The sequence below is a fragment of the Hemicordylus capensis genome, chromosome 1 (assembly GCF_027244095.1).
Source record: "Hemicordylus capensis ecotype Gifberg chromosome 1, rHemCap1.1.pri, whole genome shotgun sequence".
NCBI classification, from domain to species: Eukaryota; Metazoa; Chordata; class Lepidosauria; order Squamata; family Cordylidae; genus Hemicordylus; species Hemicordylus capensis.
Genome location: NC_069657.1, coordinates 137,316,020 through 137,580,616, shown reverse-complemented (window position 1 = coordinate 137,580,616; position 264,597 = coordinate 137,316,020). Strand labels below are relative to the sequence as shown.

The window sequence follows — 264,597 nt, the reverse complement described above, 5'->3', positions numbered from 1 at the left end:
CACCACGCATGCACAGAGGCCATGCGCATGCCACCGCCACTCCGGTGCCATACAAGGGGTGCAGGGGGACATGCCACCACAGCAGGAAGCTGTGTGGAGTGGCGGAGGGGCAGGTACGGACCTGCACTCCTCACTTTTAAAGGTGCCCGAGCTGAGCTTCAAATCAGTGCATGAACTGAGATTCGTGCACATCCCTAGGCGAGAAGAAGGCAGGAGCTCATCTTCAGTTATTTTCCCAGGGTCCACTCCAACCTTTTCCTTCCCTCACCCCATTCCAGTTGGTGCCCGTGCATGAGCACCCACGCTGCTTTAGTCTGCAAGGCTGCACACGGCATGTGTGCACTTTCTTTGCCGCATGCAGGCTTTGTTAATTTGGATATCAGCCTCCAACTGGGATGGGGTGAGGGAAGGAAAAGGTTGGAGTGCAGCAATGCATGCAGGAGCAATTTTTGCCCATCTCCCCTTCCCTCTGTGCAGTAGCAGCAACAGAAAAAACCGGGGGTCACAGAAGAGGCAAAGTGCATTTATGAGGGGTGAACTATGTCCCACAGATTAGATTTCTTAAACAGAAATGGAGGCAGGGGAGCCAAGCCACTTGTCTTGGGGGATGCTTGCCCACTCATGCCCCCCCTCTGGAGCCACCCTTGCCTCTGTGCCACCTGAAAATACGTCCCTGAGGCAAGGGTGGTTCCATGAAGTGAGGTGAGGCAACAGCTTCAGGCAGCACTTTCACCATGGGGTGGTGAATGTGGGCATCCCACCCTCCGCTGCCCACTGGTGTCACCTCGCCTGCCTGCTGCCACTGCTGCCACCACTCCTCAACTCCTTGCTGTCCCACTGCTTTCCCTTTCTGTCCCCTCCTCGCCTTGTATCCCAGCCCAGCCCCTTGATGCTAGTGTTGGCATCAGGGGGTCGGGCCAGCCTCGCCTCCCTCATCCATGTCGCCCATCTCCTTCTTCTGGCTGCCTTACCTTCTGGGCACACTGAGTTTTAGTCATCAGCAGTGGCTGTGATGATAGTGGGGGGCTCCCTCTCTTCCCCCTGCACTTAGGCCTGTTAGTGGAAGGTGTGGGGGGAAGGCAGCAAGAAAGGAAGTCATCCAGCTAAGGAAGCGGCAGCAACAGTAGCTGCCACTCCATGCTAAGAGTGCTTCCCTTGCCACCGCCACTGCCTCGTAGTTTAAAAGCCTGGTGTGCGAGAAAATAAAGCAGCTTGGAGACAGGAAAGAGTGGGTGGCATAGGCAAGGGAGGTGGGCCTGGCCTGGTGTCAGGGGAAACAGGGGAGACATGGCCTTTCTCTCACTCCTATACAAATAATGACTAGCAGCATCCTGGCATCACCTTGAGCAGTGCCAGCACCCAAACCAGTGCTGTCCTGAGAGCTGCATGACTCTTTGGGACATATTTTCAGGTGGCATTAATTAAGTACTTCAGAAGGAAGGGGAAATTGGCAAAATTCACTCCTACCTCCCATGCATGTACCCACGCTGCTTAGTCACAGCACACTGCATGTGAAATCTGTTAGGCTGGAAGTCAGCCAGGGTAATTAAGGCGTGGAATTCCCACTTATGCTGCCTGATGAAGTTGGAGGCCAATGGCTTATTTGTATGCAGAATTTCTGATGATCCTTACTCTAAGGGTTTCTCTCTCAGTCCTGTAATGAAATAGGCCCTGCATTACATTTGCAGAGTCTCTCAAGCCATTTGATCCTTGTCTTGAAGAGGCTGAGAACTTCAACCTTAAAAGATTCTAAGCCAGGTCTGTACTTCCAGACAAGTCACCTGGAAGTTCTCTACACCCGGCTTTTAGCCCGCATCTCTTCTGGTATGGAGCAGGCAGATTCACATATCTGGGCAGATTTACCCCAAAGTCCCTGCGAGCTATCAGGGAGCACTTCACACATGATTCGGGTTTTTCACTGCTCGTTAAAGTGCAACCCGATTTATATCCAGGGTAAAAAAAATCCACTTTTCACATCGGTTTTTTTGGATAGCGTTGAGTTTGCATTAAAGCCTTGTAGAAAACTCACAGTAAAGCCTGCTGTGCAGATAACTCCCAAAATAAAATAAAATAAAATAAAATAAAATAAAATAAAATTCAATAAAATAAAATAAAATAAAATAAAGGCTTGAAACAGACAACTATTAACCATACAGTCGCTACTTTAAAATTTACTACTCAGCTGCAGTAAGTGTGTGGGGAAGCAAGTGTCTGTTTCCAGGCAGAGTGAAAGCCAAGCAATTATTTCAATTTGGAAGAATCTTGGAGTCAGAAACTGAGCTTTCAATAGAGAGAGAGAGAGATTTCATACAAAGTTGGAGCCCAAAATTTCAATGTCAGCTTTTTAAATCTCCCCCTCCCCTCTAGTGAATTCTATCCTCTGTTTCCCAATTCCTCAACCTCCCACCATATTCCAAGTTTGAAAGCAACTTTATGCCCCAGCAGAGCATCTCTGACTTTGGAAGAGAGACCTGGATCAGAAGCCAGAAATGGAAGATGGCTTCCTTTCCAGGACAGAACATCCTGGCTGGCATCTTCAGGTTGGATGCCTTGGCTACAAATCAAGCATGAGAAGGTATTCCCAGCTATGCTAGCACTCCTGAAGAGCAGGCTACACCTGGTCCAAAAAATTTGCATATGCATATTTGCAGTAGATGCTGCGGCTCCTTCCCTACGGGGCACTGAAGGATAATCTCCACCCCTCAGTGTGTATTTCTTTGCCTCCAGCCCCTTCAGCTTACCTGACTAGCTAATATGTTTAATCCTAATATTTCCTTTTTGCTCTGTGGGACTGTGCCTCCCTCAGCCCAAGCACCTGGGCCAGGCTCCATAAAAAGAAACTTCTAGTCGTAGCACTAATGATTATTCCCATTTTTACAATGTCTGCGCCATGAATATTCAGACCTTTGCTAAGTTAAAGGTAACCTCAAATGGGGAAACACAACAAAGATGCTGACTAAGTACCAGCAGTTCAGCTGACTGTTTCGCTTAGTGCCTCAAACCTGTTTGGCATGTCTAAACACCACTTTCCAGTTTAGTGGTCTCTCAATGAATCCCATGCATACAAACACACAGAACACAATAATGAAAAGTGTATACGGTTAAAACATGAGCTCACTGAACCCTCCCTCTCCCATAACATTAGAACCCATAGTTATCTCATGAAATTGGACTATTTCTGGCCAGAATCCCTCCAAATCCCAAACTGGCTTGGAGCTGTGAAGGCAACTTTTACCACTGGCCCCCGTATTGATTTCGACAATTACTGTTGTATGCTGATTGTTGATCAGCATACAACAGTAATTGTAGGGACTGTATTGCATTGCACAAAAGTAAGCCTGCCATATTCATTCACACCAGTTATTTTGACTGCTACACATCAGAATGAAATGGCATTCCCAAGGCAAGGGCCCCACACAGCAACAGCGAAAGCCGCTGGGCCAGTTGGCAGGATCAGTGGCAAACAGCAGTGCATAGGGACAAATCTTCCTAACACAAATACAAATATAAGCATTAGCACCCTGTGTGTGCAATATTGTTCATATTATAGAACTTTTGCTTTTGTGACTGTCAAAACTTGTCTCTGCAGCATCAGGCTTTAGCCAGGAGTTGTCACCACATGTCAGAGTAACCACAAATAATCACACAAGCAGTCATTCTGAATGTAAAATGCAACACCACCTAATCTCCATTTTGCTCCGATAGTTAAAGTAAAGTTACATGTTTACTTGTCTTTCTCTACATCATAGCAACCTTCTATGTTTCTATGTTTAACTATGCTTTCCTGAAGGCACCCAAATATATTTGCCTATTATACATTAAGAATGCTGCCCAGACAAGCATTAGATAGCACATGTACACAAGGGGCAGGGCTGTGTGTGCACTGCAATTCTGCAAGAGCACCAAAATGGGCAGCATGTGTGTTATAAAGGGCAGAATTCAGCTCCTCAGAATCTCACTGTTCTTTTTCTTCTTTTCCTTTAAGGATGTTTCTAGTTATTATGGCTACAAAGACATATACAAAGAGAGATCTGGGGTTATAGTGGAGAGTTCAATGAAAACATGGACCCAGAATGTAGCATCTGTGAAAAGGGTGAACCCCATGATACTGATCATCGGGGGGGGAATTGCAAAAATAAAACTGCCAGTATTGTAATTGTAAATAAAACTGTCAGTATTGTAATGCCACTATGTAAATCTATGGTGTGGCCACATTTGGAATACTGTGTACAGGTCTGATCACCACATCCAAAAAAGGATACATTGCAGAATTGGAAAAGGTTCTGAGAATGGCAGTCAAAATTACCAGAGGCTTGGAGCAGTTTCCCTATGAGTAAAGGTGAACACATTTGGGCCTTTACAGTGGAAAAAAGGTAACTAAGTGCGAACTTCTGTTATACATTTTGAAGAGTTTGTGGGTGCGGGTGTGAAAAAGAAACTTCTTGATTACCTACAAATACCAAATTTGGCATACACAATCCTGCCACTTAAATTAGCTGAATGAACTATGTTTTACTCCAGAATATGCTGGGGGAAAGGTTTAAATGGGTTTTTAAATAAAAAATAAATGTAGCAGTAATTCCACATATAATCCTCAGATAAGATTGTAACTGTTATTGTCCTGAACAGATATCTCACATTCAATAATCAGATCAATTTTTCAAAAACAACATCATGCCCAAGAGAAGCAAAAGATCTTTCTCAAATTCAAATTTACCATATATGGTAATGAGTTAAAAAAAATGAATGGCTGAAGTAGAGAGCCTACAAATTTCAAACAGTTCTTTTACTTTATTTTCCCCAACGCATTAACAAAGCATTCTATTATATATATTTAATTTCCTGAAGTTGCCTATAAGTGTAGTCTACACAAAATGCCTTTGCCCAAACGGCAGGCTCACCTATTCATGACAGAAATTGATAAAAGCATTCATGTTATAGAGAATATTGACAGAGAAAAGTTTTCCTCCCTCTCCCATAACATTATCTCATGAAACTGATTGGCAGGAGATTCAGAAAAGACAAACGAAAGCACTTCTTCACATGTTTCCACATAAGCATATGTATGGAATTTGCTGCCACAAGATTTGGTGTCCGTAGCCTAGACGGCTTTAAAAGGGGAATAGACAAGTTTATGAAGGACGGTATATGTTACCTGCAGTGCAGCAGCATCAAGTTGCTGGGAAGCATCAGTGGGAGAAGACCATTTCCCTACCTGCCCCACTTCTGGGCTTCCTAGAGGCATCTGGTTGGTCACTGTGGGGAACAGGATGCTGGACTAGATGGAACTTTGGTCAGATCGACCTTCTTATGTTCTAATGTTGTACAGAGATCAATGGATGAAATTTTAGTTTGAGGACAAGTCTTCTCTGTGCCCTATCCAATCCTTTCTTTCCCTATGACTAGCAAAACCAAAATAATTTATGCAAAATACAAGGAATCATGGACAATTGTTCAATTGCCACAATTACAGAATTACTTTTTTCTTTGCACAATTATGGATTCTCTGACCACAGATGGTGGGGGGCATTGTTTGTTTGTTTTTTAAGTATGCAATACACACAGCCCTGACAATAAGTTGCAGATATAAAAGCAAGTGCCCTCTATTACAGAGATACACATTTCTCTACACTCAAGTACACCCAGGAGTAGGAAAGTCATAGTGTGAAAAGTGACCATCAGTCTCCATTCACAGTCCACTAAGCTCCTCCTTGGTTTTCAAAATAAAATAGCACCTTTTAAAAGATCCTTCTGCAAGAGTTTCTGTGGATGCTGCAGGTAGCTGAGCACTTGTCCTAAAGCAGTTTTGAAAATATTGCTTCGCAGGTTTGATGCAAGTTTTAAGAAGCCTATTGCTTCAAAGTTGTTTCATGCAAGAAGAAGCAGGGAGTCTAGGTAAACCTTGGCTCCTGCTTGTCAAGATATCCTAAAAGAACGGAACACAACACAACATAGTTTCACTTGTAGCCATATTACAATACTTCACAAGGCTGTGTCATTTCTGCTGCTGCTTGAATAAATGAGACAGTGATGTGCCTAAAAGCAACTTTAGCAAGATGTAATAGGCATACTTATACCAACCAGCACTTCATTCAATTTGGAATAGTGGCTACATCATTCAGGTATGATGTCATAAACCCAGTTTCTGATCACTCATCAGCTAGGAAGCTCATGTCCCAATGAACAGATGGAGAGCAAAGGGCAGCCACCAAACATCTCCTCAGCTGATAAGCATGTCTTACAGCCCCTCTCCATCAACAGGCTGCACTTCCAAACCTACCCCGCAGGCAGCTGATAATCATGGGGACCTCTCTACTTGACTCCAACTAGTCATACAGGGCCTCAGGCTGCCTCATTCTTCTGATTCTTTCTTGGCATCTTTTTGTGGGCAGCCCAAGCTGTTTGACTCTGTTGGAAGTCTCCTTTCCCCATGCACTGGGTTCTATAAAGCTTAAGGCCATTGCTGTTTAAGCCATTTCTTTCTGAACCATTCAGTCCTCCTTCATTGCCCTGTGGGCCATGCTGAGTTCTGATGTTGGCATTCTGCATGGAGCCTTAAAGGAAGGAGCAGCTGGCCAACGGCTGAAGGAGAAAGCTTCTCCATTCTCAATCCATTACAGTAAATGGAATAATTCTGTGAACCCTCTAGTGTTATGAGGTGAAGAAGAGGCAGAGGGAAGCCCTTGGGCAGGGGAGAAAGAGTACTGCATGTCAAAACAAAGTTCTTTGTTGTATTGTGGGTGTTGTGAGATACTGGAGTTCACAGCTTCTGCCTGGGCAAGCCCAACTGCACCTTTCCCTGCATCATTCCAACCAAACCAGACCAAGGATTATCTTCAGCCCCGTGAGGAGCAGACAGTTTCTCATTTTGTGTATTTGACCCCTCTCCAATCTTACCTCTTAATTTCTGCAAGTCCAAGCTGCAGGATGTAAAAAGATTAAGCTTCATGTGAACAGCTGGCTGCTCATAGGTTTTATTTTACAAAGCAGCTGCTGCATGTGGAGAAGGAATATACTCAGACTACACTCAGTCCTCCGAACTTTTGGAATTCTAACTGATAGGAAGAGCAGTGAACTGCAAAGGAAATAGCTGGCTCTGGTTACTGTGTTTTACTAGGTATATATAAGAGTTACTCGGGAATTCAATTAAATGTTAATTTTATGCCTCAGTGAGAATCACACAGATGCCAGGCTGCTACCAGCTTCACCCCATCTCCATTCTAGTCTTATGCATTTCAAAACTGTCTTGTAGCTCTCTACCCCCAAATCAGCAGCAATTTCATTTTTGCCTTTGTGATCTCTGAGGACACCAGTTTGATGATATCTCAGCCCACATCTCTTTCTACACCATCGATCACCGTCTGATTGCCAGCCACTATGGCCTAGTGACTACTTCCACCTTCATTCAGTCCTCAAAGAGCAGAGACTCCATGTATACTCCTGCAGAAGCCTACCCATTCAGTCTCCTCCTCTTCTACAAATGCAGGCACTCTTTGGACCATGTGCATATAATCCCTTCTTGCTTCTTCCAGAGTCTAAACTTTAGGGACCAGCATAGAAATAGACTCAGAGGCAAAACACAACCCCAGCAAAAGGAATCTTCAAAGTTCCAAGAATGCAACAAATCTCTTCTGTGCCTGATATACGATAGCAACACAAATGTCCTTTCAATCTATGTACATTCTACATCCATGAATTTGGAACCATCCAATGTCTCTTGCCTTCCTTGAGGGAATGGCACTAACAAGAGAAGAAAGGAACAAATTAAAGAGAAAATATTATTCCCATCATGTGCCAATTCAACAGGCACAGGAAATTATACTATCCTCCACTCAACACACCTGAGTTAAGCTGATCAGGGCATGCACGCATATGCACACATGCAACACAAACCACTACTTAGTAACCCCCCCAAACTGGGTCTCTACTCTCCAATTGTCAGTCCAAATGTAAAATATGAATGTAAACCAGAAAACACCCCAGATAAACAAGAACAAAAGCGTTACAGAGTAAGTGCAGTTCTGAAATGCATCTTCCTTCTCCATTTAAAGGGCCATGTACACACCAGAATTGTTGCTTTTTTATTTATATACATCTTTCCCAACAAAAAGGTTCTCAAAGAGATTTACCTAGAAAAGGAAAAATAAAAAGATGGTTCCCTGTTCCTAAAAGGCTCGCATTCTAAAAAGAAACCCAGGGCAGACACCAGTGATAAGCCACTAGAAGCAACACTGTTCTCGGTTGGAAAGGGCCAGTTGCTCTCTCCTGCTAAATATAAGTGGAAGGTGTCTCTTTGCCTAGTTTGCAGAGGTTACATAGACTACGCTCTGCTCTGCATCTTTCTGGCCATGTGCTACATGGACTTTGCTCTTGATTCAGCAGAGGTCCCCTGTTAGGAAGCCACAAACAAATCTGCATATTGGTATGTTCATTAAAAGAGGGCTAACCCACAGAGCAGAACTGGTCTTGTCGTAGCAAGCGTGATGTGTCCCCCTAGCTAAGCAGGGTCCACCCTGGTTGCATAAGAATGAGAGACTACATGTGTGAGCACTGCAAAATATTCCCCTCAGGGGATGGAGCCACTCTGGGAAGAGCAAAAGGTTTCAAGTTCCCTCCCTGACTTCTCCAAGATAGGGCTGAGAGAGATTCCTGCTGTAACCTTGGAGAAGCTGCTGCCAGTCTGTGAAGACAATACTGAGCTAGATAGACCAATGGTCTGACTCAGTATATGGCAGCTTCCTATGTTCCTATGATTCTCAGCACAACAGCAGGGCTGCCCTTTAGGGAGGGCAGGAGTTGTCTCTCCATCCCCACTGCCCAAGCCAGGGTCCTCCATATGTGATTATTCCCCAAGAGCACCTATATCTCTGGTTATGTTGAGGTCTGAAAGAATAACCACAACACATTTTAACCACTCTTAAAATATACAGCGGTTTGTCATGTAATACTGAATGTGTCAAAGCAGGCCTTTGAGTCGTGCTGTGAATTTGTCTGCCCTGAACCTGAAATGATGCCCCTGCACAGTGCGGAGCAGGAAGACAGGAAATAAACATAAGGCAAATGGGAGGGAAAGATGGAAGGAACAGAGTTCTGTGGAGAGAAGGTCAGACAGACACCTCACCCAGCAAAGCAAATTCGTGAAAGAAGCAGCAGGATTGGTTTTGATAGTGTGGCACTGACATCAGTCCAAGTTCCTTTTAAACCCTGTGTACTATTTATTGATTTGAATCAGAGCCCTGCCCTGCCCTATTTTGCTATGAAATCATGGAACCTCTATAGGTCAGGGTAACTCAGTCGGAAGTTTGCATGGAAAGGCTAGAGCACCTTGGAGAGGGCCCATGCTCTCTACTTCTGCAACCTGGAACCAACAACAGCTGTTGTTGACGTTTTGTGCACTGAGCTCCATTGCTGCAGCCCCAGAGAGTACAAACTTGCCCTTTGATTTGTTAAACTTTTGTTTAAAATAATAATGAAAAAAAAGATCAACCACAAAAGGCAATCAACTGGTTGGGTAACATCAGTGGGTGGGACTAGTGTTTAGCTTCCAGCCCAGCTGAGCCAAGCCTGTCATAACACCAACAGTTACTAAACAGTGAGAGTTTAATTGTCTCAAGCCGCTTGCAGAAGGAAATATCTGTCCATCTGGGAGCCTTGGGGAGCTCAACAGCCCTGGGCCAAGGCACGTGGGAAATTGCCTCTGTCACCACCGAGAAGATGCTGCAGGGGAACAAACGGTCAAGAATGCCAAACACTGTATGTCTCTTGCTTTCTTTCAGTCTAGCAATTGGGGTGGGGGGAGTCTTGCCTTCAAGCCCTGGCTGTGGGCTTCCTGGGGGCATCTGGTTGGTCACTGTGGGAAGCAGGCTGTGAGACCAGATAGTCATTTGGCCTTAAAGAGAAGCAGGGCTTCTCTAAAGAGGGCAACTGCTGGGCATAATATTCTTTACTCTAGAGCTAGTATGAAGTACAAGAGTAAGTTTGTGTTCTAATGGGGAATGTACAGGCCTGCTTGCAACAGGTAGATTTTGAAAACATCTTGTGAAATTATGCCAAGACTGCAATCTGATGTACATTTGCTTGGGAGCAAGCCACTGAGTACACATGCATGGAATGGGTGCATGAGACTCTTGACTACTTTGTAGATCCGTAGGCAGACAGGCAGCTTTGGATCCAGATACAATTTGCAATCCACAAACCAGAAAGAAAGACTTAAGATCATCGATTGTGGTTTTCTGTAGAAGCAGAAGGGCTGGACTCCCATGAGGTTTGGACTCCATCTGGGAACAAGGGCATGTTGTGTTAATGTCCTCTATGATTCTGTGAATTTTGTGCATGATCTTATTTACAGCCTATCCGGTTTTGTAAAGTCAGCTCTGAACCTGAGCTAAAATCCCACATCAGTCATAAATGCAAGTCTCCATTTCTCTGTCACAGTTCCTCTCCTCAAATGAAATAATGTCTTCATTGCATCATTAATTTATGGAATTTGTTTAGATGTGGTGATGGCCACTAGTGTAGATGACTTTTTAAAAGGATTGGATGAATTAATGGAGATAGGCCTATCTTGCAAATACCATAGCTAAATGGAACCTCCATGTCCAGAGCCAGCATACCTGAGTATCAGCTGCTGGAGGCAACAACAATGGATGAACATCATGTTCATGCTGTCCTTGTGAGTTTCCTGGAGGCTACTGTAGGAAACTCTATTTGGAACTTGGTGAGGAGATGGTGAGAAGCTGAGACTAGGACTGTAAGATGTTTTACATAGGTATAGACGTATAAATTGAGAGTGACTTATTTCATGGATAAAGCAACAGCAGAGCAAAAGGGGTTAACAGATTCTAGTGAAAGGTTTAACTTGGTTTGAAAGAATATGACTGTAAATTTCTGACCTAGGCAACATCACTTACTCCAGCAGACACCTTGAGTAAGTATAGCTGCTCAAAGACCTGACTTGGGTGGTTGCATTTTGTTTCTAAAAGTAGGTTGTGAGTGTACACCCTGTTTTGCTACTACAGCTGGGTGGCTAGATGTAAGAAGCAAGACCTGGGCTTGAATCATGGCTCAGTTTCCAACTGAAACGATTCTTTCTTTCCCTCAGTTTCCTACCTATAAAATGGAAATACGAATTGTATGTTTCATAGGGCTGTTGTTTGGATGAAATTATTATCATCGTCAAAGGAACACGAGCAGAAAAAAGAGACCAAGAAAGAGGGAGAGAGGCAGTAGGGAAGTAGGACATGGGCATCTAATGAATTGGGTTGCCAGTGTGTGTCCTTAATGGCAATGTAACAGACACAGATTCAGTAGGAGTAGCTGCTCTGAGATTGCCCACCACATTCCTTCTTGACTGGCAAGGGTGAGTGAGAGATGGTCAAAGAAGAAAACTCCTGTGCCCACAAAATGAGTGAAGGTGCCACCATGCCAGACACAGCTTATGCTCAGGGACAGATTGACAAATCGGAGTTGAGTGGAAAGCTCTGAGGACTGGTTTACTCTTGCATATTCTGTGGCTCTCATGTGCCAGAGGCTGTGGTCATGGGTGTGGATTTTATTTTATGTATTCATTCATTCAGTGTATTTAATTTATTTTTTTATTTGCCACCTTACAACATATTTATTTAACAGATTTCAAGGGCTTCTTCACTCTGTGCGTTCTTTCCACACCCTGGCAGCTTTTGAGTCCTATGCTGGACAAAGTCTTCCCTTTAAAAAGGGCACGTCTTCCACAACAGAGGTGTGATGGTTTATACAAACTGCAGGTGCTATCTATCTATCTGCCCTAACAGCCATTCCACAAGGCCTGGGGCCTTTATAATAATAATTTACCACTTGTATAGCACATTTAGAGTGCAAAATGGTTTACTTTTTTCCTCATCTTGACATAGTCCTTGCAACAAACCGCCCTGAGCCATTTTTTTAAAGGACGGTATAGAAATCAAATGAATGAATGAATAAAAACAGCCTTGTATGCTAAGCTAACCTCAGTGCAGTGCTGTGGGGGGAAGGGCAGGTTGTTTCAAAGAAACAGAGTTCTGTAAAACCGGGCCCAGCACCATCCTGGAAGGTGCACAAGGGGTGCTGGGAAGTGTAATCCTTTCATAGAGCTCTATGGGGAAAGCACTAAGAAGGACTCCACTTCCCAGCACCCCGTGTGCACCTTCCTAGATGGGTCCATTTCCCTTATAGGAGTCCCACCAGTGCTGGGCAAAGCACAGCACCACTCAGTGGGAATGGTTGCTTCTGTACTACTACTACTACTACTACTAATAATAATAATAATAGTAGTAGTAGTAGTAGTAGTAGTAATAAAACTTTATTTGTTAGCCGCCCCATAACAAATTGTTCTCTTGGCTGCTCACAACAGAGGATTAAAACATACAATAAAAACACATATCACATTAAATCATAACAGACCAAAAAAAAAAGGTGAAAAGAAAATACAATACAAAGCAGCTTAAAAACTCTTTTTAAAATTAGTTAAAAATCAGAACAAATCTGAAAACCCAAATTTAAAAACCTGAATTTAAAAGGCCTGTGTGATTTTAAAAAAAAGTTATTTACTTGCCGTCTAAAAGAACAAAGTGATGAAGCCAGGTGAACCTCACTGGGAAAGCTATTCCATCAACTGGGTGCAACTCTGTACTGTGCTAGGGAGGCTTCACTGAGTATTATGCTTCAGAATTCATCAGAGGGAGCTACACTTTGAGTCAATGGGAGCTGCCAATGGCTTCTAGACTGTGCAATGGAGAACACTGATCTAGTGAGATCATGATAGAGTTGAGATTGGAACGTAGGAAGTCCTTCGAATTCACAATTCAGACTCTTAGCCACTATGTTATGCCTGCTCCGCTTTGCACATTTGCATAATCCATCCAGTCCCTAACCCTGCCATTGGGGTCTGGTTAGTGGTGGCAGAGGGCTGTGCCCCGCTACCCACAAACAAACAAATGCACATGTTAAGAAGGGAAACGTACAACCTAATAAAGAGAGAGAGAGAGAGAGCAATTTATCTTAAGAGAATGGAGCTTGCTTCGACCCCTCCTCCCTGCTGCTGGAGCCTCCTTTCTCCCATGATTGGCCAGAAAAGGTGCCAGTCAAGCTATCTTGTCTTCTGATTATTTAGGGACTCCCCTAAGCATCGCCCACCCCACTGAAGGAAAAATACACCAGCTGATTGAAACAGCCTGTGTATTTTTTTTTTAATCCTTTCGTCCCTAAAATGGGGGGTGGGGATAAATACACAAGCAGCTGATTGCCACAACCTGTGTATTCCTTTTTGCCCCTCAGGGTGGGTAGGCAATGCTTCGTGAACAATCAGAAGAGGATAGCTTGACTGGCACCTTTTCTGGCCAATCATGGGAGAGTGGACGCGCCAGTAACAGGGAGGAAGGGTTAAAGCAAGTTTCCTTCTCTTCAGAGAAAATGGCTCTCTTTCTTTCTTCTGATTAAACTGTACTTTTCTCTTCTTAACAAGTGCATTTGTTTGCTTCCCCTCTTGCCCTGACTGATCCTGCCCAGTGGGGTTTTTCTTTTCTTTTGTCCCCTTTGCACCCCACCCCCAGCTACCCCTTTCCCCTTCTGTTGCCAAGTGGGATTTTCCTTTTTTCCTCCTTTGCATCTCCCCAAAGTCCAGCTACCCCCTTTCCCTTCTGTTGCCCAGAGGGGTTTTCTTCTTTTTCCTTGCACTCCCCTGATACTCCTTTCCCCTTCTCTTGCTCAGTGATGTTTACTTGCTTTCTTCTTTCACCCCCCACCTCCCAACCATTCCTTTCCCCTTCTTTTCTTTCTTCCATTCTCCCCCACCCCCACCCCTTTTCCCTTCTCTGGCCCAGCTGGTAGTATTTCTGTGTAGAGATTTTTATTGTGTGCTTGCTATAAGAAAACATTCAGAGACTTGGGCTTGCCATCCTGCCCAGCTGTGAGCAGTTGCGCAGATCAGCCTGCTGTGGAAAAGTATTTGCACTGGTGCTGAATGGGGTGCTTTATGCTCCCAGATAGTTGACGGAAAGCCCCCAAGGGATTAATAACAGAGAGAAATGCAAACATTTTTTCATTTATCTTTGCACTAGCTTTAAGTACCCGGCGTTACTCGGGCTTATAATAACAGTTTATAGAAACTTAGAGGGGTGGTTGTTGGGTTTCCCAGGTACCCTATGTTACTCGTAGGGTCACAGGAAGTCACTTTGCAAAGTTTGGTCCCGATAGCTCAAAGGGTGTGGGATTGTATAGAGGACAACCAGACATTCAATGATATAGACAGATAAATAATAAGATATGATGATAGCAAAGTAAAATACATAAAATAATACAAATCAAGGATAGCATACAAGAGAGCCAGCAACTACTGCACAACAAAGAATGTGACTAGTATATCTTCTCTCCTACCTTCTGCCCCCCCACCCTCATCCCCACCCACCCCCACCCCCACCCCCAATGCAGTGATCAGCAGCTGCCACTACCTCCTGCCAGGCAGACATCAACAGTTTTACTTGCCAGCTCACGAGGGATAAATATACCTTGGATCTCTGGTGAGAAGGGCTTGCAGCAGCCTCTAACAGGCTCTCACTTGTTGCTGTCCTTAAACAAGCCTCTCCCTCCAGCCCTCTGTGCTTGCTGGAGGGGAGGTGGGGTTTTTATCTTACTTGCAGGGAGTTTTGGAGAAGGCAAGACATTGCAGTTTCTACACTGTTTCTGTCCTCCTCCAAGCTTTCGGCAAGTGAAAGAAGACCCAACCTCTCCCTCTAGCAAGCAATAAGGAAGAGAGGTGAGGATTCTGAGATGTATTTGAATTTTGAATAAGAAAAGAGTGTGGTTTCTCATCTTATCTACACCTGACTCTCTGTAAGGGAGAAAAGACTCCACCCCAAGCCCACTTGCCAGAGGCCTTGTGGGAAAGAGGTGGCTCTTCTTGTGATTTGCACAGCTGTTCAGTACAGGGAAAGTAAAAAGAACAGCAGACACTCCTGTGTTTTCTTACGTTCTCCACACCATAGCATAGATTAGATAACTGCTTGCCGAACTTTTTCACTCAGGGCTTTTAGCTCACACATCACCTCTGGAATGGAGGGTGTGCATTCACATATCAGCCAGATTTACCCCGAAGTCCCTGCGGCACTTCGCACATGAATCAGGTTTTTACTTGTGCATTAAAGTGTAGCCTGATTTATATCCAGGGTTTTAAAAAAATCCACTTTTTGCATCAGGTTTTTTGGGACAACTTCAGACTCACAGTAAAGCCTCACAATAAGTAAACTTACTGTAAAGCCTGCTGTCTGAAAATGCTCCTGGAAACTATCTTCACAAACCAGAGCGATGATGTTTCAATAGTGTAAAGCACTTACAGACATTAGGTTGGAGGTGATGCCTTTATTTGTGTTCCAACTAAGGTGTTACAAGTTTGCTTTCAGAAAGTTACAGTTAGTGACTGGCTTGGCCCCGAGACTTCCTGCTCCAAAGCTTCCTGTTCCCTTCCCCAACTGCTTCCACCCAGATCCCGAGTGTCTCCTCTTCTTTCTGTTAGTCATGACAGAGATGGAGGAAGGAGTGGCAAGGAGGGATGCAGGCTTGACTAGTAAGCCAACTTAATATTTGTGGACCCTGCCTCCTGCCTGTGGCATTCACTTTGATGGATAATTCCATTGGTCACCCTACAATAGTTTACCAAAACTGTAACTCCTAGCAAAAATGAAGGTCAAAGTAGATGTGACTTTAAACACATTGTTGGCCCTGCATTGATTCCCGCCCCCACCACCACCACTGCCACTAAACAGCAGCTGTGGGGGTCATGATCTGGATCCAAGGAAGCAAGGGGTTTAGCCCTTTCTCCCCACTGTGAACCCAAACTATTTTGGGGAATGCTGTTTCCCTTGAGAAGTCCATAATGCTGGGGAAAGTTGAAGGAAAGAGAAGAAGAGGACAACCAGCAGCATGGTGGATGAACTCGATTATGACAGCAATGAATGCACCACGGAGAGACCTTAAAGGCCAAGTTGAAGAAAGATCATCCTGGAGAGAATCTATCTATGTGGTTGCTAAGAGTCGACACTGACATGGCGGTTCTTAATCAATCAATTTGCCCCAGGAAGGAAATTGCATTTGGTACCAATTAGTAACAGTGGTCTAAAATGAAATATATATAAAGTGGTCTAAAATTAAATATTTGGTTTTAATATTTGCTTGTGATTCTGCTCTTGCTTGTGGTTCTTTCTGCTCTACCCTGGGGACTTATCAGAATCTGGTGACTTCTGTCAAAGATTCCAAGGCTTTACTGCATGAATACTTGCAACCATTTGTCAGGTGGTAACTTCCCACAGTCATATCACAATTTGTTAAAATAGTCATTTGTATTGTGCTACCAAGTGATGAGGACATTCATCATACTTCTACTGCTATCAAAAATCTAGGGAAGCAGGACAGGCATAAGATTTTCCACAGGACAGGCAACCAGCTTAGCAAGTCATCACAAGTTGTATGCATAATGAGACTTACTGTGATTAGTTCAACCTCCAGAAGAGCCCAAATCCACCAGCTTCAGCACCAGAATCAACAGAATTTCCCAAACAAAATCTAGAGCAGAACCTGGTCATTTCACTTATCTAGACTAATTTTTTGTAGTCTCCCTCGTTAACTCTATTTTTCTTAAGAGTGCTTAGAATTCTCTGACAGAGCATCATAGCTATGTCACAGGACTACCATTCCTAGGGTTTCATATGGAAAATCCATAATAGTTAATCCAGTTTGAGTTTGGAGAGTAGACATGCCCCCTAAGCAATAGCAAGCATAGCATCTCTCAGCTTTTCTGTCCATTTGTAAGAGACTGTCTGAAATCATGATTTGTGAGTCTTGTGTCAGCAAGTTCACCTGTACAAATCATCAAGAGATAGCTGCAATTATGGCATAGAGAATCTACCATGTAAACTCACCCTGAGGAGTATTGTCAGGGGTGGAGTGCGGTGGAATGGCAGCCTGTGATATAGGCAGGATTGACTTGCCCTGAAAAGAAAGCTCCTCTACTGGCAGGCTTCACAGAATAATCTGCATTCTTCTCCACACTCCTGTTGCCACGGCAGACAAGACAGCGCTTTTATTAGCTCTATAAATTCACCACAAATTTAAACTGCAAAGAAAAAATGTCTCTAATTGGCCTTTCAACCTCATGTGGTGACAGTTCTAGTGCTCTCCGTTGTCTCTCTTCATGCATGTGTCTTTTGTTGTGGCACGTGTATTCCCTCCCTGCTCTGGCACCGTTGCCTTCAGTCCCTCTAAAGATGTTTTCATAACCTCTAGTTATGCACAGATTATATTGCCCTTCAGTGAGTGGCATTGCCCTTCAACCATTTAAAACATTATTAGGGGAAATTGCATTGATTTTCCCATCAAAACCATTTGTTTTCTGACCCCACTAGCAGAAGGTTTCATAAGGTGCTTGTTTGAATGGACTGACAGAATATAAGGTCATGAATCCACTGTACTGGGGAGGCCGCACTTTGTATTTGCTGGATGCATTTATGAAGGATGTACAACCACTTCTAAACAGGGTTTCCGCTGTAGCCTACTGTGAACTCTAAAATAATTCACACACACACTAGATTTTGGAGTTTTATTCCTCCCTCCTCCACCCACATTTCAGAATTGATAACAGGGTTTTCAGAATTGATAACAGGGTTTTCGCCCCCACCCTGTAGGGGGCAGCTGCACTTCCTGTTTTCCTCTCTAGTTTGTAAGTTGTAAAGTTGCGCCGTCGAGTCGGTGTTGACTCCTGCCTATCACAGATTCATGTGGTTTTCTTTGGTAGGATACAGGAGGGGGTTACCATTGCCTCCTCCTGCACAGTATGAGATGATGCCTTTCAGCATCTTCCTACATCGCTGCTGCCCAATATAGGTGTCTCCCATAGTCTGGGAAACATACCAGGGGGGATTGAAACCAGCAATCTCTTGCTCGCTAGGCAAGTTACTTCCCCACTGTGCCATTAGGTGGCTTCTCTAGTTTGTAAAACTTGCTTTATATTATGAAATTATTCAGAGTTAACCTTGAGCTGCTACTCTGCAGTAGGATCAAGGAGTGAAGTGACCAACTTGTAACAGGAGAAACCATCCTGTTGCTTCAACAGTCCCACAGCAGGGGCTTTTTCTCTCCTAGTTCTCCTGTCACACTCTCTTTCCTGCCCTCTGCTTCTGCAAAGCAAGAGTCCAGCTTGCACTAACCATACTCTCAAAGATTGTGTATTTTCCTCCAGATCAGGGGTAGGCAACCTTGGCTCCAGCTATTGATGAACTATAACTCCCATCATCTTTAGCTGCAGTTTATTGCAGCTGGGGATGATGGGAGTTGTAGTTCAGCAGCAGCTGGAAAGCCAAGGTTGCCTATCCCTGCTCTAAAATGTGGCATGGCTTGCTTCCTCAAGAAATTTAGGTATGTTTTAAAATGCCTCCATGTGGCAGTTAATTGTGCTTTTGATTTGGCACTAATATTTACCATTCCAAAGGGCAAGAAGTGCACAAAGTGGTTGTCTAAGAGCAGGAGCTGTTTGGGATTTCCCCCCCCCCTTCAGGGAATGTTTTAATGACAACCAAACAGCATAGTTTCACATTAGATGCACAATCGCCCTCCTAGGCCGTGTGTAAAGCCCCACAATACACCATTCATTGGCCACCATTCCATAGCCCCACAATGCACAATTCCTTGGCCTCCAGACACTGGCTGACATCCTTGCCTAACTTGTCCTTTCAGTTTCAATGGGGTTTCCTTGAGTAGACAAGATGTCCACCACTGGCTTTATGCACACAATTCTGCTTAAGATTGTGTAGAAGTTTACCTGCCCCACATACTATAATATATCTGTCTGTCTGCCTCCCCGCTGCCCGGTTACCCTCACAGCAACTCTTTGAGGTAGGCTAGGCTGAGCGATTGAGACTGAGCCAGAATCACTCAGTGAGCTTCATGGCAGAGTGGCGATTGGAGTCTGGGTCTCTGTACTCCTCATCAACAGTATAACTTCTAAAGTACACTACAAGTGCCTATTTTACAAACTGTGCATCCACAAGTGTGCTTTGGTATTTTCATGCAAGACTTTAAAAGAAGTTTTTGCTTTGGTTGGGTTTGTAATGTAGATTACAAATACGTCTCTTTCCCATGAATAGTGCTAAGATGTTAATATACTTGGTGCAAGAGAGGCTCAAAGGCAGTTCAAGTTACATGTATGAAGACACATGAGCATTTGCAATATTATATAGCACGTTTCACATCTTCAAAGCACTTCACATAGAGTTGTATCCTAAAATGTCCTTGCTCTCCTCTTGAGGGAGAAGCTGCCCCAGAAGAAAGAACCCTTAGGATACAACCCATTGTCTCAGTAATTCCTACTATAACTCTTTAAGTAGGCCTATATTATTTTATATGGTATAATGTGGGGTGGGGGGGTAGGTCTGAGGCTGATAGAAATTGTGTTTTCCCCAAGGCTACACAGGGCATGTCCAAGCTGAGATTTACTACTATGATGAGGGTGAATGTTTATATACCACTTTTCAACAAAACTTCTAAATGTGGTTTATGTAGAAAAATAAAAAAATTAAAAAGATGATTCACTATTCCAGAAGGGCTAACCTTCTAAAAGGTGATAGGCAAATGTCATGACATGATGCATATGTCAGGAGGGATAGATAGATACCAGCAACAACTACTTGAGGTTTGCTGTGCTAGGGTTGGAGGAGGACAGTTGTTCTCCCAGCCCCCTGCTAAATATTAAAGAATCATCACTTTCAAAGTGGTGCCTCTTTGCTCAGACTTCTTGTTCCTCAGCTCACATGAACAGAATTTGACACCACAAGCAGGAGCTGGAGGGAAATTTCCAGAATCAATAGGTAGGAGGGGGATGCCTATGCCCCCAGCACAGTATTAATTTCGCTCCCTCCCTTCCCAGACTCTGAAACAGGAAGTAAGTCTGAGGGTGGGGGACATTTGCACAGGAGAATTGGCTCAAAGGACTTCCGCCTCACAATCACCTTATTTCAGCAAATAAGTTTGGAAATATGACTTGGCTAAGATAATGTGTAGTTCCACCCAGTACAGAAAATCAACTCATAGGTATGGTATTGATTTAATTTAAACACACACACACACACACACACCATGGCAGACAGGGCTGGAAAGTCAGCAGAAATCAGAGCAAGAATAGCTAGACTGGTGCTAATGTTGACTACTACTACCACAAATATTTATATACCATTCAAAAGTCCTCAAAGCGGTTTACATAGAAGAATAAATAACAGATAAATACGATGGTTCCCTGTCCCAAACAGGCTCACAATCTAAAAATCTTGCTGACAGGAGATTTGAAGCAGAAGATTCTGTTGCCAAAAGCTTCGCTTTACAGGAAGCAGGGGAGGAGCTGCTGTGGTTGAAGACAGAGTGAGCGCCTTATCTGCCTGTATTGAACATGTCCCTATTTTCCCATTCACCTGAACGGGGAAATAGGGACATGTTGGCAGGTATGCCTTAAAGAAATAGGAGTGGCTGATAAATGTGGCTATCCATGTTGCAGAATGAGCACTGCTGAAAGTAAAGGGTGTGGTTCTGTGCAAGAATTCCATAGAAGAGAAAAGAGGTCACAAACAAACAAGAGTTAAAAGGACAGGATAAAGTTTAACAGTACCTGCTGAGAAGGCCAAAATCAGTTAAAAAGCAACCAGAACAAAAACAATCTTGAGGTCCCACTTATGTGGGGGCCTAACATACTTATCTGGATGTCATGGCCCAGCCAGTCTATTGTTACCCCCTCACTCTGAGGGTGTGAAGGCTGTTAGAAGTGGAAATTCTAAAACACTAGCCATCTGTGTGCTCTTTGGGGCTGGCTGTTCCCCCCTCCCTCCTGCCCCACTCTCCCTCCTCCACCCTTTCTGCCCCACACTCTTGCCCCTCTTCCCCTCCCACCCCCTCCCACCCCTCTCTCTCACCCTCCTGCCCCAGTCTCTCCTGCCCTCCCTCCCCCTCCCCTTGCTCCTCTCTCCTGCCCTCCCCCTCTCCCCCTGCCCCACTCTCTGCCCCACTCTCTCCCCCTGCCCACTTTCTCTTGCCCTCCCACTCTCTCTTGCCCTCCCCCCACTCTCTTACCTACCTACCTCCTCCACTCTTTCTTGCCCTCCCCCTCCCCCGTGCCCTCCCCCTGCCCCACTCTCTCTTGCCCTCCTCCTCCCCCCACCCCACTCTCTCTTGCCCTCCTCCCCCTGCCCCACTCTCTCTTGCCCTCCCCCTCCCTCCTGCCCCCGCTCTCTTGCCCCCCTCCCCCACTCTCTTGCCCTCCCCCCACTCTCTCCTCCTCCTCCCCTCCTCCCCATTTTACTCTCCTTATCAGGCAGCGGGTGGCCAAAAAGGGCCCCGCTGCCGCTCCTCCTCCCGGGCAGCAAACAGGGAAGTCCCGCTGCCCGGTTCCCTCCCACCCCAGCCTCCCACGGGCACCTGGCCTTGGCGTCCGGTCCTGCCGCCTAGCTGAGGGCCACTTCCGCGGCCGGGCCCAGCGCCTCCGTGGCCTGGCCTGCTGCTGGGCTGAGTGCTGCCTTTGCGGACGGGCCCACCGCGCCAAGTGCCACCTCCGCGGCCTGCCGTGCCTGCTGCCGCCGCTTGTCAGCCTCTGCGACCAGCCTCTTTGGGGCCAGCTATCTCTCCCCCCACCCCCACCTTCTGCCCCAGTCTCCAGGCGGGGATGGACGGGCCCAGGCTGCTGGGCCAAGTGCCGCCTCCACAGCCGGGCCTGCCGCCTCACCTCGCCTCCGCAGGCGGGCCGGACCCGCCGCCACCGTCGCCGTGGCCTGGCCTGGCACCAGCCAATTCTCCTAGGTGCGCCAGCCAATCAGGCGCCTCCGCCGCCCAGCCAATCAGGCTGGGCGCTGGGACGCACATTCGAAGGCACACCCAATAATCTATATATATATTTCTCCTGGGTGTGCCCAGGAGAAATGCGTCCCGGCAGCCCAGCTGATTGGCTGGGCTGCGGGGGCGCCTGATTGGTCCTGGCGCACCCAGGAGAACGGCGGCGGCCATGGCCGGGGAGCCAGGCGGGCCCGGCCGCGGAGTCGAGGTGGCGGGCCTGGCAGGGCCCGGCCGCGGAGGCGAGGCGGCGGGCCTGGCCGGGCCCGGCGGCGGCGGCACTCTTGGGCCCGGCCGCGGCGGCGGGCCCGGCGGCACTGGCGGCACCCAGCGGCGCTGGCGGCACCCTCGGGCCCGGCGGCGGCGGCGGCACCCTCGGGCCCGGCCGCGGCAGCGGCACTCTCGGACCCGGCCGCGGAGGAAAGGCGGCGGGCCCGGCTGCAGCGCAGGCGGAGGTGGGCCCGGCCGCACTAGAGGCACAGATGCTCTGTGCCCGGGCCCACTAGTAATATAGATTGCTCTTAGCACCGCAGTAACCTCTTCTGGCCAATAGAGGCATGATGAATTATATTAATAGGTCTCCCTTGGTCAGTTAGAGTCAGAATAGTTCAGTTGTCATTGAAGGCTAGTGCCCGTTTGTGCATGTTGTTCTATGGCTCTCTTTGTGTGTGATGTTTTAGTTTCTTAATATATATATATATTTTAACTCAAGCTCATGTCACCAGATAATCTCTTGAGCTAAACTTCTGTACCATCAGAGCATACTGCTGTGTGAAGACTTAGCAATAGCAATAGCAATAGCACTTACATTTATATACCGCTCTATAGCCGAAGCTCTCTAAGCGGTTTACAATGATTTAGCATATTGCCCCCAACATTCTGGGTACTCATTTACTGTTTCCCTCCTCAACAGAGGTTATGTCACCCACTGCCCTGGATCCTATCATTGTAGTGGAGTGAAGCTGGTACTGGCCCCAGCTCTAGACCATACCACTGAACTGGAGGCCAAGGAAACCCTGGGACTGGAGCCCCACCACCACCACCACTCAAAGAAGCCCATTCAGAGTCTGCAGCTTCTAAAGCTGCACCTGTGGAACCTGGACTTTCCACAAAGCCAGCCTCTCACCCGTCATCACCCTGCCATCCAATATCAACAAGCCAGGGAAGAGCAATTTGAACAGAGGATGAGATATTGAGTAGTGACCCCCTATAAAGCTCAGACACTCTAGGCATGGAGGCAGGCCCAGGAGTAGTCCAAGCTCCAGAGCACTTAAGGGCTCATTCTGCCTGCAAACAGTGATAAGTCAGTTTGTTCCTTGTGGCCTCTTGGGCAGCGATGACAGGACAGAACACTGGGCAAAGAGTTCCATAAATGCAACACCATGATAGAAATGATGTTGTATCCCAATCGTACCTGTGTTGATGATGGGACAGAAAGCAGGGCCTCAGAAGGGGGTGATCTTAGAACCTGGGTGGGTTAATTTAAGTGCAAGTGACCCTTAAAGTAACTTGACCCCAAGATGTATAGGGCTGTTAAGGTCATGACCAATACCTTGAAATGGGCCTGGCAACAGACTGGCAAGAAGTGTAGCTAGTCCAAGATGGGTATAACATGTTCAAAATGTTGGACACCCACCAATATTCTGGCAGCCACATTTTGAACCAATAGAGTTTCCAGAGTTTCCAAGGGCAGTCCCACAGAGAATGCATTGCCCTAGATCAGGCATCCTCAAACTGCGGTCCTCCAGATGTTGCTGAACTACAACTTCCAGCATACCCAGCCACAAAAAATTGTGTCTAGGGATTCTGGGAGTTGTAGTTCAGCAACATCTGGAGGGCCGCAGTTTGGGGATGCCTGCCCTAGATATATCCAGCACACAGATAACTGAAGCTAGATCTGACATTTCCAGATAGAGCCTCAGGTGATGAACCAGCCAGTGCTGATAAGAGGCACTCCTGGCAACTGCCATCACGTATCTGCATAGCATTATCCAGAGATAATGCTGAGATGAAGCATTTCCCACCTGCTGCTTTGTATCTGTGAGTGTTTTTAGATAATGGGATGGCCAGAGGGAGGTCCCTGGGTGTGGCCAGCCACAGCCCTTGTACACGAGACATAACTTGCACATAGAAAAGTAACATACTTGAGAGTTTGCCAAGTTAGGCTGCATCTCGTGTGGGTGGTATGTTCCCAGGGCATAGTTGTCAAGTCAGAACTGGGAGAACGGCATGTTTTATTAGGATATATTTGCTGCTGCCTCCAAGCCACACTTGAGGAGAACATTTTTAGGATGCACTGTATTTGGCATATTCACTGTCTGCCTCCTGCAAAGAAAAGGCATAGGCAGGTGAGGCTGGAGCAGAAACCTGGAGCTGGGAGGGGCCTCTGACCTGAATTAGTCTCCCCTGAGGAGGAATCTTACTGGCTGCCGGAGAAACAAGAGAGATGTACCGAATCCGCACCTGGGATATGAGGCACATCTCTCTTCAGTAGTCCCAGCAGAGGCAACAACAAGGTCAAGTGTAGACTTGTGCTTTGGCTGCTATTCTCTGACAAGCCAACTCATGTCACCACCCTCTCCTGAGGGGGAGGCTGGGACTGAAGTTCCACACTCCTAGGCATTGTAAGGGCTAGACCAGGATGAGACACATTCATGTGTTGCATTCTTTCTGCTAAAACTGGAAAACACTTTTTTAAAATCTGGAAAGTGTCCCCCCCCGCCTCGGCCTTTCCCCCCCACAACACACGGTGTTTTGTTTTTAGTTTCACCTGGAAGAAGGCCACATGATGAATGAATCCATAAAACAGTTGAGATCAAAAAAAGAGGTAGTAAACACAGAATTCCTCCATTCCTTTTTTTGAGAAGGGGCTAGTCCCTGACCATAAACTTATTGTTATATGCTCCCTGCCTCCATGAGTGATGAGAAGCACTCTTCTCATTGTTCCTTGGATAGTGCTATTTAGGTTTTAGCGGGTGGGAGAGAGGGAGAGGGAGCACTGAAGGTGTTTTTGGTGGAGGATGCTCTGCCTGGATTGCCAGGCAGTAGATGTCTCAAATGGCAAACTGCTGTTCTTACACATCTGCTGCTACCACCCCATCCCTGATCTCCCCCCCCCCCTTTTCGCACTGAAGCCATCCACCCCCACCTCCTTCACTGGCCCAGGCTCCTCTCTTCTCCTTTGCTGCTTTCTTCCGGTCTCAGCTGCTGGGCCTGCTGCCACTGCTGGTTGAATGCATGGCGTGAGGCAGCATGGAGCATGCCTCCAGCAGCACCAGCTGGCCATACTGCTCTGCACTGCACTGACAGCAGCTCGCTCGTTCTCTCTCCTGCTGTCTCTCCCCTCTAAGCATCAAACTAGTCTGCTTTCTCTCTGGAAAAGTTTGGCGTTGAGAGAGAGGGGGACTGTGGGAGGAAGGGAGAGGGAAAGAGCTGTGGGTGCAGCGGTGCAGAAGAGAGGCCAGCTGGCCCTGCTGGAGGCACGTGCCACACTGCCTCACACCATGCAAGCAACCAGCAGTGGAGGAGTGCCCAGCAAATGAGAGGTGGCAAGGGGGAAGAGGAGCAGATAGGCAGCATCCGTGCTGGCTCCTGCCCAGGGTTGAGGAGGCAAAGGGGTCAGAGGAACTCATCGCCCGTTTGCCTTGGGTGGTTTACATGAGTCAGCTGGAAGTTTATCACATGGGGCATTTTCAGCCCTTTAACTCGCATCTCCTCCGGAATGGAGGGGGTGTGTTCACATATCGGCCAGATCTACTCCGAAGTACCTGTGAGTTATCGGGGACCAGTTCACACATGATTCGGGGTTTTCACTGTGTGTTAAGGGTGTAGCCCAATTTATAACCGCAGGGCGGGGGGGGGGTGAATCCACCATTTGTGTTGGTTTTTTGGGACAACTTCGAGTTTGCAGTAAAGCCTCCCAGTAAACTCGTGGTAAAGCCTGCTGTGTGTAAAAGTCCCTTGTGCTACTCCTAGCCTTTATGTCCCAGTGAGGAAGGACTGGTGTTGTTTTGTTTATCTTTTGTGTTGTTTCACTGATGAACTTGCCATGAGGCAATAACAGAGGGAAATGCTGAAAGTCTTTTGCCCTGCAAATAATGACAAATGTTGAATAGAAAACCAATTCCTACTCCAGTGTACAAAGGGTGAAAGGAAAGGAGATGTCTTTAGGAGTGAATAGGCATTGTTAGATCGTGTATCATCAAGATACTAATCATACCTTGGCATGTAGAATGAGCTGACTTTTAATTTGCAAATCATTGAAGTGGCCTCATTGAAGTGAAATCATTACATGGTGGTCCTCATGTAAGAAAAATGTGATGAACTACAAGGAACAGGCAAAGCAGAATGCAGTTTTCAGTAAAGCAAAGTTCCAGAAATGATACAGCAGGAGCAGAGGTCATCAGGGATGTTCTCACCTTGTTTTATTTATTTATTTATTTATTACATTTATAAACCACCCCATCCAAAGGCTCTGGGCAGTGTTTTAGCTTTCCAGTTCCTTCTGCTTCCTAAAACAGGCACTCCAAGTCGATATTTTCCTTGAGGATTAATTAATTGTTCAAGGATAAATGCAATGGTTGGCATTAATTCTGCTTAATAAGATATCCCAATGTGTGGAATGTGTGTGTGCGAGGGTGGGGGCAGAACAGGAATGTCAACTTTGTTGGGGGCGGGGTGAGACAAGAAATGCTGATCAGTTTCTTAAACAGAGGGATGCAACATCTGTATGAGGGTTTATCCCTAACTGAGGAGGTACCTGCATGTAATTTGGCCCTAGGCCCATCTTGCCTGGCCTTTTCACTCCTTTACTCCCTCAAGATGTCTGAGTGGCTTTGTGATGGCAATGGAGGAAAAAGAATGTTTCAATTATTGCAATAATTTTGTCACCTCTGACAGCAGCTGTTGCCAGGCAGTAATACAGTTTTAGTAGCAACCAGCAAACGAGTCAAAATGAAGCCTGGTTCTGCAGTTAGTTTCTGAGCACCTGGGTATATCTAAAGATCCAGGCAAATGTCACAGAGGATGACACATACACCTGCTTTTTAACAAAGGCATATGTTCCCTGACCAGATCGGCATGCATCTGTTTTGCTCATTAGTGTTTGCTAGGAAACTTCCTACATGATTGTGGAATGCATCTTAAAGTGTGACAGTTCATAGCCATTCCTGGATGTTTCATGTCAGAAGCAGTTCTACATCAAGTATTTATCAGACAATTATCTATTCAGGGAAAACCAAGGTCCTTTTAAGTAAAGAACACAAGACATGACAGAACCAGGAATTCTAAAAATGTAAGATTCCCCCCGCCCAGACCCCCCCCCACACCAAATATAGTGATGACTGCAAAAGAGCTTCCATTGCCTGAGGTGACTGCCTTGCCATGCCAGCCCTGTCCTGGAAGCTACCTATGTTGCCAAAACAGCTTTTTGGGGGGCTGCAAACAGCACCCCTTTATGTGATTTGGAGTTGCAGGCTTGCAACCTCTGTCTTGGATGTCCTTTTCTCAGATAAAGCTTTTGGGTTCACCCATTGAGTACTCCACGCACACCACTTGACCAGCCATTCCATCTTTTGTTTCTTAAAGATCACACCCACTTGATTGGTTCATGCAAACATGAACTCCTTTGTTGCATGTGAGTTAGGAACATAGGAAGCTGCCATATACTGAGTCAGACCATTGGCCTATCTAGCTCAGTATTGTCTACCCAGATTGGCAGCGGCTTCTCCAAGGTTGCAGGCAGGAATCTCTCTCAGCCCTATCTTGGAGAAGCCAGAGAGGGAACTTGAAACCTTCTGCTCTTCCCAGAGCGGCTCCATCTCCTGAGGGGAATATCTTACAGTGCTCATACATCAAGTCTCCCATTCAAACACAACCAGGAAGGACCCTGCTTAGCTAATGGGATGAGTCATCCTTGCGACCACAAGACCAGCTCTCCTCCTATAGAACAGATCTCCTCCTTCAACCCCTGCAGTCAGGGAGCATTGCCCCAGGGTATGAATTTGCCTATTTGTAACCCAGAGCCAAGCACATGTTCAGAGCATTCAGAACACCCAGTTAACTCTCATTACCTACCCTGGACCCAAGGAGAAGGACCCTGGTTCCCCACTTACACTGAGGTATACCACGCTGGTTCTTCAGCCCGCAAGTAGTTATGCTGTGCCACCCATCTCTTCTTTTTCCTGCCTTTCTGCTTTGCCCCTGTGAGGAAATCTGCCTGCACACTCCAACCTGCAAGTGTACCCATCACACCAATGGATCAAGACCAGTAATACTATCCCTTTAAATCTCCTCACTTCCTTCTCTCTCCTCTTTAAACGTGCATCTGGGTCCTTAATTCACTGTTAAGATGTTATTGCCCCTTAACCTTGCCTAATCAATCTTTTTATTTCCCTGTACCCCAATTATCCCCAAATAAATCTTATTGTACCATATTTCTGTCTTCTCATTTCCAGACCAAAACTGTGCACAAATTGATACTTTAATAAACTGTTCCATATAGTCACACTGATTCCCTACACTAGTCCAAAAGTACCACTAGCGTGTTTAGCCAGCACTCCAAAACAGTTTCATTAACAGTTTTGGTGAAGAACGTGTGGGCAGTATGTCAACATCCTTAAATTGGACCCGACGGAAAACCCAAAAATTGGCAACGCAAAATTGGTTATGGAAACCTTGCTTTTCCCACCTTTACTTTACTTTCCGTTCTCCCTTCTAAGAAACTAGCCCTCTAGCCTAATGTGCTAGAGTGTGAAGAAAGGGTAGTGCTTGGCTTTAAAAGTGTAGTTAGATTAGCTGCCTGATAAGCTTCTGTGTCACTCCTAAGTTTTATGGAATGTGTAGAGTTTGATGTTTGTTCTGCAGACTTTGTTAGAGAAGTGCTGCACCTGACACACGCTGTGTCACAGAAGTCTGGCAACTGAGCTTTGCATGATTCGGGAGTAGCACCCTCCCACTTGGGATTAGAAGCTCCCACCATGGGAGAGTCCTCTCACCCACTGCACGGCCCCAGGAAGGAAATCCCTGCCACTGCACTGAGACGGCACGAGTGTTCTTCCTAATTGGATCCCTACCCACTGACCACCTCTTGAGTATAGGAACCGAATAGTTCCAGGACTCACGCCTTGCTTGCATGCAGCTTTGTGGAACTCCCTTTATGGCCCTTCCCACTTGGCTCACGTTTGTCTTGTTTACCATGTTTGTAAAATACATGGTTATGTTGGGAACCTTGTTTGCGTATGGTTTCTAGTCTGAATGACATGTGGTCCTTCGTCTCCAGGACGGGGACTGAAGAGTGTTCTTGTCCACCTCCCTCCCCTCAAGTCTTGTTTTGATGTTCGAGCTTGTTTACTTCAGATGCTTGTGTTCATCTGGACTGATTTTGGTCTTTTTGGCTTACTTTTGCATTGGTAGTCACTGTAATTGGACTGCATTTGGCAATATGGACTGTAATTGAACTGCATTTGACCATTTAAAAAGAACTACATTGGTTGCCAATAAGCTTCCAGGTGAAATACAAAGTGCTGGTTATTACCTATAAAGTCTTCTTCTTCATCAACCCCACCGCCTATTAAGGTCATCAGAGGAGGTCCGGTTGCGGTTACCACCGGTTCAGTTGGTGGCGACTCAAAACCCAGCCTTTTCTAGAGCTGCCCTGGGACTCTTCCTAATGAAATTACACGTTTGCTAATGAAATTAGAGTTTCCCTTTATCTGAAGGTTTTTAAGAAGGACCTGAAAACATACCTGCTTAGCCAGGCTTTTAGTTTAGAGTTTTAAAGCTTTGGGTCTTAGCGTTTTTATTTGTATTTTAAAAATTGTTTTAATTGTATCCAGGTTTTAATGGTTTTTAGATTGTGAACCGCCCAGGGACTTCTTTGTATGGGGCAGGATAGAAATGTAAATAAATAAATGCAAATGTTTGGAAAGAAAGTTGTTTTATGTCTTCTGGACTGAAAGGAGAAGGTTGTTGGCTGAATCTGGTTTGTTGCATGATTGTTTGGACCATGAGAAAGAGTTGACAAGGCAATTGCCTTCAGTGAGGAGACTAGTGCTAAAGTTGTAAGACTGAACATGCATCTTAAAGACACTGAAATGTTTAGAGATTTACTAGCCACAGAGAACAATACTTTAAAGGAGCAACTTAGAGAATTTAAAGAGTTAAATAGAGACTTAGAGACACAGTCACCATTTCCAGGAGTACATTAGCCAGTTCGAACAAGAGCACACGGCGAGTAGATTTGCAGCTGACTTCTTAATGGAGAAAGCCCGCATGGTGCATGATTTAGCTAATCACTGCGAGTGTCAAACTAAAGTAACAGTCCTTACACAGCAACTGGAGGAGCAGGTACACCAACCACCGCCTCTACCTCCTCCCTCTCCTCCTCCTCTTGCCCAAAAGCCCCCTAAGAAAGAAGCCCCTCAGTCTTCTCCCCCTTGTACTGGCACTGTGTCTGCATGTTATGGTAGCCATTGTGGCACCCTGGGCCAGAACCTAGATCCAACCTGAATGGGGAACCAGAGCAGGCAAAGGAGGACACTCCCAAGCATCCTGTGGTGCCCTGAGACATAGCACAACCAGTGGCAGTGGAGGAGATGGCTGGCCTTGAAGGAGAGTCCTTCCTAACGCCCATAGCTCCCATAGTTGTAACCCGCACTGAGGCCAGTGTCGGTGGAGCAGCTCCCACCATTAAAGATGTTGCCACTGTCAGGCCATGGATGTCCACTGAGGTTACTGCAGTTGCAACTTCTCTTGGTCCCTTAAATTGGGAAACAGTGGTGGCCAGGTTGGCCAGGTTTCTCACTTCCCACCCCAACACCGGAAGTGTGGACATAGATCAGGTGGCTGACATAGAAGCCAACCCAGCTGACTCGTTTGCCTTAGTAATGGGGATAGATCCCAATGCCATAGTAAGTCTGCATCCCTTAGAATGGATGTGGGATTTGCTAAGGGTCTTAAGTCCTGATGAGTCATTAGGTGAAATATACCATACAGAGAAACAGAACCCTACAGAACTTCCAGATTACTACATAGCAGGTAAACTACATAAACAGGTGTTAGGGATCCTTCATGGTTCCACAATGCAATGATCCACAATGCAAACGGATACATGATACATGCTGTGCACTCAGCAATTTTCCAGAACACGTTTAAAGGCTTAAACCACCACATGAGATACTTTTTGGGACCACTACAGCAGCACCCCTCTTGGGCTCATTCCCTAAAGAAAGTTAGGGAAGCAGGTAACATCTGGCACGACTCTGGGTTCTACAAGAAAAGCGCTTCAAAGCCAAAGTCTGTCCCTGAGCTGGTACAGGCGGTGACTTGGAGTAATTTCAGAAGCCATGTATTTATCCTCTGCCCCCAACAATATTAACACCCCCAATAAAAGTAACTCCTTTTAAAAACCCTTTAACCCCCATCCTACTGAACAGCTAAATGGCCAGGACTGCAGCAGCAGCCAACCACACCTGGAAGATGAGCTGAACTCGGACTCCAGCCAGCCACGGTCCCCAGATGCCATGCCAAAGGACCTGGTGAGTCAGAGTTAGCTCAATTAGGAGCCGACATGAGCAAGTATGATAAATACCATACAGGAGTCCCTTTACAAGTCTTAGCAGAACTTAAACTCAGCCAAGGGTGCTCCCAGAGAGCCTCTTCCCAACCCTAGCCCCTACTAGCCCCTCAGATCAGGGAAACAGAACCGGCAGCAAAAAAGGTGCAGCTTTGCCCAGGATCTGTGCCTTAAGCCAGTCTTGGAGATAAATTTAAGTACAATAAAAGCATTTCCTTCATAGCCCCTCTGGTAGATGTCTGTAGCATTGTATGCAGTTGATTAACTGTGCAAGGTCATTAAGATTCATGCTCGAAAGAGCTTATGACAGAGGAAATCAATGTGTGAAGGAAGTTTGATGAAAAGCTTTCTCTGGGAAGATTTGAAGTGGTTGAATAGCCAGTATACATTGTTTATGAGAAAACAAAGCCATAATTGGAGTGATGGGGGAAATAGACAGCGGAGGCAGGCTGGAAGCTGAGGTGGAGTAAGGTGCATAAAACAGAATCATGGGGAATTAATAACACTAATAACTCTCTCACTGTATCTGACAACTCATCTGCAGATCTCAACATGGATTGAAGAGGCTCATAAGCAACATTCCCTTAATTTACACCCATGATGGAGAGATTATTGTTTTCTCATTACAGTTGCATATCACACAGTAAATGAGATTTTGCTGCACTAACTTGCCAAGCAACTTGATTCTATAGAACCAGCATACTTTTGCCAGCAAAGCAATTGGTTTATGCTGCCACCACAGCCTTCTTCCTGCCTCCTGCCCTCCACTGCCTTGCTTGCCACACCACCCATTGCTGCCTGGCTCAAGCAACAGCACCTTGGTGCACTGTACTTGAAAAGAAGATGAAGCAGAAGAAGAAATGTGAAGGAGAGGAGAGTGGTAGACTCAAGCACAAGTGACACTCTCCTCTCCTCTCCTCTCCTCTCCTCTCCCCTTTCATTCTGTCCTACTCCTCCCTTACAAATATAACATGCTGAGGATAAGAACAGAGTGACCGGCTGGATTCAGATGTAACATGAAACCTGAGTTAAATGGTGCAGAGGTTGGAACTCCAGTACATCCAAATTTGTGAAACCCTGGCTTCACAGCAAAAGTAACCTGCAGTTTGCCATGCCAAACTCCAATTTGTACCTTCAGTTTGCACAAAGGTTCGCCACCAAGACCTCTGGTTTGGCCTCTGAAGGGTTACGTCCAAAGCTGGACGCTGCCATAACTGCAGTTTCATGCCAATGTTCAAACCATAGAGGAGGAGGTGCAGACATGCCCAGGATCACACCGGCTCCATGCCTGCACTGCTTCTCACTGACCGTCTCTTCAAGCACCAGCCCCACCCCTCCTGTCTCCGATCTAGCAATGCATTTGTCTGGCAACAGGGTTGCTGCCACTTTGCATCCCAGGCTTCTCAGACTGTCAAGTGCATGCACAGAGGCCATGTGCATGCTGCCACATGAGGAGTGCTGGGTGGCACACTGCCACAGCATGAAACTACATGCAGTGGAGGAGGATCCAGTACAGACCTGCTTTCCACAGTTTTGAAGGTGCCGAATCTGTGCTTCGAATCTGTGCATTAATTGAGACTCATGCACATCCCTAACACAGTATCCTTGGACTTCCAAAAAACCTTTGACAAAGTTCCCCACCAAGGACTCTTGAGTAAACTTAGCAGTCATGGGATAAGGGGACATGTCCATGTATGGATTGGTAACAGATTAAAGGACAGGAAATAGAAGGTAGGAATAAATAGACAATTTTCCCAGTGGAGGGAAGTAAGAACTGGGGTCCCTCATGGATCTGTACTGGGACTGGTGCTCTTTAACTTGTTAATACATGATCTAGAAGTCGGGGTAAGCAATGAAGTGGCCAAATTTGCAGATGACATTTAACTATTTATAGTCATGAACTCTTGTTCATTTATAGTAGTGAACAATCTCAAGAGATTGTGAGGAGCTCCAAAAGGATCTCTCCAAAGGTGAATGGGTGACAAAATGGCAAATGCTGTTCAGTGTAAGCAAGTGTAAAGTCATGCATATTGGGGCAAAAAACCCCAACTTCACATATACACTGATGGCGTCTGAGCTGTCAGTGACTCACCAGGAGAATCTTGGGGTTGTGGTGGACATCTTGTTGAAAGTGTCGACTCAGTGCACAGCTGCTGTGAAAAAGGCAAATTCCATGCTAGGGAACATTAGGAAGGGGTTTGAAAATAAAAATGCTAATATTATAATGCCCTTATACAAATCTATGTTGCGGCCAGGAATTGAGGAAACCAAAAGGAAGTGGCGATGGCCACTAGCTTGGATGGCTTTAAAAGGGGCTTAGACAAATTCATGGGAAACAGGTCTATCGATGGCTACTAATCTGGTGGCTAGAGGCCACTTTCAACCTCAGAGGCAAGATCCCTCTGAATACCAGTTGCAGGAGAGCAACAGCAAGAGAGAGGGATGCCTTCATCTCTTGCCTGTGGGCTTCTTTGAGGCATCTGGTGGGCCACTGTGTGAAACAGGATGCTGGACTAGATGGGCCAAGTTGGGCCTGATCCAGCAGGACTGTTCTTATGTTCTTGTGATGTCCCAAGTCCAGTCCTTGGCATCTTCAGTTAAAAGGATCTCACCTAGCAGGGGTGGGAAAGACCACTGCCAGACTCAGCATAAGGCAGCTTAATATCTTCATTTAGTCCAACTTCTGCTGCACAGCAGGACCATCCATCCACACCCAACTCAGACCACATGGTTCCTCAAGGAGAGAGCAGGTGCACTGCCATCAGTCACTAAGCTGTGCCTTATTTCCTTGACGATGACGCCACCGCCACCACCCCCACCCCCACCACCACCACCTCCACCACCTGTAAAGCTTCATTTATTACCTAACTCAATGGTTCCTTGTGAACATGAACCAGATAAAAATCACAAAGTTCTTTATGTGCTAAAAGTGCTGTAAAAATTATTAACAACCCAACCCCAATGTTCATAATATTGATTCAAAATGTCTCCCATCTGCAGCTTCGGTTGCCATCTGTTAGAATTTCTTTGCATTGATGCATGATGTTGTCTCTGCTGCTGATGGTTCACAGCTTTTCATGGGAGGCAATTCTCATGCGTTTTCTTCTTGGGTTCCCAATTAATGACAAGGCAGCTTTGGTACTTAGGTGGGGACAAAAGTTTATTGATTGCCCCACAAGGGTAGATTTCAGAGAGCTTTTGTGACTGGCTGTGAGAGAAATTTGAGCTGAGAGAAAACCTAAACCACAGCAGCTGGAAATGCAGACAGGTGGATTTCAAAAAGCCTCCATTGATTTGTGGCAGCATGAGCACTTCTATGGGAAGGGCTCTGACTACCCGTCCCAGGCTTAACCTGTTGTCCTGGGCTACCCTGCTCTTTATAGAGAGACAGTTGCAATAATAAGTTTAACAGAGGCATGCTTTACCAGCTAAGACCAAGGCCAGAATAATGATTAAGGGTGAGTTTGCATGTACTTGTACCACACAGAAGTTGGCATTTTATGATATCTGTGGAGCTTCCCATACATAGACCCTAAAGGGGTCATTTTGGGACATTGCTGGTAACATGATTGCTTATAGGTACCATGCCAGTGAGAAGCACAAAATCATCTGTGGTATTGGTAGGTATATTCTTAGAAACTGGCCCTTTGAGGATGCATCTCTATGCATTCTGGGGAGCAACACATATCCAAAACGAAGGATGGCAAAATGATGTACAAATCCATCTCAAACATACTGCAGAGTAGAGATGCCCAGATAAACTGCAATGTTGTTGTTTTCAGACTATTTTCTGTTTTACCATGGAGCTCCTCAGAGGCTTGTCACAGGTTTTTCAGTGGCTAGAGGGTTGGACTAGGACTGGAGTGACCTGAGTTCAAAACCCCCACTCAGCCATGAAGCTCACTGGGTGACTCTGGGACAGTCATGTATCTCCCAGGCTATTTTACTTCACAGGGTTGTTGTGATGATAAACATAACCATGTATACCATTCTGGGCTCCTTGGAGGAAGAGTGGGATATAAATGCTTTTTATTTATTAATTAAAAAGAACCGTAATGGCAGACTAGCTTTCCTTGGAAGGCAACTAGGGATGAGCATGAGCTGGCTCAGCAGCTGTGGGTGGGGAGGAGATCAGTTCCTTTAAAAAGGAGGGACAAGAGTGCTTACCTGCTCCTCCACTGCCCCACCGCTCATCTGGGACCGGTGTGGCATGCAAAAGACTGCACACAGCTTGTTCCCAGCAGTCTGCGTGCGGCAGCGGCATGCACATGGCCACTCTGCATGTGCAGTGACCATTTGCGTGGTCAGCATAGTGTGATGTGCAGCCACAGAGGAATATTGGACTGTACTCCACGTGAACTGACTATGCATCCTAGAATATGACCCCGTATCCTATACAGTTCATGAGGTTCCGCAGCTGATGTGCAGGGGTTTCCTGGCAAACAAGAAGTCAATATGGAAAAGGTTCCTTGAAGGCAGAAAGTTTTAAAACCACTCGTGTTGTGTAGTTATCTGAGAATATTTCAGCTTCTACTCTGCATGTAGTCTTACTACCCATGCTGGGCTCCTTTTAAATTCATAACCCAAACTATGGGAGCAGATAATTATGTGAGAACTCAACCATATTCCCCTTTTATAGAGAAATGTAAAATGCCAATGATTGCCTCTGTGTGAGAGACATGAATGTAAAGATCTTTGTATCTCACACAAAGCCAAATAAGGATTAGATTAGTGATACAGTGCAGTCCTCTCTGTGACAAGGTGATTCATGAGTGATATCACCTGAGTGACCATGTGCAAAGGAAGACAGGGCTCCTGTTGTATCTTTATACTTGTGCAAAAGAGAGGATTTTGACAAGGGCAAGTTTTCATGCATGGGTAAGAAAAGATGCACCTCTCAATTCCCCCTTCTCACACAATTACTAAAGTAAGTACCCTGTCTTCCTCTGCATCTGGCCACCCTAGTCTCATCACATGGCAACTGTGGTTTTCAGTCAATCAGTGCTGACATCCAGTCACATTAGCCCCTGACCAGGGAGTTGTGTGCATGTCACAACCATATGCTGAACTCAGCCCAAATGGGTTTTTGAGACACCCCTGCAGATTTCCGTTTCAAGCATTTCCAGCATATACTGCTCCAGGCAGTTCTGGATGATGCAGATTATCTAGACCCATTTCAGACTGGCTTCCGTGTGGGCTATGTGGTCGAGACTGCCTTGGTCGGCCTGATGGATGATCTCCAACTGGCTATCAATAGAGGGAGTGTGACTCTGCTGATCCTTTTGGATCTCTCTGCAGCTTTCAATACCATCAGCCATGGTATCCTTCTGGACCACCTGAGGGAGGTGGGGTTGGGTGGCACTGTTTACAGTGGCTCCACTCCTACCTCTCTAGCAGATTCCAGATGGTGTCGCTTGGAGACTGTTGTTCCGCTAAGCGAGAACTGAAGTGTGTAATCCCACAAGGCTCCATACTGTCTCCAATGCTTTTCAATATCTACATGAACCTGCTGGGAGAGATCACCAGGAAGTTTGCTGCTGGGTGTTATCAATAGGCTGATGACACCCAGATTTACTTTCTTCATGCTGACCTCATCAGGAAATGGCATATTTATTTATTTATTTATTTATTTTTCCATTTTTATACCGCCTTTCGTTAAAATATAGCCCCAAGGCGGTTTACAAAAGTTAAAAACATACAATAAAAACACAATAAAAACAACATGCTAAGAGTATAAAAACATATAAAAACAGGCATAAAACAATACAACAAATAAATATCCTCCCTAAATGCCTGCCTGGAAGCAGGAATGGGCTGGATGAGGGATAACAAACTGAAGTTTAATCCAAATAAGATGGAGGTACTGACTTGGCTCTAAAATTGATCAATTTGGTGACTGTAGCCCTGAGATCAGGAGGCATTTGGAAGAACTGCAATGATCAGCATGAATAAAATTTGGAAGAGCAAAGATATTAGTCTCCTAACTAAATACAGATTAGTTAATGCAATAATATTTCCAATAGTCACATATGGCTGTGAAACTTGGACTTTGAAGAAGGCAGATAGGAGAAGGATGGAGGCTTTCGAGATGTGTTGTTGGAGGCGACTGTTGTGTATCCTATGGACAGCGAGAATCATGAATAAGGAAGTTTTAGATAGAGTTAAACCAATAATATCGCTAGAAGCTAAGATTACCAAAGACTGACATATTTTGGTCATGTCATGAGAGCTGATTCATTTGAAAAGACAATTATGCTGGGAATGATCAGCAAGAGAAGGAGACGAGGATGGCCTTGTACTCGGTGGCTGGATATCATAAAAAATGACACTGGAATGATCATGGCGGAATTAAAGGAAGCTGTACGAGATAGGACGGCATGGAGTGCAGTGATCCATAGAGTGACCGAGAGTTGGACAGAACAGAACGGATAGAGAGAGAGAGTGACTGTAGGGGGCCAGGACCGGAGAGATAGTTTAGATCTGCCTGTTCTGGATGTGGTTACACTCCCGCTGAAAGATCAGGTACGTAGCTTGGGAGTGCTCCTGGACCCAAAGCTCTCCCTGGTTTCTAGGCTGAGAGGCGGTGGCCAGGAGAGCTTTTTATCAGCTTCGATTGATATGTCAGCTACGTCCATTTCTAGAGGCGAATGACCTTAAAACAGTGGTACATATACTGGTAACCTCCAGGCTTGACTACTGTAATGCGCTCTATGTGGGGCTGCCTTTGTACATAGTCTGGAAACTACAATTGGTACAGAATGTGACTGCCAGATTGGTCTCTGGGACAACACGAAGGAACCACATAACACCAGTTCTAAAAGAACTGCATTGGCTGCCAGTATGTTTCCAGGTGAAATACAAAGTGCTGGTTATTACCTATAAAGCCCTTAATGGCTTGGGTTCAGGCTATTTGAGAGCGCCTCCTTTGTCATAATTGCTGCCGCCTGTTACGATCTTCTGGAGAGGTCCAGTTACGGTTTCCACCGGCTCGTTTGGTGGTGTCCCAGGACCGGGCTTTCTCTGTGGCTGCCCCAGGACTTTGGAATAAGCTTCCTGCTAAAATAAGAGCATCTCCTTCTCTGTTTGTTTTCAGGAAGCACCTCAAGACCCTCCTGTTCTCTCAGGCTTTTAATTAGAATTAATTTTAATAATTTTAAAAACATCTTTTATATATGCTATCAACTTCAGATTATGGGCTCAGGCTGTTTATATTTTTTATAAAGCACCACTGTTGGGCATTATTTATTTTATTTATTTATCATATTTATATACTGCCCAAAACTTATGTCTCTGGGCGGTTTACAATAAAAATAATACAAATTTAAACATTAAAACAATTTAAATTTTAAACACAGTGTAAAAACTGTTAAAAACTGTAAATCTAATTAAAAGCCTTGATGAACAATTGTGTCTTGACTGCCTTTTAAAAAGTTGTCAGATATGGGAAGGTTCTTATTTCAATAGGGAGCACATTCCAAAGCCTCAGGTCAGCAATGGAGAAGGCCCATTCCTGAGTAGCCACCAGATGAGCCAGTGGCAACTGCAGACGAACCTCTCCAGATGATCTCAATGAAGTTGTTTATCTCAAAAAACGGACGCAGCTGGCATGTCAGCCGAAGCGGATAGAAAGCGCCTCTGGCCACTGCCTCAACCAGGGACACCAGGAAGAGGTTTGGATCCAGAAGCATCTCCAGATTGCATACCTGTCCCTTTTGGGGAAGTGTGACCCCATATAGAAACCAGCAGATCAAGATCATCTCCCAAGTTCCAACCCCACACAATAAGTACCTCCATCTTATCTGGATTCAGTCTCAGTTTGTTATCCCTCATCCAGTCCATTACCGTCTCCAGGCAGACATTTAGGGATGTTATGCCTTCTTCTGATGATGTTGACATGGAGAAATAGATTTGGGTGTCATCAGCATACTGATAAAACCCCACACCAAATCTCCTGATGATCTCTCCCAGCAGTTTCATGTAGATGTTAAACAACATTGGAGACAATATGAAGCCCTGAGGAACACCATACGAAAGTTCAGATTTTGAAGAGCAGCAGTCTCCAAGGGACACCATCTGGAATCTTTTTGAGAGGCAGGAGTGGAACCACTGCAAAGCCGTGCCTCCCACCCCCAATCCCCTCAGAAGCTCCAAAAGGATACTGTGGTCAATAGTATCAAAATCTGCCAAGAGATCGAAAAGGACCAACAGAGTCACACTTCCTCTGTCAATTCCCAATTGGAGATCACCCATCAGGCCGACCAAGGCAGTCTCCACCCCATAGCCCGCCCAAAAGCCAGTTTGAAATGGGTTTAGATAATCAGTTTCCTCCAAGACCACCTGGAACTGGGAGACCATCACCCTCTCACTTACCTTGCCCAGCCACGGAAGGTTGGAGACAGGCCTATAGTTACTCAGCTCCGAGGGATCCAAGGTAGGCTTCTTCAGAAGAGGTCTAATAAGAAAAGGAGGGATCCTGCCCTCTCTCAGATAATCATCTATAATATCCACCAGGTCCTTTACAGCAACCCCATTGTCTGATGGTATAAACCATGTTGGACAAGGTCAAGAGAACAGGTGGTAGTTTGCACTGTTCCAAACAGCTTGTCCACATCCTCAGGAGTCATAAACAAAAACTGATCCAGCCTAAAAACATAAGAGGAGTTACATAAAGACACTTAGACACAATCTAAGTTGGCCTGAATACAAGAGATTTTATTCACAAAGAACTCAAAAGATGTCACAGAGGGCAATTGATGGTTCCAAATTATGATTCAAGGGAGGAGAAGCACACACTAGCCCTCTCACAACCCTGAAAAACTTCATTGGGCATGAGCTTGCAGATGCAATATGGGCAGAAAAGAGTTGCATCTTTGCTGCACATATCACCTGAGCATAGATCTTCAAATGCGCTCTATGTTATAATCTGTTGGATTAGAGTTGAGTCTTTCTCCACTTGCACTCCAGTTGTCTTCCTGATTGCTTCAGCCCCCATAGATCTTCCATATACCAAGGGGCCAGTTTCGAAGCAGTTCAGAGAGGATGCTTAGGAGTGATCCTGTCTACTGCCCTGGTGAGTTTGCATCAACAGGATCACCAGCAGAGCCAACACTAGATCCTTCCAAAGCTTCTTGGAATCCAATTGGATCAAATAACCTTCTTGGGACAATCATGTTAATAGGCCCCTCACCCCTGTGGAGGTGGGGTGTGATTGTGAGTCCAACCTTAATTAGATGGTGGTCTGTCCATGATAATGAGGAAATCACAGAACACCACCCTGATGAGAGTGAAAGACCAGATCAAGTGCAGCTAAACATTCAGATAAGAAAATCTGCAGGTTGCAGAATACAGGGTAGACCCCCTGCCCCCCGCCCTCATGTTATGTCAGTGACAGGACTCATAAACATGACCTAGTGTATACATATCCTGCTTGGTGTTCACAGTGCAGTCAAAGGTTGGTAAGTTCATTTCTCTAATATCAAGAGACTCAGTACATAAAAGTAAGTACATCTTTCCTCTGTGTCCAAGGCACTGAGCAAGAATCATATCTGGGGTGATTCATTCACCTGGAGGGCAGGGGTAAAGTCCCCCTGGCAAATCCTCCCTTGCTCCCCAGGCAGCAGAAAAGGAGCTGGCAGGGGAATACAAGTGCAAAGACGTTTTCTGCCCGCTCCCTTAGGTGGACAGAATGCTTGAGGGTGGAGGCTTCACCTTGCCTCATGGTTGGGCTAATCACATGAACCTTCCCATCACTCACCTCTGAAGTAAATAGAAGAACCGCAGGTTAACTGCAAAACAACTTCTTTGATGGCTTGTTTAGCACTGTAGCATTAAGCCAGAGTGAGAGGGAATTGAATTAGGGATGGGGTCATCACAGTCTCCATGTGGCTTGAATATGTAAGGAATACTGAATGCACATAACATCTAAAGCAGCCTTTGTCTAGAAACAGTCTAATAGAAAATGTATCAGATTCTGTTCCAAAGATTCAATTTTGAGTGATAAGGACCAAATGTAATGCATGATGGTTACCAAAAACTGACCTTCTATGAAAAGCTACCTTCTACTGCTGCCTAGCTGCTTTTTTGCTATGAGGCATGAGGAAATGATGTCACAGGATTCTCTTACCCTAAGTCAGCACTATGTCATCTGGGAATGAGTCGGTGGGAGCGGGGAACAGACATTGGCCTTGGGCTCTTACAGACTAGAATGTTGCTTCCGAAATAACCCAGCGTTTGCCAGGAATTTTGAATGTCTAGCATGAATAGCCTTCCCAGCCAAAACCAATAAAGGCAGGATAAAAATATAGCTTCCTTTCATCCATCTCATCTTGGGGGCATTTTTATGGTTTAAAATCAACAGGGATACCAACTACTATAAGTATGCTTCAAAAGAAGGCAAATGGTCAATTTGACTTGAGTGCAGTCCTGGGAACTGCTGAGTAAGCCTTGCTCTGTTTCTGACTGAATAGTTTCTCACTGCATGACTCAGTTTCCCACCAGTTAACAGAGGGACACTTTAAAACAAAAACGAGGTCTTCTTAATTTGGGAGTGCTTTCCTAACCCAGAGGGATTATTCATATTTTAGTCACTGAGCATTTAATAGCTGGATACTCAGCATTGTCTGTGCTGTGCTGTGCAGAATTTGACAGTCTAAGCAGGGCTGGGCTTCACTATTATCATGATTAATGCTGAACACGTCCAGAGAGTCTTTCATCTGGACATCTGACAGTGCTTCACAAACGCTAGTTAATTATTATTTGGCTAGGGGAGACCACCTAAGGGAAAACCATTTTATGGAACGTTGTGTGTCTTGATTATTGTCCCTTGCAAGCCTCAGGCAAGCCTATCTACAAGAAGAATCTGCTGTTTCTCTTAGAGATGAATAAGCCTTCTTAGCACCGTGCAAGAGGAGAGAGGATAGTTTGCCCGTATTAGCTGCTAGTCAGATTTTACTGTAAGGATTTGGGTTATCATCTTGTCCAAAAGTCCCACTGCACCTGGTGTCGTTCATTCATATAACAAAATTAAAGATAGTCTTTTGAGTGGCTGGCACTTTAAAGTCTGGAATAACAGGCCCAAAGCTGGAAAGCTGATCAAATATTCAAGTCTGCCAAGCCTCAACTAAGTAGCCCAACCAACCATAAGAACACAGGAAGCTGCCTTCTATTGAGTCACTCCATTGGTCAGTTTAGCTCATTACCGTCTACAATGACAGCAAGTGGCTCTCCAAGGTTTCAGGCAGGAGTCTCTCTCAGCCCTACCTGGAGAGGTCAGGGATTGACCCTGGGACCTTTTGCATTCAAAGCAGATACTCTACTACTGAGCTACAGCTCCATCTGACTAAATTCAGTATCTCCCCATGAAGGAATTGAATCCTGGTCTCCCATGTGACAGGTGGGTAAACTCACACTCGGGGGTGGAGCCACCATTGGGCGAACGGGTTCAAAGAACCCCCGTCAGACCTGGGGGCATTATTTCAGTCCCAAATGGGGTCACGCAGCCCCGTTTGGAGCCGAAATCGGCCCATGCTACATTGGCAGTGTGGCCGGAGCCGCTCCTGGTCCCACTGCCAACACAGCAGGGCCAATCTATCTACCCCCGCAAACGGGGCTACGTGGCCCCATTTTAGGAGAGAGATCGGCCTGTGCAGCATTGGCAGCATGGGCAGAACGGCTCTCCCTGCCTTTAAGGCAGGGCGGCCCTGTTTGGCAGGGAGACCACGCCCCCGCGTCTGACGACAGACGCGGGGGCATGGCTAGCTGGGTGCGTCTGGCATCAGACGCAGGGGGTGGGGCCAGGGGGCTGCGGCGGATGCACACGCGCTGCTACCTGCCTGGCTCCGCTCCTGCTCCGACTATACTAAGAAGGAGCTACTAAGTAGCCAGTTAATTATCCTCCCTGCTGCCCCTGCCCCCGTTCTTGTCCGGAAATACCGGAAGTAACAAGCGCGCATGCGCATGCCCACTGCACATGTCACATGCTGCATGCACACGTCACACATGCAGTGTGCGCACACAGCGTGTGACGTGCATGGCATGCGCGCGCACAGCAGCGGGCGCATGCATGCTCATTACTTCAGGTATTTCTGGACAAGAACGGGAGCAGGGCTGGCAGGGAGGAACGCTGCCACCCCCAAAACCTTTCCCAGAAACATAGTGCCGGTGGGGGGAAAGTGGCGGGAAGGGTAAGTGCAAACCACCACCCCTTAAAGGGAGACACCCCACCCACCACCACTGGACCGGCCCAATCGGTTCGGAGGCCTCTATAATGGCCCCCGGACCAGTCTGTGCACATCCCTAATCCAGAACAGGCAGATCAAAATCATCTCCCTAGTTCCAACCCCGAAAACATAGAAAAGTCCTGTTGGGATAAGAACATAAGAACAGCCTTGTTGGATCAGGTCCAAGGCCTATCTAGTCTGGCATCCTCTTTCACACAGTGGCCCACCAGATTCCTTCTGAGAAGCCCACAGGCAAGAGGTGAGGTCATGCCCTCTCTCTTACTGTTGCTTCCCTGCAATTGGGATTGAGAGGCATCATTCCTCAGAGGCTGTAACCACCAGACTAGTAGCCATTGATTAGGGTTGCCATATCCAAGCTTCTCAAATCCGGGTGACATAATTTGAATATTATGCAAATTATGCTGCAACTAATTTACATTTTATTTATTCATTTGACAGATTTGTATACTTTTCCCTCCTTCTCTGCCCTCCCATGTGATCGGATCCAGAGTAAAATCTAAGCAATCAAGGCAATGCATTTGAAATCTATGTAAATCCAGGTGGAATTTAGCAGCTGGGTAGAGGAGCCAAAATCCAGGGGCTACCCCAAATTCCAGGGGACATGGCAACCCTACCATCGATAGACCTGTCCTCCATGAATTTGTCTAAGGCCTTTTTAAAACCATGCAAGCTAGTGGCCATCACCACACCCTGTGGCAAAGAATTCCATAGATTAATTATGCAGCTGTGCGTAAAAGTACTTCCTCTTGTCGGTCCTATATTTCCCAACCATCAGTACTTCAGAGTTGGGAAAGCGGGTGGTGCCTTTTCCCACAGTTTCATGGGATGACCCCTAGTTAGTGTTGTGAGAGAGGGAGAAAAATTTCTCTCTGTCCACTCCATGCATAGTTTTATACACCTCGATCATGTCTCCCCTTAGCTGCCTCTTTTGACGGGTATATCAGGCAAGAACAGTGCATGTGCAATTTTAATCTCCTGCCTGGGTTGCAGTTAACCTATGACAATTCCTGTGGCGGTGTTCTCTCTCTCTCTCCCACTTGCTGCTGCTTCTCCCCAGTTTCTTCTCGGTACAAGTGCCTGTACTGTATATTGTATACCCTCCCCAAAAAGGCGAAGCAATGGCGCTCCCCTTTCATTAAACTTGCTGCATATACTCCACACTGCACGTTCTAGCTTGTGACAAAGTGACAAGCGACAGGGAGTGGCAGACCAAAGCAGAATCCCTTCGGGCCAGCCCAGCCGTCACCAGCCGCACGGCATGTTTAACCCCCATGACACGCGTCTGTCGAAGAAAATGGCTGCTGTCGCAAGAGAGTAACCTGCTGCTGCCATGACCACGCCCCTCCCTTCAACCCCAGCGCCGCCAGGGCAAACGATTTGCTCCCGGCACTTCCTCCTCACACTTTGCAGGGAAATGGCCTCTGGGATGCCAAGGGACTTTGACCTGCCGGCTGCCGAGCGCCCGCCCTCGCCTTTGGTTGGCGTCCTCCGCGACAGCACACACAGTGTTTGGAATGTGTGCAGTGTGGGGATTTCACAAGCTGGGAGGGAAGGAACAAAGCTGGGATCGGCCGAGGCGGGCCGGCCCTGTGTGTGTCTTCCTTCCTTCCCTCTTCAGCATTTCTGCACTTGGTTAACATCAAAGTCTGATCTGGCCAGAGACTCGGGGGAGCTGAACGAGCGGGACAGTCAGCGAGGCTCGTTCTGCTGAATAAAGGTTTCGCTGCAAGCAGAGGAGGAAGAGGGGGAGACTGAGCCCCCACGCCCCGCCGCACATAACTCTCTGCCGCTCCTACCGCCCCAGAGGCACCGCACCCATAACCGCTTTTGCTCGTTTACACAGCTGACGAAGTGTAGGGCAGGGCCGGGCCCAGCCAGTTCTTGCATCTCTGCATCCTCGAATTCCACCTTAAAGTCACGGCTCTCCAAAGGCCTCACCTGCTTAAGGTGGAACTGGCCGACCTGCCCTCCCTTCAAGCCGGCCTCCCTGCTGATGTCAGTTGCTAGGGGAAGGGGTGTAAACCTGGAGGTGTGTGTTGCCAGTAAGCAGACAGGCGACTCCCGGTCCCAGGAGACCAACCAAGGCTTGGAGGAGGACAGGGATGGCGTGGGACGGGGAAGAGGGTGGATGTCTGTGCCCTGACTGAGTGGAGAAACTCTTTGGCAAACTGCCCTGCCTGGGCATAGGGAGGGCCTGACAGGCACCTGGACTCACCTGTGAATAAGCCCTGAACTCTTGGGTGTGTCAACATACCACTTGGTTTGCCTGGGCTCCGAGAAGAGGGTACAGGAGGAGCTGAAGGGCCGAGGGAAGCCCCCTGAGGAGCTTCTCTCCGCTCCAGAGAAGACCTAAGTGCTTTGCAGGGTTGGCCGCAGGAAAAGCCTGACTGCTTAATGTACTCTTTGCCCAGCTGCCATGCAAGAAAGTAACTTCTTCTTGTCGGCTCTGCAGCCGGAGGATGGTGTGTGCTCCTTGGCGCTGCCCTCAGACCTGCAACTGGACAGAAAAAACGAGGCGCAGGATGCTGAGCTGCTCAAGAGTGCTCGGGTGCAGGAGCAAGTCCGCATGAGGATGCTGCAGAAGAGCCACTCGGCCCCCAGGAGTAATGGAGCCATGCTGGATTATGCAGAGCTGAAAGGTAGGCACTGGGGTTGGGGTGCAGAGGTTTGAGAATGGGGTGTGTGTGTGTGTGTGCCCTTCTAAAGCAATGAGTGCCTGAGGGGTGTCCACTCTTCCGTATCCAGGCATTTCTCTGTGGTACAGGTATGATGATGGCACAGGGACAGCAGCAGATGGCGAGAAAACATGAATTGATCAGACATTGTTAACAATAATAATAGATCGCATTTCACACATGCTGAAATATGTAGCATATCCTTGTAGAGTCAGCCAGTGTTGTTGTTCCCACTTAGCCAATGGGAGGCTGAGCATACAGTAGTTTTGTGGCCAACTGAGATGTGGACTTGGGGCTTCCTAGTTCAAAGGTCACACTGCATTATATTAGCTTTTGTCGTTTACTTAACACTCCCCTCTCGTCCCCTGCCTGTGCTACAAGTCAAGAAAACTTGTAACATGGGGATGACACCAGCTATCCAGGGTGCACTTCAGCTGCGTTCATCAAATGATTTGTAAACGTAGCATAGGGGGAAGGTGCGATGGAGGAGTTAACCCAGCTGCGATGATTCAAATGCTTCTTCCAGGAATATGCCATGTGTAGGTAGCTGGCTTTGGGCCATCCATATACTCAGATTTCTGTTGTTGTGTCCTATACAGGAGGACAAGTTATTAAAAACAGTTTGGGGAGTAATAATAGGGGTATCAATGAGACACTTTTCTCTCTGGGAAGGTGGCTTGGACCCTTTCAGAGGTTTTACTCTGGATCCCAAAGACTAAAGGCATCACAGTCAGACAAAGATTAGTCAACACCGAGGATGACTAATGAGGTGGAAGGTGGATTCTCCTCTCCACACAGTTGTCCCCTTCTTTTGCTCCATAGATTCTATCAAATGTGAGAGCACGTGGGTGTACACACACACACACACACACACACACTCACACTCTGTTCCCAGGTTCTCCAGCCATTTACTGTGCAAGTAACTTGACTACTGCTTTGTTTCCTTCTGCTGCCTGTAAAACAATCATTCTGTTGGGTTGCTGTAATTACATTCTGCTACCCACACCAGCCCAGTTCAGATTGCCACTCCCTGTCAGTCCCGGCTCTTTGTGGACAATGGGAATACTTATTCTTCTGTGTTTTGAAAAATATAATTAGCTTAAGATAATAAAACCATTCTCCCAAGCGGCCAGTCTGTGCCCTTGGTGCATTATGCTGTCATGGACAATAATTATGGTCTCTCTCTGGTAAGATTCTCTCATTCACATCATATATCCACAGCTTGCAAAACTTGCTGAATGACCAGGAGGGACTCCTTAGGCTTTTAATCTGCTTGTGTTTCATTGTCAGCCTATATAGTTACTCAGGACAGATTACAATATAGGACTACAATCTGAAGTACAGTATATTGGCAGCCCCATCCTTTGCATGTTTACTTGGAACATTCCAAGACTAAATAAAATATATAGATGCTGAATTACAGGGATCTTACTCCCAGGTAAGTGTGTATAGGAATAACTCAAGACAGCCCAATGAGTCTGATGGCTGAGCAGGGCAGAGAGGTGAACTTTCCATGCTGCTACTGATCACTAAATATTTTCCTACATTGGATCAGTAAAATATTCTCTTCACATTAGTGGAGCAAGTATCCTTCAACAATAGGGTTGTCACTTTTCTTTTCCTTGACAGAAGCTCTGTGCCTTTAATAGTTGTGTGGCAGACAGAACTGCAACAGGTGTAACTTTCACCACTCCGGGAATAATTGTACCTTTTGAATGTCTGCTGGTCAGGCAAGTGATAAAGGAAGAAAACTTCTGTTGGGTGGGCTGGAAAAAATGGCACTCCTATTCATAATAATGATCTGACATTCTCCCCATTTTCTGGAAGGCCTCAGTCATAATTAGGTTGCCACTAATTACTTGGTAGGCTCCACTCTGTCACACCTGGAAAAGTTACTAGGTTTGGAAGGAGCCAACTGCGTTTCTTTTAATGCAGAAATCCAATTACATGTCATCTCTGTATTTGGAGAACTAGACTGTAATCTAAAGACTAGGAGAGTTGCTTCTAATTTATGACCTCTGATCAGATCGTAAATATTCAATGTATGTAAACACCCTGTCACCAAAGCCAGGGCAAGCTTCCAAGAGTGTTCAAACTCTTCTTGACTTGGGAAGCCTGGTTGTTTCTTCAGTACTGGTCTTGTAGCAGAGATTTAAAGTTTCCCCAATGAACTTGGACTTGGTTTAGGTTTCTCTTCCAGAAAATCCTTGAAATGTTGCCTTAAATGCCCTAATATGTTTGATTGGTTGGAAATAAGCCCTGATAATCTTTTTTAATCTTTATTATTTAATTGCTTAATACAGAATGCTACTAGGACTTAAACAAAAGTTGACACCTCCTGTCCTTTATCAGAACATGATGGATCCTCTAATATGTCAGGGCTGTGATCCACTGTTCTCCAATTTTTGCACTGCTGCAGAGAAATTTAGGGGGAAATGTGTGGTCAGGACCTTGGTTTGCATTGTGCTGTCCCAATGATTTCTCCAAGATGACCGAGTTTAAGTATCTCATCTGTCCCTCTTTCTCAGCCTGTAAAATGGGAATAATAGCATTCGTGGAATCAGAGGCACAAGGACAAGTAACGTGATTCATGTCTTTGCAATCCTTCCTTTGAGATTGCTGGATGGCATGTATTGTCCTCTTTGCTAAGCAGGGGCCACCTTGGTTACATTTGAATGGGAGACTACATGTGAGCACTGTAAAATATTCCCCTCAGGGGATGGGGTAGCTCTAGGAAAAGCACCTGCATGCTTGCATGCAGAAGGTTCCAAGTTCCCTCCCTGGCATTTCCAAGATAGGGCTCAGAGAGTATCATGCCTGCAACCTTGGAAAAGTCACTGCCAGTCTGTGTAGACAATACTGAACTTAGATGAACCAGTCGTCTGACTCGGTATATGGCAGTTTCCTATGTTCTTATGAGTTGCCATATATCCTTTGACCTGCTTCAAGATGAATGCTTCATCACTGGAGGGTGAGGCCGCTCCTGGGCACACCTCGAGCTCACTTTCTTTGTGACTGCACCTCCCCTTTGATCTATCTGTCTGAATTTAATTATAGTGTCTAATTCCACACCCTGCCCTGGTATATCTGTGCTTCCAAGAAATTCTGTCCTTTAGCCTGACGGGAGACTGATGGGACTGTTGAGCAAAAGGAGGTCTCCGTTTCTGCTCATAATCCCACAATTATACATGTCTCCATGAAAGCCATTAAGTACTATGCTGAACTTAAAATGGATTGGAATCCATTTTATACATCAGTGCATATAGTGGACTTTAATTCAGAATCAGAGAGTTATTCTAAATCACAAATTTGCAAGGGTAGCAAGATTTCCCAAATGTAAATAAGTATTTTATTACATTTATATCCTTTTTCCAAGTGGAATTTCAGGTGGCATATATAGGGCTCCCATACTTGCCAGTCCCAGACCTGCTTAGCTTCAGCAAAGCTTCTACAATCGGTGTCTTCAGGCTATTCTCTCGGTCTGACAAAACAGTGTGCCTTTATAGTGTGAATCAGGTGGAATTCAACAGAGACAGCTTTCCCCAGTAAGATAGGAAATAAATTCAGGCCAACGATGGCACCTCCTAGTGCATTGATCTTCATTGTTTTTCAGCCAGGGATCACTTTGGCAAAAAAACTTCAATGTGAGAGCCATAGTGTAAAAGATCTTTGCATGGTGCTGTGCTTTGCCCAAGCTGGTGTAGCCCTTTAAGAGAAATTGAGCCCTCTTGAGCCCCAGTGCCACCTTGGAAGGTGCACATGGAACTTTGGGAAATGTAGGCCTTCCCAGCATTTCCCCTATAGAACTCTATGGGGAAAGTGCTGGGAAAGACTATACTTCTCAATGCAGTAGGAGTGCTGTCCAAGATGATGCTAGGGCTCGAGAGGACTCCGTTTCTCTGAAAGGGCCCCACCAGTGCTGGGCACAGCACTAAATGATGGCAACAACAGCCTCTGAGTAGTGTCAGAGGGCTGTGTGGAGTACAGTACTTGACTTTGGTTGAAGCTTTACACAGGCATCATGAACATAATAATAGCTAATAAACAATTCATCAAGGATTCACACTTCGGGTCAATGGGAGCTCCTCTGGCTTGCAATGAAGAACAATATCTGGATGATCGAAGGATCACAGTGAGCTTGTATGACACGGAAATATGCTCTAATGTGCAAAGTGGATTTTCAGCAAAAAGGATGGCTGGCATTTCCTTCTGAGTGAACATGGTAAGATTCTTGATGTACACAGATCTGCCTCATTTGAACAAGAGCAAATTTTACCATAAACGCAGAGTTGAAGTCTAAAGTGCTACAGGAATTCATATTTCTTGGTCTGGGGATGCAGAACAAGGCCCTAGGCCTCAGTGCTGGATGTCATACCAAAGAGGTAAAATGCTGGGAAGTGGCTGGAGAGACAAAGGTGCATTGCCCCACCCGCTTCAACCCAAGCAAAAGGGATACAAAGGCAGAATTACTTGTGTGGGAGAGACTCCCTGCCTCACCCGATCTACTCTACTGTCACTTTCTCTTTACTTCACTGCTAGACTTCAAAAACATTTGCAGTGGTGGAAGTGGTAGCAGCAAGAGTTGGTTTAATCCAACTAGAGGGAGATACCATTTTGAGCAAGGTAGATCTGCCTAGAGAAGCCAAACCAGATGCTGGCTATATCAGCTACTATCTTGTAGTCTGTCAGTGGTAGAGCAAAGGGAGGGGGCTGGAAGAAGTGGGGTAGAAGCTGCTGCAGGGGAGATGGGAGGGGTGGGAACAGGAATGACCTAATGAGAGGAAGAAAAGCTGGAACCTCCTGCCTCGAAATACCTCTAGCCATGCCTGAACTCTCACAGAAAAAAATGGTTGTTAATAACACTGATCAAATTGGGCCTTGGAGGACCTTATGGGCATGGGACTGAACTCCCTTAACCTTGCTCCAGTGTTCTGGCACAGCAGCCTTATTATTCGCTATGGCATTGGCCTTGTTAGCTGCACATGCCTGGGGCTAGTTCATAATCTAGCACAATTTTAGCACTGTAGAATATATAACTGTTAATAATGGATACTTCCATTTTTAACACCTCTCCCTTTCCTTGGCAATCTTCAGATCTTTGGTACGCTAAAGTAAACTTGAAAGTTTCTCTCTCTTGAAAGAAAAAATTATGTGATTTTTTTGAGGAGGGATTATTATTGCCTCCTGCCATGATCCTATTCCTTGCCCGCTGTCTTGTATTCATGGTTTCTTCCCATCTTGCTATGGCCTAGCCTCACCCTTATCATTGGGAAGGATCATTATTTTGCAACTGGAAAAAAATATTAAAGTGGCTGCCTCTTTTTCTGATGGGCTTGTTTTGCAGTGCTTTTTAACCAGGGTGGTGTCGGTGTTCCCCCCTGTTCCCTTCCTTAATGGCTGTAAACAGTGTTCCTTCTAACAGAGATTTCCGATGTAGTTGACTACAACTCCCATAATCCCCAAGCAAAAGCCTTTGCAGCTGGGGGTTCTGGGAGCTGTAGACAACATCATCTGAGAATCCGTGTTAGAGGGAACACTGGCTGTAACTCGGAGCTTGTCCTCAGTTCTGCCTCCAGGTATTGTGTGCTAGAACTCTCTGGGGCTCCTGCCTCCTCTTCAGTTTTATTGACATCAGACTTTGCTATGAAAGGGAAGGCAAGGAGATTGGAGAATCAGTTTGACACTGTAGAGTGGCACTGTACAATTTTGGTTCTCCTGCTGCTGTTGAACTAAAACTCCCATCATCACCAGTCACAGTGGCCAGTAAGGGAGTTTTAGTTCAACATCTGGAGGAGGGCTGAAGTTTTGCAGCCCTGCTATAGAGGATGAAGCTTGAAAAAGGAAATGATTGTAAGGAGAAGTCATTCACACTCCAAAGACCTGTAACATCAAAATCGTAGTTGAATATGTTGGGGGGGGGAGAGGAAGGGGGCAGGAGTCAGTTATACAGCTTGCGGTGCTGTTAGCTATCAGATCAGATTAGCTATCAGATGTGCTTCAGAGGAAGCAGGACTGCTTGGTCTACTCTGTACATTAGCTTCTCCCTACTCCAGAACATCAAATGTGTCTCAGTGATGCTGGGTCTAGCCTATGTTTGGAAAGTGTTACTTGGCCAATGCCAGCACTTCATTGGTTCTTAGCTCTCCTTTACCAAAAGACACATTTTGAGCTTTCTCTATACACTTCTCATACACTTGGGCACCAGTGATCTTACCCAAGACCTTTTTCATGTGACCATTTGTGTGTGCGCGCAAGCGCATACATGTGCATGCAGACTAAATTAATGTTTCCTTTTGTTGCTCAGTCAACACATCCTCCCTTATACTCTCTGCTGAGTGCTCCTTTGCTTTGTAACTGCTGCACAAATGACACATCTAGCCAGATTATTTTAAAAGCACAAGTTCTTGCCACAAAGTGGCAATAGGTTGTCTTTTAAGATTTAACATCAATGCGATGCACTTCTACTTTCATTTTATACTGAGTTGTAAAGTAAGTTTTAGTTTTATATTTGGAGGCTAGACTACTACTCTGCAGGAGTGTACTCAAAGCAATCCAAGCAATTGTGAGACCCATTAATTTAAATGGGCAAGAGTTAAGTGTGTGCTTAATTCTCCCATTGAAACCAGTTGAACTTATAAGTGGCTAACTTTGGTTAGATTGTGCTCAAAATGGTTCATATGGCAGCACAGAATGCTCCCTGTCACCTAAGGGGAAAACAGCCTGACCTGTTCTTGTGCTTTTCGCAGCAGCTCAATATGAAGGAATTAGGAGACAAAGCTCTTTCGGACATGGAAATAAACATTATCATCTGTTAATTACTGCAGATCAAATTGATGTTAAAATCACAGCTACAGGGACAAAAGCTGGCATCCCTTTCCCAACCACTATCTATCTCCACCACTCATTCAGTTTGGAAGTTCTTTCAAGGGCAAGTCCTTCCACCTTTTGCTTGTGTTATGCTATAAAGAGCTTTGTCCATTGTTGTTTATGTAACTCTATCAAACAGCTTATGTGCAGACAGAAGGAGAATGCTAAACTATTGTTATTGAAGTCACTTGCAGGAGTTTCACACAGTGGCTAAGATGTATATGTCTTTAGCATAACTCCAGTGATCATACGAGAAAGGCCTAAATATACTGGCTCCTCCCTCCTACTTTCCACATTGGCTTGAATCAGTCTCTTAGCAATCCATCTGTGGTCCTTGTGTGCCTATGTTACCTGTTGCCCCTGTGTCGTTTTCTTTGCAACAAACAAACATGTGCATAGACATTTTGTCCCCGTCCTGCCCCCATCTAAGGCCAACCCTACCATAAGGCACATTGAAGGTACTAAAATATCTTTGTTCATTATGTCGCCCTGTTCCTTCCTCTGTTGTTTTCACATCTGGGCAAGCTGCTCTCTATACCTGACAGACTCTCTGACAGTTTGCCAATCCTGTCGCTTCACGCTTCTCTTTCACACTCTCCTCTGGACCCACTTCCACAATACCTTTCCAGAGTGAACCACTGCAGAAGCAGAGTGAATCATTGTGCTATTTCACTTAACCCTTCCCTACTGTTCATATTGGAAAATGAAAGTTCACTGGATAGCCTGAGCAAAGCACGCCTTCATTTTCCCCATGGCAACAAGCATCACCGTGAGTGAAGATTCTGTTGATGTCTTTTGGAACATGTTACAGTATAATTCTCCACAAGTTACTGTTTGTTTGTTTGTTTGCCACCCCATAACAAATTGTTCTCTGGGTCTCACAACAGAAGATTAAAACATACAATAAAAACACATAACACATTAAATCATAACAGACAAAGGTGAAAAGAAAATACAAAATAAAATATAAAGCAGCTTAAAAACTCATTTTAAAATTAGTTAAAAATCAGATCAAATCTGAAAACCCGTATTTAAAAGGCCTGCGTGAACAAAAAGGTCCTTACCTGACATCTAAAAAGTGGTGAAGCCAGGCAACCCTCACTGGGGAGGCTATTCCATAAACGGGGTTCAACCACCGAAAAGGCCTTCTCCCTGGTAGCTACCTGCCTCACTTTGTTTTGCAGGGACACCCTTGTTTTGAACTTAGGGGGCAAGGTGGAGAGGGAACAGTGCCTGTCTATGAACAATAGAATTTGAGAGTTGGGAGGGACCTTGGAGGTTTTTCTAGTCCCGCCCCCTCCCCGTTCAGTGAGGGAAACTGCTATAGCTTCCCTGACAGATGACTGTCCAGCCACTCTCTGAATATCAAGTCAGTGTCAACTTCTGGCGACCACAGAGTCCTGTGGTTGTCTTTGGTAGAATACAGGAAGAGTTTGCCATTGCCATCTGCCGTGCAGTATGAGATGATGCCTCTCAGCATTCCCCTGTATCACTGCCGCCTGATATAACATACCAGCAGGGATTTGAACTAGCCACTTCTTGCTCCATAGTCAAGTTACTTTCCCACTGCGCCATTAGGTGGTTCATTTAATGAGTATTGATAGTTTATGAGCCACCTAATGGCATAGCAGGGTAATGGCTTGACTACCAAGCCAAAGGTTGCCAGTTTGAATCCCCGCTGGTATCCCAGTAGTGATATTCATGGAACCATCAGGGGCTGGTTTGATGGTGGTGGTGGGGGTTGGCTTTAAGGGTGGGGGAGGATGCACTTCCCCTCCCCACCCCACCCCACCCCCGCTGTGTTTCCCCCGCTGGCGCACGATTCCCTAAAAGCCCGTGGGGGCGGCAGCATATCGCCCTGCTGCCCCGTTCTGACATTTACTGGATGTAAACAGAAGTAGTAGCTGCAACTGCATACATTGCACTCATGCACATCGGGTGTGCATGTGGGAGATGGCAATGGTAAACCCCTCCTTTATTTATTTATTTATTTATTATTTTTACATTTTATATCCCGCTCTTCCTCCAAGGAGCCCAGAGCGGTGTACTACATACTTAGGTTTCTCCTCACAACAATCCTGTGAAGTAGGTTAGGCTGGGAGAGAAGTTACTGGCCCAGAGTCACCCAGCAAGTCTCATGGCTGAATGGGGATTTGAACTCAGGTCTGACTGGTCCTAGTCCAGCTCTCTAGCCTATCTAGCCTCTAGCTCTCTGGTCTCCGGGAGTTGACATCGACTTGACGGCACACTTTACTTTACATTGTTTATGATTGTTCAACCAGCTGTGAATCCACCTGCAATAGTATGTGTTTGAACTGTAACAGTAAAAGCAAGTGCTAGAAAGCACACACACCCCATTATTTTTTTCTTTTGCTGTATTGTTATCTCTGTCCAGCTATTTTGTTCTAGCTTGAACTTTTATGTATTCTGTGTTCCAGCTTGTGGACTTTTGCTGAGTTCTAGTGGTTGGACATTGCAGCCATAAGAGGGCATATTGGGTGAAAACTAGAGTTCTGTGTGTGCTTAGAAAGCCAACCACTGAGACTTGGTGGGAGCAGCCTCAATCTCTGTGAGTGAAGAAACTAGGTGGGGTATTGTCTGGACACATTCTAGACAGAGGAAGTGTGATGACTATGCATAATTCATGTTCCTTTTGGCGTCAGATGTTCTCTTCACTCTTCATGATAAGAAAGAATCAGAAGTGTGGGGGATTCTGATTTAGGAATCAGGATCAAGGTCTTAAAACAAGCTCCCTCCCCGAAATGTGGTGGGAAGAGGCAGCAGTGTTCCCTTTTCACTATAGATTCAAGACAGGTGGAGGTGACAAATCCGGAGTCCAGTCATACCTTTAATAATTAGCATTGCAACACAGCGGCTGCTTTACATGTGAGTACATGGCCCTGCAGTGAGAAGCTCATAGGTCTGATGGTGTGGAGCAGTCAATATAGCATTGGCAACTCTGATCCTCTCTGAAATTTTTGTGTGGGTTGCAGGCAGTGGGAAATAGCATATGGATGGAGCAGTTATTGCAATAGTTGTGTCACACTTGGAGCCTGGTTTATTGCAGGGCTGCACAACAGCAGAGCCACTATATTGGTGCATTAATTTTCCCCATCCAAACATAATTTGGCTTCTCCCATGCTTAATGAGTTCCTTAGTTCAAGCTTGCAAGTTCATACTTCATCTTACACTGCAAAACAGGATTGGATTCTGTTTTATTTGAGCTTCCCTGTCTTTAGACTGGCATTGCTTGAATGTACCTGCCTGGAATTTGGGTAGAAGTGAGGAGCTGTGCAGATTTGTCTTTATGTTCAGGTTTAAGTCTACAAATACAACTGGATTTGTATTGGATTTGTGAAACTTGAGTAGCCCACTCCTGTTCTTGTGTATTAGAAGTCACTGATTAGGGTTGAACCAGACATCCTTTGTCAGGAGTGTATTTAGGGTAGGGCAGGCAGGGCACGTGCCCCGGGCACCACTTGAAGGGGGTGCCATTTAAAAAAAATATTTTTTTTTAAAAAATGGCCACCGAAAACAAAATGGCCACTGTGCATGCTCAAATGCCCAGCGGCAATTTTGTTTGTGTGTGTGTGTGTATATATATATATATATATTTTAATGGCCACCGTACATGCTCAAATGGTCCCTGCGAGGCCCTAGAGGCCAGCGGGGGGAGGGGGGCCTTTGCAGACCCCCCCCACGGCCTTTAGAAAGCCCCCCAAAGGGGCTACAGGTTAAAAAAAAATAAAAATAATAATATAATTTAAGTCATTACACATATATTCTGATTGGCACTATGTACAGAGAATCAGGGCTTGTGAATACTGAGCTGAAGCTTATGAGCTAGGATTGTATTCATTTACTCTTACTTTGCTTCTTGGGATAAGTGAGTTAAATGTGATGTCTTAATAATATGGCTATAAATGGCGAGTTTGTCTTTGAATCAGTGTGAAATCCTTAGTATTAAGGCCCACTGGGAGTTTCTTGCTCTCTTTCTCTCATTTTAACTATTTTCTGAAATACTAGAATATATTCCAAGCAGTGACACAGTTTTCTCTGCATATCCTTTAATTATTTTCAGAGTATCTGGGAAAAGTCAAATTCTCCATTTATTTTTAAAACTTATGTAATAGTGATGCTACAATACATAGTAGAGAATTAGACAGGCACTTCTGTTTAGTTTTCCAAGTACACCTCCACATAGTATTTGGGTATTTCATGAACCCCAGCATACTGAAATTTGTAGTTTTCCAGCATTTTTTAGTCTAGCTACATCCACTGCTAAATAGTTTTTGAAATATTAAAAGATTAACGAGCTTGACTTGTATTTTTGAACTGATATTATGGTAAAGTTATCTGAAAGATGGGTGTCAGATGTTTGGACAGGGGGTGCAATTTTAGTGCTTGCCCTAGGCACTATTTTCCCTAGATACGCCTCTGTCCTTTGTTGTATTTTTGCTTCCCTGTCTCATATCTTTAAAAGAGAGAGCCTTTTCTTCCCCTTTCATCCTTGCATGATATTTCAATCACATTGCATAACCGCCCTGAGCCATTCTTGGAGGGGTGGTATATAAATCAAATAAATAAAAATATTGGGTTCCCTGCCAGCTCCCCAATAGCAAGTCAACTATCAGTTAAATTAACATGTAACCACACAGATTATCTGCCATAGGATGTGGTGATGGCCGCTACCTTGGATGGCTTTAAAAGGGGCTTGGACAAATTCATGGACGATGGGTCTATTAATGACTACTAGTCTGGTGGTTATAGGCCCCCTCCAGCCACAGAGGCAAGATGCCTCTACAGGTGAAACTCGGAAAATTAGAATATCGTGCAAAAGTCCATTAATTTCAGTAATGCAAATTAAAAGGTGAAACTGATATATGAGACAGACGCATTACATGCAAAGCGAGATAAGTCAAGCCTTAATTTGTTATAATTGTGATGATCATGGCGTACAGCTCATGAAAACCCCAAATCCACAATCCCAGAAAATTAGAATATTACATGGAACCAAGAAGACAAGGATTGAAGAATAGAACAATATCGGACCTCTGAAAAGTATACAGTGTACTGTGCTTGATTGGCCAGCAAACTCGCCTGACCTGACCCCATAGAGAATCTATGGGGCATTGCCAAGAGAAGGATGAGAGACATGAGACCAAACAATGCAGAAGAGGTGAAGGCCGCTAATGAAGCATCCTGGTGTTCCATAACACCTCATCAGTGCCACAGGCTGATAGCATCCATGCCACGCCACATTGAGGCAGTAATTGCTGCAAAAGGGGCCCAAACGAAGTACTGAATACATATGCATGCTTATACTTTTCAGAGGTCCGATATTGTTCTATTCTACAATCCTTGTCTTCTTGGTTCCATGTAATATTCTAATTTTCTGGGGTTGTGGATTTGGGGTTTTCATGAGCTGTACGCCATGATCATCACAATTATAACAAATTAAGGCTTGACGTATCTCGCTTTGCATGTAATGCGTCTGTCTCATATATCAGTTTCACCTTTTAATTTGCATTACTGAAATTAATGGACTTTTGCACAATATTCTAATTTTCCGAGTTTCACCTGTAAATACAAGTTGCAGGGGAGCAACAGTAGGAGAGAGGCATGCCCTCAACTCTTGCCTGAGGGCTTCTCAGAGGCATCTGGTGGGGCACTGAGTGAAACAGGATGCTGGACTAGATGGACTTTGGGTCTGGTCATGACTAACTTGTTCTGTTCATTTCAGTGGGACTTCCATCAAGTAATTTAGCCCGGATGCCAGCCAATAAGTTTTGTTTTTGTACCATCATGTAGATAGATGCTCCTCTTTTGTTCTGCAACAGACCTCCAAGGTTGTAGCAACTTACCACCTATACCTGAATCCTGGGATGGAGGATGCGGAGGGAAAAGAGTGAACATGAGGCCATATCAGTTCATTTAAATGTATGCAATTGCTTAACAAATGGGTCAGTTTAAAACCCTCAAGGAGGCAACCAAAGGGGAATTAAGAACTAAAGTAAAGTTGTGCTGTCGAGTTGGTATCAACTCCTGGCAACCACGGAGCCATGTGGTTTTCTTTGGTAGAATATAGGAGAGGTTTACTATTGCCTTCTCCTGCACAGTATGAGATGATGCCTTTCAGCATCTTCCTATATCACTGCTGCCTGATATAGGTGTTCAACATACCAGCAGGGATTCGAACTAGCAACCTCTTGCTCCCTAGGCAAGTTACTTCCCCACTGCACCATTAGGTCACTCAGTTAAGAACTAGTGCCAACCATATTCTCTCAAGATACAACAGCTGATTTAACTGTCCATTCATTGCCTTGGAGGAATTCATTCTGGAACAGTCATCCATTTTGTAATAGTGATACAGCAGACAGACTCTCAGGCCAAATCTGAAGTTATATGGGGTGGGCGGGTGCATGTTTTGAGCTACCAACATCTTTTTTTATTTTATAAAAAGCAGCCATTGGGGGCCCTGATGCAGGCTGGGACTGCAGAGTGTGATCTTGGAGAGGAAATATATGTTTGGATTGAATGCAGTGAAGGCATTTCCAAATTGATCCCCCCTGCTCTAAAAAGATTATTTCTGTTTTCAGCTATACTGTAGTTAACTTTGTGTGGCGGCTTTGCATAATCTGAACTAGGGCTATCACTGGTATCTTGCACAATAATGCAAGATGAAGCAATGCCCAGCCTGGTTCTTTGTTGCTCAGTAACAAAAGTGCTGGAGACTTGGGCCCAGTTCATTAAAATATATGGGGTGGGTAAAATTTATTTTCCCCACAAAATTCCCTATACCCTACTGAAATCTATTACCAAAGTAGTACTGTTCTTCTAGCCCACCCCAAGATTTAACATGACAGCAGCATAGGGACAGTGTTCCTGTGCTGCTGTCATGTTAAATCTTGCGGTGGGCTGGGCTAGGCTATTATTTGATTTGCCAAGGGCAGAGTCCCCAGCTCCTATCAGTTTCTGTGCATTACACGGATACTTGTTGGGAGCAAATGCTGTCCTTTTTCTCTGAGTGTGGGCCAGAGTGGGAGGGAAGGGCAGAGGAGGAATACGTAGGCAGAGTCTGTGAGCCAGTTTCAGAATCGGACAATCAGATCTGACCCAGAACAACTCGCAATCTTTGGATGGTATAATGATAGAGTTGCCGATACAATCCTTCCATTTCAGGGCAATCAGAAAGGAGCACCCTCCCTCCATTCATGCTGTATGAAAGCTATGGAAAAGTTACAGTCTGTAACTGTCAACCAGCGAGTGCCACAAGCTGGTGGGGCTTCTCAGCAGCTCTGGAATGGCTTGTGTGGTTGTTAACTTCTGGTAGCTTTTTTTTTTTTTTTTTGCTGGAACACAAAGTCAAGCTACATACTATGTTAATAATGTTCTTGATCCTGATATGCTTAGTAGTAGTATAGTTGTTTTTTTACTCAATAGCAGTTGTCAGTGCTGGTTGGAGGGCTGATTCCGATCAGAACCATGGCATGAAGGAAGGGTTGTTTGTGTTTTTAACTCTCTGCACCCACTGTGGTCCTGAACTGTATTGGGGGTGGGGGCCTCAACTGCTATAGCATAGGGGGGAAACCCCAAACTATTCATGTCAGGGCCAAGCATATTGTGAATTTAATATTAGTTTGGTGCATAAATGAGTACAAGAATTGGAGAAAATAACACACAAACTGGCTCCCAGGGGAATATCCTGTTCCTGCTCAGTGTCAGGATATGCTCCCTTGCTTTCTCTGGGCCGCTTGACATACCAGAAGCAAGAATGGACTCTAGAACTCTCTGTAAGGCAGTATCAATTATACTTTGTCCCTGCTGTTGTTATTTTTATGACTGTGTCTAGTAGGGTTGCCAGTACTGACTGAAGCTGCTCTGGAGACATTTTTTCCTCTCCAGTATTTTCCCCAGTATTGTTCATAATGTCAGTATTATGATTTAATATCATTCAGTACTGAATATAAATTCGATATTGTTCATTAATATCTCCAAGATTGCTTTCAATAGTCACCTGGAAATTTATGCTGATTCCTGGAGGCTCCAGACCAGTTCTGGAGGGTTGGCAATCCTAAGGTTTAGGTCCCCACCCTTTCAACACCAGCTTGCACCATTTGCCGTCCATTCACAAAAGCCACTCACCACCACCACCACAACAGAGGAGAGCTGCTGCAGTTCGCAAATTTAAAGGCCTTTGTATGCGGCCACAACTTTGTTAAATGCTTTTAATAAAAATGTTATAGTTGTATACTATAAGGATACTATAAGCGGGGAAATGCTTGACTAACAAGTAGAAGGTTGCCAGTTTGAATCCCTGCTGGTATGTTTCCCAGACTATAGGAAACACTTATATCAGGCAGCAGCGATATAGGAAGATGCTGAAAGGCATCATCTGTCTCATACTGCGCAGGAGGAAGCCCCCTCCTGTAGACCCATCTTGTATTCTACCAAAGAAAACCACAGGGCTCAGTGGGCACCAGGAGTCGAAATTGACTTGATGGCACACTTTACCTTTTAAAGTTTGTAATGGCACACCCCTTGCTATTCTGTCAAGGACAGGATTCCTCAGGGTAGAGATCCTTGGAGAAATGTAGTAATAACAGTGGAGGCTCTAGACTTCTGTGTGCCTAAGACAAATGCCAAGTCCAACTCCTTGTGCACAACCTGAGGTCCATTTTGAACAACTGATAATGTATTGTAGGACAGTTCTGTTTTTCTAGTATATCTAACACAAAGAATCGCCCTCTTGTCTTTCAAATCAGTGGTAAAGTGTGCCATTGAGTCAGTGTTGACTTCTGGCGACCACAGAGCCCTGTGGTTGTCTTTGGTAGAATACAGGAGGGGTTTACCATTGCCATCTCCCACGCAGTATGAGATGATACCTTTCAGCATCTTCCTATTTTGCTGTTGCCCAACATGGCTATTGCAGAGTAAATAAGTAGCACATACCACAAGCAAAATCAGGCCTTCTGCAATCTAGAATAACAGAGGAGGTGAGGTTCATGAAGAGATCCTTTGTATGAAGATAGAGGCGTTGTCATCGTGTCCTTATTTTCATCTGTGAAATATTGGAAGGTATGCCTGCCACCACCTCTGCTAGCTACTCCTTATCTGTATCTTGCGTACCAGGCACAAGACAGCTTCCTCAGGACAGAAAGCTGCTTTGGATCAAATGATGAGCTGGACGGCCGCAACTGTGATGTCATGTGGTTCAGTGGATAGCACCTTAAACTTGGGGCTAAGTTACCATTACATGGGAGACCTTTGATCAAGTTGTTCAATGTCTCTCCCCCACCCCCCTTACTGAAATATAGCCATGAGGGACTGCCAAATTCCTTCAAAGCAATGGTCACGGACCTCACCCCATCCCCACTGTTTTCCCAAATGGGAGAAAAAAATCATTTCAAAAAAGAAGCAGCCTGGAGATGCAATCATGAATCACAACATACGACTTTATTTCAGAGAGCTGCTCTGTACTGATGTGATGTGGTGTTTGGCCTTTGGGAGTGGGGAGACGTGGACTTCAGTCCCTACTCAGCTATGATGCTCACTTGGCTTTGAGCAAATCACAGTCGTCTTCCTCAGGAAGAAGCTCTTCCCTAAAGCTGGGTAAAGTGTACCATTTCAGGCACAGAGAGAGGGTCAGTTCTTAAGGGCAACACTGCCGCTTCACACATGACCTGTAGAAGAAGGAAGGTGAAATTGTAGCACACTGTTTTTCCTCTTCCCTTCCTAATAGAAACAGAAGGAATGGTGGCGGGGTGGGAATTGAAAGGAAGGAAGGGATTTGATGTGTGAACTTAATTTTTTTTCTAAAGGGAAAGATGAGGGGAGGGAGGGGCATAATTTGGTGCTCTGCTTCAAGCAGCAAAATGTCATGAGTTGGTACTGCTTAAACTACCTTGCTGGCTGGTTGTCAAGATTAAACAAACTAATTCCAATAATTCTTCCGTTGGGTCATAGGGACATAGGAAGCTGCCATATACTGAGTCAGACCATAGGTCCATCGTTTTCAGTATTGTCTAGACAGACTGGCAAGGTTGCAGGCAGTAGTCTCTCTCAGCCGTATCTTGGAGATGCCAGGAAGGGAACTTGGAACCTAGATGCTTTTCCCAGAGTGGCTCCATCCCCTGAGGGGAATATCTTACAGTGCTCACACATCAAGTCTCCCTCTCATATGCAACCAGGGTGGACCCTGCTTAGCTAAGGGGACAAGTCTTGCTTGCTACCACAAGACCAGCTCTCTTCCTGAAGCTACTGGTCCCTGCAGGAAGGTGAGTTACAAATGTGATAAATAACCAAATCTTGTTCATGTACATCTGGATGAATATGAGGGGCAGCTAATACACACAACATTGCACTGCTGCTACCGTAGTAGCTCAGTTTTTGGTTGATTAAAGGAGATAGCCTTTGTAATGTTTTTCACCCATATGGTGGTAAGAGGAGGCTAGGTCTTGGCTGGTTGGTATTCTACAGAAGTAAAATGATCTGGCAACCTTTTAAATAAGAAATAGCATTGTGTTTGTGTTCTAGAGTGATAGTACATGAAGGAGCATCAAAACCACTACACTTAAATGACTCCAAAACCATTCTCATAAGCAAATGTGGGTGGGGGGACGCAGTCTGTTACAGTTGCAGATAAGGAAGCAGGGGTGTAGCAAGGTTGGAGTGGGCCCAGAGACAAGATTTTAAAATGCTTCCCCTCAATGAAGCTCAGCTCGTGAAGTGAAGAAATCTTAAATGAGGCTGAATAGTGGTAACAAAAAGCATAGTAAAATTGTCTAGCTATCTCTTATGTGCCAGAATAGAACATCATCCTAAATTATTTTTTAAAATGTTTTGTAAACTGTGGACGATGCAAGTCATTTAATGGTACTAGAAAAAGACATGCTGTTCTGGTAGCTCCAGGTCTTAACACTCACATCAGTTTGGGAGGATGAATACCACTGAAGGAAGCCCAGATGGGTGTGTGGCTGGGGGAGTCAGTCATGTGACTTGCCTCTGGGTCCCCCCCCAGGCAGTGGGCCCCCAGACAACTGTCTCCCCTTGCCCTATTATAGTTACGCCCCTGCAAGGAAGGGAATCCCGATCTCCATTTGGAGATATCAATGAGACACAGATCCACAGTTTCATTTGTGGCTTTGAGCCTAGTCTCCATTGTTGGTAAATAAACTTCATCTGGCACTAGGTATGTCTGGCAAACATTATCTAACTCTGTATTCCTATGCATGTTTACTCAGAAGTAAGTCCCACTGTGTTCAATGGGGCTTACTCCCTAGTAAGGCTGTGTAGGATTGTTCAGTGGGGCTTAATCCCTAGTATGCTTATATTTTTAGCCTAAATTATTATTCTTTTCACTAGGGGTTGTGTTTGATAAGTGCATGTGCAACTGCTCAGTAAAATGGGAAGAATTTTCAGTCTCACTCCACATTTCCTCAGTAAAGCTTATCTTGTTTTCCTTCATGACTGAACGCATCAGCAGACACAGAACTGGTTTCCTGATCTTCTGGTATGAAGAAAGATGCCTATCCTCAAAACTTATTGCACTTTACATTAAGGGAATATCCTTCAGGGAAGAAAACCCAGGGTTTTTGTCTGGCTACATGGGAATTCCAAGGAGTGTGTGATTACTGCATAGCTGTATCTTTATTACTCTAAACCCTTTGGAGGGTTCACACATTCTTTTAATGCTGACATCATACATCTCTAATTACCTGTAGTATTTTCACTGGCATAATATGGGTACATACCAAACTTGTTTGCACCCTGTTTTCCACGCCTATGGCAACTGCTTTCTTTAGTATGATCTGTACACATTAAGTCGTCTTGCATTTTGTATATGCATGGTTCTAACTAGCTGTGTTGCGCCTCCCCGCCTCCCCCCACCCCCCGCCAAATAGTTCTCTCTGTTTCCTCCATGTCATTCTTTCCTTTCTTTTCAACCTTTTCATTGGTGATTTGAAGAGCCTCATAAACATTTGTATAAGGAACTGTGTTATACAGCATGGCTGAAATGTGTTTTGTGAATTAAGCCGGACTTCCTAGAAGTGTGTTTAGGATTGCCTGAATTATTGCTGTCTTGAGAAAGCAGATATATTATTTATTTAGTTGTGATCTACATGGCAAGGCACTTTGCAGAGTAGCATAAGCAAAAAGAGAGGCAGATTCCTGCCCCAAGGGGGTTGCAGTCGAAATGTCAGATGCAGGGAAGAAAAAGGGAAAGGAGGAAAGGGTAGGAGAGAATGAACTGGAGCAAATTCAGGTATGTGTAAGTTGGAGGTGAGATCAAAGGGATGAAGCTAAAGGCTTCATATGGTGAGCCTTAGTAGTAGTAACAAGAAGCAGTCAAGAGATGCTCTTACCCCTGGACTTCAGGGCTGAAGTCTAGGGCCTCCATACCCACAGAGGCCCCCAAATCCTCTTTAGTCTGTCCCGAGTGCTGTGGTCAGCATGCCGTGTCATGCTGCTGACCTGTGCTGCACTGGGCAGCCAAGCATGACTGTGACCTCTCCCGGGCAACCGAGAGTTACCTCTGCTTTAGAGACAGAGGGGTGGGGAGTGGGGAAAGAAAGATGTGGGTTGGGGATATGTTAAGCTGCGTGTTGAAATGTTTCTGCTAATGCATATTTGCATCAATAGACCTGTTTTATATTCTTACATTCTTGTGAGTTCAGTTGCTGTTTCTGCCCTCAAGAATCCACATGTTAAAAATACTGTGTGTGTCACGGTGTGTGTGTAGGGGGATGAAACTTAACTTGCAGCGGGAGGGGGGCGGGGATCTAAAGGCCTTTAGGCCTGGGCTCTAAAATTACCTAGGTGCACCTCCAGAAGCAATTACTCCCTGCTCTGGAACTATGCACTGTGATCTTTTGTATGTGTTTTCCCTAGATGTTTGGAGCTACCACAGTAGGATGTTTAAGCACTTTGCCGCTAACCTTGTGCTGTAGCACATCCACCTGTAATGCTAGTCTAACACAACATTTTCGGATGTTGCATTAGTATAGCTGGCTAGAGAGTTGGAGAGCCAGCGTGGTGTAGTGGTTAGAGTGCTAGACTAGGATCAGGGAGACCTGAGTTCAAATCCCCATTCAGCCATGAAACTAGCTGGGTGACTCTGGGCCAGTCACTTCTCTCTCAGCCTAACCTACTTCACAGGGTTGTTGTGAGGAGAAACCTAAGTATGTAGTACACCGCTTTGGGCTCCTTGGATGAGGAGTGGGATGTAAAATGTAAAATAATAATAGTTGGCATGCTCCCTGTCAAATACTTCAAGTGCTAATTCAGCATGTCTTAGAGCAAGTTGTTAGTTTCCACCAGTCTGAATGCTGTTTTAACATGGAGGGCAAACACATTCTTCCGTGTTAGGGCCACATCTAAAAGATATCCCTGTGTTAACTCACCTAGAAGGGCTTTGTTTGGTCCACGCATCGGTTAGTTCAGGAGAATGTTATGTCGGTTCAAGTTAAGATGTAAAGCATGTTTTACACTGTTTTAAATGAAATCGTATCCTTTTGTAGGTTTTTCTAAAATGGATAAAGGGAATCAATGCTCCTTCCTTCCTTTGCCACAAAAGCAGTTGGGTGGATCTGAGCGAAAACATTAACATTGGCTCTGGACTGAACCTGAACCCACCAAAAGCATTCATTCCACTTGCTGGAGTTGTTTGGCTCAGGTCTCCACAGATGACTCTGCTGCTTCTGAAATACAGTCATTCAGTAGTGGCTTTACTGTGCTGATAACCAGCCTCCTCCCTTGAGTTCTCCAGGAGCAGTGCCAGGTTACAGCTTTCTAAAAGGCCCTTTGTTAAGAAACCGTTTAAAAAGTGTTTTAGTATTTATACAAAGGGAAAGGATGCATGGGGGGGGTGGGGTGGGAAGGAGTGGAGAAGGTTAATGGAGAGGCAACAAGAGGAGCGGAAGCCAAGTCGCTTGCAACTGTAAGCTCATACAAGAGATTTTCTTGCATGTTTGCTTGTCGGAAAGGAAAATCAGTGTAGCTAGTAGGAGAAAAACAAGCACCCCGGCTCTTGATTTGCTGCTTCAGTGGTAAACCCTGAGTGGAGTACACTTTTTAAACATGCAAGCCTCTTTGCTTGGGAGGCTCTTTGCAGCAGTGTTACTGATACAGCCATGTGGACTACTCGGCCAGTGCTGAGAACATGACCAGTATTTACAGTTGCTTCCACCAGTAGTTTGAACTGCGAGCAGGGACTGGGCATGATCATAGCACAGTCTTCTCAGTCCGGGGCCACTGCAGCGGCTGGAAGGGCATCCATTGCAAAGCCAGCCCCTTGCACATGGAGGAGCACTAAAGGCTGCTTCACACATGGCAGTTCCTCCATGTGCCGATGCTTTTTCTGTGTAGGAAAACCATGTCAGATGTCACTGTAGAAGTAGTGTCCTTGTCTGTGTAGGACGGGTGTGTGTGAGTGTGAAGCAGTGGTTAGAATTAAGATTCACTATAAAGGAAAGCATCAGGCCTGTTTTGCAAAGTGGATACTGGTGCTTTCAGACACCTTGTTTGTTCTCCCTCCACCCAATAACTGTCATGTATGTCTAGAGTTACTGCTATTCTGTCTCCACACTGTTTCATGGACAGTCTTCCATATATTTCGCCCATCTTTGTCATGTTTTTAACCTTGTTGTAACCTAAGGAGGTGGGGCATATGCATCAGAACAAGGACACAGTAGTCACCGCACTTCCAATTTTTAGTTGTGATGGAGGCACAGAGAACTCTTCCACAAGGTGTAGCCCTTTACAGTTGCTGCTGAAAAAGCAAATGGAGGAGTCATTACCCACAAGGCACCACGCCAGATCCCAATACAGAGTGTTCTGGGAAATTATCCAGGAATTTTTGTGTAGGTAGAATGTGAACCACCAGCATATTACAAGCTGATTAAAAAGAGCATCAAAAAACCACCATAAATAAATGGATGGCAGAGAGAGGAAGAGCCAAATGCACAAGTTGGAGATGGAGGATAAGTAGTATTTCTCAACCTCATGAATTTAAAATTGAGGGCAGAAGCCCTCTAAATGGAAGTCAAGCAAAGACAAAACATTCTGTTATGAGAGATGCAAGTGAAGGCATCAGAATCCTTATAAAAATAAAATGAAGCAATACTTTAGTTTTAAATACATACAGTATGCAACTAAAGGAAGACATGATAGTTTTATAAAAACCTGGCTGGTGTGAAGAGAAGGGAGAAATGTTCTGCCCTTTCCCATCATAGCAGAACATGAAGTTGCCCAGAGAAGTGGAGTGGCAGTTAGTTCAGGATGGAGAAAAGGAAGTACTTCTTACCATACAACACTTAATTAGCTTTTCTGGAATTATTTACTAGGGATGTGTGGAACCAGTCTGGTGGTTCGGTCCGGGGGTTCATGGTCGAACCGAACCACCCCCACCCCCTGGTTCCGCTGGGTCCAGTCCGGCAGGTCCGTGAACATTTTTTTTAAAAAAATAAAACATTAAGCAAGTACCTGTAGCCCCTTCAGGGGGCTTGCTGTAGCCGTGTGTGTGTGTAAGTGAAGCCTTTTTGGCCCTTTCGGGCCTCCGTAAGAACGAGCGGCCGCCATTTTGGCGGCCGCCGCGCATGCACAAATGCCCTCTGTGAGGCCACGGTGGCCATTTTGGGCGGCTGCTGCACATGCAAAAATGCCCTCTGCGAGGCCACAGCCTCACAGAGGGCATTTGCGCATGTGCGGCGGCCACCCAAATGGCAGCTGCTTGCTATTACTGAGGCCCGAAAAGGCCCAAAAGGCTTCACTTACCTGGCCACGGCAGTGATGAGGAAGGCCGGTGGGAGGAGAGGGAAACCGCGTGGACACCTCCCCCCCCCGAGGCTACAGCAAGTCCCCCAAAGGGGCTACAGGTACTTGCTTAATGTTTAATTAAAAAAAAAATTCACGGTCCAGGACTGGACCGGATGGGGGCAGGGTTCGATGAGGGCCGGACTGAACTGGCCCAGTTCCGTTCAAGGTCGGTTCGGCCTCGAACCGAACTGGGCCAGACGGTTCCATGCACACCCCTATTATTTACCATTATGTTAATACCATGGCCATGGGGCCATAGTTCAGAGGTAGAGAATCTGCCTTGCATGCAGAAAGTCCTAGGCTCAGTCCCTGGCTTCTCCAGGTAGGGCTGGGAAAGAGTTCTGCCTGAAATCTTAGAGAACTGCTGCCGGTCACGATAGACAGTACTGAGTTAGATGACCCAATGGTGTGACTCTGTTTAGGGCATCTTCCTGTGTTCCTAGGTCTGGTGATTGTTACCCATGATGTCCATAGTGAGCCTCCAGGTTTTGAGGCAGTAAACCTCCAAGTACTAACAAATACTGGGGATAAACAGCTGGGGGTTACTATCATCAGGCTTCTCCTTCTCATTAGTTTTCACAGACCAGCACAGTTTCTAATAAAAACCTACATGACCTACAGACATAATAATACAGTGGTTAAGCACATACTTAGGCATACAGATAAGTTAACAATGATTCTTAACGAACTCCTGGCAGATTTTACTGGCTATCAAGCAGAACTTAGCCACGTAATAGGGTCTCAGGTCATTCTGGTTATTTTAAAGATAATCAAGATAAAAAGAGTCTGTACAACCTGGATGGCAATTAATAAAAGGGGTTATATGTATACACTGTATATCTTGGTAAAATTGGCAATGGAGGAGCACATGAGCCGTTGTTTCAATATCACCCGATTTGCAGAGACAAGTACGTTCTTTGTAGGGGATTTTTTGATATCTCCCTTCCAGGACTGCTGGTTGCAAGGCATTGCATCGCGCCTGTGTCAGAGCTCTGCAGTATTTTGGCACGATTATCTGATTTTGGTATCTGGCAGGGTTGAAACTCAGAACTTGGTTGCCTAAATGGACCCCAACAGGAATTGAGCCTTGATCAGTTTGATGCTCTGTTTCATATATTCTTTGTCTGAGTTTGACCCTGGCATTTTCATACCCCAGGGTTATTAATGCAGGAGGGGAGAAACCATAGTAATGCAGCCCTTCATCCAGCTCTCTTTTCCACCTGGAGTGATAGCTATCCTTTGACACAAGTGGAGCTAGGCCTGCAGGGTAGAAAACCAGCTTCAGCCAGAATTCGAAGATAATCCATGCTCTGGCCTCTACTCTAAGCAGTCCTGCTTCCAGACAATGGACAGCACTGGGCACACACCGGGGTACCTGAAAAATGTTCCTCAGGAACTTAGATTGAACGGCTTCTACCTTAGAGAAGTTAGAGTACATGCCAAGTTGAGCTCCATATAGGAGCTGTGTTTGTACTCTGGTCGAAAAGAGCTTTATTGCGAATGGGATAAATTGGGCACCCCTGGAGCGATGGAAAGATTGAATTGCTTGTATACTCTTGTGTGCATTCTGTCTTACATATTTCCTATGTGCACCCCTTTTGCCTGAGGACTGGAATATTACACCAAGGTATTTGAAATACTTAACTTGTTCTAACCTGTGCCCATTTAGTGACCAGTTCCGAATCTTTGGTCTCTTCTCAAACACCAGGATCTTAGTTTTGTTATAATTTATTTCTAAAAGTTGTTCTTCGCAATAAGTAGCAAGAGAACACAAAGCCCTTCTTAGACCTATAGGAGTTTGTGAGAGAATGACAACATCATCTGCATATAAAAGTATAGCAAGATGTCTGTCTGCTAATTTTGGTGGATGATGGTCTAGATCAGGGATTCTCAACACTGGGTACCCAGATGTTATTGGACTTCAACTCCCACAATCCCCAGCCCCAGTGGCCTTTGGTTGGGGATTATGGGAGTTGAAGTCCAATAACATCTGGGGACCCAACATTGAGAATCCCTGGTCTAGATTATCTAAATGGACAACGAGAGTTGATATAAAAGTTAAATAGCAGTGGAGCCAAAATACATCCCTATCTGACTTCCCTGAATGTTGGTATTTCCATGATGAGGTGTCCCTGAGCACTGCAATGCACCCTTACATGAGTTTTCATATAATTTGAATATCAAAAGAAGTAAATGGCAGTCTACTGATGATCTCAATAGCTTGCACCAAAGTTTCTCTCTGGGGAGCAGATCTAAAGTCAACAAATCCTGCATGTAGAGAAGAGTTGGATTTGGAAGTATATTTTTCTACTAGATGTTGTGGTATTAAAGCAGGGTCAATAACAGAATGGCCTGCGCAGAAGCCAGTTTGCTCCTCAGCCAGAATATTTTCAGAATCAATCCAGTCCAGTAAACCCTCATATAGGTGCCTTGCATACATCTTGCTCACTATATTAAGAAGACTAATTGGTCGGTAATTTTCAGGTAGCTTCCTTTCACCCTTTTAATAGACTGGAATTATTATTGCCACTCACCAGTCCTTAGAGACATGTGCAGTCCTGTCTATAAAAGAAAAGAGAGAGGCCAGGACCAGGGCCCACCATACCAGATTTTTTCTGATTACTTCTGCAGACATGTAATCATTGCCAGGGGCTTCACCAGGTTTAAGCTGCCTCACCAAGGATTCTATTTCAGTAGAAGATACCGGTGGCCACTCGGTCAGCATCCAGTTCTAGGCTTATGGCAGCTTCTTCATCTCTCTTATACAGCATTTGGTAATACTCCTCCCATTCAGGTGCAGATATCATACAATCGAGGTGGGATAACCCACGCGACAGATGGGAGGCAACCATATGCCAAAACAGGGATAGACTTTTGGATCTCGATGCTGCTATCAGTTGTTGCCACGGCAGTCTCATGGCATCTCTCTTTTTAGTTTTCAACAGCTGTTTGTATTGCTTTTTCTGTTGTATAATACTCTGAGGGGAAGAAAGCAATGGATGATCCCTATAAATTTGATATGCATTGGCAAGTGCCTTTTTAGCATTAATGCAATCCATATCAAACCAACTCTTAGAGTGCAAAGCAGCAGCATGGCCTTTCAGAGATTTGGTAAAAGTTAACACTGGATGTAGTGACTGGACAATTTTGCTATAGTGCTGTATGATGCTATTGTCCATCTCAGTAGCCAGCAATATTGAGTGAAGAAGGGTAAGACTTTTAGAACTGAGCATTGAAATGACTTGCTCTTTTGTCCTTTCAGACCATCTTACACAAGAGAGTCACACCTCTAACACTGAATTTGTAAAACATAACTCTCCAGCGACATGGTCACTACCTGGGTGGCTAGCAGTTTTAAATTGCCCTAGATGCTTCTCATTAGTTTCAGAGGCACCTGAATGGCCACTCCTGGAGGATGAATGATGGCCTAGAGATGGACATTCCCTTGTATGTTCTTTATAGAAAGTTGTGAGTCTTTGTTCAAGCTGAAGTTGTCAGTGAAAGAACTGGCAAATTAAAAGTGTTAAAGAAGCTTAGGAAGTCTTCTTGCATGAAACAAGAAAGGTTTGAAGTAAGGTACATTCCCTAACAATCATTTGCTCCCCAGAAAGAATAGGACACCTTGAAATGTTTGCAGACTTCCTGTTATTGTTTTGGCAGATGTTGCAATGGCCTCTAGGAGCCATAAGGCTTGGCTGCAGGCAAATCCAAATGATTAGTAACAGATGGTGGAAACTGGGACATTGCAAGGGCAATGAGGGATAGCTTAAAAAATTTGGTTTGGGTCAGGGACTCTTGGCAGATATTGGATAATTGGCTAGGCAGTAACAGTGACAATAAGTATTTAAGGGCTATAATGGATAGCAACTGGAGTCAACAGTGTCATGCAGTGGAGTGAAAAGAAGACCAGCGTAATTTTAGACTGAATTAACTGGACTGTTCATATCCAGCAACCTATTAAGGAGTAAACAATTTGATATTGCTCAGCAGTTACAAGGCCTCAGCTGGAGTAGTGGCACTTAATGCATGCCAGGGCTCAGTCCAAACAGGTGTGTCTTAAGCAGGGGGTGTACAACTCAAATGACCTGGTGGTCCGAAACTGACTGTGACTTGGCTCATGGGGGCCGAGGTCAATTTTTAGGGTGCTGATTATTAAAGTAACCCTTAATATCAATCAATTAAATCAAATTAAAGTGAAATTAATTAAAATGAATTTAATCAAAATTTAACTTTTGAAGTTCTGGCAGGCCAAGATTAATTTAAAATAAATTGAATTAAAATTCATTCAGATAAAATAAATACAATGCAATCTGTACAAAATACATAACAATAAAATCCATTGTTCTTCCTTTTCACCTCTGCCAAATCATTGCACTTCGCATGGAGTGCTTATAAGGAAAAAAAGATCACACTTTTCTTTGATCTTTTACCACACAGGCATTTATAAGGGGGAAAGAGAGAAGGGAGATGGGGAAAGAAAGAGGGAAAGAATGGGGCAGGCTTGGCTTGTGTGAGAGAGAAAGAAAATGGGGCAGGCTTGGCTTGAGAGAGAGAGAGAGAGGGGGGGGGGGAGAGAGAGAAAAAGGAAAAGGGGATGGGGCAGGCTTGCGGGGGGGAGAGAGAGTTAAAAAAGAAAGAGATGGAAAGAGGATGGGTAGGTTTGGCTAGAGAGAGGGGAAGAGAGAGAGGAAAAGGGGATGAGGCAGGCTTGAGGGGAGAGAGGGGGAGAAAGAAAGAGATAGAAAGCTAAAAAAGAAGGAAAGAGATGGAAAGAGGATGGGTAGGTTTGGCTTGAGAGAGAGAGTTTAAAAAGAAATTGATGGGGAAAGCTGCTGCGCCACGCCTTGCCTTGCTGCTTGCTGTTTGCCTCCCCATTCCAATTCCAGCCGCCCCACGGCTGAGGGGATGGCTGCCGGGGTGTGTGTGTGTGAGCCAGTAGGCCTTCTATGCCGCCCCCTCCTTGGCAAGGAGGCGGCAGCTACTAGAGTGACGCTCTGGCCTGTCGTTTGGCCGAGCTAACTGCGAGGTGTGCCTGCGCAGGTAAGTCTCTTCAATCACGGAGGGGAATTGGAATTCTTTTTTAAAAACACAGAGGTTCGCAGCAGGGAGAGGCAAGTGCAATGGCCCCGCGGGCCAAGAAAAAAAGGCCTCGTGAGCCAGATGCAGCTGGCGGGCCATATGTTGTGCAGGCCTGGTCTTAAGGGTCTTTTAAAAAGCAAGCGGGGATTGAGACGCTCTTATTTGACAGGGAGTGCATTCCAAAGCCCTGGGGCAGCCACAGAGAAGGCCAATCCCGAATCACCCCCAGATGAGCCGGTGGCAACTGGCCCTCACCAGGTGATCTTAATAGGCAGCTGGATTCATGACAAAGAAGGTGATCTCTTACATACTTTGGACTAAGCTGTCCGGGGCTTTATAGGTAATGACCAGCACTTTGTTTTTCACTCAGAAACATAATCGTAGCCAGTGCAGTTATTTCAGAATCAGTGTTATATGGTCCCTTTGTGTTGTCCCAGAGACTAACCTGGCTGCCACATTCTTTACTAGTTGTAGTTCCTGAACTATGTTCAAAGGCAGCCCTATGTAGAATGCATTACAGTAGTCAAGCCTGGAGGCCACCAATATATGCACTACTATTTTAAGGTCATTCACCTCCAGAAATGGGCATAGCTGACGTATTAGCCAAAGCTGATAAAAAGCACTTCTGGCCACTGCTTCAACCTGAGAAACCAGAGGGTGTTTGGGATTCAAGAGCACTCCCAAGCGACATACTTGATCTTTCAGGAGGAGTGTAAGCCCATCAAGAACAGGCATATCTAAACCATCTATCGCGACTTGACCCCCCCACCCTGAGTCAGCACCTCCATCTGATTTGGATTCAACTTCCATTTGTTATCCCTCATCCAGCCCACTACCGCCTCCATGCAGGCATTTAGGGAAGTCATGCCATTTCCTGATGAAGTCGATAGGTAGAAATAGATTTGGGTATGATCAGCATATTGATAACACCTTGTACCTGATGATCTCTCCTAGTGGTTTCATGTAGATGTTAAAGAGCATTGGGGACAGTATGGAGCCTTGTGGAATTCGATACAGTAATTCTTGCTTTGCAGAGCAACAGTCTCCAAGTGATCCCATTTGGAATCTACCCGAGAAGCAGGAGTGGAACCACTGTAAAACTGTGCGACCTAATCCCATCTCCCCCAGGCGACCCAGAAGGATACCATGATTGATGATATTGAAAGCTGCCGAGAGATCCAAAAGGATCAGCAGAGCCACACTCCCTCTGTAAATACCTAATTGGAGATCATACATAAGGCCGACCAAGGCAGTCTCAACCCTGTAGCCTGCTCGAAAGCTGGTTTGAAATGGGTCTACATACCGTATTTTACGGAGTATAAGACGCACTTTTTTCCTCGAAAAATATCCACCCAAATTCGGGTGCGTCTTATACTCCGGAAAAGGAGGGAGGGCGGAGGGGAAAGTGAAGGCGCGGACAGGCCCTTCTGCGAAAAGCTTGATGCTGCTGCTGCTGCTGCTCCCTGTACCGGCTGCTTTGCCTCTAGCCCCGTCCTCCCCTCTCCACTCGCGCCGCTTGGTCTCATCCACTCCTCATTCCCTGCCATGTTGGATTGTGCGGCCGGAGCCGGGGAGAAGTTGGAAGTTTAGGGCTTGTCGGGAAAGAGAGGGGGGAGGAAGAGGAAGGGCAAGCAGGGAGGATTCGCTTACCATCTCCCTTCCTCTCTGGCCGGGGCCTGCTGGGAGTGGCCTAGTCAGCCCGCCTGCCACCCCCCTCCCCGGGCTCCCTCCGGTTGCCGCCCCGATGCTGCTGCAGTGAGGGAGGCTGCTGCACCGCCGCCCTCTGAGGGGACGCGGGGCCCAAACCGGAGACGAGCCCGCGCAGGCGAGCACCAGCCTGCAGGAGCCGCCAGAGGCACAAGAGGAGGTGGAGAAGGAGGTCCCGGGCGGGCCCCGCCGGCAGCCGCAATGAGCAACAACCAGCAGCAGCCGCCGTGGGTCACCAACGTGAGCTCGCTGCTGCTGGCAGAAGGAGGGGAAGGACAGAGTGGGGCACGGTGGGAGGGCTTGGAGGGGAGATGGAGGCGAGAGGAGAAGGAAAGCTCGAAAACTCTGAAAAACTGGATTAAAATTAAGGTGCGTCTTATAATCCGTAGCGTTTTATAGTCCGTAAAATATGGTAATCAGTTTCCTCCAGGACTGTCTGAAACTGTGAGGCCACTGCCCTTTCAATCGCCTTGCCCAGCCAAGGGAGATTAGAGATGGGCCTATAGTTGAATAATTGAATTAACAATAATTGAATTAACAATAATTGAATTAACAACAACAACAACAACTCCTCTGAGGAGTCCAATGTCATCTCCCCCCCCCCCACCAAGTATGGTCCAATGATAGCCTCCTTAAGACAAGGTGGTATCCTACCCTCCCTCAGAGAAGCACTTACGATGTTTACCAGACCCTCTCTGACAATCTGTTAGATAAAATAAGCTAAGTGGGGCAAGGGTCAAGAGAGTAGGTTTTAGAACACACAATCTGAAACAGCTGACATGTGGCACTTATGAGCTTAGCTGAGAGTGACCGTGCGCAAGTGCAGAGTGCAACCATCCTCCTTCCTCCCCTTAATTAACTACAGTGTGTTAATCATGAAATGGTCAGAAGGGAGTTCAGACTACAGTCCACATGTGGGAGATCCTTGAAGGGGTGAACAAGGCTAGTGGTGCAGTGAAAAGAGGACACCACTCAAAAGGCAAATGAGAATGACAAACAGGTACGTGAAACATAATTTGGCAAAGGTTTAGGTAGATAAGAAGAAAGCAAGGCCATCCAAACACACAAATGGCCATTTCCCAGCCAGAATGTCTAGGGATGATGACACTTATGAGGTTATTACAGAGTCCTCTGGAAGCCAGGCTGAAGATAAAAGCATGAGTAAGTTCCTAGATGGTGCTCAGTCATCAAATCAAATGTTCAGTGTTGGTGGTTTTCCCCGGGTTCCTTCAGTATGTACAGTATATGCAGAATGTGTTCTGTGCCAACATCATTTTAACATGCTCAAGTAGTTTAAGGCACATTCTGTCTGCAGGCCTGCATTCTGTGTTCACAGACAGTTGATGTGGCCTCTCACCATACAGACTGTGGGCTCTATTCTCCTTGCTCTAAAATACATCCTGCAGAAATATGGGACAGTTAAATGGAACCTCCATGTACAAAGACAGTGTATCCTGCTAGAAACCAGGTTCTGATGGGCAAGTAGCATGGCTGTTACTTTGTGCCCTGCTTGTGAATTTCCAGAGGCATTGGGCTGGCCACTATGAAAACCAGAATGCTGGATTCGATGGCTGTTTGATCTGTTCCAGCAAGGCAGTTCTTTTATAGCTTCACCTGGAACAGCACTTCAGGGTGCCATAACTCAGTCATAGAGGATGAGTTGCATGTCAAATGTCCCAGTCCTGGCCCCAGTGCCTCTGGTTACAGGATCGTGGATAGAAGGCCTAGGAAAGACCTTTGTTCAAGACTTTGGAGAGCTGCTGCCAATCAGAGTCAAAAACACTGGAGTAGATGGACCAGTTGTGTGATTTGGTATAAACTGCTTGCAGGGTTAGAACTCTAGCAAAGACTTCACTTTCAGCATGGGAATGATTGAAGACTTAGTTGTAATTAAGGTAGATCTTGAGTTCAAGCGCACCTCTTTTTCTAGAGTCTGATACCCTCAGCCAAAAGGCTGTCTCCTTTTAGGTTTAGTCAATTTCAGACTGTTGCTGTCTCTTTGTCCCTGCTGTTGAGCCATTTGCCACATTATTAACCACAGAACCAAAAATGGATCTCGGAGCCTGGTCCAAGGGCACACAATACAGCCACATTTCTGAAGCAAAGCAGGTCTTGGTGTGGTCAGTGTCTGGATGGGAGACCCATGAATGCCACTTCTGGGGATGGGGACATAGCTCAGTGGTAGAGTATCTGCTTTGCATGCAGAAGGTTCCAGGTTCTCAATACCTGCCAGCATCTTCAGGTAGGGCTGGGAAAGGTTCCTGCCTGAAACATTGGAGATGTCGCTGCCAGTTGGTGTTGCAGGGGAGTAACAGCAGGAGGGAGGGCATGCCCTCAACTCCTGCCAGTAGGCTTCCAGCGGCATCTGGTGGGCCACTGTGTGAAACAGGGTGCTGGACTAGATAGGCCTTGGGCCTGATCCAGCAGGGCTGTTCTTATGTTCTTACAGTACTGGACTAGATGGACCAACAGTCTGATTTGGTATTAGGCAGCTTCTTCTGTTCCTCTATTCTTAAGTATGCTCAATATATTGTCTTTCCATGCCTTGCAGGTGGAAGCTCCTCCAATGGCCAATACAGCACTCTCCAGCCACACTTCAGCTCCAGATCCCAAACAAATGGGACAGACCACAAAGGTTCTGTAAGTATACACCCCCTGCTGAGCAAACCTACCTGTCTGTGAGCATTTCCAGACCTCCTCCTTGTAGTGCCAGCCAGTCACTGTTTATGACTCTTAGCCACTAATGGGCCACCAGTGTTTCTTCCATGCTACAGTAGAATGTACAGCACGTTTGGGGGGGCACTTCCATTGCACTAGGTCCCACCCACACACGTGGGTGGTGCCTTAGCGCTACCACTGCTTTGAACAAAGTTGGGATTCCTGTGTGTTAGTGCAGCAGTTTAAGTGCAGGGGAAATTCAGATGTACAATGAATGGAAGATGACACTGTGTGGCCACCCCATAAAAAGTGAATAAGATGGGACAATTGCAGACTAAAAGACCCTGACATTTGGTTGCAGCACTGACTGCTATTATTTATTATTGCCGCCGCCACCACCACCATTAAAGGAACCTGCTGGCCTGCTTGCTTTTCTGTCCCCTCTGCTATCATGGGGGGATTGCAGCCTTGCAGTGATGACGTTGCTAAATTGCACGACCCTCCTTTTTCCAAGTGATGGTGTCGGGGCCAGCTATGCCAACATTTAAGATTCTTTGCAGAGCTGAATAAGTGTTACCGAGAGCAGATTTTGGCTTGCAGATTGCCTGTGGATAGTGCCCAACAATGACTAATAAATGAGTGATGTGACAAGTCCCCAGCTGAACTCGTAGCTGTAGGAGGGTGGGTGGCATTTTGTAGAGCAAACGAAAGCATATGCCATTGGTTAGCAGAGCTGACTTGCTTTTCACTGCTTCATTTCCACTCTCCCTTCTTTCTCTCCATGCAGCTGTGCCAGCCAATTGCAAAGAAAGGTTACAGCACCGTGAAGACGACTAGCTGGTCTTCCCGCTCAGCAGTGGACCTCAGACCCAGCAAGAGGGTGGCTGCCATCAGCAATGGGATTGGGCCAAAGGGCCCAGCTTATGGCATGAATTACGCCCCACCTCAAGCTGCCAACTCCCTCTCACGGCCCAGGTCTTTTCATGAGCGGAACTACCAGGGCCGTCAGAACTACGACACCATGTCCCTGCACTCCCTACGTCTGGCGGATGGGCCACGCAGCCCTGGGGGTGTGGACGACCACTACAGCATTGTGTCTGAGCAGCTGGATCCATTGGCCCAGGCAGCTCTTTACAAAAACAGGGGAGGCGGTGGCTTCACCAGGTCCTATACCTTTGAAAGGCAGATGAGTGCTGGCTCTAATACTGGGATGAAGGGGCCCATCGACTGGATGGATGGGGTGGAGGTACCCCAGAACAGGATCCGGGCGCCTGCCATGCGCACCCTGCAGCGCTTCCAGAACAACAACCGCTCCCGCTTCAGCACCAGCTCCTATAGTGGCACCCAGGCCTCTCAGGGAGGAGCTGCAAACACCTACGCAGGTGTGGTGGAACGCAGTTCCCGTGCCCCTTCTGTGCGAAGCTTGGCTGAATCCAACCATTTGCAAGACCTGCGTGCCATTGACATGTATGACGGTCACAACACATTGATGTCTCAGCAGTCTTTCTCTGGCGGGTGAGTGTGCTGGGATAAACCTGTAGGATCCAGCTGGTGGGAGGGGCTCTATTCTCAGCTGAACTAGTTTGAGCAAAGAGGAACAAGCTGATGTCTTTCTTCCAGGGGCAAGCAAGCGCTAGGGTTTTAACATAGCCTTGGTACACTTTTTTTGTATCTTCCAATCCTCTTGACTAGCCTAGGCTTTTGAGGTGGAACCTTGATTCCCACTTGTTGGATGCTGTTCAGTGTGGCAGGGAAATGCTGTCACTTTCCGGATCATGCCTTTGCTGTAGCCAAAAAGCAGAGTGCGCAACCTAACACAATTTATGGTGTTGCAAGGGAAACAATGCAGCTTATATTCTGAATGCCCTGTCATTTCCTAAGCTTTGTGTTAGGATACCATGAATGTAACTTGCTAAGGTCAGAGCCAAGACTATGTGGCAGCCCTGTCAGCTAGCTTATTGCTACCGTGGTGGAATTGATAATATGGCCCTGGTGAAATGTTATATTTGCATATTACCAAATCGATGATGATGATGATGATGATGGTGGTGGTGGTGGTGGTGGTGGTGGTGGTGATTTTGCTTTCAGAGGTTCCCCTTCTTTGGGAATCCTGCTCTCTTTGCTTTCCTTTCTGCAGTAAAAGGCAATAGATATGCAGAGTTCCTTGTAAGCTGGACTTGGTATATTCTGTGCATTCACGATTAAAGCAAAGAATCTGGAATCCATTATGGAGTTTTGCATTTGGAGAATCTACAACTTGATTCTTTTGAAAAGCCAAGCATGTTTCTAACCCTCATGATGAGGGAGAAAAGCCTGTCAATGGGATCACGGTATAACACAGGTTCAGATCCCAGAATGAGACTGAGCAAGGCTTGCAGTTGCAGTAGTCACGAAATTGGTTTTTGGGCTCTGCAAGACTTCATACCTTTCTTGCATGTGTATTGTCTTCTGTTGCTGGCTATATGATCCTAACTTCCAAAGCCTCCTATTCTCTCTTCCCTTCCCTTAAAAAAAAAAAAAAATTCTCAAGCTGCTTTGGGCATGCTAGAAAAATTCCAAATTCTTTGTATTAATCAAACCTGCCAAGAGAATAAATGATCCAAAATAAATATGCACGGGTTTTTTTAATTAAAAAAAAAAAAAAACCTGTCGGATGCACAGGACCTTTCTTAGATCCACTATGTAGATGAGGGAATTATGGGGACATTCATAAAATCTTCTTCTGACTTGGCTTTGGTTTTCAGGTTTGATGACATTGACCTTCCCTCTGCGGTGAAATACCTGATGGCCAGTGACCCCAACCTACAGGTGCTTGGGGCTGCCTACATCCAGCACAAGTGCTATAGTGACAATGATGCCAAGAAACAGGTGAGGCAGTAGAGGATGGAGACAAATTGCAAGAGGATGCTGGGAATGTGTCATGCCCAAGGCCTGACTCCCAGTGGAACCAGCAATATTTGCCAGTTTAGGTACTGGTGTGCCTTATTGAAGAGGATGCAGCATCAATCAGTAGGGGCAATTCTCATGACCTGGTTTCCTTTGCGTTGGTGGAGGTTATTTGGGTAGAAAAAAGATGGGTTGTCCTAGGTGGGGTGAGGTACTGGAGATCAGGGATGCCCCTGTAGGGATGTGCTTTCCTGCCTCTACCTCTGACAAGTACCCCTCTCTTGTTCTTGCCCCAGGCTCGCAGCCTCCAAGCTGTACCCAAGCTAGTGAAGCTTTTCAACAACTCCAACCAAGAGGTGCAGCGCCATGCCACTGGTGCCATGCGCAACCTCATCTATGACAATGCTGAGAACAAGTTGGCACTGGTGGAGGAAAATGGCATCTATGAGCTGATGCGCACGTTACATGAGCAAGATGATGAGTTACGCAAGAACGTTACAGGTGGGAGAACTTTGCATGGGGTAGAGCTTGTTGCCCTCTGTGGGGCAGCAACGGGCTCTGTTGCCTAGAGGGAAACGGGGAAGGATCAAGGTTGCTATGGCATCATGGCTGAGCCAAGAAGTCCTCACTATTCTAGCCACTGTGAAAATTCGGGTTAACACAGAGACTGTCCCCTTGAAGCCTGGAGTCCAAAATCTGCATAAAGTTACAATTTAGTCACAGGGCCACTTGAGCAAAACTAGGTCACTTCAGCACGAAATACGCACTGTGTTTGCCAGAGGCCTCTCTGTGGAAGGGCATCCCCTCCCTCGCATGATGAGGGTGCGCTGCAGCTCAGCTGCATGGACCAGAGCTGCCACTTGGTGGGTTTTCTTGCTCCTGCTCCATGACACTGGCTAACACTGGCAGGGGAGGGGGGAATTCACAGTGGGATGACCACCATCCCTCTGAGGAGCAGTCAGATATTACAGTGGCAGGGAGACAACCTGCCATGGGAAAACCGTTCTTTGGTAGCCTCTGTGGGGCAAACACAATGTGTGGCCCAGCTCTTACGCCAATGTTTGAAAAAGTCAAAATTATTCCATGCATTCAACTGACTCTGAACCAGACTCAGAGACTGTCAAACCATGGCAATATTTTTTATGGTTCCAGGATTTGCAGGCTGAGGGGGAGCATGGAGAGGATCCTGAGGCAGGAGGAGCCTCTCCCTCCCCCCGCCTCCACTAGGGTAGCCAGGTTGCAACCTATCGATTCCATCTGTATCATTAATTGGCAGCTGAATATGGAGATGAGGTGGTGGCCACTTGAAGAAGTTGCCACACTGAACACAGAAAGAGGCAAGCAGAAGGAATGAGGGGAAAAGCTGCAGCCACCTCATCAGAGATGAACTTAAGTGTACAGAGAACTTTGAGGTTATGACCTGGCGACCCTGTCACTTGCTGAAGATTGGCTCACAGCTCCTGTTAGCATTCATCAGCCTGCTTCAGGGGTTTATCTGTGTACTAATCATGACAGCAACACTTTTCCAGACATGGGGATCATCTGTGGGAGTGCTGTCACATGTTTAAAGCAAACTGAAATGTGACAGGAGCATCTAAACATGAAGAGGCACTCCAAGAAGTGAAGTAATGTGTTGAAAATCATGTGGCAGAGCTGGGACACATGACTCTCCCCTTTCTGCCAACTGTTTTACCCAGTTAATCCACACAGCCTGTGCCTGTGTAATCTGTTGCATTGCCAGAAGAGAGACACTCTTACCCAGATCTTTCCTCTGTCCCTCTCCACTGCCCTACTACTACAAATGTTTCAATTCTGCTTTTCAACAAAAGTTTCCAAAGTGGTTTACCCAGAAAAATAAACAAATAAGATGATTTCCTGTCCCAAAAGGGCTCCCAATCTAAAATGAAACCTAAGGTAGACACCAACCACCACCACTCTAGGGATTCTGTGCTGAGGTTGGATAGGAACAGTTGCTCTCTTCCCCTGCTAAATAGAAGAGAATCCACCGCTTTTAATGGTGCGGGGGGTGGGGAAATAGAAGGGGAATCAAAATTTCCAAATATTGGCTAATTTCTCAAACAGTTGATGTCACTTGAGATCACAGTGACCTGCAAATGGAAAAAATCAATGGAATACTAACAACTCCCAAACACTCCTAGCTTCCTTGAACACTCTCTGAGATTGGAATGCTGGCTCTGTTGACAGAGAGAACTTGGATAAACTGGAGCAAATCTTGGTGGAGAGCCATCGAGTGGAGAGCCTGGATCTTTCCCAGACAGCAGGCTTTACTGTGGATTTTCTGCGAGGCTTTACTGCAAGTTCGAAGTTGCCCAAAAAAACTGACGCAAAAAGTGGACTCTTTAATATAGCAGCCTACACAATACCATGTGATGAAAAATCCAAATTGTGTTTGATATGCTCCCTGATAGCTTGCAGGGACTTTGGGGTAAATTTGGCTGATTTGTGAATGCACACCCCCATTCCAGAGGAGATGCAAGTGAAAAGCTGGGTGTGAAAAACCTCCTGGGCATTTTTCACACTGAAAAAGCCCTTTAGCTTGCATCTCCTCCAGAATGGAGGATGTGTTGTTCCCATATTGGGCAGATTTGCCCCTGTGAGCTATCAGGCAGCACTTCACACACAATTCGGGTTTTTCACTGCATGTTAGAGTGTAACCCAATTTAGATCTGGGGTAAAAAAAGTTCACTTCTTGCTATCTGTTCTTTGGGACAACTTTGCGTTCCCAGTAGCCTCGCATTACCCACACGGTAAAGCCTGCTGTGTGAAGAACACCCAAAGGAGTCTTAGATTTAGAAACAGTTCTTTTTTGGAGCTTAGGACCCATCATTCACTGCACTCCCCTGCGTTCGCGTTCCAATAGCCCAGATAGCCCAAATGGTAAAATGCCCAAATAAATCTGGCAATGCCCTTGGCCCCTAGTAGAACCCAGAGTAGAAAGAAAAGAAAAAGAACTAAACAAAGCATCTGAAGGAAAGATATATGGCCCATTAAAATCAAAACTCAGGAGAGCGAAGAAAAACGCTTGTGGTCCCGGAAGCTTCGACCGGAAGTCCAGCTTCAACACCCAAAGGAGGCAGATTGTGAAGAGGTGTGTGGGCTGGGGGAGGGGATCCCAGAGTCCCAGAGGCAAAGCCTGTGCGACTCTTTATATCATGGTGTGCCCTGAAGGAGAGAAACATCGGCTGGGGAGTGAGCAGGGGATGGAAACATGGCTCTAGACTAGTTTGCAGCTGCCTTTGCATAGGGAGAGCTTGAGCACTGTGTTGCTACACTTTCTATGCACATGCAGTTCTACTTTTAGACCAGCTCTGGGGGAATTTGCTTGAAACTGCCTCGTAAGTGTGAACAACAAATGTGTTATAGTCTAAACAGAGGCAAGGCAATGTTAATGTACCCCAAAGGAGCCATGGTCCTCTGAGGCAAGGCTTTTGAAAAGAGGTAAAGCTTATTTGTAAAATGCAGAGGTGCAATGTAAAGTGTGGTAGCTGACAATTCTGGTACAATTGCAGTTGTGCAGGGAGTGGGTGACTCCTGGGATAAGAGATGAGATAAGGGGGAGGGAGCAATGGAGTGAAGGTTCTAATAGCCTAGTGGTTAGTGGGCACTGGAATGCTGGTGGAAAGGGAGAATCAAGAGCAGTTTGATAGTGTACCTGTCCTAAATTTTCTATTTTTTTGTGCTATGGCAGTACAGGGCAGGTCTCCTCACAACAGGCCCACTCGTGGAATGCTCAAGGGTAGTGATTTCAGTTTGGTTCTAGACCTCATGGTTGAATGTTTCAGCTTAGCAACTTGGTAGACCAGTTATTTAGTTACCCAGTTTAGAGGGAAGGGTTTGGCACACAGGCAGGTACTCAGCTGGGAGTAGCTCTGAGCAGTAGATAGCAGCATATATAGCAATAGCAATAGCACTTACATTTATATACCGCTTTATAGCCGAAGCTCTCTAAGCGGTTTACAATGATTTAGCATATTGCCCCCAACATTCTGGGTACTCATTTTACCGACCTCGGAAGGATGGAAGGCTGAGTCAACCTTGAGCCCCTGGTCAGGATCGAACTTGTAACCTTCTGGTTACAGGGCGGCAGTTTTACCACTGCGCCACCAGGAGCTCTTTTTCACATATGCCCTTGTGACAAAGACTTCAGCAACTGAGGTTTGTGTGCAGAGGCTTTTTGTAGGGTTTTGCCTTCTTCAAAGTTCCAAAGGCAGGAAACTTTAGAAATACAAACAGGACACTGTGGTAGGTTCCAGGTACTGGACGTGGAGAAAGTGAGGGTGTGGCAGTTGCTATTCAGATGGAGCACAGAACAAAAGGGCTTTATTGTGCCAAATCTACATAACTGGTTTGGGACCCGACCTTGCTTTCTGGGGTGTGCTTTTCCTGTTTCTAAGGGGCAGTCTTTGTCTTTCAGTCTTTTTGCTGTGTCAGGAGCTCTAGCTTCATTAAGACTGCACAGAATTCAAGTGTGTGTGTGTGTGTGTGTGTGTGTGTGTGTGTGTGAGAGAGAGAGAGAGAGAGAGAGAGAGAGAGAGAGAGAGAGAGAGAGAGAGATCTTTCCCTGTGAATTAATGCACTGGTACAAGATTTGCTTCCAAACAGAGGCCAGCTTCCCTCCTCATACCAAGTGCTTATCCATGCCTCATTCAGCCTTGCTTCTATCAGAAGCCAGTTTACAGAGAGGAGGGGGTGAGGGGAGGCTGCCTGGCAACACCTGAACAGAGGTCCAGCAAGCAAGAGAGATTACATTTGCTTCTGCTACAAAAGAGTCTTTCTAATCCTGCCCAACAGGCTCAGATTGTCTAATCTAATACCAGGGCTAATGGGGAAGTGTGGCCCAGGAGCTATGATGCAATGAGCTTTCATGCTTATTACAAGTGTGATGGAGTCTGTGAAAGTGGCTTTAGCTGAATACAATCAGAGGATGGAGAGAGTAATCCCCAGATATCACAGCCCAGAGCACACCTCATTCTTGCCTGATATGCTGGCATGTGTGGAGCAAAAGAGGGAGAGAGTGGCAGGCCTACTGCTTTCTTGCCTGCTACTGCTGTGTGTGTGGTTTCGATCTCACATCTTTTGTTGTCCTCTGTGGCAACACATCATGTGTGTTATGGGCATGTTTCCTTGCCTCTCCTACTATGTCCTAGTTTTCCTACAGATTTTCCTTCCTATGGAAATCCATAAACTCACTATATCAACAAAAAATGTTGCAAATGTATTATGCTAATTGACTTATCACTTATCCTAGTTGCCCACTGCCAGTAGGTGAACTGGAGTACTGTGTGTAAGGCTTACTTTCTAGATCACTTCACTAGCTTTCACCCAAGTGCGCCCTTCCTTTCTTCATATAAACCAAATCCTACTGCTCCACTAATACATAATCCTATAAATGAATAATGCCCCCAGCCAACTCTGCAGTGCTCTTTTAGTTTTTATGAGGGAATTTGCCTCCCAGTACAGGTCAAAACCTGCCCCTTGCCTCAGGCCTGCTCCCTCTTAGGGGAATTTCCTGTTCCCTAACACACACACACACATTGCTCTTATCTTCTCACACACTGTTGCTTGTTTAGCCTCTTTCTTATTTGGAACTTCATCTCCCTCAGAACTGGAGTATTCTTCTCCTAGGGCTTAGTGATCCCAGGCCACCCCTAACCTAGACAAGGTGTGGAGATATTTTTGTTTCATCAGCAAATGAATATTGGCTGTTGGAAGTTCAGTCTAAACTCTCAAGTTAACTGAACTCTGAGAAACCCTCATCAGCATCTGCTGAGTGACCCTGTATCGCTAACCTGGTGAGAACCATATTCTCATTTATCCTAACTTCTGGTTCTCTAGTTTTGGACAGAACTTCCCCTAGTTAAATGTTGTTGCCTCAGGGCACTTGATCGTGTTACTTGACTTCTCTAAATGACCACACAGTTTGCTCTTTGGGGTTTTAATAGCAAAACTGAGGCTCATGTTGTTTGACAGATTATTATTTTTTAACTGCTTCTTTGAAAATGTATCCAAAATGTCTATTGATCTTATGTTCTACAAGGGGAAACAAGTAATTTAAGCCTCTGTGCACCAACATCTGCAGCTCCATTGACAAAAGCTGAGGATCTGGCCCTTTGTAGCGCAGACATCTGATAAGAGCATCCCTGTTAAGGGATTGAGAGTGAGAGCTAGTTCATCTTGCCCAAGTTTGAAAGACAAGATCCTGTCAGGGTTGCAGTGGAAGGAGCCCAGACTGAGGAGCTGCAGAAGGAAAGGGCCAGATGAGTAACTGGAACACAAGAGGACGACACGTGGCTAAGCCTGCAGGCTTAGCGTGCTCCAACAAGTTCCTATGATTCAACCACTCCAATCTTTGCAGCAAAACATCCCAGTAATGCTTTCTGTTTTACAGGGCTTGGATTCATACAAGTTCCTACATGGTCTTGATACAATTGCTATCTGTCTCTCTCTGTCTGCTTTTAGCCTACTTTCCAGTAGGCTTATGAGATCACTGGACATTCCGTGTGTGTGTCCGTCCGTGTGTGTGTCCCCCCCACCGCCATCAACTTCAGAATGTCTGGACCAATATGAACCAAATTGGGTACAGTTGTAGGGATACCTCAACAGCGTAGTTTGTGATGATGTCATCCAATCTGATCCAAGATGGCAGACGCGTAAACTTTAGAGACGCAAGTGGGCTAACTTGTGAACCGCCTAACTGATTTGAACCAAATTTGCTACAGCTGTAGGGACATATAGGGATGCCCAAATAGTGTGGTGTGTGATGTCATCCACTCAAATTCAAGATGGCGGCCATGTGAACTCTGAGGTGCAAGCTGGCTAATTTGTGGACTGACCAATTTGAACCAAATTAGGTACACTTGCAGTGAGTGACACACAGGGACACCTCAACAGTGTAGTTTGTGACATGTCATCCAAACTGATTCAAGATGGCAGACACACAAAACTTTGAGGCACAAGTGGGCTAACTTGTGAACTGCTTAACCTATGTGAACCAAACTGGCTGCAGCTGAAGGGACACATAGGGTGTAGTTTGTGATGATGTCATCCACCACAGTTCAGAATGGCAGATACGTAAACTTTTGAGGTGCAGGTGAACTTACTTGTGGACAGTCTAACTGATTTGAACCAAATTTGCCACAGCTGTATGGACTCATAGTGATGCCCAAATGGCATGGTGTGTGATGTCATCCACCCCGATCCAAGATGGTGGACATGTGAACTTTTGAGGTCCAAAAGATCTAACTTGTGGACCTCGATATGAACCAAATATAGTCCAGTTGTAGAGACAGTGAAAGGAAAGTAGGCTGGCTGATTAGTTCTTACTAGAACAACTTGTTTCTCCTGCTGTTGAAAATATTCATCAGGGAGCTGTGTGGGCGTAGCTAGGGGAGAGGGGTCCTGTGTTCACCCCTTCCTGGCGGCCCCTCAGAGTGAGGGAGATAATGAAGAAAATAGGGACAGGTGGAGCGGGGGGCCCTCTGGAGCTTGGGGGCCCGGGTTCTTTGAACCCATTTGTTCAATTATAGCTCCGCCCCTGTAGGGCTGCTGCTTGGTCACTTCCAAGTTCTCAGGCTGATTTAGGTGGTAACACACAACAGCCCAACACTCTGAGTGTGTTGAATTTTTGGAGGGTCCACAAAGATTAGCAATAGTGCAGGTGTTTTGAGGAACTGAGTCTTTACAGCTGTTGTCATTCTTTTTCCCCCCTAGCCTAGATTACACTTTGCTCATGGTGAAGTCATGCAAGGCCACCACGTGAATCCAGATGAGGGTTCATCATGCCACTACAAACCTTTTAATGTTGGAATCTAGACCTCTCAAATGACATATTCATCATAAAGAGACTGTAGTCCAGTTTCCCCCAAAGTGGCTAGCTACATCATCCATAGCCATTTGCACTGGGTGCTTAGAAGGCAGTCTAATCAGCCAGGACTCCTAACTGGTGCTTGTTTCATTTTTATTTATTTGATTGCTGTGATCATAGATTTGAGCCTTGAGTGTGAATTGGAACAAATGCATGCACAGTTCTGAATGTGGTGTGGATTTGCTTCTTTAAAATGTGCAGATCAGACACTTGGGGTTTCCATGCTTTGTTGTTCCATCCCTTTGGAATTGGTTAATTGCTTAGCAGGTTTTGAAAGTGGTTGATTGATATTTGCTTCTTTACATTGATTTTCTAATTCACTTCAGCTATACTTTAAAATAGCATAGTGTGGGAGGTTGTTTGCTTTGCTTGAGCAGTGGTTAAGAGATGGCTGTAGAGAACTGAACAGCATCAAGAAAGCACCCTGCACATACATTAGGTACCCAAATCAAATGAAGCAAGGAGCTTGATGGCACTTCAGGAGTCAAAGTCAAATCAGCAAATAGCTGTCGGCAAATAGCATTATTTAGGCCTCGTGTTATTCAGAGACTTGATGTGATCCAATGAAGAAAATATTGAGTTGGGACTTGAAACACTTTGGTTCAAGTCTCTGTTCAGCCACAGCCTCACTGGAATAGCCATTTTGACTTGGGGAAGCCACTACAAGTTTCCTGTTTTGGAGCATTCTTAGGAATGGGTTGAGCCAAAATGTGGCAAATGGCAACCTCAAGTCATGTTAGAGCGTTCATGAGTCTGGTCTCTGTACCAACAAAATGGCAGCTTGTAATGGCTTAGTTGCCAGCTGGCAAAGTTGAAATATTAATGTCCTCATAGGCTTACTGTAAGGATGGAAGATACAAGCATTGTGACACATTTTAAACAATAGCCTCTTCTGTCTGAGCAAAGATGCTCCTTTTAAATTAATCTCTCTCTTAAATTTAACCAGGGAAAATGCAACTGGCCCTGTTCATCTCAGCACAGCGTCCCTCCCAATGGCTATTAGTGGGGTCTTCCTTGTGTTTCTTTTTCAACTGTAAGCCCATTTGGGTTGGGGAGCTGTCTTCTCATCCCCTGTGTATACAAACTACTTTGGGAATGCTTTTTGTTGAAAAAGCAGCATTATTATTATTCTTAATAATAGTGCTATGGAGATTTTTTTTTAATAGGAAATGAGGACTACCTTGCTACAGTGCTGTTACCAGAGGGCATTTCCCACCTTGTCAAGCAGTGACATCTGCTGTGATACCCTCCTCTGTCTCCTTTCACTCTGCAGGCATCCTCTGGAATCTGTCCTCTAGTGATACCCTCAAGGACCGCCTGGCCCGTGACACTCTGGAGCAGCTCACAGACCTGATCTTAATCCCTCTGTCTGGCTCGGGCAGTGCTGCTGTTATCCAGCAGAATGCCTCAGAGGCAGAAATCTTCTACAATGCTACTGGCTTCCTCAGGTAGGTTCATATAGATGCTCATGAAGTACTGAGACAGATTCACTTCACGTCAATCAGGGAACTGCATATTCCTTGGTCAATAGATCCTGATGCGACTTATTCAAGAAAATTATGTGGGTGGGGGAATCCTGGGTATAGCAGTGTTGGAAAATTATGGGCATCATTGAATTGACACTTTAAAAGCTTCCCTAGCTGGTCAAGTTTCCCTAGATGGTTGCACAAACCATTGCACAATATCCTTAATTTCACATGCTAGCAAAATAATGCTCAGGATCATCCAACGCAGATTAGTGCCCTTTGTGGAAAGGGAAATGCTGGATGTTCAAGCTGGTTTCAGAAAAGGCCAAGGAACAAGAGACATCATTGCTGATGCATGCTGGATAATTGAGAAAGTCAAAGAATACCAAAAAGAAGTCAATATATACTTTATTGACTACAGAAAAGCCTTCAGTTGCATCAACCATGTCAAGTTGTGGAATGTCCTTAGGAAAATGGGCATTCCAGAACATCTCATTGTTCTCATGAGAAACCTATACACGGGACAGGAAGCCACAGTTCAGACGGAACATGGTGAAACAGACTGGTTCCATATTGGCAAAGGAGTAAGACAAGGCTGTATACTTTCTCCTAATCTATCCAATTTATATGCTGAATATATACTGAAAGAAGTTGGATTAGAAGATGACAACCATGGTTTTAAAATTGGAGGAAGAAACATCAATAACCTGCGCTACGCTGATGACACCACTCTGATAGCTGAAAATGTGGATGATCTGCAAGCTCTAGTAATGAAAGTCAAGGAGCACAGTGAAAAAAATGGGACTACGGCTATGACAATGTGAATGGTTCCTAGGTTTGCAAAGTGGGCCAGTTTGGTGGACACCGCAGCTCTAGGAATGAAAGCATCCTCCTTCTTGCATGGATCTGGTATGGCTGCCCAACACACCAATACCTTCTCAGACCTCCCATAGTCAAGAATATATTCTCCAATCTGTCCCCAACTACCAGGTCATGGAGAAACATTTCCTTGACATATGATGTTTCTTTCTGAGATATCTTATTGGGTCTCCTGGCTTTTTTATTTTTACTTTTAAGAATATGAGGCTATGCATTAGTTTGGCCATGGCTTAAGGTGATAACAATGGCTGGCATCAGGCTGAGGAAATATTTTTTCTTTTGTGGTTTTCCTGTGCATTTCCCCTGTAGGAATCTCAGCTCAGCTAGCCAGCAAACCCGGCAGAAGATGCGTGAGTGCCACGGGCTAGTGGACTCTATGGTCAATTACATTAACAGTTCCCTGGAAGTAGGGAAGTCGGAGGACAAGGTGAGCTGCCTTGATACTGACTGACATACATGGAGCTGGGCTAGGGAGAGGATGCTATCTTTCAAGACAAAGTGCTCTGACTGTTTCCTGTAATGGTTCTTTCACTTATAAATATAGTAATATGGGAAAGTTCCTCTATGGCTGCAGGGTCTTCATTGTAGTACACCCATCATATCCTAAGCTGAGGTTGTGTTTTTTTTCCTCCAAAGCAGAATTATGGACCTAAACAAACTGTTGAGTGGGACTTTCATACCCGCCCTTGCCAAATGACAGTAGATAGAGGTGTGCAGAACCAGTTTGAATCAACTGGCCCTATTCAACTGGTTCGAACTTGAACCTAACCGGCCTCAAAAAAAAAAAAAAAAAGCGGCCGGTCCAAGTTCGAACTGAACCAGGGCTGGTCCATTATGGACCAGTTTGATGGACGATGCTTGTAAAGGGCAAACCGGTGAGGAGTCCCTTTACAAGCAAAGGGGAATCCTGCCTTTGAAGGGTTTCTAAAGGCGGCTGGGCGGGAGTTCAAGAGAGCACCTTACCAGTGGCAGCTTCGCTAAACCCCAGTGCTACCCCCAGCAGCGTGGCACAAGCAGGGGTGGCGTGGTTCCAGCCTCCAGGGATGCGCGGAGGCCATTCCCCTTTACAAGCATAGCCCCTCAAACCAGTTTGGCCTGGTTTGATTAAATGGACTAGACTGCTGGCTGGTTCAACCAAGCCAGTTTGCGAACCAGAGTTTGGTTCCAATTTGGTTTGAATTCTAACCGAACTGCCAAAAACAGTTCCTTGCACACCTCTAACAGTAGAGGCACAGCAGCCTCCTTGGTCTATGTCCTAATCTAGGTAATTCAGTTCCTGAAGTCAATTAAGAAAATAAGGCGAAGACATTTGTTTTTTGTTGGGGGTTGTTAATTTTACCCCCACTAGGTAAACAGTAGAGCACTAAGGAATGAGCACACACTCCAGTTACTGAGTAAGTAGCAGAGGGTGGTTTACAGGTAGGTGTTGCAGCTATTTAGAGAAAACACATGGAGATTCTTGTAGAGCTAAATACTAAGTATTTATTGGTTAAGTATATTTGGATAGGAAAGTCCTAATCTAAAGGACTACATAATGAATAGGAAAGGAGGGAGAGAGATGTTTCCATCTGCTCTCTAGGAGGAAAGGAAGCGCTGAAGAGTCAGATCAGGGGTCATAGGGTAGGGACAGATAGGGAGACCCTTGCTCACTGTCTACTCCCAATGCCCCTAGTGATCATTAGGATAGTTGGTGCAAAAGGTCGATGCACTGGAACTTCATCTCCAACATTTTTAAAGAAACGTTGAGCACAACATAGAAAGGGCAAAATATCCCTTTATCGCCCAGAAAAGATGCAGATCCTTTGGTCAGTATTCTGTGGACCAATTGTGGGTGATGTGCCCCATGCACGTTTTCTTTGAGAGAATTGAGAGCCGGTTGCTGCTGTTCCTCAAGAACTCAAAACCCATTTTCCTTTTTACTTCTCCTGACATGTTTTTAAGGCAAGTGTTGGGAAACAGTGCAGAGACACTGTTTCTGAGGTCTGCTGCACTCATTCTAAAGACTGACTGAAGTCTGTTACACTCAGGCGATCACAGCTGATGTGCGTCTATACGATACCCCTATTCTTCGCATTTGCACTTTACATTTTTAGGTGAACCTTTAGAACCTCTTCAGTGCACACCTAAAAATATAACGTGTTGTGATCTTTAACTTGTGAATGATCAAAAACATGTGTATTTTAACTCTCCAGACAGATTCAGAATATCTCAAGGAACAAGGCAGCTGAAATGTGTGTCTGGGATGTTTCATACGATTTGTTCACAAGCTACAAAGACAAACATCTTTCATTCTTTCCCCTAAGATGTGGGAGGGAGCCCTGAAAACCGGACACCAAAGTGATGTCCACCTCTTGCTATGTCTCCGTGATGGTGGGCTGCGTGTGCCCCCTGGGACAGAGCTGCTAGAGAGTCCCCTTTTGCATCTTTTTCTTGTCTGAATCTCCAGGGCATTGAAGCCGCTCCCCTCCTGAATCCAAAAGCCAGCTAGAATTCCTGTAGTAAGCTGCCTCAGGCAAACATTTGGAAAGGCAAAATATAAATCCTGCCTTAAATAAACACGTTTTTACAAACATACTTTAAATACTTTATTTGGGGCCTTCCCAGATTTTTGCCTAAGGCAGCCTACAATGAATCAAATACAACTCAAAAGACCTAACATATATAAGTACTAACATCTATGAAACATATTCTGGCATAGCACAACCCAGGTCAGTCATTAAAAATTATTTTTTAAAAGGTTGTTAAAAGCTTCCCTGAAGGAAGAGAGAGAGAAGAAAAAACTTCCAAATGGAAAACGTGGTGTAAGTTGATGCTTCCTTTTACAAAACCCCCAAAGTAAGCCAATCTCTTTGGTTGCCCCCACAGAGCGTAGAGAATGCTGTCTGTGTGCTGCGCAACCTCTCCTACCGTCTCTATGATGAGATGCCTCCTTCCTCGCTCCAGCGACTAGAAGGTCAAAAGAGGAGTGATGGGGCCACCGTGACGAGTGAGCTGGTGGGCTGCTTCAGCCCCCAGAGCAAGAAAGTCCGAGAGGTGAGAGTCGGAAGAACAGGAGCAGGGGAGGAAATGGGAGGGCCATTCCCAGGTTTTGTTTTGGAGCATGTGAAATGACTGAGAGGATGTAGCAAAGTGAGCCTGCAGATGGGGAGGGGTCTGTGGCAGCCACTGCTGCCGCCGCTGCTGATACAGATATTTGAGTAGCTTGACTTAGAATGCTGGAGGGCAGGGTTTCTTAACCTTGCCCCCCCCCAATGTTTTGGACTACAACTCCCATCATCCTCAGCCACAAAGGCCGTATCTGGAGATGATGGGAGTTGTAGTCCAACAACATCTGGGGGCCCAAGGTTAAGAAACCCTGTTGTAGGGCTTAATTTGTGCTTGAGTTCAGCCTCAACATCTGTTTTCGATGCCAGGACTCGGTCCTGGAAGAATCAAAGTTCCCCTGGGCATGTGCAGAGTAAATTTTCCTCTGCACAGAGTAACTATAGGGAGTTCCTATATTTAATAGGAGTATATTTACTGTGATTAGGGAAGAGGTGAGTGAGTGGAGTTCTCAGACTGACTTTAGCCCCAGAGGTCCCGTCCCCCCGCCCCAGCCCTTAGGATTTAAGCACTATAGTGGGAACTGTTTTCAGAGTTCCCCAAGGAAACCCAGAGAGCTGTCAGGAGAAGTGTAAGCTGCTTCTCCTTATTTCAATTGGCAAGAGTTAGTGATAGGAAATGATGATGAGGTGAATATGATCCTGAAAAGGAATTAGAGAGTGATAATTGGATCAGCGTGAAGTAGATGTAAATTGTGAGCAACACAACCCTGGGAGTAGATTACAGCCATGATGAAGCACAGACTGAGCTGAGGTCAGAAGGAGAAGATGGATATGGCTGTAAGTAAGATGGGGAAATCGGAGCCTCACAGAACGTTCACTGAATATAGTCCCTCTTTTTGTCTCCCTCCCCCCCCCCACTCAGTTGTACATGAACGCAGATATTGTAACCTTCACAGAAGTCTCTAAGGATCCCAAAGGGATGGAGTGGCTCTGGAACCCCCAGATTATAGGCGTCTACAATCGACTGCTACAGAGGTGTGAGCTGAACAAGCACACCACCGAGGCAGCCTCTGGGGCCCTTCAGAACATCACAGCAGGAGACCGGAGAGTAAGGCTAAGTGCATGAAACATCCCTAGGAAAGGAACTGGATATACTCCACCTAGGATCTTGGTTATCTCAGAGCACATGACTATTGTGTATGGAGCTAGGATGCAGAGGCTCATTATAGGTATCCTTGTCCACAATTTTGGCTTTTAGATTGCAGACTCTGAAAACTGGCAAGGAACTAAATTAGAACTGGAGGGTAAACTTGCCCCTCTGCATGGGTGATCCTCTCTATCTAGTGGTGGAGTCTTGCAGGGAAATTGTGTGGATTAAAGGATGAAGGACATCAGTTCCCCAAGGCTATCAGCTGCCTTTTCTGTGTCTGTTTTTCCCTGAAGGGAGGGGCTATCAGTCTGGGATTTCCCCAGTTCAAGCTTGTGCTCTGCCAGAGTCAATACTGGTGCTGGAATAGGCTCAGAAACTTCAAAAATTCTGGAGGCAGGGGGCTGCCTATGAAGGAGCATCCGTTCCACAGCCCTGCCTGCCTTGTCTTGATTGCACCTGAACTGTGGCTGCTGTGAGACCCTTCTTGCTGCAGAGCACGAGAAGAGGGAATCGGAAGAAAAGGAGAAACAAAACCATAAATCTATTCTGGAGGTAGAAAGCAGTGTTGGTAACGAGGCCTCTGTGGTCTGCCTGAAGCCAAACTTCACAGGGACAGAAAAGATTAATAATTGGTCATCCAGAAGGCAATGAGAGTGGGCTGACCTATTAGTTCTAGTGTGCAAATATCTGTTGTGGGCATACCAGTCTGGAAGCTTTGAAATGGAAAAGTGGGTCTTATGGGAGAAGGCTCAGCCACAGATCAACACCAGTTCTGTACTCTGCCTTGACAAGCTTCCAAGTTCAAAGAGGGGAGGAAAAGTCCTTATTTTATTTTTATTTTTCTGAAGAGCTGCCTTATGCTTGTTTGTGCTGCAGCACTAAATCAGTGCAGAAGTGCAAGTTTATGGCAAGTGCAAGTTTATGGACGATAAGCAGTTGCTGGAGAAAGGGAGGGAATCTGCTGACATGGGCACAGATGTCTTAGTGACTAACTGCCGAATCGTCATGTAGCTGACTTGTGCTCATCTTCTTCCTCAATCCTAGTGGGCTGGTGTCCTCAGCAGAGTGGCTTTGGAGCAAGAGAGGATCCTGAACCCAGTGCTGGACAGAGTCCGCACAGCTGACCATCACCAGCTTCGCTCGCTGACCGGGCTGATTCGCAATCTGTCCCGGAACGCACGCAACAAGGATGAGATGTGTGAGTGTTATTCCAATGGGAAAGGCTGTTGCCTGAGAGAAAGCTTGGAGAAGGAGCTGCCCTCCAGGCAGAAAAAAAAATACTTTACTTGCTCTGTCCACTGAGCCCCCAGAAGCCTCCCTGTCCTTGTGATTTTTAGCCTACTTTCTTTTAGGAAAGTTAAGGGGGTGTGAGCCGGCTTGACTTGAAGGATTTGGGTCGAACCAAACCGGGTTCGATTCAGGTCGGCTCAGAACTTACTGATAAAGGAGAATCCAGTAAGGATTCCCCTTTACCAATAAAGCAGGGAGGGAGCTTCCCTAAAACTAGTTGGGGCAAGAGGGCCATGCATGGAGACCATTTTAGTGATCTCCAAACCAGTGTTCCCTCTAATACATGCACACATGTGTCCGCTCACAAGTTTTTAAATGTCTGCTCAGTTAATTTTAGATCCCAATCAGGAAGGCCCCGCTCTGAATGCATGTGAGCACACACTGCCTTGATACTGCCACCCAGAACAAAACTCATTCTGTACACAGGTGAAAAAAATTAGAGAACACTGCTCCAAACCTGTGCAAAAAACCAGCCCTGCTTGTTCTGGGAGGCTGGTGAGCCCACCCCCCACCCCCTGTGGCCGCTGCCACCAGCGGCACTTTTAAGGTAAAACCTTACTCCCTTCCCACCCCAACTGGTTTTAGGGAAGCCCCCTAGCCCCCCCCCTCCCCTTTACTGGTAAAGGGAATCCTTATAGGGTTAGGGTAAGCTTATGAACTCACCCGGGTGTCTGTGTGTGTCCATGTCCCCCATTAATTTTGCAATGCCTGGACCAATATGAAGCAAACTAGGTACAGTTGTAGAGACACATAGCGACACCTCAGTGGTGTAGTTTGTGATGTCATCCACCCCACTTCAAAATGGCAGACGTGTAATTGTCTGAGGTGCAAGTGGGCTAATTTGTGAACCTCCTAGCTGGTTTGAACCAAATTTGCTACAGCTGTAGAGACACCTCAGTGGTGTAGTTTGTAATGATGTCATCCATCCCAATTCAAGGTGGTGGATGTATGAATGTTTAAGGCTGAAGTGGGCTAACCTATGAGGATGGTAATTATCAATCAAGATTATAGTGAAAGGAAAGTAGTCAGATTAGTTCTTACCAGAACAACTTGTGTGTTGTTCCCTTTGGTCACCTGCATCACTGACCAGTGTTGCATTTGATTGGCAGCAACCAAAGTGGTGAGCCACTTGATTGAGAAGCTCCCGGGGAGCCCTGGTGAGAAGTGGCCCCCAACTGACGTGGTCGTCAACATTATCGCAGTGCTGAACAACCTGGCTGTGGAAAGCCCCATCGCTGCACGGGATATTGTCTACTTTGACGGCTTGCGCAAGCTCTTCTACATCAAAAAGAAAAGGGACAGGTGTGAATTGCCAGCAGCTTCCTCCCTTCGCCCCATCTGCTGAACCCACCGGTTGAAGTCCACATTCAAATAGCTGGCAAAGGGGGGGTGGAAGAAATCCTTCCCGTCAGTCATTTTGCATTCTCATCAATCCCAATCATCCTCTCAGTGGTGACTGTAGTTGGTTAGAATCACTGATTCTTAGCCTTCCTTCTACGGTCAGATGGCAAGGTTCTAGGGATGTGCAGACTGGTTCGGAGGTTTGTGGTCGAACCGAACCACCACTGGTTCCATCAGACCAGAACTGGACCACCAGGTCCGTGAACTTTAAAAAAAAAAAATTAAGTCAATTAAGTACCTATAGCCCCTTCGGGGTGCTTGCTGAAGCCACGGCAGTGGGGGGGAGTCCGCACGGGTTCCCTCTCCCCCCGCCGGCCTTCGTCTTCACCGCCGTGGCTGGGTAAGTAATGCCTTTTTGGCCCTTTTGGGGGGCTATAGCCACTTCGGGGGCTTGCTGAAGCTGGGGGGGGGAGTCCGCGCGGGTTCCCTCTCCCCCTGCCAGCCTTCGTCTTCACCGCTGTGGCTGGGTAAGTAATGCCTTTTCGGGCTTCTGTAAGATTGAGCGGCCGCCATTTTGGCGGCCGCTGCGCATGCACACATGCCCTCTGTGCTCTCAGAGGGCATTTGCACATGCACAGAGGCCACCAAAATGGCGGCTGCTCGATCTTACAGAGGCCCCAAAAGGCATTACTTACCCGGCCGTGGTGGTGATGACGAAGGCTGGCGGGGGGAGAGGGAACCTGCGTGGATCCTACACCCCTCACCCCCATGGCTTCAGCAAGCCTCCCGAAGGGGCTATAGGTACTTAATTGACTTTAAAAAAAATATGTTTGAGGACCAGTCCGGGATCGGACCAGGAGGGGTTCAATGGGGGGCTGGACCGAACCGGGCCAGATGGTTCCGTGCAAACCCCTACAAGGTTCTTCATGGACCAAAGTGGGACCAGGAGCAGATTCCCCTTGATGCCCATACCAGAAAGTTAGCCTGACCTGAAGGCTTTTATTTGGATCTGGCCTGACCCCATTACTTACATGAAACGGGTCTTTCAAGCAAGCGTGGGTGCCTGTATCTTGTTGTGCCTTCTAATGTGTTTTGTCTGCTCTTCATCTCTAGTTCGGAGAGTGAGAAGTCCTCCAGAGCTGCATCCAGCCTCCTGACCAACATGTGGCAATACAGCAAACTTCATCGGGACTATAAGACGGTATGTCTCTTCCTCCTTATTCCTTTGTTGTGCTTGAAGATGGAGACTTGATTTCCTGCTCAGTGTGGAAGGGAGGCATTGTTGCCCTTCCAAACCCTGCAATACACAAGATGGTACTTCTCAAGTTCTCCTCCTGTCCCTGGAACCACACACCTTATCAGCAAGCGTGCCTGTGGCACACTCTGCATGACTGGCTTTCTCATTCTTGGATAGGGAGCAGTAGCTGCTAGGTTGTCCATAAAGCAGAGGAAGACAGGGTTCTGCCCTATTATTAACAGTGCCAAACTGTTAATACAGGAGCCTTCTTTGCAGCCTACTTCCAAGGCAGGTGCTGCACTTCTGGTTTCGCTCTAGAGCACTGAATGGAAAACTGACACATGGATGTTCCTGTGTGTATTCATAGTCACAGTGATAGCTGTCATGTTGGCCATATCCAGAGACAGACATAAGATCTTCCTGAACCATAGTCTGTGCCTAGAATATAGAAAATGTGTGCCTTTGCTGGACTAGGCAAGTTCCACTCATTTGTAGAGCCTCCCTTTATTTTAAATGTTTGGACTTCATTTCAGAACGTTCTGCTCCACTAGAACAATGATGCATGACCTTTGTATCAGAACCCAGGCATTGGGATGCTTCAGCTGACCTATAAATGGGGACATGCGAATTGATTCGGGTACAAATAAATTTGTACCTGAATCTAGCTGATTTGGGCGATTTGGAGACAGAACAAATCACCCTTGTGGTCCATTGGCTAGATTCGGGTCCAAATCTAATCACGCCAGATTCTATTTGAACCACTTTGAGATTCGGATTCCTCTTATTTTCCCCCAATTCCCAGCTTTTATTTTAAAAATCCCCTAAACTCTAGCCCTTGTAGAACAGTCAAAACGAATAGAAGAAATGAAGATGTGTAAAGAATCCTCACAGGGATTCATTGAGGAAAGGTTAATACACACTTGAAAAACAGTGACCACACATTTTGCTCCATAACTTCACTTCTACAAGGGCTAGATATTAGCTTAAAAAAAATTAAAGCTCGGGATCCATGTCATGGTTAAGATAGGGTGACTTCGTATCCCTATTAAATCTGATTAAAATCTGATTTAACATCTGAATCTGATTAAAAATCAACCAAGTGCTCCACTGTCTTGAAATTTGGGTGGTAGCTGGCACTCCTGAGGATCTACCCACCACAAAAAATTGGTGCCCCTAGGGCCTCTATAAGTAGCCTGAATTGATCCAAATCAAATCTGGGATGATTGAGGGGGGCAGATTCGGACACAAAACAAATCAGGTGATTCAATTCAGGCAACAATCAAATTAAAAAATCAATTCACGCACATCCCTACCTATAAGAGGTATCTCATTTATGCAGGAAGGACACCCCCCCACCCCCGCAACACACACACTCACTCTGCAGATCATGTTCCTCTGAGGCATTGCAGGTTTGGTATCTACATCAGCAGGCCTTTCAGAATCTCTAAAAAATGTACTCTTAGCTATAGGCACTGGGTCAGTTACCTGTTATGCTGCCTCAGTGACAAATCTCTTTTTCCCCTTTGTCTTTCAGAAGGGCTATCGAAAAGAGGATTTTGTTGGTCTGTAAAGGGAAAAGGGCTTTTGAGGTGCACAGCAAATGGACTGTCCAGCCCTAAACTCCTCTCCATGAAATTTGTTTCCAAAGCACCATTTATGGATTATGGCTTTACTCCATGAAAATCCCACCCTGGAACTCTCATTCTTTTCATAAATCTCAAACCACCTTAAAAATAAGTGCCTTATGTTTGCATTCATTATGGTTTCTTTTTGAAGCCTATTGGAAGATCATCTTATCTCAAAGAGCATCTCTTCACTGAAATGCCATGAATCAGCATTAGGGAAGGTGCTCAGTACTCCAGGCAGCACAGAAGTTTCCTCATTCATATCACATGCTGGACAGCCATGGATCTCTGGCAATACGTTGGAATGCATTATTACTGATGTCACAGCGGGTCTTCTAGACTTGTGAACGATACTTAAGAGAAGTCTGGTGCTATTCATGGATATTACTTTTGCTTTAATGCTTTTTTCTCTGGAGCTCTTCTAAAATTTTCATTTATTGCTCTGCTTCTCCACCCTGTCCTCTGAGCCCCAGAAATGATTTGCTTACTTCTCATTTTAAAAGGTCTAGACTATCTTTGAGGCATGAATAGATTTCAGTGGTAAACAAGCTCCAACAATAGGATAGCAAAGAGAGCCCATTTGTTTCTTCAAGCAAATTGGGGAATTGTAGCCCTTGCTGGTGGAACCTGAAGGACCCTTGCAGTGTTTAAAGTTGCACTGACCAAAAAAGTAAGTCAGAGTGTTCTAGAATATATAGTTCTGTGGTAGATTCTGGTGGCGGATTTCTTTCATTTTAGTTTAGTTCATAACTGGACACCCGAAAGCCCCCAGGCTGAATTTTCTGGTGTAACACATGTGGATGCTAGAATTACGTCCATTTCTATCTGGCTGTTAGCCTTATAATAGGAGAGGGAGGAATTCTGGGAAAGGAACACTACCTAGCTAAGGGATATCCTTCCTCACTAAAACTGCTCTTTGCTGTGGTTTGGGCAGACTTGTAGGTTGTGTCTTTGCTGGCAGGATTGTCCTGGATGTCAAGTGCCTGGGACTGATCCAGCTAACGTTATTTGACGACATATTAAAGTCAAAGGCCTGAGTCCAAAGTACTTGGCAAGTAGTAGCAACAACCTGTACACCCACTGTTGTGTTCAAGAAGCTGTATCTTGTATAGAAAAGCAGTTTTGTACATTATATGAATCTTTTTTAAAAACCTACCACCACCACCACATAAGCAGCACCAAAATCATCTGACAGTGCTGATCACCTGTGTACAGGTACAGTTATTCACTTGTTATGCTGAATGCAGGTGCAGCAGTACACTTCTTGTCTGTATCCTGTGTTCCAAGGAGCCGGTATCCAGGTTCACTTCTTTAAAAACACACAAGTATATAGACATCTGAGCACAGGTACAGCATAATGTCTGACTCGGGCTACTGGCATGTCGGAATGCTAGCTCAAGGGGGAATTGCTTGCAAGTTTCCCAGGAAGTCCTGAAATATGTGAGAAGTCATAGCTTTACAGGCTGTTAACATACTGTGCCTGGCATCACACAGCATATGGCTTTCTTCGGGCTACAGGCATAGATGTCAATGAAGCAGTTGAAAGGTGTTGGAGCTGCTGCTGGTCCTGCCCTAGACACTAAGGCTGATGGAAAACCAGTGATAAGCTTTCTAGTACAAGTAGCTGCACTCCTAACTATGCTGCTTTGCTCATGAACCACCCAGCTCAACAGGAGGCATAAGGCAATGTCCCTTTAGTAATGCCTAGGCCTGCACAAACATTCAGCTGCAAATAACGAAGGCCAAATAATCTGTACAATTATCCTGGCACCATGTAGAGCCAAGTGTGCCAAAAGCACAACTTTGTGTAGGGCCAAGATCTCTAACCAAGGTTCCAGGGAGCCCCTTAAAGAGAATGGAGGGAGTGCTGGGAAGTGGAGTCCTTTCCAATGCTGCTGGGATGCAGCAAGGCTCCTTTCTCTTTAAGGGGGCCTTGAAACTGGCCGGGAGTATCATACGGAGCTGGGTGCTGCACAGCGGTGTGGTGCTGATGCTGAATGTAGTTTTGCTGGCACTGCATGGGGGCAAATGTTCCCAGCACAGGCCTAGTGACCTGTTAGACCCTGCCTTTGATTCCAGTTGTGGAATTGATTTCTTCTTCTTCATTTTCGGTAATGTTCCTGCTGTAAGGCTTAAAGTTTTGAGTCCTGCACAGGTAGGCTAAACTTTGCTCAGTCACAATGGGAAGCCATATGGGTTCAAGGGTTGTAACTAAAAAAAACTGGTGGGTGGGCTCTCCTGTACATATTGTATATAGAAAGCTCCCCCACCTCCCAGCTGTCTAGCAGATAGGCTTTTTGGGGTGGAGGTGGGTTTTGGTTTTTCCCCCTCTTTCAATGGCTGTTTTTCACAGTTCATTCTGAGATCCTGATGACTTAATTATCTGCATGCATCCTTTGGAATCACAACTATGTAACTGGAGAGCAGAACTTGCCTTAAAGGGAAGTGACTTAAGTGGTTTGCTTTTATATAAATGATTCTTTTGCTGGGTGCAAACAGATGCTGCTTCCACCCTCCACCTTATCATCACAGATGTATATGAAATTGTGGAGACCTCTCCCTTAAATTCCAGGTGGGCTGGATGCACATGTAGAACTACCTCGCTGGTAGACATGCACTCATGTTTAGATAGGATATGTGAGATGAATGTGCAGAAGTGGAGCTGTGTTAGTGGTGGGAGTAAGAAAGTAGTAACAAACTCATTGTGGTAATTATTCAGAGCATATTAGCATGGTGAGTAGAACGACTGCAAATTACTGCTCATTTGCTACCCTGCTGTTTCCACTGCTCTTTCCAAAGATCCCCTTCTACTCCCCACAGATTTATACCCCATTCTCTTCATCAAGTGAATTATGCTGGATATATTATTTGCAGCCTTAACAGGAAAGTGTGTTTTGCTTTAGCTCAAGGAATAAAAATTGGTTAAGGAACTGATGGTTTAGAAAAGATCAATTGCACACCATGTAAAACAATCTTATTCTATATCAAGATTTGCTTATAAAATGCAGCTGGTTAACATTATCCAACTACATGAGTGGGTAGAAACAAGTCTCTTAGGAACTCTTTGAGTGGTCTTAGAACATCTCTGCTTGTTGAAGATCCTAACCTCTGGCCTGGAAACCATTCACTGTACAGCTGTTTCTATGTGTGTTCTGAGAACAAGAGGTGTGTTCAATCCTCTATCCAAGACTTATGGGGATGGTAGGACTGTGGCTCCTTTTCAGTAGTTCTGCTAGCTGCAGCCAATGGGGAAGCCCATTGATTATGTCCACATAAGAGAAGCAGATGCAGAACAGCACAGGGCTCTTGTAGTTTTCGTAACTGTGTAGAAGGAATTTCAACTAGTTGAGATTTTTTCATCTTGGTCTGATGTTGCAGCTGCTACGACTGTCTACACAACAATTTTAAAAGTACATTTTGTTACTTCACAGCAATGCCAGAACAGACCTTGTTCTCACAGACACCAGGACATAACTACACACCCCCTCCTCAAGGAGGAAAGTCAAAAGTTAATTAGTGCATAGAATTTGTCTCCCATGATCCTGAGCCCATCTCTGGGCATGCTCAACTCTGTACTGACCTCAATGCATATTTTCTACCCTTGAGCAGTCCCTGTGTTACTACCGTACATAAATAAAGGTCTTTATCACTGGACTGGTTTTCCCCTCATGTGGTGTTATGCAGTGTCAATTGTATATCAAAGCTGGTTTAAGAGTAATTCCTTCTTCCCAGAACCACGTTTCTTTGGGGGAAGCAATAACAATTGTACTGCTATCAAACTAAGTTCACCTATTTCCAAGGTGCAGGAAGGACAATGTATGATGTTGCACAACTACTTGCTCATCCACACCAATGATTGGAAAAAAGAAGGATCAAGGTCATACTCTTTCAACTGAGGCAAGTCCCTCCTTCCTTTCAAACTCTGCAAAGCAGGTGATCTTCCCAAGTGTTCATCCTATTAAACTGCTATAAAGACCCTTAGCTAAATTACTGATGAGTTTCCAATTGACATTACACATATTAAACATTTAAGCATAAACCCAAGTCCAGAGTTTTCACCATCCTGGTATCTACAAACTTGGTTTAATGCTATAGCATCAATATATAATTTAGGTATCGACAGCAGTGCCAATACAGAAACTAAGTTTGGGGACCTCACTCCTTACTTCCCACCATTATGAAAAACAAATCATTTATTCCAATCTTCACCTTATTGTTCTTTTGCCAATTAGCCACTGTACCCTACTTCTTGCTATCTAATCCTGTCCCCTTTATCCCCATAACTGCAAAGTGAAAATTGAAGGATGTCAAATGGAAACCTAGAGAATCAGATGTGTAAAATCAGGAAAACTGACTTTAACAAGCTCAGAGAAAATTAGAATCCCATGGCTAACAACCCTAAGAGAGAGCATGACGGATGGGAGATTCTGAAAAATGAGATACGGAAGGCAAAATCACAAACAGTTCCCATCAGAAAGATATGAGAGCTTTCTAAAGAAACCAGGGTGGAGGAGGTACAGAATGCTCTTGGGAAAACTGAGGAGGAAGAAAAGACACATATGGGAAATGTGAGTTGGTGAGGGTCCCTTCCTTCTGAAGTTCCAGCAGCAATGGGCGGGAGAGAAGTGATATTTTCCTGCCTTCCCTTCCCCTCTCTAAAGACTATTCACTTGAAGGAATGTGTCCCTTAGGGTTGCACAACAGGTTTCTAAGCTCTTTGTGTCTTTACAAGGCTCCCTCCATTGTAGAAGAACTGTATGGAACGTCAGCCATTGTCTCTATCCTCAGCCACACTTTTTAAACAGCTGAAGGATCTGAATGCAGTATTGGAATATATTCCAGCTGATTGGAGACTAAAATCAAGTTATAAACAATGGCTATGGAGAGGCTTACTGGTAGCCAGTAGATTAATACTGCAGCAATGGAAATCTCTCACTCGCCCTAGGAGTGAGGAATGGATGCATGACCTGCTCGAATTAGTGGCACATGAAAGATGGGCCCTCGTAAAAGAAAATAAAGCAGATAAATGGTCAGAAATCTGGGATAACTTTCTTGAATTATTCTTCGAATAAAAACCCCTTTGACTTACCTACATCTGTTGGTGCAACAATGTGCATGTATTCCTTCTCTTCTCCCCTCCCCTTCTGCCCCCCCTCTTCTTTCTCTTCTCCCCCCCCCTTTCTTTTCTCACTTCCCCCCAGCCAGCACAGCTCGCAAAGGCTGGCTAGGGGAGGGAAAGGATGGGAGGAATGGGGAAAGGCATATGTAAAATACAAAACATTAAACGGCTGATGTGATGCACAGCCTACTGTCACTACAATGTTTCAGCCTGGGGCTGCTGCAGGTTTTATAAGCAGCCCCGGTGCTGTTCTGAATAAGCAGTTGCAAGAGCAACAGCACTGCAGTTTTCCCCATTGTGGCAAATGTCAGCCAATGTTTTTAGGAATATGCCCCTCAATTTCCCCCCTATTTTCCTAACTGTCAACTTGCAACAATGATTACATGATTAAATAGCACTGTCTCGTAGCTAGACATTTTAGGAAGCACCCCGCAAAATGTCCACTTAAAGACCTGGACAAGAAACCAGAGGAATCCTCAGGCAGTCATGCTCTCTAGAGGAAAGTGAGACACAACAGTAATCAGTCTGTTCAGAGAAAGGGATCACAACAATGAGAAGCACTCCAGTTTGGCCTCACTTCCAATCCTATATTACCCAGTTCTGGATGTCTAGTCATGCCAGAGTCAAACCAACCAGCTAGATAATGCCGCTGCTTCTGCCAGGCACTGAGTATATGTCATAAGAACAGCCCTGCTGGATCAGACCCAAGTCCCATCTAGTCCAGTATCCTGTTTCGCACAGTGGCCCACCAGATGCCGCTGGAAGCCACAGACAGGAGTTGAGGGCGTGCCCTCTCTCCTGCCATTGCTCCCCTGCAACTGGTACTCAGAGGCACACCCTTGAGGCTGGAGGTGGCCCACAGCCCTCTGACTAGTAGCCATTGATAGACCTCTCCTCCATGAAGTCATCCAAACCCCGCTTAAAGCCATCCAGGTTGTTGGCCGTCACCACATCCTGTGGCAGAGAGTTCCACAAGTGGATCATGTGTTGTGTGAAAAAGTACTTCCGTTTGTTGGTCCTAGAGCTCCTGGCAATCAATTTCATGGAGTGACCCCTGGTTCTAGTGTTGTGTGAGAGGGAAAAGAATCTCTCTCTCTCCACTTTCTCCACGCCATGCATGATTTTATAGACCTCTATCATGTCTCCCTGTAGTCATCTTTTTCTAAACTAAATATCCCCAGGTGTTGTAGTCTTGCCTCATAAGAAAGGTGCTCTAGGCCCCTGATCATCTTGGTTGCCCTCTTCTGTACCTTCTCCAGTTCAACAATGTCCTTTTTAAGATCTGGTGACCAGAATTGTACGCAGTACTCCAAGTGTGGTCGCACCATAGTTTTGCATAAGGGCATTATAATGTTAGCAGTTTTATTTTCAATCCCCTTCCTAATGATCCCTAGCATGGAATTTGCCTTTTTCACAGCTGCTGCACATTGAATAGACACTTTCAACGAGCTGTCAACCACAACCCCAAGATCCCTTTCCTGGTCCGTCACCGACAGCTCAGATCCCATCAGCATATACTTGAAGTTGGGGTTTTTCGTCCCAATGTGCATCACTTTACACTTGCTAACATTGAACCGCATTTGCCATTTTGTCGCCCACTCCCCCAGTTTGGAGAGATCCTTTTGCTCACAATCCGTTTTGGATTTCACTACCCGGAAGAGTTTGGTATCATCTGCAAATTTGGCCACATCGCTGCTTACCCTTGCTTCTAGATCATTTATGAATAAATTAAAAAGCACTGGTCCCAGTACAGATCCCTGGGGGACCCCACTTCTTACTTCCCTCCATTGTGAAAACTCTCCATTTATACCTACCCTCTGTTTCCTGTCTTTCAACCAGTTAGCAATCCACACATGTACTTGTCCCTTTATTCCATGATAGCTAAGTTTCCTCAGGAGTCTTTGATGAGGAACTTTGTCAAAAGCTTTTTGGAAGTCCAGGTAGACTATGTCAACTGGATCACCTTTATCCACATACTTGTTGACACTCTCAAAGAAGTCCAAAAGGTTGGTGAGGCAAGATTTACCTTTGCGGAAGCCATGCTGGCTCACTCCCAGTAGGGCCTGTTCTTCTAGGTGCTTTACAATTTTATTGTATTGTCCATTCTTATTGTTCTGACATTATTGTTAGATATATCTCCCAAGATAACCAGCAACCCCCCTTTATTCCTGTCATGGGAGTCTGGGACATAGAGCAATCCAGTTGTTTTTAAAAGTCACAGTCTAATCCTATTAATATTGGTTAACACAAAGGCATCTGCTTTGGGAAGCTAAAGCACTGATTGGTCCATGAATTACCACTTGCTTATGCACAAAACTGCTGGCAACAGAGACAGACTACGGCTAGCGTAAAATTGCAACTTTTTATTTGCATTCCAATTTCTTAACATTCAAGAACAAGCTGTCGTGTGAACTGCTTAGTCAGCAAACAGCAGCAGTTAAAAACTGCCCCCGTAAAAGATCTATTGAAATGCTACTATTGCAGTGATGCAAGCAAGACCTTTCAGGACAAGACCTTGCCTGAAGAGAGCAAGCTAGGTGGTAGACATGCAGCCAACACTTGCAGGGGACACTTTTGCTATGACACCAGCTGGGAGGGAAAGTAACACTTGACCCCGGCACCATCATCAGAGACTGTGTGTCATCTCTTCTCCAAGACCCTCTGTTCAAAAAGCAATGCTTTCCTCCCATCGGCACTCCAGTCCCTCTCTTCCATCCTGGATGCTGGTCTCCACCCAGTGCCAACAGTGACTGGCTAAGGCTGCAATCCCAAGCTTACCTACTTGGAAGCAAATCCAGCTGAAAGCTATGGACTAACTTCCAAGCCAACAAGGTTCGGATCAGGCTGTAAGGCTGCTATGCGTACTCAGAAAAAGCTGGCTGCACAAGCAAACTAACTGTCATTGTTTTTTTAAATTAGGAAACCAAACTGCCATCCCAGTGAATTCTCTCTATGATGTAGCCTCCACTGGTATTGCTTGCTAGCACATTTTCAGCAAAAATCAGTATCTCAGAATGCTCAGGCCTCAATACTGGCCAGTGACCAGCAGACATTTCTTTAACTGTAGGGCCTCTCCAGAGATGCTAGCCATAACTGATAATCCACCAACTTTGTTGGTGGGCTTAAGTCCCAGTATGAAGATCGAGTGCACCAGAAACATCTGAAAACCTTCCATACTGTCATTCAAGACAAGCCACCTTCACTAGAACTCCCCTTGATCATGAACAGTTTTACAGACTAAAGATATTCACAATATAAAATGTTAACTGGAAGGCACTACGGTCTGTAAAACAGCCAGCTTTCCCTGGGATTGGCTGAAATTCCCTGCAACAATCACAGTGCTGAAAGTTTTTTGGATTAAATAAACTAGCCAAGCAGATTATCCTTGTCAAGGAACATCATGCTAATGAGAATTGTCAGTCTCAAAGGAATAATCCCAGCATCTTTTATATGTCATCTTCCGTCACCAGGCAGTAGAAATCTGTCCTTGCTCCATAGTTGCGAGATCCCAGATCTGAAATATCTATCTCATTCTTTTGGTTTTCTCCGAGTTGCACTTTTTCTATTACACCAAGTGGTGGTCCATCAGGGCCACTCATTCGAGGTGGTGGTGGGCCTTTGAAAATGGGCCCTCGGACACCTGGAGGATGGAAAAGAAATGGTAACCATCAGTGGAAAGGTGGGATAGTGTAGTCTGGGGGGAAAGTTACACTAGACGAATAGAAGTGCTGTCAAATCACTTTCAAACTGATAGCACTACAGCTTCTATAAGCATTCAGGCTGAGGACACATATTCAGTTATCTGGTTTGGTATAGATGTCTGTCCAGCTCCTAGTGCTCCTAGTGTATTATGAATCAAGCACCATTTTGCTGAGAAGTTCTTCCGTGGCTCAGAATGTTGAATGAAATTTTGAGCGGTCAGCATTCAACAAACCAGATACCTAAAGTCAGCTACTCTGTAGGCACATGTACAGAAGTTCTTTAATGTTAAATGTTGCTTTTCAACCAAACTCTTCCTGATGGCTGTGAACTATGTGACTAGACCACTTTACTGTGGCCTTTTGCCTTGTGGGTAACTTCTCTATTTGGGTTAATCAATTCTCTTCATTGTTTCTGGCAAATGTCATGGCTGCTGTCCCCCATCCAGATCAAAGCCCCTCTCTTGTTTCTGGTTGCGTGTGTTTGAGGAGCAACAGCTGCATTTCTAGACGGTTGTCCACCATGGCTGCAGGGCAGGTGACACCAAACTACAGAGGGCAATACAATCATGCATGAAGCACCACCCATTCTATTCCGAAAGACTTTGCCCGTCATACAGATATGTGACAGCTTCTGAATGCTGGGAGAAGGAGCACCATTTGGATACAGAATCCAGAGGCTTCTCCAGCCACAGCATAACAGTACTGAAGTATATCTGTGTAACAGGCAACAGTTCGAGATACCACAGTGGTAAAACAGGGAAGAAAAGGCAGAGAGAAGCCTTCTAAGTTAGATGAAATACTTTGATCCATCGTTTCCTCCAGAGTGCGGGGGTGGGGTGGGGAAAGGCATTATGAAATGAGAATTAGGCTTTTAGCAAAAAGGGAATATCTTCTAAGCGGCTATTCCCCCTTGTAAGCTAGAGAATGAGGTGCCTCAAGCATCATGGCACACTGTCATAAGGAGCAGCAAGACTAATGAGGAAAGCTTCCAACAAGGTGCACAGCAACACCACGCAATGAACAATGCTTGTTAATGACACTGAACACACGCCCTCAGCAAAATAAGCCCAGCACTGCTGTCTCAACGCAAAGGAAAGCCGAGCCAAACCCATTATTTTCTCTGTTCTTCTCTTGACAATAAAATCACCGAATACAAGCAAGCTGAGTTTTCTGTTGCCAGGTCCTCGTAAATCTTTTATGACCACTGAACTTATTTTGCTCCTGTTACTAAAATTAAAATGTATTGCTCTGCTAGCTCAGCCTGTGTGAACAAATCCCCGCTGCCAGGACTTGATCTCCATAACCTCTGGGACTGATGTCCATAAGTGCACTTTCCTCCCATTGATCCACTGTACAACTGCAATTTGGTAGGCTTGGAAAGAAAGATGCAAGAACTAAAACCATGCTCTTCTTGGTTCCAGACCTGGAGGATGGAAAATTGCCTTTGGCATACAAAACTCCTATTTTGGCACCCTCTGTATGTTGGCACATAAGAGACCAGCTCCCTCCGTTCCAACAGTATCTTCCCCCACCTACCCATAAAGATATGCATATGGGTGCGCGCGCGCGCGCACACGCGCGCACACACGCACACACACACACACACACACACACAGAGTTCATGGCTATAGCAACATGTTCCTGTGAAGTCATTCTGCTTTATGTTCAGCAGTTGAAGTGAATGGGTAAAAATGTACAAACTAATAACCTGTGGGTCACTCCATGACAACAAAGCTGGTTTCATGTGGATTTAGACCATGAGTGCTTGCCTGATGGTCGGCTGATAAGCAAGTAGCGTTCTAGATGGGCCAAAGAGAATGGCCTGACTACCACTTGGAAGCCACAGATGCAGCGCGCAACAGTGGAGCTGAGGCCAACACTGGTGGTGATCAGTGCCAAGCAGACAGATGTTCCTAGATGTAGCACATGGCTGTACAGGAAGAAGTTAAATCAGCACAATTTGACCAAGCTACCAAGGTTGGAGGCAGACAATAATTCTGAAGAAAGTCTCAAGAGGTTCAGGTGGTTACAGCAGCTTTGCTTACCAGGAAGTTTTTCACACCCGGCTTTTAGTTTGTATCTCCTCCGGAATGGAGGTGTGTGTTCACATATCGGTCAAATTTACCCCTAAGCCCTGTGAGCTATCAGGGGGCACTTCACACATTTTCATCACATGTTAAGAGTGTAGCCCAAGTTATATCTGGGGTTAAAAAAAAATCTATTGTGCACATTGGTTTGTGGGGGCAACTTTGAACTTGCAGCAAAGTTTCACAGAAAACCCACAGTAAAGCTTGCTGTCTGGGAAGGCTCCAGGATATATGCACACATTTGAGTTTGTCCCTGCTGCATGTTTTGCCATTTTTTGAAATAATGCAATAACCTGTTCCCAGAGGTCAAACTGGGATCTGCATACCTGACATAGTGATTTCTCTCTCTCAGATCACCTTCAAAAACTTTCACCTCACTCTTGAATTAGCATGCTTAATCAAACTGGCAACCCAATCCTATGCATATTTACTCAGAAGTAAGTCCTATTGAGTTCAACGGCACTAACCAGGGCTACCAGGGAGAGGGCCTTTTCGGTGGTTGTACGCTGTTTATGGAATAGCCTCCCCAGTGAGGTTCACCTGGCTTCATCACTTTGTTCTTTTAGACTCCAGGTAAAGACCTTTTTGTTCACCCAGGCCCTTTAAATTTGGGTTTTCAGATTTGATCTGATTTTTAACTAATTTCAAAATGAGTTTTTAAGCTGCTTTGTATTGTATTTTGTATTTTCTTTTCACCTTTTTTGTTGGTTATGATTTAATGTGTTAGTGTTTTTATTTTATGTTTTAATCCTCTGTGAGTCACCTAGAGAACAATTTGTTATGGGGCAGCTACAGCCATGAATACAGACAGCACACACACAGCCAGATCATAGTTCAGAGGGAAATACAAGCAGGCAATGGCAGAGATAGATCAAGAGGGGTTCTTTGAGATTTGCAGAACTCACCTGAGCTCCGGCTAGCCTGTGTTAAGTTGGGTAAGCTGTCAAACGTTAGCCAGTAGGTTATTATTAAGGATGGCCAAAGAGACAGGCAAGCATGTATTTCACAGGATTCGTTCACTGGGACAAACTAAACATGCTTCACTGGCTGGCTAAAGACATGTTGGCTAACACATAGCTTTCCCCACACATTAGTCTCCCTAGCAGACAAGCCTTCAGTACTTTAAAGTCCTTGAATGTTCTTCACCTTGGCTGACATCTCAAAATGAGATATTACTTTTATTTTTAGCAGAAAGAAATGACTAAATATTTAGACAGCAGCCTTCTCCCTCCTGCCCCCACCCTTTCCCCTCACAGGGCTGCGAGATCTTTGAGCAAGACTCTGCTTCAGGTATCACTACCTTGAAAAGAAAGCTGACAGCTGGTGAAAAGGAGGCATATGCAAGGAGAGGGCTTTTTCCTGGGGTGGCACTCCCTTTCCAGAACTCCTTGCCCAAAGAGGCTCACATGCCAGCCTAAGGAGCTGGTTTAGAAAGTTGGTGAAAACTTCTCTGGTCAGAAAGGCAATGGGTTGACTGGCTAATGCTGCTACTGTGGTTTATTTTTGCAGCTTGGAACGGTTTTAATGTTTTACTCTCAAGTGAATTCTACATTTTGTATTTAAAGTAGGTTGCCAGCCGCCTTTTAGAGTCTTTTTGGCGGACTGATTAGATACATCTTTAAGTAAGCAAGCAATTAAAACCTCAGAGCAGCATCAATAGGATCAACAGTAGCAGCCTGTATTTCCATTTGTGGAGAAAGACAAAGCACCCAGACTGGCTTCCTTCAGTGTCATTGCTTCAAGAAATGATGGCAGAGCTAAAATGAAAATGATGTCATTACCAGCATCTCCTTCAGAGCGGGATTCCCCTCGGAAATCCAAGTAGCTGCTGTGAAGGATCAGCATGGGGTCCTTGTCTTCCTGAAGGTGGGTTTGGGGGTCTCCCCTGAGGCCTTGATAGGACACTTTCCGTGGCAGGGTGAGGCACAGTTCCTTCCAGAAATCCGATGAAGGCACCTATGGAAAGGAGCAGCCCTCTGTCACATACTTGTTGTCAGGCGCATAAAAAGCTCTTCTGCAACTTTATCTATGGGCAGGTCCCAACAATTCTGCCTTGGGAACAGAGTTCTCACAGGCACTCAGTCTGTGTGAAGTGCAAGTACCACATCTGGCTCCCAAAGTATTGATGAACAGAAGGAGACAGAGTGTCTGTTACTGTAGAAAGACCAAGAGTTCCACCAGCAGTTATTTTCATTTAACTTAGTTTCATCTCGGAGATTAAATGCACTGCAAAAGCTAAGTGGCATTAAGTGGCATTACTCCTGATGAAAGGCTTTCATGAGCAGATAAAACAACAGACTTAACCATTCCTGTAACCTAGGATCACAGTGCAAACTTAAATTCCAAGGGACAGAACATCCACAGGCTGAGCCTAAAGAGCAAACATGCTCTCTCATGTATGCAGAAAATTACTAAAAAAGGAAAACAGCTTGAGAGGAAAGTGATGGTACTCAGCTGCAGGCTGGGAAAAACTGGCAGGGGTGGGGAGGTGATGCATTTCCATGTTGCTAACAGAAATATTTGAAAGGCCTGACTCTAAGAAAGACAATGCACATGGGCATTAGACAGACACCCAGAATGCAGTTTGCTTGATGTAAAGCAGGGCTGCACAACTTCGGCCTTCCAGCTGTTTTTGAACTATAACTGCCATCATCCCTGAATGTTGACCACTAAAGCTAGGAATGATGGCAGTTGTAGTCCAATATCTGCAGGAGGGCCAAAGTTGTGCAGCCCTGCTGTAAAGAATGGAGAAACTCCAATTCAGATATATGCTCGCCTACTTTTCATTTGCACCAACATTCTGTAAAAATATTGTATTACTTACTAACTCCCCATATAATGGAAGCTCAGCAGTGCTGGAAAGTGTACACCAAACATTGAAGATGCAGCCTTTCTATATTTTAAAACAATTACATTCATACAGGTTTGCACATTTGACCAACATGAATCTCCTTAAGTTAAGGGGGTGGGGAAATGTGCAAAGATCTCATATTGTAATATAGCCCATCCTGCAATTTGATGCTGGAAGAAATCAGGGGATATAGGCACAACAGACAAAACAGGCATGTTGCATCTAGAGGAGCAAAAGCTGCAGAAGTCTTTCCTTTTTGTCCAGTAAATGGTGTCTGCCTTATGTTTCTTTTAAGATTATGAGCCCTTTGGGGACAGAAGACCATCTTATTTATATATTATTTACCTTTTTAGTGTCGGACACCCAACCTGAACCAGGGGCAGCAAATAAACCCATACTTTCTGCACATCCCAAGGAAAATCTATATGCAGGTTCAGAGTGAGAGTTATAGCAGTCTTTGACAGCTGAGTGCTCCAGATATTTTGACATGCAACAGCAGGCATCAAAAATATGGATCAAAAGTATGCAACTGTCCATTTATTACTGATACGAAATCAGAAACAGTAAACCAGAAATCTCTACAGTGTTAGCATGTCTTTCTACAAGTGTCTGCTTTGCAGAGAAAACACTTTTTCATCCCACAAGGCACACATAGGACTGCCAGCGGGCTCACAGCCCAGCAGTTACCCCAGCTAATTGAGCAAAGAGACACCTTTTAAAGTGGTGATTCTCTTAGATTTAGCAGGGGGAGACCAACTGGCCCTGTCCATCCCCAGCACAGCAGCCCTCCAGTGTCTGATGTTTCTTTTAAGATTATGAGCCCTTTAGGGACAGAAGACCATCTTATTTATATATTATTTACTTTTTAATGTAAACCACTTTGAGAACTTTGGCTGAAGAGCGGTATATAAATATTCGTAGTTCGTAGTAGCCTTCACAGAAGCACTATTTGTGTATCACCTAAGAAACACACGGGAGACTCTCTGGCGCTGACCAGATTCCCCAGTCAATAGGTAAATAAAAATAGTAGCCTACAGGAGGCCATAGAGGCACAGAATATCTGATATATAAGAAATACCTACAATCCGCTTTCTTTTCAGATAAATCTATTCTCAGAGCCCCAAATAATAGCAGAATGTCCTTGGTATACCATTGCTAAGCAATTAAGGAGAGGACCTGGACCTTTCTCTGAAGAGAAGCTACTCTACACTTCTCTGCTTCTTGAAGAGCTTCAAGTGCCACTTTGCTGCTGAGAGATGGTGAGATTTCAGCCCTCCAGCCCACAATTTACCATGGAACTAGCACGCCACATCAACAGGGTAACAGCATTCTTGTGTTGCTTCAGCAAATTAATGGCTGGATGTGCTATCTCCCGGTACTGGCTCTCAAAGGCAATGAAGACAGGTCTCCGGGACAGTTCTAGCAGCCTCCAGAGACCTTCCCTGCAAAACAAGACAAGTTTAGAGAGTGGGAAGCAAATCTTGCCTCTCTAGGCTACAGTGCAATGCTTCACATCCTATGCAAACTACAGGGGAGGCCTTGCATCTGATCCAGTATCCAAAATATTTATTCAAAAGGCTCTATTGATTTTAATGGCTACCAAAACACTGGCCAATGTCCAGACTAATAAAGTACTGGTGCTGTGGGAGAATCACCGTGCTTCTGAAGTGTTTGACTAATTCACTTCACCAATCATACAATGGAGGGTGGGGCAGATTTTAGTTACCTGAAATTATTGTTGCACCACTCCTGTTCCAGATATGCATTAGAGAGAACCACAATGAGGCGCCGACACCGGCTGACATTCATGATCAAATCTGCAGAAGGTTCTGGAAAAGAGGTGGACAATCCTAAGAAGGCTCAGTACATACACACACACACTTTTGAAGCTGCTTTATGCCAAGTCAGACCATTAGTCTGTCTACCTTGGTATTGTCTACAGTACTGACTGGCAGTGGCTCTCCAGGGTTTCAGACATGATAGTCTCCCAGTCCTATTTGGAGATACCAGAGATCAAACCTGGAACATTCTGCAAGCAAAGCATGTGATCTGCCACCAAGCTACAGTCCTGTTCCTGGAACAATTACCTGTTCTAGCATCTGAAGCCTCATCAGCTCTGAACAGATGCTTTCTATGAAGGGATTAGCACCAGTCTTTAGGGGCTTTACCTCCTCTCCTAAGTGGGATGATTACAGTTATTTGCCTTGGATAAAGTGGGCACCAAAGCCATTGGCAAAGCAAAGGGTCAAAACAGCTTAATCAAATGTCTTATTGCTGGATATATCATGTTTCTCTTGTACTTTTGCTTAACTGCCAGTTAGTGGCAGCTTATCAGATGGGTCTCATTTGCACAGCACTATACATTGTACTCTCCAAAAAATAATGCAATTGCTGGAAATTGCCTTTTTGAATATGGTGTAGAATCTTCAACTGTCCATCATCCTTTACTGCTACTTTTTATTTCTCAGCTTTACATCCTGCCTTTCCTCCAAGGAGCACAGGATGATGTACATCTCCCACATTATTCTATCACCACTGTGAGATGGATTAGGCAGAGAGAGAATGACTGGTCCATGGTCACTCAGTGAGTTCCATGGCCAATTGGATCTCCCAAGCTAAAGTCCAATACTCTTAACTATTATAACAGGCTGTTGCATTTTATACACTTAGTACCATACACAAATTTTTGCATTCTCATGCATACAAATCTTGAACATTTTTTCAGCAGAGCAGAGATTTTAAGGCAGCATCTAGGCCAAACAAACATTTTTTTTTAAAGTGATTACAAGAAAAGCAGTTGAAGATACAACAATTGGCCCGGATAATTAGTCTGAAGTCACATCATCCAGTTGTACTGCTGAAGCTGAACAGTGGTGGCCCTGTCACCTGCTTGGAAACTATACACATTAGCCACTCTTTGGAGGAAGACCAGGCACAAATAGAAAACACAAATAAATAATGGTCAACCCTAAGCAATAAGACTCCAGTAACTGGAAGCCACAGGGAGAGCAGCAGGCAAAAAAACCACAAAAAACCAAAAACCCATACACTCCCAAAAAACGAACACACCAACTTACTACCATGTGCATTTTTGTGCAAGGTGATGCAACATCAGCTGGATGACAAAGTCTGAATACAGTGTGCTGAGCATAGATGGGGGGAAAGCAGGTGGTAGTTATTCTAGACTCAATATGAAAGCAGTGCCCTAACTCTGCTAGTGAACAACTATGGGATGTGGAAGGACTGCTTGTTCCGATATCTCCTTCAATAGAAGTATTGCACTGCATTATATTTTACATTGTTTTTTGTTCTCTTGAAAATGGGTGTAGGGGATAAACTGGACTTTGGATCTGAAATGCAGAATGTTACCCTGAATATGCATACCAACTTTCACATTTCAATAAGACATTGTCTTTTGTTGCATATATTTGCTCCTCAGGTGCAGGGGTTGAGCAAGTATTCAAACTTAAAAAACAATACCCTGAAAACATATACCAAATTTCATTCCCATGTCTCAGTGTTCAATGGCATAAGCATATTACAAACAAACAGCATGTTGAATGGGTGAGTTGAATCTTTGATTTATTTCATGCAGCCACATGAAATAACAGAAATTGACTATTTCTGACTGTTAATCAATTTCTGTCTAAAGCCCAAACTGAATAGCAAGGCTGACTGGCCCAAGTAAATATTAAATGGGCTGTTGTGTCATTTCTCTACCTGAATTGGGCAGGATGTCTTTATCATCCAGAAAGAGCTTGTAGCCATGACGATTCTCCAGTTGTGGCTTGACTATGAAGTTAACAAACTTCCTGTCGTCCACTGAATTAGCATAAGACACATAGGCATCGTAGAGCTTTCCATCTGTGGAAAAAGTACCAAGGAGGGAAATGTAGTACAATAGATCATATCGGCAGATTAGTTATCAATGGTGATCATTCAGAACACCGAGAGCAGCTTTCATCTAAAGCAGGCCTGCTTAACTTAGTCCCACCCCGCAATGTTTTTGGACTACAACTCCCATTATCCCCAGCCACAGTGGCCAATAGCCAGGGATTATGGGCCAACATTTGCAGGAGGGCTGAAGTTGAGCAGCCCTGATCTAAAGTCATAGCTGGGTGGGAGTGACTTTAAAATTATTGCTTTGAATTTTCTCAGAAGGCACATTTCATGTAAATGGATGACATACTGGATACATTAAAGTAGATTGCCTTAAGCACTACAAAAATGCAACCCCTCCCCCTCCACCACAAAAAATCTTCTGCAGCTTCCCCTCCACCACACAGAACTCTTGAGCATCAAGAAAAGGTAAGAAAGCTGTAGCTCAGTTTCACTTCAGTTCTGTTCCCTATTAACTTCACCTTTGGGGAAGCTACAGAAAACTGGCTTGGCCAGAGTGCCAAAGAATCCATCATGCAGTTGTCCTCAACACCTTGCCAAACTGTTAATCACTCTGAATCCAAAGGAAAAGGGTCAGCCAACACCCACCCCAAGGTTTACCATTGATCTCTAGCTCTCCATAATGGTTCCGGTACCAGAGCAAAACATTCAGGCGGAATTTCACATACATCACGGCCAGCAGCAACAGCAGCAGCAGGATGCCAAGTGCAGCCAACACGGCCCCCAAGTGCCCAGCAGTATCTGCTGTAACAGAAAGAGGCAAGTTAATGAACATTTATGACAAAAGCCATATTCAGATATTGCCTTGTACTTATGTACAGACACCTGAACACAGGTAAAGGGTTTTGTGTGAATCACCGCACGTGCATTCATTTTCAAAGTGAACTTGCGTACAGATCCTCTTAAATAGTGTACAGATAGGAAGTTTACTGCTTTACATGCACTGAACAAAATGAACAACGTTACACACATACACATCTGTACACACATACACTGTACATAGACTGCATATGCATTGAACATAATGGACCGGGTCTCATGATCTGTGAGACCCAGTTTTGGGAAGTGAGCGGGAAGGGAGTCCTGGGCGGCCAGATTGGCCGCCCACACAATGGCCGGCTCCAAGACAGAGCCGGCGGGGGCTGGGGAGCTCGGGGGCCATGTGGCCCCTGGAAGCCCCAGTATGCCCTGCGCGAGCACGCAAGGCATACTGGGGAGATCCCTGAGCCGGGAGGCTGCTTTTAAGCCTCCCGGCCAGGGTCTACTCACAAGTAGCCGCGGTGCGGAGCCGCACCGTGGCTACTCACGAGGAGATAGCCCGGGTTTGCGGAGCGCTCGCTCTGCAAACCCGGGATAAGGGGTGGGCTACAGGAGCGGATTAGCCGCTCCAGAACCACCGGGCTCAGCTGCGAGCCCAGTGGTTCTTATGATCACAAAAATCGGGCTAGGATTTTCCTAGCCCAATTTTTGTGATTGTAAGAATAGCCCCAATGTGTGAATAGGGCTAAACAGTCACACAAATGGTACACAGGAAAAGGGAAAAGGAAGGAGAAGAGTGGTGTCCAAGGCTTCCAAAAGATAGATGGACTGCAAAATATAATCATAATGAGTTGGGAGAGAGCTATGTCTTTCCTGATCAAAGAAGAGTCGTCAAGAAATTAAAAGATCTATCAGAACAAGCAACTGTGGCAATGACAAGATGGGCGGAAGATAAAATTACTGTAGTATTGTGTTACTAGATCATCCCCATATTTTGTAAGTACCCCCATTCACAAAATGCACATGCAGAAATAAATCAGAAGCTTTGGGAATCAGAATTTTCACATTGTGTGGGCCATGTAAAACCTCTATCTGTGAACCACTTCAGAACCAACTTAAAAGCTCTCTCTGAGAACATGTACATCTTCATGGAGACTTTCTTGCACAACAGTCTGAACAGGCACGAATATTAAACAGGGCTGTTTGCAAAAGCATGAGGATCTAACTCCTAATGCTGATGTTTTGAAATAAACGGAAACTCCAATCCTCAAACTGCTCCATCAGCCTGTCCAGATGGAAGAGTGTTCAAGGGTCATCCATGCTAACAGGAAGCAGAGAAGCAGGCTGCCTGGAAGCAATTTCTAAAACTCATTCATTGAAAGTTTGAAAGGCTGAAGCTAATATAAGACCTCTGCAAAGTTTCCATTGTCCACTGGTGCCATCATGTGGCAACTTTCTGTCATCAGCTTCACAAATGATGCAGTCACAAGGCTGCTCTTGTAGACCGAGCCCCCCAAAACAGTACCATCTCTCATTCATTCTCCAGCACATCAATGTCTTTCTTTATGTCAGAGGAATCTAGACCTGGTAAATACAACTCAGAGCCCTTTAGCCACCCCCATACAATTAGAGCATGAGCACTTTTCAAAGTTAGGCAGACACTGCCAATGAGACACTACACAGTTGTTTGATGGCATACTAAGTAGAAGAGTTTATTTCAAGCGAAAGAAGCATTAGAGATACAGCGTAAAAAGAAAGGCGACTGATTCTACAGGTAACTCTAGTTAAATTGGCAACACATGTTGCCAAGTTGCATTCAAATCACATCCACAACAGGCCAATTTCGTCATGTACATTTGTCTTTAAAAAGTTACTTGCTAAAAAAACAAACAGAAATTGGCCCTAAAAAAAGTATGCGCCATACAATGGCACACACAAGTGTGCCATTGTATGACACATTTGACCACACACTCAGAGAGGAATTTGATGCTGCTCAAAGCACCAACCTCCCCTATTCCTCCCCTCTGGCCATGTCTAGTAAAGGGAAGTGAAAGACATGACACAACTGTGTTGAGTGTTCTTCCCACCCCTGCTAGTGGCAGCAGATAAAGTGGAAGGGGACTGGGGAAATGCTGTTGCACACCCTTAAAAAAGGAGATTAGACTTTGTTGGTGTATTGGAGAAGAGATGACTGGTTTTGGTAATAACCAGATATTCTCTACATTGCCCACTTCTACCCTCAGAGAGGAGATGGAAACCAAAAAACCAAAAAAGAAACCTCAACAGAATGCCTCCAGCTATTCAGAAGTCTCACAGTTTAACTGTTCTCGTATTATTATTTAAATACCACTTTTCAACTAAAAAAGTTCCAGTCATTCACCAGTTTCAAGGGATTTTTTTTTTAAAAGAAAAAGCAAGCTGTCCAGCAAGTTGACAACTTAATCTCAAGTGATATCTTTCTTCTTAGCACCAAACAAAAAGTGATAATAAACACACACACACACAGCCAAAAACAACAACCCCACACCTACATTTTATCTCCCCCTCTGTCACAACTTGCAGAACTGACCCATACCCTGACATTACAGTGCTCTGCATTTCCTCACTCTTGCTTTACATATCTTTGGCTGCCCACAGTGAAGAGATGCAGTTGTTGCAGAATGGGAGGCAAGAAGTAGACATGTGGCTGCTGTTTTCAGTGGCAGCTGAGAATTTAGCATGGCATCCAGCTTGGCCCTTAGATGGACAGGGATAGCCTGAGTTCAGAAGGGTTATGGACTTAAGACCAAGTGGTATCTGAAGCAGAGGCCTCTTCTAAACAGTACTCTAATTTACGGAAAGAAATGTTACACTCTGGAGAACGTATTCAGGTCATTGCACTGTCACCAGAAGTCTCATGTTTCTGGTTGAGGCTTAATCTGGTCTTGGCCCATGCCTTGAGCTTCCAACCTAGACACACATATTAGGGAAAAGCCCCACAGAACACAGTGGAACTTACTTTGGCATAAGCATACACAGAAAGGCATTGCTAGTGTCTCAGGGAAACGTCTCCTTTTATGTACTTCACAATATCTTGATAAGGCACTGTGATGTTGCTGACTGAGACAAAGCAGAATTTTGAATAATGTGGAAGATAGCTGAAATGCCAGTCAACTACAGATCCACTCAAACAAATATGTGTATTCACAACAGTGTTCTCAGCTTTTAAAACTTGCCTCAGATGTTGTGTTTTTGACAGGTACTCACTAGGCAGCATGTGCAATGGCTCTTAGCATTCTGCATACATGAATGATGAGGCATGAGCAATCTCTTTAGGATAATTAGCAAATATAAATCCAGAACATTTTAATCAATCTCAAGCCGAGATAGACATAATATTGTGAGAGAAAATTCTTCACCTACAATGCAAGCCCAGTTTCACCTCAGCATCACAATTTGAATGACAGATGTACCTATCAACAAATCGAATGCAGGCTCAGCTGTAAGACATGCCCCACCCCCATGCTTTATGCAGACTGTCTGCCTAAGAACGTTGAAGTACAGCATGTATGTTTGTTTGTTCACTCATTTTGTTGTTAATAAAATAGGGAATTTTTTTAAAATCTGCTCTGGGGGTGCAGGAAAAGTGTTTTTGAGTAATCACAGGCATCACCCAACCAGTGCAATCCACAACCAGCATCAGATGCAATCTCAACTATTTTTTTTAGTTCGGCCCTGGAAAAGAAACTAGATATGTTTGGACTGAATAAAGAAAGCGCTTCCAGAGTAGTCTGATTGCTCTAAAAATGTTGCGTCTGTCTGCAGCCCTCAGCCCTCATTTCAGAAATACCAGTGGGATCTTCATCAGTTATGTAGAATACATCTAGCAATTGGCAGAATCATTCTTGGAGGGCTTATTGAAGAGGCCATCCTTTTTAAAGGGCACCCGGTCTATGCCAGGATAAAGTCTAAAAACATACTACCTGATTTTTGCAGTGTGAAGACTGCTGTGCTGTTTCTAACCAAGCAGGCATAAACTCCATAGTCTTCATTTGTAGTCACATTCACATCCAAGGTGTGGGAGACGAATATCTCTGTTTCATTGTCATTGGACCTAGGGAGTCCAAAGTACCTGAGTTAGCATCCAGCCACATGTTATTACTTCAGAGGGAAAGCAACAACTGGGACGAAAAATCAAACCATTCCAATCGGAGTTTGACCTAGAGCAATTCCACCATGCATCTCCTTTGTGTTTTATGAATCACTGGATTCTGGGCAAGGGATTGGTCATGAATGGGTGACATGCCATCCCATCTCAGAATCTAACCTCCTATAATGTTCCATAAACTGAAAATACTACCTCTACTTTAGCGTATCAGTCTTTGGTGGGATTATTTTTTTTAAAAAAATCACAAAACAACTGCATACATTCCCCATTTCATAAAGATTCCGTCCAGATTTGGAACCTCTCCAAATAATCTTTAAAGAACCAAAAACACAATGAATGCATTGTGGTTGCTCAATTATTATGAGAGAGAGAGAGAGAGAGAGAGAGAGAGAGAGAGAGAGAGAGAGAGAGATCTTCTGTCAAAGAAGTGCTTCTGTTGTGGGGTTGTAAAAGCAAGGTTTTATTCTTAACATTACTGATTGGAAAAGATAGCTAGCTAGCTAGACAAGTTTATTTGATCATTGATCAGCAAAATTTGGAAAATATAGATAATTTCCATTGTATTATTGAGTGATACGTTAAATGTTACACAAGTTCATGGACATCTCCATCTCCAGCCTCAGAGGCATGATGCCTGAGTACCAGTTGCAGGGGAGTAATGGCAGGAGAGAGGACGTGCCCTCAACTCCTGCCTGTAGGCTTCCAGCTGCATCTGGTGGGCCACTGTGTGAAACAGGATGCTGGACTAGATGGGCCTTGGGCCAGATCCAGCAAGGCTGTCCTGCCAGCTCTTTCACCTCGGGGAGCACTGCCAACAACCCACATAGCCTTTCCCTGCTCCTCTGAAATGCCAGGTTTGTCCAAAATAAATCTGAACTCATCCATGATTTGATCATGGATGAAGGGGCCGACCTGGTATGTATTACTGAGACTTGGTTGGGGGAGGCTAGTGGTCCAGTTTGGTCCCAGCTTCTCCCTCCAGGATATTCTGTAGAGTAGCAGGTAAGGGGATGTGGATGGGGATGTGGAGTGGCTGTGGTCTATAGGGATAACATCTCCCTTACCAGGGTCCCTGTTAGGGTGTCAGACCGTACTGAATGTGTGTACTTGAGTTTTGGGACCAGGGATAGATTGGGACTTCTGTTGGTGTACCAATCGCCCCAGCGGAATCCCTTACTGAGCTCACATCTGGTTAAGGTTGGACTTACAGCCACTTCCCACCTCCGCAGGGGCGAGGGGCACATTAGAATGGTTTGCCCAAAGAGTTTATTGGATCCAGTAAGATTCCAATAAGCCTTGGAGGGATTCAATGTTGGCTTTGCCGGTGATCCTGTTGATGCCCTGGTTGAGAATTGGACAACTTGTTCACTCGGGCAGTAGACACGATTGCTCCCAAGCGTCCGACCCGCTTCAAATTTGGCCCCTTGGTATACAGAAGACCTACGGGGGCAAAAGCAGCAAGGTAGGCGACTGGAGCGCAGGTGGAGGAAGACTCGACTTGAATCTGACAGATTGCAACATAGAGCACATCTAAAGATCTATGCTCAGGCAATACATGCAGCAAAGAGGTGGTTCTTTTCTGCTCGTATTGCCTCTGCGAGTTCACATCCAGTGGAGTTGTTCAGGGTTGTGAGGGGACTTGAGGGGGCAATGGAGAATGGAGCCCTCCCTCAGGGCTCCATTCTGTCATCAATGATTTTTAATATCTACATGAAACCGCTGGGTGAGGTCATCAGGAGGTTTGGTGCTAGGTGTTGTCAGTATGCTGATGACACCCAAATCTACTTCTCCTTTTCATCTTCAGGAAATGGCACTCATTTTCTAAATGCCTGCCTACAGGCAGTAATGGGCTGGATTAGGGATAAAAAACTGAAGCTGAATCCAAGCAAAACCTAGGTGCTCATTGTGGGGGCTCACAATCTGAAGGGTGAGTTAGATCTTCCTGTGCTGGATGGGGATACACTCCGCCAGAAGGAGCAGGTGCGCAGCCTGAAGTACTCCTAGACCCAGGCCTCACCCTGGTATCTCAGGTGGAGGCCACGGCCAGGAATGCTTTCTATCAGCTTCGGCTGATTCAACAACTGCGCCCATTCCTCGAAGAGGATTACCTCAAAACAGTGGTGCATCAGCTGGTAACCTCCCGGCTTGACTATTGCAATGCGCTCTACGTGGGGCTGCCTTTGTACGTAGTCTGGAAACTTCAGTTTGTTCAGAATGCGGCAGCCAGATTGGTCTCTGGGGCAACCCGGAGAGACCATATTATGCCTGTTTTGAAACAGTTACACTGGCTGCCAATATGTTAGGGGTGTGCACGGAACCGCAGAGCTGCAGTCTGGCACTGTGGGGTGGGTTCCTTTAAGGGCGGGGAGGGTTTACTTACCCCTCCCGCCGCTTTGCCCCCTCCAGCACGCATATTTACTGTAATAATTGTCCCTCTGAATGCCGCCTCCGATGGGAGGAGGAGAAGCAGGCAGCCACGCTGTGTGTGTGTGTGGAAGTTGCTTGGGAGCCAGAAGTGAGAGTGCGCTGGGCGCGTCGGCGCATTCTCTCTGGCGGAGCTCTTCGCATTGGCTGCTGGCGGTGGCTAAGGATGGGGGAGCCGCCGAGCGGGGAGGTGCCAGAGGCCGGCTCAATGCTGTGCCGGCTTCTCATTGGGGTTTGTTTACCATTGCCATGATGCCATCGGGAGTTAACTTTAAAAACATGAGTCCTCAGGATATTTCCTTCTCAGAGCCCCACGCGCGCCCACCCCGTCCTGGAGGCGGCATTCAGAGGGACAAGGGGCGGCAGGGAGGTATCCTGCTGCCCCAATTATTACATTAAATACGCGCGCTGGAGGGGGCAAAGCGGCGGGAGGGGTAAGTAAACCCTCCCCGCCCTTAAAGCTACCCCCTCCACCTGAACCGAACCGGCCAGGTCCGGACCGGTCCGGACAGTCCGGAGGCCTTTACAATGGCCTCCGAACCGGTTCGGACTCATCCCTACAATATGTTTCCGGGCAAAATACAAAGTGCTGGTTATTACCTTTAAAGCCCTGAATGGCTTGGGCCCGAGATATCTTAGACAGCGTCTTCTTTTACATGATCCCCACTGCATGTTAAGGTCATCTGACGAAGTCCGTCACCGGTTACTACCGGTTCGTTTGGTGGCGACTCAGAGGCGGGCCTTCTCTGTAGCTGCTCCCAGGCTGTGGAATGCACTTCCAGCAGAAATTCGTAATCTTAATTCCTTACTGACCTTCAAGAGAGCCCTTAAAACCCATCTGTTTGGCCTGGCCTTTTAGGGTTTTTAATTTGTTTTAAATGTTTGCCCTGGTTCTCCAGGGTTTTTAGCTATTTGAATGTTTAATTGGTTTTATTCTGTTTTTATAGTTTTGATTTAATTGTTAACTGGTTCTACTTGTTTTTATTCTGTTGTAAACCGCCCTGAGCCATTTTGGAAGGGCGGTTTATAAATCAAATGAATGAATGAATGAATGAATGAATGAATGGTATCTGCCCCTCCTCCCTAGAACCAGAATTTGGAGTCATGAGTTACCCGCTGTGACGTGTTTAAAGAGTTTTTCGCAGATAAAATCTCTCAGATTCAGGCCAACCTAAGTGGAGACTCCACAATTAATTTGATATCTGAGCTGGAGGTGCCCAACAACTCCTCTTATGTGATTTGGCTGGATCGGTTTCAGTCTGTGACTCCTGAGGATGCGGACAAGCTGCTTGGAGAGGTGAGGCCTACCACTTGTTCTCTTGACCCTTGTCCAACATGGCTTGTTCGATCTAGTAAGGAGGTTGTTGTAGACAGCCTGGTGGAAATCATAAATGCTTCTCTGAGGGAGGGCAGGATGCTTCCTTGTCTTAAGGAGGCAATCATTAGACCTCTTCTAAAGAAGCCCGCATTAGATCCCTCAGAGTTGAGCAATTATAGGCCTGTTTCCAATCTCCTGTGGCTGGGCAAGGAGAGGATGGTGGCCTCTCAGCTCCAGGCGGTCTTGGAGGAAACTGATTATCTAGACCCATTTCAAACTGGTTTTGGGGTGGGCTATGGAGCGGAGACTGCCTTGGTCGGCCTGATGGATGATCTCAATAGTTGGAGGAAGTGTGACTCTGTTGGTCCTTTTGGATCTCTTGGCAGCTTTCGATACTATCGACCATAGTATCCTTCTGGAACGTCTGAGGGTGTTTGGGGTGGGAGGCACTGTTTTACAGTGGTTCCGTTCCTACCTCTTGGATAGATTCCAGATGGTGTCGATTGGAGATAGTTGCTCTTCGAAATCTGAGCTTAAGTATGGTGTCCCTCAAGGCTCCATACTTTCGCCAATGCTTTTTAACATCTACATGAAACCGCTGGGAGAGATAATCAGGGGATTTGGAGCTGGGTGTTACCAGTACGCTGATGACACCGAGATCTACTTCTCCATGTCAACTTCTTCAGGAGCTAGCATATCCTCCCTAAATTCCTGCCTGGAAGCAGTAATGGGCTGATGAGGGAGAATAAACTGAAGCTGAATCCAGATAAGACGGAGGTACTTATTGTGCGGGGTCAGAACTCCAGAGATGATTTTGATCTGCCTGTTCTAGATGGGGTCACACTTCCCCAAAAGGAACAGGTTCACAGTCTGGGAGTACTTTGGGATTCACACCTCTCCATGGTTTCTCAGGTTGAGGCGGTGGCCAGGGGTGCTTTCTATGAGCTCTGGCAGATACGACAGCTGCACCCGTTTCTCGAGATCAACGACCTCAAAACAGTGGTACATCTGTTGGTAACCTCCAGACTTGACTTTTGTAATGTGCTCTAAGTGGGGCTGCCTTTGTACACAGTCCAGAAACTTCAGTTGGTTCAGAATGCAGCAACCAGGTTGGTCTCTGGGTCATCTCAGAGAGACCATGTTACTCCTTTACTGATGGAGTTACATTGGCTGCCAATAGGTTTCCGGACAAAATACAAAGTGCTAGTTATAACTTACAAAGTCCTAAACGGCTTAGGCCCTGGGTATTTAAGAGAGCGTCTTCTTCATTACAAGCCCCACCGCCCACTGAGGTCATCTGAGGAGGTCCGTCTCCAGTTACCGCCAACTCGTTTGGTGGCTACACAGAGACGGGCCTTCTCGGTTGCTACCCCGAGATTGTGGAATGCACTCCGTGCTGAGCTACAATCCTCCCCATCTCTCGCAATTTTCAAAAAACACCTGAAAACCCATCTTTTCGCCCAAGCTTTCTCAGCTTCCTAATATTTTTGGGTTTTAATTTCTGGTTATTTTAAAATTGTTTTTAAGTTTTTGTATATGTTTTTAACTGGTTTTATGTTATTGTAAACTGACCAGAGACAAAAGTTTGGGACGGTGTACAAATCTGATAGAGAAATAAATAAATAAATAAATAAATAAATAAATAAATAAATAAATAATGTTCTTATGACACCTATTAGTAATTAGGTCTCCATGACAACACTGATGATGGGCAACAAAAGTCATACCCTGTCCTGCAGGTAGGTCAGCACCTTGTGAATTTTATGTATACATATTTATTTGGGGATGACTGTTCACTTGCTGAAACACTCAGGGAAAGCGGCTGCCACCCGGCCGCACAGGGGAAGTGGCTGCCCCCAGGCTGGCAGGCAGCCATGGAAGAGAAGCAGCCGCCACCAGGCCAGCAGGTGGCCGGCCGAGGAAGAACAGGCTGGGGGTGGAGAATGAAATGGGGCTTGGCGGGGAGAAAGAAATGAAGATGGGGGAGGAGAGACAGGGAGAACTAGGGGCACAGATGCTCTGCGCCAAGTCAGCTAGTGTGTGTGTGTGTGTGTGTGTGTGTGTGTGTGTGTAGATAGATAGATAGATAGATAGATAGAGCTATTACACCGTATTCCACAAATGCCAATCACCTCAATAAGCCCTTGGAGACAGTCTGCTATTATCTTTATAATACAATGACAATATGTGCAGTGGCTGGCATCCTGAGTCACTAAGTGTGAGCATTAGTAGGGTCTGTGGGGGACACAGCAGAAGCCCTCCAGTCCTCTTGCACTCGTGCTGATGCAAAAGAGTGCTAATACTACTGAGCACTACCCACCCACCCACACAAACACATAACTGCCCACTCAGGGTTTCCAGAGAACAGGCAGCACTCAGATGTAGGGGTGCTCTCATAGAACCGTGTGAGTGCAAGAGGACTGGGCGAGTTGTGCAAAGGCTCCTGCAACATCCCCGCAGACTCTATTAAAGTGTGCACTTTGTTAGTCATAATGTTAGCCACTGTTAACAAAAGAAAATATCTTCACAGTTGGGAGACACTTTTTAAATACTATTTTGCTCCCTGTTGACTATTTTATACAGCCTGGAGCATTTTCAGACGGTGAACTTACCACAACTTTACTTTGGGAGGGTGTGTTCACATATTGGCCCGAAGTCTGTGCAATATTTCAGAGAGCACTTCACACACCATTCAAGATTTCACCTCCATATTGGAACCTAGCCTGATTTATGTCCAGGGTTTAAAAAAATCCTCTTTTTGCATCGATGTATCTGTTATGCCCCAAACGCACAGTAATTCCACATGATCCCCACTGCACGTTAAGGTCGTCTGAGGAGGTCTGTCTCCAGTTACCACCAGTTTGTCTGGTGGCGACTCAGAAGTGGGCCTTCTCTATAGCTGCCATGGGGCTGTGGAATGCACTCTCGGAAGAAATCCGTAATCTGAATTCATTGCTGGCCTCCAGGAGAGCCCTTAAAACCTATTTGTTTGGCCTGGCCTTCCAGGGTTTTTAATCTGTTGTAAATTGTTTTTAACTGCTATAAGTGTTCAGCCTAGTTCTCCAGGGTTTTTAACTGTTTAAATGTTTTAACTGTAAATTAGTTTTATGCTGTTTTTATAGTTTTGATTTTAACTGTTAATTGATTTTAATTGTTTTTATTCTGATGTAAACCACCCTGAGCCTTTTTTTCGAAGGGTGGTATATAAATCGAATGAATAAACAAACAAACAAACAAACAAACAAACAAAAGCCTCACAGCAAACCCACGCTAAAGCCTGCTGTCTGAAAAGCCTCCTATTCAGTGTTTACCTTCATTTTACAAAAACACCATGGTAGGCCTTCTTACCAATGAGTGGAAGCAGAGTGGGTCTTGTTGTCCAACCACTGGCCATCTTTCATCCAGTGAAAGGCAAAATCACAGTACTTGGGCAGCTGTACAGTGCAGTTCAAGGTTAACTGGCTCCCCAAAGCATGCTCCAGAGTCAGATTGCCAGAAGGGTAGATGAATTTGGGAAGCACACTGCAAAGATCTGCTGGAAGGACAAAAAAAATTTTTTTAATCACAAAATAAATTTTTAATGAATGTTCTCAACTCCCAGCATGCATTCTAGAATTCTATGCTATTTAGGCCCAACTAACCAGTGGAAAAATCAAGCCACTCTCTGACTTTGCATCCACGCACAAACACCTCCAACTCCCATCTTGGCCTGGTGGTTTGGCTGGTGAGCCTTACGTCTGTCCCTCTCTGTTTTGGAAGTTAACAGATTTAACTGGGTATTCTTGTTTATAACCTCTCTCTCAAGGCTTATTGAGCAGCTTTGATTTGATTCAGGAAAATAATGCAACATTCAATGAGGACTATAGCGAAAATTGCCACTCTGTTTCACTGTCCAGATTGTCTGGAAAGCATGAAATTTGCCACATTAAAAAGGAACCCGAATGAAGGAGGTCACAGAGCACAGTGATATGCAATACTGGTAAACCTTAACTGTGCTTTGAAGTCCCACTAGCAGTACCTTAATTATTCTCAATGACTGTTCGTAGTCTAGCATAGTGGTCTTCTCCCGCCACCTTCAATGCAATCAGCTCATCCATACGTTAAACTTAAACTGGGCTTTTACGAGCTTTCCAGTTTTTAAAAAAAAGAAAAACAAAGAAGAACTTGAGCCCCGTTGTGGAAAATAACTAGAACTCAGTCTAAAACTTAAGTGGACAGACTAGAAGTTTTATGGCCTACAGCAGCTAGGCCATACCGCATTCAACACTGGGGTATGTTTTAAGAAGTTATCTCTAATCTTCTTCTCCCCTCAAGCACAACTTCCTTCTTTCAGCCAGAAATCAAGGCCCATCCCTTCCGCAAAGATCTTAAAATGAGAAACAGCCTTTATAAACATATATAGTAGGAACATGTCATCTTCACTAAAAAATTAAGAAGGTCCATATATATATTGCAGGTCAGGTGGTGTGGCAAATGTTAACAGAAACATTTGGCAAACCATTTAAAACCATGGAAACATACTTGGCTGCAAGGCACAACAGTGAGTCACTAGTGTTCTGTTTTATTACAGTTTATTCTTATTATTGTGATTTTAACCTTTTTGAAAGTTACCTTCAGATCTTTTTATAACAGAAAAACAGAGTAAATTTAAAAAACAGAAAACCAAATACATAAACAGATATCTACTGACTTCATGCTGAAAGTGCAGTTTCTGAATCACAAGACTCGACAGATTGACTATGAACCATGGTAATATAACTTGTTTTGAGAGCATAACTAGTATTTGATGTTTTAGAGAAAGAAATAAAAAAACTGCTTGGTCAGATACTTCATAGCTATGTTGTGCCCAATAAACCACGTAACCTAGATAAGCAAATGACCTATCTTAAAACACCACCACCTCTTCTCTTGGAGTCAGCCCAACTGAAGAAAGGATGTTAGGTTCTGGATCCAGAGTCACATTTGTGGTCCATTTCCCCACTCCCTTCACTCACCTGCCATGACCAGCTGGACAGTGAAGGAGGAATTTCTCTGATCATTCAAGTACAGCGTGCAGGTATAGTTGCCAGCATCATTTGCATTTGGGTGCTCAAAGGTGAGGTATGCAGTTGTGTTGTGCAGTGTGCTGTGCAAATGGCCAGAGGCTGTGAGGTTAAGCAGTTGACAGTCTTTGCTCCACTGGATGTTAAAGTCTGAGGTAGATTGAAGGAGCTGAAGGCTCTGATTATCCAAAGGGCAAAACAAATGATTAACAGGCTCTAGCTGGGTCCAAATGGCATGTTCGTAGAAGAGGCCTGGATCCACACAAGATGAATTGGAGGCTAATGAGATTGACAGAAAAATGTTAGAAACAGAGTGTCATAGGAAGCAAAGTGCAAACATCCTCCAAGCAATTCATACCAATCAAGGTCAGAGGTTACATTCCCTGCTAGCCTTTAGGGATTTGCAGAACTGATTCTATTCAACGGCCTCTGCACATGTGCGGAGGGCACATAAATGGCCTCCATGCATGTACGGAGGTTGGAACCAGGCCACGCGAGAGCTCTGGTCCCAGTCCGGAGGAGACATGCCACTGACACCACTGTGCCGCCATGTCCGATTACAGGTGTCCTCTCGCTGCCCCATTAGGATTTTTTTTTAAGGTAGGCAAGTTTCCCCCCTTGCTTGTAAAGGGGAATCCTCACCAGATTCAATGTCCCCTTGAATTGCCAAATTGGTTCCAAACTAGTTTGGCCTGGTTCAACACTGACTGAACTGGGGGCCAGTTCGACTAAAACAGGCTCGCAGTTCGGTGGTCTGGTTCAAGCTTGGTTTGAACCGAACTGCTGGAATGGGTTCCAAGCACACCCCTACTAGCCTAGCTGAAGTTATTTTTTAAAATGTATTACAGAAGCCACTTAGTGGTAGGTTGTTCACAATGTATTATAAGGAAGAGACCAGAGCCATTCACAAAGATTTATCATCCATGAGGCCAGCATAATGAATTACTGTAGCTTCAACTGCACTGATGAATTAGAGGGATTGTTACAGGTTAACTGACTTTGTCAAAGATTCCCTATCAGTCCTTGAGCAAGTCAAGAAATGAACCCAATTTATCAAAGTAGCAAAGAGAACATTAACCCTGTGGTCACATTCTACCACTCTCCTCGACAGACAGACAACCAGTCGAACCAAGCATAATAGAAAAAGGACAGAGAGAAAAATCTTCAGACAATCAAATGCCACTAGTGGTTAAAAAAAAAAAAGCATTAACAATATTTGTATTCCTTTAGTCATTTCATACACCTGAATGCCTTCTTGATACAAAATTGTAACTTTTGTAGAATACAATATGAATTCCCACTGCATCTACTGATCATCACTGTTGGCAGAACAGTGATAATGATCATTTAGTGTCACCACTGGCAGAACATCAGTGGTAATGAAACCCTGTTCATTATACACACACAGCACTACACTCACACTAACAGAAACACTCACCCATGTAACACAGTAAGTTAATATAGTGTTAAGAACTACTGTGATACTTATCAGGTAATCACTTCAGACAGAAATTGGAGCTTCACTGGTTTATCAACATGGTTGCAGCTATTGTTGAATTATGTATATGAAATCCAGCAGGTGCTAACTGAATGGATGGCTGACTATAATGGAGCACCAACCAATTATTTTGATACCAAAAGGAATCAAAGGCTGCAATCCTATATATAGTTACTAGAGAATAAGCCTCACTGAACTCAGTAGAACTGAGTTTATGTCCAAATAAACTTAGGTGCAGCTGGATCCTTATTGTGCTTGTTTGCACTATCATGGTCAGGGCTCTTCTGCAAGGAATCGTCTATTGAGTAGACCTGCCCACTCAACTACATATCATGCTTTTCCTCCTTTTATTAATAATCAGTGAAATCAGGAGGAAATAATGAGAGGCTGCAGAAAGAAGGGCCTCTCTTCTTGCTCACAGCAATGAGCTGCTGTGCACACACACGCAGTGTGTAGTGCTGTAGGGATGGGCAGGGACGCAGTCTCGGTACTTTTTCTCCTCCAGGGTCTCAGCAGGGATGCAAAGCCCAGAAATTCCATGCATTCTTACAGTCATTTAGAAAGAACCAGAGCATTTCAATGGGCACTCCCAGTTATTCATTCTAGTACATTCCTTAGAGTCTACGTGATCTTGTAACAGACCACCACATATTATTGCATCTATTGAAGTGAGGGGTGTGGCTGTTATGGTGCATGTGGCTATGGGGGCTGTCATGGAGAGTGCCTGCCCTTCTGAATTTGTGAGCAGCACATGCGCACCAAGCTACAGGGGTGGGAAGAGAGCAAACTGCAGGTCAGAGTGCTGCTCTCAGACTCACAGACCCTATCTGCTGCTGCATTAAGCTAAAACCAAGGATTTCTCTCATAACAGAGTTAATTCTCACAGGCTCCCTTCTCAAATATTTCTGTTCCCCAAACAAAGATGCTCAGATTGGTTTCCGTGCCTATTTACAAATGGCTCTTGTGGCCACAAGCTACTCTTACTACTCAGGTCCTTTCCAAATGATCAATTTTTGTTTTGAGAAATCAAAGCACTCGCATTTTCTACACGTTTTGTTGAGGTATAAGGAATACCACATTTCCTGAGACACCAAAGCACTACACTATTGTACAGGGGAAAACTAGTACATTCCTTTCTGGAAAAGATATTCTGGGCTTTTCTGAATGTAGTGTCGACTATGTCATGGTTGCAATTTCATGCACAATACCTTCTCTCTAGTCTGCTGGCTCTGGCTGGTCACATGCTGCCCTGTTTTGACATCTTGCTTCCTCCCTCCCTCCAAATTATCCACAATGCTTGTTCTATTTATAGGAGGCCATCCAACAGGAGCAGAGCTATAATTTTACAAGGCGTGGGGGAAGAAACAAGTGTCCCTGGGCCATGGGGGGTGGGAAACTGGCTGGGCAACAGTTCACTCTTCACTTTCCTCATCTTCACCACCTCTCCAGCTCACTGGCACATTGCTAGCACCTGATCAGAGGACTCATCTTGGCTTCCAAAAAGACAAGTCCTCTTCTGGAGGTATATATGTAGGTAATAAGTAGAGATGTTAAAATATTCATATGCTTTTGAGCCAGGGGAATGCGTGTGCGTGTGCGTGTGTGTGTGTGTGTGCGTGAGAGAGAGAGAGTGTGTGTGTGTGAACGTGTGATATTATTTGCATAGGAGTGAGAAAGGGCATCTTGACAATGTTTTGTATTTTACCACTTTTTCTGCACCAAATACATGGGTTGTGGGGGTGGAGAAGAAAGTGTGGGGGCAGGGGCCCATCATTTTTGCCCCAGGGCCCATTCCACCTTTGCTACGCCCTGTGCTGCCCAGGGGATCGAAAGAAGCAAAGCTGTTACATGGAGAGAATTAACAGAGGCTAAAGAGCTGAAAGTGATCTGAAAGGAAAATTGCCGACTGTGGTGTGTATCCTCCTCCCCACTTTCATCACTAGTAACAGGGTTTTAGGGGTTTTATGTGATGCCAAAAATGTGCAGAACATGTTTGACCAGAAGCAATAGCAGAACAAGAGAAGTGTGAGTACACCATAGAAAGAACAGCTACTTTCAGCTCTTCTAAGAACTGTTGTCTGCCTCCACTTTAAACTATCTGGGCTTCTTTGTTATGAGAGTTTCAGCGAAGGAGGAGTGCATGTGGACGTAGCAGCCCAGTAATTCTCACCCTTCCTTACTGGGGCCATTCCTTTATAATTGTCCCATTACTGCTGTTTTTGCTGCCACCAACCATTCAGACACTAGTCCTTGCATACTCGGGCTGTGAGAAAGTCTACTCTTGAGATCCACACACTGTAGCTCTCACCACACAAGCATCTGTTTCAACGTGAATGTGTACTCCTGAAAAAGTGACCAAACAAGTCCAAGTAAATCCATGTGCGGGAGGGCATTGTTCTATACTGCATTCCAAGACTAGACCAGAACAGGTTATACAAAGGTATTGCCTGCCATCCCCTACAGCCATGAGACCTAGAAACCTATCACTTTTATTTTGTGAATGAATGCTTGGTTCTCAGATATCCAAGGAATATATCAGATACTGTGCAAGAAGCTACATCCCCACAAGTCATATTACAATTATAGAGACAAAGTAGGCAAAAGTCCCTGGACAAAATGCAGAACACAATGAAGCTCAACACTACGGTTGTACGTTGCAAGCCCCATCCACACAGTGCTTTACCAATCAGAGGTAACAGAACAGAAGCACTGTGGTGACTGGGCAGTGGGGATTTCTATGCAGATAGGGGTGGGTAGGAGGCGAGCGAGTGAGCAAGCGGCAGGGAGGGGGCGAGCGGTGGGGAGCGGGCGAGCGAGAGTGGGTAGCTGACACTGAGCAATAAAGCAGGGGCTATGGCGGGGGGCAAGGAGCGCAACAAAGTCCTAGTACACAGATTATCTGTGTGGGCTCAGTCAGTATAATTTATTTCAACAAGATTTAAGTGCACTTAGCTGTAAACGGGACTGAAGCCCATCTCTGTTGTACTTATTTTTCTTTATCAAATGTATATACCACCTGATATCTCTCTCTCTATAGATGGTGTACATAATCCAAATTACAATATAAAAATAAAATAAAAGCAATTAAAGCACTTTTACAAAATAAGCACAATTAAAAGAGACTTGCGTTTTGGACAGTATACAAATATGTTACATACATACATACATTAAAAACAATTTCATAGAGTAAAACAATTAAACAGTTTAAAATTATTTAATTAAAAGCCTGAGAAAACAGGTGTCTTGAGGCTCTTTTTAAAAGCAATCAGAGATGGAGATGCTCCTATTTTGATAGGGAGTGTATTCCAAAGCCCTGGGGAAGCCACAGAGAAGGCCTGAGCCCAAGTTGCCACCAGATAAGCCAGCAGCAACTGAAACTGAACCTCCCCAGATGATCTTAATAGGCGGCAGGGTTCATGACCAAGGAGGAGCTCTCTTAAGTACCCTGGACCTAAGTCGTGGAGGGATTTATAGGTAATAAGCAGCACTTTGTATTTCACTCAGAAATATATCAGCAGCCAGTGCAATTATTTCAGAATCTGTGTTATATGGTCCCTTCCGGTTGTCCCAAAGACCAATTTGGTTGCAGGATTCTGTAAAAGTTGTACTTACTGGATGACATGCAATGGTAGCCCCACATAGAGTGCATTACAGTAGTCAAGCCTGGAGGTTACCAGCTTATGTACTACTGTTTTAGGTTAATTTACCTCCAGAAAAGGGTATAGCTGACGTATCAGCCCAAGCTACGTACCTGATCTTGACCTCCCACAATCAGTACCTCAGTCTTATCTGGATTTACCTTCAGTTTTTCATCCCTAATCCATTCTATTACTGCCTCCAGGTAGGCATTTAGGGATGTTGAGGAAGAAGTTGATGATGAAGTTGATAGGGAGAAATAGATTTTGTTAACACACTGTACCAAATCTCCTGATGATTTCTCCCAGCAGTTTCATGCAGATGTTAAAGACTGGAAACAATATGGAGCCTTGTGGAATTCCATACATTAACTCTCACTTTGCAGAGCAGCAGTCTCCAAGTGAACCCATCTGGAATCTACCCAAGAGGTAGGAGTGGAACCACTGTAAAACTGTGCCACCTAATCATCCCTTTCTCAGGTGACACAGAAGGATACCATGGTAGATGGTATCAAAAGCTGCCAAGAGATCCAAAAGTATCAGCAGAGTTGCACTAACCCTGTCAATATCTAATTGGAGATCATCCATCAGGCTGACCAAGGAATTCTCAACCCTACAGCCTGCTCAAAAACCAGTTTGAAACAGCTCTAGTTTCCTCCAGGACTGTCTGGAGCTGGAGGCCACCACCCTCTCAATCACCTTGCCCTAACATGGGAGATTAGAGACAGGCCTATAGTTGCCTGACTCTGAGGGGTCCAATGTAGGTTTTTTCAATGATAAGAAAAGAAGGCATCCACCCCGTCCCTCAGAGAAGCATTTTACCCATCCTAACCAATGTAGATAATTCTATTTCTTTCATAGTATTTGCTGTTCTTCTACCTCTAATCTCATCTTCCCAAACCAATACATCTAGATCCTTATACTTTTTAAGCAGAGTTGTTACTGTTCCAGCCCCTTCAACAATGTAGTGAGAGCTGCTCCCCCAGCACCACCATCCCCAAATCCTGGCATCAATCCAGATACGTGTACAGTAGCTTTATCAGCTCACACATCTGATGAGTTATTAGGCTTAATCAGTGATCACATGCATGTTCTATTTCACTATAACCTATAGGGGCTTATGGGTCAGTTGCACAAGGACAAACTGCCCGGATCCAGAGATCTTTACAACAGATGTACAATACGACACCTCGGGAGATGCATTTCGCTTGAGGGAAGAATGATACCTGTCTGCCAAATTACAGGAAACTGGAATTTCACTTTTAAATACATTCATCTGGAAGCAAGTCCTGCTGATTTCAATCAAATGTACCACCAAGTAAATGTACTTGGGTCCAGAACCCTAGGCAAGCAATAACATAGCTTGATTAAATGAAAAGGCATGTGGACAGGGGGCAGAAAAGAGGAGAAATGAGTCTTTTTAAGGAGAAAAATGTACAATTGATTTGTGTGGAATTTCTGTTCACACATTTGCTCAGGGGACAGAGAATTGGTCTTGTGAAAATTCTGGCTAAGCCCTGGGCAAAGGCAAGTAAAGGGGGTTCCTCCTCCTCTTTGGATCCAAAAGATCAACCTATTCCTTTTATAATATTGTGTGTGTCAGGTAGGACCTTGCAAACAACGGAACGGGTGTACCTGTGAGACTTCAAGAAGAAAAACTGGTTTCACAACATCATAAAAGGCTAAAAGAACCTAGAAGGGAGAATAAATTATTCCCTTCATCATTTAATTGCCACAATAAACCTCAAGTAATAACTGCTGTGCAAAATGCTTCCTTGTGGGACAGCACAGAATTGTGGTGATTAAACCAGAGTTACGAGCAGAATGCAGAAGACCTTGCAGACTCCATATTGGTGATCCCACGGTGATGGGTCAGATGTAATGTCAAACCATGGTGTATCATTACAAGAACAAACCATTAAAGGAGACTTGCAGGCTCCTTACTCCTCTCCTGTGTGTCAACCTAGGTGGCCAGATTTGGCTTTTAAAAAGCCAAATTCTGGCTTACGGCCCATTTGACCCACGAGTATATCCCTTAGGTTCTGGCAACTCTGGTGTCAACTCCATCCCTTCTTTCCTTATTGGAGGCAAACCTATCTGTCTCTGTGTATCACAAAGACTTGGTTGGGGGAAGCTGGGGGCCCACTTTGAGCCTGGCTTCTCCCTCCAGAGTACTCTGTAGAGGAGCAGGTAAGGGAATGTGGGCGGGGAGGTAGGGTAGCTGTGGTCTTTAAGGATAATATTTCCCTTACCAGGATCCCTATCAGAGTGTCTGATCATATTGAATGTGTGTACGTACATTTGGGGACCAGGGATAGATTGGGACTTCTGTTAGTGTACCAATCACCCCGCTGCCCAACAGAGTCCCTAACTGAGCTAACGGACTTGGTCTCGGGTTTGGCATTGGGGTCCTCCAGGCTTATGGTGTTGGGGGACTTCAATATTCACTTCGGGACCGGGTTGTCTGGTGCAGCTCAGGAGTTCAGGGTGGCCATGTCAACTATGGCCCTATCCCAAGTGGTCTCTGGACCGACACATGTTGCTGGTCATACTCTTGATCTGATCTTTCATTCTGATCAGGATAGTGTTCCGTGAGTGGGGACTCCTGTGATTTCCCCATTGTCATGGACGGACCACCATCTGGTTAAGGTCGGACTCACAGTTGCGTCCCACCTCTGCAGGGGCAAGGGACCTATTAGAATGGTCCATCCAAAAAGGTTATTGGATCCAATAGGATTCCAAGAAGCCTTAGAAGGATTTAATGTTGGCTCTGCCGGCGATCCGGTTGATGCCCTGGTGGAGAATTGGAATAATCAGCTCACCAGGGCAATAGACATGATCGCTCCTAAGCGTACTCTCCAACCTGCTTCAAAAATGGCTCCTTGGTATACGGAAGATCTGCGGGAGCTGAAGCGGCAAGGTAGACGACTGGAGAGCAAGTGGAGGAAGACTCGACTTGAATCCAACAGACTGCAACACAGAGCACATTTAAAGATCTATGCTCTGGCTATACGTGCAGCAAAGAAGTATTTTTTTTCTGCCCGTATTGCTTCCGCAGGCTCTTGTCCAGCGGAGCTATTCAGGGTTGTGAGGGGGCTAGTAGGGCCCCCTGCTCCCCTGAATTCGAATTTGGAACCATCAGTTGCCTGTTGTGACGCTTTTAATGAGCTTTTTGTGGACAAAGTCTCTCGTATTTGGGTCGATCTAGGTCTAAATTTAAACTCCACAGTTATCGCAGTGTCAGATGAAGAGGTACAGTATCTAGCAACTCCTCTTGTGTGGTTAGACTGGATCAATTTCAGTTTGTGACTCCTGAGGATGTGGACAAGCTGTTCAGAATGGTGCATCCTACCACCTGTCTGCTTGATCCTTGCCCAACGTGGCTTATACTATCTGGCAAGGGGGTTGTTGTGGAAAGCCTGGTGGCAATTATAAATACCTCTCTGAGAGAGGGAAGGATGCCTCCTTGTTTAAAGGAGGCAATTATTAGACCTATTCTTAAGAAGCCTGCCTTGGACCCCTCGGAGTTAGGGATGTGTACAAAACCGGTTTGCCCGGTTCGGTTTGAATTCAAACCAGGTTCGAACCAGGAGGGAGAGGTTTGGTTTTGCTCGAACCTCCCAATGGTTCAGTTCGAATTTGAACCATTTCATACCAGTTCGAACCTCCAAAAGTGGGTGGGGTGGTATCTGGCACCCATGGGTACCTACCACCCAAACCCCAAAGCAATCGGACATTTGTAAGATTTTTAATGAATTTTTGAAATTTATTTTAATTTTTTTCTCATAGGGTATAATAGTACTTGAACCAGCCAATTATTCCCTATTGTGGAGCACCCATGGGTGCCAACAACCACCCAAACCCCAAAGCAATCGGACACTCCTACGATTCTTTATGAATATTTGAAATATTTTTCTCATAGGGTATAATGGGACCCGAACCAGCCCATTATCCCCTATTGTGGAGCACCTAGGGGCACAAGAATGGCGTGGGTGGTAGGCACTCAGGGGTGTCTACCACCCACAAAACCCCAAGGCAATCGGACACTCCTCCGATTATTGGTGAATTTTAAAAGTATTTTTGAATTCCTCATAGGGAACCCTCCCTTCTCCAGGGAGGGAACTTGGAACATAGATGCTTTTCCCAGAGCAGCTCCATCTCCTAAGGGGAATATCTCATAGTGCTCAGACATTAAGTCTCCCATTCATGTGCAACCAGGGTGGACCCTGCTTAGCTAAGGGGACAAGTCATGCTTCCTATCACAAGACCACCTCTCCTCCACTAAGATGTAGTAGGGTTTTTCCAGATGATCAGTCTGTAGAGCAATATACGTCCCACTGTTACTCATTTACTGTGAAATGTATACATTCTTCAATGTCTCCCCAATTTGTGCATGCTTTCCAAGGATATTTCAAACAAAACAATATTTTGACAATGAGAAATTACTATTCTTCTTGCTACCAGCACATTCACTGCTGTTATGAGTGCTGTAGGGAATGAGACTATGAAAGTGCCATGGATTCCTACTGGAAAGAGCCTATGGCATCTGTAAAAACCTTCAGAGGTTACCAAAAAAGCTGTAGATACTCTCAATTATTGATCAAGGGATTAAGCATCCCATGCATTTAAAGAAGCAGTTCTTCATCAGGACAGAATCTATATTTTCTTATTCTAGCTATAAACACACTAGAAGGTGTGTTTGAAAATACCCCTCAACTGTTTTCCAACACACTGGTGGGGTGGAGTGAACTTTAAATGAAGCTCCCCTCCCACAATGGTCTGGGAGGCACTTGCAGAACATGTGAGACTTGTACACGAAGTGCCCCAGTATGCAGAGAAGAAACACAGAAACCCCACAACAACTAATGGACTTGGGGAAAATAGACACCCTTTAAGTTTAATTCAACACATCCGATACTTCAAGCCATTTAAGGCAAGGTTCATTCATACAAAAATGTGATCTATAAATGGTGGATTAGGCTGTTTTGTTGCAGCAGTGACAACTGAACAAGGAAAACTCAAAGATCTTGTCCTATTTATTGGTCCAGCAAAAAGGAATGTCATTGTGTTGATGCTGTCTATGTTTTTCCCAGGGTCATGTTGCAGACCTATGCTACCCTTGTATACTAAGGAGTGGCAGAGAGAGAGAGAGATAAGGTTTATCTCAACTTCCAACTGACCTATAACTTTTACATGCTTGGCACACATTGCTTTGGACACTGCAGTTTAGGTGTATGCTATAGGCTAGGCCTCTCATACTATGTGACTACAGAAGCAAGCGTTCTTCAAGAAGCTGTCAACAGGGCTGAATGGAAAATTACATTTTCCCTGATAAGCTATTTTTTATTCTTATGTGACAGACCACAAAGTAAGCCATTGTTCTGAGACCCTGGTGACACCAAGTATTTTTAAAAGGCAAGAAGTAAACATTTCTGCATTACTCACAGGTGGTCAGATCAATTTTTAAAGGGCCAAACTTGATGTGATGCAAGATTTTCATGACTAGAACTCCAAAGTTGCTGGGTCCCCGCCGCCCCCGCCCCCAAAGCAGCATCAGGCTGTGTGTTCATGTTTTGGATTGGGGCCATGAAGTGGGGAGTAGGTTAATCCTTTGCTCCTGCACCAATTCCCCCACTTAATGCACACCCCTGCAGTTAATAGCAGAGCAGAAAATGTATGGACCACAAAAATTGTGACCGTAAGTTTCCCCTCTTTGAGACTAATAGCAGTTGTGAGTGGGGGAGAGATCTGGACTGGGGTCATGGGACTGTGGAGAGGATTCAACCTCTACACATACCATGACCCTGAACCAAATCACCACCCACTGCCTTTTAAAAAAGAGAGAGAGATCAGGAATTCCAATCAAATCCAATTGTTTAGTTTGCCTCCAAGTTATAGCCCATACTTCAGAAAAACTGCAGCTCTAAAATTTGTCAAAATATAGCATTCCACATTGCTCTATATTGAAATTTCAGTCAAGCAAGCACAGTTGAGACTAATAATATACAGTACACTCAAACAGACATCAAACATAAGGAGGTTCACAACCACAGAAGCCAGCTATATGACCAATTGCTTATCCAGGACAAAACTAATTTGTACCAACACATATAACAGAAGAGGCAAGGTTCAGTCTGCTGTGGGCAACAAATAGAGCTCATTCCACCTCATACAGTAAATACTAAATAGATGTCCTTTGCACATGAACCTATTGGTTGCTTGCAACAACCTCAACATGAGAAGATTGCTGCAAGATTATTAAAATGGGACACAAAGGTAAACAATTAATAATAACCTGGGTTTGACTGGTGTGGGATAAACATTAATGTTGATGTAAGATTTAATTACCTATTCCAGCCCATGTGCAGAAGCTGCTTTCACACATGTATCTTCCTTGCTGGAACAGGAACCATGTGCACAGACTGGATGAGGATGAGCATCTGGATGTACTTGTGCCCTGTCACACACTTTCAGAGTAAGGTATGGTATATATTTCCATCCAAACAGCAATGTTGATGGGAACACTTCCTCCGGTGCTGCATGTGACTATATTTGGCCTGGGGGCTTGCGGCTCCATCTCTAAGTGATCCAAAAAGCTCAGAGCTTTATAACCATGCACCCAATGGGAAATAATTTAGCATAATATATATTTATTGTTGTTGTGGCTTGAAAAGAAACATTGGTAGACTTACCGTGATGGGTTATTTTCCCAAGGTATAGGGGAGTCATCTTCAATGCGACAGGTTTATCAACCTCTACATGCTCCAAGACAGGGCCAATCGAATTTCAGGTAGGCTAGTAGCTAGGTTAGGTAGCTGTCACTCAATCCCTAGTTCTGGGACTGTATAGCATAGTAAAACTTAGAAGAGAAAAACCTCAACATGAACATACACAGAAACAGATAAAATGAACCAAACCAGAACAGCAGCAATAAAGGGAAAGGTAAACTTTAACCCTGGGAGCCAACCCACTTCCCCCAAAAAAGGTCCAAGAGGACTGAAATAAAGACAAGGCCCCCATCCATGGGTGGGCTGGATGACCTCCCTATACCTTGAAAAATAACCCTTCACAGTAAGTCTACCAATGTTTCTTTTTCCATGGTACAGGGAGGTCATCCTCAACATGAGGGGACGTACCCAAGCAAAAAGGAATAGGGAGGGAAGCGGATGGTTAAACCACCTGCTGTAAAACAGTCCATCCCACAACCACTTGAGCCACATGAAAGGATGGTATCTTATAATGTTTCACAAATGGCAACACTGAGGCTCAAGTAGCCGCTTTGCAAATTTCATCTAATGGTGCACGTGCAGAAAACTCAGCTAAAGTGCTGGCACTTCTAGTGGAATGGGCTGTGATTCCCTGAGGAACAGACAAGCACAGAGATTCATAATCAAGGGCAATTGCAACTCTAATCCACCAGCCCAGGGAAACCTTTGTGACCTTAGACCCCATGGACGAGGGCTGGAAAGACACAAACAGGGAATCTGTTTTACGAAAAGGGTTGGTATGCTTTATATATATTCTGAGTGCCTATGCACATCCAGGGTATGCCAGACCTTCTCCTTTGGATGAGAAGGATTTGGGCAAAACAATAGCAAAACTAATTTCTGACCCCTATAAAAATGAATTAATTTTGGCATAAAGGTTGGATCCAGTTTCAGAACTACAGAGCCCTTTTGAAAGACACACAGTTCCTTGCACACACACAAAAGCAGCCAGCTCGGACACTCTCCTAGCAGACGTAATAGTCACAAAGAAGAGGACTTTTAAGGATAACAGCTTCAGCGAAACCGATCAGAGCAGCTCAAAGGGAGCCCTAGTGAGTGCATTTAATACCTTGTTCAGGTCTCAAGATGGGAACCTTTGCACCGGTGGAGGAGCGATGTTGGCAGCTCTCTGCAAAAAACAGTAAATGCGAGGATGAAAGGCTGAGGAGCCTGGAACTAAAATGCCCAGAACAGAAGACAAGGCAGAAGTCTGGCGCTTCAAGGTGTTTGGACGGAGACCCGTCTTGAGGCCCGACTGGAGAAAATTAAAGCTTCCGAAACTCCTGCTGAGGAAGCCCAGATCTGATGCTTTCGCCCCCAGCTACAGAAAGCTGACCAAGTGGCTTGGTAAATGTGAGAGGTAGAAGGCCTCCTTGAAGCAAGAATTGTGTCCTAAACTTGCTGCTAATATCCTCTATCTGCTAGCGACCTGTGCCAAATCTCCATGCATGTAGGTGTAACCACACTGGATTGGATGGAACAGGGGCCCGTGTGATAAGAGATCCACTAGGAGAAGAAGGCGCCAAGGAGGATGAAGAGACAGGGACAGAAGGCCCCAAAACCAAGGACAGCATAGCCAGTAAGGTGCCACCAGGATGATTTTTTACCTTCCTGAAAGAACCTTTCCGATGACAGACCTGAGGATCGTGACAGGTGGAAATGCGTAAAGAAGCCCAGGAGGCCAAGGTGATGTGAGAGCATCTATCTGTTCCACCTGGAAACACTGGAACCTCACAAAAAAAACCTGGGAAGCTTCGTGTTGTGCTGAGATGCAGACAGCTCCAGCTCTGGATGACCCAACACCTCCAATATCTGATCGAAGACTTCCGGATTCAGAGACCACTGTGCAGGATCTAACCACTGTTCTTTCCAATTTCTTTTCATTTGTGTGCGGAATGAGTTTTGTTCCAGGTGGCAGTATCAAGGCAGCGTGTGTACACATGCATTCAGAGTGGGGTCTTCCTGCTTCATCCTGAGTGGGATCTAAAATTAACTGAGCTGACATCAACAAATTTGTGAGAATGCACACGTGTGCACACCTTAGCAGGAACACTGGATCTAACAACTCTCGCAGCCAGTCCTCCTGCAGATTTGCTGATCCACTTAAGTGTTCTGCTGACACTGAATGAAAATGATTTTCCACCCAAGCAAAAAGTAGGTTGGTCTCTCTCATTAGAGCCCGTGATCTTGTGCCCCTTTGATGGTTGATGTGAGATTTGGCCGATACATTGTCGGTTCTTATCAGGACGTGCTTCCCCAGAAGTAGATCTTGAAACTGAACCAAGGTCAGATGTACTGCCTTCAGCTCCAACCAATATTGTGCTTCAAGTCTTCCTGGGTCCGCACCCGCTGTGTATGCTGTCCTAAGCGATGTGCCCCCCAGTCAGAGAGACTTGTGTCTGTGGTGACCAGCACCTTGCGTGGATTTTCCAGAAGAAGAGCCTCTCCCAAAACCGGCAACAACCACCAGAGGAAGGAAGCCTTGACCTTGCACTGCAGTTGGACCATCAGTTGCCTCTTCTCCTTCTCTGAAAAGGCAATATGGTCCATTGGAGAGGTCTGGAGTGCCACCTCGCCTAAGAGGTACACTCCAGACACATGATCACAGACCCCATGAGTTGTACCAGGGTCATTAGAGCTGCCCGGCACATGGACAACAGGGGCATGATCAAGGTAGCAATCTTCTGCTGGCGCTCCAACAGAAGCAAGACAGTGGCTACTTGTGTATTAAATAGGGCTCCTAGATGCTGGAGGAACAGAGACGGTTGAAGGTGGCTTTTTTGAAGGTTGATGATACAACCATGTTCCTCGAGTATCTGGACATCTCTGGATGCCTGATGCTGAGACGATGAGTGAATCAACAGATCATCTAGAAACGGCTGGGTATGAATGCCCTGGAGGTGGACATGGGCATCACTGCCACCATCAACTTCGTAAAGATTTGAGGCAAAGATTTGTGTACAATTCTGGTAAAGAAATCTTTGAGCCACCCTGCTACATCAGGAGGGAAGGGGGGTGGGGTTGGGCCCTCCAGCAGAGGAACAGTGTTACCTGATGGTTCCCCAGCCGGGTTGTCTTTTATGGGCTGTTCCACCCTGGAAGCTGCTGAGTCCTGCCCCTCTGAGGCTGCTGAAACGCTGTGCATGCCTTCCTCCTCTGGGGTGCACAGGCAGCGTGAGGAGGGACTACGCAGGGTAACCAGGTCCCTCACAACAACAACCGCAGGGGAACTGTTGGAAGATGCCACTGATTCACCCACCGGGTGGTAGTCACCCTTCCCCTTTTTAGCCTTGTGCTCCTTGGACTTAGGTCTTGTCCGTTTGCACACCGCCTGGATCAAAAGCCTCTTGCTAAGGTGCATGGAAGCAGAAAGCTTCTTTGCCTTCTTAATCTTGCCCCCATTATTATCCTTGCTGTGCTTGGATTTCTTAGAAGATCTCCGGGGCGATTGCACATGGCCCAATAGAAGGGGATGTGCTAAGGAGGCAAGTGGCGCATTGGTAGGCGCCTCCGTGCAAGCTGAATCAAATGTTGGCACTGTAGCTACAGCCTGCTCGGGGACCACCGACCCTTCCGAGAGGGATCCCCCGAGCACTTCTCCAGCGTGAGACTATTCACATGAGGAAAGACGCCGAACCAAGAGAAAAACGCGGTCCCCAGGCAAAGAAAGCAAAACCAGCAAAAACTAAAGTAAACTGAGCCAATTAGCCAAATCTCTAAATGAAAAACAAATTTGGAAGCTTTAGCAGAAATAAACGAAAAAACAGCCTAAAGGCAAGCTCCTTCCCCTCCCTTGTTCACTCTAAGAAGAGAGAGAGTGGGGAAGGTAGAAAAAAGAGCAGACACAGTAGTCTGAATAGCGAAATTCGGGAGAGCAAACAATCCTACATGCATGTTTTGAGCAAACAGAGCTGGAACTGGGGATGGTGTCCTCTGGTGGGAGGATCAAACCTTCATTAATTTGCAGCCTGTCTTGAGCATGCTCAGTTCCTAATCCCTCACTGATAAGCTCCAGTATGGGGGGAAATAGCAGGCTGCACTCCAGTCAAAATAGCTGATGGTGCTCTGGCGGGAAGCTCAGGTGGGAAGTGGTCTGGCTGCTGTTTGTACACTGCCCGTATTTGCAGTCTTTCATTGAGGGGAGTTCCCCCTAAAGTGTGCTTCACTTTCTTTTTAGCTCCCTCCGCCTCCTTCATATGCTTAGTCTTCTTTGCCACTTTTTAATGCGGCTTGTCCTTCGTGGTGGTGGTGACCATGCTGACAGATGACCCGGCCCTTTCGGTCATGCTGAGAGGTACAGAATCGCATTGAGGGGAAACCAATCTGGGCCTTTTGGGGTCAAGCAGAGTACCCTCCTGAGGTCTCTGCTCCTAGATTCCAACAAAGGTCCCTCAGAAAGGGAACCTTTGAGCATATCCCCTAAGTGGGAAGGCTCCATAATTTGAGCCAAGAGTATTCAACAGAAAAAACAAGGAAGGAAGAAAACAACAGTGCCAATCGAAACGAAACATTTCAATTTAATAGATATCCAAATAAGTAATAATGACTCCCTTCCCACCCTTGCACACAGAAGAATGGAAAGGTAAATAGAACAGGAAAGAAGTAGCCTGATATCAAGAAAAGAGCAGTAGAGAGACAGGACCGGAACTGGGGATTCAGCGACAGCTACCTAACCTACAGTGGGTATAGGAAAGAATCACCCCCTTTGATAGACCTTAAATTCTGGTTCCCTTACATCCTGAAATGAAAACACAAAGAAAATTCCCTTCACCAGCTGTACTTATCCAATGCAACCTATAACATCCAACTGAAAAATATCACAATTACAGTCCAGAAAAAGTGTCAGAGACAAAAAAACAAGAATTACTGAGATTGAAAAAGGATCACCCCCCCAATGTCAATATTTTGTTGAATCACCTTTTGCTTTAATAACAAAATAATAAAATAAATAATTTTAATAACAAAACAATTTTGCTTTAATAATTTTGTTGAACCACCTTTTGCTTTAATAACAGCCTTGAGTCTGTTGGGATACTTCTCTATCAACCTTGCACATCTAGACGGAGCAATATTTGCCCACTCCTCCATACAGAACTGTTCAAGTTCGGTCACATTGGATGGTAGGTGTTGGTGGACTGCTATCTTCAAATCTCTCCACAGATTTTCTATGGGATTTAGGTCTGGGCTCTGACTGGGCCACATGAGGACATTCACTTTTTTCTCCTTCAGCCACTGTGTGGTCAATTTTGCTGTGTGCTTCGGATCGTTGTCATGTTGAAAGGTGAATCTTCTGCCCATCCTCAACTGTCTGGCAGAGGGTAGCAGGTTTTCCTCCAAAATCTGACGGTATTTTGCCCCATCCATTTTTCCTTCTACCCTAACGAGAGCCCCAGTCCCTGAGGCAGAGAAACACCCCCACAACAGGATGCTGCCACCTCCATGCTTCACTGTAGGTATGGTGTGTTGTGGATGGTGAGCTGCGTTGGATTTACGCCAGGTGTACTGTTTGGTGTTGAGGCCAAATAGTTCAATCTTGGTCTCATCTGACCATAAGACCTTTTTCCATTTGGCATCAGAATCTTCAAGGTGCCTTCTGGCAAAGCTCAAACGAGCTTTAATGTGGCCTTTCTTGAGAAGTGGCTTTCTCCTTGCGACCCTCCCGAACAAGTCATATCTGTGGAGCGCTCGTGAAATTGTTGTCACATGCACAGAACAACCACTCTTTGCCATGAAGTCCTTTAACTCCTTCAGAGTGTCCATTGGCCTCTTGGTAACCTCTCTTACAGTTTCCTCCTTGCTCTTCCATCCAGTTTGGAGGGCCGACCGGATCCAGGGAGGATAGCAGTCCACCAACACCTACCATCCAATGTGACCGAACTTGAACAGTTCTGTATGGAGGAGTGGGCAAATATTGCTCTGTCTAGATGTGCAAGGTTGATAGAGAAGTATCCCAACAGACTCAAGGCTGTTATTAAAGCAAAAGGTGGTTCAACAAAATATTGACATTGGGGGGTGATCCTTTTTCAATCTCAGTAATTCTTGTTTTTTATTCCTGACACTTTTTCTGGACTGTAATTGTGATGTTTTTCAGTTGGATGTTATAGGTTGCATTGGATAAGTACAGCTGGTGAAGGGAATTTTCTTTGTGTTTTCATTTCAGGATGTAAGGGAACCAGAATTTAAAGTCTATCAAAGGGGGTGATTCTTTCCTATACCCACTGTAGCTACTAGCCTGCCTGAAATTTGACTGACCCTGTCTTGGAGCATGCAGAGGTTGATAAACCTGTCACGTTGAGGATTACCTCCCTACACGATGGAAAATGAGGAAAACCAAGTAACACGTGGCCATTCACTTTTGAACTCATCCACACCTTTCAGAGGCTAGAATATGTTAAATAATAAATGACAGACAACTCAGTTCAGCCACATACCTGAAGTCTGCATTAGACTTTAAGAAACTATTGACATTGCACATACTAGCAGCAGGAATTTCGTTAGGACAAAGTTAGGACAGCATCTTGCATTGACAATAACTATTTCCTCCCACTCACTTGGGGACAACAAATTACAATGGTCACGACCTCACCATTGTTTTTATGTCATTGTTTTAACTATCTAATTTTTGAATCAAATATTTTTGTTCTAAACAAACTGATGCAGGGGAGGCACCATATTAACACACCTCCTCATGATGACTGCAGCTACACGGGCAAGTGGCTGTCAGTACTAGTGCCAATCACAAATGTGGAGCAACAGACACACGGTCAACTTTGCTTCAGTACACTGCCAGATGCTACAGCCAAGAGGCTTTGTAGCTGTCCTGCAGCAAGTTTATGAATGGTCTCCATGGGGCAAGCACCATCTACTGGACATCTATTGGCTTCCTATATCACACTACTTATCATCCACTACCCTGTTATGTATTTCATCTTTAAAAGGTATAAATCACCACTCTATTTATGAAACCACATACACACAGACATTCCTGAGGCTGTGCTCAATCTCAAAAACCAACAAATATAAAATGACAAAATCACATAATACAAATAAATCAGCAAATTCAGATTAAAATTCAGATTAAAAGCAGACCTTATGGAAGACCATAAGCCCAGCTGAACAGGATGGTCTTAACTATCTTTCTAAAGAACACTGGTGTTGGGGACCCACCAGGGCAGCTGCGGAATGTGGAAGGCAAGCCCAATGTTGCACTACAAGGCAGCTGTGCAACGACCGAAAACAGCTTCCAGGCAGTTGCATAGCACTATTTCCGTTGGAAATAGCCTTAGGCCCAACTGACCAAGAGAATGCCAAGCAATTTGACAGAGCTGGGACATTACCATCTTTAGTTGTGCAGTAGAGATTTCTTATGAAAAAATAATCCATTCCTCGACCATCAGAGCCATGCGACTCATATTTATGGATAGCAAGTTAATGCTGAAAGGAACTCAATCTCTTCAGCCTGAGCACTTATGAGCCACATTGAAAATGAACTCTTGGGAAATAAAAGCTTTGCAGAAAGGCATATAAAAAGACAGAGGGGCAGCTTTGCTTGTCTCCAAGAAACTGTAGCTCATACTCAACTGCTTCTTTACACTCTCTTTTGACAGAGTTTCTGATAACTCAAGAGATGGAAATAATGGTGCCAGTTCCATGTGTGGCTGCCCTGGTGCTTCTATTCACCATGACACACTGAAGTTAATTTCCCAGGCAAGTGGGAGTCTGTGGCACTTCTGAACTGGAGCATAAGAAATTATAAGCCTGTCCTGACTATGGCAGAATCAGATCTACATTCCTGCTTCCTCTCCAGCATTGCATTGCTGCTGCAGTTGAGCTCAAGAGACTTGGCAAAAAATGTTCCTAATCTAGTAGGGGGGGCTGCACAGATTAGAATTCAGGGGCTGGAACCTTCCTGCACACCATTTACCTTGAAAAAGACAGCTACGTGTTTGATTCCTACTAACTGAGCAAAGAGGCATCTTTCAAAGCGGCAGTTCTCTTTATAAGCAAGAGAAGAGCATTCGCTCCAATTCAACCCCAGCACAGCTTTCCTCTACTGGCTGTTACTAGTGTCTACTTTGGGTTTATTTTCAGACTGTGGGCCCTTTTGCAGACAAGGAAAGGAACCATAATCATCTTATCCCCCCCCCCTCCGCCTGCTTATATAAGCCACTTTGAGAACATTTTTTTTTGTTGAAAAGCAGTATATAAATAATAGTAAAAATACTGAAAAGCCCCTTCTTGCTCTGTGGATGGTTGTGGGGTCAGAGTTGGTAGAAGCCATAGTAAGCTTGGACTGTGAAGTCAGAAAAACAGGCTCAAACCACGTTTAAAAGTTACAAATTTTTAAAGTTTCAAATTAAAAGTTATAAGTAAAAAAGCTAAAAACTATGAAACCTAACATACATAAGCCACAGATAAAACATTTAAAAAGTCACTCACAGTGAGGCAGGGAGCATGGCCCTCTTCAGGAGGGTGTTTCATAGCCAATCGAGAAGGCCCTGAATCTAGTCCCTGCTAACGGAATCTCCGTTAGTGGCTGGGCCATAAACAGGGCCCAAGATTAAACTGAACAGAGGGCCCTGGCAGCTTCATACGGGCAAATACAGTCCAACATTTACCCTGGTCCCAAGCCATGTACGGCTTTAAAGGTCAAGACCTTTGACAGATGCATTTTGTTAGATGCCCTTTCTAAAGTTTCATGGACCCCTATAGTAAACTTGATGGACAAGGGAAGGAGAAAGGTCGCCTTCTTCAACAAAGGCAGAATCCTAAAAAGCCTCACCAAACAAGAGTCAGCCTTATCAAGCATAAAGGAACATGTAGAATCTGTGGGAAAAGTGCATTATCTATCAAAGAAGAGCAGAATAAAAGGAGGCCTCAAAAGCAACAGTTCAGGACAAGCCTTTATGATCAGGCACTGGGTGCTAAACATGCAGGGAATTTACCAAACAATCTCACTGACCAAAGTATAACAGGAAAATAATCTGGAATTAGAAAAAAGGCCTAAGGAAGCACATCAGGCTAGAATCAATTACAGAAACAGGTCTGGCAGATCAAAGTTTAAAATACTCCCTTCAAATACTGATAATGTCTCACAGTTTTTATTTATTTATTTAACACATTCTTATACCACTCAAAACGCAAGTTCTCTAGGCGGTTTACAACAAAACAATAAAAAACCCTTCCAAAAACAGACATTCACCATCCCAACAAAAAAGAGAGGCTACTGAATCAAGCAACAGGACAGGTGGGCCGATGAGGTCAAACAGCAAGGACACAGGGAAGAAAAGGGGGGGGGACGGGACAGTCAGAGTGTGTGCCTTTTTTGCCAAGTACCACCAGCCTGTTTCTATTCATAACATGTACACACACCCCAACACCATGTTGCCATTTTTTCTTGAGTCTCACCTTGTGAAGCTGTTGTCCTTTCCTGCTTACTCCCTGTGGCAAGGCAAAGAGCCAAGAACACAGATGGTACAGGCAGAAGAGAGAGCATTTCCTCAGTCATTTTAGCTTATCCATGAACAGTGTTCTGCAAATTGGAAAAGTACAGGGGGAAAACCATTACCTTTCTGATTTCCCTCTTCCAGGTTCAGCCAGACACCTTCAAATCCCTAGTGACTCCTTGTGCGTCCTTGCTGTGTAATCCCTGATTGTAGCCATGTTAATCACATGACTGTCCAACAGACTGGCTTTGCCAGTTCAGTATCTCCCCCCCCCTTTCTTCACTCCTTGTCCTCCTTTAACGACTTGTTTCAATCTCCACCCCCAATCACAACCCTCCAGGCCTGCATTAGCAAGAGCCAGTCCCTCCCACCTGCTATCAATGCTCCTCCCACCTTTCCACCTGCATACGATGGGGAAATGAGACTTGCATACTTAAAAAGAGAGAAAAAGCAAACAAACCCACCCAACCTGCTGGCAGCATAACAGCTGACCAGGAGTTTGCTCAGCAAAGAGCTGGGAGACAGGTTGATCAAGAGCTCTGCGAACTGCTACTCTGTGGCACTAAACCAGCCACCTATCCTGGGCTCCTGCAAAGGTTGCTATGAAGCTGCTACTATGGGGGAAACAGGAAGACAGATACCCCAACAAAGCCTGCTTTCATATAGAGGAGGAAAAAACTGAAATAGCTAGACAAGACCAAGCCTGCACAGCTATACCATGTGCAGTGAGAAGCAGGACTGGATCCAAAAGTAATACTAAAGGCTACATTATTTTGTCCACTGACATGCAAATATATGTTTTCCTTTTGCAGCTAACATAAAATACACGTTGTGAGAGGCCATGCATAACTGACATTGAAAAGGTGCGGATGAGCAGCCCATTTGCAAGTGAAGTCAGCCGAAGAGGCAAAACTCGGCTCATCTCTTTGATTACAGTCTAAAGGGAATTTCATAAACTCACATGTAACCTAATCTAGAATAACTGCTAGTTAAAATCACTATTTGATTAAAATTGCCGGCACACATAAATATGCATTGAAAGAGAATAGTGTTCCTTACCTGCATTGACTGTATAAGAGGCAGGAAAGTGTTTTTTTAGTGTTTTCAGCAAGATATAATGTATGTTAAGTGATCTCCCACAAAGCCAGAAGAGGCCCAAGACATTTTGGTACACAAGGCATAAAATCCACATGGCACATCCATGGTGGTAAAAACAGAACAGTAACCTAACTTGCTGTATTAATGATATCCCACAATCTGTCACCTGAAGGTAGGGTGCCTCACTCTGACTAATGGCAGGGCTGGCCTTTCATGGAGAATAGTAGCTCTGAGTAGGACAGCACACACAGTTTTGGGTTTTTAACACTTCTCTGTGGCTCATGAATATGGGCTTGTTTAAGGGATGGGGTCTGTGGCAGTGTTCAACTGTATCTGGTAACATCATGTGCTGTAGGACGGGTTTGTGGCAAACCACTGAATGCTTCCTTGTGCTCTGGGAGGACTGTGGGCCTTGGTACCCATTAGCCCGGTTTTAATTTTTTAGTAAGGTTTTAATCATCTACGTAACATATTCATCATGCGAATCCCTTTGTAGCATTGATGTCATGTAATTCATACCCATGGTTTGTGGTCGCAACATTACAACAGTGCCAGTTGGGAGGTCCCTAGTCCCATTGCCTAATAGGGCTGTGCAGTGTCACCACTCTCCTCCACCCTGCCCATATCTGATTTTTTTAAAGACCTCAACACAGTGCATCTGCACAGCTCTGAGTGGCTAAACTAGTGTAACATCCTGGGTATTTTCCTGCACTGATGCAACACACCAGAGTTCACAACATTGTACCACTAGTACATTTCTTGTGCCTCCCATTTTCTTTTTGCCTTGCACAGGTGACCACAGGATTAGGTTGATGCCCTGTTTCTCATTCAGTGTGATTAGAAAAGAGCTCCTCAGTGTGATTAAGAGTATGTAAATCAGAAAACTCAGTGGGAGAGCAAACATCTTACATGCAACAGGTTCAATCTCCTACCCAAGTGACAAAGGATCTCAGGCACCAGACCAGAAAATAATTATGCCTGAGGCTTGGAGGGCCACTCCAATTGGAGGAAAAAGTATTAGGCTGCATGGACCAACTGTCTGACCCCTAGGGCATCTTCACATGCTAAAATATAAGCACAAATGCCTACAAGACTGTCTCAGCTGAGAATTCCAGTTCATACAAGCTGCAGACTGCATACCAACATGGCATCTGGAAAGTATATATAATTATTTTTTTCTCTGTCCTATGTTTTTGCCTGAAACAGCCCATTTTATTGCAAATCTGCATAATGCTTCCAAGAAGCAGCCTTTGCCAAGTGTAGCTGACCATATTGTCTCTTCCCTACACAATAGACAACTCATTGCCTTTGTTGAATGAACACATTTTGTCGAGCAAACTACTTAAACAGCGTGGGAAGGAACAGCAGAGTTATAGAGAAGTCATTTAATTATCAAAAGTAATCTAAAATAAAATAATTAAAGCTGGATCTGCAGCTTGGTTGTCTTTACCAGTTTTACATGGACAACTCTGTGATTAGCTTATGCAGCATTTATGCCTCAGGGTCAGGTATGTCACACTTGAAATTATGTTCCTGTTTACAGTGTGCATTATGTGTATTCTTTGCCCCCACCCAGGAATTCAAAGCAAGAACACTTATTGACTAGCTTTTTCATATTCCTAGCTCCCTAATCGTTAATCATTTACACATCATTTAACTGTGCAAAGTGCCAGAAATTGCTGATTTCTTTCCAGTAGTCTTTCCCTCTTTCCTTTCCATTATAGTGCTATTTCACTATAGAGGGAAGAGAAAAATAAATTAGGAAAACCTCCTAGCTATAAGGAACAAAAGAGGCGCCATTAGGCCTGGACCTTGGGGTGCAGGTCCGTTGCCTGCTCTTTCCCGCAGAGCCCCAGTACACCTGCCTCCCTGCCCTACAGCTGGCACGGACTCTGTGATCCCTCCGCTGTGCCCCGCACACTGGCAGCATGGGGCTGACTATGACTGGTAAGCTTGCCTGCCATTGGAAGGCTCCATGCGTGCTGGAGCAGGCTGCCGACTACAGCTCCCCACCCCCCAAATTCCAGCTGTTTGGCGGGTGAGCAGGGCTTCCAGAGGACTCTCTGCTGGCCTCCTTGAAGCTATCCAGTGCAAGTTGGCAGGCTGCCTGCAGGCAGCAGTGAAGAAAGGAGGCAGAGTGGCAGCACTGGTTGCCCACCAGAACATTGTGCCCTGTTCTGCCGCTCCCTACTGGTGTGCTGAGCCTGTGCCTGCCTCCTCCTCCAAGCCAGCAATGGAAGATAAGGGATTGCCCTTCTGTGGTTATTTGCCTCCTCTTGTATATTTATGGAATGGCTTGCTATAGGGCTTTCATATAATGCACAGATGTAGGGCAGGGTGAGAGGGCTCTATATATTTAATTTGAAGTGGATTGGTCAATCTGACACTTCTTAATAATTTCTTGGATTTTTTCTAAAAACATTAAAAAGTCCTATGTGGTTTGTTTCATGGCAAGAAATTACAAAAGCGTCTGGAACTGAAGCCTCCCCTTGGACTATCATTCTACCCCCACGTGGAGAAATCTGCCCTTTGCATTCACAAAAAAGAAAAAACCTTTTCACAAAAAATCTGCCCCCTTTTTGCCCCACTGTTTAGATCTCCTGGACTGGCTTGGCATAGGACTTCGATATTGAGCACAGATGTGGAGCAGGGAGGGAGAGCTCTGTGTATTTAATTTGAAGTGCATTGGTCAATCTCTTTAATATTTTTATTAATTAAAAAAAAAAAATTCCCTACAGCACTAAAGCTTCCAGAAAGTTATCTCTCTCTATAGAGTACTTCATACCTAGTAAAAGTGGAACTGTAAACATTCAAATAAACATTTGGTTAAAAAAAATGCACTATGCTCAAGTTTGTTTGCAATCCAGGTCTGAGTGAGAATTGTGAAGCAAGGGGCATGTGTTGTGGTAAGACCTTTTTAAGAAAGACCTTCTTAAGAAAGATCTTAAGAAATGTAAGACCTTCTTAAGAAATTTGTAAGAAACCTTCTTTCTTACAAATGGTTACAAATATCCAAGCTGGTTTGTGATCCGGGTGTGTGTTTGAACTGTGTAACAAGGGACACATGTTACATCCCAGTTGGTTTGTGAATGGTCAAGAATCCATTGGTGGTTGTGGCTTTTTCTTTTTTTTCTTTTTACAAATGAACTCTGGCCCAGGCCTGTGGGTTTGTGATGAATGATCAAGAAAGTGTGTGGATACTTATGCTGTACTCTGGATGGGAGGAACTGGCTGAGGTAGAGTGCTTTGGGCGGTGCTGCCTCAGGCTGTGCCTGCCTTCCTGTTCCTGCCTGCCTGCCTGCACCAATGGGAAGCTGTGTGACACGATGGGGCTAGTGTATATGAGTGTGTATGTGTATGAATAGAGGATGCTTATTTTGCAAGGGGCTCCCCAGTGACCCACTAGGTCAAGGCTCCAAAATTATCTAGCTGCACCTCCAAGGAACAAAAAGGGGCAGCTAAGTGCCCGACTGCTCTGGACAGATTCGGCAAATCTGCAAGCAAGAAATTTTCAATTAATATTAAATAGGCCCATTGCTGAATGAAACTTACTTGTGGGTAGACATTATGGAAGGCTCTTAGCCATGAGCAAGGACATTTCTGGATCATAAGATGCTACAGTGGGTATAGGAAAGAATCACCCCCTTTGATAGACCTTAAATTCCGGTTCCCTTACATCCTGAAATGAAAACACAAAGAAAATTCCCTTCACCAGCTGTACTTATCCAATGCAACCTATAACATCCAACTGAAAAACATCACAATTACAGTCCAGAAAAAGTGTCAGAAATAAAAATCAAGAATTACTGAGATTGAAAAAGGATCACCCCCCAATGTCAATATTTTGTTGAACCACCTTTTGCTTTAATAACAGCCTTGAGTCTGTTGGGATACTTCTCTATCAACCTTGCACATCTAGACGGAGCAATATTTGCCCACTCCTCCATACAGAACTGTTCAAGTTCGGTCACATTGGATGGTAGGTGTTGGTGGACTGCTATCTTCAAATCTCTCCACAGATTTTCTATGGGATTTAGGTCTGGGCTCTGACTGGGCCACATGAGGACGTTCACTTTTTTCTCCTTCAGCCACTGTGTGGTCAATTTTGCTGTGTGCTTCGGATCGTTGTCATGTTGAAAGGTGAATCTTCTGCCCATCCTCAACTGTCTGGCAGAGGGTAGCAGGTTTTCTTCCAGAATCTGATGGTATTTTGCCCCATCCATTTTTCCTTCTACCCTAACGAGAGCCCCAGTCCCTGAGGCAGAGAAACACCCCCACAACAGGATGCTGCCACCTCCATGCTTCACTGTAGGTATGGTGTGTTGTGGATGGTGAGCTGCGTTGGATTTACGCCAGGTGTACTGTTTGGTGTTGAGGCCAAATAGTTCAATCTTGGTCTCATCTGACCATAAGACCTTTTTCCATTTGGCATCAGAATCTTCAAGGTGCCTTCTGGCAAAGCTCAAACGAGCTTTAATGTGGCCTTTCTTGAGAAGTGGCTTTCTCCTTGAGACCCTCCCGAACAAGCCACATCTGTGGAGCGCTCGTGAAATTGTTGTCACATGCACAGAACAACCACTCTTTGCCATGAAGTCCTTTAACTCCTTCAGAGTGTCCATTGGCCTCTTGGTAACCTCTCTTACAGTTTCCTCCTTGCTCTTCCATCCAGTTTGGAGGGCCGATCGGATCCAGGGAGGATAGCAGTCCACCAACACCTACCATCCAATGTGACCGAACTTGAACAGTTCTGTATGGAGGAGTGGGCAAATATTGCTCTGTCTAGATGTGCAAGGTTGATAGAGAAGTATCCCAACAGACTCAAGGCTGTTATTAAAGCAAAAGGTGGTTCAACAAAATATTGACATTGGGGGGTGATCCTTTTTCAATCTCAGTAATTCTTGTTTTTTATTCCTGACACTTTTTCTGGACTGTAATTGTGATGTTTTTCAGTTGGATGTTATAGGTTGCATTGGATAAGTACAGCTGGTGAAGGGAATTTTCTTTGTGTTTTCATTTCAGGATGTAAGGGAACCGGAATTTAAGGTCTATCAAAGGGGGTGATTATTTCCTATACCCACTGTATACAGTGTCTGTTATGTGGAACCTCCGTTTTAATTCCATTTCCAACTAATGTTGGAACAGCAATGTCTCAGCTGCACCAAAGGGCTCTAGTGTGTTGGAAGAGTAGATATGGGGACAGAGTTGGCACAGGGATATGTTCCAGAGCAGGCGTAGGCAATTTTGGCTGTCCAGTTATTGATGAACTACAACTCCTATCATTCCCAGCTGAAATTTATTGCAGCTGGGAATGATGAGAGTTGTAGTTCAGCAACAGCTGGACAGCCTAGGTTGCCTACCCATTATAGGAGAGCTAGTTTGGGGCTTCTGCACCAATACACTTCTTAGTCTTCATAGTGCCATGAGACATTAATATTTTTGCAAAGAAGGTATTCAAGGCTTTCTATTTAACAAAAGGGGGGGGGAAGCAGTCTCCTAAATTCTGTACCAAGGTAAGCTAGATTCATCACTCAATGGAAATTGAGTTCTGCAGCCTATGCATTATGCAAGTTAAATTAATCTTATTTGCTTATTTTCCATCATATATTTTGCTTCTGTTCAACAGGGTACTGATCTGCATTTTCTTGGCAACTGGAAATCTTGTTTAGCCTCTTCTCTGATGTCTGTGATTTCACCATGCATTATTGTCCAGATTATGTCAAGGGTTTTTTTGAACATTAATAGTTACAAAGATGCCTTTAAAAAAAAGTTGATATTCTCATGATACAGAATTCTACTTGCAATAACAATTTCTGCACTTGGATGGAACTGTGATGGAACTCAAAACAAGCCAGGTGGTAAGACTTGCCATCTGTTGCTGGCTTCTCGTGGCCAGGATCAAATTTTTAATGGGCTGGAGGATATACTTTAGTTCAGTCTGATTTTCTATGTATGGTTTTTCAACTACAACCCTGCCAACGCTGCGCAGTAGGATTAAAAATACATTCTGAGAAAATATATTTATGGTCCAAATGCTTTGTAACCTATGCACATTGACTTTATAAAATTCACTTCTTCAAAAACCATAACCTTGTAATATCTGTCAGTACAGCATCTAACTACTATAAGTCTATGGGCTGTAGCAAGCCACTCAGTAGGGTAAATTTCAGGATATGTCAGATACACAGAACTTATTTACCCGCTACAAGTTTAGCTCATGTTCTTAACAAATACAACTTCAATTTGCCTGGACAGTCTAGAACACTGAATATATCAAGGTAAAATCTTACAACAGATTCTCCCTTATTCTTGGAATCATTCATTCAGCACAAACTATGAGATAAACCCGTTACCTTAGAAACGAGACTACAGAGTTTAAGTCCTGCAGCTTCCCCAGTAATCAATAATCTTCCAAGCATTTCCACTTCCTTCCAATTATTCACTTTGTACTTAACAAATTAATGCCCATGTTTTAAAAGAGCAGCTTCATACATAACATGATAGATACCAAATATACTTCCTAATGATCACATTCTCTTTCAGGCATCTGTAGACCTCAGAAGCAGTAGCATAGTTTACAAACAATGGGTAATGTCAAAACAGAGCACAAATGTAGCCAACATTAAACACTTTTAAATCCCATTTCAATAAGGAATCAAGGATTTATGCAACAAAATCCTAAACATGTCTATTCAAAAGTAATGAGAAGTTCCCTCTAGAAAGCATGCTTGGGACTGCGGCCTTAATTTCTTTCTTGCCCTTCCTCCAAACGCAGGGTTACATGCATCATATATTTGCTTCGAGTTAGAACAAAAATGAAAGAACTAAATCCAATAAAAATCTAATAAGAAATTAAATCTAATCTAATAATAAATCTAAAAAAACTAATTAAGGTTTTGATCTTAAACACACACTGACCAGGAAGTAATCCCTGAAATTAATTAGTCTTGTTCCCATGTGAGTTTAGGACTGAGGTGTCTCCCCCACCTTCATTTCATCTGCTGGCAGGTAAATGCTTCAATCCATTGTTTAAGCTGGAACATCCCATTTAATAGAGTGGGACCAACTTCCAAGAACTTATGTATAGGATCAGGCTGTAGGACTTTTAGTTAAGGTCTCTTCTGGGGGGGAAATTGTTGTTGTTGTTTTAAATCGTCATTGCCTCAACAATATTGCGGGAAACATCCCTACTATCAGTGGCCGGGGGGGGGGCGGGGCAGAAGGGGCAAAGTGCATTTATGGATAGGTGAGCCATGTCCCACATATGGGGTTTTTGAAGCAGAAATGGGAGGCAAGCAACGTTTCTCGATGGCGGCTGGTGCCGCTTTTGCCTACCTTACTTTTTACGAAAATTAAAGTGGTGGTGTCTAACTTATTGGGCCACAGAAACACCAAAGCACATAACCAAGGGGAAGGAACACCAACCTATTTTCAATAAGTCATATCTCTGTTGCCCAAAGGTAGCCTCTCTTACCCGAAAAAAACATTTTAAGTTGTTGAGGAAACAGGGCGGACTCATAACCTTCAGCACGGTTGCCATGGCAACCCCTACCCTGCATACAGGTAGACCAAAAGGCGGGTACTACCCACACCTTTATGCGTGGAGTATTCTGGGTAATGTAGTGCAGCGACTCTACCACTCTCGAGATTCCTTGTTTTGTGGGGTGCGGGGAGACTACATCTCCCAGCATAATTCTCATAGATTACGTACACCTGAATGAGGTGAGGTTTCATGGTGTTTACTTCTGGCAACTCAAGCGGGCAAAGTAAAAGAAAATCTAGGTCGGCAGCGTGCTGCTTCTTTCCTTAAGGACTAAAGAAGGCTTGAAAAGAGGGCATGGTGTAAACCGCGGAACGGAATACCACTCGGGGCCTCTTCTAAATAAAACTGTAATAAAATCATTATTTATTTATTTACACAGACAGGTGTTATTGACTGGTTTGTTTTATCCAGACACCGAGTCCTTCCCAAGGACTTGGGATGGCTGAATTTTATTATCAATGTTGTTGCTGCTATTATAGATATTGCTGCAGAATATAGGCTGTTCCCAGTAAAGCTGCTTTTTGTAATTGGCTGGTGGTGATTTCTGTGGCCCCTATGGTGTTGAGGTGCTCTTCAAGGTCTTTTGGAACTGCACCCAGGGCGCCAATGACCACTGGGATTATTTTGGTCTTTTTCTGCCACAGCCTTTCAATTTCAATTTGTAGATCTTTGTATTTAGTGATTTTTTCTATTTCTTTTTCTTCTATTCTGCTATCCCCTGGTGTTGTTGTTGTTGTTGTTGTTGTTGTTATATTTTATTATTTTATTAAATAAATAAATTATTAAATAAATAAAGTAGGGTGTGGTAGGGATACTTGAGAACAAGTTCAGGCCTGAGCCCCTTCCAATATTATTATTATTATTACATTTATATCCCACTCTTCCTCTAAGGAGCCCAGAGCGGTGTACGACATACTTGAGTTTCTCTTTCACAACAACCCTGTGAAGTAGGTTAGGCTGAGAGAGAAGTGACTGACCCAGAGTCACCCAGCTAGTTTCATGGCTGAATGTGGATTTGAACTCGGGTCTCCCCGGTCCTAGTCCAGCACTCTAACCACTACACCACACTGGCTCTTTTATTATTTTTATTAACTTTTATTAACCCCTTTCTAGCTAGTTCCTGTCCTAAATGGAACAGACTGGAATGAATCATTTATAACTAATTATTCCGGGGAAGGCGGGTGGTGGGCGGGAGTGGGAGACACAGAAGAACAATATTTTGGAAAAGAACCCCTGAAATATTCACATTTTAGTAATTCCCTCTCGGCCCAAACCCATTTGTAACTGAAAAGTGATAGGAATGATGATGAAATCCCAAGGCAGCAGACAGAATGTCTATCAAGGGATTTGTGTAGCAGACCAATATTATGTATTTTAAATATTTATACCATGCCTTTTGATAAAATGTATTATTTTGTTGATTTTATTTCATCATTAAACTGATGAACTAGGTACTGATGGAAATTGTAAAACAAACAAATGTGTGAACCCCCAAATGCTGTTATTCTCAGCTTCTAGGTTCAATAGTCAACAGAAGTAGTATAGGACAAAATCAGATACTTTTTGTATTTTCATGGTTTTATAGAATGGCCAAACGTTTCCTTCTATGACATTTTTTGACTGAATATAACTCCTTTTTCTCCTACAAGAAATGTCTGGGAAATTGGCAGGTAGGGCTATCCTTTTACCATTTCTCCTTGCAGATACCAACATAGTGTGACCCATTTGGCTAGGAGGATTGGGTTTATATATTAAACATAGTCACCTACCTTGCTTTGCCTTAGAAGAGGTTCAGGGTATCTATCTACATAGCTCTCAGATTCATTTAAAAATGGATGCTCCCTGTGCAGAGAAATCCCTGTTCAACAACATATAGATCAAGCAAGAACTATTGCTGGAGTATATCCATATTATCTCTCTCTCTCACACACACATCACTCTCTTATGTTGGTTTATGACTGTAATAAAGATGATTGATTGATTGAGTCTCTCTCTCTGGTCAAAGTCTATTTTGGCAGACTAGTTCACTTTCCTTTACTGTTGCCTGCTTCTTGAATCTGTGCTCCAATAACATAATAAGCATTTTAAATAGTGCTTTTGAATATCCAAAGCACACAATTATCTTATTGTAATCCCTGTGGCAGCCCTGCAAGATAGGTCTGTATTACTATCCAAATATGGGGAAGATAGAATGCTTACTTGAACTAAGGCAGCTGGAGCATTTCTAGATGAGGCTTTTAGCTTGCTTCTCCCCCAAAGTGGAGGGTGTGTGTTCATATGTCACCTAGATTTACCCTGAAGTCCCTGTGAGCTACTGGGGAGCACTTCACACACAATTCGGGTTTTTCATTGCCCGTTAAGAGTGTAGCCTGCTTTATGTCTGGGGTTTAAAAATCCACTTTTTGCATCAGGGTTTTTGGGCAAATTTGAACCCACAGTAAAGCCTGCTGTCTGGAAATGTTCCTGGTGAGTTCATGGCAGATATTATTCTCAAAAGCAGAACTTTCCTAAATTGTTCACTAAACCAGCTCTTGGTATTCTGTTTTTATGAGGGTACTAATAGACAATAGTACAGCTGCAAAGGACCTCTTCTGGGTTTTTGTATAGCCTCACACTTTATGAAGAGCAATAGGTACCTGATGGGCAATGGCTGTTAGTCCATATCCTTGTAATGTGCCGCACCCTTCTGCCAGGATAAAAATTATAGTCTGACAAGAGTTGGAAACAGGGCTGCCTATTCTTTCTGCCAGGGCTTCTGTGTCTTTCTGCTGTGTAAAAAGCAAAAAATTGAGCAGAAGCAGCTTTCCCGTTCACTATGGTAGAAAACGCACAGTGGGGAAGCTTCCCCTGTAGGGCTTCTGCTTGTCATGTGGCTGCAAAAATCCAGAAGCCCTGCAAGAAAGAAAGCAGGCAGCCCCACCCGTTCATACAGGCTTACATTTGGAGACAAAAATGTTGTGGGCTTAGGTGTCTGGAGCTTCAATGGCTGCTGCTGGCTGCTGCAGGCTAGTATTGCCTGCCTGCTAGCTCTTGTATATTTGTAACTAAAAATATGTACTTTGAAATACAAGTACATTTTCCTTCAAATAAAACTAATCCTGGAACTCCCTGCTCAAGGAATCGGGAAATATGAAACAATACTTCTCTAGCACTACAAATATGTTTTGAAGATTATTATTGTTCAATATTCTGACATGCATAAATGTTATGGAAATGTTGACCATCTGAAGAGCATGTCCCTAAATATAATTAATCATTAATTACATGGGATAACCAGCTGATTGTGGCTGCTAAATTATGATTGCTCCCTACAGCCCTAGCTGCTGTGAGAGTGGGAAAATACTAAGGATATGCACAAACTGGCAGACAGCCACGGCAGCAGCAGGATGGGTGCATTACCTTTAAGGAGCAGGGAGAGTTCTCTTCAAACCACCCCCCCCCCCCGTTTCTCCCACCAGCGCTGTGATAAAACGGCAGTGTACCCTCTTGCTGCCCCAGTCAGCATCAGACTGGAAGTGGCCAGTGCCTGGGGAGGTGGGGAACGCAGCAGGAGGAAGGGGGAGTAAGAGTACTCTCTTTAAAAGCAACCCCCCACCGCTGAACCAGTCTAGAAAAGGAGCTCCAAACCGGATCGTGCACATCCCTAGTAAATACTGGCTGGCATCCTAAGGCACAGCAGCGTGCCTATGCTGTAGAAGTTTTGCAGAGCTGTGGAGTGCGCAGGAGTATATTTGTGTACTTTTGATGATCTCTGCTTCCCCCAACAGGGCCCTGTGCTCTCTGAAAATGTGTGTGATCTTGAGGGATATATTTTCAGAGGATGCAGGGCACTTCTGGGGGAAGCAGAGATTAATGAAAATTGTTCCCCCTACCCTGAGCTCTCCACAACATGAGGATGTCAGCTGCTGAGTAGAATAAATGTAGAAAAGGCAGCAATGGCAGACATTAGACAAGCTTTTGAATCAGTATTAATGATGTGTGTAATTTCACTTTCCTGCTTCTACACTCCTGAGCATAAATAAATGGCTGTAACTTACAATACTTACAATTACTTACAATAATGAGCTCATCAAACTAATCCTGTGTATGAGGAGAATTTACTGCAACACTAAAAGCTCTGTCTTCCCAAATAAACCCCTTTTTATCATCTAAAGCTGCCAGCACCATAAAGAGCATAAAGAGGGACACAGTAGCAAGTGTCTCTCCATGGCAATTCAGATGCAGGTGCGAGGATGTTCCTTCTGCTGAACGTGCTTCAAGAAAATTCTGCCTGCATGAGGATGGGTCTTTTAATAGGAGCTGCCATACTAACTCAGACAGGATTAGAAGGAACCTCCGCTCCATTCATTCCACAGAGACTGAATTACAAACTCTGAATATTAAAACTCAGCACTACTTGATGGCAGGGTCTCATCCCCTCAGTATAAAAGCTTTAATTCAAAATGGAAAGCAAGTGGTGTGAAAGCTGAACATTGACATGTAATAGGATAGAAAAGTGTACACTTCAGTGACAGATTATGTTATTATCCATAAGCACCTCAGCTCCTCAAAAGGTGGGTACAAATATAACCCCTTTTCTAGTTTAAGTATTAGAACTGTATATAATGACCTAGAAACTTTATTCCTGGCAGTAGAATTGAGGAATCGTATTTCCAACATTTTAGATTTTTTAAAGCATATTTGTACCCTGCCTTTTTTGTAATTAAGGCAATTCACAATGTCATTTTGAGTTGCCTTAATTACAGAGAAGCCACTGCCAGTTTGTATAGACAATATTGAGCTAGCTGGATTAATGGTCTGGCTCTATAGAAGGCAGCTCCCTAAGTTCCTATACATCAAAAAAACAAACAAACAAACAAACAAACAAAAACAACCCCAGGAATATCCAGCAATTCACCAGCCGATTCAGATATCATGCTTGTAGGAATAAATGGCCTTGCATTTGTTTAAAAAGTTTTAACAAAGGGGAGCATTGCTGAATCTCTTTTGGGAGCTTACAGTGCTAGTAAGCACAGTGCTTACACTCATCCCCAGATGTTGTTACTGCAAGTTATTCAGAGCATATGCATGTTCCCTCTCCCTCTCAAAGCCAGTATGAAAATGTTTCAGCATTACAATAACAAGTTCCAAAACTCTTAGGTAGCTAACATTGTCAATAAATGCATTTGGTCCATCTTGCCACCAGAGCTGAAACATTAACACAGACCTTTGCAATAGCTTGCCAGAACTGTAACTGTAAAATAATTCTTCCAGACTGCAGGCAGCAGGCTCCATAGTAATAGGAGAATATTAGACTTTAGGTCTGACAATATCAAAGTGATCCAGAAAAGATGTTCTCAGCATGTACAAGGTTAGGTGCATCATCAACTCTCTTTTATCTAAGTACAGGCCAGGTGATTTTCACAAGCTCGGTGAAATTACAGGGTGAGAGCTTTCATTCAGCCATTCAGATACTGAGTTTTAAAATTTTTTGCTACAACTAGAAAATACATACCACCTCTTTCCCAAATTATCCTCAAATTCTCCCTTGCAAATGCAAATGTTAGATATTCTGACTACTTTTTTCAAGTACTGAATATCTGTACTTGCCAATTATTTTTCATTTCCGTATTTGATAGTTGGTATGCACTAGTATTTTGCATTCGATCGTGCTGATATCACAGTACCTTTCAAACTTTCTTTTAGGGCACACTGTCCAAATCTGTAAAGGAACCTCTGCATGTCTGCCATGTTGCAGAAGATTCTGGGACATGTTTTATGCTGGGCCTTCAGTTCATATGGAGTAGTGTAGGGGGCCAACACCATTGCCTATTGTAAACTGTATATCCTAAAGCACACCCAACAGTCGCCAGTGTGCATTGTGGAGGAGGACCACAATTAACAGTACTCTAAACCAGGGGTGCATATGCCGGAACCAACTATGACTTGGTGTGCAGGGGCCAAGGTCATTTTCAGCACATTTTTAAACATTTAAATCGGTGTGTTTTTTTTAAATGAGGGGGCAACAGATGGTTGGAGCTGGGGGATAAAGCAAGGAGAAAAAGGGATGAGGGATGGTGTCAGTGGGCTCCAGCCAGCAAGGCAGGTGGGAGGCATCTGGGCTCAAGCCTCCAACTGCATCAAGCCGCTGCTACTCATCAGTGGGACAGAAGAAGAGCTCTCCATGGCTCCTCCTGTTGCTGCAGGATATCCCTACCTGAGGGCCAGCAAAGTCGTCCCCATGGGCTGGATGGCCCTTAGGCCTTATGTTGTACACACTGCTCTAAAATGTTTAATAAATGCTAGGTATAATGTTCGTAGAGATGCACAAGCTGTTTTCAGTGAGAAAACCACCCCCAAATCCTATGGATTCTCTAGAAGATAGTTTGAAAACAACTATCATTATGTTTGCCAGTAGTCATGCAGTAGTATTTGGTTATTAATATATTGTTCTTTATAATGATATTTTATAGCAACATAAAAACCTATGTGATTAGATTTCTGCAGGCTTCACATATGAACAAGTGCCAACAAGATGAATATCACATTAAACATTTCACAAGCAAATGCAGTTACACTTGATTCAAAAGGTTTCATTCAAAAATCTGAAATTCTAGGGGAAAAACTGGAAAATTCTCTGAATTTCAAATATTAATGTGAACGCAAGCCACAGCAATTCTAGCAGCAACTGGCAAATTTTCTACATTTGTTTATAACATTGCTTACAAAAAGGAGAGAAGAACATCTATGGAGTATAAAATGTGTCATGTAATGTTACTGTGTAAGCTCTCTGCTTTTAAACAAATGTGATAAGGAAGGAAATAAACCAGAAGAAAAGGAGTATTCTTTTATCTATACAGAATCAGAGTAGTTAGGTTTTATTATTTATTATTATATATTAGAGAGAACACATATGGTCAATTGTTAATATTTAAGTTTTGTTCAGGGGGGGAAACCCTGAGTTTTGTCTTAAGTACATTTGAAGATGCTGGATTTTATATATATATATATATATATATATATATATATATATATATATATCTCAATGTACCTTAACACATGCATTTTCCACATTTATAATAAAATTTTAAGCAATTCAGGAGGTATTTTGTGAAATTGGAGTTTCCAAAATAATGGCCCCACTAGTAACAATACTAGAAGAAAAATAGGGGCAGGGAAGAGAAAGAAATGAAGAGTAAAATAGGATCACAATGTGCAACCTCACTAGCTCAGGGCTGCTCATCTTCAGCCTTCCTGCAGATGTTGGCCTACAATTCCCATAATCCCTGGTTGTTGGTCACTGTGGCTCAGGATTATGGGAGTTGTAATTAAAAAACAGCTGGGGGGTCTAAGTTGAGCAGGCCTGTCTAGCTCATACCTGCATCCTCTTAGAGAAATTGTGCCAAGTAGCTGGGAGGAAGGTGAGAGAGGAAAAAAAAGAGTAGCCCATCCCGAGCACTTCTGCCTACAGGCACTGCAGAACTGTGGTATAATAATGAAGGCTGGGGTCTCTCCCAAAAAACAGAATGGCTGCCAAACCAAAATAAAGTTAATCCATTTGGTTTCCATCCTACATGTTTTATTTTTAAAAAGTTTATTGTACAAAAAAATTAATAAAAATTACATTTATTGCACAGGAGTTCAGGATAATTGTCAGTTTCCTTTAAAAGTACAACTTCAAACAAGATGAGAAACACAAGATCAGAAAACCTGAGGAATTGAAAATGGAATTAAGGCTCCTAATTCAATAGGTAAGGATTCCTGCTCAAGTAATCCAGCAAGCCAAAACTCTGATCTTCATACTGCTGTAAGACTCCACTAATGTTCAAAGAGCTTCCCTGAGCAAAATGTTTTCATGACGGAGGCATTACTACATAGATTCTTAAGCACATCTAGCTAGAATCAAGTCCCATTGGGTTTAAGAGATTGTAGTTGAGATTACTGCCCAAATCTGACTTGCAATGGGATTAAAAATCTGTCAAAGCAAAAAATGGGACATAGGTTGATTAATAGATAGGGTATTAGGTACCAAAAGGTAACTTTATCTTTGCACACATTATGGGTCAAGAGACCCAACTACATTACTTCAGGATCCAGAGAGTACAGTTATGACCACTGAAATCAAGTGCTGAATTACTTACCCAGGATTCTGTTCAGGATAAAAAACAACAACATAGGAGTGCCCTTTAGCAAAAGAAGCACTTTTATATTCTCAGTACAAGTAAGTAATTTAATACATACAAAATGGGGCAAAACTTGCAAACAATGAAAAGTGGGAGAATTCAAAGGTCAGAATGTTAAAAACATAGTGAAAAATCAACTCCAGCATTAATTCAGCTGCTCTGCTCAGTCCAGATAAGAGGTGAATGGTTACAAGTATTTGTAACTTACATGTAAAAGACAACTCAAAGCCTCAACATTTATTGCTGCTGTTTCTTTTCTCTGCTTTGTTTCTCAAAATTATTAGACACTTGATTGGAAGTGGGGCATGGGGGTTAGGGATGCTCATGAACAGAGGTTCGTGCACTGGTTCGATGTCGAACCAGTTCGTATATGGTCCGAACTGGTTCAGCACCACTTCAGATGTTAAGAAAAGAATATAAGCCCTCTTCAGACATGAAAAGTAAACACTAAGTATGGGCAGTGCAAGAGTGAGGCTTCTGAGCACACCAGCACTGGGGCAGGGCTTCAGGGCATGTTTTCAGGACACTATTTGTGAGTATAGCTCTGCCTCTCCCACCCCCGGCCACATTTTAAGTGTCTGAAGAGGGCCACAGACAAGGCCTTAACATATTAAAATAAAAATGGGATTTCAGTTTTGAATACGCCTCTCATTTTTGTGAGGTAGGTAGTTAACTGACCCCATTTTGTAAATTGACACACAAAAGAAATTTATCCCCACATCAAAGGGCATCTTATTAAATAAGCAAGGAGAGTGATCCACCAGTACACATGTAGCACACGCTAGTTATTTTGAAGACTTTTCCCAGTCAACTTGGTTTGGGGATTTGGCATCAGAAGTACTCAACAGGGAAATTGCTCCTGGTACACTGTTTTTCTCAGTGTGTTTCCATTTAAGTAGCTCTCTCACCCAATGTCCGAAACTGCTTTATGAACTCGTGGGAACTTCTCAAAGTAGTTTTGTAGGGATTATTACCAATAAGGAACTTCTAAAAATAACTTTTGGTGTGCTAAATGCATATGTCTTTGGATAATACTCAAGAAATCCAGATTCCACAAGGAATATATTTCTATCCCAATCAGTAACATTAGCAAAGTAAGAAGGAAAATTTGATCTACTCCTACAAACTTTAGCTTTACTGTTGCTCATGAGTCATGTAGTGCATTTTGTGAGTGTTCAGTGTGAGATATGTTGTCAATGGTAGCATGCATCAACTCTAAGATCTTACCTGCTACTTACAGTGGAAGAGCATAGAAATTTTAGCAAAACCAAAATGCTTTTAGCTTTTCAGCATTGGGTTATTGACAGTGCAAACCTAATTCTGCCCACACATGGACATATGGCACTGTCTCTATAATGGAGTCTCACTTCTCACAGAAGTATTCAAAGTAGTCTTATTGTGAAAAGATATATTTGAATAATTCCATTTCAGTGAGGAGGCAAAGTCCGAGAACAGTACATGAAAGAGAACGGGCTAGGCCTGCAGAGCTCAGCTGGCATCTTCAAAGCTTTTGGCACCATTCTGTTACACATGCTTTAGAATGTCTTTCCTTGATCTTAGCACCATCCTCAGCATTTCATTATACATCTGTGGAGTCGTCCATTACTCTAAAATATATAAACACAACTCTTGTGATTTCAGTTGCATGCAACAACATTTTACTCTTAATACTATAAAACAATTGTGATGCCAAGGTGCTTGGATGGAAAACTAGTGGGAATCCCTTGTCAGCCACTTGGAGCTTTTGAAAGAGAAATGAGACTATTTAAATTCCTATAAGAGAGAACTGAGTTACAGTACTTGAGTTGCAGCCTCAAGATAGAATTTCCTAGCTGACATGGTGCACGGAGTCTCATGGATACTGCGAAACACGTCAGGTCTGCTGAGGTCACATAAGGCAGCCCTGATGCTGTCAAGGATTAATGTGCAAGCACCGCTGCCCTAATTACTCCCATTTGGGCTAATTACAGTACTTGGCCACAGTAACAGCCAAAGGGCATTGTGGCTAGGGATGATGGGAATTGTAGTCCAACATCTAGGCATCCAAGTTTGAGGATCTCTGTCCTTACAGTTATTAAACCCTCCTGTGACCACTGTGATGAGCATGACAACTAAATTTGCAAAAATGATTAGTGTATTTTTTAACTGCCTACTTATTGGCAGTTAAACACAGGCTCTGCCTTGTCCAGTTCATCTGGATCCATTTTAGACTGTCTCATCTGCTTGTGCAGAGGATATACTTGAGCCGCTGGCAGGTCAGAACCAGTCAGGAGAGACTGGATCTTTTGCCAGCTATTTCAAAAAGGGCAGATAGCTGGAGGATCTCAAATCTACAGTCCACTCAAGAGCCATTCCAGAGCCTCCAAGGGCCACAGCAGGAATGGACCTTATTGAGGGGCTGAAATCGATTGGGGCAACTTAATAGCTATATTTTTTCAGCCCAGTTCAAGGACATATAAGCCAGGCAGAGACCAGAATCCCCCTGCTCACCAAGCTAAAGCTTTATAGCTCATTGGTTTGTCTCTCATGGAGTTCATGATAAAGATAAAAACACCACCACTCACCTGAGCTTTTCCACCAATTGCTTGTTTTTCTCTCTCAGGTGCCAATTCTTAACTTTCATGGGGACATCAGGTACATACCAGGCTGCAATCAGCTTGATGCACAGGGCCACATGCTGCAAAGAGGCAATCTGAATAAGATTTTGTTCCTCACAAGAAACAAGCTGCAATCACCACCTAGGCAATGACTAACAGTAGGCAATCTGCTCCTCTTAAGTGCTTCATGATGGTTCTTTTGATATGCAAGTGTTTAAAGTAAAGTAAAGTTGTGCCCTCCAGTCGGAGTTTACTCCTAGCGCCCACAGAGCCCTGTGGTTTTCTTCGGTAGAATACAGGAGGGGTTTACCATTGCCTCCTCCCGCGCAGTGTGAGATGATGCCTTTCAGCACCTTCCTATATCACTGCTGCCTGATATAGGTACCAGCGGGGATTCAAACCAGCAACCTCTTGCTCACTAGGCAAGTCATTTCCCCACTGCATGGCCATTAAGCAACATGGATCCAAAACAAGCTTTGACTACAGTAAGTCAAACTAAATTCTCCTATTGGCTGTGAAGGGACTGGACAGGGAGCATTATAGATCCATTATTGTGCCCTGTCCCCCATTTGAGGGGGTGTTTCCATTGTAAATTAACACAGGCCTCTTATTTATTCTTGGAAAAGACCACTACTATGAATATCTATATACTGCTTTTCAACTGAAGTTTTCAAAGTAGTTTACATAGAAAAAACAAACGAACAAGATGGTTCCCTGTTCCAAAAGGGCTCACAATGTAAAAAGAAGTACAAGATAGACACCAGCAACAACATAAGAAGGGACAGTTGCTCTCCTTCTACTAAATAGAAGAGAATCACCATTTTAAAAAGGTGCCTCCTGACTCAGTTAGCAGGGGGTCAACCAAGGCCAAGTATAGTTGCCCTTTGCTAACTGGCAAGGGACTTCTCTTGGGCCTGGATAAGAGACTGAAGGCACTATCCTATCACCAAGGTTAATGAGGTTTGGGCTGACCAATACCTGGATGGGAGACAGTGTAGAAACCCTATCTGCACAAACATCCTGAGCTCCACAGGGAAGGGGCAGAATACAAATGTTACAAACAGATTTAACAACACACACAAGAGAATGTTTTGACATGCCGGCTTCTCTCGCCAAGTTAACATCCCACTCTGCTTGATACAGTACAAAGCCCTGTACTCCCAGGGGTATATGAATGAAACAGACAAACAGATATCCTAAAGAAGGTGGTCTGGGTGCCTGCTGTTACAAGAAACAGTAGATGTTTGTTTCTTCCCATGTATGCAAAAAAGGATCAGCTAAACCAGGGATTCTCAACGTTGGGTCCCCAGATGTTATTGGACTTCAATTCCCATAATCCCCAGCACCAGTGGGTTTCAGTCAGGGATTATGGGATTTGAAGTACAATAACATCTGGGGACGCAAGGTTGAGAATCCCTGAGCAGTAAAAGCAATTGATATTCAAGTCTCCAACCAGATTTAGTTGTGCTGGTGCACCAAAAGTACTTTTTGAGCACATCTTTCACCAATAATGGGCAGGCTATTTTTCTGGGGATGTGAGGGATGGGTGAAATTGCTCTGAACTTTAGACACAGAGGGAACCACATCAAAAAAACACTGACATGCAGTATACTGTGACTGAGAAGAGAAGAATGGGGGTGCTTAAGTCCTTGATAATGATCAGTTGTTTTAATAAGCAAAATCAAAGATGCAGTTTGCTGAGAGAGCCTTATCATAGCGAGAGCATCTTACTTCATATTGCCTAAACAAGTGATCAATAAAGTTATATTCTTTAAAAGAACAAATCCTTCTTCACCATCACATTTTGGTTCAACACAAACAGCTTTCTGGGACTCTAGCAGAAGAGTCCTGGCATTCAGAGACTACCTCCTTACTTTTTACACCTAACACACTTACTTCAAATAAGATAAGGAAGGCAAGGCGTGATGCAAAAATATGCCAAAACTGGACAGAATAGCGGTAGTCATCACTGTTCCTATAGTCCCGGTACCTGCAGGAATGGGTATAGTAACACACAAATGCACAGACCCATCCAAATTTCCATTATCATTCAGAAACAACAGAAATGAGGGTGGGGAAATAATAATACAATTCAATGACCAGCTAGTATAAAGAGTACTGTTGTCTTTTCTAGGTTAATAATTCAGAGAGTAAGGTGTTTTTTTTTTTAATAAGAGGCTACACACAAGCCCTTAAGAATACATTTGGATTCCTTTCCCAAGAAGAGACAAGCTATCTCTCTCCTTGACCTTCTCCTTCCAGTACTTTCATAAGAACAGAAGAACAGTCCTGCTGGATCAGGCCCAAGGCCCATCTAGTCCAGCATCCTGTTTCACACAGTAGCCCACCAGATGCCGCTGGAAGCCACAGGCAGGAGTTGAGGGCATGCCCTCTCTCTTGCTGTTACTCCCCTGCAACTGGTACTCAGAGGCATCCTGCCTTTGAGGCTGGAGGTGGCCTTTAGCCCTCCAATTAGTAGCCAATGATAGACCTCTCCTCCATGAAGTTATCTAAACCCTTCTTAAAGCCATCCAGGTTGTTGGCTGTCACCACATCTTGTGGCAGAGAATGCCACAAGTTGATTATGCACTGTGTGAAAAAGTACCGTTTGTTGTTCCTAGATTTCCCGGCAATCAATTTCATGGGATGACCCCTGGTTCTAGTGTTATGGGAGAGGGAGAAGAATTTCTCTCTATCCACTTTCTCCACACCATGCATGATTTTATAGACCTCTATTATGTCTCCCTGTAGTCATCTTTTTCTAAACTAAATATCCCCAGGTGTTGTAGTCTTGCCTCATAAGGTGCTCTAGGCCCCTGATCATCTTGGTTGTCCTCTTCTGCACCTTTTCCAGTGCTACAATGTCCTTTTTTAGATATGGTGACCAGAATTGTATGCAGAACTCCAAGTGTGTTCGCACCATAGTTTCGTATAAGGGCATTATAATATTAGCAGTTTTATTTTCAATCCCCTTCCTAATGATCCCTAGCATGGAATTGGCCTTTTTCACAGCTGCCACACATTGAGTCAACACTTTCAACGAGCTGTCCACCACGACCCCAAGATCCCTCTCCTGGTCAGTCACCGACAGCTCAGATCCCCTCAGCGTAGACTTGAAGTTGGGGTTTTTCGTCCCAATGTGCATCACCTTACACTTGCCAACCTTGAACTGCATTTGCCATTTTGTCGCCCACTCCCCCAGTTTGGAGAGATCCTTTTGGAGCTCCTCACAATCCGTTTTGGATTTCACTACCCGAAAGAGTTTGGTATCATCTGCAAATTTGGCCACTTCACTGCTTACTCCTTCTCGAAAGTGCTGCTTTTTGCAAGTGTGCAGTTTACACCCACAAAGACCAGAAGAATTATTCATCAATAGACTGGTGGGTGGGCAGCGCTCCAACATGCAACTTGAAATGGAACTCTTCCCAGCCTGCTTAAATAAGGACATTTGAGGATCAACTGGCTGCTGGGGGCATCTTTCATGATGCAAAGTGAGGCGGTTGTCTGAGGTGGTGGATTACTGGGGCACTAGCAAGGTGGTTACTAAGAGTGACACCGACTTGATGGCACTTAATCAGCAAGGTGGCAAGATGCTCCCTGCCACTACTATCAGAGCAGCCCTTTAGGACTGCTCTAATCTTTGCAAGGAACATTTTTCTTAACAAAGCTTGCAAGAAGCATGAGAGGAGAAGAGGAGGCTCCTGGCAACCTTCCCTCTCCCCTGCCTCCGGTATTCTTTTAAAGCTTGCAAAAGGTTGGTTTTGAAAGGATGCACTGCTCGCACGTTCCCCATCCAGATTGGGGCCTTTTTCATCTGACTTTGGACAAAGCAAGAACATTGAATCTGATTTAAAGGAAGTCAATGCGTTTCAGCATTTAAAGCCGAGGCTTCGATTACTTTCTACAAAAATATGGAGCTGCCATCCATCACCTGGCCCCAACCACATTTGCAGAGTGATCAGTAAATACAAATGGAAAAAGTCATCTCCAGAATAATTCATTAGGCTGATTTCCCCCTCACTGAGCTGTTGAAGGAAAGTGTGCCAATTTTTTTTTATTGGGGATTTATTATTATTTTATATTATATGGATATATAAATAAAACAAAGAAATGTTAGGAAAAGAAACAGTCTCACCATCTTAATTCAGTACTGACAACACAAAACTCTATTGAAGAGAACAAATCTTACATCATTATTCTCCTTAATGGATTTGGCCACAAGACTCCTGTGCTGAAGCTAAGGATGAGAACAACATCCAGCAGCTACCAGTACCTGCAGTGTGTGATATTATTCCCCATGAGGTCATTAAATTCTGCCATTTCCTTGCGATTCTCAAAATCCTGGACGTTGAATACCGAAAGACTGTAGTTGACGTAACCTGTCAAACAACTGCAGACAGACAGAAATTATAACAGTGCAATAGTGTCCTGGATAAATTATTCAGGTTACAAATCCTGGCATCAGAAAAAATACACATTTCAGCAATTTCCTGAAAAAAATTGGAAGCTGACTTCTTTGTATTTCAACTTAAAAGATTTATTTTAATCTGAAATGAAGAATATTCTCCCAAGTGGGACACCAAGACTATAGAACGTGCTGACATCCATGCTCAAAACTGTCCATGTGGGATCTGGAGTGGTGAAGGAGCCTGGGCTAGGCAGTAGGATGGATGGATGTGTGGTGAGGCGGCAGCAGGAGCTATAGCTGACAGCAGTTGCACCCTCAGAGGGCAGGCTTCTACTAGCAGGCTTATATGAGTCAAGAGCCCTATCCCTTTCTGGAGCTTCAGAACTGCCCCAATCCGAGGCAAGTGCCTGAGCTGACTTTCCCTTTCTCACAAGCAAGCTCACTGGGGATAGAGCATGGGTCGCCAGGCAGGAACTTCAACGCTCGGGGTCTGCTCTGGCCCCTTATTGCTTCCACACTCCTGGACGTTCTAGGGATAATGGAGGAAATACCACTTGAAGGGCCCTGGGACATTCCTAGGTTCGGCTGGCAGAGGGGGGCACTCCTGTTGGAGCCACTTTAATGGGAAAGGCAAAGTCCTCAAGCAACTTGATATTATTTCATCAATCCCATCTGCCACTTCTTTGTTACCAGTCAGGAATCAATGCAGCTACAGAGCTATCCACCAGGGGGAACCCTTAGAGTTTCTATGGAAGGGCTTTGCCTGAGTGAAAAGCTGACAGGATCTTTTAGTGTTGTCCTTGGAAATATCCTTATGGTCTTGCTGCAGCGACATAACTCTCTGAACACAAAAAACAACCTGTCCCTCCTGTTCTAGTGACCTGAGAGAAAAACCAGTTCTTGGCCTGAAGAGGACTCTTTTGTCCCTTTGTCAGACAATGCACTTTTTATCTATATGACAGGGGAGAGGTCTGAAGCAGAAGGGAGATCTGGCCAGAGCTGTCCTTAGAGAGCCCTGGCAGGGTGCGGGGCTCGGGGCAAACCAGCCAGTGTGGGGCCCCCTTCCAGTTAATTCTAATGGGGGTTAAAAGAGCAGGGCCCAGGGCGGTCACCCTGCTTGCCATGCCCTAAGGACTGCCCTGGGTCTGGCCACCTTTATCTTTCTTAGAGGAAAAGATCTCTTCTTGGACAGAGGAACCAAACTCTTAGCCTCCTCTTGTTATAAGGTACGGCCACTCTGCCTGGTGTGGCATTTTGAGCAAAAAGTCTAGTCTTGAAGAGATTTCCTCATCATTTCCCAAGTCAGTTGTTGGAACACTTCTCGGGACTGAAGAGCCACCATCCATCCCACTCCGTCATCTGTGGCTTCTAGCCAGTCTGCAGCATTACATGCAGCTTTTGCCCAACCTGAACGGCACCACTTCCTAACCTAACCTAGGCTTGAAGGGAAAGAAGTGTCAATTCCTTTTGGGTGTGTTTACAATTTGGTATTCGTTAGTTTCCAAGATTCTTGTAGGGCTGACATAATCCTCAGGTGATGTCTCCGTGCTTTAAAGGCCTCCCTCGGTTGGTTCGGAGCCGGTGTTGTCATGCCCGGATCCTGGGCCATTTGCAGCTCTTGCATTGAGGTGCGATGAGGAAATCTGCTGAGCCAGGGAGGCCCCCTGACAGCCCAATGAATGCCCCTGTTGAATTCTCTTATCTGGATGACCCTCACGGAGTCAAATACTATATGGGGATGCCCATCCCCGACAGGCAGCTATGGGAACACTGACTGCCTCTGATGCCTCCTCTTCCTCCTCTGTTCCCTGCACTCTCATTAGCCACAGACTCTTTTGTCTATTGTCAGTGCCACCTGATTTGCAGACATGGCAAAACAGCTGAAATCTGATGCCCCAATCAATTATTAAGTCTGTAGTGCTAATCAAATACTATTACAAACATTTATATATCACTTTTCAACAAAAGTTCTTAAAGAGGTTGTCATAGAAAGAAAAAAAAGATGGTCCCCTGTCCCCAAAGGGCTCACAGTCTTACACACATACACACACGGTCGGCACTAGCAACAATCACTGGAGGGATGCTGTGCTGGATAGGTACAGTTGCACGCGCGCACTTACAGACACAGACACCCCGCCCTGCTAAATAGAAGGGAATCACTACTTTAAAAGGTGCCTCTTTGCTCAGTTACCAGGGGTTAATAATTAATAATAAACTGGAGCAGGACTCCTGAATCAAATATCAGCTAGTTAAATGTGGCAAAAAATCAGATACAGGACAATTACCTGTGGCAGCAGAAAAGCTGAAGCAAAATATCAATTAACGAATTAAAGTTAGTAAGGACAATATGAAATCTATTAAAAATTGTGTTTTTAATAATTTTAACATTTTAAATTGTTGTAATGTTTTAACCATTTTTATTGTTTTGTTGTAAACCGCCCAGAGACTTGCGTTTTGGGCAGTATACAAATATGTTACATAAAATAAACAAATGTATTTCTTTTCTACCCTATAAAAATCTGGGAATAGTTTAGAGAACCTTTTGTTTGTTGAGATGAAAGAGAGAAGAAGCTAAAACCAACCAACCCCAACACCCTTATTTTTGCAGAGCAGGTAGGACCAGAACTGGCTGGAGCGATCTTCAACTGAACATCAAAAGGATGCAAGGATTGACATGGCCATGCCTGTGGGGGGAGTGGGAAGAGTAGCCTGTCTGAGGAAACACCTCTCCACAGAGGAAGAGTTGGGAAGTGTACTTTTTTCAGACGTTTCAGTTTATCATGAAAATATCTCGCCTTATCCTGTTCTTATTTGAAGAGCCTCCCCAGTTTCCTATAATTTCACTGTATGGTGGTGGGGGTAGGGGGGGAGTATATCTAACTCCATTAAATAATTAAGCACTCAAAAGACACTGGATTCTGGGATGTTCTCGGGGGGAGTCCTCTTGTTCAGTGCCATATTTTTTGCCACAACTCAGCAAAATGGTGAAATAAACTTAGCCTGTAAGTATATTAGATATTTCTGCATAAAACATATAGGGGAAAAAGACATGCAACACCCACTCTATGCCAGTGTTGTTCTCCTGCAGGCATGGGCTGTATGTGTATTTATACACCTGCATGGGAATGAAATCAGATGTGATGGCAATCACCATGCCATTGCCAATGACAGCCAAAATACCAATTGCCTCCAAGACTTGCAGCCAAACACCTGCAAAAAGAAGAGAAAGCAAAGCAAAAAAAAAAAAAGCAAACACAAATAAACCCAACAACAACCAGACATTCCCTCGGTCCGTTTGGCTTAGAGGACATGGGCTCAACTCTTTATTACCCCCAGTCTCTCACAATTTAACAATGTATTTAACTGAAATAAGAAAATATAGGATTCAGCAGAGAGGGTAATCTTGAAGAGGGTGGTGCTTTGAGACCTCAAGAGCAATGGGGGAATGGTACAACTAGATCTATTTGTTCCTCCTTCATTTTCCAACTCCCTTCGAACTGAATTCCTGTATTGGGACTGGGTGCAGTGTTCCCTCTAACAGGGATTCCCAGATGTTGTTCACTACAACTCCCAGCATTCCCAGCTGCAAAGGCCTTTGGCTGGGGATCCTGGGAGTTGTAGTCAACAACATCTGGGAATCCCTGTTAGTGGGTACACTGACTGGGTGCCAGGACTAAGCTGGAATTGGAGGCAGGAACTCAGAAATTCAGATCTAGATTGTGTGCTGTACCTTAGAGGTAAGCCATCTTAGCATGCAGAACATCCCAGGTTTAATCCCAGCATCTCCAGGTAGGGCTGAGGAAAATCCTGCCTGAAGAGCTGCTACCAGTCAGAGTAGACAATACTGAGAGAAATGGATCAATGATCTGTAGACAGCAGCTTCCCATGTTCCTATGCCCTTGAGGTCAGTGATCTGAGCTTGATGAGAAGGAGCCTGAAGTGCAACAAGAGCAATGAGCTGCTTTATGGACCAGACTTCTAGTATTTATATCAGCCTGGCCAATCCAGTCTTCATATTGCTAGCCAATAATAGCAGCTATGCTATACACCCTAATTTGCTTTCTGTGCCTGAAGAGGGCTCAGAGGCAGTCCATGTTAGTTCATTGGGCTAGATCCCAGTCTCAAGGTTAGGGCTGGTATCATGGGTGGGCCAGGTTGGGCACAGGTCCAAAGGCTCATGCTTATCTAGATGACCCTTTGTGGTAGCAGAACTCACACCTCTGTTCCTTTGGGCATGCCCCCGCCATTGGCCAATGGGAGTGCCCCATGCCTCTGTTATTACAGGGAGTAGAAGATGCTTCCTTTGGCTGGTGGGAGGGCGAGCGATTGCCCAGTAAATTTAGGAGAGGGGGCATTGTGGTGGGGCAGGGAACCAGTGCAAATCCCTGCTTCAGGACAAACCTCAACTTTGCACTAGGGATGTGCATGGAACCGGGTGGGGATGGTTCGACGGTGGGGGGCAGGTTGCATCTTTAAGGGTGGAGGAGGGTGTACTTACCCCTCCCACCACATTTCCACCACCGGCATTCCGTTTTGGTAAAGCCCCCTCAGGGCGGCAGCATACCTCCCTGCTGCCCCATTGCCATATCTCCCGGAAGTGACCGGAAGTATCAGGTGCGCCTGTGTGCAACAGGCAGGGGCACGTGCCTGCCATGTGCGTGCATGCCCACAATGTGCACGCGCCTGCACCTGATACTTCTGGTCACTTCTGGGAGATATGGTAATGGGGCAGCAGGGAGGTATGCCGCCACCCCGAGGGGCTTTGCCAAAATGGAGCACCAGCAGGGGAAATGTGGTGGGAGAGGGTAAGTGCACCCTCCTCCACCCTTAAAGATGCACTCCCCTGCTGTCAAACAGGTTTGGAGGGCGATAAAGGGCCTCTGAACCAGTTCTGTGTACATCCCTATCTGGCACTGGCCCTGCCTATGGTCGCTAATTCAAGGCTCAGAGGCCCTCACAGGGCTTCCTTCCCTGGCTTTTTCTCCCATTTCCTCGGTTGCTCAATTCAACCCTTGTAAACTCTTGTTTATACTGCCCTCCCTGAGCCCTCTCCCATGGCTCTGCACAAACTATACTGACCCAGGAAGGGTACCTGATGTCTTATGTCCTCTACTCTCTAGACATCTGGGGTCCAAGTACAAGCCAGAGGTGGCTACCAGAAATTGCCATTCCCAGGGCTGTAATTACTGTTGCTTCCTGCCCAGTGCCCATAAGATTTGTCTGCATTATTCATTCTTTCCTGAATAACCTCTTTTTTTCAGTCCCTTCCTTGGATAAACAAGCACTTTATAAAAGAGTTCAGCATTAGAACTAATAATCTGAAGATGAAATGGTAGCCTTTCCTAAATGGATTGAAGAGAAAACCTTCCACCTTGGTTCTCATCTTACCAATATCATTGGCTTTCCTAGGCACGATGCGCCTCTGCAGTTTCACCATCTTGATAGCATCCAGTCGAATTTCAATGATGTTGTTGATAAAGGCCAGCAGTGGAGCAAGGGGGAAGGCAGCCACAAAAATAGTGGTGAAGCTGTACTGAATTGCTAAATATTTAAAATAAAGTATGTTGAAAAGAGGCAGCAAAATAAAGATAAAAGTTCTATTTATTACTACGTGTGCCGGGCCAGAGGACAGATTGAAGTTCAACATACTGCGGCCCAATAGCCTGGATGCCACAAAGCACACTGATGCAAGCCAACTCATTCTCCAAGTATCATTGGCTGTCATCACAAAGCCCCCATTTGGAATGCTTCAACTTCAAACAATAGATTGATTCCTTTCAAGTTAATGGCTTTGTACATACTCCAGACACGTCACTTAATCCAAAATGTGGCAATCAGGTTGGTCTCCAGGGTAGCCCGGAGAGACCATATTATGCCTGTTCTTAAAGCGCTGCACTGGCTGCCGGTATGTTTTCAAGCAAAATATAAAGTGCTGGTTATTCCCTTTAAAGCACTGAACGGCTTCGGCCTAGGTTACCTGAGGGAGAACCCACTTTTGCAAGATCCTCACCATTCATTATCCGGAGAGGTCTGTCTTTGGGTGCCACAAGTTTATCTGGTGGCAACTTGGGACCACCAGGCCTTCTCAGTAGCTGCCCCTAGGCTGTGGGGTGTGCTCCCCATGGCTATAAGATTAGATCATCGTCTTATATGGGGTTAAGAGGGTTATCATCTCTGGAGGCCTTCAAGAGAGCAGTGATTGCCACAGTGTTTTCACAATTCTGCGACTACACTAAACAAGTGCAAATATTAGTACTACTAGGCACAAGAAAGCAACATCCCGAGACTCAACCTTCAGGTGTTTCAGTGAGGTATGTTATATCAGACCTTAAAACTGAAAAAAATAGTTCTAAAAGCATATGGCACTGCCACTGTGGTTAGGTATTATAGGAGCTGTAGTCCAAAAACAGCTGGTGGGCCAAAGCTGAGCAGCCCAGGTCTAAACCATGGGTAACAATGGCTGTATAGTTTGATTTTCAGTTATTTAGAATGGTCAACTAAGACTGGACAAACTAACTAGCCCAAGTGTAACAGGAGCACCAAGGACAGAATACTGAGTTGTGTCCCTGTCTACTTGCAACTCCCTCTCCCCCATTTCCCCTCAACTTCACTTACTCATCTCCAAGAATTCATCAAACAAACTGAAGATATTGACTTCATTAAGTTGATAATTCCATAACCATTCCTCTTTGCATGGATTCTGGACCCTCTCCTCCATGTGAACTCTGCCATTGTTTTTGGGATTTGAACGCAGCAGATTACATTTGTAGATGAGACAGCTGTAAGGACAAACAACACGAGAAAGACAAGTACAAGACCTATGAGCTGCCAGGGTTGTATTCTCCTAGATATTCATGGACACAATTGCAGTAGTCCATTCCAGGATTCTCTTTTCACAAGGAATGTGACAATTACTTGTGATGGTTTAGAATATCTGTTCTTCTGAGACTACCTAGAACTACCTCAAAAAGCGTTAAACTGCTGAATGGCTATGCCTCTGCCAAGAGTACAGTTCCTCAAAGGCTTGAGGTGGCCCATGCAAGTGGAGGCCCCTGGCAGGTTTGTAACTTCGCTCCGTTTATGTGAAGGTGCCCTTTGTAAGGACAGGCATCTCTGCATAGGGCATGTATGTGCAATGGCCTTCAGTTCCTCTGATCATGGTGGCCTGAAAAAAAAATTGCCACAATTATGCAGACTGCAGCAGCCTCATGTAGGACCCCTTTGTGGACCTGCCAGTTCTCACAAACAGCACCTGAACATGAATGGAGCCCACCAGCATTCATTCCCCATGCTCCCAAGAGACTCATGTGGTGGACAGTCAAAGCAGAGAAAGAGACAAGGTAGTCATTTAGGCTGCAATCCTCAACACATAAATGAGTAAACCTCACTGGATATAGTGGATTTGCTTCTGAGTAAATATACATATGTATACATACATATACAACCCTTCATTCAAAGATAGAACCCTTCACATATCAGTTCCCCACTCTACATAAACATATAGACTAGTACACACATAAGCAGAGAGCAAGGGTGTACAAAGTATACTACACGAAGGCACTTCATCAAATTCGGAGGATTCAAGCAAATGAGCCAAACTGCATGCTACAGGAGATGCAAACCCAACCACACTCAATCTTTAGCCAATCTGGTCTGGAGGAACAAAAATCCTTCCTGGTCCCAAGTGCAATAATCTACTATTTTCTATGAAAGAAATGCAATTTACTTAATGTTTGTCATCAACATAGATGATTTTAGGGCACAAAACATTATCACACAACATCTCCAGCTCTAGTTGTGGCAGTCCATGATTGATACTCCAGAGAAGAGGACCTAGATCCTATTGCAAGTTATGCTTACTTACGGACACATGTATTCCACAAAGTTGCTGAGGGTTTGCTTTAATGTCATGATTACGGCCAACTGGATAAAGAGGTCTAAGAGGCAGCCGCTAGGGTGGCACTGGAAAAAGCATGAGAGAAAGAGATGCTCTGTACCTGAATGCTTCCAATGTCACTTTTTGCAACTCACAGTCTGAAATTTGCTCATAGGGAAGTGGCCAGAGAACATCAGCATCTTTGCAATGTCTTGGACTTACCATGAATGTTCCTTTTCCTCAGACTGGGGAACATTCTGAGAAAAGAAGTGCAACTCCTCCCTTCAGTCTTTGCAGGCAGGGCTTAGATAAAATTCCTCACTGTACCAATGGGGCAGGGGGAGTCCTCTTCCAGTTAGAAACAAGCCATAGTAACAGATATTTTTTTAAACTACCTTTGTGAACTTGCACTGACTATAAGAAAAAAAACTTTAAGTAACCGAGAGAAAAAGAGAAAAACTATACAACAGACTCTTCCCTATTTCTATCTATTGTAAACATTTCTGTCTAAAATAGAAAAGTCTCAGTCTCGTCTGTGGCAGTCCTCCATCCAGAATGAGAGAGGAACTAGGGAGAAGGAACACTCACGCTAAGTCCAACAGTCAATTTTTATCCAGAAGAGGAGTAGCAGAACAAAACATCATCCTGAGAAGAGGTGTATATAAGCAGTGCTCTCCATTCCAGATGGGATACTGTCCCAGACAAGACTATAAAGGCAAAACTGATACCCATGTGGTAGCCTTGTTAATAACCTCCAGAGAGATGTTGATGTTAAAGGGCTGCTAATGAGGATGTCCCTGTAAGCAACAGACCCAGCCAGCTCACGTGAGAGAAATTATCCCTGTTAGCTGGCGAGCTGACTGGGTTTAAACTTTGTTAAGAAGAAGAGAAAAATCTCTGCTAGATTGTCTCACTGCCACCAAGTGCTACTTGGTTAACAGAGTTCCTCGGATGGGAACAGAGTGCTAAAATTTCCTGCCTCCTCTTTACTTTTCTAGCAGGCAAACAGAAAAACATGGTACCACTTATATATGCTTAAGTGGAGCTGTAGCTAGCTTTGCTATCTTGTTTGGGGGCATGTGGACTAGAACCTTCTCCTCCCCCTCTCCCAGAGTCAGTCACACAGTCCAAGAGGGCTTGTAAAACATAGGAAACAATTTATTGCTTTATTGTATTAAAAAAAAGAATAAGCTAGTTCAGGATTTCACATGTAGCTGTTGCAAATAATATTAGCTTAGTGGTTACAAGAGGATTCAAAACACCCAGATGTTCTCAGGCGGCACTTAAAGCAATCAGACCCTAGATTAGGGTTGAGAATAGGTAGTTACAGGGGTGGAGCCACCATTGGGCGAGCGGGTTCAAAGAACCCGGGCTGCTGCCAATCAGGGGCCGCGCCATGTGGCACTGACACGCCCCCCGCAGCGGACGTCAGATGTACGGGGGGGGTTATCTCACTCCCAAATGGGGCTGCATGGCCCCACTTGGGAATGAAATCGGACCACGCTGCATTGGCAGTGCAGGCTAGAGCAACTCTCTCTGCCTTTAAAGGCCGGGAGAGCTGCTTCTGGCCTCGCTGCCAATGCAGCGGGGCCGATCTCCCTCCCAAACAGCGCCGTGCAGCCTTGTTTGGGAGGAGATCGGCCCGCGCTGCGTTGGCAGCGTGACTGGAATGGCTCTCCCTGCCTTTAAAGGGAGTGGTGGCCATTCCGGGTGGCCGGAACGGCTCTCCCTGCCTTAAAGACATCAGACACGGGGGCATGGCTATCCAGGCCCCCATGTCTGATGTCAGAAATGGGGGTAGGGTCAGGGGCTGCAGCAGCTGAACATGGGCCGCCACCAGCCTCACTCTGAGGCTGGGTAGTTACAAGCAGATACTTGGGTATACAAAGCAACACACACAAAAGAAAAATAAACTCTAACACAAGTCTTACAAAAATACTTTCTCTTAGGTCTAACCTTCTGCAGTCATAAGCCTTGACTTCTTTCTCTTTGACCTCACCAGGACCTAGGCGAGACCAACCCTTGCAATCCTTGTCCCAGGGACTTACAGAACCTACCCTGCAAGGACTTGGCAAGACTCCATTTCTCCTTCCTCACGTGGGCATCCCTTCTTCCCAGAAGCCCCTCAGAAGCCCTTTAGTTCTGCCCACCTGGTTAACTGATTGGGTCATGACCTAGGGTCTCCAGTCTGTCAATCAAGGTCAACTGCTTCCTCTCCCCCATTAATTCTATCAGTGCTGGCTGGCTGCCCACTAAAGTCCTCCAGATGGAAAGTGTAGTGATGTCCTCTGAAATAAGGAATTGTTAGGATTGATATGTCATTTCTAGGCACTGTTAAATCCAACAGCTCAAGGCACACTTGCCAACACTTCTGTCCTGAATGAACAGCTGAAAGGCCAAAACAAGGAGTCTTAATGTAGAGAGTCTACTGTTCTCATAATGTAAATGCATGGAGTTCTGCACACATCTGGAGTGTGCCACTCCTTCTTACTAGAATGTTGTGGCTATTGTCAAGAGGAGGAAAAGCATATCTCGTGAATTTAATGAAAAAATGGATTTATGGGGGGGGGGAAAGCAAATTCCATCACAAGTTTATTTTATTCTTCTGGAAAATACAGACCCTGGATAATTTTGGAGCCTGGATCTAAAGGCCTTTGTAGGGGCCCCCTACTCTGCAAATTAAGCATCATCATGCTCTGCTGGGGCAACCACACCACCTGGGACAGACTAAAAAGGATTTGGGGGCCCCCAGGGGCTGTGGAGGCCCTGGATTTTGGCCCCAAGCACCTCTGGAGACACCCCTCAAAAATACTTTAATGGGGTGGTTGGGAAAGAGGACAGAACCTGTTTTAAGGAAGCCTTAAGAGCATCCAGTCCCTATGTTCACACCAGCATCAAAAGGCCTGCCACATGGTTTCAAAAGATCCTATTTAAGGGACAATGGGAAGCCAGCATTATATTTGTGACTTCTGGATGATATCCCCATTTTAGGAGAGATTTCCACTCAATCTCTAGGTTGTCACTGTAGTTAAGCTGAGTCCAGGTGTCAGAATGGCTCCAAGAGAAGATCTGGCACTTGAGGGAGATACCATGGTTGTTAGACTGACAGCTCCACTGCATTCAAAAACCAGAGGTGATGAAGCCACACAGATCAAATTTGATCTCTCTACATCCTTTGTAGTAGACTAGGAATCACCTGCAGAGGGGGAAATGCATACAGAAGGCCAAGAGACCATGAAGACACAAGGATGTCGATGCCTTCTGCACTTCGACACAAGTGTCTAGTGAAAAGTTATCTATGTGATTAGTCACATGGACAAGGTGACTACAGGCATTCTGAAGCTGGATGTTATTTGCTGAAACTCTGCATTCTTGATGCATCTCTCAGTCTTATCTATGATATGACTGCTGAGTCAGTCTACAATCATTGAGGGATAAGCAGATGTGTTCCACTTTCAGTGAGAACAGATGTTCCTCTGTGCAGAGAAGTAGCAATGCAAACTCCTTGGAAGGGCTCACAAGTGGGACAATGTCCTCTGATAAGAAAGTAGGAGACACTGTAGAGGACAAAAGTGAAAGCATACCTGTGGCAGCATTTCTATTGCAGCAATAATCAAACCTGCAGGCAAGCGAGTAATATGAGGTTTAATTCAGTGGTGAAGACCTTCCAGATCTTTTCTTCTCTGTGTCTACACAAATTCCCAAATGATTTACACCATGCAGTGATGGTGGCAGCAAACTCGGCTTTGTTAACCCATGGGAATGAAGGTATCCTACAGTCACCTGGGCATCCCTTATTCCTCAGTGGAATGAAGGGGGCCTTATTAGAAGGTTATCACAACAGAGGTAGATATGGAACCTTTCCTGCCTTGGGCGTTACTATCAGCTTTATCAAGACTCATGGTGCTAACACCAAACTGAAAGATAGTGCTCTATACTGCTTTGGTGGCTGCTTTGCTTTAGCGCCTTAGAAGAGCTAGGAGGACCAGGATGTGGAAACATGCCAGTGTAAGGTATACAGATGAGAAAAAGTGCTCTGATTTCAAGGCCTCTGCAATGGATGAAAGAGTTCTGTTTGGAGGAATCTCTGGTGAAGGTGCTTGTTGAGAAATCTGAGCTCCAGAATAGCCCTCCAGTGAGTCCCCTTTCTTTTTTGGCACCATGAAAAATATTAAGGAGATACTAGAGGACCACTTCAGTCTTCAGCAGTGGAACTTCCTCTATTGCGCCTTTCTCCAGCAGATGGTCTATTGTGGCCAGAGTGTGCAGATGCTTTTCTTTGTATTTGGGACTGTGGTTACTGCAGGAATGCGTTGGATAGAAAGTAGCTCTAGAGAGGAGCCTCTATGTATTGTCTCACACACCTAAAAGGTTTGTGGTATGTGACTGTCAAAACCCTCTCATCCCGTCCCATCTCCCTTACCCTCTCAAAAAGCAGGCTCACTATAGGAGAGAGTTCAATGCCCTGAGCCATTTTTGGAAGGGTGGTATAGAAATCGAATTATTATTATTATTATTATTATTATTATTATTATTATTATTATTAATCATCCCTTTAGAGCAAAGGATGGCAAAAGCAATGAAGAAAGTCTTAAATCCACCAAATTCCTTGCAAAAACAAACACGAAACACCTGCACTCTCAACCCAGGCAGGACAGGAACAGAGACTGGGCCCCTGCAACTGGTGGAGGCAGAAATTTAACCTATGCCCTGAGAAGTTCTAGTTTCTTTTCAGGATGTCTTCCTCCTTCAAGGAAGAATATATACACACACAATTGACAACATTCTAGGATGTTTTTGCTACCCATGCATCTCAGATTCATGTTACTGATTCACATATTCTAGATCAGACATGCCAGTTGCTATTTTTCTGGCTACATTTGTATGGGAATTCCAGAATGCAAGTCAAGGAAAGTAATGGTGGGCTTTGAAAAATGGAATGATGGTCAACTTCTATCCAATAGAAGGATCTGATACAAAATGTATCAAAACATTAGTGAGAAAGCCAAAGAGATTATCTTAACAAGAAGGAAGGGGAAAGCACTATTGCAGCAAAGTAACTTACTTCTTCCAGTCTCCACTTGCCAGAAATACGTACGTAGTCCCCTGGACGACCATTAATCCTAACAGGGAAGTAAAGACTGAGATGCATCCATTCCTAATACTATCAATTCTTTTGACAACCACACTGCTTGGAAGACAGTGACACACACACCCCACCAAGTAAAGAAGTGTAATAGAATTAATAGCAGCACCTTAGATGACAAAAACAAAGGTTGGGGTTAGATTGAAAAAGAGCAAGGGAAAAGGATAAAGGAATGGGAAAACTATCACCTCCTGATTTCAGAATATCAGAGCCCCAGTTTTGTCAAAGATGCACTATGGAAGCAGCTCTACAGGCCTAAGCCACTACACCTGCATTCCCCTCTCCCAAGCAAATTGACTTTCTAATACAACTAATCATTTGTATTACGTGCCTTTAAAATTACAATCTCTACATTTGTCCTTACACTGATGATAAGGGCCACTATTGTTTCTATTTTACAGATGCAGATCTAAGGCAGAAAGAAAGTGGCAGAAATTTAATTCAGACCCAGGACTCCCAAGATTCAAGTCTAACATCATAAACATTGAACTCTCTCTGTTTTGATACTTTACCTCCCTAGGAAGAAAGCAATGTAGATCAGAGAAGAGAAATGTGTGAAGAACTGGAAGGTGAAGAGTTTGATTGTGTAGTTTCTCTCACGGTCAGAGAATGTCCGTGGCTTCTCTGAAAATAAGAGCACAGACACGTGTTATTTGTAATAGTTGGCATCCTCATTCTTGCTCTGATATGTGTCTTATTCTGCTCCAAGGAAGCTTGTTCCAAAGCCCAAGGAAGCTTGTTCCAAAGCCCAAAGCAAAGAAAACAATACAGCAAATATTTATATACTGCTTTTCAACAAAGATTCCCAAAGCAATTTACATAGAAGCAAGAAAGCGGCTCCTTGACCCCAAAGGGCTCACAATCTAAAAAAGAAACATAAGATAGCCACCAGCAACAGCAACTGGAGGGATGCTGTGCTGAGGATGGATACGGACAGTTGCTCTCCCCCTGCTCAAAATAGAGAATCACCACTTTTAAAAGGTGCCTCTTTGCTCAGATATCAGGGGATCAAGAATGCACTTTGGAACACATCCACAGGTAACTTTTTATTCCATTTATCCCCATCAATCCAAATACATATTCATAATGTGAGGTTTTTCTTACCCAGATCACAAAGGAACAGTGCTACACGCCTGTTTACCTACAACAGAAAAGATGCAAACAAAATAATAAGACATATACAACAGAGAACATTTACAAGACATGCAGCTGGAAAATACCAACAGTGCACCCCTTCATACCTTGCTCATAATGATGATCGTCAAGTAGTGCAACACAGCCCCCGTGAGTACTGCCATGGTGGTGGCTCGTTCTCGGAACAATTCTGAGTTGGACTGAGTAAAGATGACTGTTACCACGACCCGATAGATGACAAGTGCATGGGCAATACCAATTATCAGGCAGATCTACAAGGGAATAATGTGTTGGTACAAATCCAGGGATCCAGAGACCATGGGTGGCAAACATGTCACATTTTCACAGCAAAATTATAGGCTAGATCTGCACTACAAACAGACTGGTTTTATTTCACTTCACACTATCATGACCTCCCCAAGGAATCCTCAGCAGAAGAGTCCCTAATTCTACAAAGCATACTCAGCATGGAATGTGTTCCACCACACTGATGAGCATGGCAGACTCCAGGCTTCCTTCCAACCTTGGGGCCATGGAAGGGGTGGGGACTGTCCAAACAGTTGCACTGTGATTCAGAGGCACTTGGAAGAGCAGTGCAGCTCTGGGAATAATCCGTGCCCAACCTCTTCTGCTCCAGGCTGGAAAGGAAGGCTGGGCTTGCTTTCACACTATGCTTCTCAGGCATCTGGAGCACCTCAGAGGCACAGTTCAATTGCACAAGTGATCTTTCAAGGCCCTTCTTCGGCTCCAAGTGAAGCTGAGAAGGTGAACAAGAGATCACCCTGAATGTCTGAGGTACACTGCAAGATCAGGAGGACGACTCTGCCTGATATGGGATGCGACAAGGTTGTGGTGACTACAAACTTTTGTAGGTTTTATTTTATTTTATTTATTTAACATATTTATATACTGCCCAAAACCTGCATCTCTGGGCAGTGTACAACAACCTTATCAAGGCCAAAGTTTGTGGACTTTGAGTTTGAAGATTTCTGAAGACTGAGATCTTCAGAGTTTGAAGACGAAGATTTCTAACAGAATTCTAAACACTGTCACTCCTTACAAAACTACACTGCCCAATGTTTAATGGAGAGAGGGGAAGACTATTAAATCAGTTTAAGCCTATTATGTAATGTGCTCATAGAACAGAATGGCAGGCTCAATGTGTGGAGGACAGGGAGTGCACTTCTAGGTACATTCCTAAAATGTGTTTTGTTCCAACATGTAGTGGTCACCAGGCATGTCAGTTTGCCTAAAGACAGTACTAATTACATAGGAAGCTGCCATATCGTGAATCAGACCATAGGTCCATCTCACTCAGTATTGTCTACACAGACTGGCTGCGGCTTCAAGGTTGCAGGCAGGAGTCTCTCTCAGCCCTATCTTGGAGATGCCAGGAAAGGAACTTGGGGCCTAGATGCTCTTTCCTAATATCTTACAGCACTCATACTTCTAGTTTCCCTTTCGTATGCAACCAGGGCAGATCCTGCTTAGCTTAAGGGGACAAGTCATGCTTGCTACCACGAGACCAGCTCTCTTCCCCGGGAATTAGCACTCATTGATTGTCCCCCTTCAGTGGGACAGCTGGGCCTTATTTACTCATCCACTAACTGCAACTGGTTCATTCTGGACTGATCTATAAAAGCCTTATTGCTAGGTCTAGACAAGAAAAGCTGAAAGGCAATGCTATGCTGAGTTATTCTGCAGAAACATGACATCAAGAAGTCCAAGAAACCTCCTGAAATATCTGCTCTTTTTTCTACTCTCAAGAGCAGGATGTTTAAAATATATAATGAAAGTGCACCAGAAAAAAACCACCACATACCATAAGCAGAACTAAGATTAGCACAACAGTGCTGTGGAAATAAGAGTGTTGGTATTGCCGGGGAGGATGGTCTGGATTACCAATGAGATCAGTGGCCAGCTCCTCCTAGACACAGAAATGCAGTCACATTGCCAGATCTACATTCTTTTGCTCATGTGTAAGGCTAAGCCAAAAGTTCAGCAACCGACTTTTTCTGTTCATGAACACACAGACCCCAAACTCATCTTTTCCAAAATTAACTACTGTTAGCAGACAGCCTCCCTCCTTCCCTTTTGTTGTTGTAGGAAACTCTGGCTTCCTAGCACAGGAAGCAAAGTGTAGATGAGCACTGGGTGCCCATCTACATTTCCCTACTGGGTGTAGGGAAACTGGCCTCTTGTTGGATTAAGCAGCTGAGTCATGCAAATCCTGAACCAATGCAAAAGTTGCATAGGATAAGGTGATGTGCACCCTCCCCCCACCTTGAATTCTGTGCATATAATGAAGCCAGAGTTCCTGACACAGCAAAAAAAAAAAAAAAGTCTTAAAAGACCAAGACTAGTCCTGAGAAACCAGTAACACACACTTTGGAATGCAATCAAAGTTAAGTCCAAAGTCAGTTAGGTAGATCTGATACAACAGAGTCCTTTTTGTTCTATGTTCCAATGGAATAGCACCTACCACACCCACATCCTCTCCAAGTCCAGTATCCGTAATCTTTTTCTTTGGATTCCTAAATTTTCCCACCTTTGGAACTTTACAGAGGAGTAGACCCTACAAAAGGGCTTTTCACTCAACCTGCTGACTTTTCTGAGACATAAGGGCCGTTCATATGCCCATTTGGGGGTGGGGTAGGAGGGTCTGGGAGCTCCTACCCAAGTTGCAGCAGATGAGCAGAACCTCTGTTTGGGTCAGCAAACTCAGGAAACACACGATTAAGCCAGGCCCAGTGTCCTTTGCTGAAATCTTGAACTGGAAGTATGTAAAGTCCTCCAAATGCATAGTAGGCCTTCCCAGCATGCTTTGCACTGCCAGTAGACTGGAAAGCCTCATTACATCAACAGCTGCCCTCTGACTGGCCATGAAGGAACAAGAGGTGGATGAAGCCCTACTGAAGCTGCTGTATGCAGTGTGCTTTGCAGAGTGGCACATCCATTGTTGGCAGCCTCGGCAACTACAGCTCACTCTTGTTTTCAGACCTGCTGGACCTGGTAGCTGCACAGAAAAAGTGCATTCGCACATCCAGAAAAACAATGAAGAGAGCGCTCTTATCTTCCTACCTCGGTTAAGAACAGGGTACAAAAGCTGGGCTACCTTGCTTTGAGCAACCTGGGTTGAAGGGATTTTCATGAGTCACACAACCATGCAAACCAGATGTGAACAAACCTTTGCATGGATAGTATTTTGTTGTGAGAGCTTGGTGGAAAAAGCTTCCTTCTACTGCCCAGAAGTCTGCCTGGCTGAACACCCACCCTTGTATTCAAACCCTTGAGCTGAACCACAGGATTTTGGAGTACCTAAGTTGAAACCCTGGACTGTGAGGCCGAGAACCATTAAGCTGAAATCACTGTCCTTGAGTATTTCTTGCATGAGCCTGTTCTGGGGAGACCCCCTGGACACTCTTGGAACCCAGAGTCATTGAGTCACTCTTTGCATGGGCCTGCCATGGGTTAATCTCTGGGCTCAACTGCCTGGGAAACCCAGTGCTCCCCTTTGCTAACTGTGGGCATATGGAGTGCCACAAACCAGGAATAGGACCCCCTTGGTTTTGAAAGATGAGTTTCACTCATCCTGGTGCAAAAGCTTTTATGATAATTTGGGCAGATATGGCTTTTCACCACAATATCTATTGGCTCTGGGTCATGATTCTGTCACAGACATTATTAAGCAGGGTGTGGTGGAAATGGAGAAACAACTGGATTTAATTCTGGTTATTACCAGTAGTACTTTAGGTGAATTTTCAAACTACCCCCCTTCAACTGCATGTCTCACACACTTGACCACCTTAAACCAGAGGAGAACTTTATCACTGGTGCGGTTTAATGCCTTGCCTTCTGCTGTTTTGGATGGCAGATTTAAGGGGATACCGCTAAGGAACTGGTTATGTCCATGTGGTTCAGGTGACACGGCGTCCGTCTTGCATGTTCTTATATACTGTGCATATTATAGGGACAGTCGTACTATCTGGATCAAACCATTCTTAAAAAATAGGCCTGGTCAGTCAGAAGAGGATTACATTTCCTATCTCTTGGCAGATCAACATGCAGTAGTTACAGCAGGGACAGCAAGATTCTGTACAGCAGCCTCTAAACTGAGATGGGAGCAACTGAGTGGCTGTAACTGAGATTTCTGTATATCCTGGTGCTTTGTTTTTTTTGTTTTACTGCTTTGATTTTGTTTTGTGATGATTTGAATTGGTATGTATGTCGTCTGGTCACTGACCGTAATAAATTACTTACTTACTTGTAATAGAATGCCAAGCCAGTACACTCCTGCTTCTCCTTAAGAAAACAAGAAAAGCCCAACTAGATCAGGCCCAAGGCCCATCTAGTACAATATCCTGTTTCACACAGTAGCCCACCTTGCCTGCCACTTTGCCAAACCTTGGCAGCTGGGGCCCTGTAAGTCTTCCCTACTGGAAGTCAATCTCGATGAAGACATACACACACCCATCAACCTTTATGCTGTGAGGCAGTGCACTTTCTTTATGGTCTTGATAGCTTTTACAACCAAACTACAGTAAACACTCTGTAGAGACACTCTATAGTGAAGTCCCTTTAAGCAAATGACATATGCTATTCCAGTGACCCAATGAACAAGTCAAATGGTTATATAATGCTCCCTTATCTCGATTTCTTTGTCCATCTTTTCCAGTACTCTAACAGGCAGCATCTCTCCACAATCTTGGGCAGAAGTCTTCTCCCAGTTTTGCAACCTTTTAACTGGAGAGGCTAGAGATAAATCCTGGGATTTTCTACAGGCAATGGAAGTGTCCTATCATAAGTTAACGGCATAAGCCAAGGACTGAGCATACAAAGAGACCAGCCCATGCAGCCCAGTATTGTCTATGCCAATTGACAGTCGCTCTCCTAGCCCTGCTGTCTGAAATCTGTTTAACTGAAGATGCCAAAGACTGAACCTGGGACCATCTACACCAGTGATTCTCAAACTTGGGTCCTCAGGTGTTATTGGACTTCAACTCCCATAATCCTCAAGCAAAGGCCACTGAGGCTGGGGATTATGGGAGTTGAAGTCCAATAACACCTGAGGACCCAAGTTTGAGAATCCCTGATCTACACGTAAAGCATGTGCTCCACCACTGAGCTAGGGCCCCATCAAAAACAGTAGCAGGCAACACATGTGAACACCTGTCTCGGGCACATGATTGACTAACATACAAATTTGCCTTACACTGTGCCTAGCCCAGGACTGTCTACTCTGACTGGCAGAAGTCCTTCCCAGATCTGGTCCCAGAGATCCTTTTAACTGGAAATGCCAGAGATTAAACCTGGGACCTTAATGTATGCAATGCATGTGTTCTGTCACTGAACTATGGTGCCTCTCTGGAGACCCATCTAGGACAGAGATGTGTTTGGTAAAGTACAGAAGCAATATTTAAAGCTTGCAGTTCTGACAAACTGTAAAATAAGCTTCCTTGAAAATGTCTTATAAAAAGCAGGTCAACAAGCATGGGTTAAGAGATAGAGACTAGTCAGCAGCTAATATTATTGGAGGGCCACTTTGAAGAGGGGGAGACAGGGTGATTGGCCACAGTCCTTCCCAATAACAGGCTATCAGCAAGTCTCATGTCCACAGCTGCCATCCCTCCACACACCCTTTTCGCCTCAGGGGTGGCAACTTGAGGACCAGAGGAGGCCAGACTTGATACAAGGGTCAGCAACTGCAGACCCTTCTTATGTCTCAGTGTAGAATTGGACTAGAGGAATCTGGAAGTTTCTACCAACATCTTCAAGCATCATAATTCGTATAAGGTGAAATTAACAGTATGAGCTCCTCACACCGATGTCAAGCAGGAAGCCAGCACTAGTATGTTCATAGCTATATATATTACTAGAGCTAGTAGTGCAGAGATTTCCCAGACACACATTCACAGCAGTAAGCTCTTGACCACACACTTGACCACCTTTAAGGACTGCTACAGTAGACCAAAAGAAAAAGAAAGAAAAAAAGATGGTAACAGGAGAGCACCAATCTTACCTCTTCTTCATCCCACCAATACATTTTCCATCCACTGACCACTCTAGCTCTCTTTCTCTTCCACAGCTCCAAGAATACAGTGGCTACAAATTTAAAGACAAAATATAGTATATAAAATGATATGTATAGAGGGAATCAGAAAGTCTCCTTGTCCAACTCCTTGTAGAGGTCCTCCATCCAATCACTCTGAACCGGTCAGTGTGCAACAAGCAGAATGAGTCTGGCACTAACAAGATAAAACAGCTTAAAATGAAGTCAAGTCATTAGTAATTCCAGACAGAAGGCCTAAACACATAAGGTCCTCATAAAGAACAGAGATTCTTTGATCACTGAATCATGATGAGCTAATCCTAGGAGGACCCACTGTGTGTTCTATAGCTACATATTTTAGCACTACATTTTCCCATAGACATCTTATTCTCACACATAAGAATACAATATAGCCACATCTCGGCTGAATTTTGCATACAGTTCACTGCAGTCAAGATGGTTCTAGCACATGGGCCATGACAGGCTTTGGCAAGCCAAAGCTGGCTGCTTTTAAAACTTATTATGGCAATGTATTCAAGTGCCAAGGGTATGATGAAACATGTATACTCTTGTAACCAAGTGCTAAATGAACCTCAGTCTAGATACAACTGTGATGAGCTAGTATACTGATTCACTGTGGACCACTAGACACTTTTCAAGCACAATGACCAAGAGCAAATAGGAGTGTGTGATTTATACCTTTACAGCAAATATATAACTCACACATAAGCATGATTTATCTAACCAATTTCCAAGCCAAACATTTCATATATACCATCACTTTTGCCTCCCAATCGCATGCTGACATAACCCAATGTCACCTTTTGTAAAATGTACATCATTCTCTGGTATGGTTGCCTAGATTTCAATAAGCAAAACTAAACAAGTGTCAAGTTTTCCCAATAGACACTCCAGATTTTGTAATCAAAAGGAAAGGTGCATAAAGAGCCCCTGGTGGCACAGTGGTAAAACTGACGCCCTGTAACCAGAAGGTTACAAGTTCGATCCTGACCAGGGGCTCAAGGTTGACTCAGCCTTCCATCCTTCCGAGGCCGGTAAAATGAGTACCCAGAATGTTGGGGGCAATATGCTAAATCATTGTAAACCGCTTAGAGAGCTCCGGCTATAAAGCGGTATATAAATGTAAGTGCTATTGCTATTGCTATAACGTTTTATTTGCAGGGGGCAGGGACATGTTCAAAATATAGGAGAGGGGCTTATACTTGAAAAGAAGAGTGTTTCTCATCAAACCCAGAACAGGCTGCAGATCACCCATGCTGAAACTTACCCCAGAGAGCCATGAATATTGCAAAGAATACTGTCCCTTCATTGTCAAGCAAACGGGTGACCTAAATTGTAAAGTGGGGGAAAGATTGTCAGAAAAGGCATGTCCCTGTTGAAGGTGGGATTCTAATGACAAAAAGCAAGTCAATGAGAGTGTCGACAAGGGCAGTGTGTGAAATAATAACCTTCCACTGAAAGCCTGGGACATGATGAAAGGATTATAAAGAGGGCAAAAGCAGGGGTAGATCATTACCATTCAAGCCTAAGTGGAGAGAATCTCTATACAGACTGTATTCCCATACAATGAAAGAGATTTTTTAAAATCTCTACAAAGTGACCATAATTAGCAGTGAATATTTTGTTTTATTGGGGTGGGTGTGGGTGGGAAGTGTTGGCATTATAAGGGCACCACACACAAAAAAAATAATATGCATTGCATGTAGGGCATTCTTACCTTTGAATATGTGCAAGTGTCTGACAGTGCCCAAAATGGGCACTTTTGATCACAGAGTGGACACATGACTGTAGTTTTGGCTTCACAGATCTCTTTGCTAAACCAGAAAGGACAGTAAAGCACACAGTTATTAGTTTGCTAGCTCATTACCAATCCCACCAAGCCAGTGTGGTGTAGTGGTTAGAGTGCTGGACTAGGACCGGGGAGACCGGAGTTCAAATCCCCATTCAGCCATAAAACTAGCTGGGTGACTCTGGGCCAGTCACTTCTCTCTCAGCCTAACCTACCTCACAGGGTTGTTGTGAAAGAGAAACTCAAGTATGTAGTACACCACTCTGGGCTCCTTGGAGGAAGAGCGGGATATAAATGTAATAATAATTCAACAACAGGAAAAGGGGCAATGGAATCTCTGCCTTGTCCACATGCTCACAATCAGAGGCAGACTCGATCTGCAGTATGGATGCATATTGGCCAATTTGTTGTCCCCAATTGCCATTTTTTTCTCCTCAACCCTCCAATACAAACCAGCAATTACAATGACCAATGCCACATTCTTAAATGTGAACCAAGTCAACACTATGGCAAACGACATGTCTTGGTCCAATGTGATCAGGTATTAGAGCCACTGCAAGAGGGGACTGCAACCATGTTTATTTAATTATGATTATATCCTGCCTTTCTTCCATGATGAACTCAAGGCAACATGCATCAGGCTCTGAGCTGGTATCACACCTAGACACTAATTAGAATAAGCATGGTGTAGTGGTTAGAGTGTTGGACTAGGGCTGGGGAGACCCGAGTTCAAATCCCCATTCAGCCATGATACTTGTGACTCTGGGCCAGTCACTTCTCTCTCAGCCTAACCTACTTCACAAGGTTGTTGTGAGGAGAAACGTAAGTATGTAGTACACCGTTCTGGGCTCCTTGGAGGAAGAGCGGGATATAAATGTAAAATTAATAATAATAATAATAATAATAATAATAATAATAATAATAACAACTTGCTTAGCTTCAGGGAGTTTATTGCATCACTGTTTGACAAAACAATACTGCATTAACCTCACAAGCAGCACCAGCACTCTTGCAAATTGCTTGCATAGAAAACTCCGAACTATTCGATCCATGCAGAGACAGACCATCCAGAATAGATCAAAATATATTTCTATGAAGATGTGTATAGACACAAGCCTCTCTTTCATTCTGTGGATGCCTAACATTCCCCAGAGTCATTGTTTTCACAAAGACATGTAGATGTTCAGTCAGAACACACTGGTTCCTTGCACCAGTCTCTATGAACAAAGTTTAGGTTTACTCACCTGACCTGACTGGAACTGAAGTATATTGATCCAATTATGAAAAGGAAAATGCCGGGTATGGCAGCTGCAAGCAAGATGCAAGTGTACCAACCCAGCCAGGCAAAATAGAGGGCAACTTTCTCCCCAAAATATGCCCTGAAAGGCAAACACAGAAGCTTGAAATGGCCCTCCAAAGAGCACTTTTTACCTTGATATAAACACTCCCCTTGAAGATTTGGAGAAAGCTTCTACTAGATACAGAGCTGTCTGCTGCCCAGTTGACGTCCAAGATGTTCCAAGGCTCCTATTAGGTGTTCCAAGGCTCGGCTATCATTGGTTTGAGTCAGTATTCAAACTCCTAGCTACTGGGTTGCTAATGCGTGTCCAAAAGTTGACAACATTTAGCTTGCCTTGGATGCCAGGTTCAATGTTTGTGTTAGCTCAGAGAAAACCATTCTATTTTCAGCTAATACAGATTGTTAAAGATTAGCTGAGCAATATGACACGTTTTAGCAACTACTTTCCATTATCACTCCACACTTGATGGAAAAGCCTGGAACTCCTGACAGTTCCAATTCAAAGCAAAAAGAGGTAGGAATTAAATATTATTCACATTGTGACAAAGACTGCTCTCTTGTGCCTTGTCTAAATTTGAGCTCATACAGGTGAATATGATGGAACTTTACAGTAGTTGTGTACAGCTTAAAACATCCTCACTACCATGCATAGGAAGAGAATTTGGGCATCATTTTCTCTTTACCTGATTTCTTCAATTGGCTGTTTGTGGAAAATGGCTCCCCACCGGGCCCAATTCAGCTCAAGAAATTTATTCAGTTTCTCTCTCTGCATGAAACAGTATGGTTACATATGTTAAAACTCCTGACAGACTATAGATTCTATAAGCCATTTCTGCAATTCAGAGCATCAAGCACCTAAAAGATATCCACTAAGTAGTGTTTTTCTGTTTATCATGTCCCACCATCTGCAAAATTATTTTCTCCCTCTGCCCACTCCTCTTTTGCCAAGCATTCCCTCCCACGCTGGAAATAGTCCCTATCTTGAATGAGACTGCTGCATAAAGCTTGTGCCAAAAGGGTCAACCTCCATGACAGGCAAGAAAGTGAGTAACAGACACAGAACTGTGCATCGAGTGTGATAAGCGCAAGACTGCACCCAATGCTCTTCTATTTTAAATTAAGCTAATTTTGCATTCAAAGCGAGTCCTGGGATAAAGCAAGATGCCAGTGAACTGGCTAGCCACATCCCAATGCAAACAGAGCAACTCCTAGTCACTGACTGAATTTGGCAGAGGAGATCCCTCTAACTTCCAACTGAATTGTCGCGACTGACATACCTATGTGTCTCTGTCCCCCCCTCCCCCCACCAATAAAATGTCAACTTCTGCCATAGGAACCCCTGGATTCTAGAATTCAGGAATCCCCGGAACAAAAGTCCTTTAATTGCTAGCTACACCTCATCCCCATGTTTACTTCCAGACTTAGAGCTGCTGATGGATCCTGTGCCTAGCACTGTCCCAGAAATTTCCCGGCTGGGTGTTTGCACCCGCACTCAACCCCTGTCCCTGCCTGGAGGGAGAGGCAAATGCCCCTTGAATCACTAAGACCAAATCACTGAATTGGGATGCTTCCAGACATGGGCTTAAAGTGCAGCAATCTGCTCAAGACTGCCGTGGGACCACAGGAGGAATGGTGGGCCTGTGGTCTCTCCAATTTTTGGACTTAGGTGATAACACACGTGGAATTCAGTCCTGATTTGGTATCTGGTTGCTTTGGACTTTTTGATGAAGTTGCTTGCCTGGACAACCCTGAAGACTCCTTGCCTCCAGTGAAGGTTTTACTGCAGCACAGAACCCCAGATCTCCTCACTTGAGATCTACCCCCTTCTCTACTTTCAAGTTAGCAGACTTAGAAGAGAGATGAGACAGCTCTTCTTTCTCTTCCCCCTTTCTCATCCATTTCACTTCTCTCTCTCACTTCCATTCTGCCTGCTGGCTGTCTGATTACATCAGTTCCTGCTCCTCCTCTTTTCTCTCAAAACACCTCCAAATCCCATGAATGCAAACTGATACTCAAGTGTGACTACTGTGTTGTACTCTTTCAATAAACTTTCTTTTAGAAAGTTCTCATCTTTCAACTTTGTTCACCCTTGCAATACTTTAGGGTGATGCTCTGCTCTCCTCTCTAGGCCTAATCTAAGTTACTCACACTTGTTTGTTGGTACTAGTCACTCTGAGCTCACTGTACCAGATAGATGTGCTTCCTCAGCCAGTAGAGCTTGCTGTAGAAGGAAAAGGATTCCCCTAGCATTCAAGTAATTCTCTAGCTTCAAAGTAAAATAATTCCCAGAAAATCTGAGTTGGTGTGCCAGTCAAGGGCATGTAAGCAGATGCGCATGGTCCAAACAGTTGTGGTAATGCCTCCACCCATTCAGATGCACAGAGTGTAATTTTGATTACATTACAAATTGTGATATCTGGCTTCTGGTGTCTATCAAACTTCAAAAACAGTAGGAACTCTGCTATATAAATTGTATGGGCTGCAGAATTAAGTTCCTATGTATTTGCACAAGCAGGAATCAGATGCACTGTGAGTATATATGACTTCACAAACAGGGAGCAAAATTATCTCTTTCTGTTTCCGTGGATGCAATTTCCTTGCCACCACTACCAACTCTCTGCCAATACTGCACACATCCCTTCCTCCTTTCTACCACTGCACTATTTATTGCGACAGATGTTCCTAACATGGCTAGGGCTGTATCAAATAAGGAGTCATACTGATCCTATACGATGCTTGGCCCAAGTGGTTTATTATTAGATTAAGACATTTCTATCTATTTCTTTAAATCAAAAAGAATTTGTAGAATTTGGTCTGCTTTTAATGACCAAAACTACACCAAACTACAGCACTTTGATTTGTATCTTGCAATAAAAGCAGACCATCACACCAGGGCTGCAATCCTACATACACTTACTTGGGCATATGTCCAGTTAAAAATCAGAAGGGCCTAAAGCAAATATGAATAGACTGCAAGTCTCATATGTTGCAGAAGGATGAAAAACTGAATTTGAAAGCCACTGGTGTATGGTAACAGACATGCATATCTGCACATCAACCAACCCACCCTTGGCTTTTGTGGATATTCAGGTACTCCTAACCAGCTGCTGGAGAGGTAAGGTGAGGCAGTAGCAGCTGAGCTCTAATGAAGACAGGCCTCAGGGTAAAGTATAGACGAGTTTATTTCTCTCTTGCAAGCTTTTAAATGTCACCCTGATAATGACAAATGTGGATTCATTCAGAACAGTCTCTGGATGAAGCCTTTATTCTTGCTTGGGTGTTCAAAGCAATTTGAAAACTTACATAATATTTTGAACACTAGTTGGTCCATGTATAGAGGCATTGTCTCATGGATTCTATGGGGCCCACAAAACTATCAAGACTTTGGCATGCACCTAGGATTTCCTTACCTCATGTAGAGGAAATGCTGTTTCAAAGACCTTCTGCTTTATCAGGTCATGAAGCTTCTCTAATAGCCAAACAGAAACAAGAAATTAAAGACAAAAAGGCATAGTTCTGCCAATGTGCTTCTGAACTTGTAACAGCAACTAGACATCCATGTCTTTCCTTGATTATCTTAAACTGAAGCAGCAAAAGCAATGCTTCTCATGGCAGCTGTATTCCTATACACATTTAGCTGGCAAAAAGTCTCAATGAAATTAGTGGGGCTTACTTCAAAAGACACATGTATAGATAAGTCCCATACAAAAATCAACTGAGTGATGGCTGTAGGAAAAGCCTTATTTCTGCTGAATGATCACATGGAAAGTATAAGTGTGACATCTCAGAAGGTCGACTATACATCCAACTTGGCCACATGTGCAGGGAATATAGCTACCTCTGCACAGAAACACATGCTAAAGTGCACATGTGCAAGGGAAGCCCAATTCACTTGGAAGAATGTGATTTACCTCTGCACTTATTATTCACTTGATAATCACACTTCATCAAGGAACAGAGTGATTTTAGCTTCACAACCATCCTGTGAGGAAGGTTAGGCTGGAAGACAGTGACTTCTCCAAGGCCACCCAATACGTTTCATAAAAGAATTGGCCACCTTACTGTGTGTTTATTGCAAGGAAACCTGGCCATTCAAAAGTACATGCACTATTCACAAAGCCACATATGTAATTTGCCATTCAAATGTAGGTACTTTAGGGCCTAGGGTTTAAAAGGAAAGTGTGAATTGGGCAGCTCAGTGGAGAGTTGACCAAAACTGAAACTCCAGTCATCCCACTATACTGGCACACACCTTTTGAAAAGCAAGAACCCAAGGGAAAACAGGCATCCATTTGCCTTGCTGTGTGTCCAGGTTCTATACAAAACTGAGGTTTTCTCAGTTTGTCACAAGTTGGCTAGCAGCCAGATGATTGCTTAATTGATACAAATCTCAACAAGTAACCCACACCCCAGCATGCAAAACTGTTCTTGTGAATTGCCCTTAGGAGTGTCTGTGCAGGCAAGGTTATGTAGTAAACCGAATTTGTGTTGACAACTGCTGTACTTGTGGAATGGATGCAGCATACTGGGAAGGAAATATAAATTTAGCATTATATGAAGAACAAAGAAAAAAAATCTTCCATTACCATCAGGATTAATCTCGGTGTTCTGCAGGATATAGCTGACAATACTTATCCTAAAACACAGAAGGATCAAGAAGTAGCAATAACATGGTAAAAGGCAAGACAAGTCTGTGATTTAAATCTAAGTTTGCCACTCTTCAATGGACAGAAAACAATAGGTGCAGTTTTCCCAATTGATACCAGGAAAATATTTCTGCCTGATATGCAGATATTAAAAGGCATTGTTTGTCATTAAATGACAGATCCTCGGTCCCTTAAAAGGTGGCAGCCTAATATGTCCTAACCATATAGTAGAATGATAGGCAGAAGACTCACACCAAGATACAGAACTAGCAAGGGTGAAATGAGAGTTAACCAAATCAAGTTACAGTTGTCATCATAAACTGTCAACTTCATGTGTTAACAGTTCATGTAGGGTCATAGCCCTGGGAGAGGCTGTAGGGCTTCTTAGTCCCCTTCCCTGAATCTTCAACTTTCCATGTTTCTAATAAAAGTAACTCTCTAGAGCTCTGCTCACTTGCTATTTCAACAACTGTAGAAAGACTGTACAGTATACAGATCAATATAGAGGCACAGTTATTCCCATGTCGAACACGGGCACAGCAGTACACTTCCTATCTGTACCGCGCATTTAAGGGGCCTCTATGCAGGTTCACTTTTTAAATGAACGTAGGTTCCTTCACACATCTGTACAACATAATTTTTCAGTGGGGCTCAGTACTTATGAAGAAATAAGGAAAAACATGCAGACAGTGTTCCTCACACTTGTTCAGTAAGCAGTAAACCTGCTACTTCCAGTGTTCTAGCCAGTGAGTGTAAAGGCACTGGGATTTGGGGAAAGTTATTTGAATTTATTGATTAGTATTAAATAACATTTTTTTAAAAACCAACTACACTAATATTCACTTGTGGCCTTCGCAGTTTCACTGTGGCTTACAAGGCTGCCCCACATGAACATGCCAGGCTGCCATATACCAAGTCAAACTGTTGGTCCTTTTAGCTCAGCATTGTTCACAATGACTAGCAGCAGCTCTCCAGGGTTTCAGGAAGGGGTCTTTCCTGGCCCTACCTGGAGATGCCAGAGGTTGAACCTGGGACCTTCTGCAGGCAAAGCGGATGCTCTACCACTGAACTATAGTTCCTTCTCCCAGTGTACCCTTAGCCCTTAATCCAAACCACAAGATCCATATGCTGCTATCTGCCAACAGTGGCCTTCTACAACCACATCAGTCTTTATGCAGAAGAACATATAAAGCGGACACAGAAACCAGTGAGAGAACATTATAACCTCCCAGGACACTCTGCTGCACATTTTAAATCCTAACAATTCTTGAACAGAAAAACTTTGAAAGAAGTCTAGAGCAAGGACCAGCTGAATCAGGATTTATGAAGCCTGGTACTATTACCACAGGTCTGAATCAGGACAAAGCTGGTTTTTAAAAAAATCATATCACAGTTTTAAGAGCACTAGGAGGTCATTATCACCAATTACTTCTATTGCGAATTGTCACCATGCTTATTCTGAATAAGTTTAGGTTTGTCATGTGACTAGGTCATTTGCATTCCCTTTCCCATTTGACTCTGCTGTTTTCAGGTTTCCCCCTCTCTGTACCTACGTACTGCATATATACCTGCCTACTGAATATTTCCTTTCAAGCATATGATGGAGCAGACTACAGTCCATGAAACCTTATCCTACACTAAACGTGTTAGTCTTAAGGTGTCACAAGACTCCCTGCTGTTTAGGCCAACAGTTGGGACCATTTTCTCTATACCGGTGCAAACCCTGCTTTCCCTCTCTGACATTTACACAGGTGTAGAGAAAAAAATACCCCAGTCACATGGTGAGGCACTTCAGTTGAATGACAAGCCATAAGATAGCACAGGCCACATGGATTGACATAGAACAGCTTCTGTAGAGTAGCCAATGTATTTAGAGTAATAATGGGGAGGGACCAACACATTTTTACCTTGTTGTAACAGGCACTCCCTGCTGCTCTTCTTGTTGCTGTGTACACAGCCTCTCTGATTCAATATCAGGATTCCTCAAAAGCCACTGGTATTTTCGGAAGATTCCACTTGGGGCTTGGACTCCATTAAATAGCTTTTTGTCCTTAATTTCCTAAGAATCAGACAGAGCAGGGAGAATAAAGTGTAAAACCTCTATGGTTTTAAAGAGAAAAAACCTCTATGGAATGGGAGAGAGACTGGGTGAGCTTTTTCCAGTTCTTGTCTTCATAATGCAATACTTAGGACCTTAATGACCAAATCATCATCAGACCTGACTGATGATCCTATATTCATTGTACCTGGCAAGCTGGACAACTGCAAGAGTCCATGACTGATTGAAAGGCCCATCAAAAACTAGACGTCGTACAATCCCTAATCCTCTGTCCTTGCTAGTTTCTCAGTTGTGGTAAAAGTGGTATGCACAGTGCGCTCCCAGTGTTGGGAAAGAGCCTGTTACCTGAGCACCATGCTCCATTGTGTCTAAGCAGTGGGTTTCTCTTCCTGAGAGACTGAGCTATTTTTGTCTATGCCATCTAGGGAGGAAAAGCTGCAGGTCTCTTGCCAGGAAGGGCCCAAGAAGCCTGCTGCTAGCTGCATAGCCAGGGAGGAACCCAAGAACCCAGAGCCAGTTCTGCTTGGGAAAATGCCACTCTTACCTTGATAAGGAACCCTTTCTTGGACAGTTCCTCCAAAAACCTCCTTTTTTTGCGATTCTTCTCACTGAAGCGTTCATGATCATCACAAACCAAGACAAAATCCCATTGAGTTGGATTCTGGTCACAGAAAATAAGAAATTAGTAAAATGTCACATAAGAGCCTTTTCTCACGTGCATAATTCCCTCCAATATTAACTCAGGTGATATCATGCTGACCAGCTTGGAGCAAAAGAGGACCACCATCAAATACTTCTACTTACTTGGGGGTCTTTCCTAAGTACACAGAAGTATATAAATTTTTAGATTAAATAAAAAGAAATAAAATGTTATAATGTTCCAGATTGGTCCAACAAGAACTTGGTTATCTTTGGGGCCTACAGAATATTGAGACAGCCATGCCATGGAATGTTGAGCACCAGTTAAAAAATAAATGTTTCCATATATTTCTGCAACCTTCTGTAGTCCTTCCCAGAGCAAATCCATACTCTGGCCAACACTGGAGCTGTCTCCTAGCACAATTTTCTCAGCACTAGGCAAGATCTGACCTTTATTACATTTCTTAATGCATTTTATTTATTAAAATAAAAGTGTAGAAGATTACATCTCTGAGCTTCCAACTTGTCATATCATATGTAATAAGATATATCATACATATACATACGCACGTGCATACATACATATCATAGATAAATGTAAAAACAAGCTACATCTTTCCCATCAAAACAACTTTCTAAATGAAACAAAGTAAAAATGAAGAAAGGAGATAAGATGCAAGGCAACCACAGTTTTGCTAAAGAAGACTCAAACGCAAATCATATTGAATTGAATCATGCATTATGTTAGTTAATTATGTTAATTATGCATTAATTATGCATTATGTTAGTTAATTATGTTAGTTAATTAATTAGTTAAAGAAAATTAGTTAAAGAAAAATAAAATAAATCCACCCACTATGCTAATTCTAATCCATACCTATAAAATGAATTATGGTGTCAAAATAAAGAGTAATTCAATGCAAATTTCATTATTATTATAAATAAGTTTTGATTAGATTTGAAAGAAAGGAAAAAAACGATGGGCAAAAATAGAGGATAATAATAACAAACAAAAAAGTGAATCTTTAATCTTTAAAAACCCCAAAACCTCTTAGTTTTATCTTCCAAATTTAAATGCCTGCATCACAGATATAAAGATAAAAGAAAAGGGGAAAAAATAGATCTTAAGCCTAAATCTGTTAATCTTTTCTAACACTATATCTAACAGTACTGAAATGTGAGCAACTCCCAAAGGACCAATTAATCACCTAGTGACTAGGATAATCTGATAAAAGGAATAGTTGTTTTAAGATAAAAGCCAATATTACTAAAATAAAAATGTTAGTTATTTTAGGTACAAAAACCTTGTATATCTGAGGTTTTCTGTATTCTGGTAGAGTTTCCTGTCAGAAAAACATATCAGATCTTTAATATCCTCTCTAATAAAAGGCTTGGTGTCCGTCCGTGGACAACCAAGCGTGTGTCCGTGCCTCCCTCGGCCGTTCTATGCATGCGCGGAGCGCATGCGCAGAACGGCCGAGGCAGAAACGGAGACAGGCACCAGGCGGCCATGTTTCTGACTCTGCCTGGCCACGGGGAGGACAGATGCGGCTCCGGCAGCCGCTTGGAGGCAGAGACGGCGGCGGGACCAGACCACCCACGGGCGGCAGATAAAGATGGCTGCGACAGCCGCTTGGAGGCAGAGGCGGCTGCGAGGGGACCGGGAGGGCAGCGGGAGCAACGGAAAACAGCCGCAAATACTTAAAAAGCGGCGGACACAGAATGGAGAAGGGACCCAGCGGCAGGGACCAGGCGGTTAAAAAGCACACAATGTAAACCGCACGGAAGGAAGAGGAGGAGGAGGAGAGTGAACAGCGGGAAGGAGCAGCCGCACCTCTACAAATTCTGCGGCTCCTCAGCCGTGGAGCTGCTTGAGAGAGGGATGGCATGGTCGGAAGCAGAGCTGGAGAATGGAGCAGGGAAAGACGGCGGCGGCGGCATGCACGCTGCAAACGATATAACCAACGGCCGCCACGAGACCAACAGTACACAGGAGCAGCCGCTCAGAAGCTCTTTCTCCACAGCGCCTTCTCAGTTGGGGGAAAAGGCGGGAGAAAAAGCCCACTGCGAAAAGCCCTGTGTCCTCCACAAAGAGAAAACCCTTCTTCTCCCTCAAGCACGGAGTACACTCTAGAGCCAGAGAAGAGAGAACTCCCTGGCCAGGAAAGGAAATCGCTGGCTGCGCTCGCCCAGCCGAGCCGCGAGTGAGGGAAAAAGCACAAAACAGCCAAACACGACTGCTGGCCATTCTAATTAGATCTAACCCAGCTACATAAACGAGCCTGGCTCCAGGCACTTAGGCTAGGTGGCAGGGATAAGAGTTGATAAAGCTCCTCACAAAATTGAGGTGAGAAGGAAAAAAAACTTGAGAAAAAAATAGAAAAGAAAATCCGGGGGGGGGGAGAATCCAAACACATATATTTAAGAGGGGGGGGGGGAATTAACACATACTGTATTTGATAAACACAGAAGACATCCTTGCTAAAAAAAATAAAGGAGTGTTTACTACATTAAAATAAATAGTTTTATATCAACTCTCAGTACAGCAGTAGGGCAGACTATGACTGTAAGCTGCACGCTTTAGAGAGAGACTTTTATGGCTTTAAATATATCAGAAGAAATAATTAGCACACTTTGTGGCAGCCAGTGATGGAATTTATTCATTTGGAAGGCATTGGTTACCTGTCATCAAAACTACATCATGTCCTTCCTTTTCTGTTAAACTTCAACTGGGGGCAGTAAGAAGTCACTAAAAGGAAATGAAGAGGTTCTTTGACAGTGCTCCCATGCAATGATTTAATGCTGCTAAAAGACAGCAACCCCATAATGGATGCCAACAAACAGTTTATATTATCAAGCTTCCAATTAGCATGCTTACTTCATCAAGGAGGAAGGCAAAGAGAGAGAAAGAGAGGAAGGAGTGAGTGAGGGAGACAGGACAATAGAAAGATGGAAAAAAGGAAGGAGAGAAAAAGAGAAGGGAGGGGAAAGGACAAAAGAAAGAAGGAGGGAGGGAGGAAGGGAAAGAAGGAAACAGAAGGAAGGAAGGAGAAAGAAAAAGGAGAAAGGAGTGAGGAAGAAGGACAAAAGAAAGACAGAAGGGAGGGAGGAGCAGCCAGCCCCAAAGAGCGAGCCCGTTAAAGGAAGAAAAGAGGAAAAGAGAAAGAAAACAGAAAGAAGGGAGTGAGAAGAGGTGAAAGAAAGGAAGGAAAGGAGAGAGAGGGAGAGCGAGAGAGAAGGAAGGGAGGAAAGAGGGAGAGAGAGAAAGAAAAAAAGAAGGAAAGGAGGGCGAGAGGGAGGAAGAAGGAAGGAATGGAGAGAGAGAGAGAAGAAGAAAGGAAGGAAAGAGGGAAAGAGAAAGAAAAAAGAAAGAAGGGAAGGAGAAGAGGGGGAAGAAAGGAAGGAAAGGAAAGAGGGGGAGGGAGAGAAAAGGAAGGAATGAAAATGAGAGAGAGAGAGAGAGAGAGAGAGAGAGAGAGAGAGAGAGAGAGAAAGGAAGGAAAGGAGGGCAAGAGAGAGGGAGAAGGAAGAAAGGGGGGGAGGTACTAGCGCCCGTTATTTTAACGGGCTTAAAAATACTAGTACGTTAATAATTGGATAGTTCCATGTTCCCAAGGACAAAAATACTTCTGTGGTGATGGAACTAGGACTAATGCCGTTACTTTCAAAGGTAGCAAAAAGATGTGCATACAACAAAAATTATGTTTCTGCTTTATTACATTTTTATCCTGCTTTTCATCCAAGGAATTCAAAGTAATGTATAAGTCCCTCCTCCACCCACAACAACCATTTTATCTTTACAACAATCCTATAAGAAAGGTTAAGCTGAAAGCAAGTGACTGGCCCAAGGTCACTCAGTGAGTTCCATGACCAAGTGTGAACTGGAACCTAACCCTCTCAAGTTCTTGTCAGACACTCCAACCACTACATTTGGGGCTGTATGAATATCATTTTGCAATTATGATACTGTTTCTCAGCAGATAAGGTCTCAAAGGAGTTTGCACAGAAAAACAAAAAAATAAGAAACTGGTTCCATGTCCCTGAAGGGCATGTGATCTAAAAAGCAACAAAAGGTAGATGCCAGCAACTGCCATTAGCAGGGTTGAACAGGGCTGGCTGCTCTCTCCCTGCAAACTACATAGAGAATGATCACTTTGAAAGGTGCCTCTTTGCCTAGTTAGCAGGGGGAAGTTGCTTTTAGATCCTGTAAGTTTGAGCTGAGGAGAGGCAAGATGTACATTACATAAATACATTCCTTTGGGAATTGTTGAAAACAGAGAAACTTAATTTAGCATAGTTCGTGTCACACTTTCGTCTCAGAATGGATTAGGAATCATCATTCCCTCAGTAGTGGCAGCTGGTGGTTCCTGGGATTGGGGGGCAGGCACTAGCCAGGGCACAGGCAGTGAGAAGCAGAGCCAACTTTACTGAGCTGCAGAAGTGGAGCCAGGACTCGGCGGGTGCCTTAGCAATATCTGACAAAGTGCAGCCAACAAGTGAGATCAAAATACACACACTCACACACACACACATCTAAATTGCTCATCAGCAGAGATACAGAGAAATATGCAAAATATCAGTTGCTTAATAGTGCTTAATAGGACTACAGTAGTGTGTGGATTTGTATCTAACACGGCAGGATCAAAACATAAGCACTTGCATGCACACATGAAAAGTACTGTAAAAGCCACAAGTAAAGCACAGACCAACTACAAAAGGCTGTTTCTGTGCAGAGTAAATGCATTCTGAAGTTGCCAGAGTGATTCAGTGGTTAGTGTTCTGGACTAGACTGGAGAAATCCAAGTTCAAATCCCCATTCAGCCATGAAATTTACTGAGTGGCTTTCGAACAGTCACTTATCTCTCAGAATAACCTTCCTCCTAGGGCTTTTGGGAGGATAAATGTAACCATGTGCACAACTCTAGGGTTCTTGGAGGAAGCATAAGCTATACATGTGAAAATCAATACATCTATATAAGTCACAAGTGAAACAGAGACCAGCTACAAGAGTGGAGAACAAATGCATATTGAAGTTACAAGGGCAGCTGTGCCTGCCTATTTCAAAAATGCATTCATAAATGAAAGAAACATCACAGGTTTTTCAATTATGCTTGCTGCAGCTATGAACCATCTCTTATAACTTAGATGACACCATAGGAAGCAGAGATGCATGGGGACACCCTCTCCCTGTTGAACAGATGGGTGCCATTCTCTGCCCGCCCTGGATGCCCACCACTCAGCCTGGGTGTCCATCCTAGCAACCAACAAATGTTTTTAATAGAGATCACTTCCTTAATCCTTGCCCAATGAACCATAACCTCCAGTGGGCATATTAATGTTACAGATACTTGCCACAATCCAGAGAAACATCTGGTTAGCTCTTTGCAAAGCAAATTGATTTTTAAAATTATTTTCCTTCCAACAGAATCAATTCCTTCACTACATACACCACAACACTTGGAAAGCCACTTCTGCAATTATTTGAAAAGCAGTTTGAACTCAGAAATCCATGCATATGCCCCTAAAGCCAGAACATTCTGGATTCTTATACCAGTTTCTAATCAAATTAGTCCAGCCTTACAGTTTTGTTCTTTCCAATGTTTTATGGCATGACATTTTGGGAATAGGCCATAATGCTTTGCATACAAATCAAATCAGAGAACAAAGGAGAGAAAGCAAAGGTTGCATTCCTCCCCTCCAAACGCAAACAAAAAAGCCAGCAAAAGATCACACATAACAACAGACAACTAGCCTACCTACTCTGTAACCAAAATGGTGATTGGATTCTTCTGAGTAGCTAAAAGGAAAATACTTCCTCACCCTCTGGGCATTCTGATTGGCTGCCTGAGGAGTCAATCAGCCTAGTTCCTCTCTGATTAGTTTATAGGGTAGCCCCAGGACCACCCACTTTGCAAAACCAAAAGTGAGCATGCTTATTAGTAGGCTTGAGCTGGAAACATTTTAGAGGCCATTGTAAAGGCCTCCAAAATGTTTTGGCTCTGGGGGTGGGCATTCAGTGCTGGCGGGGGCGGTACTTTAAGGGTGGGGGAGGGTGCACTCACCTCTCCTGCCACATTTCCCCCACTGGTGCTCCGTTATTTTCAAGCTTCTTGGGGCGGCAGTGTTCATTGCCCTCATTGGCCGGAAGTAGCAATCACGCGTGTGTGCGCGTGATTGCTACTTCCGGCCACTTCCAGCCGATGAGGGGAATGGGGCGGCAGGGAGGAATGCTGCTGCCCTGAAGGTCTTGAAAATAACGGAGCGCCAGTGGGGGAAATGTGGCGGGAGGGGTGAGTGCACCCTCCCCCACCCTTAAGGTACCACCCCTGCCAGCACCGAATCACCTCCGGGCACCTCCCTACTTATTAGCTCCTGCCTTATTAAGATTGATATTTTAAAAGATCTGGGGCTTTTCATTTGTTCTTTGCTACTATTGCCCACCTCACAATAGGGATGTGTACGAACAGGTTAAATTTGGCCGGTTCGAAGGTTGGTGGGATAGCTTTAAGGACTGGGGAGGATGCTTTTCCCCCGCCAGCACTGCAGTTTAAAATGGTCCCACAGGGCAGCAGTGTACTCCTTGCCGCTCTGGTGCATGTCGGAACGGAAGTGCCCAGTGCGTGCACATAAGAATGTGATGAGCGCAATGTGCGCAAGGGCACTTTCGGTCCGACAAGCACCAGGGTGGCAGGGAGGTACGCTGCCTCCTCATGGGACAGTTTTAAACCACAGCGCTGGTGGGGGAAATGTGGCAGGTGTTAAGAGCATCCTCCCCAGTCCTTAAAGCTATCCTACCTCACCTCCAAACCAGCATTCACTGGTTCCATGCACATCCCTACCTCACAACCGTTAGAGCAGCAGCAGGCTGCAAACAAGCACATTGGGGAACAAGAGAGGGAAGCAGCAGGCACACAAAATGGAGACAGAGACAACATGGCTGACTGATAAATTTAAAGTGAGCACCACCCATTTTGCCCATAGGTAAGATCTGCCCCATCCCTCAGATTAGTGGTGGCCAGTGGGATCCCGACCCAACAAATGGCCAGTCCACACAGCTCAAGTTAATGTCAGGATGAGGAGAGAAAGGTAGCTGCAGTCTGTTCTGCATCCACTGCCTTGTCCTCTATTCCTCCAGCACTAGCTACTACTGCCTCAAATATAAGTCATTCTATCAAGACATCTTTTCTCACCAGAGGAATCACAACCATAAATTTCCCAGGGAATCAGCTCTAAGAAATCATATTTTGCTAAACTTCTCTCCAATATACAGTACATTCAGTCAAGATTGTAGAAAACATGGTTAACATTTCATCCATCTTTCTTGCAGAAATTTCTTTTTTCTCAGAAATCCAGATATGGATGGGTGCTGAGGAGTTTTGAGTATTCAAATACTCCCAAATAGTCCATCTGCCATTTTATTGAGAAAGGTAGCACCTAAAACTTCCATAACTTCAATCAATCCTAACTCCGGGGTTCTCAACCTAGATGTTGCTGAACTACAACTCCCATCATCCCCAGCTACAATTTATTTTTTGTGGCTGGGGATGATGGGAGTTGTAGTTCAGCAACTTCTGGAGTCCCACAGGTTGGGAACTCCTGTCCTAGCTTCTTAACTAACCTCAAACCTCTAGTTCCCAATAGCACAGAAGAATTCCATCTCCATGTTTTTAGAACTGGGGGTGGAGAGCTGGTAATTAGTTTTATTACAGGTCTGAATTATCTTCCTAACACACAGGTGAGATTTATTAAAAATTGTTCAGGATATAAAATAATCCCCATCAATGGTTTTAGGGTGTACTATGCTATTACATTGTTAAAGCTAAGGAGATCTGAGACTGGCTATTGCCTAGATAACAAACTTCTTGGGAGTCTCATATAACTTTCACAAAGAAATAAAAGCATATAAGCAATGATATATGCTGGCCTTGGGCCGAAATAAATAAATACTACTACTACTATAGGCAATAATAAATACATTTGATCATCTGCAAAACTATCACTGTAATCCTACATTAGTTTACAAGTAAAGTTTTTTCCAGGTAAACATGTTCAGGACCAAGGACCCAGCAATCCCAGTATCAACAAATCAACGCATACTTTTTAAAGTTTAAACATCTTCCTGTTTCTTAAAAGCATCTTTAGTTGCCAGGTTTGCTGCCAAAACACCTTTTGTGCCAGTTACTTCTTGGAGAAAGTTAACATCAAACTTAGTCCAGAAACAGGAAGAAAAGATGGATTATCTAGTCTCACAGACTGTCTATCCTCAGTATTTATTGCTGTCTCTATAAGTAGCTGGAAGTAAAGAAGATTTGTTGAAAACCAGTCCAGTAGGTGGTGGTTATAAGGCCTTTACTTGACCTTGATATGCAATAACCCACTAAGAGAAGAATATTCATTAAGATCTTCAACAAATGCCTTGCGCTGAGTATCATCATTACAGGAGATGAGATTGTCACCTACAAGGAGTAGAAGCAATCTTTATTGCTCCAGGATTACGGAATAATCTTCCAGAGAAGGCCTGGTCAAGTACATTCTTCCTGGCTTGGCGGGGGGGGGGGGGGGGAGAATGCATTCATTTCAAATGGTGTTTGGATACCTGAGTTAAATTGCTTCTATTGTGTTGTTGCTACTAGATATAAGTGAATTTGTGAGCATGTGGAAAGGCAGGAATAAATACAAACCTTTGGAAGTTGTGCTGAAAAACTGAGTTCAAATCAAGAACTCTATGTGGAAAACTAAACTATACTGGCTCCTGAATGAGTTACATAAAATCCTGGTGCCTTCTCACTGAACTGAAAACAGATAATTGATTGGTGAAGGTATTTGCATAATACTATTCACAGGTGCCTGCTGTAGCAACTATGCTATAATAAGCAGAGTTAAGAGCCTGCTGTTAGCAACTACCTGTAGGGTGGTAACCTTTTACCATTACAGTGTGAGAACTGGGAAATACAGCCCTAGACATCTGTATATACACATACATACTTTAAAGTTATATTTAAAATGGGTAGTGATGTATGAATGAGACCTGGATCTGTATTTTGCTGTTGTTTAGGAGTATGGCAGTCTTTCCTTGAGCTTTAGTAGGCTTCAGCTCAGAACAAAAGGTAGGTAACTTACTGGATTCAGAGCCTCACGGTCTTCTAAAGGGGACAAAGGCATCAATGCAATTTCATCCTAGAGAGAGAAGGAGACAGAAAGACTTAAAGAAAAAAAATGGCTTTTATCTTTATTCTAATACAATTCCTAAACAACATTGTTAACTGCTTATTGGCTCTGCTCCTGTACTTTTAATTTCTGTATGAGCGGGTTATGGTTAAGCAGGTGGAGCTTTCTCCACCACGGCATCTCTGCATTAGGAAGCTTCATCTGCTATATTTCTATAGAGAAGACTGCTCTTAAAGGTATAGGAGCAAAGCAACACAAAGGTGATAACCTAGTCTTAAATTGGGCTCAAGCCATAAGCTCATAAGGTGAAGCTGATCTGGAGACAGGTTACTTCTACACCCCAACCCCAAAAGTTGAAGGTAATTTGAAATCACTGTGTGTGACCTATATATTTATCCCACTTCTCTAATGCTCCAAAAACCTGCAAAAAACCCCAGGATGGAGGTAAAACACATGTGTACACATGTGTTAATCAGAAGTAAATAGTTTTTTCCAAACTATGGTCGACTCTTACAAACCTATTCTATCTCCAGCCTTGATTGTTGCTTCTTCAAAGATGTCAGCCCAGAAACACACATGTAATGTCTATTTTTATATTTTTTATATATAGGGAATGCAGTTTTGACATGTTTCTTTGCCCCAAACAAAAGGATGGTATGTTTTTTCAGCTGTAATCCTATACACACTTACTTGGGAGTAAGCTATATTTAATGCAGTGGGATTGTGCTGTGTTACCCAGATCTGAGCTAAATTGAGTTCAGAGTCACTGTCTAAATGTGGTAAACAAGTTACCTTTTATAATGAAGACACATTTTGGACAGTTGTTCTGGATATTTGTTGTTCTCACATAGGTTAAAAAACAACTTCCCAGCATGAAATGATGTAAATATGGGACATGCCTATATGCTGAATGAATAAAACTATAAAAGGAGGCCTTATTAGCATCTAGGTGAGAAGACATATCTCCTGTTGAGTGTGCCTGCTGTTCAAAGGAATGCATCCAGCTAATTGTATCTTTCACTAGGTACTTAGCCGGTACTGTGGAGGAAGGCAGTATGATACTTAATGGGTAAAGTTAGCATCTTGACAGAGTTAATTTGAAAGAATTGGTCAGTGAGGCTTAGTAGGTGTGTGTGCGTGAGTATATATAATCAATCTTTATTATTAGGGTCCAAGACCAGGCATGAGCATACATTAGGTGTTGCAATGCATTGCACTGTGTTACTACTTTGTTTAATTTATGTATAAGAAGGGGGAAAGGGGAGGGAGTTACACATCATGGGATTCCTGTGTAAGCTATCTACTGAGCTATTGTAAATAAAAAAACTGTGCCTTATTAAGAACTGTTTGTTGTTTAACTCCTTGGTTTCAAGAAAAAGGTCCTGGTTGCTGTTAGAGTTCTAAGTGAAGGTCTCAAATCCTGGATTTGAAGTCTCAGAGGAACCTCACATCCTTTGTTACTCTGATTTCCCCCTTCCCTTGATCTTGAACCTGACAGTAACGGAGGAATCAGTGGTACTACTGCTTCCTGTCTGTGTGCATAAATGTACAAACACTAGTTGGAACCCAGCCCAGTGCCTAGACAGCTAGCATAAGGGGGAGAAGCCTAGCCTAGAATCCCTTCTCCTAGACACGCTAACTTCCCATGTGCATGGAAGGAAGGTTTTGGAATGTGCTCTCTTTCAGTCCCAAAATTAGAGCAGCATCCCTGAAATCCTCCCCACTGTTTCTCCCAACCAGATCGAACCGCCCTGAGCCATTTTGGAAGGGTGGTATACAAATCTAATAAATAAATAAATAAATAAAAAGCTCAATGATGCTTTCTTTTCTGAGAGGACACTTCAAACTCAGTTCTCTTGGCACACACTTAATCTCACAACCTTCTACCACCCAGCAAATGGTATGAGAGGATCATCCAAATGGCCAAAGTAATCTGCTATTTTAATTACCATTATCTAACATTTACATACATATTTTTCTTTACGGTCCATGATCAAAACAACAACAACAACACACAGGACACAACAGTTAAATACAAATAAAACTGTTAAACAATACAGTGTCATATTAAACAGGAAAATTAAAACTAATCTGTTTGCATCTTATTTTGCAAGCCGCTGCACAAAATCTTGCCATTCTCCCAGTAATCTCCACATGATGATCCATTAAGAAATAAGCCACATAAAAATCATCTGAATGGCCGTGACATTTTTTAGATAAGGCACAATCCAGATGGAGCGAATAGCTTTATAAAAAGGACAGTAAAGCAAAACATGAGAAATTGTCGCAACCTTACCTGTGCCACATGGGCATAAACGATTCCTCAGAGGGACTCTCTTGTATCTTCCCTCTAAAACCGCAGAGGGCAAAATGTTGACATTATCTAACATTCACATTCACAGCGTCCTCGCTATGCTAATGGTAGGGAAAGAAAAATATGACCCGTGGTCACCTCCAAACCAAAACCTTGTTTGGCTTGGAGGTGATGTATCACCTTTTCCCTCTTACCCTGCCTCTTTGAACAACACATTCCTCATAGGACACAATATCTTACACATCTTACTACACAGGTCTGAAGTCAACTGCAACTCCCAGTATGCACAGAAGGTTACACACATGCAAGACATCATGTGACAGTCTTCACATGGTATCCACGTACATGGGAAGATGAATCTGAAGCTTCCTCCTCCCTGCCACCACCTCCATTTCCTATAATCAGATGCATGGCAGAAAAGGGAGAAAGAGGCCGGGAGATATGTGCAATGATTCTGCAAGAGGAGGAGGAAGCAGTGGGGTTGTTTTAGGAAACTGTCTCCTTAAGATAAACACGGAGTCAGGTGGTGATTTGGCAGGGGCTGCCGATTGCCCACCATTCTGCCAGAACTGATCTGCCCGTAGCATGCCAGCCACTATTGCCCTCCTCCTCCACCACTCACACATCTGGCTTTTCAAAAGCGAGTGGCTGGAAAAGGGGCAGAACGGAAGTGTGTGGAGGACTGGAGTAGGGTGCTAGGCTGCAGCATCTTCTTCCCTCTCCTCCAGTGCTGCTTCTCCACATACTCCCTTCTGCTCCCTTCTCCAGCCACTGACTTCTCCTGCCTCATGCTTCTGAAAAGCCTGGTGGAGGAGCGGGGGAGTAACAGCTGCTGCTGCACCGTTGCTGTGTGAGCAGGGGCGGGGGGAGCAGGGGGCGTGCTTTACCATTAGGAAGATGGGGGATAAAAGGCCAGGACATTGCTTAGGGGCACTGACTGCTGGCCTGGCAAATAACTAATTGGGGGGGGGGGGGTTGTAAAAAAATAATGAGAGAGAATGTCTTGTCCTCATTGTCCTCAAGGCTGAGGCCAGTGTGTGGGACTTTAGAGAGGCCCCAGGGATCAAGCGGACTCAACACCAGAGATATTTATTTATTTATTTATTTATTTACATTTTATATCCTGCTCTTCCTCCAAGGAGCCCAGAGCGGTGTATTACATACTTAAGTTTCTCCTCACCACAAACCTGTGAAGTAGGTTAGGTTGAGAGAGAAGTGACTGGCCCAGAGCCACCCAGCAAGTATCATGGCCGAATGGGGATTTGAACTCAGGTCTCCCCAGTCCTAGTCCAGCACTCTAACCACTACACCACGCTGGCTCATCCTTAAGTACCTCTGAACCCAGACTACTCCACCCCTTCCTGGGCTGGTACCTGGTGGTTTTGCTCTGCTCTGTCTGCTTCTGCTGAGCTTGTTGGCATGGACATGAAGAAGATCTTAGGGGGTGTGATGGTGTGGGAGAGACTGGTTCTGTATTGTAGTCCAGGACTGGGAATACTACCCCAGGGAGCCCAGGCCCTGAGGGAGCTTGCTCAGGAGACTACAGCCCTGGGCTACTGCAGGTCCTGCCTCCTCAGTGCCAGACTCAAAGTTGCTCCTGTGAGTGGGGGCTGCCATGACAGAGAACTCCACCATGGCAGATTTAAAGACACCATAGATGAACACAAGTCATGGCTTCACCAGTATGTCCAGCAACATAAAAATACCCAGAATATGGTTCTGTTGATCTCAAGTGAATGTTTGCCAAGAACAATTATCTGCAATCCTCTCTTCTATAGGATTTAAAGGAGAGAAATTTACTCTGCGTATGCTCAGAGGCTGTGCCCTCTATCAGCAGCTTTTACAATGGACTGCTCTGCAGAGCAAGGAAAGAGACAAGCACTAATACCACAACTTTATTAAAAAGAACATGATCTTAGCAGCCTAAGTCCAGTGTGGAAGAGGTACCTATGCTTCCTCTTTAATAGTTGCTAATGAATCTTAACATAGATAGCTATCTGCAATGCACCTGACAACAGCTTGCTGAACTCAGTTTGTATATTTTTAATTGTTAATTTAATTCCCTTCTGGGAAGAGGAATATATGAAGTAGATTTATACAAAATAGAAACTATGTGACAATTTCCTGCTAAGTTTTAGTTCAGCTGAATAACCTAATGGTGTGTCTGCTGAACAAGATAATATAGAGCATTTACTATATAGGTAAGTGATTTCCTGGGCAGTACTGGGCCTTATAGAGATGCTCTGAGTAGAAATTAATCTCTAGTGAGTGGGGGAAGATGCACCTGTTGAATTTCTGCCTGATGCATCCCTCTCCAAACCAATGCTGAGCTAAACAACCAAGTATGTGTTTCATAATACTTCTTAAGTGCTACTTGTCAGTTTAACCGGAGCTAAACAAACAAGGCAAACCACCTAATGGCGCAGCAGGGAAATGGCTTGCCTAGCAAGCAAGAGGTTGCTGATTCGAATTCCTGCTGATATGTTTCCCAGAATATGGGAAACACCTATACTGGGCAGCAGTGATATAGGAAGGTGCTGAAAGGCATTATTAGAGGAGGTGATGGTAAATCCCTCCTGAATTCTACCAAAGAAAACCACTGGGCTCTGTGGTCGCCAGAAGTTGACACTGACTCAAGGCCACAACTATACCTTTAAACAACCAAGGCAAAATGGGGGTGCATGGATCCTAATGTGTAAAGTCAGTATACAACTTTGTACAATATACAAAATTTTTCCTGCTTACATAGTGCATTGCATTTTGTTTTGTCTAGTAAGGATCCTCTGCCTTTAACTGTTGTGATGCAAGCAGAAATTAAGCATCTTATACTTTTTCCAACATAGAGATGTAGTATGAGAAGGAACTTCACTTCTGGAATTTCTGCCTATCACAAAACTGTTAAAGGTTCAGGGTTCACCTGTCAGAAACAATGGTCAGACCCACAGGTCAGTGGGGCTTTCTCCAGTGTCACCTGTTAAGTGAGCAGTTGTGCCTGGGGCTAGGCTGCAGAGAGTTTCAGTGTCTCGTGGGCAGCTACATAGATAAATACAGCTGGGGAAATGGTGGCATCAAGTTAGCTTTTTCTCTGGAGATTAAACCACTTTGTGTGAACCAGCCCATTAAACTAGTATGAGATGTAATAATCCTTTCCTATAGCTGTAGTTATTGCCAAGCTCATGCGAAAGCTGTTAATATAAATCTTTTTAATATAAATTTTTTGACACAACTCCTTCTACAGTTTGACATTAACTTTGCTTCAAGCAGTATGCTACGCACTGTAGTGAACATAAAAAAGATGTGGAGCCTGCCCTGGGAGCTTAAAATTTAATTTAGATGTAAAAGATGGGAGATGGAGGAAAAGGCTAGTATTAAAAATGGAACTGTCCCTATGGAGCAGTGAAGAATAATAAGAACAGCCCTGCTGGGTTAGGCTCAAGGCCTATCTAGTCCAGTATTTTGTGATTGTTTCTATTTCTTTTCTTCTATTCTGCTATCCCCTGGTATTGCTATGTCGATTATTTTAACTTGTTTTTCTTTCTTCTCGACTACAGTTATATCTGGTGTATTGTGTGGTAGATGTTTGTCTGTTTGTAGTCAGAAGTCCCATAATATTTTTACATCTTCATTTTCTTCAACTTTTTCAGTTGTATGGTGTCACCAATTTCTGGCTACAGGTAGCTTGTATTTTTTGCAGATGTTCCAGTGTATCATCCCTGCTACCTTGTCACGCCTTTGTTTGTAGTCAGTCTGTGAGATCTTTTTACAACAGCTGATTAGGTGGTCCACTGTTTCATCTGCTTCTTTACAAAGGCGGCACTTGCTGTTTGTTGTTGACTTTTCAACTTTTGCTCTTATTGCATTTGTTCTTAGTGCCTGTTCTTGCGCAGCCAGTATTAAACCCTCTGTTTCTTTCTTCAAGTTGCCATTCTTAAGCCATTGCCAGGTCTTGGTGAGGTCTGATTTTCCACTTATATTGTGCAAATATTGACCATGCAGTGGCTTATTTTTCCATTTTTCTGCTCGGTTCTTGATTTGTTTTTTCTTGTAGGCCTGCTTTCTTTCATTGGTGTTGAATAATTTCTCGTTATTGACCATTTGAAGTGCATCTTCTCCACTGTCCTTTATATTTTCTTCTCTTTTCTCCTCCTCTACTGTTTGATGGACTTGCAGAATTCCTCTTCCACCTGAGCTGCAAGGGAGGTATAGCCTATCTACAGCACTGCAGGGGTGCAGAGCATGATTGATGGTCATGATTTTCCTGGTCTTACGATCTAGCGTCTCTAGCTCTGCCTGGGTCCAGTCTATTATTCCTGCACTGTATCTGATGATAACAGGTATAGCTCAGGTGTTTGTAGCTTGTATGGTGTTCCTGCCATTGAGTTTGAACTTGAGGATTTTTCTAACTCTCCAGATGTATTCACTTACAATTTTTCTTTTAACTTCAGTGTGTGCAATGTTATCAGCCTGGAGAATGCCCAAGTATTTGTAAGGTTCTTTCTCTTCCAGGTTCTTGATCTTGCTTCCATTGGGCAGTTCTATTCCTTCTGTTTTTGTTGTTTTTCCTCTGTTCATTATTAATGCAGCACACTTGTCTAGTCCAAACTCCATTGCTATATCGTTACTGAATATACGGACAGTGTTTAGCAGTGATTCGATTTCTGACTGGGACTTTCCATACAACTTCAGATCGTCCATGTACAGCAGATGGTTGATTTGACTTGATGATTTAGATGTTTGGTATCCAAGGCCTGTTTTGTTTAGTATTTGTGAAAGTGGGGTCATGGCGATTACAAACAACAGAGGGGATAGTGAGTCCCCTTGGAAAATGCCTCTTCTAATGCTAACCTGTCCAAGTGTCTCGCCATTGATTGTTAACTGTGTACTCCACATGCTCATTGCTTTTTAAATAAATATCTGGATTTTTTTCTGACACCAGTTGTTTCTAAACATTTTAGTATCCATGTGTGAGGCAATGAATCGAAGGCTTTCTTGTAGTCAATCCATGCAACACTTAGATTGGTTTTTCTTCTCTTGCAATTTTCTAAAATCATTTTGTCAGTCAGCAGCTGGTCTTTTGTGCCTCTGGTGTTTGGGCAATTTCCTTTCTGTTCAACTGGAAGCTGTTTGTTCGTTAATAAGTGTTTCATCACTTCATCTGCTATTATTCCAGTTAATAATTTGAACATGGTTGACAGGCAGGTTATCGGTCTATAATTACTTGGAACTGCACCTTTTGCTGGGTCTTTCATGATGAGATGAGTTTTCCCAGTTGTTAGCCATTGTTCAATATCACCTCCTTGCAAAATGTGATTGAACTGTTTTGATAGTTGTTTATGAAGGCTTGTTAGGTGTTTAAGCCAAAAGCCATGCAGTTCATCGTCGCCTGGAGCAGTCCAATTTTTAATTGTCTTTGCTCTTTCACTTATTAATTCTGGTGTTATTATTAGATCTTGCATTTGTTGGTTACATTTTTTGACCTCTTTCATCCAGTCTGCTTTTTTATTATCATCTATTGGATTGTCCCATAATTTCCCCCAGAATTGCACTGTTTCTTCTTTATTTGGTGTTTCTAGGTTTCTTGCAGTTTCTCCTTCTATGCTTTGGTAGAAACGTCTCTAATTCGACTGGAATTGGAGATTCTGCCTGTGTTGTGTAATTCTGGCTTCGTATCTGCTAATCTTCTTTGACACTGCTGTTATTTGCTGCTTTATTATTTCCAAGACTTCTCTAATTTTCCTTGAATCTAGCTCGTATTTTTGGATCAGATACTGTTTGGTGTTTTCATTCTTCAGCTTCTTGTCTTTCATATCTTTCAATTTACTAGCATCTGATCTAAGCCTGGAGATTTTATTTTCTAATCGAATCTTCCATTTAGGTGATGTACTGCTTTCTTTTTTGACAGGTCCACTGATCTTATATCCAAGCTCTTGTGTTGTTATTGTTGCTGCACTGTACATTAGTTGGTTTGTTTCTTGCAAATTATTGGTTGTTATTTCTGCAAGTGCAGCATTTACATCTTTTAATGCCTGAGCAAGTTGTTTTTTAGCAACTGTTTTTAGAGCTGGAAGTTGAACCCTGGTGGTTGTTTGGTTCATGTGCTCAGTTATTTTTTTGCTTTAGTTCTTGTTGCTTTTCTGTTAAACGGCATTTGGTTTTTTGAGGTGAAGGCAAAGGGGAGGTTGCCTGGTTTTGATTTTGAAACAGTTCAGCAACAGTGGCTTCCTCTATTTCCAACACCTCCTCCACCTGCGCCTGAGCAACTTCTTCAGTTGGTGGTAATTCTTCTTCCATATCTTGAGCCTGTGTTGCTCTTTGCAGTTCTTCCAGCTCAACTCTTGTGAATGCTTTATTTCTTATTATGAATCTTCTCTGGTCTGCTAGCCTTTGTTCTGTTTTTTCTGTATCTGGATGCTTCTCTTTCCAAATTTGATACATTATTTTTAAATAACCTCTTCTAGTTGGACTAGACTTGTAAAAGCAGATCATTATTTCCTTGTTGGCATTTTTCGTATTTTTTTTCCCGGTTAAGTGACATTTCTTCCAGTAACTTTGCTGTCTCCAGCCCTGGTTGCTCAACTGAAGATCCTGAGTCCTGTTGCCCACTTGCCACCAGATTTCCAGGGACCCCAGCACCTGGCGCGGTCCTTGTTGACCCAGGCGACGACCGATCTGGTATAGATTTATTAAAGCTATGTCTCACCATATTGTTGATGGGAGAGGCACTCTTTGTCTGGCTCCTCTGGTGAGACTTGTCCAGTATGGTTGGACATCTGGCATAGCTCTCACCTTCCTCAGAGCACGCAAGCCCCACAACCACGCCAAGGTAGTGCCTCACTGGTGGATGATGATGATGATGATCTTTATTTATTTATTCAATTTCTATACTGCCCTTCCAAAAATGGCCCAGGGCGGTTATGAGATCACCTGGTATTCCTTGTCTGTGCCCACCACCCTCAACTTTGCAATGCCTGGACCAATATGAACCAAATAGGGTACAGTTGTAGGGATAACTCAATGGTATTGTTTGTGATGGTGTCATCCACCCCAGTTCAAGATGGTGGACACATAAACATTTGAGGCACAAATGGGCTAACTTGTTGGCTGCCTAACCTATTTGAACCAGATTTGCTACAGCTTTAGGACACATAAGGACATCTAAATGACATAGTCTGTAATTATGTCATCCACCCTGATTCAAGATGGCAGACACATGTATGTTTGAAGTGCAAGTGGGAACCGATTTGGACCAAATTTAGTACAGTTGTAGGGACACATAGGGACACCTCAAATGAACAGTTTGTTATGATGTAATTCACCCCAATTCAAGATGTCAGACACATGGAGGCACAAGTGGGCTAACTTGTGGACTGTCTAATTGATTTGGACCAAACTTAGTCCAGTTGTAGGGATAGTGAAAGGAAAGTAGGCTGATTAGTTCTTACTAGGACTTGTTAATAATAATATCCTGTGACTAATGGGGAGTCAAACCAAACCTGAAATCAAACCCAAAAAGTGGTTCAGGGAGTTTTTCCTGTGATTTGAAACTGAACTCCTCTTAAAGAGGTATCATTATACCTTACTTGAAGAAACATATATTGGCCCATGAAGTTAGCCGATTATAGACCCATCTCTAATCTTCCATGGCTGGGTAAGGTGATTGAGCAGGTGGTGGCCTCTCAGCTCCAGGCAGTTTTGTAGAAAACAGCCACCAGCTCATCTGGTGGCTACTCAGGGACAGGCCTTCTCTGTTGCTACTCCAAGACTCTGGAATGTGCTCCTTGCTGAAACCACATGCAGAGATGAGCCTCCTCATCTCTGACAATTTTTAAAGACTCTAAAGACTTTCCCCCACACCCAAGCTTTTTAACTGGACTCTGGTTTTATATTGTGTTAAGGTTTTCATTTTTAAGCTTTAAGTTTTATGTTGTTGTGTACTACTCAGAGACAGAAGTTTGGGGCGATCTACAAATCTGAAAAATAAACTATCTAGACCAATTTCAAACCAGCTTTTGACTAGACTATGGGGTTGAAAATGCCTTGGTTAGCCCCCATGGTATCGTTCTGGTCACCTGAAGGAGTTGGGATTGGGTGGCACTGTTTTATAGTGGTTCCATTTCTACCTCTGGAGACTGCTGATTTGTAAAGTGATAATTAATGTATGGAGTTCTGCAAGGCTCCATACTGTCACTAATGCTTTTTAACATCTACATGAAACCACTGGGACAGATCATTAGGCGATTTGGTGCAGGGTGTTATCAATATGCTGATGTCACCCAAATATTTTTCTCCCTATCAACCTCCTCAGGAAATGGCACAACTTCCCTAAATGCCTACCTGGAGGCAATAATGGGCTCGATGAAGGAGAACAAACTGATGTTGAATCTAAATAAGATGGAGGTACTAACTGGGCTGTGGGAGCGGCGGGGGCAGTCAAGAGATCGTTTACATCTGCCTGTTCTAGATGGGGTTCCACTCCCTCCAAAAGAACAAGTATGTAGCTCCTGAATCCCAAACTCTCTCTGGTTTCTCAAGTTGATGCAGTAGCCAGGATCAGCTTTGGCTGATATGTCAGCTACACCCATTTCTGGAGGTAAATGACCTTAAAACAGTGGTACATATGCTGGTAACCTCCAGGCTTGACTGCTGTAATGCACTCTACATGGGACTGCCTTTGAATGTAGTCTGGAAACTACAATTGGAGCAGAATGTGGCAACCAGACTGGTCTCTGGGTTAATCTGAAGAGACCATATAACACCGATTTTAAAAGAACTGCACTGGCTGATACATTTCCCAGCAAATACAAAGTGCTGGTTACTACCTATAAAGTCCTTAATGGCTTGGATCCAAGGTACTTTAGAGAGTGCCTTCTTCATCATGAACCCTATTAAGATCATCTGGGGAGGTCCAGTTATGGTGGTTGTCTGCTCGTATGGTGGCGACTCAGGACCAGGCCTTCTCTGTAGCTGTCCCAGGGCTTTGGAATACACTCCCTGCCAAAATAAGAGCATCTCAATCTCTGATTGCTTTTTAAAAGACCCTCAATGTTTTCAGACTTTTAGTTCAAATTAATTTTAAACTGTTTAATTGTTTGTATTCCATAAGATCTCTATATATAATTATCTAAGGTTTACCTGTGGCTAATCCCATGTGTGGCAGCTCTCATGAGATTTCCTCTCAGGGCAGAACAAAGCAGAGCACATCAGGGGGAGCTCCTCTCTGAGCCAACCTGCCAAGGAGGGACGGAGGTCGAGGAGGAGGCGACACTGCGAGTCGCCTCCTCGCGAGGATGGCGCAGCAGGCAGTGAAACTGGGGCTGAAGGAATGGGGGTGAGAATGAACTGGATGAAGGGATGTGGGGAGGGGGAGAGCGAACTGGCTGAAGGGATGGCGATGAAATGAAGACGGGGTAGGGAGCCAGATTGGTTGCGGGGGCGGGAGGAGGGAGACAGGGAGATCTAGGGGCACAAATGTCATCTAGTTGTTTTTATTTTGTTTAATTCTGTTTTTACATTTGTTCTTTTTAAAATTATGTACACCGCCTAGGGATACATACATCAGATGGTATAGAAATATGATAGATAGATAGATAGATAGATAGATAGATAGATAAAACTTGAATCTATCTATCTATCTGTCTATCTATCTAACATCTCTTGGTTGCTTTGAACCCAAATGGAAATGTAAGCCCCCAAAATGTAAACAAATTCAGAAGAACAGGTTCAATAATCAGGCATTCAGCTTTAAGTTCTAAGATTAAAGTTTTGTTTTGTTTGCTTTTAATCCTGTTGTATGTGTTTCATTTTTAAAAACCTTTAATTTTAATGGTCCTATTCCTTGGTAGCTAAAGGTTGATCCTATTTTAGTAACTATAGATTGTCACACATGTGCACTTTATTTATTTATTTGATTTGATTTCAATACCGCCTTTCCAAAATGGCTCAGGGTGGTTTACAAGATAAAAACAATTAAAACAAGTTAACAGTAAAAATCAAAACTATAAAAACAGAATAAAGCCAATTAAACCATTCAAACAGCTAAAAAAAACCCCCTGAAAAACCAGGGCAACCATTTAAAACAATTTAAAACAGTTTTTCAGTCATTTAAAAACCCTGGAAGGCCAGGCCAAACAGATAGGTTTTATGGGCTCTCCTGAAGGACAGTAATGATCTCGAATTACGGATTTCTGCCAGGAGTGCATTCCACAGCTCAGGAGCAGCTACAGAGCAGGCCTGCTTCTGAGTCACCACCAGATGAACCGGTGGTAACTGGAGACGGACCTCCTCAGATGACCTGAATGTGCGGAGGGGATCATGCAGAAGAAGGAGTTCTCTAAGATAACTCGGACCTAAGCCATTCAGAGCTTTAAAGGTAATAACCAGCACTTTGTATTTTGCCCAGAAACATATTGGCAGCCAGTGTAACTGGCTGTATTATAGCAATAGCAATAGCACTTACATTTATATACCGCTCTATAGCCGGAGCTCTCTAAGCGGTTTACAATGATTTAGCATATTGCCCCCAACATTCTGGGTACTCATTTTACCGACCTCGGAAGGATGGAAGGCTGAGTCAACCTTGAGCCCCTGGTCAGGATCGAACTTGTAACCTTCTGGTTACAGGGCAGCAGTTTTACCACTGCGCCACCAGGGGCTCATTATGACTGCAATCCTATGAAATTTTCTATTAAAACACACTTTCCATCTTTTCAAACTCTCTCCCTTTCTCCTCTTTCACTTGGGAAGGGAAGAGAAGAAGCAGCATGGTTAATTTTTCTTCTGCTGCAAGTCATCCATGGGGGCAGTTGCTGTGCTACTCCTGAGAACTGGTCCACAATCTGCACCAGAAGTGTCCCACTTCAACCTGTTTTATGATAGGACCAAAACCCTGCAACAGACTTTTATTTTCTATTTTGCTTCTAGAAAAGCCTATATCAAGCTACACAGAAGTGGCGCAGACACCATTGCACAAGGTTATGCAGTGCACCCAAGCCATGAGTGCCTGTGGGTTACGTACTTGCTGCTTCCCTCAGCCCCCTAGGCTGCTCACTCTCATCTTTTTGGCCCCTTGCCACTACCACTGCTGCCAGGCTGTGCTCACCCCAACTCCATGCTAGTGTGGCCCCGATCCCAGCAAGAACAAGTGGCCCCTTTAAGCAGGCCTGTTCTCAGTAGCAGTTGGGGCAAGTGCAGCCCATTGGGCTGGCAGACCATAAGTAGTAAGCAGCAAGTGGAGGGGCAGGCGGTGAGCAAGGGGCTGCCCTTCGGGTTTTGCTCAGGCCACTTCCAACCTTGCTACGCCACTTCTCCACTGGGCTAAAACTTGGAATTTGGCTAATAGGGCCCTCACTTCCCTTCACCAAAAGGCTACCGGCCCGTTAGCAGAACTGCAGGCCATTCAAGCCAAGATACAATTATTATGATCTAGAATCCTATTGATCCTGGTACATTGAAGGGCCCCTCAGACCTTGGAAGCCACGGGCCAGGTCCCCAAGGTCTGAGGGTTAGAGCGCCTCTGTGCGTGCATATCTATGTGCTCTGTGCAGACTCTTTGATAGAGTTTTTCCTGCTCCTCCATGCCCAGGAGAAGACACTGCTCAACGAAATGAAGAACTTGATATGCAGAGAGGGGCCTATGCTCAGCGGCAAGCCATGAAAGACTCTTGTGTAAAAAGCCAATAAATAAATGGCCTCTCAGGTGAGCTGCATGGCCTGCTGATTAAGCATAAAGCAAGATGCCATTCTAGACAAATCTATTGACTCTGTTGTGCATAGAGTACGGACTGTAGAAGCAGAAATGGGTGCTTCCTTTAAGATGTCTGCTGTTTAGTCCCAGTTCCAGTCCATAGCCTTCTGGTAACAACTTGTATGAGCTAGAGAAGGCCCAGGTGCAAGCAATCCATAAGCAGTCCTGGAAGAGGAAACCAAGAGCAATTTCTCTGGGATATCCCCAACCAACAGATATTTGTCAAAAGTGTGGAGGAAAGGGGCACTGGAAGAGGAAATGTCCCAGTCCTGGCAAGTTGCCTCAGGGAAATGAGAAACTGCTGTTGTAGAAAGGCCACCATAAGCAGCAATAAAAACAGCCCTGAGGAAGGGATGTCTAGGCTTCTTGTATTATGTGAAAGGGAAGATTGGGGGCTGGGAAACCTCTATGTTGGATCCGGGTTCTGAAACAAGCCTCATTCATATAGTGAACACCCCTCTTTGAAGGGAATGGCAGTGGATACAGCTAGAGTTAACTTGGTGACCATCAACAGTCAGCCACTGCCAGCAACAGGAGCAGCTGAACTCAACAGTGCAGTTGGGCTTTCTGAATACTACTTGGACCTTTATAGTCAATGCCAATATTTCAAGTAAAATTGTTCTTGGCGTGGATTTTCCTCGGAGTCATCATAGCTGTGCCTGGAGCAAAACACATTTGGCTTGGGACAATGTTCAGATACCTCTCCTGACTGTAGATGCTAGGAAATCAGGCTGTCCAGGAGCAACATTCCAGCCTTTTGGGAGACCTCTCCCTAGTCACCTTGGAGGTGGGGTGGAAGTACACTCTGTAGTGGCCCAGAATAAACTGGTCAAACCTAGATATCATGCCCCGATACCCCTAAAAGTAAACAGCTGATTAATCGTTTGGAGTGTTTGAGCCCAGCACCATCCATCCAGGAGGACCCTGTTTCAGGCTGGGCCTAAAAGGGAATTTTGGGTTAGAGCACTAAATGTGACAGATCAGGAAATACAAATCAGTCATCTGGGACAGTATATAAAGTAACGGGTGTCTCAGAGACCCTCCAAGCTGTGAAGGTGTAGCTGCTATATCAGCAAGTGAACTAAGCATTGACTTGACAAAAGTCAACAGAAGTAGACAGCGCTGCTAAAAAAAACAACTGGAATAGCCACTCCTGAAATATGCAAGCGTGTTTTCAGGCCCCAATCAAGAGACTGGCAATTATGGCCAAGTGCACCATAAGATTGTACTGAAGCCTGGGAGTGTGCTGGTGAGACAGTCGCCAAGTTGGATTCCTTTGGCATATCATTTGGCATATCATACTTGCTTCCTAACACTTTGGATAAAATGTCAGGAGCCAATTTTTAAAGCAGTTTTTATCTTGTGTTTTGGTTCAGGTTGCACCAAATGACAAGAAAAAAAACAGCCTTCGTTATACCCTATGGACTCTAAGTTTTGCAGGATGCCTTTCAGATTTATGAATGCTCCAAGTAGCTTTCAAAGGGTTGCAAATGATTTTACTACAGGTAGGATGCTGAAGACTGAAGATATCCTTACCTATTTGGACAACCTCATTTGTTTTCCTAAAATGCAAGCAGAACATCTGCAGGGCCTTGAAAGGATTCTTAGCCTTTTCAAGGAGTCTGGCTTTAAATTGGTGGTCAATAAATGCCAGTTTGCAAGAAGTCACATAGCTTTTCTGGGACATATTGTCAGTGGGAAAGGGCTGGAGCTTCATCCCCAGAAACTGGATATGATTAAACCGTGGCCAGTACCTGCAAATTTGGAAGAGGTGCAACAATTCCTTGGTTTCTGTAGATTCTACAGACCTTTCATGAAAGAATTGTCTGAGAAAGCAGCACCTTTGTATCAGCTCACCAAGAATAGCTTCACCTGGCTTTCTGGACACCAGAAAGCAAATTCAAAGTAAAGGGGGGGTCTGCTGAATTATGCAATTCTCTCATTTCCAGATCCTTCTCACCCATTCATTGTCACCTGTAATGCCTCCAAAGTGGCATTGGGTTTTGCCTTAAAACAGATGGATGAGTGGGGCAGGTGCTTGCCGGTAGCATTTGGGGGCTGGAAGTTGAATGGAAGAGAGCCCTTGTATTCCACAACGGAGCTGGAGTGTTTGGCTATTGTGAAGGCCCTTAGAATATACCAACCTTATTTACTGGGTACAGAATTCATGTTGTACAGAGACCACAGTGCTTTGCAGTGGCTACTTACCAAACACAATCCCAAGGGTCGCCTGTGGTGCTGGATCAACAAACTGTCTGAATATACCTTCACATTTTACCATAAACCTGGCAAGCAGAATGTGATGGCCAATGCTCTCAGCCATATAGCAGCAGCGAAAACAGATGCCACCTGGTTGTGGAAAGATGTTTGCCAGGAACAGTGTAGGGACCCTGAACTGTGCATAGTCCACCAACAGCTTCATCAGAAGCGACCTAGCCTAGGGAGGTTCCACTCTATCTAAAAGCACTTATCCATTGATCCTGTAACAAATTTAGTGGTTTATGACAGTTAATGGTTGATGAGAGCTCCCCTATTAAACCACTACTTGCTCCAAGGCCTGCTGCATTCCCTCAATCTAGGTAACTCATTAAAGAAAATACTAGGTTGTACTGAGTGGTAATGTCAAGTTGTGGAAGGCTTTGTGACAAAGTCCTGCATTGGCCCTCTCATGATGCTTTACCCCCTCCCCAGTATAAAATCCTTCTTAAAAAATAAATAATCCCAGATAATATATCTATTTAAATGTATACAAAAATCAATAAAAATATCAGTAGGTGTAAATCAAAGGCAGAATATAAACTACACCTTAGTATAAAAATTAGTCATCTAACTTAGATGAGTCAGATGAAAACATATTTATGGCCTCTATATCTAAAACTTCTAACGGTAAATAGAAACTAAGGCAAGAAGACTTAGTAAACTTAATGGGGTAAGAGAGAGTCAGAACATGGACATCATTTGAACCTATCTTGTTTCATCAAGAGACAAATGCCCTTTATCTAACAAGCACCTTTACAGTCTTGGTGCCAGTGAATCACCCCAGGATAGATTTGAGCTCAAATGCACAAATGAGGTACTGACCAAAGTTTGTTTGTTTGTTTGTTTAACACATTTTTATACCACCCAAAATGCAAGTTCTCTGTGAAGTTGTGAAGTCATACATGGGTGTTTGTTTTTTTGGTTTTGTGACTGTTCATCGCTATCACTTTACCTTTGAAAAGTTTGCTTTGTATCTCATCGCCTTCTTCCTGATGTTTTACCACCTCAGCCTGTCATCTGAATCCTTACTCTATTTAGGGCTAAAATGTCTTTCCCTGGGCTTGGTAAGCTCAGTTCAGAAATGCTCAAGTGATTTTATTGCCAAAATGCATGACTCACACAAACTCAAGGCACAATTCACAGTTAGTATGCAGTGGCTTTGTTTTGGAATGTTAGGTGAAAAATCAGAGAACAAGACAAACAGCTCCTTGATTTGTACCCAGAATGCATTTTATTAATTAATCTACAACTCTCTCTTAATTGCTCAAAATGTTTTATATTGATACAACCAATACTTAAGACTATTAAAATCCATATGTTTGCAAGCTGGAAATTGAAACTGTTGAGTAGTGCCCAAAGAAATACAAGAAAGGCCATTAACACAAAGTCAAAGGGAAGGTATTCAGAAATGGTTTCTTCAAAGAGGTGTTCTATTGTGTTCTTGATGTTCTTACTGATAGATTATTCTATATAATATTGGGCAATTTGCAAGACAGTAGAAGCTTGAATACAAGAACATATCTACTCTGCAAATGCTGTTATACTATTTTATCCATCATGACTTCTTCCTGGCAATGCCAGTTTGATGGTATTGAAAATTCTGTTAGAGATCCCCAGCACAATCTTAGAACAAAGGTTCCCAAGGTTAGCTGGGGAAAGGCAATGACTATTAAGCCAGTTCAATTTACGTTTGAAAGCACTCCTTTAACTATATGATTTTTTCAGCAATAGTTCTCTCTGCTGAAGCAGGTTCAACATGACCTTTTCTCATACTAAAGGAGCTGTGTGAGCAGCCCCATACCAATAGTATTATGGTTAAGAGCCACTCATGAAAACAACTAATACTGGAGCAAACTATTTTGCAATTCTCTTGATATTTGCCTGTACCTGTTGTGACAAACAGTGTTCTCCCACAAATCTCATTCATCTGACTTTGTGCCACCACCTCAGCCAAGATATGTGAAACTCTTGGAAAAATTCAGTTGCACTCTTAATTAACATATCTGAATACATTTCCCAGTTGTCAGCCTCCCTAGAATAAGAAATGTCAATTGACAAAATATCTCTTAGTTAACTATTTTGTTATTTAATTATCTAATCAACTGTCCAATACTACTGTTTATCATCACAAGTTATATTTAAGGCTGCAGTCCTACTGATTGAACTGAGTGGAATTTGCTTTTGCGTTAACATGAACAATTTAATTCAAATGTGGTTGTTGTTTTAATTAAATATAGCTTGATTTGTTGGCAGAGTCACTCAAATGCATTGCATAAATACAGATATGGTGCTATTAACACTAACTGCTTTGAGGTTTGAGGACAGAAAAACCACATATAGATATAAATAATCATCATCAAGCATTCTTTGAAACAGGCTACAAAATCTCATGTTCAGTTCAGTTTATTTATGGTCGCTGACCAGAGAAAACCTCAGAACCTAGAATACTGAAACTAAATAATACTGACTGATGAGATCCCAAAGTTGATTACTGGTTCCCAGTTTTTGGTATATGAAGTTCAGTTCCTTATTCAGGCTACTCATGGAGCTCCATGCTGAATAAGGAACTAGGAATCAACTTCAACCTCCTATAAAGACTTACAGTAAGCTCCCAATAAAATATTGTAATTATTGTGAGAGCAAAAATAACTATTAAAGCACCTTGTAAATTAAGTAGTGCCAGTATAAACATTAACTACATGATACTTCATCCTTGCCTGGGGCATTAACACTTAATGTTGGCGGGGATCAATTAACAGAAATTGATGTCATATATTAATTTCTATTTCTTCAGGACATATTATATAAGATACAAAGATGCAAACCTCCTGCTAACTGGGCAAAGAGGCACCTTTTACCGTGGTGATTCTCTTTATTTAGCAGGGGGAGAGTAACTGGCCCTATCCACACCCAGCACAGTACCTCCAGTGACTGTTGCTGGTGTCTATCTTGTGTTTCTTATTAGATTGTGAGCCCTTTGGGGACAGAGATCCATCTTATTTATTTATTTATTATTTCTCTGTGTAAACTGCCCTGTGCCATTTTGGAAGGGCAGTATAGAAATTGAATTAATAACAACAACAACAACAACAATAATAAATAATTTTTAAAAATGAAAAGGTTGTAGAAAATGAAGATGCAAAAATATTATGGGACTTCCGACTACAAACAGACAAACATCTGCCACACAATACACCAGATATAACTGTAGTTGAGAATAAAGAAAAACAAGTTAAAATAATCGACGTAAAATAATCGACAACACCAGGGGATAGCAGAATAGAAGAAAAAGAAATAGAAAAAAAATCACAAAATACAAAGATCTACAAATTGAAATTGAAAGGCTGTGGCAGAAGAAGACCATAATAATCCCAGTAGTAACTGGCACCCTAGGTGCAATTCCAAAAGAGCTTGAAGAGCACCTCAGCATCATAGTGGCCACAGAAATCACCATCAGCCAATTACAAAGAGCAACTTTACTGGGAACAGCCTATATTCTGCAACGATATCTATAACAACGATATCTATTAGCAACAATATTGATAATAAAATTCAGCCATCCTAGGTCCTTGGGAAGGACTGGATAAAACAAACCAGTCAATAACACCTGTCTGACTGTATAAACAAGAAATAATAATAATAATAATAATAATAATAATAATAATAATAAATAATGCTTCATTTTCTGCACCAGTCGAACATGGAGGATGATGTTTGTGGACTTCACACTCTTCCCAAGGGAAGAAGAGAAATGAGTTACAGGACAGGTCAAGACATGAAGCAGGCTCTGTAGAACACGCGAGAAGACTGTGGCGGAACCGGGAACTGAATCTCGATCTTCAACTCTATGTTCTAATATTAATAATATATTAATAATAGTAGTTCTAGTAATATTTTTTTCCTTCTCACACGTATAAATTTCTGGGTTGGGGCTAATTCAGAAGTCGACCAAGAGAGGAGCAGTTTTAAATCTAGTTGAAACTCTCTCCCTCTCTCCCTCCCACATCCAGCCTCAACTACCACGGTCCAAAGGTGCTACAATAAAACCCAGCTCGACCGACGAGACGGGGGCGAGCAAGCCAACTTCTGTACACAAACGCGTTCGAGGGAAGATGTGAGAGATCATAAACCCGGGACGCAAAGCTGCTGCTGGAATATGCAAACCGCTCTGGTTCCTCTCCAAGTATGGGCTCGCCAGAAGGCATTGCATTGCGAAAGGGTCTCTCTATTGCTTACCTGCATGGTGATAAGAAGTTAGTGCTTCTCCCTCGCCTCTTTTTCCTCGTGCCCCACTCTGAGGAAAAGCTCTCTTCTTCTTCTTCCAACTCGATCCTGCAGCCCGCGCTCTCGAAGGGCACCTCAGCATGCTTCGTTCGCGCTCCCCGCTTATCTCTAGCAAAGTGCCATACAATCCACCTCCCCGGCGCTCGCGAAGAATGGACTTCCGCGTGGGATTTCTTGGCTGGCTCGCTCCTTCCCGTTGAGAGGGAGCCGCCTGTCGCTCTTGCCACAGAGGGAGCTGCTGCCCTTTCCGCCCCCTTCTGCTCTACCTGTGTATGACAGTGAGATGGGCAGGGACAAACTAGACACTTCTCGCCGCTGAGGCTTTCTTCTGCTGATTGCTATTGGCAGCTGGCGGAGTCAAGGTGGCTTTCTTCCTGGGGAGAGGGAGGGAGACATTCGCATAATTAGCCCAACCCCAGATAATTGGATGGGCACCATTTCAGAAAGCCCCATTAACTTGAAAGGATTCGAGCCGATGTGTTTCATCCACAGTTTGAACTTGTGCCACTGCCACAGCATTTCTATGGGTCCTTCCTTGTTGATTTTCACTCACGTTGCCACAGGCTGAGCGAATATATAAGAGCTGGCCCAGGCCTCTCTGCTAGCTGCCTGCTGCCATATATTAAATGTTTGCTTACAGTGCAGGTCTGGAGGGAGTTTCCCCTCTCTCTTTGGTGCTGCCTGTCTTACGGTGCCACCAGTGTGCATGGTGCTTTACTGAGTAATATATGTAAATTATTTTGCAAACTACCTAAAGACATTTTTAATCGGGGGCATTAAAATGCAATAAATAAATAAATAAATCACATCTGTACTAAGGAGCTTACAATCTACATTTAGCAAGGAGGAGGGGTTAGACACAAAACTAATACAGGATGAATGTGAGCTCATGAATTCTATGTAGTTGGGATGGTGTTTTCCCATTGGGAGATGAGGACTAAGAGTCTCTCTCAGGGGCTTCATGGAAGATGTGGACTTTTGAGCCTGAGTTTGAAAGCTGAGAAGCCTGACATTAAGAAACTTATTTCAAGAGCAACCTGTAGGCATAGAGGGGCAGCAAGAAAGAATGGGCAGAAGTGTGTAAGAGAGTTGGAGGAGTCTGCTTACACTGCTCTTTCTCTGTGGGTTGGGGGCAATACCGGAGATGGGGCCAGTACTATATCAGCACTTATCAAGATACACACGTGGACAAATTTGTTGGTACCCTTACAGCTCACTGAAAAAGTGCTTTATGCTTCCTGAAAAGCGATTAAATGAAAAGCAATTGTCCCATGTATACCTGCATGCCTTTGATAATGTCATCGAGTAAAGCAAAGCAAGTGTGAAAAGAGATCGCTTATTCTAAAAAGATCTTCTAAAGTGGCCTGGACACATTTGTTAGTACCTCTAGAAAAGAACATAAATAATTGGATTAGAGTGATGTTTCAAATTAGCTGTTTTCTTTAATTAGTATCACACATGTCTCCAATCATGCAACCAGTCATTCAGCCTATTGAAATGGAGAAAAGTAGTCACTCGGTTGTTTGGTATCATCATGTGTCCCACAATGAACATGGACCAGAGAAAGCAAAGGAGAGAGTTGTTTGAGGAGATCAGAAAGAAAATTATAGAGAAGCATGTTAAAGGCAAAGGCTATATCACCAAGCAGTTTGATGTTCCTGTGACAACAGTTGCAAATATTATTAAGAAGTTCAAGGTCCATGGGACTGTAGCCAACCTCCCTGGACACAGCCGCAAGAGGAAAATCAACCCCAGAATGCAGAGGCGTATCAAGGGAAAATAGCACCTAGGGCAAGCACTGAAATTGCGCCCCCTGTCCAAATATCTGACACCCATCTTTCAGATAACTTTACCATAATATCAGCTGAAAAATACAAGTCAAGTTCTTTAATCTTTTAATATTTCAAAAACTATTTAGCAGTGGACGTAGCCAGACCAAAAAATACTGGAAAACTACAAATGTCAGGATGCTGGGGCTCATGAAATACCCAAATACTATGTGGAAGTGCACTTGGAAAACTAAACAGAAGTGCCTGTCTAATTCTCTACTATGCATCACTATTACATAAGTTTTAGAATTGACTTTTCCCAGATACTCTGAAAATAATTAAAGGATATGCATAGTAAACTGTGTCACTGCTTGGAATATATTCTAGTATTTCAGAAAGACAGTTAAAATGAGAGAAAGAGAGCAAGACACTCCCAGTGGGCCAATATCTAAGGATTTCACACTGATTCAAATACAAACTCACCATTAATAGCCATATTATTAAGACATCACATTTAACTCACTTATCACAAGAAGCAAAGTAAGAGCAAATAAATACAATCCCAGCTCATAAGCTTCAGCTCAGTGTTCACAAGCCCTGATTCTCTGTACGTAGTCCCAAACTGAATATGTGTACAGTGACTTATATTAAATTTTAAAAAATTATCTGTAGCCCCTTCGGGAGGGGCTTCCTAAAGGCTGAGGGGTTGTCTGCAAAGGTTCCCCCTCCCCCCGCTGGCCTCTAGGGCAGCAGTTGGGAACCTTGGCCCTCCAGCTGTTTTTGAACTACAACTCCCACCATCCCCAGCCTGGGGATGATGGTAGTTGTAGTTCAAAAACAGCTGGAGGGCCAAGGTTCCCCACTCCTGCTCTAGGGCCTCACAGGGACCATTTGAGCATGTGCGGTGGCCATTTTTAAAAATAGGGTTTTTTTTTTTTAAAAAAGGCCGCTAAAAACAAAATGGCCACCGCACATGCTCAAATGGCCCCTGTGAGGCCTGGCATGGCCTAGGGCCTCACAGAGACCATTTGAGCATGTGCAGTGGCCATTTTGGTTTTGGCAGCCATTTTTTTAAATTTTAAAAAATGGCACGCCCCCTTCAAGTGGCACCTGGGGCACGTGCCCTGCCTGCCCTACCCTAGATACGCCCCTGCCAGAATGGGCAGAACGATAGTGAGAATGGTAGACAAAAAACCAAGGACAACTTCCAAAGAGATACAAGCTGAACTCCAAGGTCAAGGTCCATCAGTGTCTGATCGCACTATCCATCCCTTTTTGAGTGACAGTGGGCTCAATGGAAGAAGACCCAGGAGGACTCCACTGTTGAAAGAAAAACATAAAAAAGCCAGACTGGGATTTGCTAAAATGTATATTGACAAGCCACAATGCTTCTGGGAGAATGTCCTTTGGACAGATGAGACAAAACTGGAGCTTTTTGGCAAGTCACATCAGCTCTATGTCCACAGATGAAAAAATGAAGCTTTCAAAGAAAAGAACCCCATGCCTACTGTGAAACATGGAGGAGGCTCAGTTATGTTTGGGGGCTGCTTTGCTGCATCTGGCACGGGGCGCCTTGAGTCTGTGCAGGGAACAATGAAATCTCAAGACTGTCAAGACATTCTGGAGCGAAACGTACTGTCCAGTGTCAGAAAGCTCTGTCTCTGTCGTAGGTCATGGATCATCCAACAGGATAATGACTCAAAATACACAGCTAAAAGCACCCAAAAATAGCTAAGAACAAAACATTGAACTATTCTGAAGTGGCCTTCTATGAGCGCTGTTTTGAATCCTATCGAACATCTCTGGAAAGAACTGAAACATGCAGTCTGGAGAAAGCACCCTTCAAACCTGACACAGCTGGAGCAGTTTGCTCAGGAAGAGTGGGCCAAACTACCTGTTGACAGGTGCAGAAGTCTCATTGAGAGCTACAGGAATCGCTTGTTTGCAGTGATTGTCTCTAAAGGTTGTGCAACAAAATATTAGGTTAAGGGTCCCATCATTTTTGTCCATGCCATTTTCATTTGTGTTATTATTTGAAACTAGTGTTTTTTAGCCCGATACAATAATGGGCGCTAGCGTTCCCCCCCCCCATACCTCCCGTTCCAAACAATTGCTGCCGCGGCCGCGGCCACTGCCCACTCGCCAGCCCTCCCAGGTGCCTGAGTCCTCCTCTCACCCCCCCCATGATTAAGGGCCAAATTGGCCCATGTAAATGCCACCGTGGCCACTGCCGCTGACTGCCCGCCCTCCCAACTGCCAAGTCCTCCTCATCCCCGGGCCGCATCAGTCGGGTGATGATTTTGAGAAGGAGAGAGGAGCTCGCAAGCAGAGCTCCTCTCTCTGCAAAGCCTCTTCCCGAACTGGTGCTTTGGGCGCAAAGGATGCCTTTGCGTCCATAGCGCCAGTTCGGGCAGAGGCTTTGGACAGAGAGGAGCTCTGTTTGCGAGCTCCTCTCTCCTTCTCAGAATATGGACTTTCATCGCCCAACTGACGCGGGCCTAACTGGGTGAGGGGGACTCGGGCAGCTGGGAGGGCGGGAGGGCGGTTGGCGGCGGCGGCCGTGGCAGCAATTGTTCGGGCTAGATAGGGCTTGGGCGGCCGGGCCAGACCCACCATCGCCACCTCTGGACTCTGGACTCTCCGTGGCCGGGCCGGACTTGCTGCCGCCGTTGTTCCTCTCCTGGCGGTCGGGCCGGACCCACCGCCATCACCATTGCCTCCCTGCGGCCGGGCTGGGCCCGCTGTTGCCGCCTCTGGCCTCCTGGGCGGGCGGAGAGTGCTGCCCCCGCCGCCCAGAGTGCCGCCCGTCCCCGCTGTCTTTCCCTTCCTGTGGCATGGCCAGTCCTCTTGCCGCCGCCTCTACCCTCCCCCCCCGCCTTTACCGTTCGTGTTGCCGCCGCCGCCGCCAACATGGCCGCCTGGTGTCGGTGGCCGTGTCTCCCTCGGACTGTTCTGGGCATGCGCTTCGCGCATGCTCAGAACAGCCCAGGGAGACACGGACGCAGACCCCAGCGTTCTAAAGGCACGGACACACACACAGCCTTTTATTATAGAGGATATTCTGTTGCATCAAAACTCTAAAGCAAAGTCTGATTTTTGTTAAATGCGGAATAAACAGTGATGGGTGCCAATTACTTTTGTCAGTTTCAAGTTATTTCAGAGACAATTGTGGGTTCTTCTTTTTTCGTGGAGGGGTACCAACACATTTGTCCCCGTGTGTATGTGCTTGTAAATGTAAAAACGAATCTTTAGTTTCTGTTCCTGACAATCTCTTGCAAAATTTATCTTAAGCTGCAGAGCCCAATCTTGTGCCTGTTTAACCCAAAATACAGCAAAGTGACAATTCAGGCATTAGCAGGTTTGCCTTGCTTTGGTTTGGTTATAATTCTAAGCATTAGTTAATTTTGACCCAGCATCTTGCAAAGTCCAATTCTGTGCATGTTTATTCCATAAATATGGAATTTACTCACTACCTCCTTTCTCTTGCTGATCTTTATGTAATCTCAGGATGATGCAAATAAGTGCCTCAGTGCCCAGCTGCCCCAAGTCTTGTGTCTGGGTCTCTATCCTACATTCATCAACCTTGTTCCATTCCACATACATCCCATCACTGCTAACATTTGCCATTCTCCACAACTCAAATAAAATTATATAGGGAAAGTGGGGCTCAGCACACAGCTATCTGGACATTGTCCTTGTAATCTTCTGTTTTGCCCCAACCTTTAGAGGGAACGGGGACAGAAAGACACATTACGGACTGTATTTGCTGCTTACATGTTACAGAATTTAAGGTGGCATCTTATAACTGACAATGTCCATGCTTTTTGGTGCATGAGTATATTTAAAGGAACTTTTAACTCTTCTAAAAAATAAATTAATTAAATCCTAGAAAGTTCTTCATGTGTTTTAATTTAGAAATCCTTCATATCTCTGGGCAACTGGAACAAAAGTAATATAATGTAGGACTTGGCAGTAGACACAGTGATTATGTGATGTTTTCTAGATGAGAGCTGGAAGTACATAGGTATTCATAGGTTTTTATTGTTTAACTGATTTTAAAGTTTTAGATGTGATTTTTATGGAGATTTACTGTAGTTTAACTTTTTGTAAGCCGCCTTGGGATGTCTTAAGAAAAGCAGTATAGAGACTGAACAAACAAGTCCTAGTAAGAACTAATCTGCCTACTTTATTTTTACTATCTCTACAAATGGACTAAATTTGGTCCAGATTGGTTAGGCAGTTCACAAGTTAGCCAACTTGTACCTCAAATGTTCATGCTTCTGCCATCTTGAACTGGGGTGGATGACATCATCACAAACTATGCATTTGAACTGTCCCTATGTGTTCCTTCAACTGTACCAAATTTGGTCCAAACTGGTTCCCACTTGCACCTCAAACGTTCACTTGTCTGTCTATTTGAATCAAGGTGGATAACATCATTACAAACTATGCCGTCCCTATGTGTCCTACACTTGTAGCAAGTTTGGTTCAAATTGGGTAGGCGGTTCACAAGTTAGCCAAATTGTGCCTCAAATGTTCACATATCTGCCATCTTGTATCAGGATGGATGGCATCATCTCAAACTATTTTATTTATTTATTTATCATATTTTTATACCCCCTGATACTTTTGTACATCTCTAGGCAGTGTACAACATTTAAAATATTTAAAAGTCACATATTAAAATACATGACACAATAAAAACAATAGAATAAAATAGTTATTAAAACAAGTTTTTAAAATTATTAAAATTAATTCTAATTAAAACAAGAAATTAAGTAGATTTATATACTGCCCCATACAAAAAATTCACAATAAAAAACAAAACAAAACATTCACAACAAAAAACCATTAAAATTATGTTAAAACATTAACATAATTAAGACAATTTAAAATACAATGAAAACTCTAAAACTGAAGCTTTAAAATGATAAACTCATAAAGCATGGCTCCTTTTTCCACTGCTCCCTTTCTTAGGCAACCCCCCCCTCCCAAGTCTGCAAAAACAGGAGAGTCTTTTTTAAAAATATCTTTTTATTGTTTTTCCAACAAGATAACAGAAATAGGAAAGAAACAGAAAAAGAAGAAGAAAGATAAAAGTAACTTTACAATTAACATCTCTTGGACATCTCATAATTACATACATCAATGGGGGTTCAGCAGCCCTCCACCTTCCAAAAAACACCCACATGCACAAAACCACTCTTGCCAAAAATTGTTTAAAACGCCCCCACAGAGATAACACTTTAATTGGCTGTCTGTTCTAGAAAGAAAACCAAATCTTGGATGAGGGTGTTGATCCTGTGCTAAATTGTAAATTATGAAAGATTCCCAAACAGAAATAAATGTTTCATCAGAAATATTCCGTAAGTAAGCAGTAATCTTAGCCATAGAGGCATATTCCCATAGCTTTAATAACCACTCATCTACAGTCGGGATTATTTGTTGTCTCCATTTAGCAGCATATAAGATCCTGGCTGCAGTAATCATATACAAAGACAGCTCCATTTACTTGGTAGGAATATAGGATTTAGTAATATTTTAACAAGAAAACCTCTGGAGAATAAGGGAAATTTGTGTTTAAAATTTCTTGCATCTTACAGTGAATTTCCCCCCAGAATTGTTGCCCTTTGCTACATGTCCACCACATATGATAAAATGTCCCCACATGGCTCTTACACTTCCAACAATCTCCAGGGCAATTACTATCCACTAGCTGACCCCGCACAGAGCATCTGTACGCTCTTTGGGGCCGGCGGTTACCTCTTCACCCCCACCTTCTGCCCCAGTCTCTGCTTCCTGACCACGGCTGGCCCATGCCAGGCCTAGCTGCCTCTTCTCCCAGCCACCTGCCCTCCCCACTGCCACTTCTGTCCCCCCCCTCAACTTTCTTTCTCTCCTCCTGGGCCTTGCCTCCATGGCTGGGCTGGGCCCACTGCTGCCTCTGGCCTCTTTGGGGCCGGCGGTTACCTCCCCTGCCACCTTCTGCCCCAGTCTCCACTTCCAGGCCCAGCCGCCTCTCCTCCTCACCAACACTTCTGTTCCCTCCCCCCCTTTTCTCCCCCCCCACTTCCTGGGCCTTGCTTCCATGGCTGGGCTGGGCCGGCCGCTAGGGGTGTGCAAGATTCGGAGGCCCCCCGGACCGGCACGGGGGGGGCCTGCCGCTTTAAGCGGGGGGTGGTGGTAGTACTTACCCCCCCACACCGCTCTTCCCCCTCCGGCGCTGTTCCGATCAAGGAATCTTCTTGGGGTGGCAGAGTTCCTCTCTGCCGCCCCTGCCTGCCCCCGTTGTTGTCTTAAAATGCCTCCAATGCTGCCCCCGTCGTTCCTAAAGCCCACAGACGAGTGCTAGCGGCACGCATGCGCCCTGTGTGCCGCGCGCTTGTCTCTGACGCTGCCCCGCGCGCGCCGTGACGTATGTGGCGCCGCATACGTCACGGCACGCACGCGGCAGCATCAGAGACGAGCGCGCGGCACGCAGGGCGCATGCGCGCCACTAGCACTCGTCTGTGGGCTTTAGGAATGACGGGGGCAGCATTGGAGGCATTTTAAGACAACAACGGGGGCAGGCAGGGGCGGCAGAGAGGAACTCTGCCACCCCAAGAAGATTCCTTGATCGGAACAGCGCCGGAGGGAGAAGAGCGGTGTGGGGGGGTAAGTACTACCACCCCCCGCTTAAAGCGACAGGCCCCCTCTGTGCCGGACCGCTGGACCTCCGGACCGGTCCGGTGTTCTATGGAATGTTGCCGGACCGAACTGTGCACACTCCTACCAGCCGCTGCCTCTGGCCTCTCCGGCCAGGCCTGCCACTGCCACAGTGACCAATCCTTCTGGGTGTGCCTCAGCCAATCAGGCCTGTCCGCTGCCCAGCCAATCAGCTGGGCGCTGGGACACACATTCCAAGGCACACCCAGGAGAATTAATATAACTAGTCGACCCAGCACAGAGCATCTGTGCACTCTTTGGGGCTGGCGGTTACCTCTTCTCTCCACCTTCTGCCCCAGTCTCCGCTTCCTGACCACAGCTGGCCTGTGCCAGGCCCAGCTGCCTCTCCTCCCCACCACCACTTCTGCCCCCCACGTTCTTTCCCCCCTCCTGGGCCCGCGGCCAGGCCCTCCGCCACCAAGGTGACCAATCCTCCTGGGTGCGCCTCAGCCTATTAGGCGCCACGGCGACCAATCCTGAGTACCCAGAATGTTGGGGGCAATATGCTAAATCATTGTAAACCGCTTAGAGAGCTTCGGCTGTAGAGCGGTATATAAATGTAAGTGCTATTGCTATTGCTATTCTCCTGGGTGCGTTTCAGCCTATCAGGCGCCTCCGCCGCCCAGCCAATCAGCTGGGTGCCAGGACGCACATTCTAAAGGCACACCCAGGAGGATTAAATATATAGATACAGTGGTCCCTCTACTTACAAAATTAATCCGTTCTGAATGCACATTTGTAAGTCGAAAAGTTCGTAAGTCGAAAAGCGGTTTCCCATAGGAATGCATTGGGAACGGATTAATGCGTTCCGGAGCCTAGAAAAAAGACCCAGACCCCCAGTAAGGCTTGCAAACTGCACAGAAACATTTCTTTTCAAGAATAAACAGGCAGTAAACAGGCAGGCAAGTCAAGGAAACCGCATGTAAAATTCGTAAGTCGAGGAAACCCCATCTAAAAATTTGTAAGTCGAAAAAACCGCATCTAAAACCGGATCTAAAACTGCCGTTTGTAACTCGAAAAATACTTATGTCGAGTAGTTCGTAAGTCGAGGGACCACTGTAGATCTTTGCTATCATCATGGGGGTAATATACCAGTGAAAATACATTTTATACCAATTTCCCCTTAGGGTGCTATTTGCTGTAAATTTATGTTCACCTTCCATTGATATTCCCATTGTTGCATATAAATTGTCCTGTTTAAATTTTGCATCCACTTAATCATACAGTCTTTTACCTGTTCTGTTTCTGAATCATATTTCAATAGCAACTTATATATCAATCCCAGTACATGATCAGTATTTTTAATAATTAATACTTTGAATTCTGTTAAGTACCTAAGTTTGCCACCTTGTCTTTGTATTTCTTTCTGCAGTATAGTACTAATCTGTAGATATTGATTGATTGATTGATTGATTGATTGATTGATTTGATTTGATTTCTATACTGCCCTTCCAAAAATGGCTCAGGGCAGTTTACACAGAAAAATAATAAATAAATAAGATAAGATGGATCTCTGTCCCCAAAGGGCTCACGATCTAAAAAGAAACAGAAGATAGACACCAGCAACAGTCACTGGAGGTACTGTGCTGGGGGTGGATAGGTTACTCTCCCCCTGCTAAATAAAGAGAATCACCACGTTAAAAGGCGCCTCTTTGCCAAGTTAGCAGGGGGAGAGTAACTGGCCCTATCCACCCCCAGCACAGGACCTCCAGTGACTGTTGCTCGGTCTATTGAGATAATATTGAGGGCTCATGAGGGCTCATTGGACCATTCCGAAGCAACAGTCTGGATGAGTTTGTTTTTTGTTTTTTGTGTACTAAAACTTTGCAAGTTGTATGCCTTCTCTCTCCAGTGGGCAAAATTTCTAGAATTTTCTTCTCCATGAAAAAAGATGTTTAAGATAGATACCAAAGGCGATAGCTCCAGACTTATCCTGTTTTTATATTTGTCCCAAACATGTAATATACTACTTCTAATTGTATGGGATTTTATGTCATGATCTTTCCTTTTTATATTAGTACATAAATACTTATGTAACCCTTCTTGAAGGTCAAACCCTTCCATAGCCATAATCGAACCATATGGTTCTCTAATTTAGTCCAAAATCCATGTCAAGCAATTGGCATGATGATATAATTTTAAATTGGGAACAGCCAATACTCCCCCTGCGGAAACAGGAGAGTCTTGAGGGTCTTCCTGAAAACAAACAGAGAAGGAGATGCTCTTATTTCAGCAGGGAGCATATTCCAAAACCCTGGGGCAGCCACAGAGAAAGCCCGGTCCTGGGTCACCACCAAATGAGCCACTGGCAACTGTAACTGGAAATCTCCAGAAGATCGTAACAGGCGGCAGGGCTTATGACAAAGGAGGTGCTCTCTTAAATAGCCTGGACCCAAGCCATTAAGAACTTTATAGGTAATAACCAGCACTTTGTATTTCACCTGGAAACATATTGGCAGCCAAGGCAAGTTCTTTTAAAACCGGTGTTATGTGGTCCCTTCATGCTGTCCCAGAGACCAGTCTAGCTGCTGCATTCTGTACCAATTGTAATTTCCATACTACATAGAAAGGCAGCCCCACGTAGAGAATATTACAGTAGTCAAGCCTGGAGGTTGCCGGCATATGTACCACTGTTTTATGGTCATCCACCTCTAGAAATGGACATAGCTGATGTATCAGCCAAAGCTGATAAAAAGTACTCCTGGCCACAGCCTCAACCTGAGGAGGAGCTTTGGGTCCAGGAGCACTCCCAAGCTACATACCTGATCTTTTAGGGGGAGTATAACCCCATCCAAAACAGGCAGATCTAAACCATCTCTTGGGTCCTGACCTCCCCACAGTCAGTACCTCCATCTTATTTGGATTCAACCTCAGTATTTTATCCCTCATCCAGCCCATTACTGCCTCCCAGCAGGAATTTAGAGAAGATATGCCATTTCCTGATGAGGTCAGCATGGAGAAGTAAATCTGGGTGTCATCAGCATATTGATAACACCCTGCACCAAACCTCCTGATTATCTTTCCCAGTGATTTCATGTAGAAGTTAAAAAGCATTGGAGAAATTATGGAGCCTTGTGGAATTCCACACTTCAGTTCTCGCATAGCAGAACAGTCTCCAAGCGACACCATCTTGAATCTGCCAGAGAAGTAGGAGCGGAACCACTGTAAAACAGTTCCACCCAATCCCATCTCCTTCAGGCAGTCCAGAAGAACACCATGGTTGGTGGTATCAAAAGTCGCTGAGAGATCCAAAAGGATCAGCAGAGTCACACCCCCTGGAGAGCTGGCCTTGTGGTAGCAAGCATGACTTGTCCCCATAGCTAAGCAGGGTCTGCCCTGGTTGCATATGAATGGGAGACTTGATGTGTGAGCACTCTAAGATATTCCCCTCAAGAGATGAAGGTGCTCTGGGAAGAGCAGAAGGTTGCACGTTCCCTCCCTGGCTTCTCCAAGATAGGGCTGAGAGAGATTCCTGCCTGCAACCTTGGAGAAGCCGCTGCCAGTCTGTGAAGATAATACTGAGCTAGATAGACCAATGGTCTGACTCAGTATATGGCAGTTTCCTATGTTCCTAAAAGCCAGTTGGAGATCATCCATCAGGCCGACCAAGGCAGTCTCAATCCCACAGCCCACACAGAAGCCAGTTTGAAATGGGTCTAGATAATCTGCATCATCCATCTGCCTGGAGCTGAGAGGCCACCACCCACTCAATCACCTTGCCCAACCATGGAAGATTAGAAACAGGTCTGTAATTAGCTAACTCTGAGGGATCCAGTGTAGTTTTCTTCAAAAGTGGTCTAATAATGTTAATTGATTTGATGTTTTAGATTATTTTAATTGTAAACCACCCAGAGACGCAGGTTTTGGGCGGGATAAAAATATTTTAAATAAATAAATAAATAAAAATAGCCTCCTTTAAACAAGGAGGCATCCTGCCCACCCACCCCACCCCCAGACAAGCAGTTATGTTATCAGAGAGGGTCTGGTAAATATTATATGAGATGAGATAAACCAAATTGGGCAAGGGTCAAGAGAACAGGTTTTAGGACACACAATCCGAAGTGGTTTGTCCACTTCCTCATGAGTCACAAACTGAAAATGATTCAATCTAATCCCATGCGAGGAGTTGCTGAACACCTGCACAGTAGACCCTGCAGTAACTGTGGAATCCAGTTCAGCCTGAATCGGAGAGATTTTATCAGCAAAAAAGTCGTTAAAAATGTCACAGTGAGTGACTGATGGTTCCAAGTGTAAATTCAAGGGGGAGGGGTACATACTAGCCCCCTCACAACTATTCCATTGAGGCATCCCTATGATCCCCATAGCTGCAGCAAATTTGGTTCAAATCAGTTAGGTGATTCACAAGTTTGCTCATTTGCACCTCAAAAGTGCAAATCTTGAATCCGCCATCTTGAATCGGAGTGGATGACATCATTACAGCCTACACCATTGAGGTGCCCCTATGTGTTCCTACAATTGTACCTGATTTGGTTCATATCAGTCCAGGCATTGCGAAGTTGATTGGGGGAGGGGACACACACAAAATGCCAGGTGCTCTCATAAGCCTATTGGAAAGTAGGCTAAACACCAAACAAATAAATAAAATATGTACAGCAGCCAATGGGTTTCCATAAAAAGGTTAGCCTTATATGACCATCTCATAGTTTCACTGGGTCCAGAAAGTGAACCCACTGAGTTCAGGTAAATAGTGGGGTGGATGTAGCTTGGAAGTTAATTGTCTTACAGCACCACCTACTGCACTGCTGGCAAAACTGCAAATATTCCCATGTATAGCTAGCTGTCTTCTGGTTGTTTATTTTCCCTACAAGGTCACTCAGCTCTCCTGCTTCTGTTTGTCTTTTTGATGATTGTTTTTGGACATTTTATGATTTTTACTGTTTAACTTATTTTAACTTTTTAAATGTGAATTGTATGGAGTTTTATTGTATTTTAACTTGTGTAAATAATCTTGGGATGCCTTATGAAAAGGCAGTATAAAAAATGAATAATAATAAAATAAATGAAATAAGTGGAAGTAAACATTTGATACAAATTTAATATAATCCTTAAAAATTAAGTACATTTTTGAGCTAGAGAGAAAAGCAGAATTCTGACCATGCTGGCCTCTGTCCCAACTGGATTCCCCTCTCCCCAATATGATCATGTGTAGAAGAAAGTGACTGCTCAAAGGTATGGTGGCCCTGTGATTGTCTGCTAGTCATAACAGATTATTGCTGAGGTTCTTGGGAGTTAATGATGTATATTTTGAATAACTTGTGAAGGTTCTGTCCATAGGACAAGTCACATGAATTATTTAATTATCCTACTTTTACAGCCTCTGCCCACTTCACTTGCCACAGTTCTCTTTTAGTCATTGGCCCTTCATCTGCTCTGTCACTACCACAGATCTGTGTTCCTTTAGCAAATGGCTTAGCTGCCTGGTCCTAGTCTTGCAATGTTCCATTTGACATCAGATGATCTGATATAGGTTGTTGCACTCTCTGGTTGCCATTGATTCAGCTGCTCTGACATCACAGATGTCTTGCAAGCCTTGGGCCAGACAAATTGAGTGCTATGGGGGAAATCATTGTTGAGCTGATTCCGATGACACACAAAATGACAGGTTCTGTGCATTGTCCCCAAACCTTGGGAGCCTTCACCCCTTACCCACGTGAGTGTCCAAAGAATTATAATTCTGGCTGAGGTTAAAAATAAACCAAGATTGGTTGTGATGTCCAAACTGACTGATCTTCGTTTGTTCCAACCAACTTGCTTAAAATAAACCAAGATATAAACCCAAGGTTTGAATTGGTTGTATATCTCTGTTCATTTCAAGCAAGTTGGTTAGACTAAGCCAAAATGATTCATTACTAACACCACAACCAATCTTAGTTTGCTTTTAACCTCATATGGAACAGAATTCAGAGGTGAACACAATACTTTGGATTATACACTTTTTGAAGTCTATTTATGCCATAAGCTTTTGAACAACATCTTTCAGGTACAGAATGATTGAGCAGTATCTTAGCTTTGAAAACAGACAGCACTTGCTGCTTGTAAGGGGGAATAGACCATGGTCAGATGAAAATCTGAATCATATTCCAGAGTTCCAAAACTCAGTTATGCTTTCTAACTTGCCAGCACTGGCATACAAAAATGGGCATAGACATATGTAGTCACATACACACACACTTCAAATAATTCTGCTGCTTCTGCCAACCAGGGTCCCAATATTCCAATTCATTCCTACGTTTGGTACCTTGCCTTGTGATAAGATGATAGTCATCACATTCTGAACCTTTGGGAATCTTAAAAGATTGCAGTACAGGCATCCAGATGAGTACACTCTTCATACTGGGAAAGCTCCCAGATAATTAGAGCACTACAAGAGTCCCCATTTGGCAAGGGGTCTACCCTGCAGAGTACTTTGCATAATGATTAATTTAGTCCTGTAACTGACTATACATAATAGTATACTCATATTTGAATGGTAGTGCTGTTCAATACCAGTTCCAAAAAGTTGGCGGGAGTCTCTTTTGCTTTTAATGTGCTGAATAAGATTGTTGAATGAGATATGAATGCTAAAAGGATAGGGAACTGTTTCTATCTGGCATTCAAGAGAGTGCTGATTCTCACGTTTCATTTTTTTTGTACGTGGAGACTCATATCTGTGTATATATGAAATAACAGAAGCAAGTAAACCTTTGGCCCCAATGCACATATTAGGAAATTAATTCATGTACTGGCCTCCTGAGAGTATATTGCTCCTAAAATGCATACCCGAGGCAGCCTTTCTTATGTCATTTCATGCATGTTTTTCAGTCACAAATATAAAACTCTCTGAACCCCCAAAATTGCATGAGAATTAGCCCTTAGTGCATCAAACAAACCTTAGTGGGCTTTGCATTGGGAAAATCATATCATTGACAGAAGCGTTCTGCAGTAGAATGGAAACCTGTAATTGAATTAACTATATGTGAAAGCTGTGGTTTACTATTTATAAAAAAAAAATCCAGTCAGGCTGCATTCTGTGAACAGAATGAACTTGATGATAAGAAATGGTGCCTCTTCACTAGGATTTTGAAAAATAACAGTCTGAAGCCTTCTCTGGGAAAAGCAGAAGCAGCTTCAGGAGGTGAGCAAGCTTTTCTAAACAGAAAAACATCTAGCTTCCCCCCTCCCCTTCAAACTGTCTAACAGGAGGAGGGTAGAATTTAAGGGGCAGGTTTCTTTTTAAGGGATAAGTCAGTCTGTGTGTTTGTTATTTGCCAGGGCTAGCATTTGCCAGGGCTAGCAAACTCATGTGGCATCCAGTTTTTGTTTGTCCCTGCTTGGAGGGGGTGGAGCCAGCTAGGGCTGTGGGAGGCCCTATATTCCTTTGAGCCACATCCTGTGTCTCAGTTGGAAGCCTACTCTCTACATAAGAGGTGAAGGCCTGAGAGCATAGCCAGCAGAGCACAGCCAACAGGGATAACAAACGGCATTGGAGTTTTGCTGGAGTTTAACGGGAAGTGTGCGGGGGAGCCTGGAACAAGTCCCTGTTATCACAAGGAGCCCGGTGGAGAAGGGAAGGTAAGTGCAAATCCCTTCCTCATATAAGTACTGTTCCTGCCCCCTCATATTCCTGAGAAAGGCTGTTTGGACAGTTAAATAGCTGACCAATACAGCTGAGACCTGTCCTTGTAATAAACTATCTCTAAATAGTTTATTAGCCGCTCTGGGAAGAGCAGAAGGTTCCAAGTTCCCTCCCTGGCTTCTCCAAGATAGAGCTGAGAGAGATTCCTGCCTGCAACCTTGGAGAAGCTGCTGCCAGTCTGTGAAGACAATACTGAGCTAGATGGACCAATGGTCTGACTCAGTATATGGCAGTTTCCTATGTTCCTAAATACTGTAAACAGCCAACAAAACTGGTTGTGAAATAGAAAGTCAGCAGGAGAGGGGGCTTCCCAGTGTATTGAACAGAGTGCCACATGTATGACTATTTGCTCCATGGGCAGAAGTCATGGGTGTGTGTTCTGTGCAAGGAGCTCCTGGCTCTCAGGGAACAAGTTCATTCCCTCAAGACCAAGGTGGCGGATCTGGAGAAGCTCAGAGAGACAGAGAGGCATGCGGACGAGACTTTCAGGGACATGATATTGGCATCCCACTCCAGGGCTGATAGCTCCTCTGCTGTCAGGGAGAATGAAGGTTTCAGGGAAGGAGGACATCAGTCTGAGGAAGAGGGAAATGCTCCTTTAGAAGGGAACCCTTCTGTGAAAGATGAGCCCATATCCTCTCACACAGGGGATACTTCTCTGGGGGGTGGGGGCCTCCTTGTAGTGGGTGATTCGATCATTAGAGGTATAGAGAAATGGGTTTGTGGCCCACATGTTGACCACATGGTGACTAGCCTGCCTGGTGTGAATGTTGCGGAAATCACACAGCATCTAGATAGACTGTTAGGCAGTGCTGGGGAGGAGACAGCTGTCATGGTGCACGTCGGCACCAATGATGTGGAGAAATGTAGTTGGGAGGTCCTGGAAACCAAATTTAGGCTGATAGGTAGCATATTGAAGTCCAGGACCCCCAAGGTAGCATTCTCAGAAATGCTACCTGTTCCATGTGCAGGTACAGTGAGACAGGCAGAGCTGAGGGGTTTCAATGTGTGGATGAGACATTGGTACTGGAAGGAGTGGTTTAGATTTGTCAGGCACTGGGATACATTTTGCGGCAAGCAAGGCCTGTACAAAAGGGTTGGGCTGCACTTGAACCAAGATGGAACCAGACTGCTGGCACTTAAAATCAAAAAGGTTGCAGAGCAGCTTTTAAAATGATGCCTGGGGAATAGCTGACAGGAGTTGGACTGTATCCAGTTCAGCAAATGCCATCCTTTAATGTGCAAGGGTGCAAAGGATTCAGATAAAACAGAAGGGGACAGAGCTGAACCACATAAAGAGCAGACAGAAGGCTGTGCCACCTAGTCAAAGTGAGAGATTCAGCGTATAGGTGCTTATATGCCAATGCCAGAAGCCTCCGAGCCAAGATGGGTGGGCTGGAGCGCTCGGTTGCTAACACAGAAATAGATATAGTGGACATAACAGAAACATGGTGGAACAGTAAGAACCAGTGGGACACTGTTATCCCTGGATATAAACTCTATAGCAAGGACAGGGAGGGGTGCCTTGGAGGTGGAGTAGCACTGTATGTTAAGGAAGGGATAGAATCTAACAAGGTAGAAAACCTAGGAGGACCGGAGTCATCCTCAGAAACCCTGTGGGTGACAATACAAGGCCTGAAAGGGAACGTGCTACTGGGGAAGTGCTATTGCCCTCCAGATCAAAACACTGACAGTGACTGGGAGTTGCAGGAGGACATCAGGGAGGCATCAAGGAGAGGCAGGACAGTAATAATGGGTGACTTCAATTACTCACACATAGACTGGGTAAATTCACAGTCAGGTAATGACAAAGAGGTCAAATTTCTAGATACACTGAATGATGGTGCCCTGGGACAGTTGGTCTTGGAATCAACCAAAGAGAAGGTGACCTTGGACTTAATCCTGAGTGGCACCTAGGACCTGGTATGTGATGTCCGTGTCATCAATCCTTTAGGGAATAGTGACCATAGTGTGATCAAATTCAGCATGCATGCAGGAAGAAACAAAACTATGGTGAGGCCACACCTGGAGTACTGCATACAATTATGGTCACCACATCTAAAACAGGACATTGTGTAACTGGAAAAGGTGCAGAAGAGGGCAACCAAGATGATATGGGGCATAGAACACCTTTCTTATGAGGCAAGGCTGCTACAACACCTGGGGCTGTTTAGTTTAGAAAAAAGGCGACTGCAGGGAGACATGACAGAGGTCTATAAAATCATGCATGGTGTGGAGAAAGTGGATAGAGAGAAATTCTTCTCCTTCTCACATAACACTAGAAACGGGTCATCCCATGAAATTGATTGCCAGGAAATCTAGGACCAACAAACGGAAGTACTTTTTCACACAACACATAATCAACTTGTGGAATTCTCTGCCACAAGATGTGGTGACAGCCAACTACCTGGATGGCTTTAAGAGGGCTTTGGATAATTTCATGGAGGAGAGGTTTATCAATGGCTACTGGTTGGAGGGCTATAGCCCACCTCCAGCCTCAAAGGCAGGATGCCTCTGAGTACCAGTTGCAGGGGAGTAACAGCAGGAGAGAGGGCATGCCCTCAACTCCTGCCTGTAGGTTTCCAGTGGCATCTGGTGGGCCACTGTGTGAAACAGGATGCTGGACTAGATGGGCCTTGGGCCTGATCCAGCAGCACTATTATTATAAATTATGTTATACTCTAGCATGACTGTCTGTCCAGAAGTGAACCAGGAACAAATGCTTATAAGTATGTGAAACAATCTGGTGTGTGAGGACATAAATATTTCTGTTGCTTTACAAAACTGGCTTCTAAGAATTTTTTCAGCCCTGCCTCCAGTATAGTAACCCAGGATGATTAATACATGGCCCATGGGCCAGAAAGACATTTCCCCCCAGTTTGCACTGCCCCATTCTGTGGCTGTGTGATGACTGCATCCATGGATACCCAGTTTTTTCCTGGGAGTTGAGCCCTTCCAGGGGTACATGCTTTGCCAGTGCCTATCATTGCCATAACCATATTGTATCCCTATGTCAGTTAAACAATTTGCTGCAACTATCAGAATGGACAGATTCAAATTTCTAGACATTCAGGCACACCAAGTACTCAACTGCGAGAGAGAGAGAGAGAGAGAGAGAGAGAGAGTTATTTAATAAAACCTTTATTTGTCTCAAGCAGCCCTGCTTCTGCTCTAAGTAGAAGGGGATAAAGAGAAGCCCATTTACCCTCTCTTCCATAATGTCTGTCACTAAGTCTGATAATTTTGTCAAGTGTTCATTGTCTGGCTCCTAGTTCCAAATAAAAATCTGTCAAGGACTCAAACCCAGGCTACAACCTGCTTAAAATCAATCCATTTGAAACATATGATCAACAGGATTCTGTGCTCAAGTATTTGACACATGCCACCAACTTTGCTGAAATATGTGGATGTCTACACATCAAGAGTAAAGGAGAGATACTTGGAGACAGGAACTGAGGAAAAGTCATACATAAATATGTGTGGCACCATTTAGATACGCCCCCAAATGCCACTGACTTTAAGATATACCCACTATTCCTTTGTTTTATTGCCAAGCTCTAAGATATAGCTGCATTTGCTCCAGTCCTTTGGATATAGACAAACACCTGCAGGATTTACATCAAAGCATTCTTAGAATGCTACAACAACCACTATGGGAAGTGAAGAAAAAGATTGACATGGCCTGATGGGTACCCAGGAGTTACTTGGTCGAGGAGGGCCCAGCAGACAATCTCAGCTAAAACCTTTGCAAAGCATAACTGAGAGTCTACAACCTATTCTGGAAAATCCTTCCCCTCACAGCCTGTGAGTGGATGGGGGCCGGTCCTTGTTTACAGACTGCTCCCTCCACCCCTGCAACTGAAACTATTCAGCAGCAACAAGGACCTATTTGAGATACAAATCCAGGAACTATCTTCTGCAACAATTCTCTGGGCCAAGGGAAGCAAGCGGTTAGGCTGTGTTTCACCAGCTGTTCTGCTAGCACAATCCACAGTTTGATAGGTCTTGAATGTATTAGCATAGTGAGTTAGATGGACTATCCAACAATGATGAAGCACAATTGCCATTCTTAGTGTAGCCATGGTTAAATATTTAGCCAACTATTTTCAAGACTTAGTAATAAATTTGTTCTGCCGTTGTGGTTTTTGCTGATAAGATAGTATTTTAACACACATTGAACATAAGGTCATCAGAAGAAAGTTAGGTGACTTAGTTTCCTGAAAAATAATTGGGCCACAGATAGTGTAGTACCTAGTCACCAGTTATCTGAGCTTATATGTACATGGAAATGTTCACTGAATTCTCTGCTCTCAAGTAACACAGTCTGGGATGTCTCATATGGCTATATTACTTAGTGAACAGCACTGCCATTGTTTGCACAGTTATTTGGAAGCAAGTCCCATTAAACATTTAGGAGAGAATCTCATTGTGGCTAGACAAATAAAATAAATATTTTACCAATTAGGATAAATAATGGCTGAGATTGCAAAAATATTGGACTATGGAATGCTACAGCTTCACACACTTCAAAAATGATATCAAGGTTCACTGTAGTCTAACTGCTGCAATGGCTTCTCTTGTATTGCATCTTGTTATCTGACAAAAAACAAATATGGACAGCTCAGGTGGTCTGGCCATACCAAAGTTCAGTTAAACAGGAGGAGTACTTGGGTTCAGACTGATTTCCATATGAGTGACTGGTTTTCCTTACTTCCTATCCCAAAATAGGCATGTGCATGGAACCAGTTTGGAGGCCGGCTCAAAGGTGTGTGGGGGGATCTCTTTAAGGATGGAGAAGCATGCTCTTATCACTCCTGCTGCATTTCCCTGCATTTCCCCGACTTGCACTCACATGTCCTGTTGTGTGCATGCGCAGTGATAACTTCCAGTCACTTCTGGTCCGAGGAGGCACCAGGGTGGCAAGGAGGTATGCTGCCGTCCCGCTGGACCATTTTAAAAGGCAGCACCAGCAGGGGAAATGCAGCGAGATGGGTAAGAGCACCCTCCTCTATCCTTAAAGAGACCCCCCACACACACACACCTTCAGACTGGCAGGAGGCTTTACAGACAGGCCTTTTAATTTGAATCTACTCCAGATTGGAGTGTGCCAGTCCACATATTAATTTTGTTTACCCCAAAGTCCCTGTGGGCTATCAGGGATGAGTACACACCTGACTCTGCTTTCCCCCGAATTACAGTTAAGAATTACTGTGCATTCTTACTTGGCCTGAATTATGTCCAAAATTTTTTAAAAATCCTCTATTTGCAGCAGCTTTTTTGCGGCGGGGGGGGGGAGCCAAGCTTTCTGGTATTCCCCACCGCTTCTCCTGAGATGTGTGGAGTGGCTACTGGCAGTAATTCGGCTTTTTTCAAAACTCAATGAAGGAGAATTTGACAACTGTGTTGTCTGTTCTGCGTGTTTTGCAATTGTGAGCACTGGGGGTGGGGGTGGGGGACACAGAGTTCAGTTCAGGTGCCAGCTATCATTACTTCTAATCTCCCAAGCACTGAGCAACACACCATCTGAATCCAACCAAAAGTCAAGTGAGGGGAGCTGGAAAGGGGGAGAATGGCCCCCCTCCCTCCTTAGAGGAGGAGCTGCTGCTGCTGCCAGGCTGCCGCAGAGCAAGAGGAGGCGGGGAGGAGCATGCAAGGTGCTGGCTCTGCATCACTAGGCAGTGTGTGTTCAGTGGCGGGGGCGGGGAGGCAGGCTGAGTTGGAGACACCAGGGAAAACACAAGTTTTCTGCAAAAGGTTCAGTAGGGGAGCAGCTGCTTCTTCCCACTAAAGTCTCTGAGCTCTAAATAATAGATCTTGGTCCAGTCAGGATGCACGCTTATGCCGGCTTCTTGGCTCACAAGAAGACAGTTCCTTCATGTAGCTTCTTCTTCTTCCTTCTCCTCCTCCTCTCCCCAGCATCATTCTGCTCCCCTTGCAGTAGCACAGGTAGAGGAAGGCCCTCCGGTGCCCACTCTTCTGGCAAGAAGCTGCTGTGGTTCATTCCCACAGGGAGTGGGGGGGGTGGGCAGCTCAGAAGCAGCAGCAGCAGTAATGGACAGGTGCCTAGCTAAGTGTCACATCACCTCCCATTCCCCATTTTCGAGGGACTCATTCCTCTCCAGAGAAATATCTCCCCAATTTCACACAAACTCCCTCTCGCTCCCTCTGACAAACAAACAAACAAACAACAACAACAAAAAGGTCTCTCGCCTGTGATTGGTTGGAGGAAAAAACCCGGAGCAAGCTGTAGGAACACACAAGGGGAAAAGATTGCAGGGATTGCAGAGAGGAGCTGACCCCATGTGGACTGTCCCATTTAATCCCCAAATCTGCTGTGAAGCAGATTCGCTCTTCAGATACCCCAGGGCATGAAGGCATATGTGAATAATTCCCAGGCACTGGTTCCGTGCACACCACTATCCCAAACTACACACCTTCATTGTCAAAACATTGAACATGGTGGGAAGGATTGAGGAGACTATGCATTCAGCGGCTGAGACATTTTGCTGCATTTACCTTCTAATAGCATACTAGTTTCCTAGTCACTACCTAGTTTTAGAGGAAGGCCACTGTGAGGAAGAAAAGAAGGGATGTGGGCTAGGGTCCTCCCCATCCCTCAGGTAAGCAAGTCCCAATGTCACAGCCATTTCCTTCCATATTCCTCTTTCTTCTATTGGTAACTGGTGGAGAGGGATAGATGATACTCTCAATAGGGGTCAGATTTGGTCCTGGGGCTTCCAATTGTTGATCCCCATACTATTTTTTCCAGCTAATGTAAATGAGGCAGTAACATGCTTGGGATCAGTTCTGACCCCGTTTCTGTATCCCCCAAACACCATACCTTCAGGCATCCATTTGCAGCTGGGGGTTTTGTGGCTTCCCAGAGCATCCAGTGCTTTGACAGTCTTGATACATTACTCACAAAGTTGTTTGCTATAAAGGAACAAATCCAACTCAGTGGGAAGCTTTTGCACAAAGCCATTCATTTTGTGCTTTCTAGTTTGGTTCTAATTGTGTTTTGGATTGCTTAACAAGATGCCTCTTATTCTACTGACACATGAAGTAGGTCTCTGGCTTTTCCTGCAAAAGACTGGCCTGCCAACTTTTAGCCCAATCAATCACCACTTCCTCCCTTCTTCCCTCAACATGGTAAGGCATGACATCTAGGGTTGTACCCATTTTCTTCTGGCAAAGTTCCTTCTGCACCTTTAGCACTTGCATGACAGCTAGAAAATTCAACATTAGGGATTTCCCCTGTCTTTATGCTAAGACAAAGGCCCTGGATATGGTCTAAAAGTGCATGATACAGCCACTTTTCAAGTCTAAGCAGGTCTAAGTCTGGTCAGTGCCTAGGTGGGTGGTTACTAGGCAAATTCATCTGTGTTAACTTGAACTCCATTATGGAAGAAAGGTGAGTTATAATATAATAATATATTATTATTATTGCTTACACAGTCAGACAGGTGTTATTGACTGGTTTGTTTGATCCAGACATCAAGTCCTTCCCAAGGACCTGGGATGGCTGAATTTTATTATCAATGTTGTTGCTGTTATTATAGATACCATCACAGAATATAGGCTGTTCCCAGCAAAGTTGCTTTTTGTAATTGGCTGGTGGTGATATCTGTGGCCCCTATGGTGTTGAGGTGCTCTTCAAGGCGTTTTGGAATTGCACCTAGGGCGCCAATTACCACTGGGATGATTTTGGTCTTTTTCTGCCACAGCCTTTCAATTTCAATTTGTAGATCTTTGTATTTTGTGATTTTTTTATATATCTTTTTCTTCTATTCTGCTATCCCCTGGTATTGCTATGTCGATTATTTTAACTTGTTTTTCTTTCTTCTTGACTACAGTTATATCTGGTGTATTATGTGGCAGATGTTTGTCTGTTTGTAGTCGGAAGTCCCATAATATTTTTACATCTTCATTTTCTACAACTTTTTCAATTTGATGGTCCCACCAATTTTTGGCTACAGATAGCTTGTAATAATAATAATAATAATAATAATAATAATAATAATAATAATAATAATAATAAACAACATTTTTTATACTGCCCAAAACTTACATCTCTGGGTGTAAAAAGTAAAATATTTAAAAGTAAAACATTAATTAAAAACAAAAACAAAAAAATTAAAAGCAAGAGATTTAAAACACAATTTAAAATTTTAAAACAATATTCTAAAAACAACATTAAAACAATCAAAACAAAATCAGTTGAAAGCCTCGATGAACAGATGTGTCTTTAAAGACTTTTAAAAAGTTGTCAGAGATGAGGAGGCTCTTATTTCACTAGGGAGCACATTCCAAAGCCTCGGGGCAGCAACAGAGAAGGCCCATCCCTGAGTAGCCACCAGACGAGCTGGTAGCAAATGCAGATGGACCTCAATGGGCGGTGGGGTTCATAATGAAGAAGATGTTCTCTTAAATACCCAGGGCCCAAACTGCTTAGGGCTTTATAGGTTATGACCAACACCTTGTATTTTGCCCAGAAACATATTGGCAGCCAGTGTAACTCCTTCAATACGGGAGTAATATGGTCTCTCCTAGATGACCCAGAGACCAGCCTGGCTGCCGCATTCTGGACCAACTGTATTTTCCGGACTACATACAAGGTCAGCCCCACATAGAGCGCATTGCAGTAATCCAGTCTGGAGTTTACCAGCAGATGTACCACTGTTTTGAAGTCGTCTATCTCAAGAAACGGATGCAGCTGGAGTATCAGCCAAAGCTGATAGAAGGCACTTCTGGCCACTGCCTCAATCTGGGACACCAAGGAGAGACTTGGATCCAGAAGCACCCCTAGACTGCATACCTGTTCCTTCTGTGGAAGTGTGACCCCATCCAGAACAGGCAGATCAAAATCATCTCTCGGGTTCCGACCCCGCACAATGAGTACCTCCGTCTTATCTGGTTTCAGTCTCAGTTTGTTATCCCTCATCCTGCCCATTACCACCTCCAGGCATGCATTTAGGGAGGTTATGCCCTCTCCCGATGATGCTGACATGGAGAAATAGATTTGGGCATCATCAGCATACTGAAAGCACCCTGCACCAACTCTCCTGATGATCTCTCCCAGTGGTTTCATGTAGATGTTAAACAACATTGGAGACAATACGGAGCCCTGAGGGACAACATACAAAAGTTCAGATTTTGAAGAACAACAGTCTCCAAGGGACAACATCTGGAACCTGCCCGAGAGGTAGGAGTGGAACCACTGCAAAGCACTGCCTCCCACCCCCAAACCCCTCAGACGCTCCAGAAGGATACTATGGTCGATAATATCAAAAGCCGCCGAGAGGTCCAAAAGGACCAACAGAGTCACACTTCCTCTGTCAATTCCCAGTTGGAGATCATCCATCAGGGCGACCAAGGCAGTCTCCACCCCATAGCCCACCCGGAAGCCAGTTTGAAATTGGTCTAGATCAGGGATTCTCAAACTTGGGTCCTCAGGTGTTATTGGACTTCAACTCCCATAATCCCCAGCCTCAGTGGCCTTTGGTTGGGGATTATGGGAGTTGAAGTCCAATAACACCTGAGGACCCAAGTTTGAGAATCACTGGTCTAGATAATCAGTTTCCTCCAAGACTGTCTGGAGCTGGGAGGCCACCACCCTCTCAATTACCTTGCCTAGCCACGGAAGGTTGGAGACAGGCTTGTAGTTACTCCGCTCTGAGGGATCCAAGGTAGGCTTCTTTAGAAGCGGTCTAATAATTGCCTCCTTAAGACTAGGAGACATCCTACCTTCCCTCAGAGACACATTTATGATCTCTACCAGGCCTTCTACAACAACCTCCCGACCCTGCCAGATAGTATAAGCCATGTCAGGCAAGGGTCAAGAGGACAGGTGGTGGCCCGCACCATTCCAATCAGCTTGTCCACATTTTCAGGAGTCACAAACTGGAACTGATCCAACCTAACCGCATAAGAGGAGTCTCTTGACACCTCCACATCAGACCCTGAAGTAATTGTGGAGACTGAATCTAAGTCGGCCCGAATACGAGAGATTTTTTTCACAAAGAATTCCTTCAACACATCACAGCGGGTAATCAATGGTTCCAAATTCTGATTCAAGGGAGGAGGGGCACATACTAGCCCTTTCACAACCCTGAACAACTCCGCCGGACATGAACTTGTGGATGCAATACGGGCAGAAAAGAATCGCTTCTTTGCCGCACATATCGCCTGAGCATAGGTCTTCAAATGAGCTCTATGTTGCAATCTGTTGGATTCAAGCCGAGTCTTTCTCCACCTGCGCTCCAGTCGTCTACCTTGC

General features: G+C 44.4%; 3 protein-coding genes across 15 annotated transcripts; 1 reads left to right on the top strand and 2 right to left on the bottom strand.

The window, feature by feature from the left end:
* The first annotated feature begins 45,043 nt into the window (after window positions 1–45,043).
* PKP3 (plakophilin 3) lies at window positions 45,044–104,939 on the top strand. 2 transcript variants are annotated; one of them, XM_053261571.1, is made up of 14 exons: window positions 45,044–45,709; window positions 46,133–46,319; window positions 78,376–78,464; window positions 79,270–79,997; window positions 81,227–81,350; window positions 81,665–81,869; window positions 90,527–90,701; window positions 91,908–92,025; window positions 94,464–94,631; window positions 95,565–95,750; window positions 96,837–96,990; window positions 98,192–98,384; window positions 99,537–99,624; window positions 101,195–104,939. In XM_053261571.1, exons 1-14 carry the CDS (start codon window positions 45,674–45,676, stop codon window positions 101,228–101,230), a joined length of 2,487 nt encoding a protein of 828 aa, XP_053117546.1. In that variant the 5' UTR covers window positions 45,044–45,673; the 3' UTR covers window positions 101,231–104,939. The 2 variants fall into 2 exon arrangements, with proteins under 2 accessions (XP_053117546.1, XP_053117555.1); XM_053261580.1 differs by having other exon boundaries at window positions 45,047–45,627.
* A 3,808-nt stretch (window positions 104,940–108,747) lies between these two features.
* On the bottom strand, window positions 108,748–162,677 carry SIGIRR (single Ig and TIR domain containing). Of its 9 annotated transcripts, none has more exons than XM_053285909.1 (11): window positions 162,549–162,677; window positions 153,942–154,065; window positions 132,586–132,912; window positions 130,940–131,126; window positions 123,665–123,795; window positions 119,544–119,687; window positions 118,764–118,907; window positions 116,770–116,872; window positions 116,335–116,485; window positions 113,974–114,148; window positions 108,748–110,044 (listed from the first exon to the last, which is right to left on the bottom strand). In XM_053285909.1, the coding sequence occupies exons 2-11, from the start codon at window positions 154,039–154,041 to the stop codon at window positions 109,851–109,853; spliced, it is 1,656 nt and encodes a 551-aa protein (XP_053141884.1). In that variant the 5' UTR covers window positions 154,042–154,065; window positions 162,549–162,677; the 3' UTR covers window positions 108,748–109,850. The 9 variants fall into 9 exon arrangements, with proteins under 9 accessions (XP_053141884.1, XP_053141890.1, XP_053141889.1 ...); XM_053285915.1 differs by having other exon boundaries at window positions 119,544–119,684; XM_053285914.1 differs by having other exon boundaries at window positions 130,940–131,123.
* A 7,043-nt stretch (window positions 162,678–169,720) lies between these two features.
* Window positions 169,721–238,522, bottom strand: ANO9 (anoctamin 9). Of its 4 annotated transcripts, none has more exons than XM_053286647.1 (24): window positions 238,164–238,522; window positions 217,564–217,620; window positions 208,349–208,465; window positions 207,653–207,804; window positions 205,686–205,735; window positions 204,510–204,568; window positions 201,783–201,865; window positions 201,044–201,178; window positions 199,728–199,824; window positions 199,278–199,338; window positions 197,960–198,042; window positions 193,763–193,867; window positions 192,048–192,212; window positions 191,911–191,947; window positions 191,319–191,430; window positions 190,726–190,783; window positions 185,649–185,746; window positions 184,400–184,563; window positions 183,173–183,325; window positions 180,847–180,994; window positions 177,650–177,766; window positions 175,273–175,366; window positions 173,344–173,456; window positions 169,721–172,386 (listed from the first exon to the last, which is right to left on the bottom strand). In XM_053286647.1, exons 1-24 carry the CDS (start codon window positions 238,167–238,169, stop codon window positions 172,359–172,361), a joined length of 2,292 nt encoding a protein of 763 aa, XP_053142622.1. In that variant the 5' UTR covers window positions 238,170–238,522; the 3' UTR covers window positions 169,721–172,358. The 4 variants fall into 4 exon arrangements, 3 of the variants coding, with proteins under 3 accessions (XP_053142622.1, XP_053142623.1, XP_053142624.1); XM_053286648.1 differs by lacking the exon at window positions 238,164–238,522 and adding an exon at window positions 219,908–219,950; XM_053286649.1 differs by lacking the exon at window positions 201,044–201,178.
* Between the last annotated feature and the right edge of the window lie 26,075 nt (window positions 238,523–264,597).

Bases quoted from the DNA above. Each gene is read 5' to 3' on its own strand.
- PKP3 (XM_053261571.1), top strand. From the start codon at position 45,674: ATGTCAGTTGCTAGGGGAAGGGGTGTAAACCTGGAG. The intron at 78,465-79,269 runs GTAAGTATACAC...CTCTCCATGCAG, and splicing joins GGACAGACCACAAAGGTTCT to CTGTGCCAGCCAATTGCAAA. The intron at 79,998-81,226 runs GTGAGTGTGCTG...TTTGGTTTTCAG, and splicing joins CAGCAGTCTTTCTCTGGCGG to GTTTGATGACATTGACCTTC.
- SIGIRR (XM_053285909.1), bottom strand. From the start codon at position 154,041: ATGACTGAGGAAATGCTCTCTCTTCTGCCTGTACCATCTGTGTTCTTG. The intron at 123,796-130,939 runs GTAAGAAGGCCT...TGGACTCCCTAG, and splicing joins CACTCTGCTTCCACTCATTG to GTCCAATGACAATGAAACAG. The intron at 110,045-113,973 runs GTAATGACATCA...TCCATCCTCCAG, and splicing joins CCGCTCTGAAGGAGATGCTG to GTGTCCGAGGGCCCATTTTC.
- ANO9 (XM_053286647.1), bottom strand. The intron at 192,213-193,762 runs GTATGTGGTGGT...ATTCCCTTGTAG, and splicing joins TAATCTTAGTTCTGCTTATG to ATCTGCCTGATAATTGGTAT. The intron at 190,784-191,318 runs GTAAAGTATCAA...CTTCCCTGTTAG, and splicing joins ATTGCTTTCTTCCTAGGGAG to GATTAATGGTCGTCCAGGGG.